This window comes from Delphinus delphis, chromosome 2 (assembly GCF_949987515.2).
Source record: "Delphinus delphis chromosome 2, mDelDel1.2, whole genome shotgun sequence".
Taxonomy (NCBI): Eukaryota; Metazoa; Chordata; class Mammalia; order Artiodactyla; family Delphinidae; genus Delphinus; species Delphinus delphis.
In genome coordinates, this window is record NC_082684.1 from 3,759,486 (window position 1) to 4,047,843 (window position 288,358).

The window sequence follows — 288,358 nt, forward strand, 5'->3', positions numbered from 1 at the left end:
AGTTCAAGTGAAAAGAACAGATTTCTTTAAGATCATATGATTTTTCTCTGAGTACAACACTTGTACTAACAGGGCTTGTTAGCTTCCTGTGGCTGCCGTAACAAATTACCACCAACCAGGTAGCTTGACGAAACAAGAGATTTATTCTCTCGCAGGCCTGGAGGCCAGAAATCTGAGATCCAGGTGATGGTTGGTTCCCCTGGAGACTGAGGGATACCCTGTCCTAGGCCTCTCTCCAGCTTCTGGTGGCTGCCAGAAACCCTGGGTTTGTGGTCACATCACTCCAATCTCTGCATCACTCCAATCTCACATCATTCCAATCTCTACATCGCCTTCTGCTCTGTGTGTGTGTGCATGTGTGTGTGTGTGAAATCTCTCTCTTAGAAGGACACCTGTCACTGGATTTAGGGCCCACCCTAAATTTAGGATGATCTCATCTTGAGATTCTTAATTATGTCTCAAAGACCCTTTTTCCAAATAAGGTCACAAGTTCTGGGGTTTAGGGTGTGGACATATATTTGAGGGAGGGGGTACCATTCATTCCACTCATTTTACGGGGCCTCCTGAGAGAATTTTGGACAGCACCCTCCCATCAAAGAAGAAACACCATATGGCATGCAGACTTCCACCACCCGGTGGATGGGTGACGCTGATTTAAAATGTACTTTGGGACTTCCTTGGTGGTCCAGCGGTTAAGGTGCGACTAGGGTTCAATCCCTAGTCGGGGAGCTAAGATCCCACGTCTTGTGGCCAAAAAACCAAAACATAATACAGAAGCAGTGTTGTAACAAATTCAAGGAAGACTTTAAAAAATAAATAAATAAAATAAAATGTACTTTTCCAGCGGCTGGGTGCCCTTTGAGCCTGATTCCCTTGGGTGGTGATTTGCATGGAGTTGGACGTTTCAGTGACATGTTCATCTCGGAGCAGCCAGTGAAATAATAAACCAGCACAGAGAGCAGCGTGCTAATCCCTCTCACATCCATGATGGGCTCCTCAGTGGCTCACCCATTTTACTGATGGGGAGACTGAGGCTGGAGAAGCGACTTTATCTTTTCAATTATTTATTTATTTATTTATATTGAAGTATAGTTGATTTTGAAGTATAGTTGATTTACAATGTTCTGTTAGGTTCAGGTGTACAGCCAAGTGATTCAGTTATACATACATATATATCAGATTCTTTTCCCTTGTAGGTTATTACAAAATATTGAGTCTAGTTCCCTGTGTTATACAGTAGGTCCTTGTTTTATCTATTTTATATATAGTAGTGTGCATCTGTTATATTCTAAACTCCTGATTTATCCCTCCCTGCTTTCCCTTTGGTAACCATAAGTTCGTTTTCTGTGTCTGTGCGTCTGTTTCTGTTTTGTATGTAAGTCAGGAGAAGCTACTTTATTTATTTATTGGCCTCGCTGTGCGGCTGGTGAGATCTTAGTTCCCAGACCAGGGATTGAACCCGGGCCCCGGCAGTGAGAGCTGAGTCCTAACCACTGGACAGCCAGGGAACTTTCTGGAAAAGCTACTTTAGACATCTGAAGTCGTGCAGCTGGGTTAGTAGCAAACATGGATTTTGGACCCGGGAAGTCTGGTCCCAGGGCCATCAGTTATTCAGCCTCCAGGAGAATCTTTGTGGTTTCTGGCTTGGAGGTCTTACAGGATGGTGGAGCCGCTCTAGCCACAGTGAAAGGAGGGGTGTGTCATGCGGGGAGAGCATTTGGTTTGGGACGTACAGAGCGAGAGGTCTCTGGAGCCCACGTGCGTGACTCATCCAGGAAAATTCACTGAGTGCCGCTGCGTGCTCCTTGCCGGGCCAGGCTTGGGGGACACAGCTGTGGACACAGCAGCAAAAAGCCCAGGTGATGGAGCGTGAGTGGGTTGAAGGGGCTGCAGATCCCGGAGACAGAGGAGGAGGATACAGAGGATGTTAGAGAGAGATGAGCGCCAGGGAGAAAAGCGCAGCCTGTGTGCGTGAGAGAGGGAGAATGGCAGCTGAGGGCGGGGAAGGTTAGCACACGGGAGACACGGGGCCTCTAGGATGGCCTCACGCACACTCTGGTGTGTGTACCGGCCAGACGCTGGGCGGGCAGGGGGCACTCAGGGGTAGAGCTTAACGGACACGACTGGCAGGTAGCAATTTGGTGGCTCTCGGGACAGAGTGGTGACTTCTAAACTCTTCCATAGGAAATGTGCAAACAATACGACTTCTAACATCTCCAGCTTCTGAGCAGAAGCCTTTGTAGTCACACGTGCGGCCCACCTGGAGTTGTCACCTGGGTTAGGCTGTGGCCTCGGCAGAGGGCCCCGAACTGCGAAGGGTGGTGGAAACTGCGGAGAGTGGTGGACGGGGAGAGAGCAGCGCAGCACCGTGGGGTAAATGAGCGGGGACGGGGCGCTGCAAAGAGCCAGAGGAGAGAAGGTACAAGGTCACCCGGCTGAGACGGGCTGGGAGATCCTGGGGCTGAGAGCCACCTTCCGGGGGTGGAGGGGAGGGCGTGGGGTAGGGTGAGGAAGGGGCTGGGGGCCTCCCAAAGGCCCACTTTGACCTTGGCTAGGAAGTGTCCAGAAGGAGAGGCCAGGAAGAATTACTGTGTTTGTGTAACCTGGTGGCTTCGAGCTTGGTTTCAGAGAATTCTCCAGTAAATCTGCATGATAAGGGATTTTTTTTTTGCCGTATGCGGGCCTCTCACCGTTGTGGCCTCTGCCGTTGCAGGCTCAGCGGCCATGGCTTATGGGCTCAGCTGCTCCGCGGCATGTGGGATCTTCTCGGACCGGGGCACGAACCCGTGTCCCCTGCATCGGCAGGCGGACTCTCAACCACTGCGCCACCAGGGAAGCCCCTTTATGTCTTTTTTTAAGATTTAAACAATAGAAATGTATTGTCACAGTTTCGGGATCTAATAGTCCGAGACGAAGGTGTTTGTTAGTAGTTTACATCCTAAATAATGTCTCTGGGCCCCACTACTTCGCCTACAACTAGGTTTCCAGTTCAGGAAAGGCCCCGCCTCCCTTGAATCCCAGAGAATTTCCTTACTTTTGCTAAACATTTATGTATTTTTTAAACCTTGACCTGGGGAGGAAGGGGCCCACTGCTCTCTGGCTGACGTGTCTCCCGTTGGGCCCTTACGCCCCCAGAGCTCTTCACACGCAGCCGCCCTCGGGGAGCTCGGGCTCTCGGGATATTGGGATTGATGACAGAGTTTCGTCAGGATAGTGAAAGCAGATGGGCCCCTGCCCCTGGCCTGAGAAGACTCCCTCTGCCCCGTCCCCTCTCCCGAGCAGGGTGTCCTGATGGGGTAACATCTGAAAGAACAGGTGGCGGAGGCTCGTTCCTTTTTCTCACTGAGCCTCTGTTTTTTTGTTTTTTTTGTTTTTATTATTTCTTTGGCTGCGTCGGGTCTTTGTTGCTGTGCGCGGGCTTTCTCTAGTTGCAGCAAGTGGGGGCTACACTTCGTTGCGGTGCGCGGCCTTCTCATTGTGGTGGCTTCTCTTGTTGCAGAGCACAGGCTCTAGGCGCACGGGCTTCAGTAGTTGTGACACGTGGGCTCAGTAGTTGTGGCTCGCAGGCTCTAGAGCGCAGGCTCAGTAGTTGTGGAACACGGGCTTAGTTGCTCCGTGGCATGTGGGATCTTCCCGGAGCAGGGAGGACTCTGTGTCCCCTGCATTGGCACGTGGATTCTTAACCAATGTGTCACCAGGGAAGCCCCTGGTCCCCCTTTCTGCCGGCTCTGCCCACGGTCTAGCCTGAACCCCTGATGGCAGGTGAGGGGTAGTCTGATGTGGGGTCCCTCCTCGGGCCCCACGGACAGAACTTCCACGGGGGTGAGGCTGGGGGGCAGGAAGTAGGGGCTCAGGGTACTCCTTGTGGGGTCCACGGGGAACCCTGACGGGGAGCCTCAGTCCTGGGCCTGCAGTGCCCTGTCCCCCAGCCCCAGGACACATGGGGACGAGGGTCTGGCAGTGGGAGTGGCTCCTGCCCTGCATTCCCCACCCCCGCCAGGCCTTCAGGGCTTCTAGGATGGCATTCCTTCCCCTGTGCCCTGGAATCCCTGCCCGGCACCACCCAGCACCTGTGCTCAAGACCCTTCCCCATAAATGGGGTGGGGGGGGGGCGAAGAAGGCTCAGGCGGGGCCAGGCACCCACGGTGGGCCTCCCGGGGCTCTCCCGGGCATTAGCAGCGCTTGGGCGAGAGCCTGCGGCACCGTTAAATACTCCCGGTGACTGAAGAAAAGCTAAAAGGCCTTATTGGTTCAGAGAAAACCATGTAAAATGGGCCCCAACCTTCAGTCCGATACCGCTCTGGACTTCCTCAGGCCCCCCAGGGACCCCAGAGGGCCCGTCTGGAGCTGGGTGGGAGGCGGCTCCGGCTATGAGGCCCCCGGCTGCTCCGCGGAGGCCGCTGGGGCTGGGAGGGTGTGGGCAGGGCCAGGGCGTCCAGTCAGGCCTCAGGCCGTCACCGCGCTGGGCCGAGCTTGGCTCACAGGCAGCCCGTGGCAGGACGGCCGGGGTCATGGCGGGGCCCGCGCTGATGCCTGGGCCGGCGCCCCGGCGCCCCAGGAGCTCTCGCGAGGCCCCGCATAGGCCAGAAACCTGCTTCGCAGGACAGCATGCCCGTCACTTCCAGCCACCACCCTAGGGTCGTGGGAACGAAGGCGCCAGAGAGGAGGCGGGACGAGGGCGTCCACCTGGGCCACGGGTTCCCGGTGATGGACACGGCGCCAGCCCCACGCCCCGGGAGCGCCAGCGCTCTCCTAGGAACGGGGCTGCCTCTGTGTTGTGAAGGGTCCAGGGTGTCCACAGGAGCCAGAGCTGAGACAAGAGGCCGGAGCCGGCTCATGCTTAGTGTTTTATTTCATAAAACAAGCCATGCTTCGGCCCTCAAAACCACGTCCCTGTATCCCTCCCGTTTCCACCTCCCAGCCGTCTGGCTTCTTTCGGCTTCTCCTAGCCTCACACCAACAACTTTCCTTTGACAAGTCCGTACCTTCCACACATCCTAATAACGAATAAACGTTAAATATTAATTTTACTGTTACAGAAAGGGGCGCTAGAAAAGGCGAGTCTCACTCGGTGCAGAGAACGGCAACGCCGCGCTCGTAGAAGCTGCGCGGGTCCTCCTTGGTCGCGATTTCAAAGTCCACGGTGAAGATGAGGTCTGCTCGGGTGAAGTTCAGGTAGACGGGAAGGGTCACCTGCGAGGAAAGGGGGCTCTGGGGCAGGGGCTTCACGCGAGAGGGAACGGACGGTTCCTCCTGTGACGCAGGGACTCGCGGCCGGGAGAGGGCGGGGACGTCGCCCTGGCGCCCGGTGGGCGTCCTCAGAGCCTCCCTGACCACAGAGGACGGGAAGGAGCCACTCACCACGTTAGCCTTTTTCTCTGCGCTTGTCTGCTTGACCCAGCGCAGCTGCGTCAGGGGGAGGACGGTGGAGATGGCGTTGGACAGCGAGAGCTTGTTGTTGCCACACGTGGCCCCCTGGAGCTTCAACCCTGTCGGGGGGGGGGCGGGCGGTCAGGACCCCCCGAGGGGAGCACGAGCTGTGCGGCCACGGGCCTGGGCTCTAACTTAACGCGTTCGCGTGGGAACCACCAGCAGGTGGCCCGCGAGGGGGCGATGGCTGAGCTGCAGGCCCGGGGACAGGGGAGGGGAACCTGAGAGAGAAGAGAAGCCCGGCCGGCCGGAGTGGCCCCCACTCACCCGTGACCCCAAAGCTGCAGGCGTCCAGCGTGGTGCTCTGCGAGGTGGTGACGTTCACCTCCAGGCAGAGCTCCTCCAGGGACCAGCTGTTGGCCTGGGCCACGTACTGCCTGGTGGCAGTGATGTACGCCTCGGGCACAAACAGGCCGCCCAGGCACACGTGGATGTTCTGTGGGAAGAAGCAGTCCCAGATGAGAGCCGGCCCCACCGGGCCCGAGAGCCAGCACCCGGGCCAGCTGCCGACCCTCCCCGGGGACCCTCCTGGGGACACTCCCCGGGGACCCTCCCCCAGCTCCTCAGGAGTGGCCACCACCTTTAGCTCCTTGGCGCCACCAGAGGCAGCCGCCAGTGAGATGTTCTGCAGCTGTTTGATCCTCTCACTGAAGTCGGAGACCCACTGGATGACAGTCATGCCGGCGGGCACCGTGTAGTGGGACCAGCTCCGGGGCAGAATTCCTGCAAGCGAGGAGCCCCGGCCTGGCATCAGTGCCGACAGTTCCCCCGGCGCAGGTGGGCGCACAGCTGAGCGCTGGCAGGTCTGCCCCCGCATGCAGGCTCTGCTGCTTCCCCTCCCTGGTGCCCCTCACGCCCTGCATGGGCCACCATCCCCACCGCACGTGCTCCACGCCCAGTCCGGGTGACCCACGGGACGCGTCTGGAGGAGCACAACCGCTCCGAGGAACCACAGCTACAAACCCCCGCCACGGGCGGCTCGGCGGTACTGCCAATGGAGGCTCTCAGAGCCGATGGAAACCCCGGGGGTCCCTGTGCCTTTGGACTCCAGCACCCTACCCTAGTCCTCCCTAAAGACTGCAGAAGTGAGTAAAGATTCTGTTCAGTGCTCAGTGAACCAGCATAAAACGGATACAAATTCTCGGGCGTTTCTAAGTCTGCTCCCAGGTGCGGGCATCGAGCTGCCCTGAGGGAAGTCTGGGCGAGGCCCGGCTGGGACCTGCCACCACTCTGAGGGGCTCCCGGGAGAACCCCTGCACCCCAGCGGCACCGCGGGCGCACCTTTCACCAGCTCGTTGATTAGTGTGCGCAGGTAGTTGGTCTGCTTCTTCTTGCCCTCGCACACCTGCACAACGTCAGCAAGATCCTGGCGGACGTCCTGGAGTAACTTGGCGCCCATCTTCACCTCTCTCTCGAAGAATCTGAACAGAGGATCCTACAGGTGTTGGGAAAGAAGGCCAGAGTGAAGGAGGGGAGGGAGTCTGGGAAGAGGTCTTTTCTCCAGCAGAAAAGACAACCAGAAGTAACTCAGCCTCAGGGAGCCCCGGTTTCATAGCCCTCCCCGTATTATTCACAGTGTCACCCCAGCTCGACCCTGCACTAGACCTCGCACGAAGCTGCGGGCCTGCCTGACCGATGGCAGCTCTGGGCAATTCTGTAGAGGAGAACGGCTGCCGCCGCTTCCTTGGGAGTCATTCACCTCCTTGTGGAAGACGCACCACCTTCATCCTAGGGACTTCCCTCCAGCCCGGCCCAGGCACGCGTGCGCTCCGAGACAACACTGAGGTCGGCTCGACCCGCCCGGTCCCACTTGCTAGGACCCCCCCAAGCCCCAGGACTCGGCGGGGGAAGGGCCAGCCACCTTGATGTTCTCCACCGTGCGTTTGAGGTGGCTCAGCGTCTGAGGAATGAGATGCAGCCAGTTGGACGCGGTGGTGTGCAGCGTCCGCATCCAGGCGGGGCGCCCGTCGGACGTGGCATCCGGCCTCGTCTTCTTCTCCGTCTCTGCGTAGGCCAGGTCGTCCTCATCCTCCAGCATCTGCATCTTCAGCATTTTACTGATCATGTCCACGCCTGGGCCGCAGGGAGAGAGTGCACAGCAGGAGAGCAGAGAGAAAGGGACTTGAAGGTAAAGGCCGCACACTGCGTTTGTTTCACAGGTGTAACTGTGTGCCCTGCAAGGTACCACGTACCGGGTACCTGTCCTAAAGCACGGAGGACGGCCTGACCAGAAAGGTAAGGCGGCAACGACAGAAGAAACAGCACCACCAGGTCAAGTCCTGACTGCTGGGCTGCTCCAGTGGCCGAGTGCAAACCCCAGAGGCCTCTGCTAGGCTCGCGCATCCACTGTCGTCAGGGGGTGGGCTCTGGGGCGCGCCAGCGCCAGGCAGGGAGGCCACCTGGGCTGCTAACGCGTGACCACTTCCGGCTAAGACTGCGCGGAGCCGTGTGGCGGCCTCCCGTGGGCTCTGGACTCTGCCTCTGCCTGCGGGTCCCTGACCCGAGTGGGGTGCTCCAAGTCCAGTTCCTGAGCGGCACTCTCACCTGGAGGCTGGGCTGGAGGACAGGGCTCAGCCTCCCCAAGCCAGGCCCCTGTGGCTCATACCTCACGGCCTCCACGTGGGCCACACCACCTGGGGCACCATCAGCTCTGGCGTGACATGGGGCTCAGATAACACTCACTACAGTGTTGAGCGGGACCCAGCGCCGGTCCCAGCAGGCAGCATGGTATTAACTCGCTAAGTGATCTCAGTACACGCTGCTGTATGAGACAAGGCCCAGCGCCCCCCCCACCCCCACCCCCGGCCGAAACCTGCCCAGCACCCAGGCCTCAAGCCTTCCTCTGCTTCCCTGCTGGCCAGCCCGGCCTCCCATTTGGTCACCTGTGGGGCCTGCCACCCCCCACCTCCCCCAGCGAGAGGCACGCGTTCAAGGTCGTCGTCAGTCAGAAAGCAGGCCCCATGGCTAGGGGTTCTTCTCATTACAGAGCTGAATCGCGGGCCTGAGGTGAACTGTTGGGGTCTGTCCTATCAACCAGGGTATGAGTTTGGGCAAATCACCCGTCTTCTGGGCCTGTTTCCCATAAAGAGAAGCCTGGCTCAGATGAGCAGTTCTCAAACCTGAGTGTCTCAGCGACCGGGGGGTTTATCAAAACAGACGCCAGGCCCCAGCAAGTCCAGTTCTGATTCCCCGGCGTGGGGCCCGAGGACCTGCCTGTCTAAATTTGCAGGGGAGGCTGAAGCTGTGGTCTGGGGACCACACTTCGAGAACCACTGGGTTAGACGATTTCTTGAATAGTCCTGAAGTTCCAAAAAAGCGTATTCCAAAAAGAGACTAAAAGATTTAAAACGTCACTTAACCCAAGAGTTTAAGAAAACTGAACAAGAGAAAAAGTGAAATTTCTTCTGAATCTAAGACAAAAAACCTAAATGCAATTTCCCGACTCCATGTAAGCAGCTATCGAGCCTTTTCCCCAGGACGGAGCCTGTACCGCAGGAAAGACACCAGCGGGAGCAGATCGTTTTCCATGCCCCCCGGAATGGAGGGAGGGAGGTGCGGTCTGGGGGAGGACAGCTGGGTACCCACCCTGCGTGGTGAGCAGGACCTTCTCAGCGTTGTTGGGCAAGCCCAGCCAGGAGGGGGTCTGCGTGTCCGGGAGCAGCTCCACCCACTGCACGAACTCCTCTCGCCTGGAAAGGCGGCACGCTGTTAGTGCCGTTACACGCGGGCCGGAAGCGCGCGGTGCCTCCCCTGTGGGTCCCGGGGGCGGACGCATACCTGATGCCGTCTGGCATTTGGATGTCTTTGTGCCCGTCGACCTTGCAGGCCAGCTTAAATTCACTGTCGAAACTCCTGGTGGTGAAGAGACGCTCCAGGAAAGTGTTGAGCAGGCGCTGGTCGAACTCATTGTCCACCCGGCCGCCGTAGATGGACTGGGCCATCAAGGTCTTGAGCGCCGCCCAGGGGATCTTGTCTGGAGAGATGTTCTGCCTTCCCTGGGGGGTGGGGGAGGCTGGTCACGCCCACGGCAGGCGGCCACCTGTACGCGAGTCCCCCCCGCCACAGGCACAGCCCACGCTTGCCTTGGCCGTGTCGTCCAGCCACGTGTCCACTGTGTCGCAGGCCGACCGCAGGTCAGACTCCCCGAATTCATACTTCTTCGACCACCCCAGGGGTGCGTATCGTAAGCGCTCTTGGATGATGGCGTGGAACCAGGCCAGCAGGAAGTACAAGCGAGCACGCTCGTTGGGAGACTAGGTGGGGAAGTTAGCAAGGAGAGAATCACCAGAACGCAGCCCCCTTTCTAGCTAAGAAAATAGTGCAGATCCTGTCGGAATCAAAGTCTTAAAAAGAGCTTTCCACGTACTAACGTTGGAACCACTGTGATCTTAGTAATTAACACGAATATTGTTGTTAGGAGAAAACTACGCCAATTTTCATATTAATAAAGGTGTACTCCCAACTACGCTGTGTAACCAGAAAGTTACATAGAAGAGAACAAGTTTCTAAAAACGGTAGAAAAGGTGGATTAAGGCACAAAAGGAAACAGCACTTAAGAAACACAGAACCGACACACCGATGCACCGCTCCTGCCACAACGCTCCCCTGCCCGCGAGCCGGGCCCCGGCCTCCTCTCGGCGCCCGGACGTCCGCGTGGCCGCCGCACCCAGCTCGACTCCGAGCCCCGTGCTCACCTTGCATATCCGAGACACGGGGATGCTGCTGAAGGTCCTCAGCATGTTGGCCTTCACGCCCGGCGGCGGCTCGAACACGAAGATGCGGCCCGCTCGGAGCAGATTCACGGGCACCTGAGCAAGACACGGCACCCGTGACCGCGGTTTCCACGTGTGTTTCAGCTCACACACACGTGCACACGGACACACAGGTGCCAAACCAGCGCCTCGCGCACCGCCTCGCGCACCGCCTCGCGCACCGCCTCGCGCCCTCCGTGCCGCCCACCTTGGGGTTGATCTCCATGGTGAGGAAGAGCCTGAAGCAGGCGTGCGGCTGCAGCGAGTGCAGCTTCTTCTCCAGCTGCATCAGCCAGCCCGGGGCCAGGTGCACGTTCTTCAGCATTACCCACCTGCAGGGCAGGGACAAGGCCGCAGCCACACCTCACTTTCCGGCCTGAGTTCTGGGGCACTCGGGCCTGGTAGAGCAAAACCCAACAAGCCTACCTGCCCGACTTCACGGCTGTATTTATTGCCTTATCTGCTTGGTTAAAGCCTTCTGCCGAGCCTGGTACCAGAAAGCTTAGTGTCAGCACATGGACTTGGCCTTCAACGCCCACCCACACTGAAGTCTGGGGTGCCCCCCGTGGAACTGACCAAGCACCCTTACCAATGGCAATGGACGTGATCTGTGTGTTCTGCTCAGCTGCGAGGTCCTCCACGTGCCCGCTGGCATCGTAACCAGGCACAGAGCACATTAGGACAGGGGTGTTTGGCTTTACCTGCAGATCAGGAAGTCGGAATTGGGTGAGAGAGCATCCCACCCGACAGCGCACCTGTCGAGGGAGGAGAGCCCTGCGGAGGGGCTCGTGAAAACGGGCTGGGTTCAGAGTCTGCGGGGCCAGAGCGTACCTCTGTGTCCACGATGTGGGTCAGGTCGAGCGGCTGCTCCATGATGGACATGAAGGAATCCCCGAGGTTTGTGGAGACAAACATGTGAGCCATGGCCAGCAGGCGGTCGGGGCGGAAGGCCTGAATCAAGAGCAGCCGGTGGATGGCTTGCCCGATGGGAGCTGAAACGAGGCCGTGAGAAGGGCTGGGGGTTGGTGACAGCACAGACTTTGAGATGTTCTCCCGCCTGGACTGCTCTTGCCACCAGCTCTCGCTCTGCAAACACTCATTGTCCGAGACTCAGCTCAAACACCCCAGACACCACGACGCCCGCTCTGTCCTCTCTGCCTGAGAACTCCACCACCTCCACGCTGTCACTGAGCCCTCTGGGAAGAGCTGTGACAAGACCTACGCCTGGGTCTGTGGGTGATGAGCGGTGACTGATTCTAAATGGCTAACTACATCGTACCCATTTGTGGAGAACGCTGAAGATTCTCAGGAACGTCTAAGATCACAGACACCCTACAGCCCACGACTGAGCTGCAGCCACGCTGGACATCACCCTTTTCTTCCTCCCCATCGTGGGGCCTGTCTGGTCCAGAGCCTCGCGTAACACGCTCGAAACCAGCCGGTTTCCCCCCGATGTCGGGCAAGGACCTTCCGATCTATTTCTCTTTTGGTCTTTAAGCATGAGTTGCAACAGGAATTGGGAGTTTTTCGCTTTCTTACGCCTAAGCTGTCTCCTAAGTTTTAACACCGAAATACTTATCTCAGGAATCAATGGCTTTTTATCTTTGGGGAGCGTCCCTGCATTCAAGCAGCAAAGCCCAACTGTACACTCTGGTCCAGAATGAAAACAACGGGGGAGGCCTCGTGGGGCTTACTTGCAGGGCTTTCCTCGCTCCAGAGGTACGGCACCGTCTGCTCTGGGGAGCTGCTGTCCAGCCAGATGCCAAATTGCTGTGGGGGCAACAGCGGAAGTGAGGTTGGGACCAACGTGTCGATGTTTGACATGAGAAAACACCGCACAATGTCCTGGGTGTTACACGACACGCGCGACTCCCTGGGAGTAAGGCCAGCTTCCCCCCGGGAGCGTTCACAAGACACTTACCTCGTCTGCTTGAACCTTCGCAATCAGATCCCTAAACGCGGGCAGGCAGCTCAGCCGCACCGCCGCCTCGGCCTGCTCCACCGTCAGACCCTGGATCTTGGGCGTCGAGCCAGCGTTCAGGACGATCTCCTTCCCCCTCAGGAAGTGCTGGAACTCGGCATCGTAGGTGGGCTCCCTGGGAAGGGGGCAACAGTCAGCTGGGGTCTCCCAGATTCACTTCTACTGTCACTAAAAGAGCAATAATGGCTTTAAGAAGAAAAAAAAGCTCATCCCATCAGAAAATGCTAGCAGGCAGGCTGCAAAATGACGATGTTCTCTGGTGGAAAGTGAGGCGGGGCAGCCGACTTACCCGATGGTGCCCTTCAGTTTGATTCTCGCCAGCAGCATGGCGAAGGTGATGTGGTCCTGGTGCAGCATGCCTCGAGCTACCCGGTTAAACGCCACCTGGAGCCAAATGCAGGAAGCACTGCCGACCCTGAAGCACTACTCCCGAGCCCCCCACTGCACACACGCGTGCACCCCGGGACAGCCGGGCGTGCGCCGTACCTGGAAGAGGTCCTTGGTGATGATGGAGAGGCGCTGCGTGTGGTCGGTGACGCCCTTCAGGTTCGGGTTCTCGTACAGGACGTTGTGGTAGATGTCCAGGAAGAACTGCAGGGAGTACTGGTACAGGAAGTGTATCTGGAAGTGGCGAAGGCGGCTGTTAGCGCCTGTGCAGGCGGGGCGGGAGCCCCCGGCTGGGCGCGGCCCCGCTCACCTGCTTCAGGGACTCCATGGTGAAGTAGATGCTGCTGCAGGCGGTGGACAGCGGCAGGTACTGCTGGGACACAGTCTCCACCTCCTGCATCACAATGTCCGTCTCCTCGACTTTCCTCGTCACCTCGGCGGCCTCTTTCTTGAGGTTCTCCAGGGTCGTTATGATTGTGTCATCATCCAAAATGCGCCCTTTCACCTCATTCAGAGCTTGTAGCAGAGACTTTTCCAGCTGACGTAAGCGCAGCTGAAATTCCCCTTAAATGATGAGAACACCCAGAGCTCGCTACAGGACTTAGTTCTTTCCACGGAGTGCTCCGTGATGCGTCCAACACAAGCCCGGCGCACCCTCGTCCTGTGAAAGTTCAGGCCCCCGACCTGCACCGAGAACTACGGATCCAGAGACATACCTTGGAGTTTAAGAAGATCGGAACGTTTTTCATCCACGTCAGGTCTTTCTGCCTTGAGAACTTCATTGAGACACTGGCTCTGCAAACTGCTACGGGTGACGGTGAAGTTGACGAAAGTAACCCGGGAACAGAGATCAGGTGGGAACTCGACCTGCCAAAAGGGGCGACAGACCAGGCAGCTTTGCTACACATCCGCGGCCTCACCTAACGCCGCCCCGTCTTCACGGAGGAGGGCCCCGTCCCTTACCGTGGGATCCCGGGTGGACAGGAAGATGACAAAGGATGGCGACAGGTCTATGTCCTGGTCACCGAGGGTGATCAGCACTCTCCCCCCTGTTCGCCGGACTTCACGGTTCAAAACTGGATTCAGAACTGGATCATAGCTCTCCACGTCCTACGTGTGTATATGTGAGGTGTCATTGACAGGGAGAGTTTTACAGTGTTTATTTTCACCCATATAACTGACTTCCTACTCCAGATAAACACATCTCCCCAGAAGCCACCCAGCTATTTAGACCTGCGCTGCCCAATACGTGGCCATTAGGCACACGTGGCTACTTAGACAAAATTGAAAGTTCAGTTCCTTGTCACGCTGGCCCGTGAAGTGCTCAACAGTGGGGCCGCCATGCAGTTCAGCACAAGCTAAAGAACGTTTCCGTCGCTGTCCCGGTGGATGGTGACGATCTAGACCAACTAGAATTTTAAGTGCAAACACTGCTTCTGTTGGATTTTTTATAGATCTCAGAGCTTTAGCTTTGCCTTTTTAAAACCTTTTTGGCCACGCCGCTCGGCTTGTGAGATCTTAGTTCCCCAACCAGATGTTGAACCCGGACCCTCAGCAGTGAAAGTGCGGAGTCCTAACCACTGGACCATCGGGTAATCCCCTAACCTTGCTTTCATATCAGATGACGTCTTGCAAAGTTCAAAAAGTAGCACGTATTATGTGATTCACATGAACTGCATTTGCAAAAACCTAAATGCAGCCCTAAAGGCCATCCCTGTGGGAAGCAGAGTCTGCAGAGCTGAGATGCACACGAACCTGGACCAGAAGGGGGTTGCCGAACCTCAGCGCACTCTCCAGGTTCTTCCTGAAGGCGTCGTCCAGGAAGCTGGTCCGTGTGATCTTGCGGTCCTTGTACTCATTCATGATGAACTCTGTGGCCTGTCCTGAGGGGTCGATGATCAGTGGATACCTGAGGACGGGCCCCAGAGAAGGAGGTTAGAGGTCCACAGGAAGCACAAGGACGTGGCAGGCAGAGCCCGACAAGATGACAGGAAGGCTGTCCCACGCTCAGCTGTGGGTTCCAGGTGTATCAGCAGAGACCAACGTGACCTAAGGCTTAATACTAAAATCATCTTTTTGAAGAACTTCTATGACGGGGAGGTAACTAAACCACAGACTCTGCTAAGAAGGGCTGTAGTCAAAGCTTTTCTTTCTGGGACACACAGTGCTTCTCTAAGAAGTCCGAGCATACTGCACTAGGATGACTGTTCTCTGTAGAATTTACTGCTGCCCCTCTCAGGGCCAACTCCTGCAGGGCAGGTATCAACACCACTGCTGCTGCAGCCCCGCGAGCTGACGGCTGGGAAGGGTTTACGCTGCCCAGGACCCTCCTTCACTCAATGCTCACGACAACCCTACAAGATAGGTGTTATCCTCACGTCCATTTCACAAAGGAGGAAAAAGGGGCACAGAAAGGCGAACATCATTTGTCCAGGGTCACACAGCTGCTTAACAAAAAAATGTTAAAAACATAGTACACACACGTGATTGTACAAAATTCAAGAGCTACGAAAGGGCAAGTGGTGAGAACCGCCCCTCCCCCTCCTCCCTGGTCACCGGTTTCTGGTCCATGTACACAAAGGAGGTTTATGTGTTCACAGACACACGTGTGTCCCCGGGGGAGCACACCACCCCACACTGTGGCCTGCCGGAAGCACCCTCACACGCAGGCTCTGGACGAAGGGCCAGGTCTGCAAGGGCCCCCGGCCTCCCACCGGGGGGACGCACGGTGACCTGTTCACTGGCCCCAACGAGGGGCGTCAGAGGCATTTCCGGGCCTCTGGTAGGACACACTCTGTCCTGTGAATGTTCTCAGGACATGATGAGATGCATCATTCTTCACGAGTGCCGGGCTTTGGGACACCCGGAAGCATGCATTTCCATGTAAGACAAATGCAGCCCCCCACACAGACCCCTCATAGACGCCACAATGGATGGACATTCCCGCCAGCGGCCCCTGGCGAGACCCCGCGCCACTTGTGAGACCTGAGGGTTGGCTCCTCTTTGTGCCCTGGGGACAGTGGCATATACAGCAAGGGCTCAAAGGTTCCAAGATGTGCAGATATGGTTAAATAGGACTCTGGGAATCAGTTTTTTGAAAGAGAAAGAAAACCCAGGGTGGCTGGGTTTGGGAGCTGCCACAGAGGAGGGGGTCAGTCCTTGAACTGCTCTGTGAGCCCCCCTCAGCTGCAGGCCCGTTCCTCCTCTTACTCTGGCCCCCTCCTTAAACCAAAATCAGGGAGCCGCTTCCCTTAACTCTCTCTCTAGCTAAACACTTCCAATTCTTGTAATATTTTAAGAGACAGTCTGTTTTTTGTTTTTGTTTTTTGGCCGCACTGCATGCCTTGGGGGATCTTAGTTCCCCAACCAGGGATCGAACCCACACCCCTGGCAGTGAAAGCACCGAGTCCCAACCACTGGACCGCCGGGGAATTCCCGAGAGGGTCTGTTTTGATTTTCGCCCAATACACAGCCATGCCCATCAATTTCAAAAGGTTACATGAGGCTTCCCTGGTGGCGCAGTGGTTAAGAATCCACCTGCCAATGCAGGGGACACAGGTTTGAGCCCTGGTCCGGGAAGATCCCACATGCCACGGAGCAACTAAGCCCGTGCGCCACAACTACTGAGCCTGCACTCTAAAGCCCGTGTGCCACAACTACTGAGCCAGCATGCCACAACTACTGAGGCCCGTGCGCCTAGAGCCTGTGCTCCGCAACAAGAGAAGCCACTGCAACGAGAAGCCCACGTGCCGCAACAAGGAGTGGCCCCCGCTCGCCGCAACTAGAGGAAGCCTGCGGGCAGCAACGCAGACCCCATGCAGCCGAAAATAAATAAATAAATAATTTTTTTTTTTTTAAAAAAAGGTTACATGAGATCCACTCATTGTAGGACAGTTTGGACAGTCACAACGAAAGAAAAAGGGAACCGTGCCCAGCCCACCATCAGAGGTGAGCACGCGGACCCTCCCAATGTCCTATTCCCCTCTTCTAAAGGTGTGTTTTGAAAAAAAATGAAAAGGGGAGCACTGCACACGAAGACTTCTAACCCGTGCCCTTGCTGCGCACAAGCACTTACCTATTGAAGCGTTTCAGCATGATGGCGTTCTCCGTGCACAGGTCGTCTGCAGGTAGGGAGCTGGCTTGCCAGCGGAGACGCTCGTCAGCGTTGGACAGATACTCCGTCCTCGCGATATCTGTGCGGAACTGAGAGGGACAGCAGTTACGGATCCTTTTCTTCAGGACGCAGACAGGCACAGCTTCCCAGTGGAGATGGTGACAGCTTACTGACCCTCATTTTGGCTCCCACCTTTTTGAAATTCCCTGCGGACGGTTACCTGGATGTTGGCTTGCTGTAAGTGATGGGACCAGGTGGTAAACAAGTTCTGGCGCATCTGCTGGTCAAAGTAACCCGCATAAGCAATAAAGGCAGCTGACAGGAGACAGTCCCCGGCGATGGTGGACATCTGGTTCTTGAAAGTTTCACTTGTTTTTTCCCATCGTTCCCGTTCAGCAGACAAGCTCTTCAGAAGAGCGGTGCTCCGGTTTACCTAAAAAGAAAACCAAACAGGCTTTATGCTGAAAAGTGCGCATCCGTTCCTGCCCACGGTGGGCAGGGTCTGGGAGGGCTGCAGAGACAAGCACACTCATGGTTCAGATCCCGAAGGAGGTTGGGACCCAGATCACCCACAACTGAGGACGACACAAGCCTCAGAATCTGAGGGCATAAGATGAGTGTAGAGAATTAAGTGTCAGCCTTGAGACTTGTGTGTGAGCAGGTATGCGGGCAGGAAGCAGGTGGAAGGAGCCTCCAGGGGAAGGTTGACCTGGAGAGAAGAGGCGCCAGAGGCGGGAGGCCAAAGCGCCCATTTTGAGGACACAGGAATGGGGGCAAGAGCGACGGGGACCACAGCAGAAGGGACAAGCAGAGGGACGGGAGAGCCTGACAAGGAGGCCCTCGGTGATGCCACTTCTGAAGCCCAAGGCGGGAGAACAAATGGGTTTGGAGCTGGCCGCGGGGGAGAGGGATTCCCCGGCTTCAGAGTGCCCGGCTGCCATCCACCTAACACCACTCAGTAAACGCACAGGAAACAGTCACCAGGACCCCCGTGGACGTGAAAGAGCTAATCCCCCGGGATGACCGCGGTCCATGCGGCCCGTGTTGTCGTCTGTTACTCTCAGCGCTTCCCCCGGCGAGGCGAGCGAGCACGGCACGGTGAAGGACACCGAAAGGCAGCGTTTCAGGGGAGCGGCAGAAAGAGTGCGCTCGTGACGACCACCTTACTTTGGCTTCGACGGCAGCCAGGTCCGCTTTGATGGCCTGGGCCTCCGAGATGAGGACCGCGTACTCCTCCTTGTAGCGGGCGATGCTGGCCTCCAGCTCGCGGATCATCCGCTCCACCTCGTTGGCTTTCTGCTGGTTGTCCTTGGCGTCGTCCTCCAGCTTCTGCAGCTCGTTGCGTAGGGGCTCCACTCGCTTTAACATGTCGGCGTAGTTAAGCTGCGGAGGGCAGATCGACTGTTTGCAAAAGGGACGGGACACTAGGCCCCCTCGCACGGGGATTCCCAGCCAGGCTGATTACCTGTGCGATGGCCCACTTAACCATAGGCCCGCAGGCCAGGGAGGCCCGATTGACGATTTCGTAATTGTAACTAGGATTGGACATGTAGTTCTTCTTCATCTTCTCCCTTATGGCATCACTGCAAAAGAGGAATTGTATTTCTAAGCATGTGCAGGGCAAAAAGTAAAGAAGAATTTTCAGGGAATCAAAATGTAAAGACTAGAGCCAGCTCCCATCTGTTGCTCCAGTGAGCACCAAGGATGAGCCAGCCCGACCCTAGTTCTCAGGTGGCGAGGCCACTGCTGCTGAGAAGGACTCTCACCTTCCCGCCCCTCCCCTGTTCCCCGACAGGAGACAAGCTCAGGGCCAGCGCTGTGCTCGTAGCCACTCGTGGGGACGGAGCAGCATGCGGCTCACAGAGGTAAAGGGGTCAGGGAACTACTGTCAGGAGTGGGGAGAGGAAATCTGACTAGTTTGCGTGGAAATGGCCTGGAAAGGTGTTTGTGCAACTGCTGAGCTGACATTACCTTCTGTGTGCGCTAAGCCAGAGACACGAGGCCACAAGCAAACACGAGAACCTCAGGCCACCAGATCAGTTTCCCCCACCGGGTGCCACCCACCTGATCTCCTCGGCAGAGAAGTTCACGATGGTGGGGATGAAGTTCTCCCTCATGATGATGGAGCGAATCTGCTTCCAGTCCGTCGTGCTCTCCCCAAGCAACAGGCAGATGGACTCGAGCGCCAGCTTCACGGCGGCAGGGGGGTTGGCCATGGACCGCACCTCCACCAGGTGCTGCTTCTTTATGGACTTCACAGCTGGGCGTGGCGGGAGCACAAGAGGGTGGGGTGGAAAGGACGTGGTGAGAAGGGGACCAGAGCACAGCCAGACGCTTTGACTCTCACCAGAAAAGGGACAAGTGCGCAGAAGATCCAAGTGAACGTGGGATGTTCTGTCTTAAAACCCTCTGGAATAGCTGAAGTGGCCAAAATAATGACAGAGATCTTGCTGTACTAAGCGTAAATCGCAACATTCTGTAAGAAGGACAGCATCTTTAAAAATGTCTCACAAATCCTCATCAATTCCTTTACCTCTGTGAAGATTTAAGTATTAAAAAAAAAAGCAAAATTGTTCATTTATTTTACACCAATTGAACAAAGACCTTTTCAGTCTGCCACAATTTAGAAGTTGTCTTTACCGGCTGGGGTGAAGATGTGGAATTAACAGTTCTAAAAAAAAATGGCCAACACTTTCCATAAACTGAAATGCACATTTTCCTAACCTGAACTTTTATTAAAGCACTTTTTTAAAGTAATTCTTTGGCAGGTGAGAGCTAAATTAAATCCTCATCAAAGCACAACTCTCAGTGAAAATCTATGGTGCATTTTAATTCCTCTTGTGGTGTAATGTGAAAACTACAAGCAATTGGGTTATTTGAAGTAAGTTAAAGGCTGATGGGCAGGAAGGGGCCCAGGGTTAAGGCCACGCCTAGGTACCGGGCAGACTGCAGACTAAGACGGGACGCCGGGTCACTGCGCTCCCTCCTGCAGCATTTCCCAGGTACATGGGGTGGAAAAGGAAGGATGGGGGACTGCTACCAATAATTAAATTAGTCATCGCTGGCCACGATCAGGACACTCTAATAATTATAAATAAGATAGCAACACTGCCTACTTTACGACATTTCTGGATGAAATTCAAGCCAGAGATTTGCAAACAGCATATTTATATCACCAGATTTTAAAAAACGTACCAACAAAAAGCTGATTTTGTCCATTTTCTCTTATGAAAAGGGCTTCACTATGGTGAAACAGACTAGCTTTACGGAAACTTTGCTTTAAGAGGTGAAGACAGTCTTTAAGTATTTAGAAAAGGCTTCAGAGACTTGAGACTTATCAATGACGCTGTGGAAACGTACATAACCGGGACCTCTGGGGGAAGGCCCCCTAATCTGTCCACCCTCCCCAGAGGGCCAGACCTCTGACAGTGTGCACACACCATTCTGGGCCTCGATGACGGCCGGCTCCACCTTGTCAAGATCTTCCTTGACGCTCATCTGTTTGTCTGCGATGACCTCCTGCTGCTTGTGCAGCTGTTCCTGAATTTCTTGGCTCATGACCTAGAAAGGAAGGACGGCTCGGCTCTGGGGTAAGCAGTGGTTAATTCGCTGAGTCCTAAAGTGGCACTCCTCATGCCGCCCGGGACAGACACACACAGACACAGACACACACACACACAGACACACACACACACCCTGCCCCCACTACAGACCCGTTCAACCCTAAAACCCATCTCGGACTAAACTCCCTACTCCCTCATGAGACACAGAGATCGCCCGGCCCACACAGGCCACGGTTCCCAAAACACAGAAGCACCTTTTTCTTCTCCGCCTCCTGCTGGTCCTTCACCATCTTCTTCAGCTTGTCGTTGGCCGCCGCGTTCTTCACCTCCAGCTCTTGGCTCTTTATCCTGAGGTCCCGACGCAGCTCTTCCACCTGAGGCACAAAACCACGTCAGGGAAATGGAAAACACGCGGCAATTACCTTCAAATTAAGAGGCCCTCCCCTAGCGCAGCGCCAGAAAACGCTGCTCAGGCCGCGACCTACCTGGTCAACCGTCTCTTTGATCTTCCTCAGCCCGACGTTCAGGTGCATCTGCTGCTCCTCCAGCTCGCTCCGCTTCTCGTGGAACAGGTCGGCGTAGTGATTGATGAAGTCGAGGTAGTGGCGGGGCGTGATGGCCATGGTTCTGCCTCCCCGCTTCGCTAGCCGAGCATTAGCCTTTTGGAAAAAAGTCAAATCTCTTCACTCTTCGGGACGGTCGTCCTCCGCGGCTTAACCTCAGAAGATAACTGTTGCGCTGGTGTGGCGCGACGGCACAGCCCCAGCCCACGGGAATTGCATCGCTCGAGACGGAGTCTAGCTCAGGCGCCCACGGGACCGCAAGGAGCCCTCACACCTCTGAGCTTCTCCTCCGACTTCTAGGGGTAGGGAAGGGCCAACAGGACACCCACAGGCTCAGAGTGGTCTTCACAGAGCCTTCCAGAGGGGAGCAGACTGGACTCTTCTAACGAAAAGAGTCTAAAGGAGGGGCAGCAAACCACAGCCAGCCCGTCAAACCCTGCAGCGCAGACTCTGCATGCGGAGTGTCAGCCCCACGGCCATGCTTGCTCATGGCAACGCTGTTCTCACGCCACAGTGGCAGAGCTGGGTAGCCGTGCAGGAGCCCAGCTGGCACCTGGCCCTTTGCAGAGAGAGTGCGTGACCCCTGCTCTGGGGGAAGAACACAGGCCTGGCCAGAGGGGCAGCGAGAGAAGCAAATGGAATCAGTGTGGGCAGGGAAGGGGCCAGACGGCTCCGGAACACACAGCCGGGCGACAGGCGGGGTGAGACGTCATTGACAGAGGTAGGAAAACAGGTGAGAAACGGGCATCTCTTTTGTGGGTGATGGTACAGCGTCAAATCCAAAGCACCTGGGGGTCTGCCTTTACATCGGTTTAGCTTTACGTTAGTACAGCAGTTAGTTTTGCTTTTGCCATGATCTCAAAACTGAACCCACACTCAGCCATAAAAAGAAACGAAATTGACTTATTTGTAGTGAGGTGGATGGACCTAGAGACTGTCATACAGAGTGAGGTTAAGTCAGAAAGAGAAAAACAAATACCATATCCTAACACATATATACAGAATCTAAAAAAATACGGTTCTGATGAACCTAGGGGCTGGACAGGAATAAAGACACAGACGTAGAGAAGGGACTTGAGGACACGGGGAGGGGGAGGGGGAAGGGTAAGCTGGGATGAAGTGAGAGAGTGGCATGGACATATATACACTACCAAATGTAAGACAGACAGCTAGTGGGAAGCAGCCGCATAGCGCAGGGAGATCAGCTCGATGCTTTGTGACCACCTAGAGGGGTGGGATAGGGAGGGTGGGAGGGAGACGCAAGAGGCAGGGGATATGGGGACATACGTATATGTATAGCTGATTCACTTTGTTGTACAGCGGAAACTAACACACCATTGTAAAGCAATTATACTCCAATCAAGATGTTAAAAAAACAAAAAACAAACTCCCCCAAAAAACTGAACCCACCTGGTGGAGAGTCTGATGAACGAACACACAGCTGTTCACGATGGCTTCCCGGTGTGACGGCGGCTGCGGCAGCTTGTCATACACGACTGGCATGTAATCAGGCACGATGTAATTCGGCTTCTCCAGGTCCATCTTACTAGTGAATTCTTTGCCGACCTGATACAGAGCTTCAGTGGACCAGTCCCCAAACCAGTTCAACACACACCTGAAAGAGATGCCCACATCTCAAAACAGCTCCCGAGAGCAGGGTCTGCCCCGCGGAAAGCAGAGCTGAGTGGGATCGGCGTACCTGTTGAACAGAGCGGGGGAGGTGGCCGCGCGGTCCTTGAGCCCCTCTGAGGATGGGTTCATGGTGAAGACGACGTGGAGGTTGCGGATGACCTGGCTGGTGAACCACTTGTACAGCTCCTCGTGCGAGTCCAGCATCAAGCCCTCCTTCTGGGCCCCCTCCTTACACTGGGTCATCAGGGTGGCATACTCATCTCCTTCGAAGAGGCCGGGAACCTAGGAAATAAAACGGCACCGTGGCTGGCCGGTCCTCGGAAGCCGGCGCCACGTAACACGATGCGGCGTGTCACTGATTACCTCTCCGTTGGCCAGAAGGGTATTCATCCGCTCCAGGAATCCAGAATCTAACACGTTGGACTCGTCCATTATAAAAGCTATCTTTTCGTTTTTACAGCCAGAACGTCTCAACACCGTGCGGAGATCCTCATCGAAGTCCTCCCCCGTGTACTTCCTGTGGACCTACAGAGGCGGGACAGGTCAGCTCCTCTCTTGCTCAAGGAGCTGCGTGCATGAATAGGGGTTGACAGGCTGTGGCCAGACCCACCTTAATCTGGTACACGCTCAAACCGTTCATCCAGGCCACGAAACGGGACAAGGTGGTTTTGCCCGCTCCACTGACCCCGATCAAAAGCAGGTGGCCTTGAGGCTGACGGAATATTCTGAAACATTATCAGAAAGAAGAAAGAGTCAGGCTTTTATGCTCCATTCCCCTTTTGACACTCAAGTCCTAAACCTTCTCAAGATTAGTCTACAACATTTGGAATGCCTTTTTTTTTTTTTTTTTGCAGTATGCGGGCCCCTCACTGTTGTGGCCTCTCCCGTTGTGGAGCACAGGCTCCGGACGCGCAGGCTCAGCGGCCATGGCTCACGGGCCCAGCCGCTCCGTGGCATGTGGGATCCTCCCGGACCGGGGCACGAACCCGCGTCCCCTGCATCGGCAGGTGGACTCTCAACCACCGTGCCACCAGGGAAGCCCTGGAACGTGTTTTAACTTGAATTTGTACACTAAACATTCGTACAGCAATTGTTATTTGCCAGGTCCGGTGAGGCGGCAAAGATCAAAAAGACATGGCGCCGCCCCCGGACACCCTGATGACTCGAGGGAGACAGGCCGATTCTAGCAGGAGGGTGAAGGGCTGTAGTCGCAGCCGGTGGTAAGCTCCGCTCAGCAGAGCTGGACTAAGAAGCGGGAGTCGCTTGGCAGACGAAGGTAGGGGCGTGGGAGGCCCGTCAAGGGGACAGCACGAGGCCTGGCCTGACCCCCGCCCCCATCAGATCGAGAGCAGCTCGGGTGAGTGGTGAGGCTGCAGCAACAAAAAGCCCACCGGTCAATCCTGAGCACGTGGTCCAACACCTCATTAAACAGGACCAGAGGAACATCGAGCTCTTCTTCATAGAAGACTTTCAGCCTGGCTTTGACATAATCTCTTAACTCTTCTTGGTCTACTGGGATGTAATCCTGTAGGAAAAAAGGTAGATCCAATCACGAAGAAGAAATCATCTTAGTTCTTATAGCAAAGTGGATAATGTTTCCATATACCAAGAAACTGTCAAAAAATGAGACGAGAGCAGGTAGTTATAACATAGGAACAAAAGTATAAGTAAACTAGGATGAGACATGGAAAGACATGGAAAATTTTTACAGAGAAAACTGAACTTCACTGAAAGGCATCACAGAACATCTAAGTAAATGAAGAGATACACCATGATCATGGAGAGAAGAACACACAACTAAAATGTCAGTTCCACCCAGCTGACACACAGATTCAATGTAATCCAGTCCGAATCTCAGTGGTGGGTGGTGCAACTTGGCAAGCCAATTCTGAATTTCGTTTGGAAGGGGAGGAGCCCAAGACTGGAAAGACGACCCACCCCTTTAAGAACCAGGTGCTCTGGACAGGGACTGTCCTATCTGGTGGACTTAGAACTGTGATCAGGACCACGTGGTTTCAGCACAGGAAGCAGCAAATGGACCAATGGACAGGACAGAGCTCTGTAGCAGACTCACGCGCACAGGGAAACCCATGTGACAGTGCGACACTGCAGAGTCCCAGTGCTGGGACCGTGGACATGCACAAAAGAAAAACTGGAAATGAACCCACAGCTCACCCCATACACTAACTCAATTCAGATGGATTAAGGGTTTAAACGATATTCCGTTACGAATGTTTGTTCTTCAAAAGACGCTATAAAGAGAGTGAAAAGACAAGCCACTGGGAGAAGATGGTGCCCATAAATGAAACAGGATTAGTATCTAGAGTCTAGAAATAAATAGGAAATTCTAGAAACACTGAGCAAATCTCTCTTGTTCGTCTTGCTTCTGTGCCTTTGCTCCTATCAGGCCCTGTGCCTGCCATGCCCTTGCCGACACTCAGATGAAGGCCTATGGACACTTGCCTAAGCCCCTATGTCAGGGTCAGCCCTCCCAAGGTGGGGCCATCCACCCTATGAGACGGAGCTCCTAAAGGAAGGCTGTCCTCATTCCTACATCAGCATCGCCTACCGAAGGACATGCACATCAAGACTGTCCTTTCCTACGATGTCGGATGTCGGCTCTCTTTTTCAGAGAAAATGGCAGCTCACAGCTATTCTGGAAATGTCACTCTGTTCAGCATCCTAGTATACGAAACATTTTCACACAAGTTATCCCTCACTGCCCTGATTTCACTGAAGTCCCGTCTCCTGCTGGTTGGATCCACAGCTCTTGGAGTGGTCCTGGGATTCTCTGCCCTGAATTATCAACGGCTGCAAATACATGGCCCATCATGCCTATAGCTGCGGCTTCCTTTATAGTGCCCTTCAAGGAAAAGACGTTTCTGACGAGAAGGGAATTCTAACTAGAAGGACAGGAGCAAAGAAAAGTATTCCTAACGTGATGTAGACGCGTTACCTTTGACAACCAGTTGCTGTACAGGATGGGCCGGCTCATCGCCTTCTCCTTGTCTATGTTGGGGAAGTGCTTCAGAGCAACCATGTCAATATTTTCGTCGGTCCAACGCCTCTCCTCATCTTCTACAAGTCTGTCGGAAGAGAAGACAGAGGCCGTGATGAGAAAACACCTGGTTTTGTGGGTGCTGTGGGCTACTCCAAGGGCTGGCATTAGCCTTCTACCAGAAATTTTCATTTTCTACAAATGGAAGAACCTAAGACTCTGAACTCGAGACGACTTAAGTAGTCCGAAACATAGATATTAAACACGAAAATCTTAAAAAAAAAACTCCTCTAAAAATGTTTAATTACATTGATTTACAAAATGAAAACTTCATTTTAGTTTCTAAGCTTGCTTAATATAAATGTTTCAAGTATCAAGGAGCATTATGGGAACAGAAATAGAGAACTACAAGGTGTACAGTTTTGGAAACACAAGGTTTACAGAGGAAACCACAGAGCAAGCAGGTGAGACTCTAACTGTCCCTATAGGTGTGGGAGGTCCTTCTGAGCAGCTGAATACATGATAACTTAGGCTAGGAGGTGAAGGTCCAATGAGCATGTCACGTACTTACCGTAGCCAACCAGAATTTAGAAGCACAACTGCTATTGCGATATTTCAATCTAAACAAAATTATATCTCTGGTATGTTAAGAAATATAAAAATGATACTGTAGCCCAATTATTTTTTTTAATTAAAGAAGGGAGAATGAAGGTAGCGCACGTAACATAAAAAGGACCGCCTTTTAAAGTGGCAGAGCCGCAATACGAGCGCTCAAAGCTGGGCTGCCAGGGCTCGTGTGCCCCCGCTCTGCCTCGGTTAGCTCATCTCTCTCCCTGGCTCTCTGCAGGGCAGCTCTGTGGGAAATGAGAACTCCAAGGAGGCTGGCGTGGAGCCCAGTCATCTACAACAACGCAATATTCCAAGACTCCTCGAAAGCATGGGTGAGAAAAGCTGCCTGAAGGCAAGAATAACTGGTCCAGACGTGTGGCTGCCAAAGGCTTAAGTATTTCTTAGCCTGGAGGGAACCATCTGCCTTGCGTTCTGCCAGGGGAGTAACCACTAACCGACTCCTACGACTACCCACACCTGAGGCCATGAGTGGTCAGAGGAGCTTGTCCTGCTGGGACCGTGTCCTCTACGGGTGGGCCACCTCGGGCGACCTCACACGTAGCCCGGGCCCGAGGGGTCCTGCCCTCCTGCTCCTACTCTGCAGCCCCTCTTGCTCTGTTCCGAGTAACCTGTTCACGGGCAGAACATTTCCCCAAATAGTTTGCAACAGGAAATCGTGGTGCTGCACTAAATAGTAAATCAGTTAAGATTTGTTGTTTGTTAGAAGTTTAGAGTTAAAGCAACACAAGTCTAACTTTTTCTCACTAATCAAAAATGAGCCTAAAAGGCTATGAAGGACTGCAGTGCTGAGATACATAAAATTAACAATATAAGAAAAATCAATAAAAACGACAGAGCAGGAACTAGGAAAACTAAGAACCTACTATAAGACAAACATCGTACACAACTATAAACAAAGAATACTAGAAAAAGATTCTGATTTAAAAAGGTCAATAGGGACTTTCCTGGTGGCGCAGTGGTTAAGAATCCGCCTGCCAATGTAGGGGACGTGGGTTCAAGCCCTGGTCCAGGAAGATCCCACATGCCACGGAGCAACTAAGCCCGTGCACCACAACTACTGAGCCCTCGTGCCTAGAGTCCTTGCTCCGCAACAAGGGAAGCCACCACAGTGAGAAGCCCGCTCACCGCAACGAAGAGCAGCCCCCTGCTCGCCCAGACTAGAGAAAGCCTGTGCACAGCAACGAAGACCCAACACAGCCAAAAATAAAAAAAGGTGAATAACTTTCAAGATGCCTTAAGAGAGAAAACGACTCGACTTTTTACTGAGACTTACAATGTTCAAACCACAAAACCTTCCACAATCCAAGCTGACCACTACAGCCGCTAGCAAGTCTCTCCCTTCAGTACTGGTCACTTAACTAGAAAAAGTCAAAACTTGCAAGACTTGAAATAAGTGGCCAACAGGTAAAAAGAGAAAACTAAAGTCCCAGAGATACAGCTGCAAATCCTCTGATGAGAGCAAAGACTGAGGGTGAGGAAGGGGTGGTGGTTACGGAACTGCACCCCAGGCTGCTGTTAGAAGGCACTGAAATTCACCTGTGACCTCTGTGCCCTGACCTTGTGTGGGGCCCACCCGACAGTGAAAGAGGTGAGTTAAAGTGCCTTGCCCGAGGTTACCGGTAACCAGCAGGGCCGTCGGGGTCTCGTACATAGGGGTGGCCGTGATCAACTCCCAGATGCAAGGCTGCCCTCGCCACCTCACTCCTGTCCATCACCAGCTCAGCCTGCCTCATGCAGACCCTAACTCGGGGGGTCGGAAGGGTCAACATCCTTGGTTTTACCTGTCCTGGAAGAGACGGAGGGCTTCATGTGCCCAAATCCGAATGAGGCCTTCCACAGGCAGAGTCTCCAGGGGTCTCAGTGCCTCGAAGATACCTCGCACCCACCGGGTCATTTCACGGGGCGAGTAGATATAGTGGGGCTGTGTGTCCTGAGTGAACCTCTCCTGCAGGAATCGAAAAGATGCAAGTTACATGTAAATGTCCTAAGACACGGAAAGTAGTTAAAAAGTCAAATGCAGTATAACATTTTTATATTGAGAATAAAGACTCTAGACCCTGGAATATTTGAGAATGAATTGGTAAATAATGTTGGGACTACTGTTCAGTGGATCCAAGTTGCTCGCTTTATGTTGCAATTAATTATATTTAAAGATTTATACGTAAAAAAAAAAAATAGGGCTTCCCTGGTGGCACAGTGGTTGAGAGTCCGCCTGCTGATGCAGGGGTCGTGGGCTCGTGCCCCGGTCCGGGAGGGTCCCATGTGCCGCGGAGCGGCTGGGCCCGTGGGCCATGGCCGCTGGGGCTGCGCGTCCAGAACCGGTGCTCCACAGCGGGAGAGGTCGTGGCAGTGAGAGGCCCACGTACCGCAAAAAAAAAAAAAAGATGTCTGTCTCAGGGGAAAGTCGGCAGTTCTCTTGCAAGGGCCCTTGTCAGAGGCTGACAAAGAAACGCAAGCCAAAACCGTGAGAGCCACTTCTCATCTGGTGGGCAAAGATCTTTTTTTTTTTTTGGCAGTACCCCGCAGCACGTGGGATCTTAGCTCCCCAACCAGGGATCGAACCCGCGCCCCCTGCATTGGAGGGATGGAGTCTTAACCACCGGACTGCCTGGGAAGTCCCAGTGGGCAAAGACCTTTTCAATAAATATTTTTTCAAGGCTGAAAGAGGCATTGTGGTGGAACTGTAACCGGTCCAGCCCCGACAGGTTTGGCCACATGCAGTCACCACAAACACTGCAGAAGAACAAGTACAAACAGGCACATGTTGGTGCTGTTAAAACAGAAGTGGCCACGTCCTTTTAGAAACGGCACAGCACGGTCTCGGTTTCGTAAGGGGAATGAATACATGTACATGTGCCAGACGAGGACGGCAAGAACAAGAGGATATTCGCGGTTGCAGAACCCGCCGGAAGCATCACCTGTTGAGACCCTGGAGCAAGTCTCCCGGCTCAGCCGGAGCTCCAGGTGAAGCTCAGTCTCTCAACAGAGCCTTTCGGTCACGACGGGGCAAAGACGCCACACACCTGGGACATGGTGTAGAATTCCACCATCGCCGCGGTGAGAGGCTCTGCGTATGTGCGCAGGGACGGGATGAGGCGCAGCATGGCCCGGTTGAAGGTACCGTAGATCTGCGTCAGGGAGGCGGGTCCCGGGTAATCCACATACACCACAGGCACGTGACGCAGGAACCTACACAAAGACAGCCCGGCTCAGCCTCGTACGGGGTGAGGGGCAGCATGCCTGGGAGGGCTGCCTCCCTGTCCCAGGCCGACCCGGGGCTTCCGACCCGCCCCCACGGCTTCGCGCCACAGCTGACTGAGGTCTCACTCAAGCTACTCGGGCCTGGGTCTGACGCGTAACTGTAGATGCAAAAAACCGAAAAAGAACCGAGCAAAGGTGGGAAAACGATCCAGGCTTATTTCAGCCTCATCCTGGCCCTACAGGCAGGTCTGGGGCAGCTCACTACTGCCCAGCAAGTCGTCGCTTTCATTTTGAGTGTGTTCCCAGCACAGTGACATAACCCCAGAGGAACCCCACGACGAGCAGTATTTTGTTACCTTTTTATAATGACAACTACAGTTTCGTCATGCTACATTTAAAGCAAACCCGGAACCGGTGTGTGTGAGATCAGGGAAGTCTACGGGGCTGTGTGTTACCTGTGAGAGAGGGGCTTCCTTCCAGGATCAGTGGGCGGGTTACAAGCCCCGACAAACTGGATCCTCTCCAGCTTCACCCAAGTTTGATCTGAGGTTCGGTAAAAGCCTCCGTGCTCCACCATCTGAGGGCAAGGGGGAGTGAGACACGTTAGGGGCACATGTGAACAGGACACGTTGTGGAGGAGAGGGCACCTCGTGGACGTAAACACACCTGTCTGATGAAGGATATGACCCTCTGCGTCCCGTATTTATCCATGTCTGGCAGGTTGATTTCATCACAGAACAACACCAGCCACTTCCCAAGCTGAACAGGGGCCAGGACGACCCCGTTTGGCGTGCGTCTGTACTCGCAGTAGTGGTCAAAAGTCTTTAGCAGGAGCTCTGGAGTAGTAGCGCTGGAGAAGTTAAGACCCACGACCTGGAGAAGGGAAGAAACAAGTGAGGTGCTGGAAGGCTGACCCCGTGCTGGAGCCCCAGGCCCACTGCCCACTCCAGCCTCCTTACCTCCATGTCGGGCAGGGCCCGGAGGGCGCTGAAGAGCGTCATGGTCTTGCCAGACCCAGGAGGGCCGCACAAGACCAGCGGCTTGTGCTCGGCCAGCCAGGTGTACAAGAGGGCCTCGTGGCGGACGGTGTCCAGCGTTGGCACGACGACGTCAGGGGCGGCCACCTTGTGCGTCTCCACTTCAATCTGAGGCACCTTGGCCTGCCACGGCGACCATTCTCCGCTGATGGACACCTGCACACACGGGCGGGCGCCGGTCACCCTGGGACCCACGTACCTGCTCACCTACAAGACTTGCTCGCTTTCATGCAAGTCAGAACCTCCAAGTCAACCTGCATCCCTTGTGCCACAGAAAACTAAAAGGACAAAACCCTCCTACGAAAGAAAAGACGACATCCAGTCGAGGCGCGCACTCACTTCGTAGTCGATGATGGGGATGTTGGGAGCAGCGGGCAGTGGCACCGTCGTGATCCTTCTGATGTATTCACCCAGCTCTGCTCTCATTTTCAGCCGACTGTCTCCAGACAAGGACCAAAGGATGGCGTAAACCAGATACCGCTATTGGAATAGGAAGTGGGTCCCGTTTTGAATGGAATTTCAACAATAAAGGAAAGACATTTACAACGATGTTACCCTGAAGCAGTGGTGCCCAGAGATGCTGCCGGCACCTCCCCCAGCACCTGGCCACAGCTGGACCCCTCCTGACCTGGATATAGCGCTCCAGCTGCTCGATCTGCATGGGGAAGTCGGGGTGGTTGGCGTTGTACTGGGCCACGTTGCGGCAGGCCTGGTGCAGCATGGAGAAGAGCGAGCCCAGGCAGCGCAGGCGTGTCAGGTCCATGATGTGCTCCAGCTTGAAGGCGTGCTCCAGGGCCTTGGTGACCAGGCCGTTGGACGTGAAGTACGGCTGCATGATCGTTGCTGCGTCCCTCTGGATCTACAGGAGGGAGTGAGTGATGCTTAGCTACCATCTCAAAAAGCGGGGAGGTTTTCATCTCCTCTAACCTAGGCCCAGGAGAGGATCACGCAACTGTGAAAAGTAGTTTTATGGGTTGAAAAAATGAGGAATGAAGCTTCAACGACCAACCCTTTATTTCTTCATCTTGGTGGTTCTCAAAAAAAAAAAATCACGCTTCCTAGGAACATTGGTCTTCACCAACGAAATGCAAAAGGTCCACCTTTCATCAATTGGCAAAGAAAACTGAAAGAATTCTTTAAATTTTCCGTGCACGGCTACGCTTTTGCAGCAGCGACTGCACTGATTATGCAAACCTCCAGCGAGTGGCCGGCTTCAGCAGCGGAGCAGTGACCATCGTGAAAAGCACGCCGCCTTCCAGATGCTCAGGGTGGGACACCCGGCTCGCTCTGCGCCGCGGCCCAGCACCCTCAGGTGCCAGCTGGCTGCACTCGGCGGAGCGGCGCTGGCCTGCGTACCTGCAGCATCGGGGAGGCGGCCTCCTCGCCCTCGTCCTCCTTGCCCTTGCGCCGGCGCTGGGCCTCGTCCTCCCCCTCGTCCAGAGGGATGCTGCGCAGCCTGGCCAGGAAGTTGTTGAATATCATGTCCGTGCTGAGCACGTCCTCGCTGAACCAGACCATGCCGCAGCGAGACACCGTGGCCAGGGTGGCGTACTTCAGGTCCTGCACTTCAAACATTATGCGCACCTTGAGAGAAGAGAACACCGAGCACGGTTAATGACATGGGTTTGGTACAGACCCGGGTACTAATACTTTACCTATATGCCCACTGAAAGAGCAATTTAAATCCAATCTCACTGCACTTGGTTTAGAAGTAAAAATGTCTACGGTTTGCCTCATCACAACATCCACCAACGCTCTCTCCCTGAGAATCTGGGCGGGAAAAAACCTGTGTGTGGTGGGGAGGAGAGGAGAGGAGAGGAGCTCTGGTGGGACGGAGCCAACAGCTCCCTGGGTGGCAGGGTCAGCAGTGAGGTGCTGTGGCCAGGTTCCTGGCCTCGAACCCGCCGGCAGGCTGGCCAGCAGGGTCCCCTTCGCACGTGGGGTTGGCAGCCTCGCCGAGTCCCACTGCTAGTCGCCAGTGGGGCTGAGATTCAAACTGGACCATCTGATCCCAGAGCCTTAACATCACTGCTAACACGCCTCACAAGGAGATCAATCTTTCTGACAACAGTTAGAATCTACTGGGTAGTGAGCTGTAAGAAAAGAACCCGACAAGTCAAATCAAGACACGAGTCTGCATACGTGCATGTTCCCAGACCCGCGGCTTGGTTTCTGAAGCGGCGATAACCACCGATGCTGACCCTGCGTCGCAGGAAAGGCGCCTGCTCCCCAGCGGCTCAGGAGTGCGGCCGGACTCCTCCCTTCCCTTCCACCCACCTCCAGCCCGTCAGGCGACCCCACTGGCACAAGCTTGAACTCACACCCACAGCTCAGCTACTTCTCAGCACCTCCACGGTTGTGCCTGGGGTGCCGTGGCCTCCCAGCTCACCTAGCGCGCAAGCTCCAGTCCTCAGTGACCCCGGGCCTGACCTCATCTCGCCTGTTCCCCCTTGGGTCCCGCCCCAACTTCTCTCCACATCAGCCAACTGCCCCGCTCTCCTCGCACACGCCGGGCACAGCCAGACGCTCCTCCCCCGCCATCCGCCCCTCCACCTGGAACGCCCGGAAGCCACAGGAGCCGCCCCCTCGTGCCCTCAGCTTCCCCGGGGAGCCTCGGCGCCGCCCCTTCTGCCAGTGCAAGCTCCACCCCTGGGCACCGGCGGCTGCTCTCCTCCAGTTTACTTTCTCCGTAGCCCCATCACCCCTTATGCTGTCTGTCTCCCACCTCAGGCTGTGAGCCCTGGGAGGGCAGGGGTTTGTCTGTGTTGCTTACAGCTGCATTTTCAGCATCTAGAACAAGGCCCGGCACACGACGGAACTCCAGAAAAGTGGGGTCAAAGTATGAACGCACGCCCAGGCCAGGCCTGCCCATGTTTACCGCTGTCAGGGGGCGTGGTCAGGACCTGGATCAAGGGCTCATTTCCAAGGGACGACCCTGAAAGTGTCCATGTGTAAATCCCTTGTTCTGCCATTTCCCAGGAACCCTAACTACAGCCCCACCTCACGGGGTCGTAGGAAAGGCTACCCAGGAATTACTGAGTAGGCTTAATACTCAGCAAGTAGTGGAAAGTCATGAATGAACGCTTTGAAAACATTTCTCACCAGCCACAGGAATGGAAAGAATGTAGCACAGAGAGGCCCCGACACTGACTGCTGCCACAGAGGCTGGAGCCGCTCCCCCGGCTGCGCGCCAGGCAGTCAGGGTGGGATACTTAGCCTCGTACGTTGGGCGGAAGGCTGAGGCGCTCTCCGTTGGGCAGGGTCAGCAGCTTGTTGTCATCCAGCACCGAGTTCAAGTTCTCCACCCACTCGGGATCCACGTCGCCATCGAAGACGATCCACTGGCGCTTCTGCAGCTCGCCCCTCACGTTGTCTATGATCCTGGCGGGAGGATTTTACAGCAGCGCGTGACTGAGGCTGAAAACGCTCAGCCTGCAACGGTTTCTAAAGTGACTTTGATTTGTCCAGAGCGTGGTAAGAAGAATAACGTACGCTGTTACCACGAGGACAGAGTGCCTAGGTCCCAGTTCTCCGGAGTGCGGACACCCACCCAAGTGCACTTACTTTCTCAGAACATGTGTGAACAGCCCATCTGTCCATTCCCTGGTGTTGGGGTCCAGGGTTCCGTACAGGTGGTCTTTGCTGATGGCTTTAGGGTCGATGATATGGGCCACGCCCTCCACACCCTCGAGCCTCTCCAGAGCCTTCAGAAGAACGCGCCAGGCCATGCTCTTCCCGCTGCCCGAGGGCCCCACCATCATCAGGCCGTGGTTGATCTGGGTGATCTGATAGAGCTGGAGAACCTGAGGGCCAGACCGACCAGCACCATAAGCACTCCAGAGAAAGAAGGTGGAAGGGTCCTCACCACTTCTCCCGCCGCCAAGCAAGAGACGTGTGCTGTGACTCTTCCAAGGCAAGTACTGGGACTTTCTAACCAGAGAGACCTTCAACTGGCCACAGCACAGCAAACACAGAGGGTTTTTACTGAACTGTGGAGCTGTCTGACTGAGTCAGGAGATGCTCACCGAGCTGCCTCAGGAGAGACCCCTGAGGTGCCCTGCCGGGAGGACAGAGACCGGATGAACGAGCCGCCTTGTCTAACCCAGGACCGCAGCGGAGGGTCAGCACGCACAGCTTGTGCACGTGACACGCTTTTTCTTAAGTGAATCTCACAGAGGAGATAAAGGAAAGAAGTCGATACAGAATGTAAACCCTACTGATTACACATTTATGTTGTTAATCGTGGTACTGGGAAGTCTTGTAAGCAGATCATTTACCGCCATAGACGGTTTTCATCGTGATCCCCTTTTAGCCAGCATTTTCAGAGAACAAACTGTACCACATAATTGAAAATTTCAGGTAAGTTTCCCTATCGCTACTCTCAAGTTAAGAAAAAATCCTAACAGGACTTGGGGCAAATCTCCACAAACCAGACGACGCCCCTGGTGGACAAAGCCCGGTAAGACGCGGCTTCTCCACCAAGTCCACGGCCATCGTTACCGCTCGTGGCCACCTGCGGGGTCTGTGAGGCGCCAGCCAACACCACGATCCCAGCTACCTTTTCAACCCACATCCCGCCGACTTCTTCTCCGTCTCCGTATGTCAGGTACATCTCCTGGCACACTTTCTTGAGCTCCTCCCTCAGCGCTGTCATCTCGCCCCGGTGATACTGGACCCCAGGGAACACGTCCGACAAGAGGCTGAAAAGCAGCGGGATGTCTTCTGCCACCAGCTTTGGCACCATCGTCTCACAGACGCTCTGGATCAGGATCTGCGTGGGGTGAAGGGGATGAGCTCTGCGGGGGGGCGGCTCCACGTCTACTGCCCTGTCCCCGGAGGACCCACGGCACAGCTGTCCCGTGAGCAAGCAGTGAGGCCCAGCGCCCCGCCCCCACCCCAAGGCCTCCCGTCAAATGCGGGTCCCCTCCGTTCACCCCAGGGCACGTGAGCCACAGTGAGAGCCCTCCAGGCACGACTTCAGGGTGGCAAAGGGTAATACAAGCAGAGCCTGGGCCTGAGTGGTTAGGGGCGCCCCGCCCACCTCTTGCTCGGGAAGATTCTCCGCGATTTCTCCTTCGTCCACCGCCTCCCCGCGCTCCGCCTTCTCCCTCTTGATCTTCTGGATCCGCTCCCGCTTCACGTTTCCGGCGCTCACCAGCACGCTCTTCAAGGCTCGGAGACCAAAGTCGTAGTGGCTTTGAGAAGAGAGCTGCTCGTCGCATAGTCTAAAAGAGAAAGGGTTTTCTTAAAAAACAGTACACTTTGAGCACCAAGAGCATCGAACATCAAGAAATCAGAGACGGATACGTGGAAGGTAGTGTTGCAACTACACAGGTAAACTTTAAATGGCACACTTGACACATGCCAGAAACACGATCCGGAATAACTCAAGTGACTCACTTGAAGAACGGGACGATCTTGTTGGCAAGGACCTCGGCGGTGCGGAAGCCCTGTGAGTACAGCATGACCTGGGCGATGAGCTGCCGGTCGGGCTTGGTCATGGCCAAGCTCCGGAACAGCTTCTTCAAGTTGTCTGGAAGGTTCGACCGGCCCGCGTAGCCGGGGTTCATGGTGATGAAGATGGCCATGTCTGGGCTCACCTTGACTTGTTTGTTCAGCAGCTCACAAGTAATGGGGGCAGAGGCTGAAAATCGGAGGATGGTGTTAAGACTCGTGTTAGTCAAAACTCCACCCCAAAATCTCTCTAAAACTGCAGAGCAAGCGCCCATCCCCCTGCCGGCCCAGGACTGCAGGGGAGCTGGAGGCGCTCCCCAGACACGATGCCCACCGGCCCAGGCAGGCCCGTCTTCACCCACTTCACCCACACGAAAACCGTCCGAACGTGTAACGGATCAAGTCCCAGAGGCAGGAAGCCCACTATTTGTGCATTACTGAGCGTCACAAGGTCAATGCAAGAATAGAAACACAGCCCAACCACAGTTGCAGAAATAAAAACCAATCCATGTTGTGACAAAACTGACCGGCTGAAGTCACGAGAATGACCCTCTCGTAGGGTCATCAAAGGAAAACACAAAATAAACAGCCCCCCCGCCCCCCATCCCTGGACTACTTAGGGATCAGACTTCCTCCATAGGAGAACACGGAACATGGAGTACACAGGTACTGATTTGACACTCCTTTTGTTTTATTTAGGAGGTCTGGTAAGATGAGTTACCGTTATTATGGGAAAAAAGGGAACTTTAAAAGGTAAACTCTCCAACGTGGATGTATTTATTTACGTCCTCCAGCTCACGAGCCCAGGCTGTGTGCGCAACAAGCTCCCGGGGCCCTCCGAGCAGGCACTCCCACCGTGACGAGGGCTCGTTCCCAACACTCTGGCCAGGAGGCTTGGCTCTGTGGGATGCAGGGAGGGGGAGGGGAATGCGGGGGGCCCAGAGCGGCTCAAACCTGTGTTGTGTGCAGACGCCGGGGGAGGGAGCACAGGGACTCTGCTACAGGGGAAGGACTGATGGCTCCGCGGGGCTGCTCTGGGACGAGGGTGCAGCGTTACCCTGGGCCCTACCGCCTGTCTTCACTCAGGATGCACTGCCCCGCCTGCAGCAGCGAGTCCTGGAGCTATGTTAAAGTCTCGCTTATTTCTGATCAAAGAGGCGACCCCCTCTGCGCCCTCCAGGCAACTGTAAGGAGAAGCCGGTCTCACTCTTATCGTAGCTGGGGCTGGAGTGCTCGCGCAGCGCCTCCTGGATGCACTGCACCTGCTGGGACACGGCCGACAGCATCCGTTCCTCCAGGCGGTTGAACTCGTCAAAGCAGCCCCACGCGCCCACCTGGCAAAGCCCCACAAAGATCCGTCCCATCGCCTGAAACGAGAAGAAGGGAAGGGAGCTGAAACCACGGCCATGGTGCTGGCTGTATGGGGCTCCGATTCTGGCTTGGATGACTGGTCCCACCCTGGGCAAATCACATCTTGAAACCCTTGTCTGCTCATCTTTGAAATGGGAACAATATCGTCTTCCTCCCAGGGTGGGGGGTGGTGGGAGGGGCTGTGAAGGTGGCATCAGCTTCACACGTGAGGCAAGGAGCCCAGCCCCACAGGTCAAGTGCCTCATGAACAGTGGTACAGGTATAACGTATCATTCTCCTCCCGTGCCAATAAAGTCCCAATGACAAGGTTAACACGTTGTTTAAAAAGCCTTCCCCATAGTATTTGTTTATTCCCAGGCACAGACACCAGGAAGACATGTTGCACTGACGAGTTTGAAGAATTTGAAGACGTGAAGCTCAAGTCGGTGTCAAGCACGTGCTGGGAACCTCCAACAGCTCAAGTAACCCTGTCCCCAGAGGACCATGCTGTGCTGTAAGGCCAACACAGCTCGAAGAGGTGCCGCCTGCTACTCCCCACCCAGCCCTCTCAGGCCCTTAACTCTAGGTGGTTCCCACAGAGCTTCTCACCTGGAAGTCAAAGGTTTCATCACAGTTGAAAACTAAAACAAAGCGTCCAAGCTGATGGCCGAGAGCTTTGACAGACTCGGTCTTCCCAGTCCCAGCAGGCCCTATTGTTTGAAGAAAAGGAATTGAGAACTCAAGTGAGAACACACCTTTAGTTTTAAGAACTGTAAAAAGCAATTCATTTTAAAAAACCGAAGTACAATCATCCCTCGGTCTCCATGTGGACTGGTCCAGGACCCCTGCGTCTACCCAAATCCATGGACCCTCGGGTCCAATAGTTGGCCCTCCGTAGCCACAGGTTCTGCACCCCTGGATTCAACCAACCTCGGACGGAAACTTTAATCCACGGTTGGGTCAATCTGAGGCTGTGAAACCGGTGAGCAGGAAGGGCCGACTGCCTATCTATTAAAACAACTCTGCGTCTAAGTGGACTCACACAGTTCAAATCAGCGTCGTTCAAGGGTCAAGTATAAATGCGATAGCCGCCAACGGATTTAAAGTTTTAGAAGGTACCAGCCACGCAGTTAAGAAGTACGTTTAGATCATTTGCTTAATCTTGGAAAAGTACGTTTCCTATCTGACTCCACCTGTCCAGGTGTGGGGAGGGACTCACCGAAGGGGGACCCGCCCAACCTGGCCTCCAAGGCCTGTGTCATCGTCAGGTAGCAGCGGTCGGTGAGGGGGGTCTGGACCAGCTTGTCCTGGACACCCAGGTACTCAAAGCCATAGTTAAACTTGGCATTTGCCATTTGAATCGACAACTGCTGCAACACATCGGTTTGCTTAGGGTCAAAGTAAAACCGCATCTGGCTGAGCCACTCGAAAGACTTGGCGTTGTCAATCTTGCTCTTCATCAGGGACCTGGTGACATCTCTCTGGTGAACCAACTCTGTGATCTGAAGAAAGAGTCACTTTAAAGAGCTTATCAGAAAGTACATTTCATGAGCTGAAGCATGTAAACTAAAGTACGTAAGCGTATCCTCGGGGTGCAGGGGTTATTCAGTAGACTTTTAAATTGAGATTCTAGGTCCAGTTACAGTGTAAACATTCACTTTTAAAAACAACAGAACTGTTGTTCACTTTTAAAAACAATAAAACTGTTATTCACACAATGGAATTACACAGAATCAAGAGCTGCAGCAAAAACAAAGAAACAACAAACAAAAACTCTGCTAGTTGCAACTAGCATAAAACGTGATGGGAGAAGAGCTGTCTCTATCCTAACAGTCCATCTGCTGCACACGGCAGTGCAAAGGCCAGCAGCAAGCACTCGGGCTCAGAGACACGCTGGCTGGTCCGCCATGGGGCGTGTTCTCTGCGAAGGACAGGACGAGAGTGTGAAAGACCCAGAGGCACGAGTGTCACCCCTTTGTGTCGGGAGGTCGTGTGTGTTAACTCCTGTCCCCCAAGATTGCCTTTCAACAGTACCAGAGAGTCAAGTACACACCCCAGCATTTGTCAACAGGCCATCCACTTGTTTTTCTCCCTGACACCAATTAGGATGTTTTTCAAGCGTGAGTTCTTTCAACTGTCCGAGGCGAAGCCCCAGGAGCCTGGCTGGGAGGAATGGGACTAACCAAGTGCTCCAGCTTGCGTCTCCGGAGCGGTGGCTGCTCCATGAGGACCGAGTCGGCCAGCACGTTGAGGGTGACCTCCACGTTGCTGAGCACGGAGTGCAGGGGGGCCGTGTCGCCGCTCCCGCCGACGCTGCTCAGCGCCGTCTCCACGTTCTCAGACCAGGCAATCTGGGCTGACAGGACCACGAGCTGGGCCTGCGAGACACGGCACACAAGACCCAAAAGGATGGTTTTAAAGATCAGCCAGTGCCCTCACCTTCAGACTGTCCCCCTTCTACTGGACAGTACCTGGTATTTGTCAATCCAGGTGATGTAGGTATTTGGGTCAATTGAAGTTGCTTTACCAAAAATCTCAACTTCTGTAACAGACTCAGCAAGGAGTTTGGCCAGCGTGACTCTCATCTCCTTCTCTACTAGGGTGAGCCACTCGTTGATTTTGGGATGTTCAGTAATTGACACGGGAGTTTTAAACATAACCTGAAATAAAGAAACTCTAAGAATTAAAGTGCGCAAAGATGGGAGTGAAGTGTTCTAAGTTACAATCAATGAATGTAACTACCTCCTCTCCTTCACGGGATGAGATGCCCAGGACGACAGAGTTGTCTTCATTTAGGATGATGCTCGAAACACCAGCAAACATTTTCTTGAAATGTTTCTGTAACTTAGCTACATTCTTACTGTTTCCAATGATTTCAAGCAAATCTTCATCACCCACAAAATAAAACCTAAAATTAAAATAGCATGTAAGTTGCTAAAACGTTACATATACACAAATAAGGGGAATCAAGGCAAAACTTCAAACTGTATAGGAAAGGAAGGTGGGTATGGAATGTGACGGACCACCTCCAGCCTGAATTCAGATCACATCCAGATTTCTTCCAGCCCTCAGCAAAAGATATACACTCACCTAACAGATCCTGAAGAGAAGTTCAATGGGTTTCATGTAATTCACTGCACCTTAGGAATTTTTTAAAAACCTGCTCTATTTATATTAAGCAAACTATTCAGAAAGAAAAGAATGCCACTTAGAAAATAAAATACAACTTCCCTGGTGGTCCAGTGGTTAAGACTCCGTGCTTCCACCACAGGGGGCATGGGTTCGATCCCTGGTCAGGGAAGTTCCGCATGCCACACAGTGTGGCCAAAAAAAAAAAAGAATCACAGCTAAATTTTTAAGAGATGCTAGCTGCCTGGGAGGGTGAATAATAGTTTAAATGAAGCTTAGTAAATGAACCCACGGTAGAAAATTAAGGATTATTTGTTATAATTAGGAAGCAATGGATGAAGGAGAAACGGTATTCACTGAATCGGTTACTGGTAACAAAACCCTTGACGCCAGAGTGACCAACACACAGGCCAGGAGGGAGGGAGGGGCGGGAAGGCGGCGCCGGAGCGGACCTTCCCTTCAGTCCCCGTAAAAACCACCCTCTCACCTGGGGAAAGATGAGCGCTCTCTTTCCAGGTACTCTCCCAGGGCTTTCTGGATCTTTCCTAGCAGGTCTGCTAATCTCTCCAGCGACCTCTGTACCCCCTGGATGTTCAGAACATCCATGACCAGGGGAGACTTGGATACTTTTTTCATGAGAGCCAAGAATTCCGTGCTGATACTACAAATCAAATTAAAAGCGAGGTTAACGTCAGCCTTCGTGCAAAGGGTGGTCACCAGCCAAGCCTACCCTTCAGCCCTCCGTCCCGGCTCGAGGCTGTACCTCTGGAACCGCTGGGTTTCGACTGGCAGCAGGTGTTTGATGTCTGCGCTGCCCGTGAAGATGCCCTCCAGGTAGACCCAGCGCCTCTGCACGTCGATCCACACGTCGAAGAGAGCCATGATCCGGTTCAGTTTGTCTTCCCAGCTCAGGGCATCCTCTTCAAACACCTAGCGGGTGGATGGAAGGCAGAGCTCAACTGCTGAACTCTCCACTCTCAGATACACCAGGACTCATGCCAATATGCAGATAAAGATCCTGTCAACTTACGTGACTCACATTTTCTACCAGAGGCACCTGGGAACTGTGAGTCTGGCCATTTTTATTTTTTAATTATTTAAGAAGAATCTATTTTGGCCACACAGCATGCTGGATCTTAGTTCCCCTACAGGGATCGAACCCGTGCCCCCTGCAGTGGAAGCGCGGAGTCTTAATCGCTGGACCACCTGGGAAGGCCCTGACTGTAAGTCTGAAGGTACAACGGTGGATGTGCGGGAGGGACACCTCCCCACAGCGGTACCTTATAATACGGAGAGAGCTTCATGGCGGACACGCTGTTGATGTGCTCTTTGACCTTGTTGAAGAGGTCGTCCCAGCCTCGGATCAGGCGACACTTGTTCTGATAGTTAACCAAGTCTAACTCGTAAGTATTCCACACTTCTCTTATCTGAATGAAACCGAAAGAGGCACGTCATCAGTATGTGGGCGTTCGCCAGCCACACAAGTGACCGAGTGTAATGGAGACAAAAGGGACCACATGTGAGGCTCAGTCTACGTCAGTCTATGTCACAGCCTGAAACAAGATCTGGAATGCCCATCAGCCTATTACCTACCTGCTTCAAAAATTCCTCCAAAGCCATCTCCCCCTGCGCTACAAGCAGCACATCCTTGACAACCGCCTCGTTTTTCTGCAAGTCAACGTCCCAGATCTGGCCGAGGGTCAGCTCAGAAACAACCCAGTTTACGTGAAGCCGTTTCATCAGCTGTTTCCAGTGGCGATCTTTAAGTGCTTCAGATTTCAGTTCAATCACCAGCATGTTTATCTGTGGAGAGAGGGAGCCGTGTTACCTGTGTGGCGTGTTTCTAGCGGACATCTGTGACCGCAGCTCTGAGTCACCGACCTTGAGGTAACCTTTCAGAAGCCTCTGGACAAACTCGTAGGACGCGTACTGCCGTAATCGTGCGGGGAAGTTTTTCAGCTGGTTCAAGAGGCCATCTAAATTTTGCCGAAGCTGTCAAGAGAAACACAAGATGGTATTTAGTTTGCCAACATTCCTTTAAACGATGGAATATTTTTAAAATGGTTTCAGGAGAAATTTTACATTAATCTGGATGAGTAATGTAAACGACCATCAAGTGACGTTTTGTGAACTCTAACAGTTCCTTGCTTGCCGAGTTTCTAGGTGACGCCTACAACTTTCAGTGCGTGAAGGCGCGTACATAACAGCTACCGGTAGCTCCACGTACCTTCCGAGGCTGCACTGAAACCCACGGCTGCTCCTTCATCTGATCGATCTGCTCCCAGACCTTAGAGAGTTCTGACCAAACGCCTTTGAGGTCCTGTAGCTCCTCTAAGGCCACCTGCGATGAAGCAGAGTAAAGCAGCTGAACTTGGAAGCAGAACCACCCCACGGCTCTCGAGACACTGTGGGCCAGAAGCAGCGTGAGCACGAGGGGGCCCGGCCCCAGCTGCCCGCTGGAGCGGTTCGTACCTGGACGCGCTCTTCGCTGCCACCGAGAAGTCCCGTATCTGTCAGTTCCAGCGCCTCCTTGGCCTTCGCACACTTCTCCCTGTCGTCCTTCAGCCTGCCGAACTTTCCTTCATATATGGTGAGCGCCTGAAGCGCCTCCTCCGGGCGAAGGTTGCCCTGAAGCAGAGTCAAGGCCAGAGGATCAGAGCCGGGGCTCAGGACACACGAGCTCTGGCTCCGAAACGGTGGAGGGGGCCTGCTGGGCTTCTAGAATATGTGACTCCTTGAACACGTCTACGTGCGTAAACATCCAAAAGCTGTACACTGACGATGCACGTCCATTACTGGATGAACTTTTACCTCCAGGGTTGACACGGGGAAGGCGGAGCACCTCTCGACTCAGCCATCCCCTCACTAAGTGCCGAGGGAGACGGAAGAGAAGAGTCAGGACAGACCTGGGCCTGGAGCAGGACGCTCCTGACCGAGGGGACAGGGTGCTTGGGGCTGCCAGCCACGCCCTCCCTGAGGTGCGGAGTCGTTTATCAGTTACCGAGAGAAGAACGAAAAGGAAAGCACTGTTCTCACTGGAGGAGACTCTGCTTCAGCCTTAACACTGTTTACACACTTCCTTTCCATTCTGATAACCTTTGAGGATGACTACACAAAATATCGAAGTTTTCACTCTAACACATTACTAGCAAGGTGAGGCAACAAAAGATATTCAAATTCAGGTGATCACACTCTTTGTCTAGTGATCAGTACTCACTCCCCTGCAGAGCCTGGAAGCTCTGGCGTTAGCAAAAGCACAAGCCTGCTGAACAGCGGGGCCCCTCGGCCAAAATGAAACACAAGGCAGGACCTTGGGCCCAGCAGCACAGAGGCCAACCCAGTAGACGTGGGGCGGCCAAATCAGCCCCCAGCACTGGTGCGGAGAACCTCCATCCACACTGCAAAGCCAGACTGACGTTCAGAGCATTTCGAAACCCTTCCCCTTCTATGCGTACGTGTATGTCTAAGTTTGAATTCCACCCAGTGAGCCAGGCAGACCGTGACCTACGTGCCTGAGCCCCACACTGGCCGTCCCCCTGCCTGGACGCCCCCTTGGCCACGGCATGCTTGCCAGCCCCTCCCTCAGCCTCCACATGTCAACCCCCTGCAGAGCAGGAAAGCACCAACACCCCTTTCCCGCGGCACGTATCACCATCTGACTTAAAATACCTGTTCTTCCCGTTCACTCTTTACCCTCCGTGCCCCAGTGGAGCGTTAACTCCATGCAGGTAGGGCTCCTTTCTGGTCACCACTGTATCTCTGCTGCCCAGAATATAGTCGGTGCTCAATAAATACTTGAATGAACCCAGAGACCAGGGTGTGGCAGGTCCCGGTACAGAAAGCCTAACGACCGCGACAATGACGTCAGAGTTCAGGGCTGCCCCCCACTGCACAGACCTAGCAGTGGCGGCAGCGGGATGCTTGGCCTGTGTCCACGAGAGAGGAAATTCTAACTTCTGACTATGCCTAAGTAAGAGGATAACTTACAAACAGAAAAACGTTAGTCTTTAAAACAATTCCCTGACTTAAGTGACTGTCACGAGGAGGTCTAAGTCGGCTTTTGTGTTTCCAAATCCACTACCTGCAAGTACTGCTCCTTTTAATTACAGGGAAAAGTCTTCATTCTGGAAATCTAAGCCATGGCAGGGCCTTTTAAGTCTCCGAAAGCAGAGACGCCAGGTCACCTGCTGCAGGCTTGGGAGAAGCTGCGGCGCTGGGGGCGAGACTCACCGTGACAGGCTTGGTCTTCTCCCAGTCGGTCAGCAGGTCGGAGGTGCGGCTCTCCACAGCCCGGTCCTCCTGGACGATCTTCATCTGCAGGTTCGCCACCTGCTGCTGGATGGCAGAGTCCTTCCGCCGCATGATGTCGTTGAAGGCCCCCCACTCTCCCTCGATGTTGTCAATGTAAAGCCAGGAAGGCGGGAACTGGAACCTTTGCTTTTCCAGCAAGCGCTGGCCGTTGCGGTAGAGCTTTGAGGGTTACAGAATAAACTTAGCACTTTCCTTCACAAGGGCAGCAGAGACTGCCGTCAGATTCCCACGGACGGGAAGGCACCCCCGCGGCTACGGAGCACACGTGCTCCCCTCCCGACGGCGCCGTGGCCAGTCCCGCGACTGCTCCTGGCTGCACCGGGCGGCCCCGAGCAGGGTCTAAGCGTGCTAGAGCTGGGCGTCACACCCTCCTTCCAAACTATGAGAAGGTAATACAAGTTTGAGGACCTGAAGGTCCACAACTACAGCAAAAGATTTTAAAAGACAGGAGCCTGTGGTTCTCAAACCCTGAAGTGCCTAAGAATCACCTGCCCACCCTTACAAGCACGGCAGGGGCACGACAGAGACGCGCCGTAGACCCCACCTGAGACACAGTGAGGGACAGAGCTCACCTCCACTTGCTTTTCAAACTGCTTGATCTTCCGTTTCAGAGACTGCACGTAGGTGATGAAGGTCACAGCGTCGGAGGTGCTGGCCGTGTCCACGGAGTGCTGCTCCAGCTCCTGGCGAGACTGTCCGGAGAGAGCAGAGCGTTTAACGGAGAGCCGAGGGGCACCAGGGGGTTCATCACACCGGCAGGACCCTGCCTCCTCACCTTGGAGATCTGGGAGTGGAACTCTGTCATGTTTGAGCCAAGCATCTGCCCAAATTTGCTGAGGACCTCCTTGTGCCAAGAGTCGTACTTCAGGTTCACCTTAGACTGGACCTGCAGGTGAAGGAGCACACGACAGCGGATGAGCAAGTCTTTCGCGCTGGAGTGTTTATGCCTCAACTTCATTTTAGTCAGATGTTGCCGTCCCAGCTCCCTGGACACCTTTCAGTGAGACAGCAGAGCTCACCTTGCCATAATCTATGACTACTGGTCCGAACTCCTTCTTGGTCTCTGCATTGTCAAAGGTTCCTCGGGCCTTCCTTATCTGCACCAAGAGCGCCTGCCACTTGTTGAGATCCTCCCCGAGTCTGTTATAGATGTTCTCAGCTTGCATGTCCCACAAACACTGATACTGAAGCCAGACCTGCAAGTGAAGAAGAACAGAGTTAAACACTACAGTTTGACTTTTCATTTTGTAAAATATTAACATATATTTTCATATTCTGTTAAAAGTCTCATGTTCTTTCATCGCCGTTAGGAAAACTCTCACTTCCAATCCTCAGAATTTTCCTATCAAAAGAGAATAGTTTCCTGTTCTCCAAAATGATTAATATCCCACAAGGTTTGCCCTATTGTTCACTCCTTGTTTTAAGACAGCAAATATCACCTCATCGTTTACATTACACATAGTCAAGGCCTTTTAGCTCCATATTCATTAAATCTCATACTCCTAAGTGTGTAAGACAACATACTTGAATGTAATTAGCTTCTCACCTTGACATACTGCTCGACTTCAGTTACGATGCCCATGACTGCAGAATAGGATTCCTCCAGGGCAACGGGGCCATCTGGCATCCGTGTTAGAGCATTCCGGTAGAATTTCTCTTCTTCGGTCAGTTCATAGTGGACACCCACCTAACCAAACAAAGCCAGAAATGAACGCAGGTAGTGCGCACAAAAATGTGAATCTCAGAGTCACTTTCACTTACTTAAAATAAACCGAAAGAAACTGTATTTAAGGGATAACATTCACTTATCCCAGTCACAGGTAACCAGAAGCCTACTTATAATAGAACTCCTCAAACCAACGAAAGGAACATCAACCACAAGCCAAAAGATGTGGCGTCACTACTGGCACAAGGCAAAAACAGTTAGAGAGCAGGCGCCCCAGAGCAGGGCCCTGCAAGACCTGAGCCTCTCATCCAAGGAGGCAGGACCGAAGGTGGCGCCTACGAGAGCGTGAGGTGACCACGACCAAGTGTTAACACCAACGTGGATGCTGGAACCCGCGACATAGTCATTCCTTTGTTTCAACCACTTGTGGGCTGTCACGTGCCAGGCACTATTGTAGGTACAACAGACAAAAACCTCTGCTCACATAGATTTACATTCTGTGGGAGGAGAGAGACAACTAAGGGAAAAGCAAAATACGCAGCATGTCACAGGGTGAGCAGTGCCATGGAGGAAGGAGGGAAGAGGGGGCGAGGGGACGTGGGAGCAGGGAGGATGTATTTTGAGCAGGGGAGCCAGGGAAGGCCTCACTGAGGAGGTAACGCATGGGCAGGGACCAGGAGGTGGAGGGAGGGAGCCTGGTGAGTACTTGCTCCCAGGGCTTCCGAGCAAGTGCAAAGGCTCAGGGGCAAGAGTGCACCTGGCACGTGTGAGGATGAGCAAGAGCCCAGCGCTGGCTGCAGCAGAGCCGTGAGGGGAGGAGCAGATCAGGGAGGCGGCGTGTCACGTGGGGCCCAGCAAGGTGCCGTGGTGGGTGAGACAGGAAGCCGTTAACGGGCTCCGAAAAGAGAAACGTCAGGGCAAACACATAGTTTTAAGACGCACTCTGGCTGCTGTGTTGACGACAGATTGATTGTAGGGGGCAAAAGCAGACACAGAGAGACCAGTCAAGAGGGGGCTTAAATAATCCGACTGAGGGATTATGGTACCTTGGACGGTGGTAGCGCTGGATGTGGTAAGAAACAGATTAGGGTTATTTTTTTTTTCAATTTTTAAATTAATTAATTAACTTATTTATTTTTGGCTGCGTCAGGTCTTTGTTGCTGCCCGCGGGCTTTCTCTAGTTGCGGCAAGCAGGGGCTACTCTTTGTTGCGGTGCGCGGGCTTCTCATTGTGGTGGCTTCTCTTGCTGTGGAGCACGGGCTCTAGGCGCATGCAGGCTTCAGTAGTTGTAGTGTGTGGGCTTCAGTAGTTGTGGCATGCAGGCTCAGTAGTTGTGTGGCATGGGCTTAGTTGCTCCGTGGCATGTAGGATCTTCCCCGACCAGGGATCGAACCCGTGTCCCCTGCATTGGCAGGCAGATTCTTAACCACTGCACCACCAGGGAAGTCCCGATTAGGGTTAATTTTGAAGATAACGACAGTGGGTGTCCAGAAGCAGGTTGGAGGATGGGAAAGAAAAGACTGGGGGAGGAGCAAATCTGAGGGAGGGGTCTGAGAGACAAGTCCAGTTTGACACGTCCATCAGGTGGTCACATGGAGACGCCAAGGAGGCAAAGGGACAGGCAGTCTGGAGTTCAGGAAAAGGCCTGGCTGGAGACAGGAACACGGAGTTGTGGCACTGGTATTTAAAGCCAACCCGCTGGATGAGACGCAGAGAGAGTGGGTGGAGACGGCGCTGAACACGTAGAGCCAGTGAAGCAGACAGGCCAGCAAGGTGGAGGAAAGCCAGGAGAGCCGGCAAAAAGAGTGTGGCAAGGAGGGGGCAGGACAAAGAGAACTGAGCTTACGTTCACAGTCAAGGAAAGAGACACGCCTCCGGATAGGATCACTGTCTTCCAGAAAAGTCGGTTACAGCAGAGATCGTGGAATATGTTTATTTGAAAACCACTGGTCCTGTTTAGAAGTACTATTGCCTAGAGACCAGGGACTGAATGCAACGGTCTCTTGAGTTTTCCTTTTGCTCTAGGAGTGTCCTACTAAGAGCATACTATATCTGGGATTTGCTTTAAAATAATCTACTGCTGCGGGGTGGGGAAGGGAATATGATGAAACAAAATTGGCCACATGTTGATAAATAAAGCGGAGCTTTACTTATGAGCTCACATGATTCCCTCTGCTTTTGGGTATGTTTGCAAATTCCCATAATAAAAATGCAAGTGGGAGGGTGGGCAGGGAAAAGCAGGAATTAAAATTCCCACAAAAGTTCACGGAGGGAATTTCTAAGAGACCACTGACACCAGACCTCCAAACCCGACTGTGTGGAAAAGTAACTACTGGGAAGAACGTCAGGTCACACAAAGCTTCCTCCAGCTTTCCCTCAGAGTGCCGAGCTGAGGTCTGGAGTTTGAAAAGACGCGTCAGGAGCTCTTTAAAGAGGCGCGTGGAGGTGGAGTCCCAGAGCGAGAGGGAGACGCAGAGCTCACCTGGTACCTCTGACTCTGGATCCTGGGGAGAGACAGTACCACCATCTTCCAGGCGAACATCTCCTGGTACAGCTTGTACCTGCACTCCTCGATTGGCGGGTTCAAATAGATGACCTGGTTGGTTATTCTCAGCTCATGGACGACATTCTATGAAGCAAAGATTTCATTTTTACTCAGCAATCTATTTCAGTAAAATGGCTTTGATAAAGAACACTTTCTCTCTCTAATTATTAAACTACTTCCGTCTGAACCACAAAGTCTTACTTTATCAACAGACTCGGTCTTCCCTGACTTCATGTTTGTGGTCTGTGCCCCCGCCAAGGAAGAGGAGGTCAGAGGGCAGGCCCCGCTTGGGTCCTTCCTGGGTCCCCCAGTGCCTGGGTGTCATACACACAACAGGTGCTCCGTGAAGCACCATCGGATATGACGTGTGTGATGATATCTGGACACGAGGACCTTGCGACCTGAGAAACCAGTGACACGAGGCTGATTTTACTGATGTATGTTTACAAGTCGGGGTCAGTCTGTGCCACCTGCCAGTGCTTTAAGCTAATGGAGAATTCCAGCTCAGTCTCCACTAGATACTGTATCCACTCAGACACACTCACTGGCTTTTCTGCATCTCAGTATTTTAAAAAGTACACTCTGGGGATGAATATCTGTAATATTCCAAAGTGAAAACATTTTTCAAGCATAAAAGCGGAAAAAAAAAGAAAAGGTATAAAGTCTGCGTAGAAAAAAAACGCCAATTGTTTCTCCCAGATCAAAGTTTTTACTTGCCCAGCTCTTCTAGGCTTCTGTTTTGTGAGACCTTTTTATTGGTAAATATAACACACATACTGTAAACTACATAAAACTAACACATGGCTTAATGAATCAGTGTGAGGTGGACAGCTTTATAGCCACCACCCACGACAGGAGACAGGGACCTACTTGCAGAGTCTGAACAGAACTTTCTGGAAAGCTTGCTAGGCCCCAGTTGACCACTCCGTCACACGAATGGGCAACAGCTGGCTTGGAGACAGACTGCTGTCCTGTGCGCTACTGCATTCTCTCACAAGAATTCGACTCAGATTTTTGTGAAAACAGTGACATTTTAGGGTCATAGTCTGAACACCTGCTTGTAGCAGATTATCATGTTCAGTTCTGGAAATGATTTCTTACACATCATACATGCTTAGAAAGCAGAGATTTTTTTTCCCAGTGTAAATTTATTTCTAAGTATTATTTTCTATTAAAAAAAACTTCTATTTTTGAAACTATTTTAGACTTACAGGAGAGTTCTAAGGCAAGTATGAAGAGCTTCCATACACCCTCACCAGCTTCCTCTAACGTGGTGTAATTACCAAAACAAAGACGTCAGCACTGATATAATACTATGAACTGAAACACTGACTTCTGTCAGATTCCCAGGATCTAACAAGGACACACATCACAGTTAGTTGTCACAGCTCCTCACTCCCTTCCAGTCTGTGACATTTTCTCAGCTTTTCCTGTCTCTCTCTCATGACCGTGGCATTCTGGTGTCCTGTGAGATGGCCCTCCACCTGGGTTCGCCTGACGTTTTCCTCATAGTTACTGGGGGGAAGACCATAGGGGTGAAGAGCCCTTCTCATCTCACCACAGGTGACAGCATACATCTCCCCTGGGATGCTGACTTGGGTCAGCTGAGCGTGGTGGCACCTGTCAGGTTTCTCCACTGTAAAGTGACCTTTTCCCTGGTAGTTTTTAAGGGGAGAACCTTGTTTAATTTACTATCGAATCGGCTGCCCTGGGAAATACTGACCTTGATCTTTGGCTCTCCTCCAGGTTTGTGACTAACTTGAGGTGCGTCCGTATCCATGTCAACCTCTGCTTTATCCTCAGCTTGTCCAAGAAGCACCTGGGTCCAAGCTCTCAGGCCAGCTTGCAGGCGGACGCCCAGTATTCTTTCAATCTGCAGAGAAAACACGTCCAAGAACACTGTTTCTTCCAAACGTTAGCTCAGAGCACGTTAACGGAAAGCTGATGCTTTAGGTCCAGGATGGACTGCTTCTGACTGCAAGCCTTCGCCCCTGCTTCTCAGCCTCATTTCCTCCCCTTCCAGCCTCAGATCACCGTCTGCTAGGCTGACTGTGCTTTCCACTTGCAGGATCCCCACTTATAAGGGATAAAGATACCAACACAAACGCAGCAGATGTAGCGAAGGTCTGGATATTTGTTCGGTATGATAGACAATTTACAGAACAAAAGCATTTTCCTGGTAGCCTCAGAGATAAAACTAGAAAACTATAATTTGGAGATTAAACAATTTTCTTTTTCTTTTCAAAACGGAGGCATAAGTGACATGTAACATTATTATTAGTTCTGGACATACGACATAATGATTCAATATTGGTATATACTGCAAAAGGATCACCACAGTAAGTCTAGTTAACAGCCGCCACCAAACAGTGACCATTTTCTTTCAACAAGTAAAGAAGAAAGCCAGAATTCTCTTCTGATCTGTAACGAGACAAACAGATTGACAAATACATTTCCTATGACTAGGATGTCTGTATGTCTTGTTTAGCGTCTGGCCACACAACCATCCTGGGAATGCTGCGAGGGCGGCTTGAGATAAACTGGGACTTGCAGTCGATTCAGAAGAGGGGGGCCTGTGAACTTTCACTGTTTGGGTCCCACTGGTGGATACACTGCAACTTCTGTATCCATTTTAAAGGAGAAAACCTGTGACCCACACACAACAACTTCAGAACTGACCAACTACCATCTGTCCACTGAGTGACCTCCGCCATAAAACATCCTCCTTCTAGAGACTTCACAGCTGCACTCTGACATACACTGACAAGAAAGCAACATGGGGTGGCAAGTATGCTTCAAACACACACACACACACACACACACACACACACCCCTACACGCGTGAGCCAAGATCCTCTCCACCAGGAATAAGAGGTTCTTGGATGCTGGGTGGGATGGTGGAGGGGGACAAGGTGGTCAGAGAAGGGTGCCAGGAGAAGAGGGCCAGGAAGAACCACCTAAATTATCAGCAGAGCAGGGAAGGGCAAGTAGGAGGTTGTCAAATATCCAGAAAACAGAGAGAACTCTTTCTCCTCCCCCACAGCTCCCTGCTTCCAACTTACAAAGAAGGTTACTACGGCCAATACCACAGTTCAGCTCTATCATTAGCTACACGGGATTTCTCGAGAGAACTGGACTGTCACTGGTAACTTCTATGGAAACGTGCTTCTCAGTGACAAACTAATCAGCTATGGAACAGGGCCCACCGCTACGCAGACAGCAGACAAGTGGGCAGCACTGTGTGGAACAGGCCCCATACCCACCTCCATGTCCAGCTTGTTGACCCAGATGGGCAGGTTGGAGTAGGAGTGCAGGTTGAGGTCGTCCACAGCCTTCTGCACTCTGTTCAGGATCTCGGAGAAAGTCTTATGATCATACATGCAAGTCTCCAGGGACCGGACTTCCAGGTCTATTTTTTCCTCAATAATCAGCAGATCATCCACCTAAAGGAAGGTATACTTAGTATTTAAAACAGCCACTCACTCTATTTCTTTATCTTACGTATATTCTTCTCAATTAATAAATGTCCGAGGCAGAGAAGTTCTTCCACAAATCGCTAACCCTACGTGTTGGCGTGAGAACACACCTGTGTCTCTGTGGAGGAAGGGAAATGTATGGAAACGAGCAGCTTCCCCCCTTGCCTGCCCCTGCTCCCGGGAAGGGAGACCTCCGACTGTCAGTTTGGGAGGAGGATACCAACGCGCTCCGCTCAGCACTTTCCCTCGCTGGGAGCCGGCCGCGCACCAGACCAGTGGACTCTGTCCTGCCCGCAGTGGCAGCTGGGCAGCTGGGCGAGGGTCTGGGGTGGAAGTCCAGGTCTGGGGCAGACTGACCGCAAGCACCACGACTGCAGATCGAGAGCCCATTCTCCACGCAGCTTTACCAGTAATAAAGCTCTCGTGCCCTTCACCTCTCTACTGGTTTCCGACCTGAACTCGGGCTGTCACTTAACGGCTTCCCTAAAGCCGCAACACCATCCAGCAGCCCGGTGAGTGGAAGGCTGCTTTCTCCCTCTCAGCGGACTCGGCCCTAAGCTGTAGGGATCACGCGTGCCCTCTGCGGGGGAGCTAATGTATTAACGGATTAGCCATCGCTGGGTTTAGCTCATTCCCCGGACGTGGAGGATGAAAGCAGAACACACCTTTTCTTGGAAGTTGAAGACAGTCTCCGCTAAGCGCTGCACGTAGGGGTCGAGCTTGTAGGACTCCCACACCAAGGCGATGCCCTCCGCGATCAGAGCCTGCACCTCCTTTTTCAAGCCCGCGACCAGCAGGGAGATGGTGTTGCGCTCCTCCACCTTCTCACACGTGCGTTCGTAAGTCCGAACGCTCTCGATCAGCGAGATGGCAAATGGGTAGAGCTGGTTTGCTTGGTGAGCCTTGTTTACAATCGCCAGTGGGACTCGGAAGCCGAGCCACTTGAGGTTTCGAACTTCTTTGGAGAGCGTGATAATCTCGGGGAGAAAGTTAACCTTCAGCTTGAGGACGTTTCCGGACCGGCCCCGGACGCGCGTGCTCTCGATGGTGAAGATGCGGCCTGAGACGCCCAGGTTGCGCTGCTGCACCTTGCGGGCCCAGTCGTCAAAGATCTCCTGCGTGTTGAGCTTCATGCGGAAGCTGTCTCCGTCCTGCTTCAGCTTCTGCCCCTCCACGTGGTTCTCCCAGCCCTTGCCCAGCACGTCCTCCACACGCTTCATGTAGGCCGTCAGCTGTCGGTCGATCTGCTTCGCCCAAATGATGGACCCCGACACCGGTGGCAGGTCGCGCACGTGGCTCATCTTACACGCCTGGCTCTGCGGGTACTGGACCTTGAACTTGTCGTGCAGAGACTCGATGTCGTCCTTCACGCGCTGGATCAGCTGGGTCTGGTACTCGCGGATGGCCCCACGGATGTGAGGCCTGACAAACAGCGCGTTGAACCTGGAGAAAATCCTGAACATCTCATTGGCGTTCTTGGCCGTGCCGAGCTGATCTCGAAGGCGAGCGGTGATCCGGGTCTCCACCCTGTCGATCCTCTCGTCGTATCTCTTCATCGCAGCCTCCCAGGCCTCCGTGCCCTCTTTGGAGACGTCGAGCCCGTCCACCTCCTTGACATTCTCGTAAGCGAGGTTGACCTCCTCTATGGCGTTTGCGTCAGCAGCATCAAAGAGAACCTCGGCTACTTTCATGTCTTGGGGTTCGGGCACCTCTCCTTGGTTCTGCTGTGCCACTGCTGTGACCTGGAAGGAGAGGATTCGTAACGAAAACGTCTGCCAAATGAAGACTCATCCCGTCGCGCACAAGCAGCACACGCCACACAAGACGACCCGTCCACCACGCAGGTTCAACGTTTAGTCAAACGTTTTATAACTACAACTCAACGAGACCATGTAAGACATTATATGGTATGTTTTAACTCTGTGCTGGAGAGATCTTCTGACAATGTAGTTTTGTTGCTTAAGCTAAAAGAACATGTCTTAAAACCTGGGTTTGGGGTTCTTCCCTCTTCAGTGTTTAGACTATGATTAAAATTGCATTGGAAAGCTCAGGAATTCACAGGAGTGCTACGTACAAACTTAGTATCCAACATGCTTTTCCTTTTTCTTTTCTTTTTTTTAAACTTTAAATTATAATCCATTGGTCCATACCACAGTAGAGGGACAGATAAAGTGCTACGGTAACTGAGAAGAGTCCATTCAGTTCCCTTCATGCTACTGGAGAGACAGCAGAGTAAACACAGGATCTTTGCCTCAGGAAATGTTAAGACTTCCAGGCATATCTCAGGCCCACACTCTCACAGAATTATAACACTAGGCAGGGGTCTTGATCTGGGGTCCACAGATGCCTCGAATGAAACTCAGACAGTCTGTGAATTTGTTTGGGGAAAATCATTATTTTCACTAACTCCCTAATTAAATTTAGCATTTCCTTCAATTACGAATGTGGGCTACAGCCACCGCTGTTCACAGTTCTGACTCTGTCATCAATAACTCCTTCCTCATCACATCACAGCTGTACACATCCTACGATCATGTTTATGCTCACTACTTCAAACTTATGGTATTAGGCCTGTCACTAGGTCTTGCTCATTTACGTGTTCATGGAGAAGCACACAGATGACTAGATCACAATTTCAAAACTGCTGACAACTGTTTATTTGTAAACCTGTGCGTTTTAGTTTATGTATTTAAAAACATTCTGAGGACTCTGGGTGATGACAGTGTAGGAGCAAAAACTGGGCACGGTGATTAAGCAGCCATTTCAAGACAGCGGAAAACAAGCAATGGCGGCCAGCACCTTGAGCTGTGTTTGTATCAGGTAAGAGCAGTGAGCTGACAGCCGTCCTGCCTGGAGGGGCTCCCATCCGCCAGCTCAGGCAGGAAAACCCGCAGCTTTGCAGGTGGGAGGACAACAGCAATAAGCATAAAGGGGAGATTCTGGAAAAGACAGCCTGACGAGGGCCGAGGTACTAAATTACACGGACACACAGGAGACCCTGGGGAGTCCTGCAAGAATGAAAAGTCTGGGCAGATTTACAACTTGCTGTCAACCAAGAATTCTATAACTGGTCAAACTATCCTTCAAATATGAGAGTGAAATATTTTTCCCAATAAACGAGAAATGAGGGAAACTGTTGCCAGCAAACCTATGGAACAAGAAATACTAAAGCAAGTCCTTTAGGCTAAAGAGATAAGACAGCAGAGAGTAACTGAGGCCATAGGAAGGAATGAAGAGAACTGGAAACTATAAATCGGGGACAAACGTAAAAGACTGTATTATTATTTTTCTTTTCTTCTCCTGATTTTTCTAAGATATATATGACTGTTTAAAACAAAACTTGTAACACTGTATTGCTGGGTTTACAATACATGTAATAGGTATGTAATATACATGTATGGAAAAAACAGTGTTATTTCCACTGTTATAAGTACGACAAGCAGGAGGAGACAGGGCTACACCGGTTATGAGGTTCAGTCAGTACTGAGCACATCACGATAAATTAAAGATCTAGAGTAATCCCTAAAAAAGAAAATTCAAAGAAATACAGTACAAGTCTATAGAGGAATTAAAATGATATACTAAAAATAACACAAAAGAAGGCAGTACAGGAACAGAGAAACAACAAAAATGAGACAAATGGAAAACAAATAGCAAATGGCAGGTCTAAATCCAACCATATCAATAATTATCTTACGTGTGAACAGACTAAGTAGTCCAAAAGACCGTTCTGAGAATGTATGTCTGCACACCTGAGTTTATTATACATCTTACAAATGTAAAGGACGTACATATTCCATATGGTTTACAAACAAAAAGAAAGCAGACAATGATCTTTTGAAACAATGATATCTGGGAAGAGGGACGTGGCAAAAAAGTGTCCAGACACCCTAGGCCAGAACGCATCAGCCCCAGTCTCAAGTCTCTCATGGACACAATGAAGGGTTAACATTTAAACCAACACACGCACACGTGTACATATAAATTAGTGCCGCACTAAGTAAGAAGATGCCGAGGATGCGTTACTAACAATCTGCTCCACCCCGAATAGCAGGCACTCCCATCGGAGAATGAACCCTTCTAGATGGCATAAGTTCTAGACTGGATCCCCCCCAACCCAACTAACAGCTTATTACAAAATTTTCAAACTACAGGAGGGTAGAAAGAATTCTAGACTGAATACCCATATACCGCCACCTAGAGCCTATAATTAACATTGGCTCTGTACTGGCTTTATCCTATATCTATCCACTTACCAACGCTTCTACCTATAAGTATTTCTGGACTGGGTTTTTTAAAGGGAGAAAGGCATTGGTGAAGAAGAGTGGTGGACTGAGAAGAGATAAAAAAGCACGAACAAAGAAAAGGAGTCATTTAATTCTTTTAAAAAATCTGAGGCAAATGCAATTATTATCCACATTTTAGAGATAAGGGGTCTGGGGAAAAGGTTAAATAACATGCCCCAGGTACATGGCTAGTTCAACGGTGGGATTAGGATTTAAACCCACGAAGTCTGGCTCTGGGGTCCATGCAATTTGGAGATGGGGATGAATCGATGGAGAATGTGAAAGATTTGAACTGAAACACCAGGATTCAGAATCACTAGATCTTAAAAGATTACAGTGACGGGTAAAAACGGAGCTAAGGAAGTACTTCACAGTATAAAACAGAAACAAGTAGTTAAATCTAAACAAAAAAAGAGAGAGGGTCATTCAAACAATGCACATACGGATTTCTAGAATGTGAATCACACCTGTGGCCTCAGGACCCTGACAATGACAGCTCTCAGCTGCTCGTGCTGGCGTCTGAACTTCCTCATCTGGTCCAGGCGAGCCTGAAGCTTCCTGTGGGCAGGGTTGATGCGCCACACCATCTTCAGGTTTTCCTCCCTTTTCCTTTTGACAATGTCTCTCAACAACACCTGGAGTTTCTCATATTCATCATCCCAAGTCTGAAAGACTTCAAAGCACGCGACCATAACCTGGTATATAATTCAAGAAAGGAAGTTTATTATTAAAGCGGATTTTCATCTCAGTGCCCCCAGGTTGGTTTTCTGATATATTACAACTCACTTTTTCAAATTCTTCATAAGCAACATGCATCAGTTTTCTAGTGCCCAGCACTTTGAGTAACTGAGAACTCAAGTCTCTTGAGATCGCCTCCACCAAACGCAGTGCCCTCTGAATGGGGTATTTTGTGTTTCGGATCTTTCTCAGATGGGTGAAAATTGCAACAAGTGCCTGCCTTATCTTGTCCAGCTCAGTGGCAGACAGCAAGTCATTCAGAGGAAAATCTTTCATCAGAGGATTGTAGTCATTCACAGTTTCCAAAGCCTGTTTCAGACCTAGATTAACATAGAAACAGTTAATGGTTTTCACATGAAGTGAGACAGCTATAATGTTGTTATGTGTCAGTTATACCACAATGAAAAAAAAAAGCAAAAAGATATTTCTTTTAGGTTTAAATACTGGTTAAGTAAACGAAAGTATATCCTCACAACAGAGCATTTTGATGTTGCAAAAGATTTAGCGACACAGAAATTGTGCTATTTGAAAGAAAAGAGTGTTATTAACAAGATAATCCCAGTGTGGTCTCATTATTGCTTTTTTAAGAATATCAGTCAACTCAGACAACTCATATGCACTCCAAAGGCCATGAGTGGTAGCCCCAAAGGTTTCATCTTTTTTTTTGCTTTCTATATTATCTAAACATTCTAGTAATACCACCTTAGTATTTTTTTTAACATCCTTATTGAAGTATAATTGCTTTACAATGGTGTGTCAGTTTCTGCTTTATAACAAAGTGAATCAGCTATACATATACATATATGCTCATATCTCTTCCCTCTTGCATCTCCCACTACTTTAGTTGTTTTGTTTTGTTTTGTTTTTTTGCGGTACGTGGGCCTCTCACTGTTGTGGCCTCTCCCGTTGTGGAGCATAGGCTCCGGATGCGCAGGCCCAGCAGCCATGGCTCACGGGCCCAGCCACTCCACGGTATGTGGGAATCTTCCTGGACCGGGGCACGAACCCATGTCCCCTGCATCGGCAGGCGGACTCTCAACCACTGTGCCACCAGGGAAGCCCTACTTAATTTTAAAAAACTAGAATTTTATCATCCTTAAGAACAGTAAAATTTAAATTTTATACCCATGGCTCAAGTTAGGGGAATGTATTATGGACATGGAATCACAGAAAAGCCTGGCTCCTGGTCTGTTTTTTTTTTTTTTTTTACTTCCTCTGGCATAAGATTTACAAAAGAAATGTATTAGGAAAGAAATAAAGGTTTCAGAGGTATTAAAAAATTCAAGGTATACACTTCAGTACTAGTGAGTGCCCATATCCCAGTGCCCATATCCCAGTGAACGTATGCAGTATGACCAAAATAACTGGAAGGTTTCCACCCGGAATTCCCTCTAACATGTAACATGTGGGCACCACAACCTTTTTTGGAGGCGAAGAAAAGAACATGACAACTGCTGCAGTCCTGATGACTTGTTCTAACACGTCTCTGGTGGGCACAGAGTGGTAGAGCAATGTCCACCCATGGCCAGTCATTCCACATTTGTGTGCCTGGTACATGCTCATTCAACATCACTCCCCCTGCTGCCTGTTCAGAAAATAACTTTATCTTGACTACTTTTCAGAACAGGGAGGAGGGCAGAGAACAGAGTAAAGGGGCAGGTAAATAGCGGAAGAGAAAGTACTGACCAGCTCTCCTTCCACAGCCCTGTGGGCAAAGAACTTCTGCTTAACATAAACTGTGTTTCTGCTTGGATTGTCAAAAGCACACTTGACTTTACACTCAAAAAGTACAGCCTACTCAAGGAACCAAGTAACTGAGAAAACAGAAGGGAAGCTCCCAGCGTCCCCTGTACTCATGCCTAGAAACTGGCTTATGTTCTTAAAACCCTGGAAGGGAAAGGGAGGTATGTGAGAGAATCATTTTCATTACCTAGAGCTGGGGGAAAGATGAGATAAGTTGCCAAGTAAACAGTCAGAAAAGATGGTGCATCTATTCATTTTCATCACAAAACCCAGGTCAACAGCTTATTGATCAGACTATCAGCTCTAGTTCTTACCTGTGTCAGTGTCGAAGCTGACGGTGGCATGGAAACGCTTGCCGTGTTTCAAGATATCCAGCGTCAGGAGGACTTCTGGGCTCTCTCGTTTCTCCTGGATGCGGTATAACGCACGTTCCAAGTTGAGCCAAAAACTGATTTCCTGTAAGGCAGTTCCTGAGGCAGGATCTCGATCAAGTTTGGTCACCTTAAATATAAAATAACATTCAAGAGTATTCAGCATTTCAACAAAGGTAAAAAACGTACCGTTAACTAAGAACATGCATTATAATTTAGTTTTTACATTTCAAGCAGATTTCCTTCCTTGTATTATAAGCGGTTTAGTTTGAAATCAAAGGTCTGGACTTCCCCGGAGGTCCAGTGGTTAAGACTCCACGTTCCCACTGCAGGGGGTGCGGGTTCGATCCCTGGTTGGGGAACTAAAATGCTACATGCCACAAAGCACAAGCAAAAAAAAAAAAAAAGAAATCAAAGGTCTGAGACAGCTGAGATTAGCGCTCTCTCAGGGATGGTATTGAAGCCATGTCACATGGTACCCTTGACCACTCCACTCCACCCCTGGGCCGACATTAATCCTCCACTGAGCATTCCCAGGACCAGTGGGAGGTACTGCTAACAGTCATCACAGAATTCACCTCGTTGACAAGAACTCGGACCAGTTTTCTCACAGATATTAAAGAGTACAGCGTTTTACATGACATTTTCAATACTGTGCTCTTACTTTTTGAATTTCTCGGATCCAGCGGTTAACTCCAGATTGCAACTGATTGAGAAAAGTTGGGTCTTCAACCTTATCTCCAAAGTCTGTAACTTTCGGCTTTTCTCCACGCTCATAACACTGTTTTGCAACATTTGTAATAATTGGATGAATGGGCAGGCTGATCTCTGGAATTTCAATATTCTGCTGCAGGTGAAGGAGTCCCATTTCAAGTTCTGCAATCTTTTTTTCAACTGAAGGAGCCATTTTATCACCATCCCTAAAAAGACAGGAAATGCCTCAAACTTTAGTGCGCTATTGGTCTCCAAAGAGATTCTATTATCTCAGGTCTGTCAAATGTTAATAATACACATTTTCTTAATGCAACAGATTTACACCCTCTTGGTTTACTAGCTTTTCCCTCCCGATTTCTGAATTTTACATCATCTTCCACAGCGTGTTGTGAACGTTAAGTAAAACACGGCATTCAAACTAACAAAGGAAAAATGGTTTTTACCTGTCTGCCTTGCCAGACTCTCTGATATAGGACTTAAAAAAAGGAGCCACCGCATTGCTAATGAAAGAGTGCAAGGTTTCATACGGCGAGTCTTCACTGAGTGTGAGGACGCGGAGCTGGGACGACACTGGCTTGTCTGCATCAATCACTGGAGTCCGTTTAATGAATGCCAGGCTGAAAGAACGGAAAAGAAGAAATTAGAACAAAGAGTCTCATTCTTCATCAGTTTTAGTAACTGCAGCCTTCTTTGTGTTGCATGCAAACTAAAAATTCATTTGAATGTTTTAATTTTTAAATCATATTAGGAATAGACTAAATTGTTGCTTTTCTAATAGTGAAATACATTGCTTCTCTTTCTTTACTCACCTATGTGAGAACTAGCGAATCAAGGTTAAGGTTATAACATGTGACCATGAAAGCAGACCAAGTTAGTTTATCTCACATGGGGGTTGAGTTCATAACCTTGCCCTCAGGAAAACTAACCTCCCTAGCAATTGCAAGTTACTAAGCCCCGATTAACTTAAATCCGATCTCATAATAATTTGTCCCATTCATTTACGGCATTGAATCACATGTCAACTTGACTAAACAAAAGTCACCTGCAGGTTGAAGTGACGAGAGGACACTCCAGGCCCCTGCAGCCTGGCCTAAACCAACCCTTCCAGTTTCATCTCCTGCTACGCACCCCCTACCCCACCTGAGACACCCTTTAAACTACATGGCCCATTCTCTAAACTTCATGTGCTTTTGTGTAGTTGCTTAAGAAACCTATATTCATCTGCTGAAATTCCAAGTAACCCCCAAAACCCAACTCCAGCATCACCTCTCCCGTGGGGCCATCCCTAAGCAGGAGCAACTCCCCAGCCTTCATGTTTCATGGTACTCTACACCTCTGAGACTTGGCCCAGTATTACAGCTAGTTGTGTACCTGCCACCCTTTCTCCCAAAAGACCATAAACCTCTTGGGAAAAGGAGCTATGTTTTATTCCTTTGCACACCTACTGCTGTATCTTACACATAACAGGTGCTCAAAGGTGGTTGAATTAACAGCTTCAACAGAAGCAATATTTGAATTTTCCAGTTCTCATATTACGTATACGTACTTTATACATAATACTTCACATTATTCTAAAAAGTCAGTGAAGCTTCCTGATGTGACACGCTGAGAAGGAACACAGTCACAGTAGTATTCCTGCTGAAAATGTGCAACTTGACTGTAACCATGGAGAAACATCAGACAGATCCAACGGAGGGGCAGTCCGTCAAACTACTGGCCTGCACTTATCAACAATGGCAATGTCATCAAAGACGCAGAAAGAAAGACACAGAATTGGATTCTGGATCATGGGAGAAATACTGTAGGGGACATTATTGAGAAAATATGAATATGTACTATACCTAGAGTAATACTGTACCAAAATTTGTGGAATTTGAAAATTGTACTGAGGCTGTGAACAAGAATGTTTTTGTTCTTAGGAAATGCTGCGAAGTATTTAGGGATAAAGGGGCAGGTTGTCTATAACTCTCAAATGGTTCAGGAAAAAAAATGATGATGCAAACGTGGCAAATGTTAACTGACATCTGGGAGTTCTACATGCTACCCATGCAACACTTGTAAGCTTGAAATTATTCAAAGTAAAAAGTTTTAAAAAGCCAAGGCAAGATAAACATTTACGCGCTTGAATTTGAATATGTCTACTGGAGTATAAACTGGCACAACCTTTTTAAAAGGTGGGAGATCTGGTAACACACATTAAAGATTTCAATGATGCATCACATCTGAACCAGTAATGCTATCTTTAGGGATTTATCCTAAAAAGAATCAGACTGGTGTACCTATGAATGTTTACTACTTACTTGTAATAATGAAAACCCAGGTGTACTCTGAGAGCATTATTAGATATGCTAAGTACATTATGGCTCAAACCTAGAATGGATGATGCCATGATATGGCAATTAAAATAAAAATACTTTAGATTTTATACTGACTTGGAAATCCTCTTAATTTGAATAAATAAAATCAAAGATAAGAAACTGAATTAAAGAGCAGAAATCTTTTGAGTGTTTTCTTAGCATCTTTGTCTGAGTCGATCAGGATTTACATTTAATCCTCACAAGTTTAGAGTCCAAAATAATGGTATATTCATACTACTCACCTATTGGACTTAACTCCATAATGAATGTCTATGTTGATGTTATAGGAAATAAATTCTTTTTCTTCTTCTCCTTCATCACCAACATCCTCTACAAATCATAATAAATATTCTATCAAATTCATGTCAGTATTCCAATTTTTAATTTATCAACTGTTCAGAGCACGACTAGCCTCACCCCAACCCCAGCCTGACGTTTAAACCCCTACGTGACTCGGCTCTACCGAATTCTCCCTTCTACCCATTTTTTCTGACTGCTGACCCAGGCACTTATTTGCTGTGGGATCTTGGGCAAGGTTCTTAACTTCTTGGCATCTCCGTTTCCTTGTTTGTAAACTGGGGACGCACTGGCATGCCTGGGTCGTTGAATGACTGACTGAGCCGCTGCCTAGAGTGGGCCCCGGCCCCAGGGCGGTGCTAGGTGGTGTCCGATAAGGCCAAGTTCTCCCCACCGCATCCCAGCAGTCTCATCCCCTGTGCTCCAGTCACAGAGGTCGCTTCCCACCCCCAGCCCCAGGGTATTCTGCTCAGGTGTCTACTCAGCACTTGCTATGCGACAGGCATTACTTTAGGCGCATCGCACATCTACCCCTCAACGACACTATGGGGCTTGGCATGACTATTATTATTATTATTTTCCAAGCAAGGAATGTAAGTAAATTGCCCTCAGACATGTGACTGGAAAGGGACAGAGTGAAAATTCAGAAGTCTGATTCCAAACCCAGGCTCCTCAACAGCCTGCCCTCTTCCCTCTTTAAGGCCCCTCCAGGGAAGCCCCCAGCAAGAAGCATCCCCAGGTCACCAAGGGGGCATTCACCTGGCTGTCCCCTCTGCTCTTACGGCGCTTTCACAGCCTGCTCTGGGGTCAATTTAGGAATACAGCAGTGATTTGAAAAAGCTTACTGGAATTTAATGCTAAGATAACTCAAGACACATGCGAATAAAATTTCTAGATAAAAATGAAAATTGAAAACTTAATATAAAAATCATAAAAATGGGAAGTAATACAAACCTCTGGATCTAGTACTGATCAGCTAGATGGGCACCCTCTAGCTGAATCATCTTTGGGCCGACATACTGTATGGAATAACTGCATTAGCAAAAATTAATATCGAAGGATTAATCTAACTTGATATGTACGATTCACCTTCACTTCTACGTCATGGTGTAATAACAAAGGCAGTAGACTTAACTAAGTGATCTCGGGAAAGTCATTTTTCTTCCTGTCAGCTTCAAATTCGTAAAACGTAAAAGGGGCAACAGAGGAGGGGGTGGGATATGAAATTAGGTGGTCTAAAAGGTTTCTATAAATGCTAAAAACTACGCACAAAAGCTATTTGCTTCTTTCGTTTTAAGATGAGACAAATACAAAATTCACACTAAAAGAATATAAAGTATTAGTATATTTATTTACATATATATATATATATATATATATATATATATATATTCATCAAGACAATTACTCTTCCAAAATGTTGTTTTTAGTATAATTTTAGGAAGGAGAGGAGGAGTGAGTGGCGGAACATTTTCGTATGCCAGTGACTTCCTAGCTGTTTTTTGTTTTTTTTTTTTTGCCGTACGCGGGCCTCTCACTGTTGTGGCCTCTCCCGTTGCGGAGCACAGGCTCCAGACGCGCAGGCTCAGCGGCCATGGCTCATGGGCCCAGCCGCTCCGCGGCATGTGGGATCCCCCCGGACCGGGGCACGAACCCGTGTCCCCTGCGTCGGCAGGCGGACTCTCAACCACTGCGCCACCAGGGAAGCCCCCTAGCTGTTTTTTAAAATTACTAACTACCTGAAAAAAACCCCAAACCAACCAACTGAGTTTTTCTAACTACTGAAATGTGGACATACCACAAGATAAGATAAATCATACTGCCTGAAACCAATCAAACATATAATTGCAATCTGTAAAACACAAAGACAAAGAGTATAAGGAAATACCCCCAACCTAAAATAGTTGTCAGGGTGGTGGGATTATGAAATATTGTTTCCCTTGATTTTTGGGACTTTCAATAATGCTCTTCTATGACTTATATAAAATATGTCATTAAGATAACACCCAAACAATAAACAGACAATAAAAGTAACATTCTACAATCACCAAAGGAAATTACTAAGTAAAAAATATGCTGTAACCTTGAATCATATCTTCCCCCCGGACAGAGCGGCATCCTCTATACAAATAAAATCATACAGAAAACATGCCAACTGGACACAACATCTAACCACATCCCCAGCACATCCTAATGCGAACAGGGTTACAGGAACTGGCAGCAGGCCAAGTGATGAGTCACGGCTGTCTGGGGACCACTGTGAACGCCCAGCCCAGCCCAGCCCGCGCTAGGAATAACACTGCAATGCAGCAGGAGACGGCTGGGCTCGGGAATGCACACAGGATGACATAATCCTCAGACACGGGTATGCAAAATACGTGTCCTCTACTGCTCTGTAAAAGTCTAACTTCCTTTGATGACAGTAATTTATGCAAGTCATTATTAATATCAGCCACAAACTACATTTTGGATTAGTTATTTAATGCTCTTCCCCATAAATACGAAGATCCTATGAAGTCTGAGGATGTCTGATTCCCGTTATAAAGAACACATGACACTGTTTTATAAACTGCCGAACAATTTAAACTTTCCTGCCTCTTTATAAATTATTGTATTTTCCAAATAACAATAATTCTATTTCTGCAGAAACTTTAAAAAAAATTGTTTAAAGGAGGAGAGAAAGACACTTATTAGTTGATTCCCAACAAAGAGGGTATTAATCCTGCTATATACGAACACCATCTGCACGTTTATCAGGTAATACCACTTTCGGTAAAGTCTGAACCAGTTTCCTAATGATGCTAAAGTTACTGGTTAATACACAACAGACTGATACTGTGCTGCCTACTGACACATTCAGGGAACTAAAATACCAGCGCAGACAGGCTGCGCCCGACCCTCGAGTCCCTGTGCTGCAAGCCATACTGATACGTCTTACAGCGCCCTGTGGACATTTCTTTGGTTAACTTCTGAGAGTTTATCAAATTCCTAGAGATGTTCAAAATGTCATTTAGCACTATTCTGCATATGCTTCTACTGAAAGATGAATGTATTTCAAAGTACAAGTGATTTGTATCATTACCTTGTGAATTAGGTAAGCAATGTGCCTCATTTAACGAAATACAAACAGATGCACATTCAATTACCTTAAGACTCATACCACCTCTCCTAGGTAGATGGGTATGTGTCCGCAGACTGGTGAACAGGCAACTGGAAAGGGGTGAGGGGAGGCTGCGGGCTCCCCTGCCCTCGGTCATCCCCTCCCTCCCTCTCCCCTCCCAACGTTCTCCAGCCACAGGGCAAGCCTCCTCTCAAGCTACCAAACGAAGCCAGTCATTTTCTTTGGCCAGATGACGTGTTACGTGTTCCTGGCTCTCTTTATCTTTCCTTTTCTTTTCCCTTTAAAATCCAAACAGACTCCTAATACCACATTACTTTGGGCGATTCGCTGTCGTACACTCCCTCCTGGTACGCGCCCTCCTGGTAGCTCTCCGCTTTCCCATCCCTGGTACTTCCTCCAGCCACCTTGACGTCCACCCGCCCTTCTGTCCTCCTTCTGAGGCCGTGACTTCTTTGCATCCACTCCCTGCCCCGCACAAGGCTAAGAGTGTGGTGAGCGTCTTGAGTCTTCTCCTCCATCAAAACATTGTTGGGAATTTGAAAGGAGGGTTGAACCCCATGTAATCCTTGTACACAAGGTAAAACTGGGGCTCCTCTTGACATTTCCAGAAAAAAAGAGAAGGAAGTGAAAAAAACTAAGTCAGTGATGCCTAAAGGATTTAAGACTTCATGCTTTTTAAGGCTAACACTAATTCAAAAGAAATAATTGCTATGAAGTAAATGAAAACAAACACTCCTATTTAATGGATACCAAGGAATTCAACAGAGAAATTAGTTCTTAGGTTTCAGAATCCTTCTTAAAACATCCTTTTCCTAACTGGGTCTTAAAATCCTGCGGTTTTGGTTTCCTCACTCATGACAGAGGCGCTGGACTAAATCTCTCCCTCCGTTCCCAGCCATGATGCTGAGAGTCGAAATTTCCATCTGTCTTTACTTTTTAAAAAGAAGTAATGACTGCTTTCCCTTTCCTGTACATGAATTCCACTCACTACGAAACACCTCACTTTAAAAAGCATCTCGCTGCAGACTGCTTTGTCCTACAGAGGGTGGGGGCCCACCTACGGCGTGACAGCGCAGGACAGCAAGAACTCAGGCTGACGGACTCCTGGCCCAGCGCTCCAAGACAGTGCCATGTCACAGCAAGTGTTTCCTATTAATTTATTAATCATTTTATTAACCATTTTGGGGTCTAAGCCAGAAATGAGTACTTTTTACTCATCCATCTACTACATTTCTTCTCTTTTTAGGGAAATGAAGTCCTCAGAAAAATAATGTTTAAAACTCCACAAAAACATACCTCTCCGTACGCCACCGCGTCTCTAGGAAGCTGAGTCCTGCAAGGAGCAACGGCTTTCTTCCAGACTCCAGTCATCTCTGCACTAATGAAGAGCGTAAAACCCCCTGCCTGGTCCCAGACAAGCCCTGGAACCACCACTCCAGCAGCTGCAAACCGCAGCATCCTTACCAGTCCCTACCTTCACCACCCAACCTTTCACGGGACAGAACACACCCCAAAATGCACTTCAGGTAAAAAGCGCTACAAAAGTGTCCTTAACATCGTCATATGCCTATCACGTAGGGATCACCCACCTGGTCATACTTTTAGAAGTACGCTATGAGGAGAACAATTTTCTACAGGCCAGGAATTACAGGAAGGAGATTTCTCTTTTTAAAACGGGGAGCTACAATTTGACATTCCCTTTCACCAACTCTTCACTATCAAAATTAACTGTTAGGGGGCCTTCCCCGGTGGTTCAGTGGTTAAGACTCCGCGCTTCCCCTGCAGGGGGCACGGGTTAGATTCGATCACTGGATGGGGGACTACGAGCTCGCACGCCTCGCGGTGTGGCCAAAAAAAAAAAAAAAGATCAAGTGTTACAGTCACTACCTTTATTCTACACTTTAAAGGCGGCTTTACTTTAACAAAAAAACTTTAAAGCTAGCTGGAGTACTTAAAAAAACATATAGAGATATACCTTCATATAAAAAAAAGCTTCTATATACAATTACATGTGTTTGGAAAATTCTTTCCATAAAAAAGGGGGGAAGTGGGGGGAAGATAAAGTAAAAGTAACTTCTCCTGTTCATTAAATAAGTTATATGACTTCATTGTTGGTGGCGGTCTTTATTCAGTTCAAACCATTCAGATTTATTCTCCACATCATAATGCAAGCCTGCCTTTTCACTGTAAGTAACTACTGGATGTTCGTATTTGATTAAATGTGCAACTGGCAACGCTACCTCATAAAAACCAGCCCTCCTTCTAAGTGACCTGGGTTAACACTTATGTCTAAATTATGCTAGTGTAGCCAGGATGCTAATAAGACTGATGGGACGACATAGTTTTTCCTCAGATTTTTGCAAGCGAAAAATAAGTTAAGACAGGTTAAATTACTAGAAATACTTCCAGGACTTTTATAAATCCAGGAATGAGATAGGATTTCAACTGCAGACAGTCTCATTACCTAGTCAACATTCAAAAGTGCAAGTCATTATGGAGCCAAGATTTGGATCCCTGGATACTCGCTCTGCTGAAAGGAGAAAATGGACCCATCAAGAAAACAGAGGTGATTTGCACCAGAAAGCATTCAACAGAAATAGGGTCCCCCTCCAATAATTTTAGCAAAGTTCAATTCTAAGTTGTTTGAGAAAAGTGAATCACTGAGGAGCACTCTAGAAGCAAAGAACAAAACCTACCATTTTTTTCTGTAAAAAAGAAACGGAGACCTAAGGTAGAAATCACTGATTTCAAAACAAAAACTGTGCAATGAAAATATGATCAAGAATCAGCCAAGGTAAAGCTACTCAAAATACAATAACAATGCAGATTAAAATGTATTTTAATAAAATAATGTATATTCATTAAAAAACGACCAGAAAGACAGATATCAAAATGCTGACAGTGGTCATATCCAGGTCGAAGGATTTCAGGTGGCTTTAATTTTATCTGTATACTTTAATTTTCTATTGTGACTATATACTTTTTTTGAAAGAAAACAGATGAGTCAAAAAAAAATTTTTTTTTTAAACAGTAGCAGTTTCCATGCAGGAAAACAACCCCAAACACTCGCTGGGTCACACTCGCTGACCCTCCTGCAGAGGTCAATGCTACAATGAAGCATCTCCTGAGTAGGAAAAACCTTTGAAAGAAACAAACTATCTGCAAGGAACTAAGTGTGTGTAGGGGAGCGGTGAGGCAGAGAGTTGAGATTCTCTTACTGACAGAACCATACAGCCTTTGAGATTATAAGAAGCTTGTCTCCGAACACTTTCAGACAATGCCCAATCCTTGGTGCTAAGCTAGCATTTACCTGGACATCATCCTTGGCTTCCCGGATGGACGGTGCCACACCCAGACATGTGCTGTCAAATAAGCTCGCCATTGGCTACAAAATGGTCTGAAAGCATCAAGGGGAAACCCTCCCTGAAGGCAAGCTCCACTCTCAAGAGGAACCTAGGCTTGCTTTTGGGAGGTCACTATTTGAGGAGACTGCTGGAATATGCAAACCTTTTGTCCCGTCCCTCCACTAGGTGCCTAACCTAAGTCTCTCTCCTTTTAAGATCTGTAAAATAGATTCAAAGACCACGGGGCCATCATTAGGATCATCTAAGCATCACACAAATACAAGGCATGATGAAGGAAAACAAGCAGTGGGCTGGACACTGAGATGCTGAGTCTAGCCTAGGGAGTAGGATTAGCTGGTGTGACCTTGGGGCAGTCACTTCGACTGAGCCTCAGTTTTCTCGCGTCTGAAGTGGGCAGATGCACCCACTCAACAGGGACAGCATTAAGTCCAAGAGGGAGACCTGCGTGCGCTATCCACCTAGAACAGTGATGCCCCGCTCGCAGCCGGGGCTGTCACTGTCACTCCTCGGGCCTCGGCATCTGGGTCCGCACAAGGCAGAGGCTGGGATGCCCGCCGGTCAGGGCTCCCCCAGCTCCGGCTCGCCAGTATCTCCCCCTACACCCGGACGATCGAAGGACCACAATCCAGGCTGCCCCCGGCGCCACCCCTGACACATCCCTCCCGAGGCCGGCCTTGGCCTGGACGCAAATCGAAACCGAAAAGCCCATGTGACATTGGAGGCCGGAATGCGGCCTCCGCCCGCGCTCAGCCCGGGAGACGCTGTCTCCACCCAACTCGGCCATCTTGAGGCCGAGCTGACAAAGCGATCCCATTGTTGCGGGTGACGGCGAGGCTGGGCGACCTCCTCCGTCCTCGCGACCCGGAAGGGGGCACCCTGAGGCCCCGGCGTTAAGGGGTGTGGCGGGAGCGAGGCGGGGCGCCGGGGGACCCACCGCAGCCCCGGCCCCGCACCTTTGAGCGTGGAGCGCTCCACCAGGACCGTGTGCACCTGCGGGTCCGAGAGGAACTTGCGCATCTGCTCCAGGGCGCTTTTCTCCTCCAGCGCCGCCTCGAGCGCGGCCGGGGCCTCGCCGCCATCCTCCAGCAGCAGCGGCACCAGCTTGCGCAGGTGCTTCTGCAGCACCGACACGTCGGCCACGTTCTGCACTGCCGACACCTCCAGGCCGGCCGAGCCGTCCTCGCCACCGCCCCCGGGCTCCGACATGGCGCCGCGCTCGGGACCCGCAGGCAGCGCTGAGAAGGCGGCCGCGACTCGGCGCGAGAGCGAGCGGGCGGACGCACGAGAGAAACGAGCAGCACAAGCCGACCGCCCGCTAGCCCACTGCCGACTGAGGAGAGGGAGCGCCGGCTCCTCCCTAAAGGCCGCCGCCCGCCGGCCCCGCCCCGCCGCCGCCGCCGCCCGCCTCCCGTCGCCCGCGGCCGGCGCCCGCCGCAGCCACTGGGCCCCCTCACGGTACCGACGTCACGACGTCGCGCTCAGGCGGCCCGGGTGACTCCGCCGCGCAGCCTTCTGGGACTCGTAGTTACAGTGTTGGGCGGGGCTCCGCAGTACCGACACCTCAAGCCCTAACGGTGGGAACTTGCGGGGGGCGGTGAGAGGTGGTCAGGGACTACGTCTGTCCTGTTCACTGCTGTGGACTCAGCGAACAGCACAGAGCCTGAGACACTGCACTAATACTGAATGAATGAATGGTGTTAACGAGCTAACGTGTTTTGAGCATTTAGCCTGTGCCTGACATTGTTCTAAGCACTTAACCTGTGTAGTTTCTTTGAACGAATGAATGACTACGATGTGTTGAGCTAGAATATAGTCATCTGTGTTATTAAATATACATAGGGAGACTGAGGATCTTTTTCAGAGGGAGAGGAGATGAGGGAAGTGTCACATTGCTAGGCTGGAAAGAGGGAGGTTGGGAGGGGACGTTCCCAGAGCAGGAAGCAGCTTCTGCAAAAGCAGAGAGGCCTGACTGTAGGAGCGATGTACGGGAAAGGCAGGAGGTGACACTTGAACGGTGGGGTGAAGCCTGGCTGTTGTAGGTTCTGCTTGCTAATGGCAAAATAATTCCCCCCGGAACGCCGTGAGGACCACGGGGGAGACCTACAAGCATCCACCTAGAACAGCAGCCGGGGCTGACGCCGTCATTCCGATGGCCTCAGCATCTGGGTCCACACAAGGCAGGGACTGCCGTGCCTGCCCAATAAGTTTCCCCCCAGCTCCCATTTGCCTGGACCTCCTCCAGTACACCGAGATGACATAAGGGCCAGAATGGAGGCTGCCCACATTCTTGGTTTAGAAATGACAGTTATTATAAGGAGCAGTAATTGGCTTTTGAAAGTTCAAACTCATCACTCGCTTCTTAAGTTGGGTGGAGGAAGGGAAGCCAAAGGTGCTATTTTTATATCAAAGTGCACAGTCAGAGAGCTGAATTCTGATTGGTAGAATGATGATGGGATGATTTGATTTCCCCAAATCATCTTTGGAAAACTGCAAAACACGCAGTATGCCTATTCTTGTTCAGTTACCCAGTGCCAAGCCCCAGGAACTGCTGGAACATGAAGACTAATGAGACGATTCTTGTCTTTAAGAAGCTCATGGCAGAGGGGACAGATTAATATCCCATCCTCCTCCTGCCTTCCATCAGTCCACTCTTCTTTTTCTGTGGAATTTTTAAAATTGAAGTATAGTTAATGTACAATGTTGTGTTAGTTTCAAGTGTACAGCAAAGTGATATATATATATATATATCTGTTTCAGATTCTTTTCCGTTATAGGTTAAGATTTTTTTTAATTAATTAATTAATTTATTTTTGGTTGCGTTGGGTCTTCGTTGCGGTGTGCAGGCTTCTCATTGCAGTGGCTTCTCTTGCTGCGGAGCATGGGCTCTAGGCGCGTAGGCTCAGTAGTTGTGGCACATGGACTCAGTAGTTGTGGTTTGCAGGCTCTAGAGTGCAGGCTCAGCAGTTGTGGTGCACGGGCTTAGTTGCTCCGCGGCATGTGGGATCTTCCCCGACCAGGGCTCGAACCTGTGTCCCCTGCATTGGCAGGCGGATTCTTAACCACTGCACCACCAGGGAAATCCCTATTATAAGATATTGAGTGTAGTTCCCTGTGCTATACAATAGGTCCTTGTTGCTTACCATTAGTTTGTTTTCTGTGAGTCTATTTCTGTTTTGTAAATAAGTTCATTTGTATCATTTTTGAAGATTCCACATATAAGTGATATCATATGATATTTGTCTTTCTCTGTCTGACTTATTTCACACTAGTCCAGTCTTATATCATATGCCCGAGCAGATCTAAATAAACTTCCTGGAAAAATACAAAGCACTGCAATGAGTTTGTGCTATGACCATAATGGTAATGAATAATAGTAACTCCACCAACAACTAACACTGAGAGCTCACTCAATACCAGGCACTCTGCTAAGGGCTGCCCCCTGCCCCATGTCCTTTGGGGTAGGAACAGGGATGGAAGAAAATCTGTTAGGTGTAGGTTAGTGAACTCTGAATTGACCACACACCATTGGAGCCCCAGAAACCCAGCAGCAAACTAGCAGATGGAGAGAGGCTGCTTGCAGCCTGCACCGTGAGTCAGCACCACCCAGGAGACGCAGCCGTTTGGGCATCCAAGGGACTCAAACATCTGCAATCTGGCTCCGAGCCAGGGCAACAGGGCAGCAGGCTCCGGAGGTGCAGCCCTATATGTGAGATAGGCTCAAAATCAAAAGTGTTTGTTGTTTCTAAGAGAATGGAAATCAGAGGAACCTGAACCATCGGTCTACAAGGATCCGTACATTGATCAAATGTGCCTGCATTTCTGTTTTCTAAAGATGTTTGCTGTGTGGAATAAATACATCGTAAGAAGAATGGTCTATGTTGACTGACGGCTTACAGAGGGTGCCCAGTACTCTAAATTCCTTATCCTGGGGGCTGGCTAGACTGCCCCCAGCTGACAGGGAAGGGGATATTTTTGTGAGATGCTCCCTTGGCCTCCTGGGGCAGGACTCTGCCCCGAGCTGACTCTGTGTGTGTTGGGGGGGGGACCCTCCACCCAAACCTGGCCTCTCCCACCGCAAACTCTGTTTGGCATCTCCGCTTTCTCTTGTTCATAGTAGAGGCTGCTTTCAGTTGGCAGTAGGCAGTGAGTGCTGGCGAGAGAGAATTCTTTCTAAGTTGATGGGGGATGGTAGTGGCTGCTGGGCCACATGTATTTTATCAGAAGTTGGTGATGAACTGTCCACATGTCCATTCCCCGCCCTTCTCCTTCAAGTACTGCACTGGATGGCCCCTCAAATCCAAGCTGAGGGCTCCTTCTCATCCCCATCTTCCCTCTCCCTCTCCCTCTCCCAGCCCTGGGCCACACTGAGCCCTCAGCGGAAGTCCGGCTGGCCCAGCACGTTCAGGCTCTGCGTCTGGCATTCCCCTCTCCCCCCTCGAAATTCCACATTGGGTTCGCCCATTCACTCACTCATTCATTCATTCATTCATTCCATGGGCTCATTCCCAGCACCAGCAGGGCCTGGCGCAACGTGGGTGCTTGGTTAATGGCTGTGAAAGCAACGCCTCACGTCCCGGGAACGCGGTGCCGGGTGGCAGCGGCGGCCGGTCCACAGAGCATATTTTGGATTTTGACCTTCCCAGCTGCTCGAAACCAGGCAGCGTCATTCCGTCGCCAGCGCGGGACTCCACCCACCTATCGCTCACCGGGCTACAGGACACTTTCTGATGAAGCTCGTCCTGGCATCCCCCCCTTTTCTGTCTCGGTTCCTTGTCTGATGAGCCTCTGGGTGAGTCTGGAATCAGCCCGGGCTCCTGGCGACTTTGAGCCGGGCTGGACGCGGCTGGGGGGCGGGCGGGTGGGGGTGGGAAGCGCCGCTAAGGAACAGAGCGGTCGCTTGGCGTCCTCTAGTGGCGCCGCGGAGGACGCGCACCCCGGAATCTTTTCCTGTCGCTCCTAGGCCTCCTCCCAGCCTGCTGCCCCATCCGTCCCGGGGACGCCTCCAGGCTCACCTTCCCAAGGTCACCCGGGTGACTCGTCCAGGGTCGCAGAGCGAGCAATGGCGGTGACCAGAGGGAAATGCCAGCCCGTGGTCCAGCCTGCATCCCACCGCCCAATGATAAAGTTAGAGGAGATTGCCTCTACTGCAGACAGTTCAGTCTCTCTCCTGCGCGCAAGCCCCCCGGGACGCCTCCGCTGACCTGGCCGCTCCTCTGGAGGTACCCAGCCTCTTCTCTTACCTGAGAACTGTCTATGTCCCCAGCCACGGCCACCGCTCCCTGGGGACGCTGGGCCCCACCACCTCTCATGGACATCGTCTCTGAAATCCTGCCCTCGCCCTCAAACGTTCCCTCTCTCCCTCCTGGGTTCTTCCCGGCCACGTCCAAGCTGCTCCAATGCATCCCTTCTTTCGAGAAACCCCTGCCACACCTTCCTGCCAGCACTTCTCATGCTTTGCTGACTTCTTCAGGAAAACTCCTTGAAAATGAGCATAGGTGGGGACTGCCTCTCACCCAGCCCAACCCCCCCCCCCCCCCCGCAAGTGCTGTTGTCAAGGTCACCAATGGCCTCCACGTGGCCAAATCCAGTGACCAGTTCTGGGCCCTTCTCTTGCTTGACCCTTGGACGCCATTGACACTGCGCGGCTTGTGTGTGCTGTCAGCACTCCCTCCCAGCCCTGTGACACTCAGTACGTCTGCACACCGATGAGTCCCAACCTTAGAAGTCACATCTGCTGTTGTTGGGTGGAGTGTTCTAGAAAATGCCAATCAGGCCAACTTGGCTGAAAGTGTTAAGACCTATATCCGTGCTACTTGTTCTACCTATTGAAAGAGGCGTTGAACTTTTGGCTTATAACTGTGCAATTGTCTCTCTCCACGCAGTTCAGTCTGTTTTTGCTTCCTGTATTTTGAAGCTCTATTATTAGATACATAAAGCATTGTCGTGTCCTTTTCATGAATCGACCCCTGGATCACAGTGAAACGCCCCACTTTATTCCTGGTAGCATTATTTGCTCTGAAATTTACTTCATCTGATATGAGCACGGTCTCTCTGGCTTTCTCTGGATCAGTGTTAGTGTGATGTCTTTTCCATCCTTCGCTTTTACCCCATCTGTGCCTTTATACTGGGTTGCCCAAAATGTTCGTTCGGTTTTTTCCGTAAGCTGGCTCTAGTAGCGCTTAGTTGTCTTTAACGTCATTCGAAACAATTTTGTTAGATTGTACGTGACAGCTGTCACATCAGCGTGCATTTAAAAAAAAGTATCAAAATTGGTGAATTTCTGTGCAGCCATTTTAATATGGAAGAAAAAAAAGCAACATTTTCAGCATATTATGCTTTATTATTTCAGGAAAGGTAAAAATGCAACTGAAATGCAAAAAAAAGATTTGTGCGGTGTATGGAGAAGGTGCTGTGACTGATCCAACGTGTCAAAAGTGGTTTTCGAAGGTTTGTGCTGGAGATTTCTCGCTGGACGATGCTCCACGGTCAGGTAGACCAGTTGAAGTTGATAGTGATCAAATGAAGACATTAATTGAGAACAACCAACGTTATACATGGCTGACATACTCAAAATATCCAAGTCAAGCACTGAAAATCATTTGCACCAGCTTGGTTATGTTCATCGCTTTGACGTTTGGGTTCCACATAAGTTAAGCGAAAAAAACCTTCTTGACCATATTTCCCCATGCGATTCTCTACTGAAACGTAAGGAAAATGTTCCGTTTTTGAAACAAATTGTGACGGGTGGTGAAAAGTGGATACGGTACAATAATGTGGAACAGAAGAGATCGTGGGGCAAGCGAAATGAACCACCACCAACCACACCAAAGGCCGGTCTTCATCCAAAGAAGGTGATGTTGTGTACATGGTGGGATTGGAAGGGAGTCCTCTATTGTGAACTTCTTCCAGAAAACCAAACGATTAATTCCAACAAGCAGTGCTCCCAGTTAGACCAACTGAAAGCGGCACTTGACGAGAAACGTCCAGAATTAGTCAACAGAGAACGCATAATCTTCCATCAGGATAACACAAGACCGCATGTTTCTTTGATGACCAGGCAAAAACTGTTACAGCTTGGCTGGGAAGTTCTGATTCATCCGCCGTATTCACCAGACATTGCACCTTCAGATTTCCATTTATTTCGGTCTTTACAAAATTCTCTTAATGGAAAAAAATTTCAATTCCCTGGAAGACTGTAAAAGGTACTCGGAACAGTACCTTTTATCAAGAAGATAAAAAGTTTGGGGAAGATGGAATTATGAAGTTGCCTGAAAAATGGCAGAAGGCAGTGGAACAAAAGTGTGACTACTTTGTTCAATAAAGTTCTTGGTGAAAATGAAAGACGTGTCTTCTATTTTTACTTAAAAACCGAAGGCACTTTTTGGCCAACCCAATATTTTAAGTGGGTTTCTTATAGTTGGCTCTTGCTTTAAAAAAATCCTATCTGACAATCTCTGCCCTTTATTTGCGGGGTGGTGTGGGGTTAGAGATATGGCTGGGTGAAGTCACCATCTTGCTATTTGTTTTCTATTTGTCCCACCTGTTCTTTGCCCAGAAGTGAACCCTTGATTCCCCTCCCCGACACCCCCAGAGCTCCCCATCTCAGGAAACACTGCCTGCCTCAGCCAGGTGCTCAGGGTGTTCCTTGGTGTCTCTGAAAAAACTCCCAGCCCCTCACATCTCCGTCTGGTCCAGCAGCAAACCCTGCCACTCTCCCCGGACGCCTCCCAAATCGGGCATCTCTTCTCCACCTGCACTGCCAGTCCCAGCCTAAGGGTCTTCCCCTCTTTCTAAAATGCTCTTCCTAACAGAAAGACTCACAGACATAGAAAACAAACTTATGGTTACCAGTAGGGAAAGGGGGGCGGGGGGAGGGATAAGATAGGAGTTTGGGATTAACCGATACACGCTACTTTATATAAAATAGATAAACAACAAGGTCTTACTGTATAACACGAGAAACTATATTCAATATCTTGTAATAACCTATAATGGAAAAGAATCTGAAAAAAAAAATGAATCACTTTGCTGTACACCTGAAACTAACACAACACTGTAAATCAGCTATATTTCAATAAATTTTTTTTTTTTTTTTTTGCGGTACGCAGGCCTCTCACTGTTGTGGCCTCTCCCGTTGCGGAGCACAGGCTCCGGACGCGCAAGCTCAGCGGCCGTGGCTCACGGGCCCAGCCGCTCCGCGGCACGTGGGATCTTCCCGGACCAGGGCACGAACCCGTGTCCCCTGCGTCGGCAGGCGGACTCTCAACCAGTGCGCCACCGGGGAAGCCCAATAAAAATTTAAAAAAAATAAAAAGAATGCTCTCCCTCCAGGGTCCTAAGGAGCTTGCTCCTTCTCTGCGCCAGACCTCTGCTCAAGCGTGACCCTTCAGAGGGGCCTTCAAAATAACACCACCACTGCTTACCCCTTTGTTTATTGCTTCATTTTCCTCCAGAGCACGTTTCCCTGCATGACACATATTTGTGCTTCTTGCTTAGGGTCTGAGTCCCCACCTAGAATGTGATTCCATGAGGTCCAGGCCTTGCTCTGGTTAACACTGAACCTTAGAGTGGGCCAGTGGCTGGAACTGCGTCTTTGCTCACTGTGGGTGAGGAGGGAATCTTTGAGGCCTGAGGAAATAAACAGAGTAATTCTGTTCCCTTCAGGTGAATTACAGGCTGATTCTAAAAGAACAGAAGTTAAAAAAAAAAAAAAAAGTGGGACTTCTCTGGCAGTCCAGCGGTTAAGACTCTGCGCTTCCAATGCAGGGGGCATGGGTTTGATCCCTGGTCGGGGAACTAAGATCCTTCATGCCACACAGCACAGCCAAAAAAAAAAAAAAAAAAAAAAAAAACAACCAGTATTACTCAGCAGGTGTTAGCTACAAACACATCAAAGCCGATTTGTAAAGACACGGTCACAGCTTATTTCTATGATGTCCCTCACGTCACACGCACGTGTTGATCGCCGCTCTAAGTCATCCCAGGTGTTTGGAGCTCATCTCCTTCCAAACCCACAATGCATTCCTTCATTTCCTCAAGACTTTGGGAAGAGGCGACACAAATATAAAGTTCTCAATGCGTCTTCATGAAGAGTTACTTGATGGGATATCTGGGGATTTGAGAGGTTGGATTATGTTCCCCAGAAGACACGTTGAAGTCCTGACCCCTGGAACCTGTGAATGTGACCTTACGTGGAAATAGGGTCTTTGCAGATGCAATTAAGATGAGGTCATTTTGGATTAGCATGGGCCCTAAATCCAATGACTGGTGTCCTTATAAGAAAAAGGGAAATTTGGACCCAGACACACAGACACACACAGGACGAACAATGTGTGACAACAGAGGCAGAGATTGGAGCGATTCGTCCACAAGCCAAGGGTTGTCAGCCGCCACCAGGAGCCGGTAGAGAGGCCTGGAGCAGATCTTCCCTCAGAGTCTCCAGAAGGAGCCAGCCCTACCAACACCTGGATTGTGGATGTCCAGCCTTCAGAACTGCGTGAGAGCAAATTTCTACTGTTCTAACCACCCAGCGTGTGGTAATTTATTACAGCAGCCCTAGGGAATGAATGCACCACTGTTCCAGAGACAGCTTAATAATTTGACCGGCACACCGAATCCTGCCTCATGGAAGCTTTAAGACTATGGGACGGAAGGCAGCTAGGTCTCCTTCTGCAGAAAACGAAGTTGTCTGAGACTTCCTGTGGCTGTGGGATAGATCACCCCACCGCAAGTCTGTCACTGTGTCCTCCGCAAAATAGAATGGGCGAAAGACCTGTGTGTCTGATGGGACACAAAGATATGAGCTTTGGGCAAACCTTTTATGAGTGCCATTGCGACATGCTGCTTTCAGTGTCCTCATGCAGCATTCCAGGATTCACTCTGATATTGACATGGAATACCGTCTGGTCATTAAATGTGAGGGACCGGCAGAGCGAGCTTCATCTTCTGGGACCTCTGACACCTACAGCAGAAATTGCAGGTGCAGGTGGTAAGATTTCGCTTTCTGCCCCTCACGAAGAATCTGCTGGACCGCAAGCTGAGGGACGTCTAGCGCAAGGCTAGCTCTTTTGTTGGTTTCCTGGGACTTCCTGAATGGTGATTTGTGCTCCCTCAAACATAAGTTTCTGCTCCGTGCCCTCTCTTTCTGTTCCATCTGTTTGTATCAGCAAGAAACATTATGACCAGGTGGAGGCTTTGGGGGTTTTTTGTTTTTAAAGAATTTTATATTATATTGGCATATAGTTGATTTACAATGTTGTGTTAGTTTCAGGTGTACAGCAAAGTGATTCACTTATATATATACATATACATATATCCATTGTTTTTCAGATTCTTTTCCCATATAGGTTATTACAGAATACTGAGTAGAGTTCCCTGTGCCTTACAGTAGGTCTTTGTTGATTATCTATTTTATATATAGTAGTGTGTATGTGTTAATCCCAAACTCCTAATTTATCCCTCCCGCTACCCCCCTTTCCCTCTGGTAACCATAAGTTTGTTTTCTATGTCTGTGAGTCTGTTTCCATTTTGTAAATAAGTTCATTCGTATCAATTTTTAAGATTCCACATATAAGTGATATCATATGATATTTCCCTTTCCCTGTCTGACTTACTTCACGTAGTATGACAATCTCTAGGTCCATCCATGTTGCTGCAAATGGCATTATTTCATTCTTTTTTATGGCTGAGTAATATTCCATTGTATATATGTACCACATCTTCTTTATCCATTCACCTGTCGATGGACATTTAGGTTGCTTCCATGTTTTGGCTATTGTGAATAGTGCTGCTATGAACATAGGGGTGCATGTATCTTTTCAAAGTATGTTTTTCTCTGGATATATGCCCAGGAGTGGGATTGCTGGATCATATGGTAGCTCTATTTTTAGTTTTTTTTTAGAGAACCCGGGGGAAGGTTTTTGAAGTGATCTCTGCACTTGTAGTCACAGAACCCAGTAGAGCAAACTCCAACATACAACCTCAGGGAAAGTAAGGGTAACTGTATCAATCATGAGAGGCTGGGTTATACTGCAGGGACAAATGACAGTCAAACCTCAGTGGCTAGAACATTTCTTGCCCCAGCTCCATGTCTATCCGGGGTTGGCTGTGACTTTGCTGCATGTGCTCTTATTCTGAGACCCGGGCAGATGGGACAGCTTCTATCTGGAGCACTGTCTGTTGGGCACTCTAGAGCCCAAGAGCCACAACTACTGAGCCCACGTGCTACAACTACTGAGCCTGCGCTCTAGAGCCTGTGAGCCACAAGTACTGAAGCCCGCGTACCTAGAGCCCGTGTTCTGCAACAAGAGAAGCCACCGCAACGAGAAGCCTGCGCACAACGAAGAGTAGCCCCCACTTGGCGCAACTAGAGAAAGCCTGTGCGCAGCAACGAAGACCCAATGCAGCCAAAAATAAATTTATTTTTTAAAAATTGGAAGGATACAGAGAAGGTGAGCACGATCCTGCACAAGGGGGACACAAATTCATGAAGCGCTCTGAATTTTTACAACAGTGTGAGTGTACTCAATACCACAGAGCTGTACACTTGGAAGTGGACGGGGTGGCAGATTTTATAGTATGTGTATTTAACCACAATTTTAAGAAAAAAACTGATCAGGAGTAGTTTGGGCAGTGCTTGCCTTCTTCTCATTGTATAACTTAGGATATGGAATGAGCATCTTTTCTCTGCCATGGTGAACCGTCATCGTCTTTTCTAGGTCTGGACCAGCCTCCAACGTGACCTTTGCAGGTTGAGTGATTTGACACGTCTCTGAGTTCCTTTACCGCGAAGGTTTTTGCCAGCACCACTTCCTCGGCATCTTCCTCCTTCTTGTCCCTCCCCAGGTCCCTCAGCCACACACCTCCAGCCCTGGAGCAGCGGCAGAGCCTGCACCCCAACCCTCCCCTGTCCTCCTTTCCTTCTAGGACCGTCACCCTTCACTCCAGTTGCACTGCCAGCTTTATTAGTGTTTTTGGCACCCTTCCTGCACTTCCACCTTTTGGCCAATTCCCTGTGTCAATGATGCATTTTTGTAAGACATTAAGTGGGTTTATCACAGAAGGCAACACAACTACACACTTTGCTGGCTGTGTAGGAACTGAGTAGCAGGTGTGTGGTGACCAACAACTTTTATTTTTTAAATTTTTATTTATTTATTTTTTAATTTTTTGGCCGTGTTGGGTCTTCGTTGTTGTGTGCAGGCTTTCTGTAGTTGCGAGTAGGCAAATAGAGTAGGCAAGTGGGGGCCTACTCTTTACTGTGGTGCGTGGGCTTCTCATTGCAGTGGCTTCTCTTGTTGCAGAGCACGGGCTCTAGGCTCGTGGGCTTCAGTAGTTGTGGCTTGCCAGCTCAGTAGTTGTGGCTCACGGGCTCTAGAGCGCAGACTCAGTAGCTGTGGCGCACAGGCTTAGTTGCTCCGCGGCATGTGGGATCTTCCTGGACCAGGGCTTGAACCCATGCCCCTACATTGGCAAGTGGATTCTTAACCACTGCGCCACCAGGGAAGCCCTGACCGACTTTGAAAGTAGCGCCATGATGGGTTGTGGGTCTGAGGCGCACCTGCTGGTGATTTGCAGACTGAATAGCTTGCAGCACAGTTAGTACTTGACGCAGTTACTCACGTTAACGCATCGAGGTAACTGATATTTGACTATATTATTAACTATATTATATTAGTTTTATTATATATTATTATAATATATTATATATAATTATTATATAAATAATATATAAAATAAATAATATATTATATATTAATATTTATAATATTATATAGTTATATTATAACTATATAATATATTAGTTTTATTATATTATATTATAATTATTATATATAATTATAATATAATATAATTATACTTATATTATAATTATAATATATATATTAGTTTTATTATAATTATAATATATACTATATATATTAGTTTTATTATATATTATTATAATATATTATATATATCATTATATAATATATAATTATTATATAAATAATATATATAATAAATAATTATATATATTATTAATATTTACAATATTATATAGTTATATTATAACTATATAATATTATCTATATTAACTATAACTGATATTTGGCGTTATTTAACTAGACCACAGTAATTAAAATCTGTGCACATCGGAACTGTGCAAAGTAGGGACCACCTACACTGCCACTTTCCCTCTGTCTTCCTACGCCTTCTCCCCCTGCAAGCAGGAGCTGGCCTGGGTCCCTTGCCGTAGGATTAAAAGCAGAAGGTGTCTGTGGGTCTTTCAGACTTTGATTTTTCCCAGAAGTCCTAGCCCCTAGGAAAACAAGGATGTAAGGAAAAGGAAAGAAGAACTGGAGTCTCCCTTGTGGGCAAAGTGTCCTGGAGAAGTAGGGGGCGATGAGGTATCCTGGGCCGTGGGAAGATTCCCTGGGCTGCAGTGGGAAGGCAGGTGACAAGGTCCCAGGCCTGCTGCCCACCAGCCCCCAGAGAGCAATGCAGGCTGTGCACCCAGGTGGTAGGACCCCAGGCAGGCTGGCCAAAGTGGTCCTCGAGGCTGGGGACAGCATTGCGGCATGGGACCCGGAGCCTGCAGTACCGGTGTGGATAAATGATGAGTGGCCAACAGGTCCCCACTCTCCCCTCCCCAGGCCCTGTCCCTGTGGGAGTCCTGACTTAGGAAGGGGCAGAACTCTGGAACTGACTTCTGTGATGCGCCAGCCCGTGGAATCGTGGAATGGGAACTGGGGTCAGAAATTAGGCTGTTATAGAAAACGGAGCCAGTGGAACTTCCTGCACACACGTTTGTGGCCGGAGAGTCATGCTTGCGATAATCACGGCTGTGCTACCACCACGAGCTGGCCCGATCTAACGGCTTTATCCGACACCCACAATGTTAACAAGGTAGCTTATTATCACCGCAGTTTGAAGACGGGGTAATAGAGCCGAAGGCAGAAGTAACCTGCTTAAGGTCTCACAGGTAGCAAGAGGCAGAGGAGGAGTTCAGACTCAGAGACTGCTTGTGTCTAGAGGCTTCTAACCACCAGGAGCGCGTGGACTGTCTTTTTTCCAGTCTCCACTGTGGCACCAAGCACAGGGGGGCTGCTGATGCTCCCTCCCTCTCCCAAGTGTCCCCTGGCGCCCACCTCCACTTTCCATCTGTAAAACAGTGATCACTGGCCTAGAGCAACTGCATAGCCATCCAAAACTCTGCTCACAGGGTTAAGCATCTGAGTGTTCACTTTGAAGAAAGAATCTCCTTCTTTACTCCAAAGGATGGAAACGTTTGATGGGGTGCTCCCACATTTTCAGTGGAATTCCCTATCTGGTGAGGTGTAAAGCACAGGGCAGTGTCCTGCTAGGTTGGGACTTTGCTGAACCTCAGTGCAATGATCCCTTTTCACCATGGGGGCAGAGGGGGGACACTTCCATGATTTTATTGACAAGACAAAACCCCCATTTTGCCCTGAAAGTGGTAGGATCTAAAGGGTTTCATCAGAAAACATGTACTATTTCCCTGATCCCAGTAGATGCTGGAATCCCCCTGCACTGCCAGTCAGCCTTCTTGTGAGTTTGACAACTGCTGTTTCTGTAACCTAAACAATTTCATATTTACTTTCTAAGTTGAGCAAGGAGGGGCCGTGGTTAAGCCATTTAACCTCCTTGCACGTCTGCTCCTCTTCCACGAAGTGAAGATGTGAGACCCCTTGCTTAGAAGCAGCACGTTTCCCAGTATCGCCCGGGCAGCTGTGCACGGCAACCTGGAGGCTGGGGGCTTGTCGTGCATTGAAAATGGGCCTCTGGGGTCAAATAAGGTTGGGAATCACTACGTTAGACAAAGCTTAACGAGTTTCTTCTGGACAGGACTTTTCAGAGCCTCTAGAAGGCCTTGTGAGTCTCTGCGGGGCAGGGGAGGTGTAGTTTCTTAAATTCCTTGGCTATGGAATTCTTTTGGTGCAACGTCAAAACCCAGCCAGTGTGGGGCTGGAGATTTACAAGTGATACCTGGAGAACACTGCTGCAGAACACAGACCCATGTGTTTAATAACCAAGGGTCACCACTGCAGCTTTTTGAAAAAGCAGGCAACCAGCGCTTCCCACCAATAGTTAATTAGTCCTCACTTTGACCAGACAGAGGATTCCGCAGTCACCCACCAGCCTCACTTGGAGGCCTGTTGAGGGACACCTTTCTCCTGTTACTAAGCTGGCTTTGGAGGGGTTTGGAATGCTTGGCTGGCAAGGCAGTGGGTGGTGAGAAAGTCCTGGTTCTGGTAGGATCCTGGCGCTGCCACTACCAGCTGTGTGACCTTGGGTGAGTCTCTTAACCTCTCTGTGCCAAGTTCTCCTTATTTAAATGAGGCTAATGAGTGCAACTGCCCCTGGAGCTATGAGAGGAATACATGAGACAAAGTGGCCAGCACAGCTAGCCACTCACAGGAAGCTCTTTTTTTTTTTGCGGTACGCGGGCCTCTCACTGTTGTGGTCTCTCCCACTGCGGAGCACAGGCTTCGGACGCAAAGGCTCAGCGGATGGCTCACGGGCCCAGCCGCTCCGCGGCATGTGGGATCCTCCCGGACCGGGGCATGAGCCCGCGTCCCCCGCATCGGCAGGCGGGCTCCCAACCACTGCGCCACCAGGGAAGCCCAAAACTTAAGCATTGTAAAGTGTACAATCAGTGGTATTAAGCAAATTTGTGTAACCGTCACCACTATCCATGTCTAGAATGTTTTCATCACCCCAAACAGAAATTTTCAATCCTCTAAACATAACTTCCCATCACCCCAACCCGAGGGGCCGCTCTGAGAAGGGTCGCTCTGGAGGGAAGCCCCTCCTCAGGGCCCCGCCCTCCCCCAGGACCCAGTGCCCCACTTGGCTGGCACCCGCCAGACACAACACCAAAACGCAGCCCCCAGCAGCAGCCTCTTCCCTAGCATTTTCTCAGACTTAAAGCCAAGAACAAGTTAAGCAATTACGTGCTTTTTTAACCTCTCTCAATGCTGCACCTTCAGAATGAGAAAGTGAGGTGGACAATTACATGTGACACAGTATCCTTGATGGGATCCTGACACAGAAGAAACACACTGGGGAAAAACTAAGAAACTCTGAACAAACTATGGACTCTAGTTAATAATAATGTATCAATATCATCTCATCAATTGTAGCAAATGTACAACTAATGCAAGATGTTAACAATAAAGGAAATGGTGTGTGTGCCCGTCTATGTGTGTATGTGGGAGGCTGTAATAAGGGCACTCCCTACTCTTAACTTTTCAGTAAATCTAAAACTGATTGATTGATTGACACGTTGCGGGGCATGCGGGATCTTCGTTCCCCGACCAGGGATCGAACCTGTGCCCCTGCAGTGGAAGCTCGGAGTCTTAATCACTGGACTGTCAGGGAAGTCCCTTTTCTTTTTCTTAATATAGTCTAATAACTGAAAGTGAAGCAGGGTCCGTTGTGATGATCTCATGTGTCAGAAAGCCTCTCCTCTTGAGGGCTAGACATCCTAAAGGGCGGTGGGTGCCTTTGGTTCTGGGGAAAAGGATCCCGATGTGGCCATGCCTAGACTGCTCAGGGGCAGGCCCCATCCTGCACAGTGAAACTTGCAACTCTGGGCCGTGGCTCCAGCATCCTAATTATGCTCCCAGAACACCGCAGGCCTGTAAAGGTTTTCCAGACACTGAGGCTGATGATGGAAGCAGAGGGGACACGAGTGACAGGTGGGTCTCACGGACGAGGGCCGAGTCCCTTCTGGAGGCGCTGCACAGGCCCCCTCGGGGTGCAGGAGCCACTGCTGGAAGGCCTGCGGGTTGAGCAGGTTGATGCCTGGGTCCAACCCTGGCTCCTTCACTCCAGGCTGTGCGGCCTCGGCAAAGTCTCCCCATCTACGACACTGACCCCGCACCGCTGTTGGAAAGATCTAGTTAAGACAACAAAGTCAAGTGGTTCGCACCTAGAGGGTGCAGGCCCGCCACATACCCACTGTCTACGACTGGTCCCTGAAGCCATTCGAGGACATGGGGCGCTGCTCGGGTCAACACGTGATCCACGGCCAGCTTTCTGGGCAGATGAACAGGGTGCCCGTTTCCCCGGGCCGCTGCGTCCAGCCAGGACTTCGCCCCGCTTCTTACTTGGCAGGCATTCCACTCACCCCGCCTCACCTAGACCTGAGGCAACCCTGTTCTCCCGGCAACACTGTACCCATGTCACAGGCGAGGGAACTGAGGGCCAGATCACCTTTAAGGCGGGTTCTTTATTCAGCAAGTGTTCGAACTCGACTTGCCCACGGCCGCGTGCGGAGGCCGAGACCGGCCGGTAGCCCGCGAGCTTCTGACTCTAGGTCTCTCCGGCTCTTCACCCCTGTACAAAGACACCGTCGCCGCCTCGGTCAAGTGCCCGGGACTCGGCTCGGTCCAGCGCCCCATGGCCCACTTAACCATGTGAGCCCTCGGACCAATCCGCAGGGCCAGGAGCGGGAGGCCTTGGGATTGGCCCATCCCAGCCGGGGGGCGGGACTCTTGTTCGGAGAGTAGAAGCCTCGCCTTTCCTCCCCACCCAATCTCTGTCATCCGCGTGAATCTCGCTCGCTCGCGAGACCTGTATCCGGTTGGTGCCTTTAACCCCCCACAATGCACCGGCGTGGGCGGGGCGGTCGTATTTTGGCATGTACTCGCGCGCTGCTTGCGTCATCTTTCCGAGCCGGAGATTAGGACCCTTCTGGGCGCGGGAAGTTTGCCCGGATCCCAGTTTCTGGATAATAGGATAAGTTTCTTAAAATGGGTCCAAGGGCCTTCCATCTCTGTTCCTTCCCTGGCCCTAAGGCCTTGTCCCCGCAACCGTCTCCGAAGCGCTGGGTTCCGTCCTCACTGCTGTCTTGGCGTGGCTCGCGCTCCAAGCACTCATTTGATTTTTCTCGTTCCACCTAGAGTAGGGATACTTAAGCTGTGGTCCTTGACTGGGGTTCCGGAGGCTGTGATCCGCTTCCAGGTACATGCAGAATAGGCTGTGTAGGAGCCCCTGGGGATTGGTGGGGGCGGAGGGGCTTTCATCAGACTTAGGTGCTGAGAGCCCTCACAGGACTAACAGGGCCCCACTTAGTTCGTCTGTGGGCTCTTTGTCAGCACGGGGCCTGGCACAGATGTCCTCAGATGCTTATTAGAGGGAAGAGAATATTCTAACTTTATTTCTCCCAATTACCCTCCGCACACGCCTCAGTCTACTTCACAGGAACGCTTGGTATCACCGCGCACAGCTTTCGCTTGCACACCTCCCTGGTGGGATCAGGCTCTTCCCTCAGCCGGATCGTTCATTCATTCATCCTTCCATCAAACCATGATGGAGCCTGTGAACTAGCGAGTGGAGGGGTGGAGCACAGCGCCAGACACTGGAGACACAGTGGTGAACAAGACAGGCCCAGGCACTGTTCCCGCTGAGCTCATGGTCTCCGGGAGACACAGGGAGGTTGGGGCTGAGGGAAAAGCCGTGAGCGCCTCTGGATTGGTCACCAGGGAGAGCTGAGACTGAAGGATAAATAGCTAATAACCGAGTCAGGGTGAGGGGGGAACGGCACGGGTAAGATTCCAGCCTGTCACAGGAGAAGAGGAGAGAAGAGAAGGCGTAGGGCCAGCGTTTTGACCCTTGGAGCGTTGCTAGGAAGGTGTGGACTGATGAGATGCGTGTTTTTGGAAGATGCAAAACCAGGGGTGCTCTCACATGAAGAGCTGGCTGGCTGTTTATGTGAGGGATGCAAGAGCAGGAGGGAGTTGGGCAGATGGAGGCGGGAAAGGGAACGGCTGAGCAAGGGCTGGATGTAGAATCCGACATGTGCAGGAGCCTTCCTGGGCCTCAGTTTGCCCATCTGTAAAGTGTGAGGGCTGGACTCCACCTTTAAGGTCCTCCCACCTGTGATTCGAATTTAGCAACACTTCAGGGAGGTGAGGGTTTGTAAGTGATTACAGCAGGGAGAGAGAAGGAAGGGAGGCGGGAGAGAGTGACACAAACACAAAAGGGAAACTGGGAAGAGCAGGACCCAGGGGCCTGCCCAGGTCAGAGCCATCCTTAGATTCAGACCCTCAGTTGTCCTGCTGTGGGACCTTGGGCAGTTCACTCTAGCTCCCAAGGGCTCAGGTTTTGTCTTTGTGATATGGGGATAGTTAGTAATATAGGTGACACTGTCTCTGGGTTTTCGGGGATACCGTAGCCAGGGAACTGCAATTCAGAAAAAACCAACTACAACATTGATTTGCATACATATAAAATAATCTCTGGAAAAACAAGCAAGTTTGCCACCAGGGAGTGGAACTGGGTGAGTGGATGGTGTAGGGCAGAGAGGGCAGAGAGGAGAGGAAGGAAAGTTGTTTTTTTTTTTTTTTTTTACTGTTTTTCTTTTTGAATTTTGAACCACATGGCAAGTCAGAGAGCAATGCCAGGCCTTCGTGTTTCTGCACTGGTCACAGCCGGGCGCATACCAAACTTGAAGGCAGAGGGCACATTAGCAAGGGCACGTTCTGGGTATCTGGACACTTGAGTTCTGATTGAGGTCTCCCACCAACACACCCTGGATTTATTTTCTTCACTCATAAATTTGGAGACAAGTGGGGGCTTTATAGGGGGTAAAGCAAAATCTTAGGACCCTGCTGGCTTGCAGGGATTCAGATTCTACCAGTGACTAGCTGGTGAGCTTGGGTAAATCACTTAATCCCTCAGAATCTCAGGGTTCTCATCTGAAAAATGGGGATTAATGCCACCAACCTAATCGTTGTGAGAATTTGATAAGATGCTGTGTGCAGCAGCGGGACAGTCCAGCGTGTGGTAGGTGCTCAGCAAGAATTACTTCCGGGTGGGGGAGGGACGGACCGGGAGTTTGGGATTCGCAAATGCAAACTATTACATACAGAATGGAGAAACAACAAGGGCCTACTGTACAGCACAGGGAACTGTATTCAATATCCTGAGATAAACCATAATGGAAAAGAATATAAAAAAGAAGGTATGTATATGTATAACCGAATCACTTTGCTGTAGAGCAGAAACGAGCACAACATTGTAAATCAACTGCACTTCAATCAAAAAAAAAATTACTTTCATTCTTTCTCCTATTCTAGCTTTGAAGAACCCATGACTGTTAGGCTGGAGAAACATAACCGAGTTAATGTTTGTTTTTTCCATTTAAAGGCTTTCAGAATGTGTGATGCAGGGAGAACGCGTCAAGAAGCACAGAGTGTCCAGTTTACAGTACAATCTGACCAGCGATTATGTAAAAATACCTGAGCGTGAGGAGGCTCAAGGCAGGCCTCTCATATGCTGGGAGGCGGCGGTGCGATCCGGCGGGTGCTCCTGGCGGCCCTCTGGTGGTGAGGAGGGAGACTGCGTGTCAGTGTAACGGCCTGAGCGTCTCGCATCAGGACCTGGCTGATTCCAAGTGTTGCAACCTGGAACAGGAATGTACACTTGTAAAATGTACACTTGTAAAATTAGTGCACATATTCCAGAAATATATAAGCTCTTGAAATATTTATTTTTTGCACATACTGACATTATATATAGTATATGATATATTCAGTTTGGGGATATATATGTGTATGCATAGAATATGATTCTGTTAAGCAAACTGTTTTGGAACTTGCTTGTTTCATCTAAACATATATTTTGAATAACTTTCCATGTAAGAACATATAGTTTTAATACAGTCTCCATTTTTAAAAAAAATTTATTTATTTTATTTTATTTATTTTTGGCTGTGCTGGGTCTTCCTTGCTGTGCACAGGTTTTCTCTAGTTGTGGCAAGCGGGGGCTACTCTTCGTTGCAGTGCGCCGGCTTCTCATTGCGGTGGTTTCTCTTGTTGCGGAGCACGGGCTCTAGGCACACGGGCTTCAGTAGTTGTGGCTCACAGGCTCTAGAGCGCAGGCTCAGTAGTTGTGGCACACGGGTTTAGTTGCTCCGTGGCATGTGGGATCTTCCTGGACCAGGGCTGGAACCCGTGTCCCCTGCATTGGCAGGCAGATTCCTAACCACTGCGCCACCAGGGAAGCCCCACAGTCTCCATTTTTTAAAACTTTTATGGAACAGTTGAAAGCATAAAATATACTAATCTTAAGTCTGTGGCTCAATACATTTTTATATATGTATACACCCATAATGCATTCTTTTTCCCAACAGATAAAAAATGTTAATCTCCATAATAATAGTTAATACGTTTAATGTGTTCCAGGCACTACTCTTAAGTGCTTCTCCACATAGAACCTTCTTTTTTTTTTTTAAATATTTATTTATTTGGCTGCCCTGGGTCTTAGTTGCAGCACTTGGGATCCTCACTGATGCATGCAGGATCTTTAGTTGCGGCATGCAGGATCTAGTTCCTGGGTCCTCTGCATTGGGAGCGCAGAGTCTTAACCACTGGACCACCAGGGAAGTCCCCACGTAAAACCTTCTTTAAAGTTTATGTACTATTCCATTCTATGGATGGTCGAAGATAAATATAGACAACATTAGTTAAAGTGGTGAAAATAGATATTATTCAGTCATTACAGGCAGCAGGGGAAAGAGCTGAGTTCTGTTCTGATTTGTGCAGAGGTGACCAGTGTTTAATAGAGTATAGTTGATTTATGCCCATTTTTATTAAAAAAATTTTTTTATTGCATATATTTTTTTTGGCCATGCTGCGTGGCTTACAGGATCTTAGTTCCCCGACCATGGATCTAACCCGGGCCCCTGGCAGTGAGACCGCCGCGTCCTAACCACTGGACCGCCAGGGAAGTCCCTCAGAGGTGACTGGTGTTTTAAAGGGAGGATGAGGGAGTAGGGAGGGGTGTGGGCAGTGGCGCTCAAGTGAAAAATCACCAATGGTGGGTCAGTGTAGATGAGACTGGGCTGGCTGTGTCTGCTAGCCGATAATTACCTGTCAGAATTCTACCCTCCATAAAAGCCCTATGCTTCCTGATGAGTCCATTTCAAGGGAGTGGCTTTCAGGTCGTTGAGAAAGACACCCCTGAGCTGTGGAAGGTACACATACACCTCAAAAGGGACCGAGCAAGGTTCATAACTGTAAGCCCTTCTTCGTAAATGCTCTGAGGAAGGCAGGTCCGGGCCTGTGGTCAGGGGTTGGCTGGAACAAATGGGAAATTCTCCTGGCAGCCTTGGGCTTTCTCAGGCAGGCATTTTAATGGGGGGCTGGGGTCATCCTAGGGACACAGCCTCCTGCTGCTAGAACCAGGCTAGAGTTTGATCGTCTCAGTGCCGGGGTTTGGATGGAGCCATTATGTGCCAGGAGCTCTAAGTTCTCAGGATGCACCTGTATTTATTTAATACATTCTCTGGCTTCTACCACTTTTCACTATGGAGAATAAGGCTACCATGAACAGTCTCAGTGGCTAAATTCCTAGAAGCAGATTTGCAGTGTCAAAGGCATGACATTTAAAATAGTTTTAATATTTAATATTTTAAACATTACCCAACTGCCCTTCTAAAGAGTTGTACAAGTTTGCATAGCCATCACAATAAACATAAATGCTATTTCCTCCCAGCCTCCCCACTGCGGTGTGAATTTCCTTCTTGGTCCATGGTGACCAGCTCCTCCCACCAGGGTGGCTGACTTTTCTGTGGATGAGCACCCCCCCCCCTCCCCGTTCCCTCGGGAGCCCTTGTTTTCTCACTGTGAAACGGGGTGAGGACACATAACAATAACAATTACAGCAGGTGCCGTCTGCTGAGCTTCCTCTGCCCACTTTATTTATTTTTTGTTTATTTATTTTTTTGCGGTACGTGGGCCTCTCACTGTTGTGGCCTCTCCCGTTGCGGAGCACAGGCTCCGGATGCGCAGGCCCAGCGGCCATGGCTCACAGGCCCAGCCGCTCTGCGGCATGCGGGATCCTCCCGGACGGGGGCACGAACCTGTGTCCCCTGCATTGGCAGGCAGACTCTCAACCACTGCGCCACCAGGGAAGCCCCCTCTGCCCACTTTAAATGATCATTTCTTTAATCCTCCCAAACACCTACAAGGACTGAATCGTTATCTGCATTTCACAGATGAGAGCACAGAGGGGGATGGAGCTGGAATCGCAGCCCAGTGTGAAGGCTACAAGTCGCCTTCCTCCCTGGAGCCCAGCTTTGGAGGGTGAGCTAGAAAGCTGCCATGAGTGGATGGGGCCCTCTGGCATCTGTCCCAGCTGCCCTCGGGGGGCATTACGGGGTAATCACCTGTTTGATGTCTCTTCAAAGCTTAGGGGGATGCAACCCCAGGGAGGCACCGTCAGAGGAAACAGATTCTTTTTCCTCCTTTATAGTGAGAGAAAGGCCAGCTACCTCTTGTGAATTCTGGGTCATCACCTGTAGCGTCCTCGCAAGAGCCGGTTTCAGGGAGAATTAATGGTAAATCGCAAAACCTCATCCTGGAGGAGGGGCGAGCAGGTGGTGGGAGGTGGAACGTCTGCCGCCCTACCCCGGGCCTCCCATGTGGCCAGAGAGAATCACACCACCGGTTTCACTTTCAGTACAGCCTCATTTGGACATTCAGAATTCACTGAACATTGAGGGGATCAGAGGGCAACTCGCTCATCTACCCGCCGCAAATCTATGCATCTACATGAATTCCTCCCTCCCTGCCTTCCTTCTGTTACAATGGATAATCTGTCCTTGTTCCTGTTGAAGACCAACCCCTGCACTTGTGCTCTGGGTTCCAGGCCCCTGTCGCCTTCACAGACCCCACGATGGGCTTATTCCCTTTGATGCACAAACACACTTGAGCAGCCCCCCTGCAGCAGGTCCTGTTTTCTGGTTTCCTAAACCCCGAAGTGTCTCCACCAAGATGCTGAGACGTCCCCTGTCCACGTCCTCACCTTCCGTCCTGCTTCCCACCACGCCCAGCGGTTCTCTCTCCGAGGTCAGCAGCCTCCCCCGATGGCCAGGCCCTCCGGAGACCCTTCCCGACCCCACCTGCCTCCGCGCCCCAGGCAGCTGGGCTAGTTAGTTATGTCTTCAATTCATTCTCTTCTGCCCAAGGGGAGGTGCTCGAGGATAGCGCCATCCTGCTCAGAATACAACAAAGAACGTGTGTGGAGGGAATGGACCAAATGCGTGAGGTCGAATGGCATCACCATTCAGCTCCACCCAACTGAGCTCGGGGTCACCTTGCTGCTTCTCTTTCCTGTGTGCCTCCTGCGTCTGGTCAAGGGTGTGGGCGGGCAGGGGTGGGTGAAGGATGAGAGCAGTGTTTGGATCCCCGCCACCCGGGTGAGGCACGAGCTTTGCTCCTGCTAAGAACAGGGCAGGCCACGCATCCTCTGAGTCTCTGTCCCCGGGCTGCCCCCTAGCTTGGCGCTGGGAGAGCACGTGGACACCCCGTCCACCCTCTGTGCAGAGGGACCCTGCACAGCCTTCTCCGGCCACCAGCCTTCCTTCCCTTGCCATCGCGGCCCGACTCCTTGACACGCGGGCGTTGGGAACGCAGGGGCTTTACGCCTGGTCCCCACGGCCAGACGCCCCGAGTCCCAGCGGTAGCAGAAACTTCGCACCCTGAGGCGGCTCTGGCTCCTCCCGACCGGTCCTCGCTCTTCTGCACGGGACCCCCACTCTCCCCAGCTCATTCAATTTGAGGGGCTTACGTGCCCCCCCACCTTCCCACCCCCCACCTATCGGCTAAGGTCCACATTCCGCAGCGAGCTGGCCCTTGCCGACGTCTGCAGCCTCATTCCTCGGCCGCTTTCCCTGGTCCCTCTGGTGACGGTGTAGCGCCAGCAGCACTTCAGGCCTCCCCCATCGCTGGGTCTCTGTACACATCCCTTTGCTTGGAACATTCTCCACCCTCACTGAGCGGAGCCCAATGAGACGTCCCCTGCAGCGCCCCGCCCTCTGCCTGTCGTGATCCTGACTTGTTGGGCATCTCTCCGTAGAAGCAGGATGTCTGTGAAGCTCATCACCACCATTACTGTCCGGCACATCCCGTAAACCCCGTGACGGGATGAGCAGTGAGCGAGACTCCGCAACGGCCTGCCTCTTTCAGGGGTCCAGTCCCTCCCCGGCGGGCATCCCAGCATTTTGCACCTTCATTCGCCTGACAAAGTGAGCAAAGTCTGCACCCGGGGCAGAGCTGGGCACTGGGGACACACGATGCAAAAGCAGATGAGGTCCCTGTCTGACGGTGGAGGCACCTAAGAAACAAATAGAATTACAAATTGTATCGGGGCTCTGCAGGAGAGGGGTGGGCTGAGGGTAATGGGGGTGTCCAACTTGATAGGGTGGTCAGAGAAGGACTCTTTCAGAGAAAACATTGCCGTTTAGACTGGTGGGATAAAAAGAAGCCAGCCAGGCCACTTTGGGGGATGGGATGGGCATGACAGCCTGTGCAAAAGGCCCTGCAGTGGGAAAGAGGTCATCGGGTGAGACATGGAGGCCACTGATGGAACACATTGAACACGGGTTGCAGAGGTCAGCAGGAGTCAGATCAGAGATTCTTACCTCCATGGCGAGGAGTTCAGGCTTTATTTAGTGTCATGTGAAGGCACTCAAGTGTTTTAAGCAAGAGGGTGACATGATCACCGTTTAAGATGCTCTGGAGAGAAAGCCGTCACACTGTCTGGGGGATGCTGGAAGCCGGGGCAAGGCAGATGGACAGAGATGTACCTGGGAGGCGCGGTCTCTGGGATTTAAGAATCCCGATTTAAGAATCCCTAGTGGAGGGAGAATCCAGGCTGTGTTCCGGGTTTGACCAGCAGGGGTGACAGCACCAATCCCTGGGATGAAGAAGAGTGCAGGGTCGTGGCTGGGAGGTGGCAGGCAGGTGTGGCCCGTCCTGCCAGCACCAGCCCCTCTATGTGTGGGTGTCAAGACCGTCCCAGGCACCCTGAGGGCCCAGCGCCCACATGCGCACAGACATCTGTTGATTGGAATTCTCTCCACTATCTTCACCTGGGTCAAGTCTTCACTCTAGGGGGCCTGTGTTTGATTTTAATTTATTATACTCAAGTTTTGCAAGAGCAACAGGTGAAAAATAAAGGTACTTTTTTTTTTCAAATAGAAAATGTGTGGTTATAAATGACTGAGCATTTCTGGTACATCCTGTACAATGCACGGATGACTCCAAAAAGCTTTCCTCAAATGTTCTGAGAAACTTGGATTTTAATATGGCATTTTTTTCTATTCAGGAAATACCTAAATTTTTACTTGTTAAAGTAAAAACATTTCCATATGAAGCTTGTTGCCTATCTCAAGTAAATCTTTCATTTTCCTAGAGATATTTAAAAAATTCACAACCTAGAAAGAATGCAAGTGGCAGGCAACATAAAGGACGACCCACAAGCACCCAACTCTGAGATTCCATTAAATATGTACGATGGACCGGGTGCCAACGCCCACTAGTTCCGGGCTTTCCTGTCTCTGGGTCTATTTCATTTTCTGTAAAACAAGGGTTTTGAACTAGACCAGGGGTTCCCAGAATTCCAGATTCCACAGGTCAGGAGGCTGATATGCACTGTTGCCATATTATTTTTTCCGGGGGGTGGAGGGTGGCCCACGGTACTGCCAACTGTTTTCAAGTAGGGAATTACTAAGAAACTGCTATTTATGTTTGCCATTTAAAATTTTTTTTAATTTTAAAATTAATTAATTTTATTTAGTTTTGGCCGCGCTGGGTCTTTGTTACTGCGGCTGCGTTTTCTCTAGTTGCAGCGAGCAGGGGCTGCTCTTCGTTGTGGTGCGCAGGCTTCTCACTGCGGTGGCTTCTCTTGTTGCGGAGCACAGGCTCTAGGCGCGCGGGCTTCAGTAGTTGTGGCTCACGGGCTCTAGAGCCCAGGCTCAGTAGTCGTGGCACACGGGTTTAGTTGCTCCGTGGCATGTGGGACCTTCCCGGACCAGGGATCGAACCCGTGTCCCGTGTTGGCAGGCGGATTCTTTACCACGGCGCCAGCAGGGAAATCCTGTGTTTGCCACTTCCTGAAGGTTTAATGCCAAGAGTGGAGGAAAAGCATGTCAGTGAAAGGATAGATAGTGCTTTAATGGAAGGGAACCGGCTCGTTGCCCTTTCGTCTTGAGTACGGGGGAGCCCTTTATCATGGCCGGCACTGGTGTGTGCAGACTGGCGGCGGGAACCCGTGCACAGCCATCAGAGATCCGATACGGTCCCAGCATCACCTTAGGTGGAGAAGATCTGGGGTCTCAAATCATGTCGGCATACGCTCGCTGAGCCTCCAGGGACCTGGGTCTCATCACCCATGAAGCAACTTGCTATGGTATGAAGTCATGCCGGTCTCCAGGCTGGAGAAGAAAGCTCGTGAGGGACGTAGATTAAGTTACGGTTACTGGATTGCTTCTTGGTTTGGGCAGGGGGCCTGTTCATCGTGTTATGAACGAGTGAGTGAAGTCAGGAAGTCTCTTTTGCCAGAGAATCCCACCCTGGAGACTTTGCCTGGGCCCTTACCTTGCCAGACTGATAACTGAGACGACTGGTTACCTAGACACCTCCCCTTCCTAGACACCCCAGCTCCAAGGGCGACTTCTGCACTTCTGTCCTGGGGTGGGGGGAGTCACAGGGACCGTTTGGCAGATAAAGGAACTGAGGGGCTTGGATCACAGCCCACCTGCTGGGAGGCCGAGGTCATTGCAGTGACGGGACTGGGCCTACCCCCAGAGACCTTTCGGTAACAGCACCGGTGAGGACAGCAAGGCCCCCAGTAAGAAGCGGGTGGATCAGCTAGGATCCCAAACTCATATTCTTAGCCACACGACTCTGTTCTCCAGACTTCAGTGTCTCTTCAAGAATAATTTTAAACATCATGGTTAGGGCTCAAATAATTCCATTTCTATAAACAGCATTCTGATTCACATTTGCCTACTCACAAAACAAGAGGTGGTCGTTAAAAGGTCATCTCTACTTTTTCCCATTAGAAAAGTAGAAAAATGACCTTACAGAAGGCTCAGCAAAGACGTGGCTGTGATGGACGGCAGCGTGGGCGCCCAGCCAGTGTTGAGCGAGGGACTCCAGCTGGTATCCCTGGCGGGGCTGCCCTGCCCCTAACTGTCGCCGGACAGAGATCGGAACCGGCTTGCCCAACACCATGGCTAAATTTAGCGTCATGATGAGCAGTAAAATTCACATGTTCTTTATTTAGTCCATATAATACACCATTTGTAGAGTTTTTTTTAAAATTAGATAAAAGAGCATATTAAATGGCAAGTGTATGAAGTTTCTCTTCATAAACAATGTCAAAACAAAAAGTTTTGAATTACAAAATGTTAAAAAATATGTAGGTACTTAACATTTCACTAAAGCATAAAGTTACAGATATTTTCTAAAGAAAAATAATTGTGCCACTTACCTATTTTTGCTGTTTCTATGAACTTTTTTTATTCTGTACATAGGACATTTTGTACAAAATATGAAGTCTACATTTTTATTACTCATTACCATAAAACAAAGGTACAATGTATGTACAATATTAAAAGGAAGCCATACTAAAGCTGCACTAAAAAGACACTCGGAATAGTGACATTTCTGATGTACAGATACATTTCAGAAAGAGTGAAGATGCCAAACGCAGAACTTTATGAAGAAAAACAGTCACCAGTTTATTTTCAATGTAGTACTTCTGAAATCAGTTTGGTACAGAATAAACAGTGTATCTATGTAATAATATGTCAGTTGAACAATTAGCACAGGGAATCTGAGTACTAACTAGGAAAACTTTCATAGGCCAAAATATTAAATAATACTCTTGTCAAAGAAAATTAGTTTCTCTCAAAACTTTTTTTTTTCCTCCCTTTTTGGTGAATGTTTGTCTTCAATAAAGAGCAGAAGTAAAACCTAGACAAAAAGATGTTCTTATCCGTTGAGCTTTCCACATCACCCAAACACTGGTATTCTGCTTTTTCCCTAGGGCAAGAGGAGAGGCTTCCCAGAAACCTCTGTCACAAACATAACTGAGAACATCCAAACCAAGTATATCTGAGAATCTATCAGCTAAAGACGGAAGTTCAAACAATGGTTTATCAAAATACATAAGACGCTGCTTTATACAATAAAAAGCACCCTTTTTCCCTCAAAAGGAGAAGGCATCTAAACTTTTTTTAAAGGATAAATTTCATCATGGTGAAGTGGATGGATACTTCCTGCTCACAAAGAGGGCTTCTCCCCTTTCAGCCGGGGCAGCTTCTAATTTAGCACTTGCTTGGAACACCAGAAATCCCCTCCCTCCAAACGATTTTCCTACAGGAAACAAGGAAATAAACATCATCAAAGGGTTTAAGTGAAACCAACGGGCAGCAGGTACCACAGCTGCACAGGGAACCACGTCTGCTTCTCACAACGTCTGAGTGGATTCCCAAGACCTCAACTGAAAAACAGATCCTGAAAGAAGCCACGTTTTACCTTTGATGCATCAAGACATTTAACATCAAGTTATAGAATCTTATGCCAGAGACAGAAGAAACTAGAATCACTGGTTTAGAGCAGCAGTACGCATCTCAGATAGCTTTCAAGCAGGATAAGTAAGTCAAAATACTGGCCACCCGGAGAGAAATAAAGAACAAAGCGTTAAGTTTAAAGATTTTTCTCCTCGTGCTGTTCCATGACAAACAAAAAGCTGAATCCATGCAAGGAAGCCTGAAATATTCAGCAGCACTGAAGACCGAGGAAAACTCAAGACGCTGTATTTTCCTTATGAGGCGTCTATTACGTGCGCTCTTTTCAACAGAAAGAGACTCCTTGGAAGCCATCGCTGCTGCCGCCTCCACGAAGCCCTCAGGGCCACACTGCGGGGAGGGGGGTGCCTGCCCACGGCGCTGTTCCTGCTACTTTTGCCCAAAGGCAGCGGTGGCCTGCATCAGGCCCGAGAGCTGGCCTCACTCAAAATGATCTCGTCCTAATTTTCTACAAAATGTGGAATTCTCAGAGAATATTTATTAATTGAAGAGCCTTGTTCAAAGGCAACAACGTGTAAGCAGAGAGAAATCATTCTGCAAAGAGTAAAACACGAACACATCACTTTAAAATTCCAATTCCAGTCAAGAGAAAGCTCTTTTTAAAACAAATTTCTCCTACGTGCTCACTCCCGGATCCTGGTCCTGGACCGCAGACTTGGAAATATGGCTTTAGCGATATGCAGCAGGCGCAGGACGTGGTACGCGTGGCATTGGTCAAAGTAAAGCAGGACCTTAGGAAAAGACAGCGGCCGGGGACTGTCGTGTCACTTTCCCAGTTGAGCGGTGTTGGAACGATGACAGCAAGGAACCACTTCAATGAGATTAAAAGACAAAAACAACCCAAAAAACCCCAGAAAGAAACTGCTGGCATTAACAATCACGTGGAAACACTCTCAAGGGTTGTAAAGTCTTAAAAAGTAGGTAATACTTTTTTAAAGTGCTCCTTTGATTTGAAAAACACTGATATTATCATTGGACCACCTATCTTAAATGATCGCAAATTCCATTTGGGGAGAACGTGAAGATGATGACTAGGGTGCTTTCCTTAGCTCTGATTTTGGAAAACCGGCTTACTTGGGACCGTGCAGGGGACACCATGGGCGGCATGTGGCCCTGGGTGGTCACCATTGTTTGAACTCCTAGTCTCGAGCTGAGGCGGAAGGATGTTATTGCCTACGGAACGGGGTTGGAGAAAGCTTTGACTTGAGTGTAACTGATTTGCATGGCACACAGAGCGTGTACTTTCTACAGACCGGAGCGGGGCTGGCGCGCGCACGGCGTCGGGGCTAGCGCCCGTCCTGGGGGACCAGCTCGTCAGCACGGCCGTGGGCCTCCAGGGCGCTCTTGGTGTGCAGGTCCTGGGGCAGCTCGGACTTGCGGCGCACCAGGGGCCGGTCCTTCTTCAGGTCCTTCTGTGCCTGGAATAAAAACGCACGGCGTTGGCTACAGACCCAGCGACCCGGAAGTGTGCTCGCTCTGCACTGAGCCAGCGGTGTCCACACTCAGAGCCTCCCTGGGGATTTGGAGCACACAAAGGGCGGGATGTCTCTTATCACCCTCATTAACCAAGAACGCCTCATTTATTAAAAGTAACCCAAGGACGGCGTGCATAATATTGGCATTGTGGTCTTCTAAAATGAGTAGTTTTGTACAGAGCATCGAGTACCGCTATTTTGCAAATTCACCAGTTTTAGTAAATCCCGTAAATGGTAAAATCTTCCTATTTCACAAAATGTTACCGAAGTCAGTTTATGGCTATGTCCCTTCCAGAAGCATTTCAGGAAGTTGAAATTTCCCTTGGAGGTAAATAAAAAGAAAGAATGAATAACATACTTAAATTGGACTCGAAGCCAATAAATAACAGGTCTAAAACTTCTATCAAATTTGAAAAAAAGATACTTAAAATGAGAGGTATTAAACGGGTCATGTAGGGGGAAAAACCCTCTAGAATTCAGAAAAACTGTATTTAATGATTTGTATAAAATTTCCTAATAAGGGTAAGATATAAGACTCCCACTCCATTCCATTTTTTTCCTAAAGTTAGGACATTTTGGTTTTACTCAACAAAACAAAACAAAAACAAACACCCCAAAACAAAAAGCCCTACATGAATCCCTTTTTGCATGGGGATTTAGAGATCTGTGTCTGCAAAGAAAGGCGGGGGGGGGGCCCTGATATGGGGCGTTTATACACCGAAAGTGTCCATTTCCAGGCATAATAGTTAAACAAGTTATTCGGTTTTGGAGTAGGGCCATTGCAGCAATAGCAGTATCTTTGAAACAAAACAACGAGCCACCTATATCACCTAGACACAGCGTCCAGGAAGCTGCCAGCACATGAGGAACTTTAACCAGAACCCCGTCTTCCTTTCTGTTTAGTGTCTCCAGCAAAGGGGAGATTATATTTAATGAGAAGAAGTTACGTTTGTGGTGGTGGTCAAACTCCTACCAGAAGAAAACCTGTATTAAGTCAATCACTTGACAACAGAAAGAACGTATCCCTAACCACTCCTCACAGCACCCAGCTTGCCAACATCGGTGGTACGACATGCAGAGTGTAATTCTCTTTGCGTTAATGAAATAGCCAAGGCCTTGCAGACGCCATGTATGAAAAGTGCACACTTTTGCAGAGCTAATGTTTCTTAGGGTTCTTTGCAAACTTGTATCTGACAACCTCAATAATATCAAGGTTTGTAAGGAATTTTCCATGACATCATTTTAGGATTATTTCTAGAACTGTTATTTGAATATTAACGTTCATTTATGGCAAAGGCAGGAATTCTGGTATTTTTCTCCTGGGAACTAATGTAAGATGCCTTCAGGACAACCCCGCATGTCAGGAGACTGTGGAGGCCCCTCCGTCCCTGAGGGGCTGCCTGTCACGGTCACAGTCCTTGTAAGAGTGGTCTCATCTGTGGAGCGTGTTTGCCTTCGACCAATGCAAAACTCAGAGGGAAATTCTACCCTGAATTTTATGTCCATTCCAGGTGGAGCTGTAAAACAAAGCGAAGCGAAGCAAAACAAAATCAGGCCTTTCCCATACTTGAAATATTTAATAAATGCTGCAACAGGCATTCCAAAGAGAAGAAACATTTTGACAGAAAATGCCTGGAACCAATAAATGCAAGTTGAGAAGGCAAACATGACCCCGGAAGCTTCTGGAAGGACAGAGTGTGATGGACCCATCTGAGCCTTTCTGCATAGCCATTTAAAACCAGTGTGTAAAGCAGAGAGCAATTTCACAAGCGACAAAAAAAATCAGGAAAAAAAAAAATCAGAAAAAGGGGAGGCAGGAGAGTGGGACATCATGCAGACGGTCCCTCTAGACGAGTGACACTGGTGGAGGGATGTGTGGGCCGAGCATGCTGTTGACGGTGGGCAGACAAGACAGACGGACACGCTGCCCCAGACGCCCCTACGGAGGTGCGAGCCGGAGAGAAACGGCCTCTGTCTGCAGCAAAATGGCAACGCTGAAAGGCTAAATCTATACAGTAAATGGGAAAACGACATCGGGGTGGGTCATACAGAAGAGCGCACGTTTTACTACTGAATTTAGGACAGAACTCATCAAAAATCTCTCGAGGGACCAGATTTCTTTGTCTTCACCATCACAAGCTGGAATGACAGGGAAAAAAGGGAAAATACTTCATGTACATAACATTGTCAGTGATTTTCCTAAATATAAAAGCCTTAAATACACTTCTACGTACTGAGTAAGGAATACCTTCACTTCCCACCTTCCGTCTTTCTACACCTTCCTTAACTGCATGGTTGACACTGCTTTCCTCCCGACCGACTGTTAAAAATGAGAATTGTAAAACATTTTAAATGTCTCTAATATAAATGTCATTCACATGAACGTTACTAGTTTATTTTGGAGGTTCTATATAGGGTTACACAATCTTCTCAAAAGAAACCCAAATCATGGTTCCGACAGGTAAATAGGTAATTGAATTCCTCCACAAGATTCCAACCAAGTACATTCCATTAGCATTAGGGTCTCCTCTCCCGGTTCTCCGGCAACACTGTCGTTTCCCTCACATGCATCCCGAGCCCACATTCGAATCATTTCAAAGAAATGCGGGATTATTTTGATATTTGGGGGAAATTCAATTGACCAATAGAAATCTACAGTAAGTCTTGAAATTGGGTTGTGTTAGTCTTCCAACTTTATTATTTTTTCAGAGTTATTTCGGCTATTCTAGGTCCTTTGCATTTCCATGTGAATTTCAGAATTAACTGGTCTATGTCTTTCAAAAAAAGAAAAGTGCCTGTTGGGATTCTGACTGGATTGCGTTAATTTTGGGGGAGAACTGACGTCTTAATAGCATGGAGTCTTCCAACCCAGGAATGTGATCTGTAGAGATCTAAAGGTTATGGGTAGGGGGATGATTTTTGTAAGAATGTCAATTACACAGAAAACTCAGTCATACAGTCTAATTTCAAAAGTCATGAAAACAAACCAGCAAACTGAAAGAGCTCTCCAAGCAATGTCCTGTCTACACGTGGTGTCTCACAACTAATGAGGAGATGACTACAGAGGCTGCTTCCTTCATAACTCCTGCAGGGAAGGAGGGAGACACGCCCTCCTCCAAGGGCCGCTGGAAGATCAGCCACCACGGAGATACTAGAGCTGACTTTCAAAGGTAGTCTTACTCAAGATGAGAATGCTATTTTAATTTGCGTTCCTTCATCTCCTACAGAGTAGGCCCTAAATCAGAAACCACAGGTCCATAGATTACGTAATTATGTAATACGTTCATTACATTTTGGGCATAGTTTATTCTTTTCCTAGCTTTAATTATCAAGTCCAAGGATGTACCTACCAAAAAGAAAAATCCTCCAACCCTAAAAATATTTAATGTTTAAAGACTGGCTTGCTAGACATCAGTTTCCTTTTCTACGTTGTACGGCCCGAGTGACCTAAAGACTAGTATGTGGTCACAAACCCACGGGCAGGCTTGCTGGTAGCAGGGACCCTGATTTTGATTTCCTCTGACCGCCTTCAGTAACGAGGCCAGTGTTCAGGTCTTTTAGCCCACCTGAAGCCAAAACATCAAAATGGTAATCAAAGAGGTGGCCCCAAATTCCTTTCCAAGTTTAAAAAAAAATTAAGAAGTAGGAAAACTAACACCCCAGAGAGAGAGGGAAAGATAAGGATTTTCACGTTTTTTATTCAATCTGTTCACTGCTAAGAATATTGCGAGGAAATTATGGAATCCAACTGGATGAAGTAAAAAACGAGTTACTGCTGTTCTTGCACTGTATGTTTCGTGTTTGCGTCCACCTGCTTTTATCTTAACCTAAGGCCAAGAACTAGCCGGGCAGGAAGGGGCAAGGACGGGCCAGTGCAGGTGCTTTACTCTGGAAGCACCAAGGGAAAGGCATCTGGCCTGGCGCTGCCTGGTCGGAAGACGATGCCGGCCACATATGGAATCCCAGATTTCCTAGTAGCCACATCGAAAACGTGAAAAGCAACTGATGAAATTTATTTTAATAATATTTTAAAAATTTAACCCAGTAGATCCAAAATACTATCATTTCAACATGTTGTCAGTAACAGAAAATTATGAAGGGGATGTTTCTAGGTCCTTCCCTCACACTAAGCCTGGGAGCTCCCGGGTGTGTTTTGGGCTGCAGCACGGCTCAGTGCAGACGGCCACATGTCACGTGTGCCTCAGGGCTGCCGTGTTGGGCAGTGCAGTCTGCATGGTCTAGAGCCTGTGCTCTTGGTGATGCCTGATCCTGTCTGATCAGGTGGGGAATACAATTTACTTGAGTTAAAAACAAGTAGGTTAAAAAAAAACCCCTCTCTGTCTGAGCTCAGAATGACACTATCATCTAGAAACCATCTGCATTCAGTATGCAGTATAATTTTAGCCTAACTTGTTACTTTTCAGAATTGTAGTGCTGGATGTCTTTAGGAATTCTTAGCTCAAAGGGGATTAAAGTTTCAGAGTCAGAAAGGGCCATATCCCCATATCCCCATATCCCCAAATCCAGTTAGCACTTTATCAACTGCAAGGATTGAGAACAGGAGGTACAATCAGAGACCTACAGCAACTGCGAGGCTCCTTATACGTGGGAACTCCACCCACTACCCTCTTTAAAGCCTAAATCGCAAAGGTTCCCCATTTAGCGATAGGGGCCTTTCTTTGGATCGGTGGTGATCTAAATATGTGTCTCCACAAAGTGGAAACAAAACCACTTGAGTGTGGGTATTGCATGAGGGTCCTGACAGAGCCCTGACCCTGGCACAGGCCTGCGAGGCAGCGTGACCCTGCTGTTGAGAGGATGAGGGCTCTGCCTGATGTCCTGGGGCCCGAGGGCCGGCAGTAACTGTGGAGAAGTAAGAGGGGCGCCTCTGGGCCAGAGCAGAAGTCGCACGGGGGCAGAGGGCGCAGAGGGGGAAGACATCACCGCAAACCTTTGAGTCTTTGCTCTCGTTAACATCTGACTGCAGTGAAGAATTGGGATTATTACTGTTAAAGTAAATGAAGAAAGACATTTCAGGCACATACTTAATCCTTAAAAACTGTTTCTACTAATTTGATCTCAGATATACGGATGAAAGGTTTCCTGTAAGATTACCACCATGGCATTTTTCACTTTAGCTTATACACAGGAGGCAGTGCTGTCTATCACATCACTAAGATCACAGGCACGTCTTAAGCAAGTCTCTAAGGAGCGCACCCAGCTCAGCTCTGTGCACTTTTACCTGGCGAGCCTCTTCGTTCACTGTCTTTCTCAGCATCTGCACATCTTCAAATAAAGGCCCATCTGTCTCCACTGCCACCGGAAGGCTCATGGTGCTCGCTTGACTACACACTGCGTACTGCAATGCAAAGCGCGGAGTCACTCTCGGTCAGGTCAGCGCTCAGGGCTCGGCTCCAGGGCTCCTGGCCCAGGCCACCACCCGCGGCCCCTCCTGAAGGGAGCCCACGTGCAGGGAAGTGCTCCCTGCCCGGCCTACACCTGCAGCGCCTGGGCCCCGGGCGTCGCCTCACTCCAGACTGTCCCAGCCCCTTGCTGGGCAACGCCCCACCCTGGAGCCTCCAGCCTGCTGACTCCCCGTGAGCCTGGATCTGGTCACGGGAAGCTTCCCGTGGAAACCTCCACCTCCAGCCCCCAACCTCTGGGCACAGCCTTGCCCTCCTCTATCTGCCCATCTCGGCATTTTCCAGACTCGCCTAAACCCCATCACTGATCACACCCTTTTACTCACAGCCTCTCTGCTCTCCTCCCAAACAACACAACCCCAATCGGTCCCACAGCTTGCACCTCACTCTGCAACTCCGTGGCCGGCCCTGCGGGAGGCCTGGTACGCCCACGTGTCAGTGGGGTCCCCTTGGCTCCGCTCCTGTTCCCCACGGGGCGCCCTGGGACTCCACTCTCTTCGGGGTCTGGGCCAAGTCAGGCCCTGCTGTGAGCAGGACGGGTTTCTGACTTTGTTTCTGTGAGTGGGACGTGGGTATGAGATCACTTTGGAGGTGGCTGTGACGGCGCGGGTGAGCTAAGGCACACGGAAGGCCCTGACTGTCCTCAGCATTTGGCGGCCACTCTCTGTGCGTCTGCCGCGAGCTGGGCGCTATTCCAAGCACAGCCTGTAAAGTGTCTGCTATGATCCCACTTGGCTGACGGGAACGCTGAGGTACCTACGCTAACCGCGGGGCCCCAGGCCAGTGAAGGGGGAGCTGGGGTTCCGAGCCACAGCCTCGCACCCCTTCCCCCACGCCCTGTGCCCAGCTCGTGCCCTCCTGGCCACAGCGAGCCCCTCTGCCTGGGCTGGGGACCCGGCACCCACCCCTACGACCCGCCTGGCCCACCACCTCCCTCCTGCCAGGCGTGCGAGCGACCAAGAGGGCCGCTCATCTCTCAGCAGCCCCTCCTGCCCCCGACCCCTCGGCTCACCCCCGCGGCTCTGGGCCTCGCCTCTCCGACGGGACGCCGGGCACCAGGCTGTGGGTGACCGCTCTGCGGCCACGCGGGGGCCACAGTCATCCCTGAAGCTGCCCCTCCCTGCCTGTGGTGCCGGCCGCCCCCCGCTCCTCTGTCACTGCTGGGAAGACAGTCTGTACCCCTCCTCACGCCCCGAGGGTCTCGCTGACCCTCGCCCGCGCCCCCCCGACCCCCCCACCGGCCCCCGTGGCTGCCTGGCCCAGCCTCTCCACCACCCTGGGAAATGCGCCGCTTCCTCGCGGGAGCCACACCCTTGGCTCTGCTTCCTCCACCCGATGGGCACCCAGGCCCCCGCGGCGCTTTATGCCTGCCGCCCCCCCGTCAGCCCCGTCCAGCAGCGGCATCTCCACATGTTTCCCCAGGAGCCCCCGAGTGTCCGGAAGAGCTTCCTGAGCGCAAGCCTGCCGAGGCCACTAGCTCTGGATGACGCTGTGACACCTGCACACTGTTTTGGGCATAAAACCCACGGGTCCTGCCCCCTCTCCAGCTCTGTCCCTGACACAGATCACACCCGCCCTCCCCCATGAGTGACGCTCCGTCTATGAGCAGCTCGGTTTCCCAGTCGCCCCCTCCCCTGCCTTGAGTCCCCGGCTGGTTAAGCCCCTTAGGTGAGCCTCTAAGAGGCTGGCTCCGCCTCCAGGGCGCCCAGCACTCTTGGGGGCTAAGGTCCTGGTGCCGCGGGGACGCCTCGCCGTGGCCACCCTACCCTCCAGCCTTCCTTTACGTGTCTCTAAAGGCGCGACCAGGCCTCTCGCCAGCATTGCCGGCACAACCCCCAGCGTGTGCTATCATCCGACCGCCCGGACTGGATTCTCTTTGCTTCCATCCTGGCTCCCCTCCTTAACACCTGGGGCCGTGTCTCATTCTCAGTTTTGTTTCCTGGGAAAGCGCATTTGGGACACGCAGCTGGCACCCATCTGCCCAGAGAGGTGGTGACCTGCTGGGCGCAGGGAGCTGGGGTCTGCATGGCGCCTTGCCCCCTGGGGCTCAGCTGGGCGGGGCAGACAGAGCAGAGACACTGCAGTGCTCGGGCGGTGGTGCGGGATCTTCAGCTTCGGCCGCACCAAGAGGACACCAGCGCTCTACACGGACCCTGCCAGCGGCCGTGCCTAGAGCAGTGCGGGCTCCGAGGCCCTGCTGGGGCTCAGGGCAAGGAAGAGTACGCACAAGGATGCTACAAAATCGATGTCACTAGCAGGCTCGGGGGCAGAGGATTCTCACTAGGAATAAAAACCTTCCCGAGGCTGAAGGTCTTGACAGGTGAAATAAGGAAGGCCCGTTTCCCCAGAGAGGCTCATCTCCCAAAGGAAAGGCAGGCAGCCAGACTCTGTGCCCTGGGCCTCCTAAGGCGTCGTCTTGTCATTGCAAAGGGGCAGAAACACTGAGCCAGAGCCACACTTAAAATTCACAGAAGTGCCTTGTCTTCATTTCACATGATCCCCACAAAAGGGAGACAGGAGCGAAACTGTGACATGGCCTCTTTTGGTGGACTAGGAAAAGCATATTTATGTTAGAAATCTTCACTACGTTAGAAATCTTCACTATTAAAATCTTCACTTTAAAAACATTAAATCACATTAAACATTAAATAAAAAAATTAAATCCCATTTTTTAATCCCATGAAAAAATTAAACCGCCACAACTGCTAAAACAGACACAACTCAAATCCTGAAGGACCACAGCTTTCCAAATCCCAACCGGCCTAAACAGGGACCTGCTTTCACATCTCCAAGCAGACGAAAGACTTAGCCTGTGAAAACACAAGGGTCAGCATCAGGAAGACTTCTAGGTACACGCCAGTGAACAGAGTGAGGGATTGGGAACCCACCTAAAATAAGGAAGCTATTAAATCATTTCTCAAAACGGCAGATTTGAGATGGGGAATCGGGCTTCAAAAACCCACCTACGTGTTTTCGTTACGGAAGTGGCACGCAAGCTCTATTACCCACAACACGATTTACTTTTTGCTGCTGTTGTAAATGGCAAGCAACGACTACCATTTAGAAAGGACTCGAGAGAGGGTGAACAGCGGGTACCAAGGCCCTCGTTTCCACTTGGAGACATTAGTCCACGAAGTACTTTCCGTTTCAGACACTGCTCGGTGGACTGGAGCATGCGGACAGGACCTGCTGGGGTGTGGTCACAGACGGTTTTCACAAGCAGACGCGAGCAGGACGGCGCTCAGGTCAGAGCGCCACAGCACAATGCAGGGGTGAGCGCAGGCAAAGCCCACCGCACTCAGGCTGTGGCCCGAGACATTTTAAAACAGAGCAGCCAAAGGAATAAAAATGTGATGTAAGAACACTTAGGAAAAGTTCAGAAAAAGAGAAATGAGGACAATATATATTTTGGAAGGAACATCTGTTACAGCACAGCAGTGAAACCAGGCCACCTTTGCTAATACAACCACAGCCAGCTCTTCGCTTGTAATGCAAGGCTTTATGCGACTTTCTATGAGATTATTCCTATTTTCCAGGTAAAATAAATAACATCAGACCCTCTGATCTGTATATAGTTTACATGTTTTTCAAGGGTGTTGATTTCAAGGGTGTGTGTGACGGGGTCCTTGACGACCCTGATTGGGACCCGTCTGCCCTTGGCACGGGGCCGTCTGGACAAAGCAAGACGGCCTGGGCCCCGTCGGGCAGGGTCCATCCACCCACACTGCCCCAGACGTATGCTTTTACTGTGTCTTACAACAAACGTCAGTCAGTATTTTAACCTCACGTTCAACATAAATTCTATTCTTAAAAGTACATACCCAGGGGCTTCCCTGGTGGCGCAGTGGTTGAGAGTCCGCCTGCCGATGCAAGGGGACACGGGTTCGTGCCCCGTTCCGGGAAGATCCCACATGCCGCGGAGCGGCTGGGCCCGTGAGCCAGGGCCGCTGAGCCTGCACGTCCGGAGCCTGTGCTCCGCAACCGGAGAGGCCACAACAGTGAGAGGCCCGCGTACCGCAAAAAAAAAAAAAAAAAAAAAAGTACATACCCATAGCTATCTACCTAAATTAGCTACTACACAGTTTCACATGCTATTTTCACATAAAATAGCATTTCTGTGTAAGAGCATGGAATAAAAATGGTTAGAAAAACGCCAGTTACTTGTTTCAGGTGGCATCAAGGACATACACTTAAGGATGTCATTCAATTTTCCTGTGGTTTGTGTCTTGGTTATAGTTTTATCAGAGGGAATACAAGTCAGTATGTTGTCATATAGGTATTAACTCTGTATTCATGTATCACTTTTTATTAAACATCAGAGAGATTGAAAACCCACATAGCAACTGAGATAATAATGATTTATGCATACCTCTCACCAAATAAAATAAATAGCCTGTAATCTGGTTCACTGTATTGAACCTTTCAGGATTTTAGGGGTAGCCGAGTAGCTTTCCTCAGGAAGTAAAGTCTTTTCTGGGGAGCTAAGGACAGCCTGAGAATTCTTAGTGTGGCAAATGATTTTCAGTGATAATCGGACAGGCACATAGCATCAGAAAGAACGTCTGTCGGGACAGGGCTCCAACGCCCAGCCCCCGGGGGTCAGCCCGAGGTAATGCATCAGGGGACACTGCTTCAGTGCTGGCAGTTCCAGAAGACACGTCATTGGCGCCCACCTGCCAGGGCGTGCTGGGATGGGAGAAAGGATTAGCGGCTAAGATGACGGAAGTCGGTCACCTTTTAACAAGAAAGGCTCAGCCTGCAGAAACCTCATTTTAGGAAAGAGGACATTGACTTCATACTTAATCTATTTCAAATCTAATTTCTTTTCCTTTAGAATTAATTTGATATTAAAAAGAAAGGAAAATATTGTTTGAACTACAGCATCTATGACATTTGAGAAAGCAAATTACAATCTTGGCCCAAAACAGAGCTTGTATCCTGACTTTCTTTTTACCACAGTGTATTCATAAGGTTCATATCTTATTTTAAAAGCATAATAATAAAAAAAATGTCAATTCTGTGGTAAAAACCTTTGTGGGGCAAAATAAGTACTTGTACAAAGTTGAAAAGTATTTTTATTGCAGATATTTTCATATACAGTGTTAGTGAAATTGATTTCCCTCCCCTCTCACCATGAATCCACACTCCTATCTCATAAAAACATTCAAGTTACACCCTAGACGTTTTCAGGTTACTCTCTTTTTTAGTACCTGGGGGTTTGCTTTGGCTAGGTTTTCTATTTTAACCCACGCTTCTTCTCGTTCTTTCATTTTTAGCTTCTCTCTGAAAAATAGTAAAATGTCATTGGTGTTAGAGAAAAGAATCAAATTCAAGAGAGAAAACGTTAAGGGGGAACGTGGCCAGCAACACAACACCTATTCCCCTTTGTCACTGTCTGGCATTATTCCACGTACGTCACAGTGGTGACCACAAGGTACATAACGGGAAAAAAAAAGAAACTGGGCTTAGAGGAAAAGAGTTAAAAATATAAATACACCAAAATTTTAGCATGTCTAAGAATTTAAGCTCTTAGAAACACTTGCACAAGCACATCTATGTCTCCTTCCTTCCCCTTGTTTTGTCGCTTCATCACAGGACATGTATGATTTTGGTGAGAAGCTTACATACCCATGAAAAGTGAGACCACACCTTAGTGTGAAGGAACCAGGTGAAGACGTCCTTACAGAGGCGCAGCCTGTACATCCGTACCAACAAGGCACATGACCTTCAGCACATGACTTATCATGGGACCAACTCTTTTTTTTTTTAATCTAGTAAATGTGCTACATGATCTTTAAGGTCCCTTTCAGAAATGGGATGTTCCACGAAAGAGGATGCGCCGTTAGAAAAGCCCCGATGTTCACGTATTTCACACCTGAACACTGCGTTCAGCTGAGGCAGGAATGGGCCGGGCAGCCTGAAGGCTTAAAGAGCCCACAGCCGGTTCCCTGTGCCCCTTCCTGCTTCATTTGTCACTGTCCCTCACACACTATGTCTTACTCATTTGTATTCTGCTGTCTTTCTCTTTCCACACCACCCAGAATGTAAACTCCGTAAGGGCAGAGGTTTTTGTTTGTCTTATTCGCTGCTGTGTTGCCAGAACCCGTAACAGGGCCTTGCACACAGGTAAACGCATACTGTCTAAGGAAAGAACGTGGCACTTTGTTATATGTGTACTGTAATTTGAATTACATCCATTCAAAGTCTATCTGCCTCGGCTCCAAGTGACAAAGAATCAGATCTGCTCACAGTCCACACCTGACTCTGAAGATGTGATTTTGATAATTAATGAATCATACTGTTCCGAGCATAGCCTAGGGACAGAGTCATCTAGCACAGCGGTCCCCAACATTTTTGGCACCAGGGACCGGATTCGTGGAAGACAATTTTCCCATGGACTTGGGGGTGGGGGAGGGGATCGTTCAGCTGGGAATGTGAGCGATTGGGAGCAGTGGGGAGCGATGGGGAGCGGTGGGGAGCCGTGGGGAGAGATGGGGAGCGGCTGGGAGCGGCAGAGGAAGCTCCTCTCGCCCTCTGCTCACCTCCTGCTGTGCGGCCTGGTTCCTAACCGGGGTTGGGGACCCCTGTTCTAGCCTGTCCCCGGACAGATGTGGGTTCTGAAGTCCTCACAGCATGAGAGCAGGGCCCTGATTTTGTGAGGGACTCTGGCACTAGATTCCAGAGAACACCCGAATTTATGGAGATCAACAAATTAGAATAAAGCTATGCTGGATGAAGATTCCTGCTCTTTCATATAAACCTTACAGGATACAGTTCAAATTCCTGCCTGACAAACATGAAAAATGACTACACGTTATTGCCTTTAAGTGTCCCCTGAGAAAAGCAAAGACCCTGAAAGTTAAATTCGTGACTATACATGCACTTTCTGCAATGATTAAACTAGTAGTGTAACGGAGAGAGCCGCTAACATTTTTTTTTTTTTTTTCCTGGCTGCACTGTGTGGCTTGCAGGGTCTTAGTTCTCCGACCAGGGATTGAACCTGGGGCCACTGCAGTGAAAGTGCTGAGTCCTAACCACTGGACTGCCACGGAATTCCCAGAGAGTAGCTAACTTTAAACATGTTTTCTTTGAAAATAAGTTATCATAACAAAGTTTTAATTTGCTTTTCAAGTACAAAAGGGCTGATTTTGCTTTAAAGTGAAGAATACCTTTGTAGGACAAACTAATGGGAGAGGTTTTTTAGGATTAAGGAAAAAAAAAATCCTTGAAAGAATAACTTCTGAAAGGAGCAACTTACTTCAGTTTCTCTGCTTTAAACTGCTGGGTGCAGTCATCAAATAGTTTTTGGTTCATCTCCATGAAGAGTTTCAGCGCGTTGTATATCAAGCCATGTATCGTCCTGTAACGAAAGCTTCGTGTTGAAACTCAGAATGCTTCATCTCTTTTGATCTGTCTCCCTTCCGTCCTCCACCACAGACTATTTCCTCTCCCGACTTATCAGCCCATTTCAGTGGCCCACATTTCACAAGTACCAGTTCAGCAGAGACAATGACATGGCATCCATACTGACTGCTAAGGTCTCGGGAGATGACCACTGAGTAAATCAGTCTGTTCATCCTCAGCAAGCGAGAGAACAAAGGAGAGAAGCAGGGGCAGATGTCAAGATTCCTAGTGGTGTTTAGGTTACCTGCTCTTCTCTCTGGCTCCCCAGGGTGAGTGCCAGCAGGGCTCTGGGGCCCCCGCGTGTGGGGTGGCCACGGTGCCCCTGCAGGGACTGAGCCCTGAGGTTGTGACAATCTTTAACTGTTCCGGAGGGAACTTAAGAGGCGGCCCGGAAGATGCTGCTCCCGACCCCACCCGGGATGAGATGGGGGGTGGGGACTGAGGCAATACGCCCTACGTGGGCTCGGCACGGGGATAAGGACGTGAACGGAAGGCCAAGACACAGCCCACAAAGAAGTCAGCATCTTTGTTTTTAACTGATAGTCAGACTTGGATTCAATCACGATTGAAGTATCAGCAAAATATGCAAACTTTAAAAATGGCCCGATCTGACGGCAGCCAGCTCTCTCTTACTTGTTCCAGTGGGTCTTTGAGTTGCGGTACAAGGATGGAAACATGATGGGCAGAATCTTGGCTGCATTGTCACTGATGAGACTCATGATGTACTCGTTATTCCAGTAATACAGCGCTCGCTCTGCCACCTGAAACACGGAGGGCATGACTGCTGTTTTTGATGATCAAAGTGCTCTATTATATATGTAAATAGCAGAATGAATTATACTGGATTGGAAAATTATTATTTCTACAAATTAAAATACTCCACAGACTGTAATCCTGAAGAGCCTTCAACAGAGAGGCAGACGATTTCCTGGCTGTCAAGATCACTGTCACTCATTTTTTCATGAGTCCAATGAACATTTCTGCTAGACATGGGCTAGGTGCCGAGGAGACAAGTCAAACGAGTTCATTTTACCTATCCGTCAGCCATCCACCGCCCATCTATTACGCGTCTACACCACGGGCAGTGCCGTCTGGCACTGAGGATTCTGCAGTGAACCAGGTGAGGCAGAAATCCTTGCTTTCTTGGAGCTTACGTTCTATGGGGGTAAACAAACGATGGGCGAACTGTCTGACTTGCTAGAAGTGTTAAGTCGTGTGGTGAACAGCAGCAGGGGACGGGAGGGAGTGCTGGCGTGTGTGCGGAAACATGGCTTCCGCTTAAAATGGGTGGTGGCGGAGCCTGTCCCTGCAGAGGCACTTGAGGGAGGGGATGTGAGATGACAGCAGGGAGGGCAGCAAGGGAACACGGGAGGGGCGGAGGCCACCAAGGCGGCCAGTTCTGAAACCGCCGGCAATGCAGACATGGATGTCAGCTGTGCGGACACATCTCCCCTCTCCCGCTGGGCAGCCGACTCCCTGGTGACTGTGAGGTTTTGCTCCTTTTGCGCCTAGATTTCTACCCTGTTCACGATGAGTTCACAACAAATACCGTCTCAACGATACAAAAGGATGGGGTCCCCAATATGTTAAAAGAAGGCAGACAGGCTGGAAAAGCCACTGGGGATGATGACCTTTGAAAGGGGCTTGGAAAGTGTGAGGAGGAAATCAGGAAAAGTGGGAAGTGGCATGACCGAGGCACCTCTCACACAGGAATGTGGAAGGTACAAAAATCAGAACCATTACTGTTTTTTAAAGCGTAAAGGGACACAAACTCGTATATGTCAGAAATGAAGAGCTCATGGAGGGAGGGAACGCAAAGCATAACAGTTTTATCTTCTCCATGAGCATCGACCACTCAAGTTGTGGAGAATAATGTTGTGTGCGTTTGGGAACCCAGTGAACAGAGAGCCAGAGGTCGTTTACAGAGAAGCTGTCTTTAATTACTCTTATGGAGAAACACGTTTTCAGTGACAAGGGGGGACGAGGTGCTAGAGTGTATGTTGTAGAGCTGAAGTCTCAGGATCTTACTCTGAAATTCATTGAAGCAAAAGCTTGAATATTACCTTCAAATTACCCGAGAAGCAAAACATGACCAGCTCCACACCGCGACCTACCAGCTCCAAAGGGAAGTGACACGAGCCCACCGTCTCCGGGCCGCATACCTGAAAGTGGGGACTGGAGACACACTTGGCTAACTGCCGGAAGAGAGGCTCCATGATCTTCACAAACTCTGACGGTTCAATGACATCTAGAATCTCCTCTAGTTCATTTAGGAACATGACTTCTTTTGGGCTGTGAGTCTTTGGCCAGTACTTGAGGAGTGCCATCACCACCTAAGGAAGAGACACACACAGTGTGACGCCCTGTTTCCTCAGTAAGGCGCCCCCTCTGCAAAGCCACAAGACGAGGTGGCGCTTTTTTCCTTGTAGAAGGAACAGTGATTCAGTAAATCAGAATGTCGGTTTTTTATAATTAGAGAGGTAGGTCTAATTTTATATACTTCAGAATCACAGTTTTAATTTATGTGAACCACTCTGATTAACTACCATCTCAGTAAGACTCAGATCCTTAAAAAAAAAAAAAAAGAGGCAGGTAGGAGAGTTCAGAGAGAACAAGACCAGCGGAGAAACACAGAGCATGTGAATTCATATATATATCTTAGTGTGGAGACATATACACAGAGGCACAATCGGCTTCTCTCTCAAATTAACTGACTGTTCATATATATTTGTACACAGACATACATACACAGTGTGCGTACACAGTGTTTTCAGTCATGCTAAAACACATCGGAAAGAGAGATGTCAAGCACTGATGCTAGCAAGCCCTCTGTGTGTGGCCACGGGCGGGTGCCCACCCCTCGGTGCCCCACAGCCCTCATCGAAGTCTGGGGGCACGAGAACCCTCGCCCTGGGGCTGCTGAGAAGACTTTATTACTAGACCCACGCACGTGCCTGAGAAGTTGCTGCCGCAGCGAATGGGCGGCAGCCTGGCCTTGGCTGGGGCCCCACCCAGAGCAGGCCCGTGAAGCCGCTCCCTGCGAGGCACGTCCCGTCGGGCGGCAGCAGCCTCCCGGTTGGTGAGTGCTGGGCACTGTGTTCCGTGCCCATCAGACAGGCAGCTTCTGCCGGGCAACCTTTCTGTTATCGTGTTCCTGCAGTTCCCAAATTTCCTACCAGGAAAGGTTCTTCACCCAAAATATCAGACTTGGAATGCAGATTAACAATACCCCTGAGAGTTTCGCTACCTAAAATAGCACAGTGATCCAAGACACTTTGTTCGTATATGTAAAGCACACACACATACTTGCACACCTAACTGCACAACTGCAACCGGTTACTTCAAGCAGCCGTTTAGCCTTATCACAGCGATCTCTGGACGCGTCATCCCGGCCCCCCGGCCTCAGGACTGCTGTGAACATCACTGCAAATGCTCATGCTTCCAGATTGGTGGTGGTTTCCATGCACTAGTCATTTCTGGCTCTGCAGATCATGCCAGCTGTGCTCACAGGCCAGCCTGAGTCCTCACCGCGGTTAAAAACAAGGGGCTTTTCAACAACATTCATTTAGGACGATTCTATCTTATGCTTTTGACCTTCAGGCTCCTGGATAATCTTTTACATTTTTACACTTTATAAAACTCCAAAATTTACTCTAAAAGTGCTCCTAGTTTTGAAGTCTGACGTAAAAATTTATGACACAACTGTCTTTAAAGAGAGATTATTGGACTTCCCTGGTGGCGCAGTGGTTAAGAATCCGCCTGCCAAAGCAGGGGACACGGGTTCGAGCCCTGGTCCGGGAAGATCCCACATGCCGCGGAGCAACTAAGCCCGTGTGCCACAGCTACTGAGCCTGCGCTCTAAAGCCCGCGAGCCACAACTACTGAGCCCGCGTGCTGCAACTACTGAAGTCCACGTGCCTAGAGCCTGTGCTCCGCAACAAGAGAAGCCACCGCCATGAGAAGCCTGCGCACCGCAACGCAGAGTAGCCTCCGCTCAGCGTGACTAGAGAAAGCCCACGAGCAGCAACGAAGACCCAACACAGCCAAAAAATAAATTAATTAATTAAAAAAAAATAGAGATTATTTTTAAAAATGCATCATTTAATGATTTTCCTACTTTTTGCTCAAAACCATTTAACAGGTGTTTGGGTACCTACTAGACTCTGTGTATTGGCATCACTTTTAAGAACACAGCAGATGCAAATCACGTCACAAATCCACCATTCCTCGTCATTTGGCAAATGGAATTTTATTAGGAGAAATACATTAAGCTGTGAACTACAGGACACAATTGATTTAGCTGTTTGATGTCTCTGGAAAAGGTATTATTTCTGGAATCAGAGGTATATGCTGGGCTTACTTTTCACACTATTCGGAATGACCTATGACCAATACCCAACGTTTCAGCTGCTTCCGAGGGTGCCTGCATTTTGCAGAGCGGGAGTCCGCTCGGGGAACGCTACTCTGAGCCAACAACGGCTGCTTGGGGCTGGGCGCACTTCAGGATTGAGCTTTCCTGGGGAAACCCAATGGGCGGCCTGCTCCCGGGGCAGGGGGGAGGGGGTGGCTAGGGAAGGCAGGCGAGCCTGGCGTCCCAAGGAGCCCCTCTCCTGTCCTGCAACACCAGGGAAAAAGGCCACAGAGTAAAACTCAATCAGCCTCAAGAGACAGGTGGGTGGAAAAGTGTTCGACGTGCCCAGAAAGCTCTTGGGCACTGTACAACGTTTACAAATAAAAATAGTAGTTACAGGTTACAGACAGGAGCAACAAACGTCTTTTAAACGGATCAGACTTTAAAAATTCCTGAGCCTGGACACACACAGACTTCGGGGTGCCACAGGTGCAGGACCACGAGACGCACACGTATGCCGACTGCCCTTCCCAGCACCTTTGCGAGAGTTTACACCTTCATCTAATTACCTACATGCTTTCGATGCTGAAGTAAGACAAAACGGGCTTTGTGTTGTCATAATACATGAAGTTTCAAAGGAAGGAATTTACTGAGGCGAGGCTCTGAACATTTTTAACGTGCAGAAAATTCATCTGCCTTCTGTAATCCAGAGAGCAATTATGTTACCTCTGCTGCAGGAGATCAAGAGATGAAGTGGTTCTGGGTGGAAATATTGGGGACTGGGCGTAGGGGGCTTGAGGTGGCTTTGTGCTCGTGCCGAGTCAGGGTTTTCTATCTACCATTGAAGATGGAAGGACCCCACCGAAGCCAGCACATCGTCTCCTGCCTTGTAGCCAAGCGCAGTTAAAAGCCCTCACTCCTGCGAAGCTGTATTAGCGTTATTCGTGGGAATTTATAAACGTTATCGGCTTTCACATTACTTTCGGGTGGAAGACAGAAGAGGGTGGGATGCGCACACTGAGTCTTGCTGGAGCAGGATTAGGACCAGGCTCTGACAGACGGGGCCGGGGGACCGGGACCTGCAGGGAGTGGGCTCGGGGGGGGGGGACCCTGAGGCCGTGAGAAATGTGGGGTAACACTCGGTGAATTCTTTCGCCACTAGAGAGTATGAGAAACATGCACCAAAAGAAATCATCGCAGAAAACCGCACACTCTTTCTCTCCTTATTTTTGAAATCGGAAAAGGGCAGAGTATGTGTTAGGGTTTCTTCACATGGTACTTTAGTTTGGAGAAGACCATCGAACACAGATAGGAATAAGGATGTGTCACCACTGAAGAAAAATATTAAAGAGGGCTTTTTAAATTATCAGGGCCATCTCATTTTTCTTTCCCTATCTGCACATGTCTTCAGTTTAGTAGGAGCATAAAATAACACATCCTCACCCTAAGCTGGAGTAAATACTTTGTGTGATACTGAAGTCTGATAAGATTTGGTACATTTTCTTGGGGGCTTCCAGAATGTTGGACAGAGTTGAGGCAGAGGCGCGAGGAGACCCCAGGGATGGGGTACGGGGATGGGTCACTCTGAGAGGGGCTGCAGAGCAGGGCAGCCTCCATCACCTCCACAGGCAGCAGCTGAGGGATATGACCAGGGGCTTTTCCTGAATTTTGGGGCGCGATGGGGGAGGCTACACAGAATTTAAAAGCTTAAAAAGAGAGGAGAGATCAGAAGCAGTTTAATTCAAGAATACAGTATTAAGAATTTCTATTTTTTTTAACTATAAAAATTAAAATTTCACAAGAAACCTGTGCAAGACCACTAAAGGGACAGGAAAGACTCAGGAATTACAATATTTACCTTTTCTGGTCCAATAGTGACTTTTAAAAGAATGTTCAAATGTTTAAACTAGCATCTAATACTTCTTGCTTTGTTACTCAATAGTAAAAACAACCCAATTAAAAAATGGGCAATGAATTTAAAGATATTTCTCCAAAGAAGAAACACAAATGGCCAACACACATGTGTAAAGATGCCCAAGGTCACTAGTCATTGGGGAAATGCAAATCAAAAAACGCTCACTAGGATGGTTATAATAAAAAAGAATGGAAAATAACAAGTGTTGGCGAGGATGTGGATTAACTGGAAGCCTTGTGTACCGCGGATGGGAGTGCAAAATGGTGCAGCTGCTGTGGAAAGTGGTATGCCATTTCCTCAAAAAGCTAACCACACAGAATTACCATATGATTCAGCAATCCCACTACTGGGTATATACCCAAAGTGACTGAAAGCAGGGATTTGCACACACATGTTCATAGTAGTATTATTCACAACAGCCAAAATGTGGAAACAACTCAAATTTCCATTGACAGATAAATGAATAAACAAAATGTGGTCTAGCCATACAGTGGAATACTATTCAGCCACAACAAGGAGTGAATTTCTGGCACACGCAACAATATAGGTGAACCTTGAGCAAATTACGCTGAGTGAAATAAGCCAGTTACAGAAGGACAAATCCTGTATGACTCCACTTACGTAAGGTATCTAGAGCAGTCAAATGCACAGAAAGTAGACTCGAGGTCATCAGGGGGAGGGTGGAGGGTAAGTGGGGAGTTACTATTTAATGAAGACAGAGTTTCTGTTTGGGGCAATGATAAAGTTTTAGAGACAGTGGTGACAGGTGCACAACAGCGTGAATGTCATTAACGCCACTGAACGGCACGCTTACAACAGAAAATTTTGTTATATAGTATATTTTACCACAATTGAAAAAATTAATCACCCAGTATATCAAAAACCATTGAATCATACATTTTTTTTTTAAGTACAGCAAGTTATTAAACAAATACCTTTGATTTTTCTGATTTTTGTCCTGGAACAGGAAGAAACACCAAAAACATTTTAATGCTGAGGACTAAAACTCCAAATTGCAAGGTGCAAGATGGTTGGTGAGAAGTAAACAAAAGCAATTGTACACCATCATATGAAAAGCAGGTCACATACAGAACAAAATTTGTTCCTCTACTATATCTACTAATTTAAATCATGATACTAATAATTATCAAATTACTACTAAGTATTTTCTAAGGATATATTATGTGTATAGGACTATATTCTAGGCTATATCCTAATTCCTGATTGGGTCCACAAGAAATATAAAACGTAGGTCTACCATATGAATCATACATTTTAAGTGGGTGAGCTGTATGGCATGTGAATTACACCTCAGTAAAGCTGATAAAAAAGTGTATTCATGTGCTTCAACTGGCACCTGACACACCGGACTTTGTGCATCTTGGCTACAATAGCCTTTTTATTTTTAATAAAGATAAAATGCCAAGAAACTTAGAAATCTAAACACTGACCAGTAGCAATCTAATGTTCATTTATGATCCAATGACCATAAAATAGTGACACCATAACTTGGAAGGAATTTTCAAGACAGTAAAATCTCTTTAGTATAAATAAGCATGTTGAACCCTTGCTACAATGCCTCTGGCTGAAGTCAGTGACCTATGCTGTTCAACCAAGCGACGTGGGAGTATTAAACCGCACATGACTTAGCAGGACGCCGTTCAGAGTAAAACGCAATGAGGGAGAAGACGGCCATCTTCTTACAGGAACAATCACTTCGACAAGGGAACTTGTAATTAAAATCACTACAGTTTGAAAACTTGTAACACAGGAATGAAATCAGTTTGCGTTCACTAGTGTAATAACTTAAGATGAAGAAGCTGTCTTGGGGAAGCAGCCAGACTGCGATACTGACACTTAAGACACACACACTATATCACAAGGCCCTGACCAGAGAGGGTGTACTTACCGGTTCAGTGAGGGTGCTGTCCTTTTCTAAAAACTGCACTACACAGTATGCCAGCTACAGTAAGAGGAGAAAAAGTATTAATATTCCATTTTAACATGGAAATGCTGTACCACCGTTAGACATCTTCCTGTGGGGAGACAGGGCTGGATGTGATCAGTGCTGTCCCCTGCCCGCAATGTCCCCCACAGCCCTTCTCCTGGGTGGACACAGGCTCCGTCCAGTGGCCCTGCTGGAGGCTCTGGGAGGGGCTCTGAGGGAGGGACCCCAGGATCAGTGTGCAACACAGATCAACTGCAAAAGGAACATCAGAAAACTAAAATAAACCAGGAGACAGTCTTTTAAACCAACACCGACAAGCCAGGCCAGGTTTGGTGGGAGTTTTCTGGTGCCCTTTTTGGAGACTGTAATGGACAAGTAATCTAACTGCTGGGAAAAAGCAAATTAAAATCTGTTTCCATCTTAAATTCCTAAACTATTAATTTCTAATACAGGACAACTAACACGGTAACAAACTGGCTGGATGTAAAGATATTACCAGGCAATAGGAATCAGAGGAAAAAACTCTAAGTGAAAGATTTCCCAGGAAGCCAGTGTCATTAGAACCGTCTAAGGATACACCTTCTGATGCCATGAGGCAAACTCCCCGAGGGAGGTCCCGCAGAATGGGGGTTCTTGGTCCTTGGACCCAGACGTGGGGACCACCCACCCTGCACCCACAGTGACGGCGGGCGTCTCCCCAGAACCTTCTGCGCTGCAGTCAGTGTAGCTTACATTCTGTCTGCACGGAACTTAGAATAGGAAGAGTGAAGGAAAACATAGACTTCCTGGGGAAATGCAGCTGACCAACCAGATAGAAACCACTCATGGATCAGGTTTTCAGTTTTCAAAGTTATAAAAACCCCCCAGTTTTTTAAAAAAACCCTTTTCTTTCTTTCCTTTTAGAAATATATACTTTTTTTTGGCCACGCTGCACAGGATGCAGGATCTCAGCTCCCTGGCCAGGGATCGAACCCATGCCCCCTGCAGTGGAAGCACGGAGCCCTAACCACTGGACCGCCAGGAAGTCCCCAAACCACTTTTTCTTAAGCCATTTTACTGGCCGTGGACAGAGAGGCGTTGTCTTTGAGGTGCTAGGTTTCAATCCCACCACAGGAAGCCTTCCAGAGAGGTCTTCCTTGACCCCTTCCTCGCGTGAGCCACTCCCTTCTCAGTGCTTACAACCAATTTTGAAATTCTCCTTTCCTGAGGTTTTTCTGATTTTCTCAAAAGCAATCTCTCTTTACTCCCTTATCCTTTCGCTCATCACCAGCACCCTGACACCCAAGTCAACGCTGTGATATACGAGACAAAACACTCCCAGTTAGAGGCTGGGGCTCAGTATCCCGAGTTCACTGATGTCCAAGCAGAGACGGACGAGCTCCGGGCCCACCAACGTCACGGAGGAGCCCTTACCTGAGGATGGTAGACGCTCAGAGACTTCACTTTGTGCAAAGGTAATAACACCTTCAATAAGAAAATCTTGTGCTCTTCTTTCAGTGGTAAGGCAAATCCATTAATTATACTGTGAAAACAGAATTTATCCAAAGTTTGAATATTTACAAGTTCCAGATTGAAAAACATAATCTTTCTGTTTTTCTTTCAGTTTTTGTTTTCAGCATGAAAACCAGCAAGCCAACCATGTGTGCCGGAAAGAAGGAGGGAGGAGAGTAGCAGAAATTAAAAGATCATTAAACACCTTCAGGGAAGCACAGTCACTTTTATCTTGTAACTACAGGACAATTTAAAAATTCTGAGTGTACAGGCAGCTACCCAGAAGAGCAGGGGTCTCTGGGGGCAAAACCTCCTTCCTTAGGCAGGGCATGAAGACCGGGTAGTAGCTCGGGTGGAACACCGGCACCTTCCTCCGGCCTTCACCATCTTCAGGAATTCACACTTTCCCAGAGAGACCCTGCCTCACGCGAGTGCTGGCAGAACAGGGTCTGAGTGTGCAAACTGGCGTTGTTTCAAAATCAACGAGAAAGCTGTCCCCTTCCGCAAGGAAAGGGGGTCCCCTGCTCTCAACCTCCAAGCTGAAGCTTTTGTTTGTGACATCAAGTATTTTATCTATTTGGCATTATAACGCGGTATAAGTTCCTGCGAGCTGTCGAAGCAGTTCAAGCGATTTCTAAATTGGTCCCTCCTTCATGAGCCTGGGGCACATGGGAGCTGCAGGCAGGGTTAACCTGAAGTGGCCTCCAGGATGGTGTGTGCGTTCAAATGAGGGAACAAGAGAGGACCTCTGAGGCCCTTGCGTGCGGTGTGGCAGGCTCTCTGGACACTTTACTCAGTTCACCCCAGCCCTGCAACAACCTCAGACGTGAATATGAGTATATTGCCATTTTATACACAAGGAAACGGGAGGCGAGAGTGGTTAAGTAAGGCCGGACAGCTAGTAAGGGCACCGACTCAAGCACTCACTACACTCTGCTGGGAGAGAGAATCCCAGGAATATGTCAGTGTAGAGTTCTCCACGAGGACCGTCATTTGTTTTACATTATATCTGAAACAGCGAGGAGAGTTGTTTTCAGAAGGGCTGGACCATAGATCTACCAGATGACAACAGTGTTCCTTTGAAAAGCTTACTGTGTTCAGATAGTTCTGGGAATCGCTAGATGAAGCACGAGTACAGCTTCTCCCCTGCAGGACTCCTCAAAACCTTTAGCTGCTAACATACACTGAATCCCCAAGTAAGGTGCTGCGGAAGAAGCACTTCCGAGCTTATTCAGCCGTGGAACCCTGAGGAACTCTGTCTGGGAATCAGTGAGTTAGGAGGTCTGACAGAAAACCTATAGGTCATTGATTAAAAAAAAAGGTAGCAAGCAAGAACTCTACCTGGATTAAGACGATGAAATTTTGAAATGTTAATTATTTTATAAGTATACATATGAAAAATTTATAAAATCAAAGCGACACGTTAGCATTTACTCGATACCCCAAATGTATAATAAATGACCTATTTTTCTTCTAAGTGTCAAATATAAACCTTCTTAATGTAACTATTTTTAACACTGCTCTTGAGGAAATAATTGAAATTGTGTTCCCATAGCGATGCTCCTGAGGTACATGAAACAGAATCTACGTGTGGAACCATAGGGATGGGAGAGGTTTGTCATTTAGTGTCATTCAGTTCTGATCCAAGAGCTCACCAGCCCCGGCCATTAAGTGAGGCTTCTTTACGTCCTTTTAGAGAACGGTTTAAATTGCCTTGCCTTGGGGAGGGGGCTGTGGAATGCAATGAACTGGATCATTTCGGCATAAATCCCATCTAAGGCCTTTCGCTACCGACAACAAAGAGACAACTTACCTTCCCAGTATTTCCAGTAATTCTGCTATGCCATTGTGATGCTCTGTTTCATAAATAAATCTAGAAAAAGCAATTTGTCATTTAGAATTAGACACTGAAATAATGGCTGGAAAAGACTAAAATCCTCTGAATACGAAAACAATGCTTTTAGGAAGAAAACCACGTAGCCAGGCAACAATAAGCAAATCTATTTGTGAAAACCGTTCCGGGGGCTCTGCTAAGTGTTACCAGAGAGACTCCGCAAAGCCTGGACATGCAGACACTTGGAGGGCAGAGGGCATGGGCTTGCTCAAATGTCTCCCTAACGTTTCATTTTGAAAGTTTCAGACATAAAGTGAAAAGATGTTTACAGTGATCACCTGTATTTCAACCACCCAGATTTGACAGCGAACAACTTGCTGTTTGCTTTATCACACATACATCTCTATCCATCGCTTAATCCATTTTATTTTTTGCTGCATTTCAGCCTAAGTTGACATCTTACTCAATTTAAAGCCTCCAATATTTAGCACAGTCTCTGCAAAGGGTACAAGTTACTTCCTCACCACTGGGGTCGTCTCCCCTACTTCCTCACTGACACGTCACACTTTCCCTGTGCTGCTTCAAGTGCCGTCTTCTGAAACACCCATCTGAGTAGCCCGACTCACCTGCCCCAAGAAAGCACTCCCTGGGGCCCCCGCGCACGCTCCCTGGGGCTCCCAGCAGCTCCTGCACCCTGTGCCAGCCTGAGGATGGGGACGACGACTTATCGTTACCGTGTCGCCCCTGGTGCTATAGGGCCGAGCCTGGTATCTGACCGGTGCTTGAAACACGACTGCTGAATAAACTGGGCCCAGGGAGAGGGAACAGGGACAGGAAGCAGGAAAGCATCTTCTCTCTCCAAGGACTCCTCAGAAACAAGCTGCTCCTGCCCCACAGCCTGGCGCACCTGGAGTCAGGCTAAACCAACACACAGAGAATTCCGCCTGAAGCGAGAGGTGTCTGGGGTCTGAGAAAGGTTCCTGCCTATCAGACAAAAACTACTAGTTTAGAGCCAGCTCTAGGCCGAAAATAAGTGTTTGTGATGATTAAAATTTTTCACTGTCCCTGTTTGAAACAAACGGAAGAGTGACCTTAAGGTCCAGAACAGGTCAAACGCCCACAACGTGTGACGTACTCCTGAGGAGCGGGTCTAACGTCTCTGGTTTTTGACAGATCTTTCAAAGGGGGGGCACGGAGCGAGGAGAGAGCCCGTTTGGCTAGAACAAAGGTGGGCGACGGGCGGGCAAGGCAGGCACACGGAGGCTCAGACACCAGCTTAGACAGATTGGAGTTGAGACCACAGGGACCGGGGTCAGAACCAGTGAGCAGCAAAACACAGTGACACGGAAACAAATGCGGCCACAGCACGGAGCCGAGGCGGGAAAGTACCCGTGATGGACCCCGGCAGCCCGGCTGGTCAGATCAAGGGCAGCAGGGGACAGGCTGCGCTGCGCGTGGGGCACCCGTGTCAGCCTCAGACACGTCGGCCCCGCCACTGCCCCTGCCCTGAGGTGGGAAGCCGGCCTCATGGGAGCCCCAGCCTCCCTGGGCATCTCCACGGGGAGGTGCTTTAGTTTGTTTGTGAAACTCCACCTGAGGCTCCCTTCACTTCACCTGTTTTATTTGAAATACTTAAAACAGTTTAGATGTACAAAGTAATAGTGCAACCACCCAACTTCAGTCCCTCTTCCTCTGTTTACACCTGGAGGGCTGTGCAGGCAGCAGGTGGGCGAGGCTCCTGAAGCCTGGGTGCTCGGCATGTGGAGGTGGCCGAGCCCCTGGGCACCACTTGTGATCTGTCTCCAGCAGTACTAACATTTAAATAAGGGCAGCCTTTAGCCAAAAGCCATTTTGTTTTCCTAGATCAACATTGCTATATTCTCATCGGTAAATTCTTCATTCCCGACTATTTTGTAGATTTGGAGTAGGTACAGGAAAGAGAATGTAAGTGTAGCTCCCCTTCTTTCTTTTCCAGAGGGGAACAAGAAAGTGGGGTGCAAAACAGGAGGGAAGCCCTAAGGGCCCATGCAGAGCAGGCTACAGTATGCCTCCCTCTTTCAGCCAAAAGGAACTAGGACTCTCCCCAAACTGAGCTGGAACCTGCCTGTGAAGGACAGTCTCGCCATCTATTCCTCTCCCTCCTGGAGGATGTGTTCTGTGCCGCACACGCAGAGGTGGAAGTCACTCCCCCTTGAAGCTGGGCTGTCCTCAATTCCCTAAGTGGCTCTGACCGGTACAAAGGGACGAGGCCGGGGCGCACCAGGCCCCGGCCAAGCCCTGAGGAGCACGGGCAGCCACTGCAGAACTCGGTCCCGGGGCTGCCCGCTCACGTTCACGGAGCCCCGCCCGGGCAGGTCACAGAATGAGAGCAATGGCAAACGCTGATTTAAGCTCCCAAGCCGCGGGGGTTTGTTCGGCAGCGAGAGAACTGAAGCCCGGGCTCCACCTGCCACCCAACCTTCAGGCTCCACTGTGTGCCAAGCAGGCAGGATCCCTCACCCAGAGCTGCGCTTAACGCACCTGTGAAGATGCTGACTGGAGTGAGAACCCACAGAAGTAAGTAGGAACCTCACACTAACACTTCCAGGAAGGTCAACCAAACACGCCTGAAATACTGTCTAACCAGCCGCAGCTACACCCCGTGGGACGCAGATGAGCGGAATACAGCTCTCGAGATCATCTGCAATTTTTCTCACATGGAATGAGGAGGGGGCGGTGCTGAAGGTGGAGAGTCAGGCCGGCTGTGGGATCCACAGGACCTGCTTCCTCCTGATCGGACGCATCAGGAATGGTTTTTACAGAAAAGACTCCCGAAAACAAAACGAGGACACCACACACTCCAGCACTGAGTGCTCAGCGAGAGTCGAGCTGCACTCCGTAACTTCTGAACAACAGCCTAGTTAGGTAGTTCAGTTACTAAGTCGGGGTTCCTTAAGGTATGAATGAGGCAGGCACTGACTGGTGACTCTGCACAGAACCTATGTGAGCAGGGAAGAAACCTTCAGGCAGAGCTTCCATTTTAGCCTAAAAGACTGGAACTGAAATCCTACCTGTCTGCTGTTGATTAAATAGTGTATGCTACGTTTTGATAGATAAGTACGTCGGCCAAGGAACAGTCTTGTTAAAAAGGAAACACGACATCAAGAAATACAAAATAGGAATATAACATTTAGGAAACACGATGCCACCACCTAAGCCGGTGTGTCCAGCCTGGGCTCCATCATATAAACGGGCTGTGGGGAGCTTGGAGGGAGTCTGAAGGGAAGCCACATGCAAGCTGGAGGTTCCGACACCCAAAGGCCACATCACGTGCGAAGATAAGGAGGGCGCTGGACCTCGCGACCGCAGGCAGGCAGGGCGAGGGACAGCAGGGGCTGGCCGCCCGTCACCGCCAGGACTCCTCACTGCCTGCGGCATCCTGGAGTGCGGGGCACGTGGGGTAAGCTGTCCCCTAAAAACTCATGGAGTCAACTGCTCGTGCAGTGAGCATTCCAGGGACAGAGAAGAAACCACACTGACGGTTTCATCCATCAACGTTCACCTGGAGCCCCCAGAAGCCAGGTAGGAAGCTGGGGCTGGGGCTGTGAGATAAGCGCTGGCTCGATGCCTGCCCTCCCAGGAGGCCGGACCGTCCGCCAAGCTGCGAGCCTCCCTGGCGCAGGGATGTCTCCGGAAGCCTGGGCGGGTGAGGAGAAGGGCTGGTGGAAGGGAACGTGAGAACGTTCCAGGAGGATCAGGCGAGGCTGCGAGGCCCTGGTGTGGAAGGAGCCCGGAGCCTGAGGGGCACCCGAGGGCTCGCCCAGGACCTACACCCGCTTGTCCAAGGAGCGTGTTGGCATAGGAGCCGGCAGATGGAGGGGCGCTAAGACTCTGCGACTCAGAGGGGTGGCGACAGGGAGGCTGTGTGAGGGGTCACGGGGTCAGGCTGAACACTGAGCTGGACTGTCAGAACATTCCTCCAGGAGCCCTGGGGCAGGGTCCTCCCCACTGAAACAGAGCCAGGCCTCTGTGGTCCTGCAGGCCTGGGGAGGCTGCGACCGCTGAACACCGCGCTGCCTCAGCCACTGCTTCCAGCAGTGCACGGCAGGAGTCTCCAAAGGTTCCCCACTTCACTCCTCACTCCTTCCCTCTTTCACTGAGACTCAGCGGGGACGAACGAGCACCACACAGGTGCGAGGAAACCGCTGGCTCTGGAGGGAGCGATTCATCCACACAGAAGGAACCACGTTCAGGGTGACCGGGCCTAACGGTAAAAGCCGGAACAAACACCGGGTGTGTGTGTGGGGGGGGCGGGCGGAAGGAGGGAAGCAGGCACAGAGGGAAGGCGGCCCTGCCCAGCGCAGAGGCGGAGGTATAGATGGGGCCCACCTGCCAACGACGAGCCCGCTGCTCAGGAACGGCCGCTCCTGCTGCCCAGCCACTTTGCTACAGCCAACGACGAGGTGGGACATCGAGTGTGAACAGGAGCGTCACATGCAAAAGGGAAATGTCACCCCCACACTGACTTACCTATAAAATATATTATTTATCTGTTTTCTGATGTAAGCTCTTAAGCCTAAGAATTTTCCATAGATTCGGTGAAGGGTAGTTTTAAGAAAATCTCTCTCGCGAGGATCTTCACTGTCAAAGAGCTCTAAAAGCTTCAAGAAGAAAAAGACACTCAGTGATGCGGTATTCTCTCTAACGGTGGATTACAGCGTTTGTAGTTTCAGCTAACTTGCACCTTACCTGCAATACAAACTTCTGATCAATATATTTCTTCGCTATATTAGGTTGGAAATCTGGAGACTCTAAAAATCTTAAGAAAAATTCATAAACAAGCTAGGAGGAAAGAAAAACCACAGTGAGTCAAATAACACGGGATTTTATTAAATGGAGATTAAAAATACACCATGAGTTGAATCTTTGTCTGCAAGTATCAGCCTTAAAAAAAAGGGCACATGTCTGAAGGATTTATGTCAAATCACTTGGCTTAATTATAACGGGTGATGGTAACTGTTTCAGTTATTAGCTAAGAACCACAGACTACATCCTTAAATGGCATTTCCACAAATGATTTCCATGGCTGTTGTCACCAATGCTCAGAGACTACAGTGCACAGCAGCCATAAGCCGGGCTGTGACCAAATCCCAGGTGGGGTTTGCAGCCTGTCACCTCCAAGTGTCCCAGCAGAAAGCCAGGTGGACAGGAAGCTGGGAGTGTTAGGTGAGCAGGTCACAGACACAGTCACCCGGGGCCGGGACGTTCCTCCCCCTTCACGAATGGTTACACATGACACTGTGGGAGGGGACGTTCTGCTACCGAGATGGCCTTTCCTGTCTGTTCTCCATCGAGCTCCTTCCCAGGTTTTTCACCTCCCCATCTCCCCTCCTTCAGCTGACCCAGACCTCCCGATCTAGCTCGGGGCAGGGGAGCATGCGCCCTGCCCAATCGATCTTTCTCCTTAAAAACGTGTTAGAAAAAAGGCGTCAGCCAAGCAGATGGGCCTCGGGGCGCACAGCGGGCACACACACTGAGGAATGTTCACATAAGACCTCCGCCCTCAATCCCACGGTCACTGGCACTGAAAATACACTGGCAATTCTGTCACTTTGTAGTTTCTGCCGAGCGTCCAAACAAAGAGCCATTAAATGTTCTCTCTTTTGCTAAAATACTTCTCTCACGCGTACAGGTCTGCAGGGTCTATGACACCGAAGTGCAGAGGCCCATCTGCGACCAGCTGGAGAGGCCCAGGCCCAGGGCTCCTGCTTCGGAGAACCCCCCGACCCCACGCTGACCCCCGCCCTTCTGTGTCTGGTGCACCCCCAGAATCCAGTACCTGCAGGTGAGGCCAGGCTGCTTCTAACGTTGGCTCGTCTTCCTCTGGGTCAAATTCTGCTCCCGTAGGGTTGGAGGAAGGTGGTAATGTTCGAAACATGTTAACTGCAAACTAAAATCCACATATCCTATAATTATAACCAGGACATTAAAAATATTTACAGAGAACATTTAAAACAATCTTAAGGAATTCTAATGATAACTGCTTCCAATGGTTATCTGGCTCGTCCTTATTCTCAAAATTCGGAAGTGGTGTGGGTCCTGAGAGCCTGGGTCAAAGCCACAGCTAGACCCACGGCCGTGGACAGCCAGCCACCAAGGTTCCTGCCTGACCTTTCAGATAACCAGTGCCAACAGATGCTGATGGGCAGGGATGACACCTAAGGCCTTTGTTATATCCAGTAAGTGCAGAGCAAGGAGAAAAGTTCAAAGCGCTAGTAAGAAAAGGGTGAGATTACGAAAGAAACAGCAGAGATCAAAGAAGTGAAAACGGTGAGAAAATGGCAGAGGCCGCTTCACACCGGAGGTCATGAACAGCTTCCCTGCCAAAGTCCTCTGCAGTGACAGTGATGAGAGTGGCAAGTCAAGACAGAGTAACTCCCAGGTGGGTGGCTAGAGGATCGTTTCCAGGGAAAGGGCCGCAATGTTAGCAAGGAGAGGAGTCATCATGTCATGGGACAGCCTGGTCCGTGTGCCCAGGGACTGGACGGGACACACAAAGTCTGGACGATTCCCTTGCATGCCTCATGGCCCTCTGCTCTGCTCTCCACCCTGTACTGTCCCTCACCACTCTCCCACACCCCAGGCTCCAGTCAATCTCCATTTCATAAAAATCAGCGTGTTTTATTTACAACAGATGTTTTCTACACAAAATCCACAATTCTTTGGGGCACAGGTACATTTTACTGCCTGTATGGTTAATATGAATAAAGCACAACATATATTGACAGGTTCCTGATATCAATGTAGAAGTCTAGTTTTTCACTATCACCAACTTATAACCTATGTTTCTTTCGGAGTCAGTTTAAATATGTTACCTCACCGAATCTCTGAACACGCCATATGCCGGTTACAGAGCTCGACTCTAGTGATCAAAAAAAGCCCTCCGTCCTTCCAAGCCCAGAAGCACAGAATCAAAACACCTGACCCACAAGATAGAATCCGACTCCACTACAACAGCGAGGGTCTCTACGGAGGGTTCAGAGCAAACCTGGCTGTTCGGATAACAGTGTTGTAAAGACCAAGCTAAAACTCCACGGCACCCGTTTTGTTTTATCCTGTCTTCCTGCAACACCATTTTCCATGAAGAAAAACACACACTCCCCAAGTCCTGGGCTCTAGAAGCGCCGAGCATCAAATGTTTGCTCTCTGCGTCGTGCGAGAGGAGCAGACGCAGACAGTCCAGGAATGGGAGCAACAGAGAATGGCTGGAACGAGTAACTAAAAGCCAGAAACAAGGAATGAAAGAAATCTTTTAATAGAAATATGAGTAATGCTCCTCTGACGTAAGTAAAGAGAGGAGGAGGAGGTCTGGAACCGGTGAATGGGGTGTGTGCACACGGCCCAGCAAGAGGCCTCCCAAACCACAGTGACCGGTGAACACAGGCTGGGACAGATGTTGTCCGGTAGAAGGGGCGCGTCCTCCACCGCTGGTCCCCAGGCCCCCCGATCCCAAAGCCCACAGAACAGAAGAAGGGGACACTGGGAGCCCAGCCACCGTCTCCTCCGGGCCTGCGGCGTGGGGATGGGGGCAGCAGAACCAGCCCTGTCACCCCTGGCTGTGGAGTGCGGAGAGGACAGGGTCAGAAAGGAGCCCAAGGCCTCTGTGGGGTGTGGCACTCCTAGGGGGGCGCAGCACTCCTGGGGGGGCTACCCAATCCTCTCCCTCAAAGCCAGTGATCGGGGGCTCCAAGAGTCACCCAGAGACCAGGGTGGGGACGGTGGATCCAGGCCGCGTCCCCGGGGGCAGAGGTGTCTGTGGGCACCGCCGTGCTGCCTCTCTGGGAGACTTGCCCGAGTGCCCGTGACATCGTGGCACAGGGCACTTAGAGGGGAGCACACACACGGGCCACCTCGGAGGCTGCACGTGAGGGCCGCAGGGGTCAGGGGGGAGACAGCAGTGGTCAGCTCGCCCGGGCAGGGGCTGGAGGCTGGGGCACAAAGGGGGACGGCTGCCCCTCAGGGAGGGTCTTTCAGGAAGCCCAACGCTCTCCAGAGCACAGATGCCCCCTGGGAGGGGCCGCCGCCCGGGCAGAGGCCAGGCTGCCGCAGGACATCAGGCACAGGCGCTGTGGCCCTCGGCCCCTCCTCTGCCGCTTTAGGTCCCTCGCCGGCCAGGCTGCCCAAGGGGAAGGTGGGGACAGATGAGGTTCTGAGTTGGGGATTGAAGCGATAAACTAGGTGCGACAGCTGGAACCAGAGGGGCAGGGAAGGGAGATATAACAGATTGTGATTAAAGGCGATAGCTGAAAAAAATAAAACGTACCCGTGTGACACCTTAGAGTACCCATTATTCAACCAGACAGCAATCTGAGTGTCACTGTGTTGGCGTTTAGTAACTGTGGTCACATCTAGATCAGCTGACTTTAAGTAAAGGAGAACGTGGGTGGGCCTCAACCAATCAGTTGAAAAGTCTTCTAAGAGCAAAACTGGTTTCCCTGAGGAAGAAGTAATTCCACTGTGGATGGCCGCGTCTGAGCCTGCCTCACGGAGTTCAGATTTGCCCCGTCTGACTCCACAAGGCATAAGACAGTTCCTCAAAAATCCACCCACCCGCCCACCCATCCAGCCACCCATCCATCCCTCTTTCTGTCTCTCTCTGTCTGTCTCCATCCTGCTGGTTCTGTTTCTCTGGAAGGACTCTGACTGATCCACCCGGTCAGCTGAGATTCCTGAGTGACCTGCTGTAGTACAGCTAATGATTCCGCCTAAAGTTGAAGTCCCACTGCACAGTGTTCAGTCAGCTACAGCCCGTCCGCAACACCTACACATTCACCGAATCCCAGGTGCTGAGTCAGGGGCCTGCAAGGGGCCATAGACCAACTTGCTTTGAATGCAAAAGTCCCCTTTTCATGTCCTGGGAGGATGACCACCCTCGAACCAGGCAGTTTTATTACTGGCCAACTCTAATGGATAAAAAGTTCTATCTTTCACACAACAACAAAAACCTCACACTGTAATTTCTACCCTCTTTTCCTACCACATTAATTTAATGCTCACCTCTAGAGAAGGCTAAAGATACTAAAAGCTAATATGTAGATTAGAGAGCAGAAGGCAAAAATCAGGCCACCTTGAGCTGTCCATGGGTTTCTAACCCTCCACCTTTTCTTAGCACAGCAGCTTCAGGGGTCAAGTTAGTGGAGTGCCATGGTGTTGACATCTGCACGCTGTCTGCACGCGTGGAGCGTAGTCTGAGAGCCACAGAAGGCGATCGTTGTCAGCATCACGCCATGGAAACCAGAGGGAATCTGTTTCTACCGTAGGTCTAGAAGTCTTAGATCTGATGCAGACTGCGCAGATCCGTCACCACCTCTCGGCTGAGACACACCGATTCGGAGTGCACCGTGATCCCTGGACACAGAGCTAGAATCAGCTCTTGCACAGAGAGAGGCAGTGTGGCCTCAGGGCACAGCCTCACCAGGCCCTCTTCTCACTCAGACCAGGACCCGAGACTGAGAAGCCTGCTCAAGCTTTGGTTTCCTCACCTGTTGAAAGAGGGTAAAGCCTCTCTTTGCACTGGGCGCATGGGAAACAGACACGTCACACGCGTGCACGTATGTGGCCCGTGCAGCCCCGCGTGTGGTGTGGACTGACCGTGGTGGTAGGAAGCCCCTGCTTTTACAGCTTTCTTGACATTTTCTACTTTCAGTATTTAAATGATCCTGCAGATGTTCTTCTCCCAGTTGCTAAATTTATTGAATAAACGCAAACCAAAATTGCTCAAGAAGTGTTTATGCAAAGTTCTCACAATTCAATAACACGCAGCCTTTCTATACCTGTAATATTCATCACCAGTGGGCGAAGTAATAAAATATTCACGCTGTGACACAACTGCAGTACAGTGGAACATATGAAGGTTTAAGACAGGAAGGGATATGCTCCAAAAAGAAACACTGATAATCTAATTTCAGAGACAGCAAGGAAAGAAAGGTTGATTATTCAGTTCTCTGTTTAAATGTGTTTTTTTTGTTTTGTTTTTTTTTTGGCGGTACGTGGGCCTCTCACTGTTGTGGCCTCTCCCGTTGCGGAGCACAGGCTCCGGATATGCAGGCTCAGCGGCCATGGCTCACGGGCCCAGCCGCTCCACGGCATGTGGGATGTTCCCGGCCCGGGGCACGAACCCGTGTCCCTTGCATCGGCAGGCGGACTCTCAACCACTGTGCCACCAGGGAAGCCCCAGTTCTCTGTTTAAAACCACAAAGGTTTTCTTTTTGGGGGGTGGGTGGGGCCGTGTTGGGTCTTCGTTGCTGTGCGCGGGCTTTCTCTAGTTGCGGCGAGTGGGGTCTCCTCTTCATTGCGGTGAGCGGGCTTCTCATTGCAGTGGCTCCTCTTGTTGCAGAGCACAGGCTCTAGGCGCGCAGGCTTCAGTAGTTGCAACATGAGGGTTCAGTAGTTGCGGCTTGTGGGCTCTAGAGCGCAGGTTCAGTAATGGTGGCACACGGGCTTAGCTGCTCCGCGGCATGTGGGATCTTCCCAGACCAGGGATTGAAACTGTGCCCCCTGCACTGGCAGGCAGATTCTTAACCACTGTGCCACCAGGGACGCCCCAAGGGATTTCTACTATGCTTTTGATTTTGTTTTATTCATGTGATAGGGTTTATAAAGGTGAGTCCACCAAAGGCCAAATTACAGCTCTTCCTCCTATAACAGGAATGCCAGGTTCTGAGGGTCATATTGCTAAGAGATACATTTTGGAGGTGGGGAGGTAGGGAGTCCTTCCACATTATATTTTAAATAGAAAGCCGTCATTTGGTTGCAAATGATATAACTGGAAAAACCAGCAGAGACAACAGTCAGACCATCACAGCTGGGCCACCCATACAAAAACCCAAAACCCCAACCTAACAGCAACATCTTCTCCACCAACAACAGGCAACGAGGAAACATAACCGATAGGAGGACCCCAGGCACTAGGCCACAAAAATGACCAAGGGCCTAGGGACTCACAACCCCCTCGTAACCCAGTTACAAGGCTTCAATGAGAGCATGAAAACCCTAAGAAAGGCACTGAAGGATACCCGAACGAATGAGGACCCTTCCCTTCTCCAGTGTGAGATGACATTGCATCACAAAGATGTCACTTCTCCACAAAGCAATTTATACTTTAAAAGCAATCTTACATATAACTCTAACTCGTTTTTTACGTGGATGGTAAAAATCCTAGTAGCAATCTTAAAGGGAAGAACTGTCCCCTTCCTCACTTGTAGAATTAGTTCAATCTGGTTTCACAGCAGAATTCAGGTATCATCCTGGGGAATGTTCGCTTGACGATTCACTCACTGCTGACCCTCCATCACCTGCCGTAGCGCCCGGCAACTAGTAGATCCTCAAAGACCTGCTGAGAGCAAGCGGATCCTTGGGGAAAAGCACCTATCAGTCACCTTATTAACTGCAACACCAAGTAATTACCTAAAAACTTCCCGATTAAACCTTAGCTCTCAGCTGCAGTGTACTTTCGTCAGGGGAGCCTCCCCCGACCCAAGGCCCAGTTGGGTCCCTGATTTCAAGCTCTTCTATCATCCTGCCCCTTTCCTTTGCGATCTTTGTCTCAAATATAACCGGATGGTCGGGTAATTCTTGGCCTAATGTCTTCCCTCCTGGTACCACCTCCCAAGGTCCATGGTACCGCCTGGCACAGAGCAAGCACTCGCACGAGAGGTGAGTGAAGCTGGCTCTCCTCCTCCACGAATCCACACCGCCACTTTCTCTAAGGCAAGAGCTGCTTTCAAAGAATGCAGCTTTACCTCCAAATAGATGCCCGAAGAAAAGAACTACAAGCTAAACCCTTACTTTGAACAGCCTGCTATTTTTACAATCACTAAAATATGCTCTCAATCAAAGTTAAAGATCTAGAAATAAATACCTACAAATCTTTGTAGAATACTTAATAAAGGAAATTTACTCTCAAGTTTTCAACAGTGGACTTTTAAATTTTATGACCATTTCACAACTAAGTGTATAACAGCATCTTCTTCAAATGAAAATATGCTAGTCATTTATAATTATGCATAGGAGTTTATTTTTTACTTTTATTTGTGAGTTTAAGAATAGAAAATTTACCTGCAAAAGATAACCACTCATCTGTAATACTTATAATTCAATTGGTGCTATTTAAACACAACATTGGAACTGCAAGTTTTTCTTAAGTTGTTTACTCTGGTCCAAAGGTGAGTTTTACATAAGGCTTCTGAATGATTTATTCCCTAATATCTTGTTATGAAAAACCTCAAGGCAAAACAGTTGAATTTTATAGTGACTAACGATATAGCCACCAACTAGACTTTACCATCAACGTTCTTCCCTGGTGGTCCGGTGGTTAAGACTCTGTGCTCCCAATGCAGGGAGCCCGGGTTAGATCCCTGGTCAGGGAATTAGATCCTGCATGCCGCAACTAAAAGATACCACACGCTGCAACTAAGACCCGGCACAGCCAAATAAGTATAAAAAATAAAATAAAATTTAAAAAACAAAACAAAACAACACATTCTGCATTCTACACGATAGAAATGAACTGAAAAGGGAAGGGAAGCTTCAGAGCTAAAGTACTTATTTCCTAGTCATATATGTAGACCCAACTGTTTTCTTGCTGTGGGCCCCCCACCACTGACCAGATGCATACAGTTACAAAATTATAAATTATGCAAATAACCTTCGGTTAGTATGTTTTTTAGAATCGTTGTTGGATCACCTGTGTGGATGGAATTAAGTACTGATCGAGTATCTATTATAAACGAAGCAGAGACTTATACTTCTAGACAAGACAGAGTAACAGGAATGGGATTTGCCCTACTTCCTGAAACAACCAAAAAACCCAAGGAAAAACACATGGAATTCTGGTTTGCAAGACATGGATTTCAGATAGTGCAAGACAGAGAGAGATTTCTGAGAGATGGGGAACAAATGTCCCGCTTTCTCCTTTGATAGAATTTCCAAGTTGCAGCACAGGGAGAAAGAACCCGGGTGAAGTCCAGCAGACACAGGTGGTTAGAATCTGCAAGGCAAAGTCCCAGAGAGAAGAGAGCTGCACAGAGAGAACTCCAGAGATTGCAGAGGTCCTCCTGAACTATTCAGAAGTGGACTGAATAGCCCACTGGGGTGAGAAAACTACTGGAGGCTGCAAAAAGAACCACCTGAAAAGACCAGAGAGACCCAGTATTCACCCAGGGCCGGAGCAGTTCCTGTTCCCATCAACGAGACTGGAAAAATCCATTAATTCACAGAGGACTGGGCTCATAATCAGAAGGGTCTTGTCTCAGTCGTGGGGGATAATTAGCCATAGAGTGATCATGACTATAGTCCTTCCTAACACATCTTAAAAGCAAGAACCAAAAGGATCAAACTGTTTGCAAGTAACTGCATCCCAAACAAATCCCCAGATATTACTAGAAACATATCAGTACGCAGTACTCATCAAGGCAAAACCCACATGGTCAGACGTCCAATAAAAAAATGACCAGACACGCAAAGCAGCATGAAAAATGTCATTTATAACAAGAAGGAAAACCAATCAACTGAACTGGCCTGGAATTGACACAATTCTATCTGTAGAATTAACAGATAAGGCTAAGATAGTATTCTAGGTGTTCAAAAAGTTAGGTGGAGACATGAAGATATGGAAAAGACATAAACTACATGAGATGAAGACTACAATGTGAGAAGAAAAATTTATGGAGGGAAATTAACAAAAGCTGAGACATTGCAGAAAAGGTTACTGAACTTGAAGACAGCAAAGGGAATCACCAAACGAAATACACAAAGAAAAAAAAGACTTTAGAAAAAAAGAGCATAAGTCAGCTGTGGAACAACTCTATGAGGCCTAAGACACATTTCACTGGAACCTCTAAAGGACAAGGTGTGGGAGACAGAAAAAAATATTTGAAGAGATAAAAGGGCCAAATACTTCCCTAAATTTCATAAAAACTATCAATGAACTCCAAAGACAAGAAAAAGAAGGAAACTACACCAAGGCACATCATAATCAAGTTGCTTGCTTAAAAAGAACAACAGAAAAAATCTTAAAAAGTAGCCAGAGGAGAAAAAGATACATTATGTCCAGAGGAACAGAGATAGGAATGGCAGCAGATTGCTTACCAGAAATAATGCAAGCGAGAAGAGAGTGGAGCAAAATTTTTAAAGGATTAAACTTTGACCTGTTGTTCTATACCCACCAGAGGTATTGTGGGTTCAGCTCCAGACCACTGCCATAAAGTGAATGTCAGAAAAAAGTTAGTCACACAAAGTTTTTGATTTCCCAGTGCTTATAAAAGTTATATTTAAACTATACTGTAGTCTATTAAGTGTGCAGTAGCATTATGTCCAAAAAAAAAAGTGCATACCCTAGTTAAAAAAATACTTTATTGCTAAAAAATGCTAACCATTATCTGAGCCTTCAGAGAGTCAATCTTTTGCTGTTGGAGGGTTTGAAATATTTTGAGGATTACCAAAATGTGACACAGAGACAGGAAGTGAGCAAATGATTTTGGAAAAACAGTGCCAACAGACTGGCTTGATGCAGGGTTGCCACAAACCTTTAATTTGTGAAAAACACAAAATGTGCGAAGTGCAGTAAAGTGAAGCGTAATAAAATGAGGTATGCCTGCGTATCTGCCAAAGTCAAGGGCAATCCTTCGACAGATGAATGGATAAAGATGAACACATATAGACAATGGAATATTACTCAGCCATAAACAGAAACGAAATTGAGCTATTTGTAGTGAGGTGGATGGACCTAGAGTCTGTCACACAGAGTGAACTAAGTCATAAAGAGAAAAACAAATACCGTATGCTAACACACATATATGGAAACTAAAAAAAAAAAAAAAAAAAAAAAAAGTGGTACTGATGAACCTAGCTGCAGGGCAGGGATAAAGAGGTAGACATAGAGAATGGACTTGAGGACATGGGGTGGGAGGGGGAAGCTGGGACGAAGTAAGAGTAGCATCAGCATACATACACTACCGAATGTAAAATAGGTGGCTGGTGGGAAGCAGCCTTATAGCACAGGGAGATCGGCTCGGTGCTTTGTGATGACCTAGAGGGGTGGGATAGGGAGGGTGGAAGGGAGGCTCAAGAGGGAGGGGATATGGGGACGCGTGTATGCATATGGCTGATTCACTTTGTTGTGCAACAGAAACTAACACAGTGTTGTGCAGCAATTATACACCAATAAAAATCTGTTAAAAAAAAAATCAAAGGCAAAAGAAAGACTTTTCCAGATGAACAAATGCTAAAAGAATGAATCACCGGTAGATCTGTGCTACAAGAGAAATCAAAGAAAGTCCTTCAAGCAGAAGGAAAGTGATATCAGATGGATATCGAATGAAGAACACTGAAAATGATAACTATCTGGTTAAGTATAAAAGAGTTTAAAAAATTATTTAAATCTCTTTAAAATAGAACTGTTTTCTAAAAATAATATACGGTGGGGTTTATAACATATGAAGAAGTAAAATGACAATAGCAGGAAGACTCGTGGAGAAGAAATAGAAGTACACTGCTGTAAACTGATATTTACATGGTGTGTTGTCACTTGAAGGCTGACTGTGACAAGTTAAAGATGCATTCTAGAAAAGCTAAATAATTGAGATCAAACAATAAAGAGTGATAGTCAAAAAGCCAACAAAAGAAACTGTAATTATAAAAGTATTCAATTGATCCAAAAGAAAACAGAAAAAGAGGAAAAGGGAACAAAAAACAGATGGGATAAACAGAGAAAAAATACAGCAAGATGGTAGATTTAAACCCAACATCAGTACTTAACAATGCAAGTTAATGGTTTGAGTACCTCAACCAAAAGGCAGAGATTGTTTGATTAAGGAACAAGACTTGGGCTTCCCTGGTGGCACAGTGCTTGAGAGTCTGCCTGCCAACGCAGGGGATGCGGGTTCGTGCCCCAGTCCGGGAAGATCCCACATGCCACGGAGCGGCTCGTCTTGTGAGCCATGGCCACTGAGCCTGCGAGTCCGGAGCCTGTGCTCCGCAATGGGAGAGGCCACAACAGTGAGAGGCCCACGTACCGCAAAAAAAAAAAAAAAAAAAGGAGCAAGACTCAACTATATGCTGTCTACAATAAGCCCACTTTAAATATAAAGATACGAATTGGTCAAAAATAAAAGGAAGGAAAATTATACACATTAGCACTAGTCAAGAGAGCGCTGGAGTGGCTATATTAATAGCATACAAAGCACGTTTTGGAGAAAATAATATTACCAATGATAAAAGGATCATTTTATAGTTACAAAGGAGTCAATTCAACTAATAATACTAATATTTATGCACTGAATAATATGAAGCACCTTATACAACTGCAAGAAACAATTAGAGATAGAAAATAAAAAACCCCAATTACAGTAGCACCCAAAAATAAAAGACTTACTTATGAGTCTAAAAACATACATAGGGGATCTACATGTTGAAAACTATAAACAAAGATGATCAAAATGGGGATATATACTGTGTTCACGGATTGAAAGGTTCAATATTGTTAAGACAGCAATTCTCTCCAAATGTATATATTCAATACAATTCCAATTAAAACCCCTGAAGGCTATTTTGTAGATAACGACAAGCTGATTCTAAAATTTATTTGGAAAGATAAAATAACTAGAAAAGCCAAACAATTTGAAAAAGAATAAAAAGGTTGGAACGTTCATATTACTTGATCTCAACATTTACTATAAAGTGACAATAATGAAGACGGTATGGCATAAGCAAGAGGATCCCTAGATCAATGGAACAGAATACAGAGTCCAGAAACAGACTCACGAATATGGTGAATTAATTTTTGATTAAGGTGGAAAGGCAATTCAATGGAGTATGGTTAGTCTTTTCAACAAATGGTTTTCAACAAACACTTGGACATCCATAGGCCAAGAAACGAAACTGACAAAATGGATCATAGATTTAAATGTAAAACTAGAAAATCTTGAGGAGAAAATTTTTTTGAGTTTGGGCTAGGCAAAGACTTCTTATATATGACACCAAAAGCACTAGCCATGAAGGAAACAAATGAAAAATTAGACTTCATCGAAATGAAAAACTCTGTAAAAGACACTGTTAAAGTAAAAAGACAAGGCACACACTGAAATATTTGCAAATCACTTATCTGTCAAAGCATTTGTATCCAGAATATGTAAACAAGGCTCAAACTCAATAAGAAAACAACCCAATTAAAAAACAGGCCAATGATCTGAACAGACACTTCCCCAAGGAAGATACACAAACGAACACAGGAAGAAATGCTCGGCATCATTAATCAAGGAAATGCAAGTTAAAGTCAAAATGAGATAAAAGGACTCAAGACACCAAACGTTGACAAGGATTGGAGCAACTAGAACTATCGCACGTGGCTGGCGGGAGTGCAAAAAATGGCACATCTACTTTGGAAAACAGTCTGGCAGTTTCTTAGAAAGTTAAATGAATACTTAATCATACGACCCAGCAATCCCACGCCTATGTGCTCGCCCAAGTCAAAAAAAAAACAAACAAAAATCTATGTCCAAAACTTGTACATGAATATTTATAGCAGTGTTACTGCTAAAAACTGGAAACAATTCAAATATTCCTCAACTGGGGAGTGGACAAATCATGATACCTCTATATAATGAGATACTACTGAGAAAAAGGAACAAACCACTAATACATCAACAACATGGAGGAATATCAAACAGATTATGCTAAGTTAAAGAAGCTAGACTCAAAAGGCTACACACTCTCTGAGTCCATTTATATGACATTCTGGAAGAGGCAAAATGACAGAGCTAGAGGACGGATTAGTGGTAGCCAGAGATAATGGATAAGGGGAAGGTCTGAGTTCAAAGGAGTAGCAGGAAGAACTTTTCTGGAGGGTCATAAAACTGTTTTATATCGACTGTGGCGGCGGTGGTTACATGACTACACGTATTTATCAAATCTCAAGAGAACTCCTCACTAAAAACGTAATCTTGCCGAATGTAAATTTAAAAATAATTTAAAACGTTACAGAAAGATAGTAAATATTTTCTAGGCTCTAAGTTCTCAAACCTTCTTGATTCACAATGCCCTTAATATCTTAGTAATTTCTTCACTGTGCCCCTAGACCAACAGAAATACCTATCAATTTAGGAGCTTAAAAAACCCCAGCTTTAGTGAGGTATAACCTTACTGTATGTAAAGTGTACAGTTCGAAACATTTAACATTTACATAAATCTGTGAAACCATTACACAATCAAGACGATAAATATACCCATCATCCCCAAAAGTTTCTTAGTAACCTTTTTTTTTTTTTTTTAGGCCACACCGTGTAGCATACGGGACCTTAGTTCCCCAACCAGAGATTGAACCTGTGCCCCCTGCATTGGGAGTGTGCAGTCTTAACCACTGGACCACCGGGGAAGATCGCTTACTAGCCTTTTGGAAAAAAAAGTACATATAAATTAAGTTGGTGGCGGTTGGAGGTGGGGGTGGGTTTAGGTAGAATTGGCGAGGGGTGGAGTACGGAAAAAGATTAACTTTTTTTTCTCTATTTATTTCACTTATTTAAAATAAGCACACACTTAATAAAAACATCAAACAAAACAAAGGGTAATTCTCTCAAAATAAGAACAAATCTCCAAGAAACGGCTCACGGGGTATCTGAAGTAGAAAAATCATTCGCTGGATTTCAAAAAGCACTTTATGCCTGAATCTCCCCTTAGCTCATCGATGATGGCAGTGCTTCTTCACCCCACGTTACTGTGACTTTGGCAAAACAAAAACAACTAAGCAAAAAGAGGAACGCGTGACTTAAATCATTACCTGAAAGAACTATCAGAAGCTTCACTGGTTAATATACTTCCTTGAATTCAAAACATCCTTTCCTCTCTCATTTCCAAACTATCTTCACCCTTACAACAAGTAATACTTTCCAGTACACACTGTAAACATCAGATATAAAAACAGTAGAAGGAGACTGTCCAACTTCAATCCTTAAATGAAACACGAGACAATCATCCTGGGGATCTGGGCATGATACCTCCCACAGGACCCAAGAAAAACTCCTCTGACCTTAACAGAAAATGTTGACTTGAACCCTAAGCATGAAAGAAAACTTGTAGGGTACTATCTAGTCATTTACAAGCAGTACGGATTAAAATACCGTGATGAACTCATTTTCCCTGGAAACCCAACATGAGTCCTGATAAGGACAGTACTGCTATTACACTATACACGACAAGGTGTTTTTTTTTTTTTTAAAGAAAAACGCATTTATTGATTTTTGATAATGGCAAATGTGATACATGATCATCATGGAAATTTTTTAAAATTATAAAGATTTACTCATAAAAGGGGAAAATCCACATAATCACACTATCTAAAGGCAGCTACTATTAACAGTTTGCTTTCTATTCCTCTAGAACACAGTCTCCCGGAAAGGTAAGGGTAGACTGCGTAAGGGCACATTCTGCATCTTTTTTTTTTTAATTGATTAATTAATTAATTTTTGGCTGCATTGGGTCTTCATTGCTGCACGCGGGCTTTCTCTAGTTGTGGCGAGCAGGGGCTACTCTTTGTTGTGGTGCACGGGCTTCTCACTGCGGTGGTTTCTCTTGTTGTGGAGCACAGGCTCTAGGTGCGTGGGCTTCAGTAGTTGTGGCACGTGGGCTCCAGTAGCTGTGGCTCGCGGGCTCTAGCGCGCAGGCTCAGTAGTTGTGGCGCACGGGCTTAGTTGCTCCACGGCATGTGGGATCTTCCTGGCCCAGGGCTCGAACCCATGTCCTTGCATTGTCAGGAGGATTCTTAACCACTGCGCGACCAGGGAAGCCCCACACCCCACATCTTATTCACTGACTGCTACAGAGTAATCCAGCACCAAAGATGTGGGTAATTCTAGAGAGGTCCATCTTGACGTGAAGCACTTTTGAGCCATCCACTTCATTCAACCATTGATCTAACCGATTCCTTTTCTGACCTGCAGGTGGTTTCATCTGTGACTAAGACTAGTCTTAGTGCCCTTGTCCAGGCAGGAGACTCTAGAGTGAGCATTACTGAGCCTCTGACATCCCAAACCTTTCTCTCTGGAAACTGACAGCCCAGGGGGAGTTAAGAGTTGTCACAGGTAGTATGTGAGGGCTTAACCTCAGGGGGCAAGGCAGGGAGGCCATTCAGAATGACCTGGAGAACACATGTAAGCAAAGCGCTGCGACCCAGGAAACGCCGTTTCTGACCTGCTCCCAGGTGGCGCTGGTGCTGCGGCCTTGGGGCAGCGCTCTTTGAGAAGAGTGGTTCGCACACTTTTTGGCCTCAGGACCCCTTTAAACTCCTAAAAATGATTGAGGATCCCAAAGAACTTCTGTTTATGAAAGTTATATCTATGGATATTGACTGCAGTAGAAATTAAAGCAGAGGAATTTTAAAAATATTCATTCATTAAAAAATAGCAAACCCATATGTCAGTATAAATATAAATTTATAAAAAATAAATTTTTCATAACATTTGCTATTTCATAAAACAACTCATATTAAATAAAAGTATTTCCCAAAACAAATTCAGTGAGAAGAGTGGCACTGTTTCACATCTCTGCAAATCTCTTTACTGTCTGGTTTAATAAAAAACAGCTGGATTCTTACATCTGCTTCTATGTTCAGAATGTTAATTTGGTTGAAATATAGGAAGACTGTCTCCAGCAGATATGTAGTTGGAAAAGGGAGGGGTATTTAATAGCCCTTTTAGATATTGTGGACTTCTTTGATACTACACCAAAACTTGGTAAGTGGTAGTTTACTAAAGGTTAGCTATTCTGTGGAATCATAAATCTTATCAATGAGGGGGTCTCTAATTCACGAAAATCCACTGGTGTGTCTTGCATTCTGAACGGCTCTCTGGCCGATGAATGATTTGGGATCATCAGTTTTGGTCATTTAGAAAATACTGGCCTCACTGAATTATGTGTATTCATATATTTTAAATATATTGCCTATCGGACTGGACTGCTATGCTTTTTAAAAACAGAGTTATTGAGAGATAATTCACATATAACACAATCCGCCCTTTTAAAGTGTACAATTCAATTGTTTTTAGTATACCCACAGGACTGTGCAGGCATCACCATGCCTCACTCCTTCTGTCGTGTGTATTAAGGATCTAATTCATTCATAACGACACCAATCTCAGCAGGAGAGCTTGCAGCACCCGGAAGCTGAAGCTTGCACTGGTGGATACAAATCTTTCAAAATCCAAAATTTTGCCTGAAAGCTCAAATTTTATCTTTGGCAACAAACACTGTCAATTATTTTCCTTAAAGTGACATTCTTATTTTATTTTGTGAGAAAATGCTCCCTAAATATCCAAGTCTGAATAACCTGTTTGTCAATCTTCAAGTAAAAATGGTGTTCTGTGAAAAAAGTGGCTACACTATTAGCTTGATTTCGCTATCAGTGTTTTCACTACGAGAAAAATGCCAATGCCTGAAAAACAGATTAGCCAATTGAAAAAAAACAAAAACAGATGGCTGACTATATTTTAAAAATGAGTGAAATTAAGAGATAATGGAGTTTATGTAATTTAGGCCTGAGAATTTAGATGCCAGGAGTTTCCCTTCCTGAGTAATTCTCCTTTTCATCCTCATCTCCCTGAACCTAAGTTTTTGAAATCTGGAAAATAAAAGTCAGGCTAGAGGATCTATAAGGTTCCGTTAATTTCTAGGACCACAGTCTATGATGTATAAAAATACACAGCACACGTGAAAAGATGCTGAACATCATTAGCCAAGAGGGAAACGTAAATCAAAACCACAGTGAGGTCCTACCTCACGCCTACTAGGATGGCTACCGTCAAAAAGACAGATAGTAACAAGTATTGAAAATGCGGAGAAACTGGAACCCTCATACCCTGCTGGTGGGAATAAATGGTGCAGCCACTTTGGAAAGCAGTCTGGCAGCTCTCCAAAACGCTAAACACATAGTGTTAACACGTCACCAGCAATTCCCCTCCTAGGTGAACACTCAAGAGAAATGAAAACATATATGCACAAAAATCTTGTACATGAATGGTCACAGTAGCATTATTCATAACTGCTAAGTAGCAGAAATAACCCAAAGGTCCATCCACGGATGAATAGATAAATAAAATGTGGTATATATTCATATAATGGAACATTATTTATTTATTATTTTTAAAATTTATTTATTTATTTATGGCTGCGTTGGGTCTTCGTTGCTGCGGGCAGGCTTTCTCTAGTTGCGGCGAGCGGGGGCTACTCTTCGTTGTGGTGCGCGGGCTTCTCGTTGCGGTGGCTTCTCTTGTTGTGGAGCACGGGGTCTAGGCGCGCGGGCTGCAGTAGTTGTGGCACACGGGCTCAGTAGTTGTGGCTCATGGGCTCTAGGGTGCAGGCTCAGTAGTTGTGGCGCACGGGCTTAGTTGCTCTGTGGCATGTGGGATCTTCCTGGACCAGGGATCGAACCCATGTCCCCTGCATTGGCAGGCGGATTCTTAACCACTGTGCCACCAGGGAAGTCCCTGGAATAGTATTTATCAATAAAAAGAAGTTCTGACACACGCTACAACATGGATGAAACTTGAAAACATTATGCTAAATGAAAGAAGGCCACATAGTGTATAATGCCATTTCTAAGAAAGATCCAGGTTAGGCAAATCTATAGAGACATAAAGTAGATGAGTAGTTACCAGGGGTGGGGAGTGGGGAGTGGGGAGTGAGGGAGGAATGGCAGTAATGGTTAATGGGTACGGGATTTCTTTCAGGGGGATGAAAATGTTACAAAATTAGATGTGATGATGCCTGCACAGTCCTGTGAATACACTAAAGACAACTGACTTGTACATTTTAAAGGGGTAGATTGTATATGTGAATTACCTCTCAACAACTCTGTTAAAAAACATACAGCAGCACAGTCTAATAGGCAACATATTTAAAAGAAGTAAGCGTAAGAAGTATAACATCTGTTGAGCTTTGGATTCTTCACAGTAAGTGGGCATTAATGTCTTTAAAAATACTATGACAGGGACTTTCCTGGTGGTCGAGTGGTTAAGACTCCACATTTCCACTGCAGGGGGCATGGGTTCGATCCCTGGTTGGGGAGCTAAGATCCTGCATGCCGCATGACGCGGCTGAAAAAACCAAAACAAAACGAAACAAAAAACAACTATGGCAAAACAAAAATACACACACACACACACACACACACACACACACACACACACACACACACACACACACACACACCAGGCAATCCTTCAAGCAAGTTGGCTGAGTGCCACTTCAGTGGTACGCACACCAGGGGCGTCCAGAGGGAACTACAAAGGGGCCCCCATTTTTTCCACCTGCCCTGCTGGGTCCAGGCACTGCTTGGGGTGGAGGCCTTCCGCTGGCTGCTTGAAATCTGCACCCACTCGCTACTCCTGAGAGGGTTAGAAACCACTGCCAAGTACCATCCCCACCACACGCCTTCTTCATCATCATATCTGTCATCAATGCCTTCTGTCTTTATAGAAAACAAAACAACAGCAAACAAAACACAAATCCTCTCTGCCCCACACCACTCATTCAAGCTCGAGGTAAGGGAACGGCTGTGCTCTCTCCTGCCCTCGCTCCAGTCAGAGGACAGAATGGACGGTCTGTCCCCTGTTCTCTCAAGTGACGCGGAAAAGCGCCTCTTGTGCACATACCTTCATGGGACAGTGTAACTCATCTTGTACCAGATTTCTCTCTGCACCTTCTTCCCGCTTCATGGGCAGTCCTGTAACTCTACCTACTTCCCCCGTTTCACCTTCTTCACTGCCTTCCCTTAACCTAAAATGACACATGACTGGTCAGAGCCTTGGGAGGGCAGAAGCCTTGGTCACCACTCTACTTCCTCATCTGAAAAAGTGCTCAGTGGATGCCCGGGAAGTGTCTGCTATGTGCTTTAGGGGCAAAATAAAGTGGCCAATACTCTGAAGATGGCTTGAATTTCCGGGTGGGGAACAAAGCTAAGACGGCAGGAGGAGAACCTGGCTATTGGGACATGGTTTTAACAGGGAGACGAGGAGTAATGATTATTTAATCTAAAAAAAGTCTCAAGGGCTTCCGGTCTCCTAGGTGGTTCTGGTAATGCGCACCGCCTCTGTGAAACGCACGGGAGAGACTGATTCAAGCAGGCAGGCCTGACGTGGTGCAAGGGCAGGCCTCTGACCCCAACCCGCCAAGCCTCGCCTCACTGGGCTCCGCAGACTCCTCCCTCCTGGGTTAAGAGTGGGACTCAGGGACTGCAGGCAGCCGAGGCTCTGTCGAAACTGAAAAACCTTCCATACGTGTCATTTAATATAGAATAAATTTATGTGTTTATAAATTTAATAGATGACATATTAGTACATGTAATTCAAAAAGAGAATGAATTTAATATATAATAAAGCAGCATTTAAAATCGACGGAGAAAATGGAATGTTCAACACACAATGTAGGGACTAATGATTTTTCAATCATTTTATAAGACAAAGTTATATCCCTACCCTGAGCCATTGAAAAAAAAAGTTCCAGGAGGATTACAAAATGTACTGTGAACAACAGAATTATGAGAGTGTTAGGAGAAAGTATTAGAGATTTTTCTTTGTGATTCTGGGGTTTGGGGGGCCTTCCAGAGTAATTGAGAGTTGAAACCGAGAGGGAAAAAAAGACATTCCGCAATTTTCCTTAGTCTGAATGGGTGAGGTTTTTGAGGATTTACTGCTCAGTATATGCTTGTGACGGTTCTTCTGGTGGGAGTCTGGTGGAGGAACCCAAACGGCTCTCACAGTCCTAGGCTGACTACATGCTGGTAAATTCTGAACTGTAAGAGTTAACAGTAATAAATTAATCAGGTTGATCTCAACTTTGGATACAACAGATTGTGAATGCAAAAAGAACACGACTTTCTTTTTCCAAAGCAAACACACTAACGTAAGAAAGAAACATATTTTAGGTCAACAAGTCTAGTTAATTTTGAAATATATAGCTTTGGGGAAAAAGTCAGAAACTTAAGTTGTTCAATGGAAATCAGCATTTAAAATTTTATGTTAAGCCACGAGGATTCCCTAGTAACTGGGGAGTACTATTTCAAAAGCAGACAAAACACCAACAATTCAAAAAAACTCAAGAGAAAACTGGAGTTCAGTGTCAAACGTAAGAGTTTTAGTAATGGTATCACATGACATGTTTCCAGGCGGTAGTGACTGAGGTCACAATGGGACCTGCAAAGGACCCGGGAACAGGAGACTGAGATTTTGGGGCTGAATGAAACCAACGATGAACTAACTGCAGGATGACAAGAGCTGGGTGCATCTCAGCTCATCAGGGTGGACTGTCCTGACACCAGCTTGGTCCCACCCCTGTCTTAACTCCTCCCCATCATTAGAATTTTCCTGTACATGTATGGACAACATGCTTACTTCTAAATTATATATGAGCACTATTACATTAATGTTATATATCTTAAAAAAAATTTAAAGAGGGTAAGGCAGTAAGTACAAATGAAAGTTCTAACATTTCTACCCCACAGGGTAGTTGTGAGGATTAAACGAGTTAACACATGTAGGGCACTTTCGTCCCTAGAAGGTCCCTCGCTGTAATCCAGGACATATTACAAAGATTTTCGTTCTTCGAGGTACAAGTACAAATTTTTGAACAGCAGGATTTTTTCGTGGCAAGTGTCATGTTAGGCTCAAATGTCTTAGCACAGTCTAAGAATATCAGAGGCCTGTTTGTAACTCAGGTTTGGGACACGCTGGTTAAACCGTAATCACTTACCATATGGACTACTTCTGGGTAAATAGGCTCTGTGATCACATTCCGATTATGGGTGATATATTCTACCATTTCACTTAAAGCAGCTCGTTTTACTTCCTTCCACTTTAGGTCACTTAGTGGATCGGAAACAAAGTCAAAGAGGACACAACACTGACGTAACTTCTGGATAAAAAGCTTCTCTTGATCAGCAGGAGGAACATCTGAAAAGGAGAAAGCAAAGTATATTGACTGCAGAAATGCTTAACCCAGAATTATTGTGAAATACTTTTAAGCTTTCTACTATTTTTATTTCGAATTAATAGAGATTCAAGAAACAAGAGATGGGGCTTCCCTGGTGGCACAGTGGTTGAGAGTCCGCCTGCCGATGCAGGGGACACGGGATCATGTCCCGGTCCGGGAAGATCCCACATGCTGCGGAGTGGCTGGGCCCGTGAGCCATGGCCGCTGAGCCTGCGCGTCCGGAGCCTGTGCTCCGCAACAGGAGAGGCCACAATGGTGAGAGGCCTGCGTACCGCCAAAAAAAAAAAAAAAAAAAGGAATAAGAGATGGGGTAGGGGTGAATAGAGGTTAAACATTCCTTAAAGAAAATGAAAGGAAAAAAGAACAGCTAGTCACTGCTCAGATCATATGCTTCGTATGATAAAGTTTCTATACTTTTTAACTCTCTGAAGCCACGTCCAGAGTTACTGTTCAAAATAAATTCCTTCTAAATGCATTCATTCAACAAACATAACCTAGCACCAATGATCACATGCTGGCACTGTGCTGGGCAGTGGAACAAGAGGCAAAAACCACAGCCCCGGTGTGGGGTGAGGGGCACGGACACCCACACCGCGTGACAGCTGCAACAGGTACAGGCAAGGTAAGAAAAGGTCACAGGAAAGATGCTCCCTCAGGTCTGCTGTTGCTCTGGACTTCCAGGGGAAGGGCACGGTGGCCGTCCATTGGCCAGCTGGCAAACAACAAGTGGCATCAGTGTGGAGCTTGCCCAAACGAGCTGTCACACACACGCTGTGAGGGTCTCCACCCTGGTGCCCCACACAAAGCACATCTCCTCCTCAATGTGGGCTATGGTCAATGCACATTACACACGATGTCAACAATGTAGAAAGAGTGCAAATGATAATATTACTGAGGGAGTGCTTACCAGGGCCAGGTGCCATATTAAAAGTTTTATACATATTTACAAAATGTAATCTTTGCAATGACATAACAGAGACGAGATACAGGCATAGAGGGTCAGTGCAGGGCTGGAAAGTGATGGAGCTCTGTGTGACTTTCTAGAATTCTGGGAGGTCTGGAAAACTCCAATCTGCCAGTGTGAGTTTGACAGCTTTTTTCAGTGAAAATGAGATCAGTGGTGATATTAACGAATAGGGTTTATAGACACATTGACTGAAATGTGTCCAAGATCTGCAAAATGGCTCCAAAGATCTCCATGACTCAGTGAACCAGTATTTTCCACGTGATCAATAAATGGTGTTACAGTATCAGTCAAGGGCAAAAGAGCCATTCAAAGGGCAAGAGAGTCCACTGGTTTTTGTTTTTTAAAATTAATTAATTTATTTATGGCTGTGTTTTGGGTCTTTGTTGCTGCGCGTGGGCTTTATCTAGTTGCAGTGAGCGGGGGCTACCCTTCGTTGCAGTGCGCGGGCTTCTCACTGCGGTGGCTTCTCTTGTTGCGGAGCACCGGCTCCAAGCACGCGGGCTTCAGTAGTTATGGCACGTGGGCTCAGCAGTTGTGGCGCACGGGCTTAGTTGCTCCGTGGCATGTGGGATCTTCCTGGACCAGGGCTCGAACCCGTGTCCCCTGCATTGGCAGGCGGATTCTTAACCACTGCGCCACCAGGGAAGTCCCAGTCCACTGGGTTTTAATGTAATAAAGTGTATAGAGAGTTTATTCACATGGTTTCAGATTCCACATTACAGATTCGTTCAAGAAACTTCTCGTTTGTTAAGTTTTGGTGTAGTAAAGAAAGAAAATGTCCACAACTATCTGAAAAGCCTATTAAAATACTCCTCCTTTTCCCAATCAGTGTCTTCCTACATTGTTTCAACCAAAACATGTGGCAACAGACTGAATGCAGAGGCACACAGGAGAATCCAGCTCTCTCCTATTAAGCCAGACATTAAAAAGATATGCAAAAAGAGAAAATGATGCCACCCTCTCACTAAACTTGTCTTTGTTTTAGGAAATATGGCTATTTTCATAAGAGTGTGATATTTCTGTTAACATGTAATAAGGTTTATTATTTTTAATGAATTAATAAACACATTTTTTCTGGTTTAATTTCTAGCGTGGTCAGTATCGGTAGCCAAATCCGCATAAACAAAAGCTCTCTGGGTCCTACATAGCTTTTAGGAGCGTGAAGGGGTCCTGAGATCAAAGCTGCTGAGTGCCCTTCCCCACAACAGCCGGCACCCCAGTGGGCGCCTGGGGGCAGGGCCTGGCGCTCCTGCTTCCCCCCCCCCCCTCTGCCTCAGAGCCCGCCCCACCCACCCTGCTTTCCTTTCCTGCCCTAACCGCCCCCTCCTGTTCGGGGTTCTTGCTCAGGCCTCCCTCCCTGCCTGGTCAGAGAGGACGTACTCCTGGGCTGTCTTTAAGCTCCTACTGCCTTGAACAGGCAGCTGCCTTGCTGGGCACTTCTTCCCCATCTAGCTGCTGTCTGCAGACAGGTCCCAGGTGATTGTTTCCTGGTTCTCGGTACCCCCTAATGCCCAGTGTGGAGTCCTGCAAACAGCAGGCACTCAGCACAGACACCGGAATGGCCCATTTCCTGGGGAGCTCCCCTAGTTCCCACACTGCACGCAGAGGTCAGCAGTGCACAGCCGGTCCAAGGGGTGAGGACATGCTGCCTGAAGGGGACTCAGGGGACCATGGGAACCGAACTGTGATCCAGAAACATTCTGAGTCCAGGTGACTGGAATCACTTAAATGAGTAACAGTCACTATAATGTGTGGGTATCTGTACATGCAGATATCCAGCCCTTTTCAATGAAAAGCTCTGTGCTTGACTTCAGTCCTCACTCAACTCTACACCTCTGCTCACCCTCCACTTTGCCAGGATCATCTTAAATGAGTGCATTTTGTAGCCACAGCTTGCATACGTGGAACCTTCTGGCTTTCTCATGTCCTTGGTGCCGCAGAGAACTGAGAAGCCCACATCTACCCCTAAGAGTCACCTGATGATGACTTAGCTGTCACCAAAACACTAAAACAAACCTATTATGATAAGAAGGAAGAGCAGAGTAAAATCTTTTTCTTTTTTCATAGAATTTCTATCTAAAATTCTTCTAAAAAGCAAGGAAATCTCAACTTTCTGGAAATTGTCAATTCTCCCAGGGCTCCAGACAGCTAAGGTGTTACTGTACTTTTTTCGTTTATAGTTTATAAAAAAAAAGTTTGTGACCATAATCTCATGAACTCTTTTATTATTATTATTTTTGTTTGTTTTTTTGCGGTACGCGGGCCTCTCAGTGCTGCGGCCCCTCCCGTTGCAGAGCACAGGCTCCGGACGCGCAGGCTCAGCGGCCATGGCTCATGGGCCCAGCCGCTCCGCGTCATGCAGGATCCTCCCGGACCGGGGCACGAACCCGTGTCCCCTGCATCGGCAGGCGGACTCCCAACCGCTGCGCCACCAGGGAAGCCCTCTTTTATTTTTTAACACCTCATTTGGTTACATTTACAACTGCACTGTTTAAAAAAAAGTATATTATACCAATCAAGTTGAATATAGTTGTAAAAATATTGCATCCATAGCCCCTATCGAATATTTCCATATGGTTTTTGAATGCAAGTTAATTTAGCTTCTTATTGGTCACCATATTTTAAAAATCTTTACTTTCTGCTGCGTTAACAGGACTGTACCACTGGGAATAAAAATGAGTGGAGGTGGCAGAAGAATATGCTTTTTTACCTTTATGTATTCTGATTCTTTAACAGTGTGAGTTATTTTTGTAATAATTAAAAAATAAGCTCTTTAAAAACTATTAAGTTAGCACTGCTAATCTTGAAAGAAGAAAAAAGGTATGACAGAATACAACCTGTATCTGACTTTACTGTTCTGATTATCATGTAATGTGAACCAAATGATAAAAACTAACTGGGACTGACACTGTTGGTATATTACACTTCAGTGTTTGGTATTCAAGAGTGCCTGACTCTTAGGTAATAAACCAAGACCCTGGATTTGACCCAATTCTTACAACTACTCCTACGAAGCAGAATTTTAAAAAAAAGAATGGATTTTGAATTCTGCCCATGAGTGACACTGGCTTACTTTAATTTCAAACTGTACACGGACTAATAACACCAACATTCTTGTTTCAGGACATATTAATGAGCAGTCTTAAGCCCGGAAGAGAATACCAACTAAATAGCATAATATGAGACAAAATTCTGTAGCCTGTGGGCACTGTCAGGAACCCTGTGACAGGGCTCTGTAACTAGAAAGGGATGTGAAGAGGACAGCTGCCCAGGACAAGTCCCAGGACACCACCCAGAGGCCCAACACCATATTGAGTCCTCTGACCTAAGAGAAAGAGGAACGTGGAAGAGGCAATCACCGTTTTGGCTGGAGAACACTGTTAACGTTAATTAATATATCCTTTTATTATTATTTTTCACGTTAAGTGCTGTAACATTCTTCTACACAAATAATATCACAAGTACCTTATGTTTGTATAAATCTTTTCGCCCCCTCCCCTCTTCCCCAAACTATTTTCACTGATCTGTTAATGTGAACTTGGGATACTTCCCAATTATTTCAAGGTAAATACTTGATGATACCAGGAGCAAACCACATGGACATACTCATGCAAAACCTGCAGGGGGCGAGGAGCAGAGAAAAGACTCCAACCCATGGCACCTGAAGGTGAGAACGGATCATCCTTCTAAAAACATACTTACTAAAGGGAAGCCTGTAATTAATAAATGACGCAAAGGGATGTTTAATGAAGTTACCTAGAGTGGGGGGCAGCCATTTCTGGCTTTGTGAGTCTTCCTGCTCCCACGGTGGAGGAGGGCAGCGTTCTCACATCAGTGGCACGCCAGACCAAGCTATAAGGAGTGGACACTTCCACTGACCCCTGACCTCCAAAGTGGAGGTGAGCCCTGGGGGCTACCCAAGGTGATGACAGTAGAACTTCTACTTATATTTTCTTCTGCAAAGAATAACAAAGTAAGATGTACTGATATTTAATATAGGAATTGAGCACTGGAGGTGTGTGCTTGAGACTACTCTACTGCCAGGTAAGTCTGATCAAGGGTCTGGAGGCCACTGCTGGGCAGTGGGCAGGCCTTCCCAAGTGAATCCTAAATGACTGAGCATGTCACAGCTGACTCCACAGGTGTTTTGAGCATTTGGGCACCTCAGTTACTGAAGGGACCGATGGACGTGACAATAAATTTTAACCACCAAATTGTAGGATAGGACATGATAAGGCTGCATCACTAAACTATCACTGTATGTGAAGAGGCATCATGTGAACTCTATTTGTGAGTAGAAAAACTATGGGAAAAAAAAAAAAAGCCAAGCCCACTTCCACATGACACGTCTTGGCGGTGAGGAGAAACATTCCAAGATACAAAAAGGACCAACTTTCAGTAGGACAGTCACAGAAAGACAGGCCTTTCTAGCACGGAGATGACGGCTTTTCTCAAATAAACATAACCCCAATGAGACAAAAAGCCAGAGCTGCGCAAACCACAGGCCCAGAGAACATCACCTGGAGAGATGCCCTCAGAGGCACGCCCGTAAGGGTGGGAACCGCTTCGCGCTCACTCATGTACTCTTCTGCTAAGCAGCCAAGGCAGATTGACTTTCAGAGACCCCCGTGCGTCCACCGCTCCCCGCCCCCCGCCCTCCCAGCACTTGTGCCACCTTCCTGATAGTATGGGGCCACGAGTCTACGAACATGTGCCTGTCCTGAGCCTGCAGACAAGAGACACCACACAAAACTGAAACCAGCGTGCAAACTCTCCAAAAGGACAGAGCCAATCCTTCAGCTCTGGGGTCCTCTTGTCTTTCCAATGTATTTATTCTTAGTACAAAGTGAGCAGGAATAAAGTTGAATCCAATTACTAACAATTTGGAGTAAATTTGGGATTCGTCATTAATATGCACTAATCCACTTAGTTCTATTTCGCATACGAGAACACTTAGCAGATGGCAAGTTTCCCCCACCGAGAACAGTTCGGCGGTATTGTTTTTGAAAGTAAAATTCATGCACCATTTTTGAAATGACCATTTCCCCACGGCCTCCTGCGTCTCCTCTGTCCTGGATCAAGTGTCTGTGGACACGAGAGCCCTTCTGCTGCACCATCGCTTCTCTGGGCACCAACACCACGGACTCTCAGAGCCTTACAATGGGCCTTACTATGTGTGAGACTAAGTTCCTTCCCCTTGCTCTGCTTCATGTCTTGACTATTCACGGCTCTTCAAATTTCCCCTATCAATATGGGGAGAACAGCAGTCGCTGCAATATTGAATCTTTCAATCCATGAACATGGAATATTTCTCCAATTACTTTTTTCCTTAAGTGTCTTTCAATAAAATTTTACAATTTTCTCCTAAAAACGTAAATCTAAAAAATAAATCATTTTAAGATTTATTCTTAGGTATTTATTAAGTTCTGATGCTACTGTAAATTGTACCTTTAAAAAGACTGAAGAATTTTCTAACTGCTGCTGCGATCTAGAAAAGAACAGATTTGGGGTATTACTTTTGTATCTAGCTACCTCGACTCTTACTAATCCTACCGGCGTATCTGCAACTCCCTTCGGTTTTCTGTGTATGCCACCCTCTCACTTGGAAATGCCCACACTGTTCTCTTCCCTGCCTGAGCAACGCGCTGCAAGGAAGCGGCGAGAGCGGCTCCCTCGTCTCCGTGCCCTCTCAGAGGGAAGCTCTTGCTAGCTCCCCACCCATAGCTCCCCACCCAGTTCGATGCTTACCCCCAGACTCTCTAGATAACGCTTCCCAGATTAAGGAGCTGACCTGTAGGCTCAGTGCCACCCCAATCCACATCCAACAGAGAATTCGGTGAAGTGCTAAGTGACTTCTAAAAGGTATTACGTGGAAAAGCAAAGGGTCAACACCAACCAAGACCCTTGGAGAAGAACGGCAGGGTGGGGGGACTTGCTGTTCCAGAAATCTAGACTCACCGGGGAAGCTTCATAAATGACAATGGCCCAGCCCTGTACTGCCACAGAGAACAGAGCCCAGAACAGGCCTGTACAGACGTGGATAACTGATTTAGGACAGACTGGATTACAGAACAGTGACGAAAGATCAGTCTTTGAAAATATGGTGCTGGGACAGAAAGGAAGGAAGAAAGGAGAAAGAAAAGAAGAAGAAATCGGACCACATTATATGCAAAAATAAAAAATAAGTTCCTGGAGGGTTAGGACTTCAATCTGAAAGACAAAACTCTAATGCTTTTAGAAAATAATACAAAAGAATATCTCATAGAGAGAAAGAAGTAGAGGACTTCTTACTAAGAACTGTAATCATTACAAGACTGATATATTGAACTATACAAAATCAAACATTTTTCTTCATCGAGACACCACAAAGAATGAACAGACAAGCCACAGAGTGGGGGAACTATTTGAATACATATAGCCAATGAATTAATGTCCAGAATATGTAAGCATTTCCAATAAATCAGTAAGAAATATTCAGAGTACCAACAGAAAAGTAGGCAAACGTCTTAACCAAGCACTTCATGAATATACCCCAAAGCCTAATCACTCGTGAAAGGCTGTCACTCATTTATGGCCAGAGGAATGCAAATTAAAACCACAACGAGAGGGACTTCCCTGGTGGCGCAGTGGTTAAGAATCCGCCTGCCAATGCAGGGCACATGGTTTGATCCCTGGCCAGGAAGATCCCACGTGCCGCGGAGCAACTAAGCCCGTATGCCACAACTACTGAGCCTGCGCTCTAGAGCCCATGTGCCACAGCTACTGAAGCCCGCGTGCCTAGAGCCTGTGTTCCGCAACAAGAGATGCCACCATGGGCTTCCCTGGTGGCGCAGTGGTTGAGAATCCGCCTGCTGAAGGAGGGGACACGGGTTCGTGCCCCGGTCCGGGAGGATCCCACATGCCGCGGAGCGGCTGGGCCCGTGAGCCATGCCGCTGGGCCTGCGCGTCCGGAGCCTGTGCCCCGCAACGGGAGAGGCCACAACAGTGAGAGGCCCGTGTACCGCAAAAAAAAAAAAAAAAAAAAAGAGAAGCCACCGCAATGAGAAGCCCACGCACCTCAACGAAGAGTAGCCCCCACTCGCTGCAACTAGAGAAAGCCTGCGTGCAGCAACTCAGACCCAACACAGCCAAAAATAAAAATATAAAATAAATTAAAAAAAAACCCACAATGAGATATCACAAGACACCCAAAAGAATGGCAAAAAGTCTGAGGAAAACAAGTGTTGGGAGGAGCTGTGCTCGGCTGGAGTTCTCACACGGCTGGGCAGGGCTGTGGGGTCTGGCGTCACCAAGGACAGAGGCAGACAAATGTGCCTGTGAGCTGGGAATACAGGACCTTCCGGGAGCTGCAGGGGTGCCTGGTAGGGGTGCTGGTTACAGAAATATTCGCTTTGTAATTATTCATGACACTCTTTAGTTGTTCTATACGTGCTGTGAGTCACATTACAAATTAAAAAGGCCCAGGATCCGTGTCTAAGGCAAAAGGTCCTCAAGAACACACAGTGAGACACGAGCCTCCTTCCTCCACAGCCACCCTCTGCCTCCGACTCTCCTCCCAAGAGGCAAGCGCGGCAGCCGGCGCCTGGGTCTCCCAGAGCCGCCCAGCACGCACACTCCAGGCACAGGTATATGTGGCGTGTCCTCCATGACAGCTTTAGGGGAACAGACACCGACAATCTCCAAACTAACCTCCATCTACTTGGGACACGGACACACACGATCCCAGCACATTTCCTAACGTCCCTATGCGGTATTTGTGTGGAAGAATTTCAGCTCTGGATATCTTTTTTTTTAGTTGAAAAATTTCCCAGTCCAGATGAAATCTAAGTGATCTCTAACTTTTCTAATTATATAAAGTTTCTCCCTCTTCCTCTGAGAGAAAAGATCAGCAATTATGACTCCAGATGTATAATATAAAAATTGTGGTATGACTTATCAGATCTAAAGCATCTGGTATGAAGCAGAGCAGAGCAGGCACCAGCCTTGAACACGTGGAGCCTGTATCGTAAGGAATTAATTAAAAAATTTATCCGACATACACATGCCAGGCACTGTACCAGGCATGACAACACAGAGATAAATTTAAACATGATACTTGATCTAAAAGAAAATAACAACTAAAACATATGAGAAGTGTACTGATGTGTGAGGTGTGATGGGGCCTGGGGGGGCAGGGTGCAGGTGCAGGAAAGGGTTTCCTGGGGTGCACTTGAGCTTGGCCTTGGAGGGAGGGCAGGAGCCACATCAGTTCAGGGAGGCTGAGGCTCACTGTGGAGGGACCGGGGCCACGCTCAGCTGCAAAGACTTTATCTACAGGTGCCCACTTCTCAAATCGGAGGGCCTTGAAGTTACAGGGCAAATTCTCCTGGAAAACCAATTTTCCTCAAAAAGACAGAGGCTTAAATGAGAATAACAGATTACATTTTACAAACCCTAAATTAATCACACTGGATCTTTAGTCAAACATTTTTCATAGAGGAGGAACTCTGTCTTGTTCATTACTTTGTCCTCAGTATCTAGAACTGGTCAAGCACATACTGGGACCTCAAATATGTGCTCAAAATAAAAAAGGCGATCTGAAAGAAGGAAATTCAGGTAATTTAACTGAGCGGTGCCACAACTTAAACCATATTTATATTAAAATAATGACACATGTGTCAGAGTAGAATGCAAAGTCCATATAAACTTAGGACAAAATCAAGTTCTTCCAAGAAACTTGGATGCTTGTGACAGGCATTTCAGCACTCTGGACTCTCAGAGGTTTGCATTTTGATAGAATAATCTGAGAAGTACTGCGAGTAGATAGCGTTGATCACAGAGGGTTTTTAAGCAGATGAGTGAGTGACACAACGTGACCTGGGAAAAAGATCTCTTCAGAAGTGACACGGGGGACTGAAATGAGGATGACAGAAGTAGGAAGATCTACTTCAAAGGAGAAGGCAACAGTCTGGGAACCAATTTCTCAGCCTTCTCGCGAGGCAGTCATGACACCAAGCACGGTTCCTCAGGGTGCTGGCCTAGCAGGGATCACTTTTGGTAACAATTATCTCTTACTCCATAAATCCAAACTTCTACAACTTGAAAGCATGATAAACATACTGAATGAAACACTCACTTCATGTAGATGATGTGATGAAACGAATTCTACCCTGATCCTTGGCACCTACATAATTCCAAAATTGAGTTAATCTCCTCAAACAGTTCCTAACTTGGTTGATGATGTTCAAAATTACAATAAATCTTTCTCAATGTCACAACGCCAAGTTGTCACAGTTCAACCATTCTAATGTTTACACTTTCTACGTTAACCTCCCACAGATCAAGTTCCTCTTTCCCTTGCTGTTTTCTCTTTCTTTCTTGGTGGTTCTTAAAACTAGGTCTGACCTACAATCCAGTGTCTTAGATCTGATGGGACTTCACCACACATACTGAGCCTCTGGTCAGGTTTCTCGATGGATGTTATTCCATTCAAATACAGCCCACGTGCTCCCCACGTCACGCTCTGTACTACCTAACGCAAGGAGCTAGTAACCAGCTGGTACCGCAAAGGGGCCAGAGCGCTCGTCTGGCTAAGCGTGTCGAGCACTGTCTACCTGCTGTTCGGAGAGAAACAACCAAGAGCACCAAGCCCTCCCTCCCTCCTGCCCTCGCTTGCGCTGGAGTCGCCCTTCTCTAGTCCTCACGGGTGGCATCCCAGTGCGCGGGCGAAGCGGAAGCACTGCCTGCTCTATTCATCTGGACGTAAATCTGGCGACGCAAGACTGCCCAGCAGCTTCTACATCGCCACTTTCACTTTAAACAAGTTTTGCTGGTGAAAACCATAGCTTGAAATCCACTGTGAACGTTCCCTCTGCAAATCCCAATTCTGTAGGTTACCAGCTTTGTTGCACTCGTTCACGAAGCTTACATCCTCCCTCTCACGGGAAAAGACCTACGACCCCCGGGCCGAGTCTGCGGTGGAAGTCTACCCAGGACAAGCCGATCTCGTGTAAATCCCACAGCCGACTGGCTTCCCCACAAACCTGGGCACTCCTCCCTCCAGCCTTTGAGACCTTCCCTCCCTTCTGGTTTTCCTGCCATTCTTCAGCCTGCCTTTATCTGCAGAGAAAGCGGTAATATTCACTTTGCTCGCGACTTTCCACCACTGACCCCCAGCCCAACATCCCTTTTTACACTGTGAAACTACAGCGTAAATCTATAAGGCAGATAGTTTCATTTCAGAAAGCGGTGTCTGAAGCCAAGGTCTAGTTCGCTCCTGTTCTCTGCACCTGAGAACCGGCAGTTTCACCGGGGACGGCGTGGGGGAGGCATGTGGGGCGAGGAGAGTCGGAAGCAGCGGGTCAGACTGAGGCGAGATAAAGGCCAGGAGAGACTGGTTTCCTCAGAGAAGCTCTTAATTACGGCAAGTGAACTTCTCAGTGAGGGCAGTCACATGGAAGAAACATACTGATTTCTAGCCTAGACCCCACCATAAAGAACATGGTGAAGTCGGGACAGGACTCTCAGCCTCAGGTTCCTTAAGCTGTAAGACAGCGGACACACATGGACATTCAGGACTGTGTCCCCACCTCCTGGCACAGGCGACGCACAGGAGGAACTCCACAGATGTCTGCTGAATTAAAGCCTTGGCTCTCTGACAGTTAAAGATTAAGACAGCTCGAATTCCTAGGAGCACAGAGATACAGCGCCAGCAGCGTTGACAAAGGCCCTATTTCCTGCTTAAGAACCTAGTTCTAGAATGCCTGTTGGGAACAAATTAGACAGACCCTCACCACTAGTACAAATCAGTAAACGTCCAGCACCTCTGGTTGTATCGCCTCATCCTTCACTTAGGCTGGCATTCCTGCTGAAGCATCACACCCCACCACTGCGCCTGCCGACCGACAGCTCTGGCAATGGAGAAGCTCTTGCCTAAAGTGCAAGGGCGGGCGTCATTCCAGGAAAACTGCTTTCACTACATTTCGCAAATAAGAGATGGCCAAAGGCAGGCTGCAGAACGTTTAATATGCTTACCAGCAGATAGAAGAGTGTGGAGTTGTGAGAAGGATATCCTGAAAAAATACATAGAGTCTTTTCAGTTTTTATTTGTGTTCTCTACTTCCTTTCTCTGTGTCTCAAATAGATATGAGCGGTTCTTTCTGGAAACAAGTTCTCTTAGGATGGATTCTGGGCTCTTCACGTATGTCTGGCTCAGGGCTGCAGCAAGCAATAAGCCTTGAAGGCCCGTGTGCCAGGTCCTGTGGAGAACGAGCCCGGATATCAGGGCTCTAAAGTGATACAGGCACCAGGACGCTGGGAACCACGAAATCAGGGGCCGTGTGCGCGTGTGTTGTGTGCCCACCCTCTGGGGAGGTGAAGCAGATAAAGAGCGGTGCTGGACGCCTCCCTCCCCCTCGCAGGAGCCGCCAGCCTCCTCACCTCCTCACATGCCCACCACCCCATCCCTCCAGGTCTAGTGTTAATTAATTAGTGCTGATGTTTACCTGTGCTGGGTTCCAGTCTTCAGCTCACCCGCCCATCAACTAAGCCCTGCTCAGAGGCCAGTCATGGTAAGGTTACCGGCCAGTGACGAAGAACGATACCCCCTGCCCCCGCCCCGTCTCCAAGGCTCAGCGCACTCTGAAGGCGGGGGTGGCCCACGCCCCTCCAGGGACATGGAGCGGAAGCCCTCCCCAGGGGCTTTCTGATGTCTGGCACTGAACTTGGCCTCATCTGGGGAGGACCATGTTGATAAAGACGGGCACAGCATCCTCCACCTCCGCGGTACGCTCAGCACACAGCAGGCGCTCGATGAATGTGCCACGAAAACTAACGACGGGACAAAGACACAACCGCAGGTGCTCCTGAGCAGTGATTCGACACCCCTGCGCAGGGCGTTCTTCTCAGATTAAAGCCTAATACGTTTAGTGCGTCATCCGAGGCGTTGACCGAAAGGTTCACTTGCCCTTGGAGAAAAACATGCCACCTAAGTATGTGACTTTTTTATTATTAGTTAAAACAAGAAACACTCTTGTGTTCTGTGTTGAAAGACATTTAGCTGATCCTTTTCTGCATAGCTGATCCCAGCTTCCATGGCAAATCGAGATGCTGCTGCTACTTGGCTCCTATCTTCTTGACATGCAGGGTTTGGCGAGGGGGAGAACCTGCTGGCCTAAGGAGGGCTCCGCTTGGCCACCGCGTGAGATGCTCCTGAACCTGGGAAGAGCAGCCCGACCCGCCTGTGGGGACGGCGAGGGGCAGAGCTGCAGGCGGTGGCAGGGGCCACACGGGGAGCTCAAACAGGCAGCTGCAGCCTCCGTGTCTCAGGGCAGGACAGGCATGGCCGGGTGGGGAGGATGAGGTGCCCCTCCTTTCAGACAGGACGCCAGCTCTCGGTCCTTTGCCCGCCTGGGCATCTGCTCCCTGTCTGCCTGTCGGCCTTGCCTGGTCCCCCCTGGCAGGCCCTTCCCTCTCTCGACCCTGAGAAACCTCTGTTCTTGACTGCTTTCTATATTTTAAACCAGAAGGACTTTATTAGAAAGGAGCACACCATAACGTACCCCCGGGGAAGCGCCTGTCTGGACACCGAGGGCACTCGTCCGACCTGGGGCAGGACGTGGCCTTTGGACAAGCCGTCCCTGTCCTCCAATGTTGGAGCCACAGTTGAATTTGGTGATCTGAGCTGGTGCCATTTGGGAAAACAAGGTACTTCCAAAGACTAGTTCTTTATGGTCCAAGTTTTATAGTTAAATCAAGACAACGGCTGCTCGGGGTACCTTGAGGTCATCACTAGGCACAGCTGCCCCCTTAGTTTCTAACTTTGAATCCTCCACTTAGCAGATATTTATTAAGCCCCCGAGACACCGGGCAGCAGTAGAACAAAGGCATTAAGAACTGGGGTGGAAAGTGAGAATACGTGGGCTGGAATTCCAGCTCCACCTGTAACTGCCTTAGTGACCTTGGGCAGAATACTTGATCCCTCTGGGCCTTGGTTTCCTCAACTGGGAAATGGGGTAACTACCCAGTGGGGTGGCTGTGAATTAGCAGACGTGGCGTGCTAGAGCGACACCTGAGATGGAGTGCGTCCTCAGTAAACGGTGCTGGTTTCTGGTTTCTGTTCATCAGATGCACTGACTTGTTAGCTTCTATCATTCAATCTTGTTTATGCTCCTACCCTTAAAAAATGTCTGTTACGGAAGCAACGTTTTTCATCCTCTCCAGGCATCTCCAAGCAGGCCACTAATGCACTGCACTCAGCAACTAGATCTGCACCTAACAAAGGACGACTCTCAGGCTGACGGTGTCTGGTTGTGCGTAACGCGATTACACGGATGTTCTGGCGAACAGGGCACCGCGGCCGTGCCCTGCTGCTCTGGTTCTCAGAACAGTGTTGGCGCAAGGGCAGCTACTTAACTGTTGGCCGAGAGGGGCTGAATGGACCCCAAATCCAATTATGACCCATGTGCCTGCTGGGTCATGGAGGAGCCAATCTCCCTGATGAGTTCATGGACGTTTTAGACTATCAATTCGTGGCGTAACGGAGTTTGAGTGGAAAAATATCCTTAAAATTTGGAAGGTTTATAAAGGATTACGGTGGAGCTGGGGTTTTCTGAGGGGCAGGGGTGCTACTTGAAGCTTACACGCGTAAGGAGGCAAGTTAAACTGGAAAGCGGCAAGCAGACCGGGGCAGCAGGAGACACTGCTGTGCCCCGTTTGGGACCAGCTGCTTGGCATTTCTGGGCCACAGTTTCTGCCTCTGAAAAATAAGGTTCTTTCTGGCTCTGTAAGACTATGGGAGAGTGCTTCTCTCAAAGACCAGGGTGCTGGCAGCAGTTCCCAGAGGGCGGAAAGATGAAAATACAACAGGTCTCTAGAATGGGTCACGTATAAGCGGGCACCATAGGGAGGAACATATAAGAAACCAAGGGCCTGAACTTACACGTGAAACCTTTCTGCATACAGCCGACCACTGGTCAACATGTATTACACATTTCGGAAGAATTCTGGTTTCAGAAAAATAACACACGTTCACCGTAGGATAAATAAAATCCAAACAACACAAGGAAGGCAAGCTCAGCGAGCAGCACTGTGGGCATTCTGGCGCACACCTGCCGGGGCGGGGGGTGCTCTCCACGCACACAGATGTGCTGACATGAATGACTGAGCTACTGAAGACCATGCTTCATTCGCTCCTGTTTTTACCTTACTCAACCCTCTGTCAAGAACGTCCTGTAGATCAATAAATAGACCAACATATCTTTAATTGTTTGGAATTTCACTGTCCACGTGTACTACAATTTAACAAATCGAACCTTCTAATAAGAATAAATCTTCTCATGGTGTTTTTTTTTTTTTTTAAATAACGTGACCAAAAATGCTTTATGATTAATGATGGAACACATTTACCTAGTTCTACTTCCTTCTAAAACCTCACTAAAAGTTCAGTAAAGGGCTTCCCTGGTGGCACAGTGGTTGAGAGTCCGCCCGCCGATGCAGGGGACGCGGGTTCGTGCCCCGGTCCGGAAAGATCCCACATGCTGCGGAGCGGCTGGGCCTGTGAGCCGTGGCCGCTGAGCCTGCGCGTCCGGAGCCTGTGCTCCGCAACGGGAGAGGCCGCAACAGTGAGAGGCCCGCGTAAAGCCAAAAAAAAAAAAAAAAAAAAAAAGCCGTTTAAAAGCAACAATGGGGGCCCGGTGGTTAAGAATCCGCCTGCCAATGCAGGGGACACGGGTTCAAGCCCTGGTCCGGGAAGATCCCACATGCTGCGGAGCAACTAAGCCCGTGCGCCACAACTACTGAGCCTGCGCTCTAGGGCCCGCGAGCCACAACTACTGAGCCCGTGTGTCACAACTACTGAAGCCCGTGCGCCTAGAGCCCGCGCTCCACAACAAGAGAAGCCACCACAGTGAGAAGCCCGCGCACCACAAGGAATAGTAGCCCCTACTAGCCGCAACTAGAGAAAGCCCGCGCACAGCAACGAAGACCCAACGCAGCCAAAAATAAATGAAAATTTAAAAATATGTATATATATACATATATATAAAAGGCATCAACAAGCTCACAAAATAGTGAGGATTTATAGGAGCAACAAGAAAAGATAACAGAAACCAAAGAGATGAGCCCTGCACCAGAGGTCGCCTCCTGGGGGAGCAAGGCAAAACCGGACCCAGGGCCCAGAAGGAGGGGAGGGGCTGGTGAGACTCCCCCACCCCAGGTCACTGAATATAAATATATACACGTGAGAGAAACGGCAGAGCAAATGTGGCAAAATGTTGACAAATGAGTGAAACTTGATAAAGAAAATTCTTTGTGCCATTCTTCAACTTGTAAATTTGAAATTATTTCAAAAAGTTAAAATAAGAGCAAACAAAACGACAAATCGGGAACGAAAGTTGAATTTTACAGAATGCCGTCTTCACGTTTATTGAGATGTTCCCATTTGTTTTCCTTGGCCTGTTAACATCACGATTCTCTCCTTCCCACCAGGCTGGCTAGAAGCATCTCTCCGCTCTCCTTTCTCCTTTCGTTGCTGTGGCCCTCCTTCCAAAACCAGCTCTTGGGTTTCATTCCTTTTCCCCCAGTTTCCTGATTCATTTGTTTCTGCTTCTGTCTTTAGAGAAGACAGTAATTCTTTAATTTATCTTGGTCCTTTTCTTTCTAAGCGTTTAAGTGATTTCCTCTCATCCTTACTTAATAATCGTGTCACACATCAATTCCGTAAGCCATCACCTTGTTTCATTCAGTCACTCACTGGAGGCACCGTGGCTCTGGTGGGAGAGCCCAGGCCCGAGACAGCTGGCCTGGCCAACCCTGTCCTTCATTCCTGGGCAGTGTGTCGAGCCTGTGCTTCGCCCTCCCAAGAGTACAGCGAGGATGATGACAGTGCCGATGACAGACAATAGACGGGATGCGCTTATGAACAGTCCTTGTAGCGCGGCTGTTGCCTTTACCGACTTGTTCATTTGAGGATGAAGCTTTCAAAAGGCAGGGAAGGGCCTGCTTTGACGGGTTTCACTCAAGTGAGGGAGACGAGCAAGTAAAACCAAGATCTCAACACCTCATAAACAAAATGAGTTTAGGAAAGAAGAAGCCCTAGTGATGGGTTAGATGAGGCGGGGGAGGCCTGTCCATGGAGACAACTCGGGGCTTAAATGCGGACGCTGAGGAGCAGCCAGTGGTGCTGAGATCCAGACAGGGCCACGCCAGCAGCAACAAACGACCTCTCTGCCCTGAGGCCTGGTTTCTACCTTTGCATTTATCCCCATTTTTATTGCATTGTGATGAGAGAATATGGTTTCTACTTATTTCAACTTGTTGAAAATTGCAGAGGTGTTTTTTTGTTGTTTTGTTTTAAATATTTATATATTTATTTACTTAGGCTGCGCCGGGTCTTAGGTTAGGTTGCGGCATGCAGGATCTAGTTCCCTGACCAGGGACTGAACCCAGGCCCCTTGCATTGGGAGCACGGAGTCTTACCCACTGGACGACCAGGAAAGTCCCTGCAGAGGTTTTCTCTGCGAACTATTACTTGTTAAATGTATAAACCTTGCGAGCACTTGTTTTCTGAAGTCTCCCTGGTTCACCATGATAATCTGTAGTCACCACCTGATCTGGGACAGGTAGGGCCATCCAGGCACATCCCACCCCCGCTGCCCCAACCCCGGCCTTATCAGTTTTTGTTTGTTTTTTTGGGGGTACGCGGGCCTCTCACTGTTGTGGCCTCTCCCATTGCGGAGCACAGGCTCAGCGGCCATGGCTCACGGGCCCAGCCGCTCCGCGGCATGTGGGATCCCCCCGGACCGGGGCACGAACCCGCGTCCCCTGCATCGGCAGGCGGACTCTCAACCACTGCGCCACCAGGGAAGACTCTCAACCACTGCGCCACCAGGGAAGCCCCTTATCAGTTTTGTCTTGCAGTCCTTCTAGCTCTGGACACAGAACCACCTGGGTAAATCGCGTATGTTCACGGTCGCTCTGCCATCCTGCGCACTGTGCACTTTGGGGTGGTGAAGTAATCCTGTCTCACTGAACCTTATTTTGCCTTGATTTCAACTTTGCCCACTATTAATGTTATGACTTGGGTTTTTTTGCATCTGCCTAACATATCTTTACATCCTATTTCTTTTTAATACCCTTTTATGTATGACCCATCTCACTGTAGGATTTAAAGAAGTTAGAAGAACCATGTTTGTTCAATTTGTTATATACAGTAGTATACATATAAGGGTAAATGTAACTTTAAAAATTATGGAAATAATCCTTAAATTTTGCTAGTCTAGAAAAATGTATGCAATAACCTAGCCAGACATTTAACATTGGATTATATTTAAATAAATTTATTCAGTTTAAATAGTATTTTGGAAAAGAACTACCTTCAGACCCTTGACATATAATCCTTGAAGTATAACTTTCCCAAAGAACAGAATGACATGTTCACAGTAATGATAAAACCAGCTGTAAGCGTGTGCATGATCCTAGAAGCTGCGATTCTGGTCTCAAGCTGGCAGGTCGGCAGCCCAGAAGGGAAGGCTTTGCCTGTGGCCGCAGTCAGGCCTGGCTGCCACTCTCTCCACGGGCAGGTCAGGGGACTTCCATCCCCAGCTCTCCGCCCACAGTTCAGCTGAAATCCTGTCCAGCTTCCTGGCCTCAACTGCGTGGAGCATTCTAGATGCTTTTTTGCTGGGAGTCTAATCCTATTTATTTTTGCTTGGGGACTGAAAAATGTCCTTAAACACTTTTGAAAATCTAATTTCCTACTGTATTTTATCTTGCTAATTTTCCATACTATCTTCACTTTTAACTCTTTTAAGGAATACCAATAGCTTACCATTACTGAGTACTTACTATGTGCCAGGTATTATTATAACTCCTCTAAGCCCACGAATCCTGTTACACAAATGAGGAAACAGATCCGCACAGAGGTTAAGGGTGACAAGGCTCAGAAGCGACAGGGCTGGTGTCGGAGCCCAGGCAGTGTGGCTTCAGAGCCTCTCAGAGGCCTGTGGGAACAAGGAGCATGCCTGTGAGGGGACACTTCTGTCCATACTGGCACCATGCAGTTGGCCAGGAGCCCTTTCAAATATCCCAGGCTGGTCCCTACATGCTGCCTGCTCCTTACAGGAAGAATCAAGGCCTTGATGTTCCTGGTCAAGATAAAGACTGTGTCTGTCACCCAGTCTCTGCAAACCTTAACAAAATATTATTTCTAAGACCTTAAAAACTCCTCAAAAAAAAAAACCTGTGAATTAAAATCAGTGGTGCCTAATATAAATAACTTTGACATAGGCCAAGTTCCCCATTAGCCCATATCCTAGACGAGAGGGTGGGATGTACAAAGGAACCCTTTAAACAAGTCGTCGGATGTCTGGGATTCTGCCTTAACTCCAAGTCTGACCTAATAACATTACCACCAACTAAACATCCAGAGCATCCACTCCTCCTCCTACCGCATTCTCCTGAATACTCAGCCACCTGCAAAATGTGCCCCAAGCTGCAAGTCACTCCCTCAAGGGTTCCCTGGTGTAATTAGCCCACCAGCTCTCAGCCAGTGCCCGCCCCTGAGGCCCCCCACCCCACCCCCTTCTTCCCACTCGCGGCCACAGAACACCGCTGTCACAGCACCTGCCAGTCTTCCTCAGATGGCCCCGGCCAAGGAGCTGTGCTCGCCGCATCAAAAGCAACAGCGCTGGGGCCATCAATCCGGCTGCAATCACAGACCCCAAACCCTGAAGACAGAGGCTGCATTTTCCGCTTACTGTGAATGTGCTTTGAACACACTCCTAAAAGTAAAATCCTTCTCCAGGACTCTGGCAAGAAAGGCAAGCAAAATAGAAAACCCTGCCAGACTTTCTAATCTTCCTCTGAGGCTTTTTTATCATGTGCTCACAAGTGAGCTGTATTTAAGAAAGTGAATTTCCAAAATTTGAGGACTTTTTCTCATGGCTTTTTGGGAGAGGAGAGGGTATTAGAGGGTTAATTTCTGATTTTTCCCAGCATATAATAGAGAGTCACTGCTCTAATCTCCAACCAGATTCCCGATAAGACCAAATTGGTATCTTAATGCATAAATCCTTTGTATAAATGCCCCTAAGCAACTTGACAGCAGCTTGGGCATTAAGCATGCATTATATGACCTCACAGTTTTAAGAGACCTGGATGCCAGGACGGGCAATGGGGCTCTGAAGTTTCACCTACGAGACAGTGAGTCTGGGAAAAGAATTTCTACTAGAACCACCACCTCAACTTGAGAGGGAAATACTTTCTCAGATTAATTACTGGTGGCCTGTGGGACGTCAACAGCCGCACTTAGATGCCTAATCAAGTGACATTTAACTTAATGTCATGATCTTTCTTCTTCTCCTTTTTTGAGAAGACTATTTTGGGCCCAGATTGGAAAGACCACTTCCTCCTGAAACTGGCCTCAGTACCTCTGTCACCGTTTCTAACCTCACACACAACCTCCACGGCCTGAGCACAGAGATGAGGAAGGCTGGACGGAGACAAGGGCTTTCCCGTCCCACAGACAGGCTTCTGGGGGCTATGTCAGTCGCTGCACTCTGGCCAGGCGGACAAGGTGACCCTTTGCATGTGACACAACCGTCCTGACTGGACCATATTTGGTCAATCAGAGGAACAGACCATTTTAAACTTTGGATTCGATGCAGATGAGAAGTCAAAACCAAAGCACTCTGAGCCACATTAGAGAGAAAATTCAAAACAAAAACGTATTTATAGTACTTTGATGTTTCCAACAGTGTATTTACAAACATCTTGCTGCGTGACCCCTATGGCAATTTGGTGAGAAATCCGTTTTGGAAGAGTCAGTCGCCCTGATGGTTAGCTAGGAGAGATGGAACTCAAACTCAGGTCCTCTCACTCCATCACACTGTGTCCTCTCAAAATAAACCAAATGAACATAAGGGAGGGGTCCCTTGGGCTAGATGATCAGAGCCAGGAATGAACACAAAATTTAAGATTAGTTACCCACGGTGGTAGTTTCTGAAGGATTATCACGCCACATAATTAAATTAGTCTTTTTAGGCAGCTTTCTGATCCTGTAACAACTTGTGCCAAACTTCGAGAGTCCAGGAATCTCCTCGCTGACCTGCAGTAACCCCATCTTCTTAAAACATCTGCTCCAGTCAGACCAAGCTGGCCAAGACTCCTCGGCGCCAGCAGGGCTGAGTGCCTCTCCGGCTAATGAAGACCCCAGCGCAGGCCCACTGTCGGCCACAGGGGCAGACCCAGGCTGCAGGTTTCTCTAACACCCAGACCCCACTCCCAGGCAGCCTGGGCCAAGAGTAAACAACTTGATCCCAGGGAAACGTTTTGGCCAAGTCAAAGCTCTTCCCCTGAAAAGTGAAGTACCAATAATCAGCTTTCAGTAGTTGGGATATGAATTTGGAAACAAGGGAAGAACCGGGCAGAACTACTCACCGTGGCTGCTAACACGACGGGTTTTAGTACGTTCCAGACTCTGTGCCAGGCGCTCACACCCTCTTCTCATTGAGTACCCACAACTATCCCACCACTGAGAAATGTCACTAGTCCCAATTTTCAAATGAGGAAAGTTACTCAGGAGGTTAAGTAACTCACTTGAGCTATACCACTGAGCAAAGGCTTAGAGAGATGCAGAGAAATTACCCGGTGAATGAGGGCACAAAGAGGCAGTGACAGTGAGGCTAGGAGGTGGAGGAAGAGGGCAGGGAAGGCCAGAGTGCGGCCGGAAGTGGACAGACAGCTGTGAGCTGTGCCGCTGTGCCCTTCCCCGAGGGCTGCCGGAACCCAGACCTTTCAGGCTCCAAGTCCAGCTCCACTGGGGCTGCTGTGTTTGGAACCAAACGGGAGACTGGGGGGCTCTTTGGAACAGTCTTCTTGGAATGAACTCGGTGGGCCCATCCCAGGGTTTCTGTGCTTCAGGCGTTCACAAACACCTCCTCAATACCTGCCACATGCGTGCACAGTCGTGCTACCGTTTACTTGGTGTTTTTATTTAAATGGACACACCCTTTTTTCTAAGCCCTGTCCTAAGCAACAATAATCCAAGAAATTGTGGCTCTGACATGCTAATTACATATTTTTATATTCATCAATGTATTAACTTTTAAAATAATGTTCACTCAAAATCGTCTCTTGTGCCACCAGCAGTGCATACCGACCATACTTGGAGGCATCCTGGGCTACCCACCGCATGAAGAACAACACAGAAACCCTCTCTCGGCTGGCTCACAGTCTTCTATGCTGACTCTTAGCACCCAGCAAGATGCATGCTTTGGAGTCACCCTCTACGGTCCTGAATGAGAAGCAAGATCATTCAAGCCCTATCATACATTCTTACCGAGGGATCAGTTCCTCTCAGCCTCTGCTGACCCCCTTCCAGTCTTTGGTTCTATAAATAAAAGACTTATTTAGGAACCCGGTGTTAGAATCTCTCCATCTATCCCAGGCAATCAATGAGTTCTTTTAGGTTTTGCCTTCAAATCTACATCATAATATTGCTGCTAAAATAAGAATGTCTTCAGACAAATTAAACCCAACTTTAACCAGGGTAAGTAACAGACGAATTCTTCTATTTATTTAAGGAAATGACTACAATAAGGTGGGCATGTCCCACCTCACAAATCAAACAGGAAGGTAAGCACCTTCCTTTGTGCATTTTGCATTGGTTTTAGCAACACAAACTAGAAGGAAGCTTAAAAAGATGCTATCGGGGCTTCCCTGGTGGCGCAGTGGTTGAGAGTCTGCCTACCGATGCAGGGGACACTGGTTTGTGCCCCGGTCCAGGAGGATCCCGCATGCCGCGGAGCGGCTGGGCCCGTGAGCCATGGCCGCTGAGCCTGCGTGTCCGGAGCCTGTGCTCCGCAACGGGAGAGGCCGCAACAGTGAGAGGCCCGCGTGCCACAAAAAAAAAAAAAAAAAAAGAAAAAAAAGATGCTATGCCCATTGGGCCATCAGTAGCATAAATTTTTTTCTGAAACTGTTACATAGCTCCATTCAAAGGTTGAACTGGCCCTCCAAACTGTCTTTTAATAACTTTTTTTCTTTAATATACTGTTGCACATGTTCTAATGTTTTAGGCCTTATCAAATTCTTCTTTGGAAGTAGCCAAAATTTAAACAATAAAATGTCTTATATAAACATGCAAGCACGTCTTATACATTAACCTATCATAGACACCAACAAGAAGGCTCCTATTTCATTTGTGGTAAAACAAACAAGACAAACACCACCAAAGCTGAGCAAGGTGCCCTTCCTGCGGGCTGCTCACACCCTGGAGAGCTGCCACTACCGCCCTACCACAGGGCTTTGCAGTTGTATGCACCTGGATCGTTTACCTTTGTATTCCTCACCTGGTATGACAGGTATGACACAAAAGTGCTCAGAAACGTGTGCTGGGCGAACACATTTACAAGAAGGCCCCAGTACAGCTACGTGTCCAACCCTGACCCCTGCACCTGCACCCCTGCATTTCTTCACCTTCCCGCGCTTTGCTCTGCCAGGTCGCCCTCACACTCCCAGCCCATCCCGGCTGCGGAAAGCCCAGCCGGCTGGCAGATGCACCCTTGGCACCTCATCATCCTCTCTTCCTGCAGCCCCATGCAGCTCTAGGGCTGCTTTCATTTGCGCTTCCCCAGCAGATGTTTACTTCTAATTATGCTCAGACCACAAACTCCCTGAGGGCAGAGCCTCTTGCTTATCTTTGTGTTCCTTGCTTTATGGACTTGAATTACCCATTTATACCTTTAAACTCAAGTATCTGATAGAAGAGCTATAATTTGACCTAACTCGACAGAAAACGTGTGTCTCTTTTAATAGAATAATAGAGTTATGTTAAACTTCAACTAAGTACCTTTTGCTAGAAGTGATCCATTTCATCGGACATAGGCTTCGCACACACAGAGCCTGCACAGCATTCCCTTCAGGGGCGTCCCATCAGAAGCCCGAGCTCCGGTGACTTTTTGGCTGCTCTGATTTACGCTGATCTGGGCTAACCCTCAGCTGTCGTCAGCCTCAAAGCAGGACCAAATCAGGTCAGAACCTTCAAAGTCACAACTGAGAATTTGTTTACAGTTCTGAGGTAGATCGCCCTTCCTTAGTTTCAGTGAAACCCTGCTCTCATTTTGAGGAAGCAATGTACAGTTCATAAATCCTATGCAGCTCCACTTGTGACAACTGAAGATTTCACTGGTGTAAAATGTTACAGGGGTGGTAGAATATGAGTTGGTAACACAAACCTGAATTAATGGATTTAGACATTTTCTCTCTCCTATGGACAACACCCTTCGGAGCCTTGGAGAATGAGTGGAAGAGCAGCTGGCATTTTTAGGGGTCACACTTCAGGTTTCCATTGAGTCAGGACGCTATCTAATTAAGATCTTCTGCCTTGCCGATAGGCCTGCACAAAGCAGATGTTTTCATTACAAAAATGCTACTCTTTTTACAAAATGATACTCACAGAATCTGAGGTTTAGATAACACCATGCATGCCCTAATTTCAGTTCTAGTTCTTACGAGGCCAGAACGCTGAGCGATCAGCTGTGGCAGCAGAGGACAAAACAGCAACGGCTTCCGAAACTTCTCTTTTTCGTCACCATGGACGCTACATCAGTGTTCAGTTTCAATTACAATTTCAATGCCGCAAAGCAAAAAACAACACCGACGACAACCGCCAAGCAACAAAGTGGGACTGAGCGGCTAGCAGCTCGTGGGGAAACACAACTGGAAGGCAACATGAAAGGGTGACAGGGTGGGGGGCTGGCGGTGACGGTGGTGGAGCCATGTGTGAATTCCTCCTCCATGTGACCAGCGTGCTTGGGACTGTCCCTCTGCGGTCAGGGTTGACGCACGGAAAACCATTTAAACACCGACAAAACTCAAAACATTTACAAACATAAAGTCAAAGTTAGGTGGAAAATCGCCTTCCTTAAAACAAATCCACCTTCGTGGACTATTTATTATGAGATCTTGAAACTGTTAAAAGTAAAGCACAATCAGTATTTTAAATGAAGGCAAGGTGACAAGCTCAATTACTTCAGGAAACTAAGGAACCTGAACAGTGGTGAGCGTTCAGATTGCCCCAGAACCCCTAGTCCAGGCGGGGCCCTAACCCAGAGTTTCCCTCCTGTGCGTTTCCTTCTGGAACGATCAAGGAGAGAAAGTCTAAAAAACAACAACAACTACTACGCTGTACTCAGAATTTATAATAAGGGTTCTTCTCACTTAAAAATAATGTAGGGTCTTTCCCTTCCCTCCATTCTCTTTTGGGGGCAGGGGAGGACAAATCACGGTCCCCTTTCAAGGGTTACAGGACAGAACACTGCCAACTGCCTCCAGCCTGGTGGCTGGCGTCCCAGTAAACACTAAGACAGAGCCACCAGACAGAGCATCAAGAGGAACTTTATTCCAATTTCTCCTGAAGGTGATTTCAAAACTTCAACTTTCCAGGGTGAAAGGTTGCAAAAAGCTGGAGAATGTGGATCGTTTGTGAGGTGAGAATAAAGAACACCTTCGCGTTTCAGTGGAGTATCAACACGAACCTTTCTGCTGTTCCAAAGCAGAAAGTCTGTCTACCTAGTGAGCTTCTAAGGATTATGCTTAGAGATACAAATTAATAATATATACCTGTGTGTGTAAGCATATATCCTGTGCTCACCCGGATTCATATAACCTGATACACCCCCCTCCCACCTTCCGGCTCATATATAATTACAACATTGAATAAAATGGCTTTAAAAAAGTTGAGGAGAAATTCACACAAAACCTACAATTAACAATGTTAAAGTGCATAGTTCAGTAGCATTTAGTGCGTTCACAATGTTGTGCAATTAACCCCTTTCTCTAGTTTCAAGACTTTTTCATCACCCTAGAAGAACACACGCGCCCTTTAAATAGTCCCCCCCCAGTCTCTCTTCCCCCGGCCCCTGGCAACCACCAATCTGCTTTCCGTCTCTACGGATCTGCCTGTTCTGGACATTTCATATAAGGGAAATAGAAAATGGACTTTTAAGTTACATAAATTGTCTGAATTATTATGTGGTAATTCCAAATGTAAACAAGGTACAAATCTGGGATTTGTGGCTTAAAATGATGTTCTGGGGTTCAGATTTCACAGACCAGTAAAATTTCACAAGGAATCTTAAAAGACTGACATTGGCTTACCACCCTAACTGACAAATAGGAACATTTAAACAAATCATAAAAGATATTTTAATACCAAAAAAGACAATCCTAGAATAGATAGACCTGTAAGTTGAATAAACTTAGCTTTATGAGAGACACACACTATATCATCTTTATTTCTGCCTGGACAGGTAAAAGCCTTGCCCCAGAGCAGCGCAGGCATTTGGAAATGACTGATCCTGGGCTGTCACCTTCGGCACATCTGAACCTAGATAAACTACGTAGTGCACTCCTGGCCAAGAACTTGATCTTCCAAAAAATGATAACTTAGGGAATGAAACGGGTTTCATCCTGTAGGAATCTTTTTGATGGCCAAGACTGACCAGGTCTAAATCCACCTCAAGAATCAACAGAAAAGGATGGCAGCTTTGCAAGAGACACCGACACACTGACAATCAGGTAATTCCACTTCACCCAGGTGGACGGATGCCAGCCTGGGGTCTGGGTCTGGCGAGGTTAGACAGCAGACGGTCAAAGAAACAACCTTTACAAACACAAAAGCTCTAATGGGCGGGTTTCCCCCAACTCGGCCTTTTAAACTGGGGCATGCGGTCTGGGCATGTGCGAGGGGGGCGGTGCATGTTTATTACGGGGTAGACACGATACCCTTCCTGGAATATCAGTTTTACAAAGCAATTAAATCATGTTAAACATCTTTAAATTAAACAGTATTAATTATGAAACAGAATACAAAATTCAAATAGCTTTCTGTGACAAAACCCAAGACTTCAGAAACTTAAACATTTTGGGGGTTCTTACTAGACCATATCAGGCCCATGGCCCCAGACTTCCAACAACAGCCGGTTCTCCCTCAGTCAGAGGAACTGCCAGGCAGAGTGTGAACTGCACTGTCCTGATCTAACCGATTCTAGCCCAGACAAGGCTACTGAGAGAGGCCAGGAGCGCTGACAAACTGTCCTAAAATTTACATGGAAATGCAAGGAATCCTGAACACAAAACAATTTTGAAAAAGAAGAACAAAGCTGGAGGACTCCCACTTCCTGATTTTAAAACTTCCAATGAAGCTACAGTAATCAAGACTGTGGTACAGACATACAGACCAATGGAACAGAATAGAGCCCAGAAATAAACCCTCACATTTACGGTCCATTGATTTTCAACAAGCACGCCAAGTCCATTCAATGGGGAAAGAACAGTCTTTTCAACAAATGGTGCTGGGAAAACTGAATAGCCACATTCAAAAGAATAAAGGTGGACCCTTACCTAACAGCATATACAAAAACTAACTCAAAATAGATCAGAGACCAAATGTAAGAGCTAAGATAAGATGATAAAACCCTTAGAAGAAAACATAGCAAATCTTTGGATTAGGCAATGATTTCTTAAATAAGAGACCAAAAAACACAAGCAACAAAAGACAAATTAGATAAACTGGACTTCATCCAAGTTAAAAACTCTTTGCTGCAAACAGTACCATCAAGAAAGTGAAAAGACAACCCACAGACTTGGAAAAAGTGTTTGCAAAGCATCTCTCTACTAAGGGATCATGATCACGATTGCCACCTTTGACTGCGCCCTGCAGGCCGCAGCACACTTCACCAGTCCGGTCAGCTCCCTCTCACCCTTCACACGTCCCAGGTCACCGCTGCCCCTCAACCTTCTGCAGAGGCCTCCACTTGTGCCACCAGGAAACCCAAAGCCATTCGGCCTCACCTTCCCCAACTTCCTTCTTAAATTCCCCCTCCTGCCCTGGAAATTTCTGAAAACACACCCTGCTGAAGACGACGCTGAAATTCGGGTCTGCAGCAGATCTGGCTTTGGCAGCCTTACCATTCACACACAAGAAAGAAAGAGGGCTGACCGCAGAGTGACAATACCTGAAGCACAGCAAAACTGGTTCATTCAACAAAATGAAACACAACAATGAAAGGTCAGTTCAATCAGAACCAGATGATCTGAGTGAGGCCCTGGTTGGGGTGTGGAGGGTGACTGAGTTGCGTGATCCTCCTGCATTCCATGCTCTGCTGCCCTCACGAGTGAGGGTGTGCACGTAAACAGGCTGGGCAAGGACCGGCAAAGGTAACCTCTGGTCACGTCTCAAATCCAAATCCATGATCGTGGCCTTTCCATACTGTGTTCTAGCCAGTTAACTAAGAGCACAGCACAGAAACATAGAAAGACAGCACCCTCTGATTCTGACCGTGAAGGTCAATAATCACATATGCTCTCTACTCTTAATGCTCTGCCTCTCTTTTACGTTTTTGAATAGGTATTATGTTTATGGGGTTCAAATACACACGCGCGCACGCACACACACACACGCACGGTGAAAACCCTGGCGTCCCCCCAACAAAGGTATCACTTTTAGTTTCCCGCCTGTCTTTGAGGTTCACCGTGGAGCCGTAACAGAAGTAGCCTGGCCCTCCCTCCCTGCGCGAGGACCAGCGGGGGCGGCACACTCTGCAGTGGCCTCCTCATCCACTGCTCGCTGACGCGTACTCCACTCATCAGTCCACAAAGAGACGCTACTTACTTGACATAAACCCTTTCCCAGCATTTCTCTCACCACATTGCCACACTCCATTCACAACACACTCCCCAGTGCGCTGAACCGGGGACCACCAGTGAGCTTATCAAGTATTGCTTCTCTTGGGAGGCCTGCCCCCGCCCCCAGGCCCGCTCCCTCCTCCTTGGTGCCAGTCTGAAGGTGCACAGACATCACCTTCAGCGCCCAGCACAGTGCCAACCACCAAGGTGGTGATTTACAAATATTTGTCAAGGGAATGAGACAAAGCTTTAGGTGGCCGTAAGGCAAAAGGTCAAAGCTAAATTTTGTTCTCCTTTCTGTTAGGTATATTCCATAAAGTTTTCCTTCCCTTTGAAGCAAACTCAGTTAACTAAAAATTTTGGTCTTACTTTTAACCTTATGTGGCACAACGAAGGATGCAGCGCGGCTATGCTACCAACACTGAAGTCAACAAGAGCACACACACGGAGTATCGTAGGGCTTTATGAAAATCAGGAACATGAGTTCACAGGCTTTTTATAAACTACAATGTAAACATCCCCTCAGTTGTATACATCATCAAGAAGTAGTTGTCTTTACTACTGTCTCCCCTCGGACAAATGCCTAAACTAAAACAGCCAGTTTTCAGATAAAGAATGTCTCTCCTCCTTACAGCCCAAAAGCTCCAAATTCTATTACTACCAATAGAACAATATATCTCACTTTGTTCTAAATTCAAAGAATTACTCATGAGGAATCTTTACCAGTACTAAGTTTATGTTCAGCACTGAAATACTCATTAGCTATGCTGAAAATGCAGCTTCAATGTAAATCTTTCAGGATGTACAAGTTCCTTAAACGAAGTGGAAAGCAGTCCCCGAGTCCATGTTTCTTCAACGGGAGTTTCCAGGCTACGCTAAGGGGCAAGTGGGTGCACTTTTAGGCCCCACTGACTTAATTTCATCCGTACCCACAAACCCCCAAGGTACAGCCTTACCTTCATGACCCAGAATCTGCATCTCCTGTTTTTCTAGATGACACCATAAGATCAACTAACCTGGTTTCAGCTGCACTGCACTCTACACCGCTGTGAAAAACTGAGAGCAGAAAGTACTGCGTGGCTAGATCTCTGTGATAAAGGAGCCTGTGAGAGCAGCCCTGTGCACATCCAGAGAGGTGTGAGCCCGGAGTTGTGAGTCAGAAAACCCAAGAGCTCTTCCTTCTGACCTTAGGCAAGTCCGGGAACCTCTCTGCCTTGGCTTCCACAGCCGTAAAAATAGGACTAATAATACCTGTTTGCTGTCTCATAGGAAATAGGATGGTTAATGAACACCTGCAAGGAGGTCTGAAGATGAAAAAGGTTCCTGGGCGCTAATGACAGACAAGCGTCTCCACCCTCCTTTGGCTATTCGGCCATGCTGCAGACGGGGAGGACCAAACTGCTCCGAGGAAACCGGTCTTCCTAAACAATCTCTCTTAAGGCCACACAATTTTGAAAAACTCTGGAAGAAATGCATTACGGTAATGCTTGGTGTACCAGACAGTATGCAAGGAAGCACACAGGGATGGCAGGCGCCTGAGCTGCATTGGCTCTTGGGCTGCTGTGCCTCATTTCTGCACACTCCTAACTGGTATAAATATTTACCTGGGCAGCGTGTTTTCAGTTACTTTGGATGTCACAGTCAAGGCTATTAACTGGCTGATAAGTCCCTGTTTCCTGACGAAGAACACTTCACCAAATATGCTTCTTAAACTCCCCTTTATATTTTTAACATGATGTACAGTTTTAAAAATTATTTTAGGGGCTCCAAGTTTAGCTTACATTTCACTTAAAGGCTCTCCTCCTTTTTTAAAATAGAGGAAAGGCTCAAATAAGCAAAGGATTAAGCCTATATACTAAACAACAAGACTGGAGATTGAACTGTTTTTTATAAGTTGGTATTTGGCTTTACAGAAACACATGTGCGTGCACATGCACACGCATACCCCCCAAAAGACATTTTCCTAATCTACGTAGGCAGGGCGGTCTACGTTTATTTAATTGGATACTGATAATTGCAACGCATACCAAATTAAACACAAAAATTCAAGGTTAAAATTTTGAAAGTTTACATTGAACTGATGCACAACACTTAGAAGTGAAAAATCCAGAATTCATATGCACTGATACTGTACTATTTGAATAAGAAAAGTCAACCCAAGAAAGTTTACATGCCTTAGAAAAGGTCAGTTTAAATATCTGATGGCCTCCTCTGGAGAATAAATGAGACAAAATAAGAAAGGAGTGCTTAAGAGGAAGAAGTAGGCAGAGAGGAAGAAGACAAGCAAAACATTTCAGGACATCACAAGTTTAACTTTGGCTTAAAGTGTAAACTTAAGTTAACCTTTGTTTAAGATTAATAACACCTCTTCAATATAATGTCATTTGTGACTTTATTGCAAAGAAAAAAAGTATCTGAATTTATTAAAGTCTTAAAAAAAACCCTCACTCATTGGACAGTCACTCAAGTTTTCTACCAGCATAGCATTTCTCTTAACTAAGGATAAGAGAAAAGGAGGAATCTGCTCATTCTTATCCTGTACTTTTGTCCTCAGGGACAGCAGGCTGGAATTTGAATCTAAGCTCCTTTCTTTCAATTCCCTTGAAAATAAGTAATTTAATCAAACGCATTTTAAAATATAATGCATTCGCAGACTCAGGAAGGTATGGAGACAGTCAAGGACACCAGTGACCCGGTAAGCGACACTGTTAGGCCTTCGCCTTGAGTCCGCTAGCTCGATTCTGGTACGATTAGATCTAATTTGGGAAGGGGAGGGGGGGGGGTCGCTAAATTGACAAAATCCCAATGTTTTCAAAGTCTAGTAAAATATTCTAAACAGCAGGGAAGAAGGGTCATCCATGTTCTCTCAAGTGAGATGTCTCCCCGGGACCAGGCCTCAAGCACACAGAACTGTCCACATGTCCTGCAGCTTGGTGTGGCAGAAGTGGTCCAAGTTCTAGTCAAACAGTGCATGGTTTCTTCAGGCCTTGTCGCTCACTATCTGGTCAGGTCTGCTCGTGGACATTCGTTTTTGATGTCTGTAGAACGAGCACAGAGCTTCTTTCCCATCCAGCTGTGGGCATTAAGTGTCTGCGATGGTCCCTGGGATGGTCCAGGCACGGGGCAGGTGCTCCTCTAGCTCCTGCCTCCTCCCAGATGTCCACCAAGAGAGTTTAAAGCAAATTAGCAGGAAGACGCGGAAGACCACACTTAAGAGTTTATGTAATGTATGTATACATAGTACCAATTCAGGATAATACAACGTAACACTAGCTCTGAACATCATCAATTATTTTAGAAAACTATCAAGATGCTAAGACCTTGTAAGAAGTTTAGTTTTCTAAAACTGCTATCATGTCAACTTTTTTTCTTAAGAAATAAAAAACCAGGGAATTCCCTGGCGGTCCAGTGGTTAGGACTCTGTGCTTTCACTGCCGAGGGCCTGGATTCAATCCCTGGTCCGGGAACACTGCGTGTCAAAAAAAAAAAAAAAGGAAAAAAAAAATACTGTATACTTTCAGTGAATAAATAAATCCATATTTACATTATTTAATGTGAAAATACGCACACACAGACAGAGATGTGGAATGATATACAGCAAACTCCAAACAATTTGCTCTGAGATGCCAGGAAAGGTAGGAGGCTGATTCTGGGGATAAAGCTAGGGAGAATTTTAGTTTTATTCGTAATTAAAAAAAATTTTCAAAGTGGCTATATTCACATATGGATTTTTTTAAAAGATTAAAAAGATAAATGGAAGCTGACTAAGGCCAAAAGAGAGGCCCCGGGTCCTGGGGTGACTCCACTGCCCACACGCTGGGTGGAGTTATCACCTCCCACTGTGGCCTGAGAGACCTGTTTACATTACTAGCTGACTAGTTAATCTGGGAAGTTTTTTTTTGAGGTAGGAAGAGAAAAAATACAGAGGCTTGGTAAAAAACAGGGTCAGGGTCACATCCCGCTCATGCTAGAGAGCTCTCCTAGGCCAAGGGTCTTCAGTTTTTTTGGTGTCAGGATCATGTCCTCTAAAAAAGTCTGGAGGACCCTGAAGAGCTTAGGTCACGTGGGTTCTACCTACTGATAATGACCAGATTAGAGAATGTTTAAAACATTTACTTATTAATTCATTTAAGATGAGAGGAATGGACTCATTTCGTGCTAACATAAATATCATTTTGAGGATAACTTCATTAAAAAAACAGCAGGAAGAATGACACTGTTTTACATTTCTGCCTATTTCTTTAAAGCCTTGCTTAAAAGACAGGTAGACCTGCATTTCTGCTTCTGTATTCAATCTGTTTGATATGGTATTTTGCTTGAAGTATATGAAAAGAAGCCCAGCCTTCACAGACATGTTTAGTTGAAAACGGGAGGTATTTCAATGGCTTTTAAAAAAAATTGTCGATATTCTTCTTTGATTCTATGCTAACATTCAATAAGTGGTAGTTTCTTAAAGATTAGTTGCACCATGGAATCTGGAACCATATTGATGGATGTTTCAGTGGCCTCAAACCCTGAGATGTGTCCTGCAATTTCAATGTGTCTCCTGCCCATGCATGTTTGCAGCATTACTGAATGTGATGGCATGCAGTCATGCAGATCTTCCACCGTTCACATCAAGAAGCCCTGTTTGTTACTATCACCAGGAGCCGTCAGCACCAGGAGCTGTCAGGTTCATGCTGGCGGATACACGTTTTCCAAAATTCAAATTTTTGCTTGCAAGTCTGAATTTTATCATGGGCAACAAATAGTGTCACTGCTGTTTCCCTTGAATTGACAGGCTTCCTTCATTCCTTTTCGAGAAAGCAAACGTCAAATATTCAGGTCTTACTAACCCAATCTGTCTGTCGTTTGTTCTTTCAAGTATTGAATAAAAATGATGTTCCTGAAGAAAGTGGCTAGCTCAGTCTGCAACTCACACGACCGTGCAGTGCTCCTAGAGACTGCCACCGTACTGCAGTGTGCCCGAGGGCTCTGTGTGAACTCTGCACATCATCCACAAAATGTTATTAAAAGGTGTGTTTGCAAGGGCTGAGATTTACCAACCCTAACGTTTCATGCTTCATCAAGGATAGTCTTAGGTCCGACTGGTGTGGCGTGGTGGAGCACACGCTGGTTTCTAGCTGGACACCACTGCGTACTCCAAGCAAGGAGCTCTTCTACCCACCACTGGCTTTGCACCATCAGGGCGAACGGCCACACGGTGAAAGAGGCAAAAAAGGCCTTCGCAGTCTTGGAAAGACAGTTTTGACCTTGCAGATCCCTTGGAAGTATCTCAGGGACTCCAGGGGCCCAATGACCACACCTACAAACACTGCCCTATGGAAATGCTGAGGATATCGTCACAGCTTCAGAGTTGTGAAAACAAGGTTACCATATACCACCCCTAGAGAAGCCCGGCCTACTACCTGAAGGTGAAAAAAACAACTTCTAGTTGTGTATGTATCAAAATGATCTACAAATGCAAACATACACAGACCACCCCCGCCCCATTTCTTCCTCCTTGAAGTCTACCAAGAATAAAGGACCAGCAATTTAGGAAAACTAGGCTTGCTCCCTAGAGTGAAACATTACTATTTTCATAACTTTATAAGTCAAAATACCATAATTAGAACACATTGCTGGTGAATAACACAACCAGCAGATAAAAATCCAAATGTAATACACGAAGTTCACACACATCAACGACAAAGCAGAGACTGGAAAACCTAATCAAACAGGTGAAACAGCTCAAGCTCTATTAAAAATACCACAATATTAAAACTTGAAGCAATAAGGTATAAGGTTATAGTCTGGATCCCACTTAGTTCAAATACTATCTTTTTTTTTTTTTTTTTTTTTTTTTGGCCACACCGTGCAGCATGTGGGAGCTTAGTTCCCTGACCAGGGATCAAACCCGTGCCCCCTGCATTGGAAGCGCAGAGCCTTAACCACTGGACCGCCGGGGAAGTCCCACCAAATAATATCTTCATTTAAAAATCCCAACACAAAAAAGGAATTCAGGAGTTTAATGTAGTGGGATTTGACAATTTGACAGTAAACTTTTGGAAGTCCAGTTGCTAAAGCATCAGAAAGCAACATCTGCATTTAAATACAACTAAGGGGAAATGACAAGTGAAGTCACCCGATGTGGGACTAATCACAGATAAAATCTCTAACTTCTAAAAGCAGAATTCCTTATGAATCTTATGCTAAAACACTTTTCTTCAAAAGAGTTAAAAATGGGGTGAGGAGAGGAATGTATTAAATGCTGATTTCTTATTAACAGACTAGATCCCTGAGAGTGAAAAGTCTGAAAGGGGGTCAGTAAGTACACTCTGACTAGAGAGACTTTGGATCACCTTACTAGGTAATTTTACACACAGTCTACAAGCAGAACACAGTGCACACTCCAGGATCATCAATGATACTGATTTCTTCCAGGTGGTGAAATGACAAGCAAATTGCAAGAAGAGAGGCTTGGTAAATGGGAGAGGGAGAGAACAGACAGAGACAGAGACAGATAAGCTTCAAGATGAACAAATACAGGTAATACAGCAGCGGAAAAATAAAATAAGTTGTGGTTAAGATGCTGGGCTCTGAATTACCACAGTGACCTAGAAAAGAGACGATAACCACAGCAACCACTAACACTTCCCATAGTCTTACAACACTCCGGCACCATTTTAAGCGTTTTATGTGTATGCACTCATTTAACTAACCCTCATAAAAATACAGAGAGGTAGGTCCTTTTATCCCCATTTCATTCCCATTTCCAAGCAGAGAAGTGAGTTAGCCTGCCCAAGACAGCTCAGCTAACCAGTGGTGGGGTGGGAGCAGGGATCCGACCCCAGCCTTGTGGCTTCAGACCCCCTGCCCTTAACCACTAAGCACCCTGCCTCTCAAGTTCAGAGGGAACCTTGCTTTTACCTAAGAGCGTGCCGTTAAACTGTTATGCTTTAAAAGTCCAATAAAAATGCCAATAAACATCAAAAAAAGGTGTATGTCCCCAAAACACCGTTCGGTAAGATGGTGCAGCTGTCTGTGCAGCCACTACAAGTTAGCAACAAGGGGACCGTGCTGGCTGCAGGAGGCCACCAATAAGGCACTGGGCTACAGGGTCTCAACCTCACCCCACCTGGGATGACCAAGCCCCCGCCTGATTATTTCACCGCCTGATTATTTCACTGGCCACTAATTTGTCAGCAATGGAGTAAAAGGAAAAACACAGGAAAAGCCAAAACTTGAATATAAAAGACCACTGCTCACTATTTAGGAAACAATTTCTAAGTAATTACATGTCCTTTGCACATTTTTTCTAAAGCAGAACATTTTAAAGACATTTCTCCCAAACATTATGGAAAAGTTTAAACCTACACAGAAGCTGAATACTTGTATTCAACGTGTACACCTGTATAACCACTTCCCCAGATTCACCAATTGTTCACATATTAGCATATTTGCTTTACATTTATTTTTCTCCTTGTTATTTGAAATAAGTTACAGAGATCATGATACTTCACCCCTAAATACCTCCGTCTGCAATTCCTAAGAATGAGGACAGTGCCTACAGATCACAATCCCTTTAAAACTAACAGTAATTCCATAGCGTCCCACATCGCTCTGCACTCGGCCAATGTCTTCTGCAGGCTTGATTTTACTTTGTTTTGTTTTTAGAACAAAGATCTGATACAGATTCACTCACTATATTTGACTGTTACATCTCTTTAGCTTTTCTTTTTAACTAGAGGGGTTTTTGATTTATGAATAATTCAAGGGCCTGAAACAAAACCAGACTTTTCTTGCTGTAGTAGTTTGTCCTTGTGCACTTTAGCCACGTCTTTCCAAGATTAATAAGAAAGATTTTTCCTTGAGTACATTAGTGAGAGAAACTACCCCAGTTTTGGAGTTCTCCGCATCCTTGGTGGTACTTTTCCCATCTGACAGGGAAGAGGAGGTGAGGTGGGCCTTGTCTGGAAGCAGATGTGGGTGACAGAGGTCTTGCCTGCACCGGCCCCTTGCTCCGGCCTCTGGTCTGGGATGCTCTGCATGGCCAGGAGCTGGGCTGACAGAAGGGTGCTTTGTCTCATCTTATCACCTGGAAATCCAGAGCCTCCCCAAAGACTGCAGGCCAGCTTTAGCTGGGTCTCCAAAAAAGGTCAAAAAGATAATACCAGAAGATGACATATGTGGCTGCCTTTCCTTCTGGGACGGCCACCAGCAGCGGCTTGGGGACATGTAGCTGACACAGGGGCAGGGGCCCTGGACTTGGCCTTACAGCCTGGTAACCTTGGGGAGGAGTGACTAGGATGCGTCCGGCCGACCTCCCGGGCAAGAATGCTGGGAGGAACAAGTCGGGCAGTGTTCACAAAAGCGCATCACATCTGGCAGGCCGCCGTCGGATAGGAGGAGAACCACCTTGCAGTGCTACCTGATGTGTGGAAATGGAGCAGGGTGTACCCCAAACCTCTGTGCCTTCGAAGACACGGTCCTTCCCTAGATTCAAAAACACACACCCTTTTCTTGACTACTAACCTTGCTTCTTTACTTTTGTCTCATTCTTCCACACAATTAACATCTTTTAATGAAAAAATTCTAGGAGTTTAGCTTTTGCTGCAAGGCAGGAGTCATGATCAGTTCCGGGAAGACTAATTAACAAAAGTTGTGCAGGCTTTAACACAGACATGCACCCCCCAGAGAGTTATTTGTTACTCTGGTTTCCTTCCTCACTGGCAGGAATGACAAGAGAAAACAACTTCACACAGGCTCATTCCAGGGAGCTTTAAAGGTGTACTTCTAAAAAGCTGCCTCATAGACAGTGACAGCTACACACCACACAGATGTTAGTGCAGCAAACACCTGGAGTTGGACTGATACACTATTCGGAGAGAAAGCATCACTGGTTTGAGCTCTTGAGGGGTCTTTGTTTTTGGTCGTCAATGACATTTTTCCTTCCTAGTTCTGGGAACGAGGACAGTGCTAGGCATCCATCCTCACAACATTCACTGACTTTAATCACGCAGGAGTGTCCCACACCTGGGAACCCGCGTGCAAGTGCACGTGCATGTGCACAGGTGTGCTTAGCAGCGCTGGCTAAGTCATCAGATGGGCTGCAGCGGGAAAGGAAGCCTTCGGGTTTGACACCCTACACTGCCCCCTGCTCGTTCTTTTCTAAATTTTTTTGGAAAGGTAAAGACTTTCATTGAATTGGTGACTCAGGAATACTTGTGAGAAAACAAACTCTTCTATAATCAGACTTCCATTCCCCAGGAAAAATGGGTTTACACAGAGAATAGTTTGCTCTCCAGCTCCCCACCAGGCCGAGGTTACTCCTCAGTCTTTCAGAGACAGGACTCACCAACCGACTACAAGATCGGAGCAGTTAACAACTTGCTTGAGGCCAGAGTAAAAGCCAGCTGGCACAGGATGGAGGTCGCTCTCTTCCTCTCTGGCCATTAACATCTTTTTTGGCTTGGCTATTCTTGCCTTAAACCTGGCTCTGGAAGTGAAATATATTTTACTATACTTAACAGGCAATTACAATTCAAGGAATAGTCTAGAACAGGGGTGGGCAAACTATGTCCCACGGGCCAAATCTGGCCAGCCACCTGCTTTTGTAAATAAAGCTCTACTGGAACACAGTCATGCCTATCTATGGCTGCTTTCTCAGCCAAAAATATTTACTTTCCAGCCTTTTCTGAAAAAGTCTCTCGATCCCAGTCTAGAACTGTGCTGTCCAATACAGCAGCCACTAGACACATGTCTATTTAAATTTAAAATAACTAAAATGAAGTAAAATTAAAAATTCAGTTTCTCAGTTGCAGTAGCCACGTTTTAAGGGCTCAACAGTCACATGTGACCAGGGGCCACTGTAGTGGACAGCACAGAGGACATTCCCACCATCGCAGGCAGTTCTCTCGGACAGCCCTGGAAGTACAGGATTTAAGTCATCAAGCTAAATTTACAGCCATCAAGTTCCTCCAGGTGACGCCTTCTCCTTCTACAGACAGAAAAGTTTAGACTTTTCAGCAACATGTTCCTGTCACACTTGGACTTTTTAGGATATGCTAATTCACTATATTAACTGCAAACTTTAGACTATGTAATAGGAGACAAATATCAAACCGACTGGGACTACTCATCAGTTTAGTGATCGTATTGATTGATTTGTTCACTTGACTGCCCCACCACCCAGGGGACTGTAAACTCTGAAAGCTGGGCCACAGGGCTTGCTTCATATTCCGAATTAGGTTCCTGCTTGGCACGTGGTGGTAGCGACTTGACAAATATTTGTAAAATGAATGAAGAAATGGACCCTAGGCACAAAAACTGTCATATACCAGAGGCCACTGAAACGCACGGATGTTGATAAGACACTGGGGAAAAACCCGCTATTGTAATCCTGTGGCAAAAGGTTCTACAAACAGCCAAAATTTCTATTTTTAAAATAAAACAAAAAAAATTTTTTTTTAAAAGAGTCTAAACAAAACAAAACAACTGCCTTGGTTTGTGTAACTGCCTTGGTTTGGACTCTGGCCCTACCACTTACAGGCTGAGTGACCTTGGGCTGGTGACTTTACCTCTGTGCGGAAGACCCTTCTTCTCTAAATGCACCCTGAGTTGGTGGTAAGCCTCAGTGTTGCCCCCTCCCCTTCCCAGCATCACGATTACATCAGCCCCTGCTCTCTGTCCTAGCACCTGCCCAGAGTCAGCTCTTCCTGTGCCCCTCCTGCACCAGGGCCCCTGTGTGGGTCTCCCACTAAACCATCCATTCCTCTGGGGTGGGGACTCTCAGCACTGGACATACAGAGGAGATGCATAGTGGATATTAAATTGATCAAGACTCTAAAAGCCAATACAAACAAAATAAATTTTGCTAAACCACACATTAACATGCTTGCTCTAAAAAGTCCTGATGAGTAAATCAAGCGTTCAAGTTTTAGCTAGTTCACTGTTTGACCCAGAAGTTAGTTTTAGGCCCTAAAGGTTACCCCTTCTTAAAATCTCAAGTCTCTTTTAGGTTAATACGCTTCACTACTTTTTCCCTTCACAATTAGACAGCAACCAACCACTCAACCAACAGCAAAAAAATTCAAATTGGTCACAGTAAAGTCTTGGAATTAAAAACAACAACAACAATGTGGTATAAGATATAAAATCAAACAATTCCATTTCAGAATAAAGTTCAAAAAATGACTAGTACATTAAATGTTTAATGAAATCAGAAAACTCAAACTAAAACAATCTGTTATTTATAAGAAGATACCTTAAAAGTATCAAAATACACATTTTATATGCTATAAAATTTTCTTTTTGCTAGTCAGTCACCATTTAAGAACTTATATCGAAACACAATTACATTTTGTTTTTGCCCATTTGGCTCCTGCAACTAAAATACCTGAGTGCCATCTGTGGTCAACATTTGCTCTTTCCTGGGTGCACTACAAAACAATGTGACCTACAGGTTGGTCATCGTGGACATTAATTTCCACCAGCTTCTTTCAAGAGGGTTTGGAGAGAAAAGCAACACCCATTTTATTCCAACAGACTGGGTATTCATGTGGTTTTATTTCCTTTATCTGCAAACACCCCAGGATCTGAAAAATCTTGTCTGGTATTTTAGTCATACAGACTATTAGTCACCTAGAGATCCTGCCCCCACCCTTCCTTGACATGGGTCCTTAAAGGAGATTCTGACAGAACTGTTCTGTTAGGGACAGAGCTGTGATACTGTATAAATTTTAAAGTGGTATGATGAAGCTTAACATCCATTTTCTACTTCACCCAATTATGAACAAAAAATTTGTATAACAAATACTTTTAAATGCTAAGAAAAAGTATATGATTATCCTGATACCTATATTTTAATATAATTATTAATTACTATGCTAATTGTGTTTTAAGCTAAATTCTGAACTCCAATTCCGTATAAACTACAAGCGGCAAACTGTAATTACTAAAAGTGATCTATACACTCATCGAAAACTTGTTGCCATTTAAAATTTTAAAGGCAAATGTCAATACAAAGCCTATTTAAGTGCAAAGTATCTCCTACTATTCAATAAAAACGCTAACAGCTCAGAAATTATGACCCACGACGGATTCCAATATTTCAAAGCACGAGTCTATTTCTCTTTTAGGCTCCAGGGCAAGAACGAAAACAATCCTTTTAAAGAAGTTCTTTTCTAATCATTTCTGCATATTTTCTGACTGCAATTCATCGTTAATTCAGACGTGTGTCCCGGTGAAACCTTCAGGGTGTTAAGCAACACAGATGTAACAGAAACTCTGCGCACGGACAACTTGGCCAGGCGTGCCGCCCGCCTCTCCTTCCTACCCCCCGCCCAATGCCTTCCCCGGGCAGTGACTTCACATCCTTTGACATCAGCACGGCTCTGAAAGGGGGATGGGAGAGCGAGCAGAAAGCAGAAAAACCAGCTTTGAACTATGCATGCAAGGCCTCTCTCAAGACTCAAATTCTGTAAGTAGTTCGTAAAATGCCAAATTGCAGTGACACACCCAGCCTCCTCTGGTTAGGTCTGCCGCAAAACGGGGTGAATTCTACTAGAAAGGACTTCCTGCTTTTCTTATCTGAAGCACAATAGCCATTTATTAACTAACCACAGAAGGTTCCGTTTCAGTGAAACACACAATAACTTACCTCGAATATGGAGAAGGGCCACGGGCTGGAAAGGCCCATTGGAGTTGGCCGCATCCACCACCATCCTGCTGCCCGCTTTATTACATGTCAACATCTAGACTTCAGCGGGAAAGGCAATGTACTCCTTAAGGCAAGAAACCAGCCTCCATTTTAGTTTAAAAAAAAAAGACAAACTGAAGCTCTCTGCAGCTGGAGGGAACTGGCTGGTTCGTGATGTCAGCAGGCACGGGGCTCGCTGATTGGCCGGAAGCTGCAACTTAAAATGACACTAAAAAAACTGCAAATGGAAAGAGCATTCTGTTTGGCTGTCAGTGTGCATGGAAAGCCTGGACATTTTTTGGCTTTCTGCAGTCTTCATTTCTCAATAACTTTTAGGCAAAGATCCCATTTCTTAAGGGGCAGGACTGAGGCCACAACCCTGGCCAGACTATAAACACATGATTCTGAGAGAGCTACCACAAAAAAAAAAAAAAAAGTGTGCATGTGTGTCTACATGAACTTTAAATTTTAGCATTTCTCTAACTGGTACCCCAAATTCACTGGTACCTTATACCCACCTGGCCACCTCCTATTTTCTATTCTAATTACTTTAAATATCTGTATCATATTTAGTATTTTGGCAACCTAGTTTTGTTTTTTTTTAAAGCAAATTGGCTATCCAAATATTACACAATCCCAATTCATCAGTTTGGACTCTTGTTCAACCTTTCCTACTACCAAGTTACGAATTAATAATCTTCAAACACCTTTTTCGGGATCTAATTTTTTTATTGGAAAAATTCAGTTAAAAAATTATATGAAAAATGAAAGCTTCTTTAAATTTAATAGGTAGAAAGTGCTGTAAGTTAAAGTTATTTATACCACCTGGCTGTGAAAGTTAAAGTCATAAAATAGAATGCAAGTGTTTATTTTTGTACCTTAAAGATGTCAACATACCACTTTTATTTAATTTTTTACGTTTTGTTTAAATTAAATTTTTTAATTAAAAAAAGATATTTCACTTTTTTTAAAAATGGGTCTAGTATTAAAAGCTATTATTCAGATCTTAATTTCCTATCTTCAAAAAAGGTTAATGTGAAAAGCTGAAGAAGAAGGACATCATTTCTGAATTGGAGTATCCTGGCCTGGGGAGGGGGTATACGTGTGTGCTGGAGAGATGATTCCCTACAAAAAGAAGTGCTATTACTAGCTCCAAATGAAAATGAATAAGCTATGAGAAAAACCTCTTTGCCAGGCAGAACTGAAAAAAATTACTCACTCCTTCACACACACACACACACACACACACACACAACTAAGTTTGTCCAAACCATGTCTTCTCTTTCTATAAATTCTCACACAACGCCCCTCGCACCCCCCCCCCACCCCTTTCCCAGCTTGTGAACACGAACCAAAAAGCCCTTTGGTTTCTAAACATAATACACAACAGTAAGAAACACCTGAAATGGACCGGGGTTAGCAGTACATCTGTGGGCTGGCACTCCACACATTTCAATGAGCAAATGAAGTGCTACAATTGTTTGGGAGTGCTTATTAAGTTCCCCTACGTTAGTAAGAAGGTAGGTTTTACTATGTGTATCAATAGCCATTAAGAAAATAAATGAAAGCAAACCAAATCCTACCCCTGCCCCCGTCCGCAGAGCTGAAGGAAGCTGCTGGATTCCAAAGCTGGCCATGAATTAAATGATAACAAGCAATGGGGAGTGGGTGTCATGTGATGGGCCTCCCACCTGCCTGGCTCCTCTGCTGTCTGCACAGCCTGTGCTCCCAGTCAGGTATTGTGAATTGAGATTCTGGCTGCTGACCCTCTGGGTGCATCAGATGCGCAAGGATGGCTCTCCCAGAACTATCACCTCCTCACGCAGGAAATGGTGCCAGATGAACTCAGCATTAAGGATCGAGGCTTGAAGGGGGCTCTGTGCGGGGTCAGGAAGCAGATGCTTACTGTAGATCTTACTTTAAAAACAGAGGGACCTGTTCTCAAACAGTTTAATACTTCATATGAGATGAGATGGGGAAATGTGCCTGTCCTAAGATTGTGCTGTTGAGTGGAATGCAGAAATAACATGGAAAGACTCCTAGACTCTTTGTATAAAATATACAGGTTAAAGTCAAAGAAAAAGTGAAGACACTTGTTGATGTATTTTCCCTAATGATCTCAGATCAAAGGATCTCAACTTTATTAGTGATTTTCCCCCATGCTGTTTTGCAGCCTTATGCATATAAAGTAGTTCTTTAAAGGACTCAAAGTCTGTGATCTGGAAATCACTGATGAAACATACTCTAAAATATAAATAAGCAAACAAGCAGATAAATAATATGGAGGAAAAAAAAAAAGACTTGCACAAATAAAGATAAGGTGTGTTTCGGGACTGGAAGCATACATACTATAAATAAGCTGATGTTAACACTTCCCCAAATTGATTTATAGTTTTAAAGCAATTCCATTCAAAATTCAGAGGAGTCTCCTTATTTTTCTGGGTATCTGACAAAATAATTCTCAAGTTCACTTGGAAAAATTAAAAGCATGAAGAATGAGAACACTTCTCATGAGAAAGGCTGGTCCTACCAACTATAAAGCTTATGAACGAAGGACAGTGTGATGTGGGCTTAAGAGACAGGGCTTGGAACAGACAGCAACAGCTCCCAAAACAGTGAGTGTAGTTGTACAAATGTAATATTCGGATAAGGAAGGAAGCTCAAATCCACGGAAAGGGGAAGATTATTCAGACAACTGGTTGGCTATATGTGGGCAGAAGTCAATTTAAGTCTTACCAAAATAAAATCTGAGACGGGTTAAATAAAAAAACAAACACAGTTAAATTTTTAAAAAGTCAAATCATACCCCCCACAAATCCCCACAGCTTTGAGAAGAAAAGGGAAGTGAGTATATCAATTCTCAAGCCAGAAAAGGATGATTAAAAAACACCGGACAAACCTTGAGGGGATATTCCTCACATTAAAAAATTTACAAATTTCTGTATGTTCCCTCCAAAAATCAAAAGGAAGTATAAATGCTATAACTACAAGAGGTTAATAATATACTGCGATTAATTAGAAAAACACTGAGACCTCAGTGTTCAAATGATTCAGTTTACAAAAGAACTATAACCGCTCAATAATTATATGAAAAAAGTATTTCTTCACCTATCAAATCAGCAATAATTTTAAAAATTATAATTAATACTGGTAAAGGCATGTTGTAACCTTGCCAACAAATCTATAAATTATTCTGATCCTTTTGGAAAATAATTTGGCAATATGTAAAGATCCTTTGTTTATGTAATTTAACTTTTGGGAGTCCATTCCAAAAATGCAGTAGCCATGAGTGAGCATCACATTTTAAAAGATATTTATTTAAAAAACTGTGCTGAGGGCTTCCCTGGTGGCGCAGTGGTTGGGAATCTGCCTGCCAGTGCAGGGGACACGGGTTCGAGCCCTGGTCTGGGAAGATCCCACATGCCGTGGAGCGGCTGAGCCCGTGTGCCACAACTACTGAGCTTGTGCTCTAGAGCCCGCGAGCCACAACCGCTGAAGCCTGCGTGCTTAGAGCCCGTGCTCTGCAACAAGAGAAGCCACCGCAATGAAGAGTAGCCCCCGCTCGCCACAACCAGAGAAAGCCCGCGCGCGGCAACGAAGACCCAACACCGCCAAAAATAAATAAATAAAAAAAAAATTTAAAAAAAAAAAAAAAAAAAAAAAAAAAAAAAAACTGTGCTGAGACTTCCCTGGTGGCGCAGTGGTTAAGAATCCACCCGCCAATGCAGGGGACACGGGTTCGAGCCCTTGTCTGGGAAGATCCCACATGCCGCAGAGCAACTAAGCCTGTGTGCCACAACTACTGAGCCTGTGCTCTAGAGCCCGCGAGCCACAACTACTGAGCCCGCGTGCCACAACTACTGAGCCCGTGCGCCTAGAGCCCCTGCTCCACAACAAGAGAAGCCACCGCAATGAGAAGCCTGCACACCGCAACGAAGAGTAGCCCCCGCTCGCTGCAAGTAGAGAAAGCCCACGCGCAGCAATGAAGACCCAAACGCAGCCAAAAATAAATAAATAAATTTAAAAAAAAACCAAAAAAAACTGTGCTAAAGTATACATAATATAAAATTTACCATCTTAATCATTTTTAAGTGTACAGCTCTAAGTGGCATAAGTACATTCACATTGTTGTGCTACCATGACCACCATCCCTCCTCAGAACTCGTTTCATCTTGCCAAGCAGGCAATCTGTCCCCATTAAACACTTCCTCCCCATCCTCTTCCTCTCAGCCCCTGGCCACCATCGTTCTACTTTCTGTCTCTATGAATGTGACTACTCTGGGTACCTGATATAAATGGCATCATGCAGTTTTTGTCCTTCCGTGACTGAATTACTTCACTCAGCGTAAGTGTCCTTAAGGTTCGGCCATGTAGTAGCATGTGTCAGAACTTCTTCCCTTTTCAAGACTGGATAATATTCTATTATAGGGGTATGCCACATTTTGTTCTATCCATGCCTTGATAGACACTTGGGCTATTTCTGCCTTCTGGCTATTGTGAATAATGCTGCTGTAATATGAATATATAAATACCTATTTAAGTCTCTGCTTCCAGTTCTTTTGGGTATATTCCCAAAAGTGCAAAGTATGGTAATTCTATTTTTAGTTTTTTGAGGAACTGCCATGCTGTTTTCCATAGTGGCAGCATCATTTTACATTCCCACCAGCAGTGCACAAGGGTTCCAATTTCTCCATATCCTCACCAACACTTGCTATTTTCTGTTTTTTGATAGTAGCCATCCTAGTGGGTGTTAAGTGGTATCTCACTGCGGTTTTGATTTGCATTTTCCTAATGATTAGTGATGTTAATCATGTTTTCATGTGCTTACTGTCCATTTGTATATCTTCTTTGGAGAAATGTCTATTCAAGTCCTTGCACTTTTTTTTTTTTTTTTTGGCTGCGTTGGGTCTTTGTTGCTATACGCGGGCTTTCTCTAGTTGCGGCGAGCAGGGGCTACTCTTCGTTGCGGTGCACGGGCTTCTCATTGCGGTGGCTTCTCTTGTTGTGGAGCACGGGCTCTACGCGCGTGGGCTTCAGCAGTTGCAGCACGCGGGCTCAGGAGTTGTGGCTCATGGGCTTAGTTGCTCTGTGGCATGTGGGATCTTCCCAGACCAGGGATCAAATCCGTGTCCCCTGCACTGGCAGGCGGATTATTATTATTTTTAATTAATTATTTTTTGGCTGCGTTGGGTCTTCATTGCTGCCTGCGGGCTTTCTCTAGTTGCGGCGAGCAGGGGCTACTCTTCATTGAGGTGCGCCGGCTTCTCACTGTGGTGGCTTCTCTTGCTGCGGAGCACAGGCTCTAGGCACGCGGGCTCGGTAGTTGCGGCTTGCGGGCTCTAGAGCGCAGGCTCAGTAGTTGTGGCGCACAGGCTTAGTTGCTCCGTGGCATGTGGGATCTTCCCGGACCAGGGCTCAAACCCGTGTCCCCTGCATTGGCAGGTGGATTTGGCAGGCGGATTCTTAAACACTGTGCCACCAGGGAAGTTACCCTTTGCACATTTTTTTAAACGGCTTGTTTTCTTGTTGAGCTGTAGGAGTCCTTTATAAATTCTGGACGTTAATCCCTTATCAGATAGATGATCTCCGAATAGTTCTTCCCATTTTGTGGGTTGCCTTTTCACTTTGTTGATTGTGTCCCTTGCTGCACAGAAGTTTTAAATTTTGATGTGGTCGAATTTATCTACTTTTGCTTTTTGTGCCTGGGCTTTGGTGTCATAGCTAAAAAATCATTGATAAATCTAACATCATGAAGCTTTTCCTCTATGTTTTCCTATAAGGTCTTTGATCCACTTTGAGTTAATTTTTGTGTTTGGTGTAAAATAAGGGTCCAAGTTCATTCTTTTGCATGTGGATATCCACTTTTTCCAGCGCCACTTGTTGAACAGACTGTCCTTTTCCCAGAGTGGGTGGCACCCTTGTTGAAAACCCTTTGACCATACCTGTGACGGTTTATTTCTTGGCTCTCTTCTACTCTATTGGTGTATGTGTTTGTCTTTATGCCAGTACCACACTGATTCGATTACTGCAGCTTTGCAGTAAGTTTTGAAATCAGGAAATGTAAGAATTTTGTTCTTCATTTCCAAGATTGCTTTGGTTATCCAGGGTCCCTGGAGATTCCATGTGAATTTTAGGATGAATTTTTCTATCTCTGTAAAAAAACACTGTTAGGATTTTGACAGAGATTGTATTGAATCTGAAGATCTCTTTGGGCAGTACTGATGTTTTAACGATATTAAGTCTTCCAATCCATGAACACACATTGGCTTTCCATTTACTGGTGTCTTCTTTAATGTCTTTCAGCAATGTTTTGTAGTTTTCAGCATACAAGTCTTTCACCTCCTATGTTAATTCTAAGTATTTTATTCTTTTTGACAGCATCACATTTTTATTTAGGATTCTAAAATACCAGAAACAACCTTAATGTCAAAGGGATTATCCCACACAGTGAAATATTACACACCCATCAAAAATATTTATGAATGTGTAAAGTAAAAATATACGTGAGAAGGGCAGTGTATAATTTTTCAGAAATAGTATGATCATAAAAAGGAACACTCTCAAAATATCAACAGTAGTCACCGTGGAGTGTTATGGTTATGGGCAGTTCTTCTTTCTGAAACTTCTCTATATTGTTCAGTATTGCTAAAATAAGCACACAATACTTTGATGAAAATTAAAAGTAACAATTTTAAAAAGACATGTAGATTAAGTTACAGCAGAGAGAATCCCTTAGTGAATGCTGCCTCTCAGGCACAGGCTAAGAACAGAGAAAGGGCTGTGATGGGAACCCAGGAAATATGATGCAAAAATTTATGGTGATGCATAAATGAGATCAAGTATGTAAAAACACACAAACCAAAATTAGCCTCAACTAGGCATGACAAACTGAACCAACAAATTACAGGATGTTGACTCCCCGTCTTGAAGAATCCATTACGGACTCCTTAAATTTTTACTGCAAGTTTGCACTGAATCAATAGGCTCATCTAAGCTCTCGAGGTTCAATTAGCCGCCAGAGTACTTTCCTCACGGATGAAACAAGGACTCAGCAAACACACTGGAGGAGGCTCACGTGCAGCCCCATCACTGGCTTGGGCATAAGTCTTCACTGCCTACTCAGGGAGAGGCCCCCCGCCCTCAATAACTCCAGGCTGGTTCTTCTTTCCTCGCCAGTAAAGGGGCTGTCTGTGATCACCCCACCGCCAGGGCTTTTAGAAGGCACAAACTTCACCGATGGAGCGGGGAGCTCAGGAGGGGGCAGCTGCCACTGAAGGAGGATCCCACCGCACGTTGCTCCAGCTATTATAGGGCAGGTGCTGGAAGCAGTGGACACTGTAGCACTTGAAGAGCAGGGTCTCGACCCTGGGGCTGCAGTGTGAGGGTGCCGCAGAGCCACTGACGGGGTCTCTGCTTGGACTAACCCCTCTGGGAAGTCTTCCTCTCCCCTCTCTGGGCCACAGGTCTCTTCCCCGTCAGCCTCAGGACAGTGCCTGGCACACAGCAGGCGTTCCATCAAACTGACTGAATGAAGGGCCGAATCAAGCAGTAACACCCAGTTCTGATCCTGCAAAACTCCCTCACCACTCTTTATGCCTCGTCCCCGTGGCGCGTAACCAAGAGGGGTACGCCATCTAACCACCTGGAGAACGACACGTCCCACCCCCTGCATGCAGAGCCCCCATCCAGGCTCCCACCACACCCTCCACTGCTGTCTGTGCCCAGCCCTCGTGCCCCCCATGGCACCCTCCAGCCACGCTTCTGGACTCTCCCATGACAACCTTCCTGCCGCTCTGAAGGGCTTGAGCTGACTCGGAGGAAAGGCACCCTTCTGGGCTCAGTGCAGAGCTCCTTCCAGAACCGAAAGTGGGCAGACAGACCACAGCTCTCAGTGCGTCCACCCGTCAAGGACGCAAACACAAGCATCTCTGTACTGCACAAAGATGAAGGTTGAAAAGGAGTTATTCTTTATTCTCTGCTTCCTCTGTCACTTTATTTGGGCTTTTATTTTAAAACAAACTGCCATTTGTAGGTAGCATTTCTGAATAAAACTTTCACATTTTCATTTCTAAATTCGGCTGAAGGTTTTAATTTTCATCTCCCCGGGCAATTTTACGGGCAAATTAAGTACGCTCATATTTTAGTGAAGAAGGTTTACAGTTTCTTTCATTAAAAGAAGGTTGTGTCTTGGGGGCTTCCCTGGTGGCGCAGTGGTTGAGGGTCCGCCTGCCGATGCGGGGGACACGGGTTCGTGCCCCGGTCCGGGAAGATCCCACATGCCGCGGAGCGGCTGGGCCCGTGAGCCATGGCCGCTGAGCCTGCGCGTCCGGAGCCTGTGCTCTGCGGGCGGGAGAGGCCACAGCAGTGGGAGGCCCGCGTACCGCAAACAAACAAACAAACAAAAAAAAGAAGGTTGTGTCTTGAGCCCAGAGAGTTGTGGTGTCATAACTGCAAGGCACTGACACTGCTGGCAGAGCAGACACTTAACCGGAAACTGCACGGGCATGGGTGATGTACATTTTGTTGGGTAGGATATCTAACCTAAAAAATTTGGCTTCGCTTACAGTTTAAAATAGACTTCTTCCTTAGGCAGATCAAAGATACCTAGCATTCAGCTGTGTTCAAAGGTTGCCAGGGCACTTCTGCTTGCCAACAGCAAGGTCAAAGGGACAGGCGCCTGCTGCCCTGTTGATCTGAAGTGAGTCCTGCGAGTGGTTTAAAAGGGTGGACAAGCTTATCCCAGGAAAGGCCAGCGGAGGCGAGCGGAGTAGACGGTGTAAAATCTGCCCCGAACGCGCTGTTGGGAGACCTTTGCTTATTTTTGTTCTTGCCACAGTTAGGCTGGAAAACCTTTAAAGCCAAAGCAAGTCCTCACCCCCTTCCTTGTTCTGAGAAGGTAGGAAACCCACACAAAGTACACAGAGCACACGTGACATGCCAAAGTGCTTTCGTGTTGACTATTAGCAACAAACCTCACTTCACAAAGAAGAACCTAAGGCGCAGGGAGCCGTAAGCCTGGGAGGGGTTCCAGCCCCATAACAGTTCTGAGAAAATGGAAGGATGTGGGAAGGACAGGCAGACGGGCCCAGAGGGCTTTTCATTCCTTCAGCAAACCTGTGTCTCGGGGATCCGTGGCAGATGCTAGACTGGGCACCAAAACAGCCTCTGCCCTCAGTGACACTTTAGACAGAGCAGCGTGTGGTGTGTTCTGCAACCCCAGTGTCCACCATGATGAACAGATAAAAGGTGCTCCACCCACACGATGGAATGTTATGCAGCCTTAAAAATGAGGAAGAAAGTTCTGTATGATTCCACTCGTAGGAGGTCCCTAGAGGAGTCAAAGTCACAGAGACAGGAAGTAGAATGGTAGGTGCCAGGGCTGGGGGAGGGGAAGAGGGAGGTATTAACAGGCACAGAGCTTTTGTTGGGGACGATGAATAGACAGTGGTGATGGGCACACGGAATGTGAATCTATTTAATGCCACTGAATGGTACACTTGCGAATGGTTGAAGTGATAAATGCCATGCTATGTACATTTTACCACCATTTAGGAAAAAAGATAAGGCAGGCTTGAGCCAGGGTGGCTCAGGAAACACTGGAGGAGGCAGAGCCAGCAGGGCGTGGGCAAGGGCACGCAAGCAAAGTGTGTGCGTCTGTGTGTGATGTAAGGTGCCGGGAGAAATCCAGGTGAGGTCTGGGGAAGGCCTGAGCTAGACATGAAACGTAAGATTACAGCTGCCAGTTGAAACCAACTCCCTGGGTTCTTCCCAGAAGGGGCTTGCAGGGTACGACAGGCAGAGGCTTGAGACCAGCCCTGGAGTAAAAGCCACGTCTGTGGCCTGACGAGAGCGGACAGGAGGCCGCCCTAGGGCCAGGCTGTGGCTCAAGGTTGGGCTCAGGCTGACATGAGACCAGCTCTCAGTTGTTCACAAGAGCAGCATCCGTGGCACCTCTGCTCCCCAGCTACCGCCAGAACAAGGGTCTGCGTCTGGGTCTGGGTCTGCAGCCTCCCTCAGAGCAAGGGCCACCTCTGGTCACTGTCACTGTCCTGACTACCTCCCCACGCTCCAGACAGCCCAGGTGGTCAGTAAATATCTGCTGTGAACTGGCACGTGCCTCACCACGATGAAAGTTTCCTGCCATTATTGTGGGCAGTCAAGAGAAGACACAGAATCAAACGTGGCACAAACAAGACTGATGAAAGCTGAGTTTCTGAAGCCATGAGAATTAGAACAGGCACTATGGTAACTTCTCACATTCCATTTTTATTCTTCAATTAATGGGCAAGAGGTAAAGTTCCTCTAAACAGATGCTAATTCATTTTTAAGCAGTAAAAAATGATCCCTTGTATGGCGAGACTTTCAATTGTATCAGAAAATAAACTGCTTTGAATGAGGTTGAAGTATTGTATTTGCACAAAAGGAGGGCAAGACATATAAATTTTTAACTGCCACTCAAAAGCCAATTTTTAAAAATTCAGTTAAGTTCTCCGAACAATAATGTAACAACTTCTTTCCCAAATGGCCTAACACTTAGCATTTCTAAATTTCTGCCCCAGGGCAGAAATTAACGTTAGCGTTAGGCCCTAGTTGTTTCATTATAACTTTGACTTCTCCCTAGGCCTTCTCTTTCCTAAAACAAGGAGAACGGCCTCAAGAAACAAAGTTCATGATTCATTAGTCGCCTAAAAAAACGGGTCTCTTCATTTAACACTTCTTCCTTCCAGACCGAAAATATTAAAAGAAAGGACTAACTCAGAGAAATCTTTGAACGAACAGGGCCTGAAGACTACGTTCAGCCTCAACGTTAAAAAAATAAAAACAGGAAATACTATTTTCCACTTAAGGAATGACTTAAGCATTTAAATGGCCTCAGTACTAGAAAGGGGCAATGGGACAGACAGGCACCTCCTGCGCCCTGGGCAGAAGTGTTCATGGTGCAACCTCTCTGGACAGCACATCTAAAGGGTTCTTGAAAACGCGTGGCCTTTGATCAGTACTTCCCTTCCTTGATTCCAGCTTAAGGAAAGGTTCAAAAGTGTGAACAACAAAAGATTTACATTAAAGTACGGTTTACAGCAGCTGAAAACCATGGGAATAATAAACGGTGTTTATATCATGCTCCTATTTCCATTAAAGCATTAGACACCACTTGATAATCCTTGCCTGAGTCAATAGTTTCTCTAGAGATTTCAACGTTTAATCTGGCATTCTTCTAAAAGCAGAGCTATTTCTTGCCAAATAGAACTATTTGGTTATCTTGACATACAGCTCCTACTGGAAAGTGAGGGTAAGCTTAATTCTTTGCCTTCCAGTTACAAGTTTCCCTCAAATGGTGAAAACTAAATGTTTTTTGACTTTCTCTTTTTTGAATATCATTATGTGTTTCATTGATGTCAGTGTGTTTTAATCTACTAAAATCATACTTTCTTCTCTTTTTTTTAAGATTTTATTCATTTATTTATTTATTTATGGCTGTGCTGGGCCTTCATTGCTGCACGTGGGCTTTCCCTAGTTGTGGCGAGCGGGGGCTGCTCTTCGTTGTGGTGCGCGGGCTTCTCATTGCGGTGGCTTCTCTTGTTGCGGAGCACGGGCTCTAGGTGCACGGGCTTCAGTAGTTGTGGCACGCAGGCTCAGTAGTTGTGGGTCACGGGCTCTAGAGTGCAGGCTCAGTAGTTGTGGTCCATGGGCTTAGTTGCTCTGCAGCACGCGGGATCTTCCTGGACCAGGGCTTGAACCCATGTCCCCTGCATCGGCAGGCGGGTTCTTAACCACTGCGCCACCATGGAAGCCCCCATACTCTTTTTTATGTTCAGGTGCATAATTTTAACCATTGTGTGATACTTGGACTAGCTGCTGTGTATTTTTTGGCATGGCCTCATTTATTTTTGTTTCCTTGATTTGTGACACAGTCAGATGTCCCCCCAGGCTTGTTTGTACCTTCCCTGCCCCAGACTTGGAATCAGCCATTTTTCAACGAACCCTGATTCCTTTCAGTGGGGAATGATATTAGAGACCAAAATCAGGGTACTAGTGGGTGGTCATTGCTACTGGACTGCTGTTGCTTTTAGGTACTTTCAGTGGAGGGAGCTAGAACATAAACATATATTCTAGAATATATATATATATATAATTTTAGTTGTGCATTCATACCATTGTAGTGTTTTCACTTGTTTCTTGAATTTTCATAGTTTTATCTTTATCTTACACTGAAAATCTTTATTTCTAATTTCATTGACGTAATTATTGCTATATCATATTAAAATGATTGACAACAATAATGATATTATTACAAACAGTAGGAACTTTGAGTTGGCTCATTTCATTGCAAAAAAAAAGCTGTTGGGATATATTTGTTGTGATTCCATTAAATTTTTAAAATGTCCAGAGAGGACTGGCATCTTTAGGATGTTCAAGTCCCCTTTCTAAGAGTGTAGTGTGTAGTTGTTCAAGGCCACTTTCATTTCCTTTAGGGGTGTTTTTAAGTTTCCCTCATGTGGGTTTTGCACATTTCTTAGCAAGTGTGTGCCCAGATATTTCATTATTGGTGCTATTATTGTAAATGGGATCTCCTCTTCCATTATGTCTTCTAAATAATTGTTAATTGTTTATTTGGAGGTTGTTGATTTCTGCATCTTGCTTTCACCTCCTGCTTCCTTCCTGAATTATCTTATAGTTTGCACTAGTTTTTCAGCTGATTTTTTTGGATGTTTTCAGGTATCTAATGAGCTCTGCATGTAAAAGCAATCTCACCTCTTTGTTTCTAAATCTTATACCTTTAGTGTCTTTCTCCTGAGTTGACTGAAAGCATTAATGGAAATAGGATTTCCATTGGTTGATGGGGAACAGACACTGGCAGGGTGCCACAATATACCTTGTAGATTATCACTGGTACTTCTGAATTGCAAAGGGAAATACTGTACAATGGAGAGATCAATCGGTCACCACCTTACTGTAATACAGCGGTAAAATCTAGCATCACTTTTGCTAGTCATCAGACAGTATGCATCTCTCACAATAAAGAAACTGTCTCCTGAGTTACACAGCGCCACCCCTGGTATATTCTATCCACAGAAGGTTTCCATTTTCAGGAACTACAGGGAATAAGGGGGACACTTTACAGGACAATCATCTTGGCTAATTTAACAAGTCACACACTAGTGCTGCGGGTGATGGCACTCTCAGGCTGGTAGTGACCCCAGCTGTCTGGCAGAAGCAAAAACAAATCCCTGCTGAAGAAGACACTTTTATCCTAGGTTTCAATTTATTTCAGACATTTGAGTACAGTGACCAGCATACACTAAAAAGGAGTCAGGTACACAGGAAATAAGACGTCATGAGCAAAATGTGACAAGGACTTCAGATGTTGGTAATATCTCACACAGACTATAAAGCAGCTGTGCTGACTAAAAGAAATGACAAATTTGATGGTTTCTGCAAGGCAATAGGAAAATACTTTTAAAAAGTCACACAGCAGATTAAAAATAGAACTTCCATAAATGAAAAAAGAATATCTGAAATTTAAAACTTTGTGGCTGTATTTTATATTCCATTTTTCTAGTAACTTATTTTTACTCTATTTTATGAAAGTACTAGTCCATGGTGGGTTGAAAATTAAAAAGAAAACTGGTCCTTCACCATGGATAACGTGAAACTCTGATCAAGAATACAGCACGTGTAGTGAGGTGGATGGACCTAGAGTCTGTCATACAGAGTGAAGTAAGTCAGAAAGAGAAAAACAAATACTGTATGCTAACGCATATATATGGAATCTAAAACAACGGCACTGCTAAACCTAGTGGCAGGGCAGGAATAAAGACACAGATGTAGAGAACGGACTTGAGGACATGAGGTGGGGGGAAGGGGAAGCTGGGAAGAAGTGAGAGTAGCACTGATGTATACACACTACCAAATGTAAAATGGATGGCTAGTGGGAAGCTGCTGCATAGCACAGGGAGATCAGCTCAATGCTTTGTGACCACCTAGAGGGATGGGATAGGAAGGGTAGGAGGGAGGTTCAAGAGGGAGGAGGTATAGGGATATATGTATACATATAGCTGAGTCACTTTGTTGTACAGCAGAAACTAACACAACATTGTAAAGAGATTATACTCCAATAAAGATGTAAAAAAAAAAGAGGGGACTTCCCTGGTGGCACAGTGGTTAAGAATCCGCCTGCCAATGCAGGGGACACGAGTTCAAGCCCTGCTCCAGGAAGATCCCACATGTCACAGAGCAACTAAGCCTGTGTGCCACGACTACTGAGCCTGTGCTCTAGAGGCCACAAGCCATAACTACTGAGCCCACGTGACACAACTACTGAAGCCTGTGCACCTAGAGCCCATGCTCCGCAATGAGAAGCCACCGCAATGAGAAACCCGTGCACTGCAACGAAGAGTAGCCTCTGCTCGCCGCAACTAGAGAAAGCCCACCTGCAGCAATGAAGACCCAATGCAACCAAGAAAAAAAAAAAGATGTTAAAAAATAAAAAAAGAATATAGCACGGTAAGTCACAAAAAGGTTGAAAAATACAATCTTAAAGACAGATAGTAAACGAAAGATTCCAATACACATCTGATTAGAGCCAAAGGGGGAAAATAAAGGAAACTAATACAGAGATAACAACTGAAGAAATAATGGCTGAGAACTTTCTACAACTGAGGAAATATAACAATCCACAGACTCAAAGTGAATGGCAAAGAAGACTGATAAAAAAGAGATCTATACTTGGACCCCTGGCAATGGAATCACTGGAAAAAAATCAATGTCATAGTCAAAATCAGAAAAGTGGCCAGAAATTACAAACAATACTTTCAAAAAGAATGAATTTGGGGACTTCCCTGGTGGCACAGTGGTTAAGAATCCACCTGCCAGTGCAAGGGACACGGGTTCAAGCCCTGGTCCGGGAAGATCCCACATGCTGCGGAGCAACTAAGCCCGTGCGCCACAACTACTGAGCCTGCGCTCTAGAGCCCGCGAGCCACAACTACTGAGCCCGCGCGCCACAACTATTGCAGCCCACGTGCCTGGAGCCCGTGCTCTGCAACAAGAGAAGCCACTGCAATGAGAAGCCCGCGCACCCAACTAAGTGTAGCCCCAGCTCGCCACAACTAGAGGAAAGCCCGTGCGCAGCAATGAAGACCCAACACAACCAAAAATAAATAACTAAAATAAATTTTTAAAAAAAGAATAAGAATGAATTTGGCTTCTCAATACTAATGCAAGTCAAAAGGCAATGAAATACTTATCTTCAATGTACTGAAGGAACACAAAAATCTACGATTAGATATTCAGTGATTATCTTTCAAGAATGAGGGCAGATGAAGACATTTTCCAGATAAACAGTTTGCCACCAGCAGACTCTTATTAAAGAAAATTCTAAATGATGTATTCAAACAAGGTTTTGACCTCCGATGGAAAGTCTGAGATGCAAAAAGGAATGAAGAATAAAATGATAAATACGTAGATAAATCTAAATGGTCATCAACAGAATAAAACAGTAATACTGTATGGAGGGCTTAAAAAGATTGGGATTCAGACACTCAACGATGGGGGAGCCTGAAGAGATGGCAGTGGCAGCCTTCCTTTTCTGAGGTATGATTGACATAAAACATTATATAAGTTTCAGGTGTACAACATAATGATTTGATATTTGTATATACTGCAAAATGATCACCACAATAAGTCTAGTTAACAGTTAATATCCATCACCATACACAGTTACAACATTTTTTTTTCTTGTGATGGGAACTTTGAATATCTACTCTCTTAGCGGCTTTCAAATATTCAATACATTATTATTAACCATAGTCACCATGCTGTGCATTACGTCCCCATGACTTACTTATTTTAACTGCAAGTTTGTGCCATTTGACTTCCTTCAGCCATTTCGCCTACCTCCCCACCCCCTGCCTCTGGCAGCCATTTTTAAAATTAATAGACTTTAATTATTGGGTTTACAGAAAAGCTGAATGTAAAGTACAGAGTTCCCATACCCCTCTCCACCCTCCCCTAGTTCCTCCTATTATTAACATCTTGCAATAATGTGGCACATTTCTTACAACTGGTGAGCCAATATTGATACGTTACTATTAACTAAAGACCACAGTTTACGTTACGGTTCGCTTTGTGCATTCTGTGGGTTTTGACAAATGTAAAATGCCGTGCATTCACCATTACGGTAACATATGGCGAGTTCCACTGTCCTAAAAATCTCCTGTGCTCTGTCTATTCATCCCCCCATTCTCCCAACCACTGGCAACCACTGATCTTTTTATTGTCTCCACTGCCTTTTCCAGAATGTCATGTAGTTAGAATCATACAGGATGCAGCCTTTTCAGATTGGCTTTTTTCATTTAGTAATGTGCATTTAAGGTCTTTTCATGGCCCGGTAGCTCATTTCTTTTTATTGCTGAATAATATGCCATATTTTGGATGTATCATGGTTTGTTTATCCATTCACCTACTGAAGGACATCCTGGTTGCTTCCAAGTTTTAGATATTTTGAAAAAATTGTGGCAGAGTTTTTTTAACCACTCCAAATTCTTGCATAAAATCATACAGTGCAACCAAGCAGGCAAAATCAAATACTCAGAGCCAACATCTACAACAAAATTAGGTGAAAATGTGTCCCCACAGACACGTGAGCATATAGGAGAGCCCACCAGCAGCCACAGGCTCGTATGCTATCAGTGTCTGGGGGAAGACGGCAGAGAGGAACGACGGGCGTCCTCTGGAGCTGAGAACTCTGAGATAACCAGAGAGCCCGGTGAACCCACCTGAGAACAGCGGCTGAAAGCAGAAGGGGTCTGTACCCCACAATGGATGAGGGCAAGGAGCCCGCAGCCAAGACTGAAGGGGCCCTTGGAACCCTCAACATTCAGCAGCCGTAGCTTTCTTCCAGAACTAGGTCACACTGGTGAGAAACTGCTGGGAAGAGAATCCAGACTGAACAGCAGAGGGGCAGGAGAGGAAATGGAAAAAGAAGGTCCAAACGTTAGCAGGGGAAGAGAACCAAATCAGGGCACTCAGGAGGTAAGCCACCACAATTTAGAAAGTTTCACAAAAATAACCGAAGCTAGAGCTCTAGAGCCCAAGCTCCTCTTCTCTAATTTCACACACACGCGAGCATCAGGAGGGATCAAAGTCAAGTCCTACACGGAGTTCTCATAAGGAGAAAGCGAAAAGGAACTAAACGACACCTATGCAGCAGTAAAAGGATGACAGGGAGGCGTCCCACAACGACATTAAAAACTACAGCCTAACAGTTCAGGATGAGACAAAAGACATTAAAGGAATAGCGTAATGTCAAAGGACTACATGAATATTAACAGAAAAACTCAGAAATAGGTAATAACTCTGTAAAGAATTAAAAAACGGAAAAAATAATTTCGGAAATGAAGATTAACTGAAAAGAATACAAGAGCAAATAAGCACAACATAAAATGCCCTACAGGGAATAGTACATGAAAAAGAGAAAAAAATTAAATCAAAAAGGAATGATAAAATCCCAGAGGGAGACAACAAACATAAAAACAGGCAAAGAAGATTCAATATTTATACAATAGGAGTCTCCACAGGAGTAAACGAAAGCAAGGGAACAGAACAAATCCTCAAAATAATAATCCAAGAAAAAGAGATTTGGTAGTACACATTTAAAGAACATAGCACGTATGCGGGAAAGTCGACCCAGAATGATATATTCCGAAATTACTGGACTTTAAAGAAGAGAAGAACCTGTTTAGGCATCAAAGCAAACAGACCAAGTAACTTGTAAGATAAGGAAAATTAAACTGACATCAGAGTCTGACAGCAATGCTTTATTACAGACGGAAGTGGAGGAACATCCTTAAGATACTCATGAAAAGAAAACATGAACCGAGGACTTTCTATCCAGACATTCTTTGAAGTCTGAAATAAAAGTGTCCTAGAGAGGACGCTTCACACCAAAATAATGAGGGGTATCAGCACAGAGACTGGAGGTGAGCGCCGGCTGTATATTCCCGTGGAGAACAAGTGTAAACAGGGACGGGAGGGAGAGAATACAGTTTGTCACGACTGTGTGCTCTGAGAATGAAGGCAGTTAAACTATATAAAAGGCGGAGGGGGAAGGAAATGAAAAGATGCAAAAATTTTAACCTTTCAGTCGTCACACTGGTCACAATGTTGGTATCATTTTTCTGAAAATACACTGTGTATAATGTGGGACAAAGTAAATGAATAATTATCTGGTACTTAAGACAGAAGTTAAATAAATGCCTGCAAACCTGCATTTGAGCGGAAAGTATCAGTATGAACTCCTGATGTGCTATATCCTGAAGAAACCCTATTTTCTAATTTGGTCTACTACAAAGTCCTGTGAACAGTGACCATTCCAATAGCAACGAGAATCCTAGCACCCAGACTGTGGTCTTAAAATACCATTCCCCACTAAAAGGCAGGACTTCTTGGACAAATGACTGATTCTAAAACCTATACAGAAATGAAAAGAGCCAAGGCAATTCTGAAGAAAAAGCTGAAGGACTTACACTGCCAGATACCAAGACCTCCTAGGGTGTGTCAGTGGTTCTCCCGACATGGCTCAGGCAGCCAGGGGAACAAAACAGAGCCCAGAAACGGGTCCGCACAGTGATGGTACTTTATTTACAACAAAGATAACACCACAGTGAGTGAAGGGTGACCTTTTCGACAAGGGTGCTGTGCCAGACGGAGAGCCACACGGGAAAGGAATTGTGACCTCTAGCATCACAGCAGAAACAAAACTTAACTCTACATAGACTGTACAGTCCAGTGCGAAAGGTCAAAGAAAGTTTTAGGAAAACAGACATAAGATAACATCTTCACTACTCTGTGGAAAGCAAAGATATATTAAACAGATCAAAGTACTCTCAAAGTGCTAACACCTTTGAGAGTGAAAATTCAAGACACAAGAGTAGAAGAAAATGTGCAATTCCCGTATCTACAAAGGACCTACATCTGAACTCCTACAAATCTATTTTTTATAAAATCTTACAACCTAGCAGAAAGAAGGGCCCAAAGACTTAAACCAGAACTTCACAAAATAATATATCTGAGCAGACGATAAACCTACGAAGAGATGCTTAACTTCACTCATCATCAGTTAACTTTGAAACCAGCTCACCAGAATGGCTAAAATGAAAGCCAAACTATAGTGGAACAAAGTATTTGCAACACATATATAACCAACAGAGAGTTCATATCCAGAATAAAAACTCTTTAAAAAAAATTAAGAAAATGGCAGTCCAATGCAAAAGGGCCGATAAACATTTGTAAAAGCCCCCGACCTCATAACAGAAGCGCAAATTGAAACAACAGTGCGATACCACAATGAGATAGCGTGGTACTGGCATAAAACAGGCACATAGATTGATGTGATAACACTGAGAGTCCAGAAATTAAACTTTGCATTTGTGGTCAATTGTTTTTTGATAAGGATACCAAGGCAACTCCATGAAAAAACAGCTTCTGCAACAAATGGTGCTGGGACAACTGGATATTCATGTGCAAAAAGATGAATTTAGACTTCTACCTCACATTACACAAAAAATTAACTTGAAATGGATCGCAGACCTAAATATAAGAACTAAAACTAGAAAACTTCTAGAAGAAAACACAGGAAAAAAAACTTTGTGACCTTCAGTTAGGCAAAGAGTTCTTGGATACAACATCAAAAGCAAGATCTATAAAAGAAAAATGGAATAAATTGGACCTCATCAAAATTAAAAATTTGGGGGCTTCAAAGACGCTATTAAAGAGTGTAAAAATTCGAGACACAAACTGGGAGAAAATATTTGTAAATAATATACCTGATAAAGGACTCATATCCAGATTACATAAAGAATTGGCATAATTCAGCAATAAGAAGATAGGCAATTTAAAAACAGGCAAAAGATCTGATAGACATTGCATCAAAAAAGATATACAGGGACTTCCCTGGTGGTCCAGTGGTTAAGACTCCACGCTTCCACCGCAGGGAGCACGGGTTCGATCTCTGGCTGGGGAACTTGGATCCCACACGCCACGCAGCACAGCCAAAAAAACCCCCACAACGTATACAAATGGCTAACAGGTACATGAAAAGATGCTTAATATCTGTAGCCAGTAGGGAAATGCAAATTAAAACCATAAGGAGATAGATACCAGTACACACCCATAAGAAAGACTATAATCAAAAAGACAGACGATGACAAGTGTTAGCAAGAATGTGGGTATATCGGAACCCCATACATTGCTGGCGGGAACTTACAATGGTCTGGAAGACAGTTCAGCAGTTTTTTTAAAAAGCTAAACATAAACTTACCACACAAGCCAGCAGTTCCCCTCCTGGGTATCTACCCAAGAAAGATGAAAATATATGTTCAAACAAAGACTTGTATTCAAATGTTCAGAGCAGCGTTATACGTAATAGCTAAAAAAACAACTCAAATATCCATCAATTGTTGAATGGATAAATAAAATGTAGGATATTCATATAATAGAGAATATTATTCAGCATTAGAAAGAAACCACTCAAAGTAGAGGAACCTCAAACACATTATATTAAGAGTCAAATGTAAAAGAGTACATATTGCCGACTTCATTTATGTGCAATGTCCAGAAAAGGCAAATTTAGAGGCAGAAAACAGATGAGTGGTTGCCTGGAGCTGGGGATAGGAGTGGGGATTGATGGCAAATGGGCATAAGGTGATTTTTTTGATGGGTGATGGAAATATTCTAAAACTGTATTGTGGTAATGGTTGCACAACTCTACATGTTTACTGAAATAATCAAAATTTCCAATTACAGTTAGTGAATTTTTCAGTATGTAAATTATGCCTCAATAAAACTCTTAAAAAAAGGCTATGATTTGAAAAAAAAAAAAGAAAAGAAAATCTGTGGATAGAGCTGAAGTTATACTCAGAGGAATACATGGCTTTAAGAGAACTCTGTATTTAACTTAATAAATGAGGAAAACAATAAAATAAAACAAAACAGGGTAAGTAATTAAGATAAAAGTGGAAGTGAAATATATTGAAAACAAAATAATCAAAAGAATAAATGAACTCATAAGGAGACATCACCACCACAGAGGTAAAAGAAATTAAAAGATTCATTAAAGAACACAATGTACCACTCAATACGTGACCTACTCTAAACTGACCTAACGTGGAAGGAATCTGCAGATTTATCACTGAGCAAAGCACTAGGCCCAGCTGAGTTCTAAAGCAACCTTTTCACCCTATGTCATGTACTGTAAGATGCATCTGTTATTCCACATTTGGTTTTTGCTAAAATCGGGTGCATTTTACAATCCCTGTCATCGGATGGCAGCATGAGAGAGTGGCATAAAAACGGACAGACCATCCTCAGGAAAGATCACGAAGTGCCAGGATCAACACATTTTAGATCTGACAAAATACAGTAGTACAAAAAAGGAAGAAAACTCTGGCCCAGCTTCACACAGTAGATATGAAAGCAGATTAACGAAAATTAATAAACTGAACCCAGCACGTAGAAAAGTTATAACATACTGCGACAACATTGAGGTTTATCTCAGTAATGCAAGAATAGCTCAAAACCAGAAAATCTATCAACATGGCAATTATTAAATTAACATCTTAAGGAGAAAAACCATACGGCACCTGATAAAATTCAGCAGCAGTGCTAGCTGAAGACCAACCAGCCAGGGTGGTGCTGGTAAGAGCCATGCAAATGTGAACCATGGAGCAGGAGCAGCCTGGGTGAAGGCGACTCACCAGAAACCAAGGGCCATTTTCACATGAAACGAGGAAATGCTGAAGCCTTTCACCAAAATGGGAGGTAACAGGGAGGCCTGCTCTCACCTCTGTTATCTCTGTGTTACTGGTCCTAGCTAACGGCATAATAAAATTAAAACCACCAGTATGTGTTGGTATAAATATTGGAAGAGAGAGAAAAGTATCTAGTTACAAATGACAAGACTATATGTGCAGATGCTAGTAAAAAATTACTAAGATCAATAAGAAAATTTGATAAGGTGACAGAATAAGAAAATATTTTAAAAACCAACAGCATTTCATTAGATTGGTAAGAACTAACTAGAAGTAGAAATGAAAAAAATATAACCCCATCACAAGAGTGACAAAAACTATAAAGCACTTAGGAATAAATTTAATGCAAAGGTAAAGAATCCCAAGAAGATCATAAAACCTTCTAAAAAGTCAGAAAACAAGACCCGAAAAATGGAGGTGATGCACCAGGTTCCTAGATGGAAAAAGAGTATCATAAAACATGAATCTTCCCCCAGTTAATATACCTTTAATGTAATTCCAATCAGTTCCTTTCTTGTCTGAGCCAGACAAAATCACGTTAACATGCATAGAGATGCACCAGACAAGGCCAGTGAGGGGCATGCCTTGACCAGTGGGAAATTCTGGATATGTGGGTGTGCTCCTTCCGGGCACAGTGTAAGTACAGGCTCTGCCTGGCAGAGCACATCCCTGATGGGCACTAGGGACAGGGCCTGGACCCTGGAGGCTCAGCAATAGCTATGGGAAGCCTTTTCCACCGCAGACATTTGAGTGCTGCGGCTGGGCCTCCTCAGGGCACTGGGGAGGGGTGACAGCAGGCCAGTGGGCGAGGGTGCTGGCCCCAGCAGAGCAGGCTCTTGGTCCCCCCGAACCGAGAGCAGGGCCGGTTTCCAGGTGTTCCACACAGTATCTGATGAATGAATGAACAGCATCAGAAAGGTATGGACTATCTGGGAGGGGAGACTCCTCAAAAATGACCTATATGCATGTCATCTACTACAAAGCTAAACCAAATATAAGCCAGATACAAGCTCTGTAAAATGCAGCGAGAGGAGAGCCTGGATTCCTAGCAAGTGAGGGGCCAGAAATGCATCCGTGAATCCATAAATCCCTCCCTCTATCCACTACTCCATCCCTCCACCTCTTCCTCTCTCCATCTACCCCTCCCCCTGTCCAGCAATCCCAGACACCTGCACTGAGCTCTGGCTCTCTGCCCTGCAGTGCGGAAGGCGCTGGAATACACCTGTAGAGATGACAAGCTTCCTGCTCCAATTTCATACGTGATGAAAATTGACTGCAGAAGACCCACTGCTATGAATGTAAGGTATGAAAATTGTCTGATGTTTCATTACACTAGGCTTATATTTTAGTAAACGTAGAAGTGTTCAGAGGTTCACATTTGACTTTGGGGCCCTTACCCTATTTCCGCAATAAGGTTTTATGTACTTCAAGATCTCCTAGAGGAGCACTTTTAGGGGTTGAACACCCTCAGACGGAAAGGGGTGGCTGTGCTGTTTGGGGGGACGTTTGAAGCAAAGAGCACTGTTCCCTGACTAGTCTCAAGTAGGAAACCCTGGGTAGAGGTACTCCCCAAATGACTCACAAGGAGCAAGTCCATAGGGGACTATCGTTACAGCCCTCACTTCCCCAACACCAGAATAATGAAGAGCTTCTACCACAGTTTTTACAATTACTCTACTTGTAGTTACTCCTTTCTGAATTTCTGGAGCTCTAAGACAAATGAAAGAGGAGAATTACTTAAAAGAAAATTGGCTAGCTTAATTACAATTAACAGGAAAAGATTTAAAGTCTTTCCACTGCGTGTGTGTGTTTTTTTTAAGTGTTTTGTACCTGTAATGTACTCATGATTACATTTTTATCTTAAATGGCTCTGGAATTTGAAATATTAGTTGGTTAAGTTAGTGACATTCAATCTAAAAAAACTGAATAAAGAAAAAATAACCCTACAGAATTTAAACACAGCAAAGGTACAAGAAACTAGCAAACTATCAAAAGGTTACTCTTTCCCCCTAAATGGGGAAACTTTTAACTTTTGAAAGACGAATAATAAAAATTACCTTTTAAAGATGGTAGTTTTTGAAGTTCTCTATTATTGCTGGCGCTAAACCTGGAAGAATTTTGCCGTTTGTCTTTCGTCACTACGGGCTGAGGGGCTGGCACTTTTACTTTACTAGATACTGCAGACGGGGCAGCAACAAGGCTGTTTTTCCTGCTGGGAATCTGTTTCCAAAATGAAAACAAAAACAAATGAGTACGTCAAATGGTTGTATTTTATAGCACAATTAGCACAGGCAAAAAATACACATAAAAATGCAAGTTTTGGACTTCCCTGGTGGCACTGTGGTTAAGAGTCCGCCTGCCAACGCAGGGTACACGGATTCCAGCCCTGGTCCAGGAAGATCCCACATGCCGCAGAGCAACTAAGCCCACGAGCCACGACTACGGAGCCCATGTGCCACAACCACTGAAAGCCCGCGCGCCTAGAGCCCATGCTCCGCAACAAGAGAAGCCACCGCAATGAGAAGCCCGAGTACCGCAACGAAGAGCAGCCCCCGCTCACCGTAACTAAAGAAAGCTCGCACGCAGCAACGAAGACCCAACGCAGCCATAAATAAATAAATAAAATAAATAAAAATTTTTAAAAATGCAAGTTTTGCTCTGGGATAGTCTCCTTCACGCTACTGTAAACTCAAGCCCTTATAGTTGCTGGAGTTTGAGGCTACATCCCACCCCTACCAATGCTACATTTCAAGAGACTTCACAGATATACCTAATTTCCCATATCTTCTTTCAAACTTCTTCCTTATAGGTTGATGATAGTGACCCTCCAAAGATGTTCACATCCTAATTCCTGGGTCCTATGAATATGTTTCCTTACTTGGCAAAAGGGACTTGGCAGGTGTGATGATGTTAAGGATCCTGGGATGGCAGATGATCCTGGGTCATCAGGAAGGGCCCCACGTAATCACACAGGTCTTTGCGAGACAAGAGAAGGCAAGGAGGCCACGAAGCAGAGGTCAGAGGATGGAAGATGCTACGCTGCTGGCTTTGATGACAGAGGAAGGGGCCCAGAGCCAAGGAGTGCAGGTGGCCTCTAGAAGCTGGAAAAGCCCAGGAAACGATTCTCCTCTAGAGCCTCCAGAAAGGACTGGCCAGGCTGACACCTTAATTTCAGCCCATTTCAGACTTCTGACCTCCAGAACTCTAAGATAATGAGCTTGTGTTCTTTTAAGCCATTAAGCTTGTGGTCATTTGTACAGCACCGACAAGAAACTAGTATAGTTGAATACCTTATAAATGACAGCTTTCCCTGTTTGCTCACATTCAGCCCTCAAAAACCAGTAAAGGCTACCGAAAGGCGCTTTCCTCTTGAGCAACAGGAAATGCCCTTGTTTCTAGCCTTTCCTTGCATTCGTCTCCAGGCTCCAGATTCTGTGTGCTCATCTCCAGCCTGCTCCGTGACAACTAGGCTGTCCCACGACGTGCAGTTGACATGCAAGGTGAGGAGCATTGCCAGCACTCAAGCAGAGGCGGTGGATGAGTGTGAGGGCACACGCAGCAGAGCCAGGGGTCCCCTGTCATCCGTGCAGGCTAACGGGTCGAGCTTGCCCAGGAGCCCTGTGGAGCTTGGCTGTGCTCGGCCCCAGCAGTGACGGCTGACAGCCACAGAGGTGAGTGTCCGCTGTCAAGATTCTTTGTGCAACACACTCCCTCCTCCCACACCCTCCTGTCTGCTCAAGGATGGACTCTGTATGTGCACACAGGCTCTTTTAAAAAGCCCATCAAACTCGTCCTAGAAACACGACCCTGCCAATCCCCTTCCGATTACAGAGCGCCAAAGAGACACACTGACTTGAGCCCCCAACTATATGCTCTCATCCTTGAATGGGATTTTTACTAAGAAGTGAGAGCTGCTTTATTTTTTAATAAGGTGCTCAAGGATATTTGGAAAGACTTTTCCAAGAAGCCATACTGCCACGCCAAACAGAACTCTGAACCGTGAGCCAGGGCCTGGGTTCCCTTTTCTCCTACAGCCAACAGTTCCTTCCTCGAAATGTGCTTCCTTGGGCTCTGACCACGATGTCTGTCGTTCTTCCCACCTAATCATGAAAGCGTGGGTCTTTCTTCCTTACAAACACCGTCCATAACTCTCCTGCTCCACGGAATTCCCCAAGTTAAAACCATCCTGCACAGCTTTCTCTAGATGCCCCCAGAAAGCCCTAGCGGTTACTCCACAGTCTCAAACAGCCCCTCCTAGGAGACGTACTCGTTTCCAATGTTGTTACAGACACACACGTCCTGCACACTAAAGTCCGTTTCCTTTTTATTCTCCTGTAATGCCGAACCCAGTGCCATGCACATAATGACCGTGACAAACAGCTGGGTACAGACATGAGCAAAAACAACACCGCTGCTCCTACCCAGACAGGAGAGTGGACTGTGCGTCTTACCGAACGGAGCTTTTTGCACTAGGACTGGGTGATCCGGCCAATACACGGAGCAGACCGAGGCCAGGGGTATCGACAGCCACCACAGGGCGCACGCTGAGGTAAGGCTTCCAACGTCCGGGACAACACAGTTACCCGAACACCTGCCGCCTCTCCCTCTGGCCTCCCTCCAGAGCGCTCTCCTCGGGACGGGACGGGCAGAGTGAGTGTCTAGCAAAGAAAACCTGGCTCCATCACCCCCTCCAGCTTAAGGGCTGTCTCCAAACTCCCGCAACCGCGGTCACCACCTCCCTGCTCGGGCTGGGCCTGGCGGCCCGCTCTCCACGCTCAGGTCCTGGCGAGGCCCTCCCCGCTGCCCAGGCGTCGCTCCTGGCCCCCTCGGCTGTAACTCCGTCCCTCTGCCAACCCCGAGGGGACGCCCCCGCACAGGGACCCGTAGCTGAGGCGCCTGCGAGGTCTGAGGGTTGCTCTGAGGACGTGCGAAGACCCGAAGGGGAGGAGCTCTACGTGTGGGTGTGCGCGCGCGCGCACGTGTGTATGTGCGTGTGCGTGCGTGCGCGCGCGCGGCACTGAGAGCCCGCGTGCAGCCGGCGCGAGGCCGAGGCCGACGCGGCCCCAGGCGCCCAGTCTAAGGAGCCCCCCCCCCCTTTATCTGAAGGAGCTGGAAGCCATGGAGAGCGTTCGGGCTGGGCGATGACACAAAAAGCTTTCCCTTTTTAAAAGGCCCTCAGGCTCAGGTGTGGAAGCCGAAGGGCCCACAAGAAGGCTTTTCTGGTTGTCTAGACAGGAAGTCAAGACCCGGAAGCAGAGGCGCGTGGGCGGGGGTTGTCTCTGGGAACCCGGGCTCCCGCAGATGGCGGATGGTGGGACGAGTCACCGATGTGGCAGGGAAAACAACTAGAAATAAGCCCAACTGTGAAGGGGCTGCGGCACCCGGGTGGCGATTCCACACGAACGAGGCGAGGAGTCGGAACTCAACGCATCTCCCGCTCCCTCCACGGCTGCTTTATCTGTATCACACTAACCAGTAGCTGAAACCCCATAGCGGCACGCCTTTCTATCAAAGCAGTGTGGTACTGGCGTAAGGACAGACATGCAGATAGATGGATGGAACAGAATTAAGAGCCAAGACCACTCAGTGGGAAAAGAACAGTCTCTTCAACCAATGACGCTGGGACAGCTGGGTAACCACGTGCAAAAGAATGAAATGGGGGGGGGAATCCCTACCTCACACATAAACAAAAATTATAAACAAAAATTAACTCAAAACAGATCAATGACCAGTCATATTCACGACCTAAATTTAAGAGCTAAAACCATAAAACTCTTAAGAGAATACAGAGGTAAATCTTCATGACCTTGGATTTGACAGTCGGTTCTTAGATATAACGCCAGAACCACAAGCAACAAAAGAAAAAACATAAATTGGACTTAATACAAATTTAAAACTTTTGTGCATCAAAGACACACACACACACACACACACACACACACACACACAAAGACACTTTTTATTAAGAAAGTGAAAAGACAATCCATGGAATGGGAGAAAATATCTGTGACTTTTGTAATAAGGGTCTAGTACCCAGAATGTACAGGCAATATCAGAGATACTGGAGGAATTCCAGGTCCTGCTCCAGACCACGGCAATAAAGCAAACATCACAATGAAGCAGTCACGTGAAGCATTTGGTTTCCTAGGGCATATAAAAGTCATGTTTACACTATACTGTAGTCTATTAAGTGTGCAATAGCATTACGTCTAAAACAATGTACACACCTTAATTAAAAATACTTTATTGCTAAAAAATGCCAACCATCATCTGACAGCACAGGGTTGTCACAAACCTTCAATTTATAAAAACAACAGTATCTGCAAAGTACAACAAAGTGAAGTGCAATAAAACAAGGTATGCCTGCGTTAAGAACTCCAACAACAGAAAGACAAACACCCATTTAAAAAACTGGCAAAGGGGGCTTTCCTGGTGGCGCAGTGGTTAAGAATCCGCCTGCCAATGCAGGGTACACAGGTTTGAGCCCTGGTGCGGGAAGATCCCACATGCCATGGAGCAACTAAGCCTGTGTGCCACAACTACTGAGCCTGCGCTCTAGAGCCGGCGGGCCACAACTACTGAAGCCCGCGCGCCTAGAGCCCATGCTCCGCAACAAGAGAAGCCACTGCAATGAGAAGCCCATGCACTGCAACGAAGTGTAGCCCCCACTTGCCACAACTAGAGAAAGCCCGTGCGCAGCACCAAAGACCCAGTGCATCCGGGGAAAAAAAAACCTGGCAAAGAACTTGAACAGACGTTTCTCTGAAGATATACAAATGGCCAATAAGCACATGAAAAGATGCTCAAGATCTTTAGCCATTAGGCAAAATGCAAATGAAAACCACGATGGCATAACACTTCACACCCACTAGGGTGGCTATAATTTTAAAAAAAAGAGAAAAAGGAAAACAAGTGTTAGGGAGGATGTGGAGAAGTTGGAAACACGAGTGCACACAGCACTCACCGAAAGCAAACTGCTTGAGGGCAGGGGCCCTGCTGTGTCCCGTGCTGAATCCCCAGCACCTGCGATGGCGCTCAGCACATAGTAGGACCTCAGAACGTACCTGCTGGATGACTATGAGTGAGTGAATCTACTGAAGGGAAGCCTGCAATGTGAAAGAGAATGACCATTCAACCGGCCAGTCGGGGCGACGGACTTTCTGTCCTAGAACCACAGCCCAGTTTGTCCATAACCTCGCGGAGAAGGCCCCAGCGCAGATTGACACTGCTGTGACTTACTTGAAGCCTCAATTGGCCATACTTTGGCACTATGCCAAGGTTGAGCTGGTCCCTCCAACCCCTGCTGAGATCCCTACAGCTATTCAGAGCTTGAAAAAAATTGTCAGTGGTGCTCAAACCGGTAGCTTCAAACAGCTCACAGTTAAGGAAGCTCTGCTGAATGGTTTGGTGGCCACTGAGGTGTGGACGTGGTTTCATGCCGGAGAGATCACAGGCATGTGTGGCATCATTGGCTATGATGTTTGAAGACCAATCTTTCACATGTGATTATATTTGCTTTATTATTTCGGTGTTCTTGGACCATGTATGAGCAGACTGTTTTTTGAATAAAATAAGGCAATGTGTCAAAAAAAAAAGAAGGAAGGAAGGAGGGAGGGAATGAAGTCAGGGAGGGAGGGAGGAAAGAAAGAAAGGAAGGAAGGAAGGAAGGGAGGGAGGGAGGGAGGGAGGGAGGGAGAAGGAGAAAGGCCAGATGAAGGGAGGAAGATGACTCTGGGAGAGAGAATGTTCCCTCCCACTACAGAGCCCATCCTCTCCCTCTGACCACACCGTACTGCTTCCGGTGCGATCCGGAGCAAACCAGAACAGTCCAGAGAGGTTTGCTCTGTGATGCAGGGCTCAGAGTGGATCAAGTGAAATGGGAAAGTACAGACTTCGCACTACTGTCTTTTTTAAACCATGTGTGTTCTGACCCCCGCACCCCGCCGCCGCCGTAAAGATAGATGTCTAAAAAGAAAGACGAAGACGAGAAGCAGACAAGGTGGCTGTCTCCCTGGGGCCTCTCTGGGTCCACTCCTGTGGGGACTGGCGTGGCCTCCTCTGTGTTTCCGGTGGGGTCTTTAGAACGTAGGCGGGTCCTGGACCAAGTGGTAAGCAGGGCCTCCTTCCCACCTCACCACCAAAGCCCCTTCTCACCTGTTTCTTTCCCCTATTTTACCCATTTCCTTCTCTTTTGCCAATTTATGTCTTTTCTCTTAAATTAAATCTTAAATTTGACATTTCATATTAAGAAGAGCGATAGTTAACAAAGTTAAGTTCAGTGCGCTCACATTAGAGTTATTTTGGAAGCTACTGCTAGGGTCTAAGGCAGCTGTGTCCAGTAGAACTTTCTGTGAAGTGGGAAATGCTCCCTATCTACTGTCCAGCAGGGAAGCCATTGGCCACGTGTGGCCACTGGGCACTTGAAATGTGGCTAGTGTGACCAAGGAACTGAATTTCTCAATCTAATGTATTTTTCATTAACTTAGACAGCCACGTGTGGCTAAAGGCTAACTAACCTCTTGGATAGCACAGGTCCAGCACTTCAGAGCCACCAGGTACCCACTGCGCAAAACCAGCTTTAGGTTGGAGCTAACGCCCCTTTAGAGCCATGCTCAAGTTCATGTTTAAAAAACACTTATGATAAAGGAAAACGCACAGTCTTCCAACTAACAAAGATTTTCTTCCTCCCACCCTTGGAGAGTTAAATTTCTAGGCCGGTTCTCTCACTCCCCCAGGTGGAGAAGACGAAGATGACACTGTTGCCGGCGTCTGGGAAGCAGCCCTTCCCAGCATCAGCTGTTCTCAAACCTGAGGGAGAAGCACGGCCCGGGGAGTCTCCGCTCCACATGACAGACTGACAGCAAGACGCAAGGCTGTTACCAAAATGCTGGGCCAAACCAGATGGCATCACTCCCTGACCTGGGCAGGTGCCCAACATTCAAGGAAACACTGAAGACTTTCTCGAGTTGCGATCTGTCAGAGGAATTTTCCCTGTGACTTAGGAAAATGTCCCCATGACATGCTGGTGCAGACTGACTCTCCCAGCTCCCCACACGCAGGTGGAAACCTCGCCACCACTGTGGGGCAGGGCTCAAGGCTTGCATTCGCTCGGAGCTGCTTCCACGAACTGGAACAGTTTACATGATTTCACGTAAGTCGCTTGAAGGACTCTTTCTAGAATTACACATCATGTAACGGAGCTTTTATTTAAGAGGGACAGGGATGCTGACTGATCTTATCTGCCAGCTTACCTGCTACACACACGCCACATCCAACACGCACTCAGGAACTCCACAATTTAATGGCGATCCTGTGTTTGCTTAGATGCTTTCAGACATCTGAGTTCCACACTCAAAGCTCCAGGTGCCTCTTTACAAGAATGTGCTCCATCTTGTCCCATCTATTCAGCGGCTGCACGTGTGACTGACTGCGGGGGCGGGCAAGTTACTCCCAAGTCTCCTGAATGTCCAAGCTCAACAGATGTGACACTTCACAAGTAACAGAAAACAGTGCTTCACGAGTAAGGACAATAGCATACTCTTTATCTTACCAGTGCTTGCACAGGACGAGAGACGCTCAAAACAAACCTTTCTCTCTCTCTCACAGGGAAATAAAAGTTGTCCAAGGCACTATACATAATAAATAGTTGGTGCAGCAAATGACTGCTATTCAAACTGAAAATATGGAAAAAATACGCTCCAAGATGGTGAGAAAAACCTGCCTTTAAATTTTAGAAAAAATGAACTTGAGTTGGAGCTAAAAAGATGAAAGATTCAGATAAGCAAGAAAGAGGATGGGAAAAAGTATTCTACAACAGTTCTCAAAGTGGGGTCCCTTAGGCCCCTTCTGGGATCTACTATTTTTATGATAACACCAAGACACGCTTTGCCTTTATAACCTTTGTTATGTTGATTTTTCACAGGCTACCAGAGATGTGGTATCAGAACAGACTGAATGCAGGCGCAGACTTGAGAGGCCAGCTGTCTTTTATTAAGCCAGACATTAAAGAGATTTGCAAAAATATAGAGCAATGCCATTTTTTCCGTGAACTTTTGTGAATAGTTTTCTCATAAAAAGACTCTAGGGCTTCCCTGGTGGCGCAGTGGTTGAGAGTCCGCCTGCCAATGCAGGGGACGCGGGTTCTTGCCCCGGTCCGGGAGGATCCCACATGCCGCGGAGCGGCTGGGCCCGTGAGCCATGGCCGCTGGGCCTGTGCGTCCGGAGCCTGTGCTCCGCGACGGGAGAGGCCGCAGCAGTGAGCGCGTACCGAAAAAATAAAAAAAGACTCTATTTATGTTAACATGTAATGGGTGTGTTATTAGATGAATTAATGCATATTTAAAATTTTTCAATTTTAGTTTCTAATATGAAAAACACCTGAAAGCTACAGCCCACCTAGATCAGAGCTCTTTGGGACCCTCATGAATTTTGATGTCCCTTTTGTTTCAGCAGCACTGCTCTTCTCACGAACACGTGCCAGGCATGATTTGCAAGCAAATGCACATGCTCTGTGGAGGGATCTTTCTAGAGCAGTGGTTGCAACACGGGGCCATTTTGCCCTTCAGGAGACACTGGGCAACGTCGAGAGGCACTTTTGGTTGTCACCACTGGAGGGGATGGGGAGCTACTGGCATCCAGTGGGGCTGACCAAGGATGCTGGGGAACATGCACAGGACCACAGGGCGGCCCCACAGGGAACACCTGGCCATGGTGCTGAGGGTGGGCTGCCGCTCAAGGGCAGCGGTGTCACCCGTGGGAGACACTGAGGGCCTACCAAGCGTCCAGCTTGTAGCGCAGGGCAGGAGTGGGCGCCAAAGAGGAGGCGGCTCAGGGAAGCCTCACTCCCCCGAGGACAGTGAGCTCACGGCACCTCCGGACCCCAAGTCCTTCCAGTCAGCAGCGGACTGTCCTCTCTGCAGAGCCATCCTTCCTGAACACCGTGGCTCTAAGCAAATATGATGCGGACTGATTGGAAGAATGGCAATTAAAAGCAGGGAACTCCCATTTCCTATAAAATAATTACATAAGAATTTCAAAAAAGTTTTTTTTTTTTTTGGCTGCGTGGCATGTGGGATTAGTTCCCCGACCAAGGATCGAACCTGTACCCCCCACAGTGGAAGTGCAGAGTGAACCACTGGACCGCCAGGGAAGTCCCACCACAAAAGTTCTTAAAGTACTATTCCTTTGAGTCCTCTCTGTGTTTCACTGGAGTCCAGTTCAGGGTTGTACTGGAAAAAGTCGGGAAGAGAACGATGGAAAAAGCGGCATGGGAGGCCCCCAGTGAGAGCCTGAGCTCAGAATTCAGCCTCCAGACAGAGGCTCTTGGTGTTTGGGGACAGGAGTCGGGGACTCTCTTCTCGGGAGGGGACAGTCACGGCCGCCTCCCCAGAAAACCCACACAGCAACACAACCACTTCCTCGTCCTCCTCCAACTCACTCAGCTTAAAACGCCTGCTACAGAGTCACATGACTGGAGAGTCAAAAAATGTTTCATGGAAAGGTGTCTTTCATAAAAACGTTATTCCCATTAACATGTAACGGGTGTTACTGTTATTACTAGATGAATTAGTAAATATTTCTAAAATTTCAGTTTAAATTTCTAAGATACAACTCCACCACCAACACCGATGAGACCCCAGCAAGACTTGGCTCCCTGTCTCCGGAACCCTGGGGGCAAGGGGCCAAGGGAATGTAAACAGATAGGTCATAAAGAGAAAGCAAAGTTATCACTAAAGGTGGAAGGGGTCAAAATAAGCTAACAAGTTGGAGAGAGGATTGTTCAGCTTTCCTTTCAGCAACAGATATTACATAAGAGTTGCTGTAGAGACTTTCAAACAAAACTGAGCTGAAGCAGGATAAGTAAGATACACAACTGGAGAACAACACACAACGACCTTTAATGTGCTTACAACGAATCACTTTACAAAAAGCGCGAACACTTTTTAAAACGTAACTTTGGACACAGTACACAAATTAAAATAACGGTATCAAAACCCACGGCTGCATGGTCTGATCCCCTAAAATGGACTTTAGGACTCTCTGAGCAATTTACTAGGATTCTAAGTGTGCATCCAACGAGCCTAGCTATGTTTCTACAGACTTGAGTGTTGTACCGAGAACAGCTGCTCAAAGATGAGTTCCCTCTGCCCATCTCCACAGTTTTCCAAGGTCAAGTTACCTGTGAGCCCATTTGCATCCTCACTCCTTAAAAGTGTCTTATGAAATAAACCAGCAGGATGTACTGGGCGGAAACAGATTCCCAGGACACGTATGGATAAGCAAGTCAAACATTAGACATTCTATTGGAAAGAGAAAAAAAGCAAAGAAAGATGTTCCAATACACATCGTTCAAGGAATAGGAGTTTCTACCAAAAGACAAAAGTTGCGCAGCAGCAGTTACGACTCTTAATGGTATTCTGTTACATGGGAAGACATATCCTGCCAGATATCTTGCAGGGAAAACTTTCAAGAGAGGTCACGCCTAATCTATCCCATAAACTTAAAAATGGCCAAACCTGAAACTCACCAAGTCGTTTTAGGGAAGAGGAAACAGGGCCACAGAAGTTAGGTGCCATCGTTTATGGCCATCAGGAGTCAGCATTTTATTCACTAAGCCCCTGGCTGAAGCACTCTATCCTTTACTGCAGGACTTCTTGCTAAAAACCCATGCCATCAAATGTCCCCCTGTTCTAACCACAAAGTGGTCTGCAATGTTAGCCACCTGCTCCTTTGTTTTCCTTGAGGCCAGATTACCACCGGCCAGGACTTCTGTGTAAGGACCTTCCCCACATTTGAAGGGGTGTATTATTTAAGTCAACCGCAGGCCAAGTTCTTTAACGTTTTCTCTGTTGGGATTACTTCTCTGCCCCAGATGAGCACCTACTCTGCACCTTTCGGGCTGGGCAGCCCTGGATGTGCTAACTGTCCTAACAGAGGGGTGTCCACAGGGTAACCTGAACCAACGCTGACTGTGAAGGTGACGTGACATCAGAAAGGTTTGAAAAGCAGCGTGGGAACTGCAGACCTATGTGAACGGTTCAGGTTAAAATATTCGAGTTCAGAGTAGTATCAGCAGACAGGAGAGGAAGCGAGTGTGTGTAATGGTCTAATTCACCTGCATGAGTCCATCACACTTGGTAAGGGGGTGGGACTAGAAATGAAGAACAGAGAGGAACACTGAAGTGAGAGAGACAATGGAAAAGCAATGGTCAACTCCAAGTTCAAAGGAACGGAAGTGCCTCAATTTGTGCGCCTGCGAAATATACTCAGTGGTCTGCCAACTGTCATGTTAATATGTTGCCTCTGGGATCCTGAGGAGGAAGTAGTGAAGGGCCCAACATTTCAGTATTTTTCAGTGGTAATTTCAAGCTCTGTAGCTCCAGCTCTTAGACAGTAGCGCTAGAAAAGATACAAAAAGACAAGTGGGGCATCACACTCAAGACACTGCAGGCCACACCTCAAGAATCTTAAGCAACTGACCATCTAAGAACCCAATCCACCTTAAACACACATTTTACTTATCATTGGCTTTGGTATCTTTGAGTTACTGAGAGGTTTTCTTCAGATTCAAACTTAACATTTTCCCATCCTTACAGCCAGGTTCTTTCCACTAAAACAGGAATAAATGAAACATACACGCTGATTTTTGTGTGTGTGACACGAACAGTGAGAGACAGGTATGTGAGCAAGAAAGGTTCGGGGGAGCACTAGGAAGTCTAAGCAGTTTTAATGCAAGATCAATAAACCAAAAAAGGGAAAAGGAAAGGCATACACCCTTGCGCAGCAACTAAATTTCATTTAAATCAATTTAGTCAAAAGAGTGACAGGGAAGTAATCAAGTCAAATGCAAGAATGCCACAGTAAAGCTTGACTGCCTGCTATAAAGAAAGGGCAGGGAAAGACTGGCACAAAAATATTGATAATTAAGTAACTTTTCGGATTTCTGTTTTTTGCTTTGGGGAGGGCAACAGATTTGCTGGAATAAACCACCTCCTGAAGAGGAGGGAGGCTTAGAATGTACCAAATGATAAGGAAAAGATAACCTGGGGCTTAAAAAAAAAAAAAGAAAAAAAGGCTACTGCAGATAATGGTCTTATCTGCCAGACAGAACTGAACTCTACTCTAATTTGGCTTATAGGAAAGGGTCTGACACTTGTAAATTACCGTCATCTGTGATAAGAGGAAGGACTTCAACAATCCAGCTCTGGAGAACTATGACACCAAATTAAGCAGCTTCTCTGCTACCAGTGATTCAAAAGGGCCTATTAGCTCTGCCTGGGTCCATGCAGCTCCTAGACCCGTAGCCCAAGGTCCTCCAGTTCAACAACTAGTCACAAGGAAGAAAAGGCAAAGCCAAGTGCTGGCTCTGCAAATGCTATCAAAGCCCAATCCCACCAGGTAGACACAATCCTCATGGAGCATCCCAGCTGTTTCCTCAATGAGCCCAAAGGCAAGAAGCAAAAGTGGTCAGAATTGGCCACTACAAAGAAAAAAATGTGGAAGATGATAGAAGATTGCACAAAAATAGCAAAACTAGATAAGCCAAAATATACCAACATTGTTGGGGAAAGAGGCTAAGGGGAACAGACATCAACAGAGAAAAGCACAGGGCACGAGCAGCAGAGACTGCATCCAGGAAAGCAAGGGTGACAGGAGAAAGAGGCTGAGCTGCTGAGAGACAGATCCGGCCCCTTGTAAAGGAAGAGGGAGGATGGGAAAACTAATAGGAACTTGAACAACTCCAGTATGAGAGAGCCCCTGAAACCAGTCTCCACAGGAGGGCTGCTAGATTTGAGATTTGGGGGGTGGGGGATGAACTTAAAAATACTAGCAGCACAGATACGCACAACTTTCATTAAAACATTTATATTTCCCCAAAGGCGAACAATACAAACCCAAATAACTAAAATGGAGGATTATGAAAGACACTAGAAAAAAATCTCATACAGGGAAACATTTTAGAAGACCCTAGGTTTTCTCACCCTCATTTTTTCTACCCTAAGTTAAAAGGTGTTCATGAAAAAATGTAAAGTGAATATTTAAGAATAGTTACCTCTGATTCTATTATGTCTTGTCCTTCTTTTGAACTTTTTCCACTTTTCCCTGCTTTTGGCGATTCCTGGGAAACATAAAGCAGAATCAATTAAGCTTCTCAATTTTTAGACTGCTAAACATCAGATAAACCAAAATGCAGTTTTACAAATAGTTATACAATTTAACAATGACCTTTGATAGTTTTAATCAATACCATCAAGAAATTCTACATCGTATGGTTTAGAGATACAATATTGTGATGCGACACCCACCCACCCAAATTCAGATTCTCCTTGTTTTCTTCGTCTGCATTATGTGGCACTGACAACTTTAAGCAGAAACAGGTAAACCCACATTTATACAGCGCTCTCAGCATCTTGAAAGATCCACACCACATCCCTTTTTTTCCTTCCCACCCTAAACCCTGCGAGCGAGGATTTCTGGGGTGATTCTGAAACGCTACAGAGCTCCACCTGAAGCAAAAACATACCCCCCCCCCAAATGCAAACGCAGCACACTCACATGCATCGCCGCCGCCGCCACCCAGGATAATAATAGTATTTCAGAGCCCCAGAGCGTCCCTCCGGAAGGCAGACGATTCTTCCTAAGCCTTAAGCGGAGTCCGTTCGCTGCCCATCTCCCCGGCCGGGGGTCCCTGATAGGCGCCTGCACCCTCACCCCTGGAGCCCCTGCCCAGGCGTCTGCGAGGCTGGGTCAACCACCTGCGCGGCCCCACCTGCCCCCTCACGCCCACCGCGCGCGCTGCCCCGAGGCGGGCACCCACGCCGCCCCCCACCTTGGCCGCCACCAGGGCCATCAGGACCCCCGTCCCGGCCTGGGCTCCGCGGCCCCGGCGCGACCCGCCGCCCCCGGCCCCCACCCCGGGAGGGGGCAGAGAGCGCCCCCGCTCTCGCAGCACCCCTGAGCCCCGCCGGGCCCCGCTCCCGGGCAGTTCCCCGCCGCCCTCCGCGCGGTTCCTTGCCCTCCCCGCCCGGCCAGTCCAGCGGCGCGGTACCTGACTCACTTTCTCCTTCTTGTTTTTATTCGGCATGGCTGGTGCGGACCACCGCCGCCGCTCCCGCCACCTGCCCCCCGCAGCAGCAGCTCCCCCGCCCCGGCCGTCGCGCCTCCCCGGCCGCCGCCGCCGCCGCCGCCCGGGGACTGAATCGTTCGCTCGCTCACGGTTCTCCTTTCCCAGGCTCGCGGCGGCGGCGGCGGCGGCGGCGGCGGCGGCGGCGGCGGCGGCGGCGGCGGCGGCGGCGGCGGCGGCGGCGGCGGCGGCGGCGGCGTCTCTCCGCCCCTCCCCCGGCCCAGCCCGGCCCGGCCCGGCCCTCCTCTCCCCCTCCCCCTTCGCTCCCCAGCCCTCTGCCGCGCCCCGCCCCTAGTCCGCGGTCCCGCCCCTGCACCTCCTGCACCGCCCGCACCGCCCCCGCGCCGGCCCCGCCCCACCGCCCTCCAGACACCCCGCCATTGGCCGAGGCACCCTCACGTGCCCTAACGCTCTCCTGTATCCCCGCCCCTGCGCGGCCTCGATGTCCCCCGCCGCGCTCCGGCTGGAGTCGGTCTCAGGTGGAGCGGCGGGGGCGGTGGCGGCTGGGTGAGCCGAGCCGAGTTGGGGGAGGGAACCTGGAGCTGCAAACTGAGGCGACAGACCGGGGACCGCTGTGGAGGTTCGGGACGGAGAGAGCAGGGGGCAAGTGAGGCGTGGAACAGGCACGTTTGAAACGGATGGCTACAACTTCTGCAGCCGGCGGGGTGCGAACGCCGACCTCTGGCCTCGTACCCTCGCCGCCGCGGCGCTTGCCGAGCTCGAAAGTGCCCGGTAGCGGCTGAAGAGGCCAGTCAGCCACGCGAGCGGCGATTTCACGGGCTCCCGCTAAGCCCTACCTACTGAGGCTGCCCCGCCTACTCCTCCGTCGGCCCCGCCCCCGATGTCCAGCCCGCCCTCCGAGGCCCGCCTCCTCCTTGTTGGCCCCGCCCCGCAGATCAGGCTCCAGCTTCGCCAATGGGATTTTATTTTCTTCTTTATTTTGGTTTGATCATAAACCATGTGAGGAAACCTCTGCATCATGACCAGGAGTCACGTGATTTCCTTCGCCTCGCTCATAGCTCTGGGGAGATGAGTTTTCCAAGGAAAGAAGGCTAACTGTTGGATACACTACTTCCACAGTCTGTCTAGTGCAGAAATACATTAGGTGTTAAGGCTCCCAACAGTGAGCGGATTTCACATGCGGGAAGCATTGGTGTCTCACCTGTGATGATTAGGTGCTGAGTCTTACTGGGCACTTAGAAACCACTGTGTTCTCTTAGGCCCCAGTTTTCACTCCTAAAAGGCGCCAGGCAAAGCAGTTTGATTATTCTGTGTGGCTCTGCCATGGGAAAGCTAAAAGAAGAAAAAAAAGATCTAAAGTGAGTAGTGTCGTGTGAGGTCCTGAAAGTGAGTTGTGCCTGCAGGTGTCTGAATGTGTGCTTTTAGAAGAATATCCTCAGGTAAACTGCACAGGCTCAAACAGCTGTTTGTGCAGAAGAAACGGTTTTTGATTAGTCTTTTAAGTGGGTTAATAGTTTCTCCAAAACAAATAGTGAAAAATAGTGGGGGGCGGGGGGGTAGAGCAATGCCTCTAGTTAATAACATTTCTTTTTTTTTTTTTTTGCGGTACGCGGGCCCCTCACTGCTGTGGCCTCTCCCGTTGCGGAGCACAGGCTCCGGACGCGCAGGCCCAGCGGCCATGGCTCACGGGCCCAGCCGCTCCGCGGCATGTGGGATCTTCCCGGACCGGGGCACCAACCCGCGTCCCCTGCATCGGCAGGCGGACTCTCAACCACTGCGCCACCAGGGAAGCCAAACATCTCATTTTTAAAATAAAATATATGCTGACAATTTAATAAACCCAGTATAAGTCTGTATCAAAAAGGATAATTCTGAAACTATTAGTTTATGACCATGGAGCTCTAAGGGGGCTCAGGGGCTTCCCTGAGACAAGTTTATGCCACCAGTATCCATTCATTCAACAAACATTTGTTGGATGCCCACTGTGTGCAAAGCCCAGTGCAAGGGATTCTGTGGGGAGACAAGGCACGACCCTTGTCCTCAAGCACTCCACGTCCTTGGGGTGGAAACAAGAAAGTCAGCAATCGCGAGGCGTGACGTGCGACATGACAAGTCTACAAGGTCTGGAGTGAGAGTGGTCTGGCTCATAAGCGTGAAAGAACACAGGAGTATTCTGTTATGGCCGGAGTTGAGAGTGAAGGAGCGAAGACTTCCGATTAAGACTCGTACTCCTTGGCGAGAAATTGGACTTTGTTTTCGCCTCTGGTTCGGGGTCACTGGAGGCAACTAAGCTGGGGAGTGACTTGCGCATTGTGCTTTAGAAGACACTGTGGCAGGAATGTTGGGGGAGGGGAACAACCAGGATCTAATTATGGTCCAGATGCCTGCCAGCGAGGCATCTCTGTGGCAATAACAGGAGGAAGGATCAGAAATACACTGGAGGCCGACTTGCTCAGGTGGGAGAGCCAGAATCAAGGATAAAAGGCTGATGCTCGAGTTTGTAGTTTGGGCAACATCGCGACGAGGAGGGGCCACGAGTGGAAAGCAGGCTTTTGAGGGAATGTGATTTCAGTTTGGGGACATGTTGAGTTTGAGTTGCATCTGCAACATGCCAGCAGGGGTGTCTTAGTTGGCAAATGGAGATGCAGATCTGACACTCAGAGTGTCCGTGCATGTCAGGGTACGTATTTATCAGGTCGGTTTGAGTTTGAGGGAAAGTATAGGACAAGATACCAGAAAAGCTGCCTAGTTACCACCCGATGACCTTGACGCCGTAGCTACCAGAGAAATTGGAATCAACACCATCACCTGGCACATGTGTTCCTTAATGGCCACTGAACTGGTTTTCGTTTGTCCACATTACAGAGGGCCATCCCATAGCCAGTGTTAGCCAACAGTTAGTTATAGCATGTTCACGGGGGCCCCTGGGTACCGTGCAGTGTCCTGGCTGCTGTGGCGTTTACAGGAACGCTAAAGGCAGATGCAGCTCCTGCTCTCAAAAGAAGGGGTTCGAAGTAGGCCGTCAAAGGGCCGTAGAGATGCTGCGCACACGTTCCTACTCAGCATTTGTGCATGTGTGTCGTGAGTGTGTGCACGTGTGCCTGAAGGTTACCTCTCCTGAGATGCCCCACCTGCCGCGTTCATAAAGACACTGCCCATACTCCACAGAACCCCTTTTCTTCAGACACCCCCGGCCCTTCTGGAACACTTCTCTGAGATGGCCCCTGGTAACCTAGAGATGCTTTTCCCACATCCGGCTTCTCTGTACAGTGGATGGCTTCATTTGTGCCCCTGAGGTCTCTCTCAGGCTCAGAGAGGTCCCAGAGGACTTAGGTGTTTGGCTGCACTGCAGTCGTCAGCCATAGGACCGCAGAGTCCTGCTGCCTCACTCGGGGGGGCAGGGGGCGGGTAGGCTGGTTCAGAAAAGCAGGGCAGAGAGAAGATGGCTCCGACCTGGAATCGGCCGTGGTGCCCCTTTGTGCGTTCACCCTCAGGAGTGCTTCCCACTCTCTCACCTTCAGAGTCGTCTGTGACGCAGGGGCCTCACCCTCACCATCTCCTCTGAGGCTGGCCCTGCCTTGGTCCTGCCTGCCATGCTGCTGCTTTGGCCTCCCTGACCCAGAGCTCCCTCTGTCGGCTCTCTGGACATCAGCCCGAGTTTCTCATGTCCTTGCCCCTCTGGGCTCTCTGGGCCTTGAGGTGGTCTCGCATACTTGGGCTTTCAGCTGAGCTTCCTGGGGGAGTGATCACGTCACAGGCATTCTGTGTTTCCCAGGGTCTAGTGTTTGTTGAAGAGACTGATTCCCCTGCTTCTGTGGTTCGGCTCATGGTCTCAGACTGTTGTACAACCTCCCACTGCCTCTCTTTGCGTGTTGTCTCCCCCTCAGCCTGGGGTGTGCTTACAGGCCCTCTACTCTGCCCACTAGGCTCCCAGCCTGTGCTCCTCCCCTCTCCTGGCAAGGGCTGCCCATGGCCTGGACTGGACAGTAACTTCAAGGCTACCCCTCAGGCCTTCCCCACCCTAGGAGTTCAACTCATTTACTCCCTTACCGTTTCCTCCCTTCATTTCCAGAGAACTGTCATTAAACACTCATTTCTTGTTGAATTTGGATCTATTTATTCACGCACTACAAGTTTGCCTGCAGATTTGGGGTTGAGGGGCGGGGAATCAATTTCAGTCAGATTACAATAAAATGAAGTATCTGTGTGGAGTGCTGACCACGGAGCCTGGCACATAACGAGCACTCCGTTTGGTTGCCACCAAGGGGACCATGATTTGATACGAGGTGCTATTCAGTTCTGAGGATCCAAGGAAGCCCCCCAAAGTCACCAACTTAAGACCCAAGGGCACCCAGAGTATTCCGTTAGACTAAGAAAAGCCTCTTACTTAGCCCCTGAAGAGCTTTGATAAGTGCCATGGGCCAGTTGGTCCCACCAGCTGGGAATAAATACCACCCAATTCTGCAGGGCATGCCTGGAGTACTTTCCCCATGGAAGCCAAAAGGTGAGATATTTATGAAGATTTTAAAAACTTAAAGTTTTGTAGATTGCTCTAAAACAATCTATGAAAGTCATAAAAAGTTCTAAAAATATTTTAATAAATTTCATAACTGGTATCGAAGAAAAATGGGCAAACAACACAAAATATTTCATTTTCATGTAAATACAATCCCTTTCTTTTTTCCTCCTAAGTCCCTAAGTCCAGTGGAGGAGATAAGACAGGACAGAAATAACCAGAGGTGGAGAGAGGAGAACACGGTAAGAGCATTAGAGACCCAGGATTAGGAGGTTTCAGAGAGAGGAGGGGTGACGGGCACAGAACGCTTGCAGGAAGGCAAGGCGTTGGTGAGTAGCTGCAGCGTGCTCAGTGCTGAATTTGAGCTCTTGTCCTAAGTTTGGGGTTACTGGCTTTAACAGGGAGGAAAGAGATGGCCCTGTCAAGAAGGTCTAACTAGAAGTAAATGAATGAAGGATCTGTGTATTGAGGCAGGCAGGGGCCAAGCAAAGGACTGAGAGAGAGCAAAGCACGGCTGGGGTGATGGCTTGGGAGCCGCCCCCATTCCTATGCCTGCCTGGGCAGAGGGAGGCCGTGGTGCTCCCAGAGCCTGCCAGAGTCACTGTCAGAGCCCTGTGTGCAGGGAGGGAGGCCGGGAGAGGGCCAGGGAACCAGTGATGTGTTCCTTGGATGTCCCGTTCCAGGGCATGGAGCAGGGCAAAGAAGGGTGTGTGTGTGTGCTTGGGGGGCTGGTGCTCTGGAGGGGCCTTAAGTGGACAAACCTTGCATTGCAGAGGAATGGGAGACTTGGAATCACAAGACTCCGGTTTACGTGTAGACTCCATGTGATCTTAGCTCAGACCCTCTAAACCAATGGTTCTCAAAAGGGGGTGATTCTGCCCCCCAGGGGACATCTGGCAATGTCTGTAGACAGTTCTGGTTGTCACACTGGGTGGGGGGTGGGTGCTACTGGCATCTAGTGGTTAGAAGTCAGGGATGCTGCTAAACATCCCACAGTGAGCAGGGCAGCCCCACAAAAAAGAATCCTCCTGCCCCAAACGTCAACACTGCCAAGATGGAGAACCCACGGTCTACACCCACGTAGGATGGATATGATGCAACCTGCCCTGCTCCCTCCATGGTTACTGTGAGCACCATAGGAGATAATGGGCCGAAACTGTGTCTACAGACTTCGTTTAAGAAGAAATTCTCCATCTGAACAGAACTCTACAGTTTGCTGAATGTACTTACACACACACACACGCACACGCACACGCACACACACACACGTTGTTGCCATCTTTCTGCCCTTTACACAGAGAAAGAGAAAACCTCAACTGTGCCTTAGAGAGATGAGAGCAACACCTTGTCTAGTGAGCAAAATTCCCTTCTAGGTAATGACTCTGTCCCGGGAGACCTGAAAAGACTGCTTTTCTGCACAAACCGTGGTAATTCCCTCACAGGCAATGACTCCGTCTTGGGAGACCTGAAAAGACTGCCTTTCTGAACGAACCATGATCCAAGTTTTAACTGAGAGGTAATGAGACTGACTTTCAAAACAATTTTTTTAATTGTAAAATACACATAACATAAAATTTACTGTGTTAACCGTTTTAAAATTACCGTTCAGTACTCTTAAGTATACTGACATGCAGAGTTTTTTCACCTTGCAAAACTGAAACAACTTCCCATTTTTCCCTCCCCCCGGTCCCTGGCAAGCACCGTTCTACTTTCTGTTTCTATGAATTTGGCTACTGTGGTTACCTCATATAAGTGTAATCACACAGTAGTTGTCCTTTCGTGACTGGCTCATTTTATGCATAACATCCTCAAGGTTCATCCATGTTGTAGTATGTGCCGGAACTTCCTTCCTTTTTAAAGCTGAATAATAGTTCACTGTGTGGATATACCACGTTTTGTTTATTCATTTATCCCTTGATGGGCACTTGGATTGCTTCCACCTCTTGGCTATTGTGAATAAGGCTCTTATGAACATGGGTGTGTAAATATTTCTTTGAGACCCTGCTTTCAATTCTTTTGGGTATATACCCAGATGTGGACTTTCTGGATTATATGGTAATTCTACTTTTAATGTTTTGAGGAACTGCCATACTTTTACCATAGAGGCTGCACCATCTTATATTCCCACCAACGGTGCACAAGGGCTCCAATTCTTCCACATCTTCACCAGCACTTGTTTTTTTCCTTTTTGATAGTAGGCAACCTAACTGGTGTGAGGTGATATCTCACTGTGGTTTTGATTTGAATTTCCCTAATTATTAGTGATGCTCAGCATCTTTTCATATGCTTATTGGCTATTTGTGTATCCACTTTGGAAAAATATCTAGTCAAGGGCATTTTTCAATCGGATTGTTTGTTTTCTTGTTGTTGAGTTGTAGAAGTTCCTTATATATTCTGGATATGAACCCCTTATGGATATGATTTGAAAATATTTTCTCCCATTCTATAGGTTGCCTTTTCACTCTGTTGTGTCATTTGATGCACAGAAATTTTAAATTTTGATGTAATCCAATTTATCCATTTTTTGTTGTTGTTATTGCCTTGCTTTTGGTGTCATGTTCAAGGGATTATTGACAAATCCAGTGTCATGAAGCTTTTCTCGTATGTTTCATTCTGAGAGCTTTATAGTTTTAGCTCTCTTATGTTTAGATCTTTGATCCGTTTTGAGTTAATTTTTGTATATGGTGTAAGGTAAGTGTCCAACTGCATTCTTTTGCATGTGGATATCCAGTTTTCCCACAACCATTTCTTGAAGAGATTGTCCTTCCCCCATGAATGGTCTTGGCACTCTTGTTGAAAATCATTTGACCATATATGTGAGGGGTTATTTCTGGGTTTTCTATTCTATCCCGTTGTTCAATATGTCTGTCTTTATGCCAGTACCATAATGTTTTGATTACTGTAGCTTTGTACTATGTTTTGAAATTAGGACATGTGAGACCTCCAACTTTGTTCTCCTTTTTCAAGATTGCTTTGGATTGCTCAGGATTTCTTAAGATTCCATATGTATTTTAAGGTGGATTTTTGTATTTCTTCAAAATATGCCATTGGGATTTTGATAGGGATTGCATTAAGTCTGCAGATTGCTTTGGGTAGTTTTGATGTCTTCACACTATTATGCATTCCAATTCATGAACACAGGATGTCTTTCAATATATTTGTGTCTTATTTCTTTCAACAATGTTTTGTAGTTTCTACTGTATAAGTCTTTTACCTCCTTGATTAAGTTTATTCTAAAGTATTTTATTCTTTTTGATGCTATTGTAAATGGAATAGTTTTCATAATTTCCTTTTTGGATTGTTCATTGTTAGTCTATAGAAATGCAACTGATTTTTGTGTGTTGATTTTTGTATCCTGCAACTGCTGAATTCAGTGATTAGTTCTAACAGTTTTTTTTTAAAAGGGAATTGTTAGGGTTTTCTACATATAAGATCATGTTATCTACAAACAAAGGTAATTTTACTTCGTCCTTTCCAATTTTGATGCCTTTTTTTCTTACTTACTTGCTCTGGCTAGGACTTCAAGTACTATGTTGAATAGAAGTGGTGAAAGTAGACATTCTTGTCTTGTTCCTGATCTTAGAGGAAAACCTTTCAGTTTTTCACCATTGAGTATAATGTCAGCTGTTGGCTTTTTATACATAGCCATTATTATTGTGAGGTAGTTTCCTTCTATTCTTAGCTTGTTGAGTATTTTTATCATGATGGGGTGTTAAATTTTGTCAAATGATTTTTCTTTGTCAGTTGAGATCATCAAGTGTTTTTTCCCCAATATTCTGTTAAGTGGTGTATTACGTCAATTGATTTTCACATGTTGAGCCATCTTTGTAATCCAGGAATAAATCCCAGTTGGTTGTGGTGTATATAGTCTTTTAATGTACTATTGAATTCCTTTTGCTGGTAGTTGGTTGAGGATTGTTGCATCGATATTCATCAGAGATAATGGTCTATTGCTTTCTTTCATTATAATGTATTTGTCTAGTTTGGTATCATGCTGATTTCATACAATGAGTTTGGAAGTGTTCTGTTCTCTTCAATTTTTTGGAAGAGTTTGAGGAGAACTGGTGTTAATTCTTCTTTAAGTGTTTGGTGGAATTCACCAGTGAAGCCATCTGGCCCTAGGCTTTTCTTTGTTGAGAGGTTTTGGTTACCGATTCAGTGAGACTGCCTTTTAGAATGAATGCTATAATTTTTACATCCCCCAAATTTCCCCTTCAGAAGAATAGTCCTTCACTTTGGAGGAGTATGTACCTTTTATAGCTATGTACTTTTCTCAGAAGATTTTTAAAACATCTTTTTTGGAATAATGAACTCTACAGACTTTAATTTTTTTTTTTTTTTTTTTTGCCATAGTTTGTTTTCTTCTTAAAGAGGGGAAAAAAAAAAAAAAAAAGAAGCAAACCCAGACATTACTCTCAACTTCACCACATTTGACATAAAATGACTTTTGGCGTTTCCAGATACCAAATCCACACTCAGAAGGTAGAGGATTTGCCACCCTTTCAGGTATTTAATAGAAGGTGCTGCAGGCTTATAACAGTATGAGTTCTGACTCACAGTAAATTAAATTTAGGACTCATGACAGATGGGTCCCTCACATGGTTAGCTCCCAGGTTGAGGTGTCTACAGCTGTGAATTCCTGGGCAGGACGGAGAATCCATGCAGAGGGTCCTGCATGAATCCCAGTTCTGCCACTTGCTGTCTGTGTACCTTGAGCAAGTTCACTCATTTTCCATTCACTCCTTACTGAGCCGCACCAGCTATGTCTTGTTCGCTTAATCACCCCGGGGCTCAGCTTCCTCATCAACTGAGTGGAGATAAAGATGCCCCACCCCCCAAAGGGCTTTGTAAAATAAAGTTCCAAGACAGAGTCTGGTCAGGGCTTCACAGGCCTGCGACCTGTGCGGTTGGGCTGGGCCCAAATGCAGAAGGCCGCAGGCTTTGTTTGATGCTCAGACATTATCTTCTTGAAATTATTAATATTTTTGAACAAGGGGCCCCGCGTGTTCATTTTGCACCGGGCTTCACGAATCATGCTGCGGTCCTGTGTCTGCTGCATGGTGGGGGCTGCTGTGGTGGTGGAGGAGGTGGTCGTCCTGCCCTCTCTGTACCACCCGGTACCCGCCGGTCCTCTCCCACCCCTCCCCTTGGAGCCCTCTGAGTCCTGAGAGGCTTCCTGGGAGGCACCTGCACTCCGAGCCACGGCATATACACACCAGGTGTCAGATGCCCGTGGGGTCCCGGAGCCCTCGTCCTGCCTGGGGTGGGGAGGACTCAGACCCTCTCTTTTCATTGCTCTGCTTCCCAGTTTCAGAGCGGGGCTGCCTCTCTGCCTGGGGCTCTTGGGGTCTCACAAAGGTTTTAGGGAAGAAGAGTTTCTGACTGTTACTTTCCTCAGGCCACGGGCATGAGTCCGTGGGAGCACATCTGGACCGTGGCATGACAGTGGCTTATACTGAAGTTGGGCCTCCTATGTACATGCAAAATGGAAACGATCATAGCCATTCCTCTAGACTGTTGTGGAGCTTAAATGATATATGAACATGCCTGGCATGGGGTTAGGAGGTGCTTAAAGAACTCCGCAACAATGCCAATACGATCAGCTGCCGTTTAACCAATTGTGTGTGTGTGTGTGTGTGTGTGTGTGTGTGTGTGTGTGTGTGTGTGAATCAGTGACTTCCATTGGAAGCAAGATACAAATATTAAAAGCAAGCTATATTTTAATCCATCAAAGCCATTCTATAACCATTTCAACAGCTTTTTCCTTTAAATATGTATTTGTAAATATTTTCTAAATTATAAAATGTTGAAAAAATAAAAATGGTATAAAGAACATCCATATGCCCTATACTCAGATTTACTTATTGTTAGTATTCCACCCCATTTGTTCTATCTATCTATCTATCTATCTATCATCTATCTACCTATCTACAGACATAATTTTTGTCTGAGCCATTTGAGAGTAAGTTGCCAAGATTATGGTCTTTCTCCCTAATACTAGAGTTTATATTTCCTAAAAACAAGGGTATTCTCTTACATAAGCACAATGCATAAATTTACATTGATACAGTATTGTAATCTACTTCCCTTATTCCAGTTTCATTGGTTGACCTAATTATACCTTCTAGAGCATTTTTTCCCCCTCCACTATAGGATCCAACCCAAGGTCAGGTATTGCATTAAATTGTCATGTCTTGGGGCTTCCCTGGTGGCACAGTGGTTAAGAATCCACCTGCCAATGCAGGGGACATGGGTTCGAGCCCTGGTCTGGGAAGATCCCACATGCCACGGAGCAACTAAGCCCGCGAGCCACAACTACTGAGCCTGTGAGCCACAACTACTGAAGCCCATGTGCCTAGAGCCCATGCTCCACAACAAGAGAAGCCACCGCAATAAGAAGCCTGCACACCGCAACGAAGAGTAGCCCTGCTCGCCACAACTAGAGAAAGCCCACGTGCAGCAACGAAGACCCAATGCAGCCAAGAGTAAATAAATAAATAAATAAATAAATAAATAAATAAATTGAAACAAAACAAACAAACAACAAAAAAATCGTCATGTCTCTTTAGCCTTCTTCAATCTGGAATATTCAATCTAGAATATTTCTACAGCCCTTTCTTTCTTTTTTTCTTTTTTTTTTTTTCTGTATGTGGGTCTCTCACTGTTGTGGCCTCTCCCGCTGCAGAACATAGGCTCCAGACGCGCAGGCCCAGCGGCCATGGCTCACGGGCCCAGCCGCTCTGCGGCGTGTGGGATCCTCCCGGACCGGGGCACGAACCCGTGTCCCCTGAATCGGCAGGTGGACTCTCAACAACTGTGCCACCAGGGAAGCCCATCTGTTTTTTTTTTTTTTGATATTCACATTTTTAAAGAGTACAACTCCCCCTTCCCTTTTTAAAAGTGGTACATTCCTCATTTTTGTTGTTTGATTTGCTTGAGGATTGTGCATTCTCGTGTCTTTCTTGGAGTAACACACTGGAAGACAGCAGTACCATCAGATTTTTTTTTTTTAATAGGATACTACTTTATTTATTTTATTTTTGGCCACGCTGTGCGACATCTTAGTTCCCCGACCAGGGATCGAACCCCTGCCCCCTGCATTGGGAGTGCAGAGTCTTAACTACTGGACCACTAGGGAAGTCCCAGTACCCTCAGCTTTTAAGTGATGACTCCAGATGCTGGTCTGAGTCAAACTGAGGAAGCAAGAGGAAGTTTTCTCTGGGTGAACCTAATCTCCCTCTGTGCCTTTCTTTCCTACTTAAATAACCCTAACGCAAACCTGATCTATGAGAAGACTTTCTAACCATTCACACCAAGATAGAAATAAGACCATTTAAAACCCTCTGTGTGCTTTGCCTCTTTCATCCCTGATGAGCTCTGTCCCAAGCACGCTCACAATATTGATTCCTTGGTTCCAACCAACAGGAGGCACTCCACGCTAACTTGAGCGACATACGCAGGTTTATTGGCAGGGTCCTGGGGGACACAAACACGAAACGAGGGTGGCCTGGGTCCCCACAGCAGGAGCCCTGGGCAGTCTCTTGGGTGCCGGATGCAGCACCCAGAGCGTCAGTCTCTGCGGGACGCAGCTCTGGCTCCTCCACCGGGGTGCTCCTTTTTGGGGTGCAGACTCTCTAGAGAGCTGCGGGAGAAGGGAATGGGAACTGTGTTCGACAGGCAGCCCGTAGTCCCCTGAGTTACATGGAACTAGGGAAGGAGGGTTCCGCAAAGGAGAAGATTCAGGACAAATGGAAGAACGGCAGATAGCCAGTGGCCAGCACTCCACCGTTTTCTTGGCCTTTTGAACCCCCGTTGCTTCTCTCCTCGTGAAGGCGCCAGCAAAGCCTCTGCGCTGCGACCCGTGAGTGCTGGGCCCTTCGTGGGCCTGCCTTGCTCTCAGGCACGTTTGCTGCCACATCATCCCGTAGCCACAGCGAATCGGCCCAGATGTAGGGGACTCAGATGAGGGGGGCCAATCTGTGGTCTGGGCGACAATTTGGGGTGTGTTTTGATGTGAGAAGGTTTGCTGGGCCATCTGATCTAAGAAATTCAGAGAGAATGCAGCAAAAAGTCAAAGGGGCTGAGGCTGGAACATCAGGAAGGACGGGGAGCTGGGGAGGCTGTTTTGGCCACATTTAAGCCAAACTTACCAGGGACAGAAGGAAGAGGAAAGATACAGAGATTAGAGGCCAAGGAGGCCAGCTGCTAAAGGGAATGGAAAACCCTAGGCATGCTGGAAGCAGTCAGGACTGCAGAGGTCAGAGCCACCCTGGAGCTACACCTGTCCTCTAGCCCCGGTTCTCGGAGGCCAGGCCCCGTCAGAGCCTCTGTCCTTGGCTTTCCATGTGAGTCTGTCCTCTGTGTAGCTTGCCGTGGACTATTCTTCAGGCTAGTCTGACTGAGTTTCTGTCCTGGCAGCCAAAAGCCCTAATGGTAGTGCTATGACTGAATATTTGTATCCCCCTCAAATTCATATGCGGAGGCTCTAATTCCCAGCATAACGGTGCCTGGAAATGGGGTCGTTGAGAGGTAACTAGGTGCTGAGAGTGGAGCCCCCATGATGGTCTTGGTGCCCTTATAAGAGATGCAAGAAAGCTTGTTTCCCCTCTCTCTGTCTCTTCCTGTCTCTGAGGACTCGATGAACCAGGAAGCAGGCTCTCACCAGACACCAGATCTCCTGGGCCTTGATCTTGCACTTACTTCCCAGCTTCCAAACCGTGAGAAATAAGCATTTGTTGCTTAAGCCACCCAATCTATGGGATTCTATTACAGCAGCCCAAACTGCTACAAAAATAATACAGGTAGATTGCATTACTGGTCCTAATTCTTCACTCCTCCCTGTACCCAAACCCTCTACCATGTGACTGTTGCAGGGCCCTCCCATTGTGGGTGGGGCGTGCTTCCCTGCCTTGTGACTTTGGGTTCGACCATGGATTTGCATCGGCCCGTAGGATGAGGCAGAAGTGAAGGTGTTTCAGTTCCAAGCCTAATCTTCAGCAAGCCTGAGTGCTCCCCTTAGCCTCTGTGCTTCTGCCATTGCCATGGGGAGAAGGTGCCCGGGCCAGCTTCCGGTTCTTGGAGGTGCATGGTCCTTGCAAACTCCACCTGCATTATCCACCCCAAGCAGCCACAGATGTGGGAGTGATCTCCACCAAGCCCATCATGGATCAGCTCACCGTCCTGTAACCCTCAGGTAACCCATAGATCTATGAGATGAAATGATGTCTGTTTAAGTCACTAGGTTTTGGGGTGTTTTTGTTATGCAGCATATGGGTCAATAGCTGTACAATACAAGATCTAACCGAACTATCAAAGTAAAGATAATAAACTTCAAAGTCCACCTTTTCTCCTATTATAGTGCATCATTTATGGCACTCCTACTCTGTGTATCTGGAGTTGGGATTATAACAGTGAAGAGGATAAACAAGCCCCTTCCCTTATAGAACCTACATCCTAATGGGGGAAGACATACAATGAATATGTAGACAAACAGGTGAGTGAGGTCATTTCGGTTACTGATAGGGTATGAAGAAAACCAAAACCAAAACAAAGTGAGTAATGCTTTAGCCTATGTGGTCCAATACAGTAGCCACTAGCCACATGGACATTTATATTTAAATTAAAATGAAATAAAATTTAAAATTCAACTATTTAGCCACACTAGGCATATTTCAAGTGTGCAGTAGCCACATATCTCTAGTGACTACCACGTTGGACAGCATAGATACAGAACGTTCCCATCATCCCAGAAAGTTCTATGGACAGTGCTAGCTAGGTTAGACTCCATCAAGCGCCCGGTTAGGGGTGGGTGGTGGCTACTTTCGCTGCAATGATCACGGAAGGCTTCTCTGAGAAGGTAGAATTTGAACTTAGACCCGATGAGGGAGTCAGCCATGTAAGACACTGGGAAAGAGCTTTGCAGCCTAAGGACCACCTGGTGCAAAGGCCCTAAGGCATGAGTAGACATTGGCAATGCAATCTGACTTAGACCCTGGAAGGATTGCTCCAGCCGATGGATGAGGGTGGATAGAGGCATGGGTTGGGGTGGGCAAAGGAAGCCAGAATGCTCGTTGGCCGCTTTCACAGTGGTCCTGGCTAGATGTACATTTGACTTGGGCTGTTTTCTCCATCATTAATTACAGCTTGTACTGATCTGGATAATCTCATGTTCTCATTATCTTTGGGCCATTCTGCTACTGACATGACACCGACCAGCAAGATAACACTGCGTTTCACAGAGTGCTGTTGACTCAGCTTTGACAAGGTGGGGTAGGCCTGGTTACAGGGGTCTGCATGGTGGGGTAGGCCTGGTTACAGGGGTCTGCCTTTTCTCCATGTTTTGAAAATCGAACTCACTCCAAAAGTAAAACATTTGTTGCACAGATTTTAGCAGATACTGATAAATAAGAGAAAGAAGAGTTAAAACAAATTATAATCCCATCTTCTAAAGGCAGTCGTTGTTCATGCTTTGTGTATATGTTTCCATTTTTTCTGTGCATATGCATATATTTTATATATATATATATATGTATTTTTTTTCATTGACACAAATGGGAACAATGAAACCTGCAGCTTTATAACTGAATTTCTTGGTACCTTACCTTGCTCCTATGCATAGCTCTGTGGGTGGTCCTACCCAGGAAATTGGTCCTTCTGTTTAATCTCCCTTCCTGGTGTCAGCGTCACTGCCACCCTCTTCACACCCCTCTCTCCTTTGAGTCCCTATTCTCTCTCTCTCCTGGACTCCTGGTTGCACCACTGTTGCCAAGGACAAGTAAACACAAGGCAGAGACCTTCCACCCTCATGTGGGGTTCTTGTCCAGGGTGGTCTCCCAGCTCTGCCTGTCTTCTGGCTCTGCCCAGGGTCTCCTCCTTTTGTCTTTGGACGGTTAGATGTGGATTCCTTGACTCACTCTTGATCCCTGTTAGCCTTGCCTTGGACCCTTCCTCTGGATCTTACCACCACTGGCTGCCTTGGGTGGACATCTGCCATCTTTCTGGCCCCGGGGGCCTAGCCCCAGCCTCCCTGGGTCAGTGTCCTGGTTTGGTCATCTACTCCCCATAAGAAGGTGTTGGAGCAACAGTAGCCTTTTAAATGGCTCCCAGATGTCCAACTATTTCTGACTTGATCAATTCTGCTCACCGTTGGTGACCTTCCTCAAATACGGGCTGGATCAGGTCACGTTCCTCCTTACAGACTTTCCACGGCACCAGCAAGACAGATCTGACTCCTCAGCATGCCAGCAGGGCCCTCTGAGCTCTGCCCCTGCCTCTGCTTCCTCTGCCTCCCTCGTGTCTTCCCGGCGCCCCCTCTCCATACAGTCCTGCCTCTGCTCTAGCCCGCGCCTGCTCTGCGCTTCCCCGACCTCCTTGCCTAGTAAAGTCCTCCTCGATTTGCAAACTCAGCTCAAAGTCCACCCCAGCCCTGGTGCCTCTCCCAGTCTCCCTGCTGGAGTCACTCCCTCCTCTGGGTTCCAAGGACGCCGTCTCAGCACCCCTAGAGAAACATTTTCTTTGTCCTCTTCTTTTTTAAAGATTTTTTGATGTGGACCATTTTTAAAGTCCTTATTGAATTTGTTACAATATTGCTTCTGTTTTATGCTTTGGTTTTTTGGCCCCCAGGCATGTGGGATCTTAGCTCCCCGACCAGGGATTGAACCCGCACCCCCTGCATTAGAAGGCGAAGTCTTAACCCCTGGACCGCCAGGGAAGTCCCCTCTTGTGCATTTTTGGTGGCTGCTCACCTGTGTATCCCGCTCATCTCTCACCTGGGATCTCTCGTGTCTCTTCTGCTGGGATTACCATTTAGCCTGGTGCAGAGAGCAAGGCTAGGTCCACACTCCTTCTCCACTTCCAACCCCCGTTGCAGGGAAGCCACTGAACTCTATGCCACAGTTGCCCCATCTGTAAAATGGGCGTAGTAATTGTGCCTCCTTTATCGATTGCTATGAGACTGAAAGAGAAAATAGTGACTCTTTATGAGTTGCTCTCCCCCATAAATCTATAGTCTCCTTAGGGGCAGGAATCATGGCACATCTATCTTGATGTCTCCACCCCTCCCCCCCCAGCCCCAGCTGAGCACAGTGCCTGGTATACAGTAATCACTCAATAAACGATCATGGAACTGGACTGTCAGGCAAGATTGTACACCCCTTTTGTGAAGGACCCTTCCTGTATTCCCACGGGACCTGGCACATTTTAGGCAATCAGTAAATGCGTTTTAGATTGAACTTGAAAACATGTCCTCATTTATTTCTCATGGGTCAGGATGCTGTGGCCAGCTGCTAATTCATGCTGGTTTCTTTGGACCCTGGAGGAGCAAAGAAAAGTGGCACGAAGGAAAAAGGGGCCATATGCCCAGCAGATTTTCCCTGAGACACTTGGCATCTATAATTATTCACTCTTTGAAGGGAAAAGGTGGCATTCTAATTTATGCGCTTGGCATTCTCCTAGTCGTGCGGAAAACCCTTCTGCCCAGCATCACTCGATGTCCACATGCTGCAGAGGCTGCTTTCACCCCAGATGTGTTGCTCGCCTTTCCCGTTCCCTTCCTTCCTTCCTTCGGCCAGTTTTAAATGACCTACAGGGTTATTAGAATTAAAATTCTGTGCGATGCGTCGCATGAAATGCCTTTTGCCTATAGTCGGCTATACCCAGAAAAGGTAACCTCGTTTCAAAACACCCTCCAAAGCCATGATCTGTACCCATGCAAGGTGAGATGAGGCCATGAAAGCAAAGGAGATGCTGCCCCTTCGGGCTCAGATGCCACGCCCCACAGAACAAGGCAGGCCTGTCGTGGTGAGAAATCAATGAGGCTATTTTGGACCTAAACTATGATTAGTTGTTCTGGATGTCGCTGAAGGCCATGAACTATTCAGCATGCCCACACACAGACTTGTACATTAAATAATTTGCAGGGCTTCCCTGGTGGCGCAGTGGTTGGGAGTCTGCCTACTAATGCAGGGTACACAGGTTCGTGCCCTGGTCCGGGAAGATCCCACATGCCGCGAGCAACTAGGCCCGTGGGCCACAACTACTGAGCCTGCGCGTCTGGAGCCTGTGCTCCGCAAGAGAGGCCGCAATAGTGAGAGGCCCGCGCACAGCGATGAAGAGCGGCCCCTGCTTGCCACAACTAGAGAAAGCCCTCACACAGAAACGGAGACCTAACACAGCAAAAATAAATAAATTAATTAATAAACTCCTACCCCCAACATCTTCCTTAAAAAAAAAAAAATAATAATTTGCAGCTATTACACATCCATAGCTGAATCAATTCGATAGGCATTTATGAGGTGCCTACTCTGTGCTTAATGGTTAACTAGGAGCTGTGAGGACTGTAAGAGTCTGAGACTGATTCCACTTAAAAGGGGGCTGCTCATGTAAAGAAGCAAACGAAGACCTGAGAAGAGTTGGTCACGCAGACCCCTGGCACTCAGGCGTGGCTCCCGGCACACCATAGGCGCTCAATGATTGCTCATGGTTTCAATGAGTCAGCGACACTTCACGCAGGACCTCCGTGTGTTACCTCGCTTTGGGAAGTCAACCGGGCAGGTGTGTTAGTGTCCGTCCTAGGACCACACACCAGGAGGCTGAAGCAACAGAGTTATTGCCTCACAGGTCTGGAGGCTACAAGTCTGAAAGATGTCTTAAGACGTCAGCAGCAGGAATTTCCCTGGTGGTCCAGTGGTTAAGACTTCGCCTTCCAATGCAGGGTGTGCGGGTTCGATTGCCTGGCGGGGGAGCTAAGATCCCATGCCTCGCGGCCCAAAAACCGAAACGTAAGACAGAAGCAATATTGTAACAAATTCAGTAAAGACTTTAAAAATGGTCCACATCAAAAAGATCTTTAAAAAAACAACAACAACAAAGATGTCAGCAGGGTTGCTTCCTCTGAGGGCCACGAGGGAAGGAAGCCAGGCCTCCCTCCTTGGCCCGTAGACGGTTATCCTCTCCCTGTGTCTTCATGTTGTGTTCCCTGTGTGTGTGTGCGTGTGTGTATGTGTCCCATACATGGGACACATGTGGAATTAGGGGCCACCCTGACCACCTCACTTTAACTTGAGGACCTCGGCAAAGGCCTGATCTCCAAATAGGTCACGCTCTCAGGCTGGGGCTTAGGACTCCAACATGGCTTTCTTGGGGGGGAAACAGTTCAACCTCTAACAAACAGGAGCGGCTACCCTGTGAGCAGGGGTGGGGTCGGGGGGTGCAAAGAGAGTGAAGAGCTTGCCCAGGTCACATGACAAGGATGAGCCCACATCAGAGCCTTTCGCTTCAGGACCCCATGCTTTCCCCACTGTCCCCCAAATCCCCCTCCACGCAGACTAGGTAGAGGGACAGTCAGGGCTGTGGAAATGCAGAGCAGAGAGAAGGGTGGGCCTGGAGGGAACATGAGCTCACGGAGAGGAGGCCCAGCCGTGGGGTCCACATGGAATTCCCTGCCTTGCTTTGGGACAAGCTCACGCTGAAATCGAGATTGTTGGGGTGACCTGGCTCGGGTTCTAAAATGTGTGACCATGGGGGGTTGGGCGGGAGGAACGGGGCTGTTACAATAAAAGGGGAGAGAAGGTGGGGAGGGATTGACTAGGAGGCCACAGGTGGAGGTGGTGTGGCTTATGAGAGAAAGGGTCACTCCCTGAATCCCATGTGCTGCAGGGCTCAAGGAGTTCAAAGTCGCAGACCCGGATTGTGGAGAGAGGTTTTCTGGAGGTGACAAGTGGGGTGCAGAAAGGACTTTTCCTGTGTGATGAGAGTGCTGGGAGGCCTGAACTGTGAGTCATCCCTCCAGGAAGGGCAGCCTCAGCTCAGCAAGCCGGGGGTGCCCAGCGTGCAGAGGAGCATCCAGGCCTCTTGGGAGAGGCCTCCTGCCCGCTGCTGCCCAGACAGCCTTCCTTGTCCACGTCTGCTGCAGCCCAAGCAGAATGGCCTTGGGGTCACAGAGCACCTGTAGGCCCTCCTACTTTTTTTCTTTTTCTTTTGGCCTCACCACATGGCTTGCGGGATCTTAGTTCCCCAACCAGGGATCAAACCCGGGCCCACGGCAGTGAAAGCACTGAGTCCTAACAACTGGGCCACCAGGGAATTCCCCACACCTCTGCTGATTTGACTGTCAAATAGGCGAAGGCCCAAGGCTGCTGTAGCTGAATCCCAGTTGTGTACTGTTTCCCATGCTTCCACAGAGACGTGCCCCAGCTAGCAGTAACCTGTATGATTGGAGAAAGGCCTTATGTGGAGCAAATCTACCAGCCTCAGGAGCAGCAACAGCTACCCAGGGCTGGGGGGTGGGGATGGTGGTAAACATGCCCTGCTCTCCCTGGGAAACGTGGGAAGAAGATAAATTTGAACAGTGCAGAGTCAGAATTATAGATTATTATCATTCAAAGAAATGCATGCTCATTAGCTGTGGTTGTAAGTTCCTTATATAGATAGCGATGACAACCAGATTCACAAAGAATCATGTAGCAGGCCTCCCTAGAGTCTAAATTGAAGGAAAATGTAATGATTTACTGTTTGTACTCGGAAGGCTTGTGTGGCAGATTACACATTCCAGCGTGGTCCCAACAAGGTTTCCCTTTTTCACAATGTGACGGTGACATTCCTCCCATCCAGACGTGGGACTTATGTTCCATCCCCTTGAAACTGGGTGGGTCTGTGACTATGGTGGGGGTAATGCTGGGTGACCACCGAGGCTAGGTCATAAAAGACTTTCTCTCAGACTTCCCTGGTGGTGCAGTGGTTAAGAATCCACCTGCCGATGCAGGGGACACGGGTTCGATCCCTTGTCCGGGAAGATCCTACATGCAGCGGAGAAACTAAGCCCATGCGCCACAACTACTGAGCCTGCGCTCTAGAGCCCGCAAGCCCAACTACTGAAGCCCGTGTGCCTAGAGCCCGTGCTCCGCAACAAGAGAAGCCACCACAATGAGAAGCCCGCGCACCGCAACGAAGAGTAGCCCCCGCTCACTGCAACTAGAGAAAGCCCACACACAGCAACGAAGACCCAACGCAGCCAAAAATAAATAAATAAATATTAAAAAAAAAAAAAAAAGACTTTCTCTCAGGACATTGCATTATACTTAGCACCCAGCTGCCATGCTAGAAGGAAGCCCAGTGCACATGTGGAGGCTGTGTGTGGGTGTCCTGGCAGCACCCTCAGCTGAGATCCCAGCTGACAGGCAGCACCAAGCCCAACTGTGTCCGTGAGGAAGCCGTCAGATGGCTCTACCCCAAGATGCCAACTGCAACTCACCAGCAAGAACACTAGCTGAGCCCAGTCAGCCACCAGAACCGGGGGAGATGATGATACAATACTCATTGAAAATGCTTATTGTTGTCTTAAGCCACTAAGTTCTGGGGGTGATTCATTTCACGGCAATAAGTAACTGGAAGAGATATGAACGATGCTTACGGGAGGCAACTGACCGAATGAACACAGTTGATTTCACCCTGTGGTTTGCCCATAACGTGCTTGAATATGCACACGTACTACTGCCTATTAGAGGCATAAGTACATCCGCCCACTTAATTATCAACGAAGCGCTCTGAGATGGGTCGGGGTGGGGTGCTGTAGACATGCAGAGCATCGGCGGAGCCCGAGGCCCCAAAGACAATGCAGTGTTCATTAATTAGTTAAGCAGATATTATTAGTTGTGTTTACCTGAGAGGAACAACTGTGAAATAATAAATCTGCTGATTTCTATCCTCCTCCTTTTGCAGACTGAGTTTTTATTACTTTAATCCCAACACGATTCAGAGAACTGCAGTGTCTAAATATTGAAATTCTGTGCTTCCAAAAGCTGCTAAGATGTACTGGCAACATGATTTTCTCTCCAGAGCCCTAAGTTTTAGAGAGAAATCCAAATGACTCAGGTCCTTGTGGTCAGGGGTGATGCAATGTGCTCTGTAATGACACCAGGCACCAGCGCTCCAGTGCCTTCTGGGTGCACAGCCGTTGCTCACAACCTCATTAAATCCCTAGGACAACCCTGCAAGATGGTAATGATTATCCCCATGCCCTAGACCTGGGCACCTCTCAGGGGTGGGTCCAGTTTTATGAGTCCTAAAACTTTTATATTAGGGTGGTTCCTTGAAGGGAAAGAATACATTTTAGAATACAAAGTGAGGTCCAGGGCCTTGGGAGCCAGGGACCCCAAAGGTAAACTGTTTAGCTTCCCCTTAAATGGACCTTTGAGCCTGTAAATGATAACACTGGAATTTGAACTCCTGTCCAATGCAAAGTCCAAGGTATTCCTGTGACACGCCAGTCTTCCTGTCTGATGGGGAACAGCAGGCCAAGTCTAAACTAGGGATGCGGCACTTTCCAAGGAGTTGCGTCTGCAGGACGGGCAGAGCGAGCTGGCCTCTGCTCTCAGCGTGCCTGCTGCAGGGTGGCCGGCTGCTGACAGCATCGCAGTATCTCCAGGGCACCTGCCCCATCATGGGGATCCTCTGGCAGGTCGCTGCCTCTTGGGGACGGCTCCATCCTACTCCCCTGATATCCCTCCCAGGCTGCTGTCTTTTGCTTTCGCAGGCGGGCAAAGGGTATTCCTTCCTGCCTCTAGTTCCCTCCTCCTACCTCTTGAAAGCATTTAAGTGAGAAAGGCAGGGAAAACGTTATTGGCAGGTTCTGCTATTGACAGGGGGCCTTCTCTTCCTTCTGAAAGTAGAAACAGGATCCATCTGGTCTGGCCGTGGCTGTCTGGTCCCCGCTGGGCACCACTGGCGCCGGGAAGCCTATCTCCCTCCCACGCTTCCCCTGGCCGCACCCCTGGTCCGTGATTCCTGCCTCCATGAAAAGCAATTCTTTCTTTTCTTGCTGGACATTTGCCCTCCTCTGGCTCCTCCACTGAGCCACCTCCGCGGGAGAATTCGGGGAAGTGGAGCGTATTTCCACACTGCGCGCAGGGAGAATACTGTGATCACTATTTGTCACCCAGGCCCTATGCAAGGGGTTGGCAAACAGTTGTGGGTGTTAGAATCTTTCGGGGGGGTCTTGTTAAAACAGAAATTCCTGAGTCTGCTCTGGAGCTTTTTATTCAACAGCTGCCCCCGCCACTCCACCTTCAAGGCAGACGTGCACCAAAGTCTGAGAACCCCTGACCTGAACCATTGCTCAGAGCATCGAGGACTAGGCTTGGGCTCTTTTGCACGGACACCAAAAGCACTGTCTGGGAGGAAGTGCAAAGCCATCAGGAGTTCCAGAATGAAAAGGCACAGGGAGTGAGGAGAAAAGGGCGCGTCTCCAAGCACGGCAGCTTCCCACTTGGGGCCTCTTAGAAATAAGTAACTCTGGCTTTTTTTTTTTTTTTTTTTTTTTGCGGTACACAGGCCTCTCACTGTTGTGGCCTCTTCCGTTGCAGAGCACAGGCTCCGGACGTGCAGGCTCAGCGGCCATGGCTCACGGGCCCAGCCGCTCCGCGGCATGTGGGATCCTCCCGGACCGGAGCACGAACCCGTGTCCCCTGCATCGGCAGGTGGACTCCCAACCACTGCGCCACCAGGGAAGCCCAACTCTGGCTTATTAAACCAAATTGCAGCTGGGCCCCGTGTGCTCCCCAGCTCCAACCCCCATCTTTCTGGAAACTCTGAACTTCTCAGAAGGCAGGCATCCCGGGGGTGGGAGGGAGCCGTGGGGCATGGTGCAGGTGTCTCAGTATCCGCCTGTCCAGTGCTTCATCGTTCAAGAGCAGATAGTCAGGAAGCAGGTTTTGGACAAGAGAAGAGCAGCTTCTCATGTGTGGGATTCTTCATCTTATTTTTACAACAGCTTTACTGAGGTTTAATCGACTACGTTAACTGCACATAATTGAAGTGTACAATAAGTTTTGACATAGACACTCACCTGTGAAATCTTCACCACAATCCAGATAAGACAGACCCGGCACCCTCAGAGTTTTCTGTGTCTGTTCGGAGCCCTCCCTCCCGCTTCCCTGGTGCCCACACCCCCAGGCAACCACTGATCTTTTTTCTGTTACTATGCATTACATAGCATGTCCTAGAATTGCATACAAATGGAATCATGCAGTGTGTATGTATTTGACGTCTGCTTTCTTTCACTCAGCATCATGATTTTGAGATTCATCCAACTTTCAGCATCCTGTTTGTACGTCGTTGGTTCCATTTGCTACAATTTTGTTTGAATTTTTGTGTTCATATGCCTGAGAAGTAATGGTCTGTCCTTTTCTTCCTTCTTCCCTCCTTTCTTTCTTCTTTTCTTCCTTTTTTTTTTTTTAAAATATCTTAATCTTAGTATCAAGGTAATACTTGTCTCATATAAGTTGGGAAATATTCTTTTTCAATTTTCTGGAAGAGTTGGTAGAATGAATATTGTTCCTTTCTTAAATGTTTGGTAGAATTCACCAGTGAAGACATCTGGGCCTGGAGTTTCCCCTGAGGGAAGGTTTGCCACTATAAATGTATTTCTTCAATAGATGAAGGTAATGAAGAGATAATAGATAGATAATAGACAAATCTATTCAGGTTATCTATTTCTTTTTGAGACTTTTTTTTTAGGATGTTTAATCTTTTATTTCTTGGAACCATCCGGTGTCTAAGTAGACGGTATTAAATAAATATTGAGGGACTGATCCAAGTCATCCAACAACAAAAAATATTCCTTTATGGGACAGAAATATTTGCATTTATATTATCGAAGTTTTTCAATAGACAGCATTCAAATAAAGGGATTTCTAGTTAATTCTAAATTAAATGAATCCTATCCTAAACAACTTTGATAGTTTGTGTCAATCAAGAAATTTGTGCATTTAATCTCAATTGTCTAATTTATGGGTATAAGTTGTTCATAACGTTCCCTTTTTATCCTTTTAATATTTGTGGAGTCTTTGGTGATATCGCCTCTCTCATTCCTGATTTTGGTAATTTGTGTCTTCTTTCTTTTTTTTTCCTGATCAGTCTGGTGAGAGGTTTATTCATTTTATTGATCTTCCCAAAGAACAGCTTTTGGTGTCATTGACTTTTTTTTTTTTTTTTTTTTTTCTGTACGCGGGCCTCTCACTGTTGTGGCCTCTCCCATTGCGGACGGAGCACAGGCTCCGAATGCGCAGGCTCAGCGGCCATGGCTCACGGGCCCAGCCGCTCCGCGGCATGTGGGATCTTCCCGGACCGGGGCACGAACCCATGTCCCCTGCATCGGCAGGCGGACTCCCAACCACTGCGCCACCAGGGAAGCCCTGTCATCGATTTTATCTATGGTTTTTTTCTGTTTTCTATTTCAATGATTTCCATTTTAACCATATGGTTTCCTTTCTTTCAAGTTAAATTTGCTCTTCTTTCTTTGGTTATTAAAGTGGATGCTGAAGTCATCAATTTAAAATTGTTCTTCTTTTCCAGTCTAGGCATTGAATGTTATACATTTCCCTCGAAGTACTGTTTTAAGGGTATATTAATCTGCTCAGGCTGCCATAACAAGATACCACAGATTGGGTGGCTTAAAAACAGAAATTTATTTTCTCACAGTTCTGGAAGCTGGATACTCAAGATCAAGGTGCCATTAGGGTTGGTTTCTGCTTTTATAATTCCATTTTAATTCCTCAGTTGATTTTTTGGCTACAAGCCTTTGTTTTGTTATTTTAGTGGCTGTTTTTGGCTTACAGTGTACATATTTAACTTATCACCATTTACCTTCATGTGGTGTTATATCATGTATATTATAAGAAACATAATAATATATCCCTATATCTCCCCTCATGGCCTTTACGTTGTCATACATTTTATTTGTACATATGTTATAAAATCCTACAACACATCATTTTGATTTTGTTTAGATAATAAATTATATTTTTTAAAAATTTAAATAATACAAAAAAACTTAATTATGAACCCATGTAGTTAACATTTGTGCTCTTCCTTCCTTTCCGTAGATCCATATTTTTACCTGATATCATTTTCCTTCTGCATAAATGACATCCTTTTACATGTCCTATAGTGCACATCTGCTAGTAAATTCTTTAATCTTGTGTGTATGTCTGAAATTATCTTTATTTTTCTTTCATTAAAAATCTAATTTTTCTGGGTGTAGACTTCTAGATTGGCAGTTCTTTCTTTCAGTTCTTTAAAGATGTTGCTCTACTGTCTTCTTGCCTGAATTATCTCTGGCAAGAAGTCTGCTGCCATTCTTACTTTTGTTCCTCTGTACATGATGTATTTGTTTTCCTCTGGTTGCTTTTAAGATTTTCTCCTTATTACTGGTCTTGACCAGTAATTTGATTATGATGTGTCTTGATAGAGTTTTCATCATGTTCTTTGAACTTCAGATTTGTTGAGATTTCTGGATTTCTGGGTTATAGTTACCATGAAATTTGGAAGATTTGGGGCCATTTAAATATTTTTCTGAACTCGTCTTTTGGGGACTTTAATTATATGTATGTTAGGTCACTAGAAGTTGTCCCATAGGTCACTGATGCTCTTTTCATTAAAATTTTTTTTTTCTCTGTGTTTTATTTTGGATAGTTTCTATTGTTATGTCTTTGAATGAACTAATCTTTCTTTTTTAAGGTCGATCTGCTGTTAATTTCACCCAATGTTCTTTTCATTTCATGCATTATAGTTTTCATCTCTAAAAAGTTGATTGAGTCTTTTTTATGTCTTTCATGCCTCTGTATAACATATGGAATACAGTTTTAATAACTGTTTTAATTGTCTGCTAATTCTAACATCTTTCTCAGTTCTAAGTTGATTTTGATTAATTGAGTATTCTCCTCTTTATGGTTTCTGGCTTTTTTGCATGTCTGGAAATTTTTGATTGCATGCCAGATGTTGTCCATTTTATCTTGTTGGGTGCTAGATATCGTGTATTGCTACAAATATTGTTGAACTTTCTTTTGGAATACAGTTAAGTTGCTTAGACACAGTTTGATCCTTTCTGAGCTTGCTTTTATGATATGTTAAGGGGTTCCATGGTAGCTTTTATTTTAGGACTAATTATTTCCCAAGGAGGGAAAGTCCTTCCTGAGTACTTTACCCAATGTCCCATGAATTGCAAGTTTCCAGTCTGGCTGGTTGGAACAGACACTATTCCTAGCCCTATGTGAGTGCCAGGCACTGTCACCACTAATCTTCTCAGATGGCTTTTCCCCCAGCCTTGGGTTGTTTTCTCAGAGGCAAGTCCTGATAAAATTCCCTGCGGAATGCTTGAGGGGGACTCTCTGCAGATCTCTGGCTTCTGTCTCTATGCAGCTCTCTGTTCTCTCAAACTCTGTCCTGAGAATTCTAGCCGTCTTAGTCTCCCTGGACTCTCAACTCTGTTTTCTCAACTCAACAAGAATGCCAAGTTCCACCTGGGTACCCCTTTCTGTGCCATGGCCTGGGAACCCTCTAGAGGAAATAAGCTAGGGTAATTGTGGGGTTCACTTCATTTGTTTTCACATTCTCAAGGATTATTGTGTTTTATTGCCTGAAATCCAGTGAGTTTAGAACTCTTATTTCTTATATTTGGTCCAGTTTATTTTGGTTGTTTCAAGCAGGAGGGTAAATCCAGTTTCTAGTTCTCAATCTCGTTTGGGAGTGAAAGTTTCCACCTTCTTTTAAAGTTGAAAATACTCTTCCAGTTATAAAATGAGTTCACACTCATTGAAAAATAAATCAGAAAATAAGAAAAATGTAAAGAAGAAAATAAAAATCACTCCTCATGTCATCATTCATCTGTAACCCCTGTTAATGTTTTGGTCTGTATTCTGTCATCTTTTTTCTGTGCATATGTGTGCGTGTAGCAGGGTCACAAGACCACTCACAATACATCAGATGTGCAAAGAAAACAGAGCTTCTTTATTTTCCCACTGAATTGATCTGAGCTTTCCTCAGAGGTACCATCTGCTGGGTAATAAGAGGCGGGGAAAACAGGAGTCCATTCTAATAACATTAGTCTCACAATAATTTAAACAATTCTTTGAGAAATTCATCATTCTTAGGCTGAAGTGCTTGACCACTCAGATCTCTTACTGCTCCCATCCTTGACTCCTCTATTCGGGATTGTAGCTGGTGTTTGAGGGGAGGGCTGTAGGATGTCTGGGTCCTCTTGGTAGCCAGGAAAAGGGGTCCTCTGGTCTACACCTATTCTCCAGGTTCTCCCTGGTTTGGACTGCAGAATAGTTGCCCTGCCGGCTCCGTGGAATGGTGGCTGCTGAGGGGCCACGATAATAGGAGACCAGCTCACGTAGGGATCATGAAGGGTCTTGTGGGCCATTGTAGGGACCTTAGCTTTTATCCCAGGTGAAATAGAGGCGCCACTGGAGCGTTTCTCTGCGGTGGTAAGAGAGAAAATCCTGATTGAAATGGATTCAAGAGAAAATGGGAGAAAAGGAATTGGAAACAGTAAAAATGGATACTTTCAAAGAGTCTTACTGAAAAGAGGAGGGAAGTGGAATGAGGAATCAAGAGTTTTTTTGTTTTGTTTTAATGGGAAATAATGGGAGTTATCCAATAGAGAGGGGAATGAGGGCTGGTGGAAAGTTGCTGAAGTGCGGGTAGCTGGTACGTAAGTGGGGGGTTGGGCTTAGGGCACAGCCAGGGTATGGTAGGACAGGCAGCTGGCTAGATGTTCTCCTTGGATGGCTTCCCTTTCTCACTGAAATAGGAAATAAGTTCATCAGGTGAGTGCAAAGTCTTGAAAGGGGGAAGGAGGTGTTGGGGTTTTGGGGGGAACAGAGTGGACATGTAGTGGGATTGCCAGTCTGCACTGAGGGCATACTTGAGTGAGACCAGCCGCAATGTTTGCAAGTTTTCCTTCATCCTCATTCAACTTAACAGGTGCTGCCATGATGTTATACTTAACCAAGTTCAAGGTTTTCCCAGGCAAATACAGTAAAGTGAGAGGGAGGAGAGGGATCTGAAGATCTGCATGAGACAGGAGCTGCAATGGTGGCCCATTGAGCGCCAGCTGGGGAGGAAGGGGAGTGAGGGTATGAGGGGAAGGGAGGAGGGGAAGTTAAAAAGTGGGGAGAACAACTAATGACTTGTAGAGCTCAGTGGATATGAAAGTTGTTGGCATGCGTTGTTGGTGGGAACATAAATTGGTATGGCCACTGTAGAAAATGGTATGAAGGTTCCTCAAAAAATTAAGAATAGGGCTTCCCTGGTGGCGCAGTGGTTGAGAATCCGCCTGCCGATGCAGGGGACACGGGTTCGTGCCGCGGTCCGGGAAGATCCCACATGCCGCAGAGCAGCTGGGCCCGTGAGCCACGGCCGCTGAGCTTGCGCGTCCGGAGCCTGTGCTCCGCAACAGGAGAGGCCACAACAGTGAGAGGCCCGTGTACCGCAAAAAAAAAAAAAAAAAAAAAAAAAAAAAAATTAAGAATAGAGCTATCATGTGATCCAGCAATCTCACTTCTGGGTATATATTTAAATGTAATGAAATCAGTATCTCAAAGAGATATCTGTATTTCCATGTTCATTGCAGCATTATTCACAATAGCCAAGATGTGGAATCAATGTAAGTGTCCATCAAAGGACAAATGGATAGAGAAAATGTGACATACATATATATATACATATGTTTATGTATATATATATGTATGTATATAAAATTCAACCATATAAAGAAGGAAATCCTGTCATTTGTGATAACATGGATGTACCTGGAATACATTATGCTAAGTGAAATAAGCCAGACACAGAAAGATAAATGCTGCATGATCTCACTTATATGTGGAATCTAAGAAAGTCAACTCATAGAAGCAGAGAGCAAAGGGTGGTTATCAGGGGCTGTGGAATGGGGCAAATGGGGAGATGTTGGTTGAAGGGTACAAAGTTTTGGTTATGCATGATGAATAAGTCTGATTTAGTTAATAATACTATATTGTGTACCTGAAATTTGCCAAGAGAGTAGATTTTAAATGTTCTCATCACACACACACACACACACACCCCCAAACCCCCGAAATTTATGTGGAGTGGTGGATGTGTTAATTAGTTTGATTTTAGTAACAATTTCACAATGTGTACATATATCAAAACATCCCCTTGTACACTGTATGTATATATATATGTAATTCTTATTTGTCAGTTATACTTCAATAAAGGTGGAAAAAATTTTTAAAATCTGAGACTAATTGAGCCTTCAAAAAATTACTAGTGAGAAAATAAAAACAAAAATAAACAAATGGGGGACTCCCCTGCTGGTGCAGTGGTTGAGAGTCCGCCTGCTGATGCAGGGGACACGGGTTCGTGCCCCGGTCTGGGAAGATCCCACATGCCGCGGAGCGGCTGGGTCCGTGAGTCATGGCCACTGGGCCTGCGCATCCGGAGCCAACGGGAGAGGCCACAACAGTGAGAGGCCCGCGTACCGCCAAAAAAAAAAAAAAAAAATAAACAAATGGGACCTAATGAAACTTAAAAGCTTTTGCACAGCAAAGGAAAACATAAACAAGACAAAAAGACAACCCTCAGAATAGGAGAAAATATTTGCAAATGAAGCAACTGACAAAGGATTAATCTCCAAAATATACAAGCAGCTCATGCAGCTCAATGTCAAAAAAAACAAACAACCCAATCCAAAAATGGGCAGAAGACCTAAGTAGATGGCCCACAAACATATGAAAGGATGCTCAACGTCACTAATCATCAGAGAAGTGAAAATCAAAGCTACAATGAGGTATCACCTCACAACAGTCAGAATGGCCATCATCAAAAAATCTACAAACAATATGTGCTGGAGAGGGTGTGGAGAAAAGGGAGCCCTCTTGCACTGTTGGTGGGAATGTAAATTGATACAGCCACTATGGAGAACAGTATGGAGGTTCCTTAAGAAACTAAAAATAGAACTACCATATGACCCAGCAGTCCCACTACTGGGCATATACCCTGAGGAAACCATAATTCAAAAAGAGTCATGTGCCACAATGCTCATTGCAGCTCTATTTACAATAGCCAGGACATGGAAGCAACCTAAGTGTCCATCGACAGATGAACGGACAAAGAAGATGTGGCACATATATACAATGGAATATTACTCAGCCATAAAAAGAAACAAAATTGAGTTATTTGTAGTGAGGTGGATGGACCTAGAGTCTGTCATACAGAGTGAAGTAAGTCAGAAGGAGAAAAGCAAATACCGTATGCTAACACATATGTATGGAATCTAAAAACAAAAATAGGTTCTGAAAATCCTAGGGGCAGGACAGGAATAAAGACGCAGACGTAGAGAATGGACTTGAGGACACGGGGAGGGGGAAGGGTAAGCTGGGACCAAGTGAGAGAGTGGCACGGACATATATACACTACCAAATGTAAAACAGCTAGCTAGTGGGAAGCAGCCGCTTAGCACAGGGAGATCAGCTCAGTGCTTTGTGACCACCTAGAGGGGTGGGATAGGGAAGGTGGGAGGGAGATGCAAGAGGGAGGAGATATGGGGATATATGTATATGTATAGCTGATTCACTTTGTTATACAGCAGAAACTAACACACCATTGTAAAGCAATTGTACTCCAATAAAGATGTTAAAAAAATTATTAGTGAGATATTTTACATTTTTTTCTGTACTAAGTCTTTGAAATCTTTGTATCTGGATGTGTATCTGGTGTGTATGTCACACTGACAGCACATCTCATTTTGGACCAGCAGTGTTTCAGGTGGTTGCGGCCACTGCCTTGGACAGAGAGAATGACCATGGGTGGGAGAGGTCAAGGAAGAGTGGGAGATGAGATCGTCGGAGGAGCGGAGGCCAAGCAAGGGAGACACCATCTCTGTGGATTTCAGATCACCAAGAATTAGGACAGGAGAGGCTTAGAGCGGCTGAAAATGAACCATGAGTGAAAATCTCTCAGACAAGTAAGAGGGACCAGGGATTTGCAGATAAGCACAGGCAGGACCTGGAGTGTTTGGGGAAGGTGGGAGGGATAATCTGAAAGTAAACATGAGGAACGAGGAGGACACTACCGAGAGCTGGTCTGTCTGGACACAGACCACGAAGATGGGGAGAACTTGCACAGGAGAGATGCTCCCATAAGGCTGTGCTCATCTCCTAATCCAGCCCCATCTCCCCAAGAGATGACCCAGGAGTCCTGGGCTTCTTTGGTGGATGAGGAGAACAGGGATGAAAACACTGTCTTTTGGCTTGATTTGTAGCATTTGCCCGTTTCTGTGGTGTAAATACTCTCACCATGGCTTGTTTCAAATTACCAATGGTTTAACAACCGGCTTGCAGAATGCCTGCCCCAAAACTGAACAATCGGCTCTTGTAAGCTGGTACGAACCGGTTCTGGCAGCAGATCACTGGATACAGGGTCTGGTGGTCTCCAAAGCACACAGGATAGATCCTGGTGGTCTCCAAAGCAGAAGGCATGGAAGGATGTGACAGCAGAGGCTGGAGGTGGGGGGTGGGAGGCATGGAGGTCTTACAAGAATGATGGAGAACTCGAGCTGCCTTTGAAACTCTCTCATGGAGTTTGGAGAAGCGGGTTGCATCTTTCACTGATTTTTAATACACATTTTACTGTATCTTTGGGATGAGTCACCCAGATCCCTCTTCCTGGAAGGACCTTCACCCCAGCTGCTGGGAATGCCTTCAGCTCAGTCCTGCAGGGATTGCTCAGCTGTAGAGCCACCTTGCCCAAAGTCCCGACCCTTCTCGGGGCAGCCTTATGCAATGACACATCAGCATGGGATTATAACGTCAGCCAACTCCACTCACCTCAGGACGACTCTCCAGGGACCATTCCAGCTCGCGCATACCCTGTGGGAGCCGCCACTGGGTCTGCTTTGCCATTTCCCTCTCCCCGAGCCCTGAGCTTCCCTCCCCTCCCATCCACAGGTATCTATCCCAAGCCCAGTCCCTAATAAGCATCCCATCTCAGACTCTGCTTTCCAAAGAACCCTCCTGGCCATGCTCACCCCATAGAGACGAGTTCAAAAGAGCCAGTTTGGGCTTTCCTGGTGGCGCAGTGGTTGAGAGTCCGCCTGCCGATGCAGGGGACACGGGTGCGTGCTCCGGTCCGGGCGGATCCCACATGCCGCGAAGCGGCTGGGCTCGTGAGCCATGGCCGCTGAACCTGCGCGTCTGGAGCCTGTGCTCCGCAACGGGAGAGGCCACAACAGGGAGAGGCCCGCGTACCGCAAAAAAAAATAAAAAGAGCCCGTTTGATAGGGTGGAGAGGTGCCTCGTATGAATTTGCCACTTTGATCACTGGGGGGTTGAGTCTTTTTAAAAAGGCATTGGCTGAATTACTTCTTTTGCGGATTGCCTTTTTGAATTATTACTTCATTTGCCTGTTTTTCTATTAAGGTGTTTGTCTCTTTTTTAGGGGTGAGAGTGCCTACGTGTGTTACTGCCATAAAGATACGCATCTTTGCTTTCTGTATGTGCTTCCCGTAATGTTCTCAGCCTTCCCAGTCTGCGGTGTGTGCTTCTTCTGCGGTTAAGAGCACAGACTTGGTCACCGTGACCTACCACTTCCTAACTGTGTAACTTCGGGTGCATTCCTTTACATACCAGAGCCTTTGTTTTTACATCTATAATTGGAGATGATATTAATACTCCTTAGGTTTGTTTTAGGGATTGAATGAGTTAATAACGTCCTTATAACAGTGCCTGGAATACAATGTATATAATTATTTGCTTTTTTATTAGTATCTATATTATTTTTTTCTTATTGGCCATACAGAGATCACATTTTATGGAGTAAAAGCTATCGTTTATGGGTTTTGCCTTTGAAGTGATATTCAGGAAAAGCTTCTTTATTTTAAGATTATATAAATATTTACCACCACTTTCTATTAGCTGCACTTTATGGTTTCATTTAAAATCTTATGCCCATCCAGAATCCAGAGTGTATTCTGATGTGAGGTTTAAGATTCTGTGTAGGTACATAGCTCCTGGGCGCCCAGCGTTTCTTTAAGGAACTGGATTAGCATCCTCCAGAGAATTGGCCCCAATAGGATATTTATGTACATGAAAGGGGATTTACTATGAGGACTTGGCTCACCCAGTTTTGGAGGCTGAGGAGTCCCACAGTCTGCTGGAGAGCTGGTGGTGCAATTCAGTCCGAGTCTAAACACCTGAGAACCAGGGAGCTGACAGTGTAAATCCCAGTCTGAGGGCAGGAGGAGATGGCAAGGGATGTCCCAGCTCAACAGTGAGCCAGGCAAAGAAAAGGGAGAAATACCTCCCTCACCCACCTTTTGTTCTATTCAGGCCCTCAATGGGCTGGATGATGACCCTCCACATTATAGAGGGCAAATTTCTTTACCGAGTCCACTGATTCAAATACTAATTTCTTCCAGAAACACCCTCACAGACACCATTGGAAATAATGTTTAATCCGGGCCAGTCAAGTTGACACAGAATTAGCCATCACAAGTTCATTCTTTGTCAACCAGGCACCACACAGACCTCCTAAAACCATACTTTATCTCCAAATAAATAATAACAAGGTCATAATTCTGCCTAACACAATATAACTATCCTGTATACAACAGAAAAACCAACTCCTTCCCCAGAAGAGGAGGTAAAGTCCTTGAGTGATGTTTACTCTTCTCCTTGATATCCTGTAACTTACATACTACGATGTAAAATGAACAATCCTTCACTACTATGATGTAAAATGAACAATACTTCACTACTTCCTTCACTAGTGAAGGAGGAGTATTATCATATTCCTCCCAAGTCTCTGACCATCAGCCAAGCCACTGGCCACAGCCCGTGAACTGGCGTATAATCACACACCCGGACATCTCTCCTTCCAAACCAAGTGCACGGCCATGTGCGCTGCCAGAAGTTCTGCCCACTGAAAGGATTTCCCTTTGCCCGGTCCTGCAGGGGCGTCCCAGGGAGGGGCTGCAGGGCTGCAGCCGCCCACTTTCTGATGGCGTCTGCATCTCGTGCAGGCCCATCTGTAAACCAGGCTGGATTCTCCTCTCCTGTCAACTGGTGGTAGGGAACTCCCCGTGGGGCCACAGGGGCGGGCTGGGAAGAGAAGGCAGTGTAGCAGGAGTGGGGGCTGTGGGTATTCGGGCCACTTCTTCACGTCACTTTCTTGTGTCTTGGGGGCCTGCTCAGACCCGATCACCTATACAACCTTTCCATTTGGTGATGGCGTGTTGCTACGCAGGCCCAGTTTTATGGCTTGGTGGGTCACCCAGTTCATGATGGGCTGCTCGAAAGACACGGTAACTTGGTGACCCGTGGTCAAGCATTCAGTATCCACTAGGACCCAGCAGGCCAAGAGCTGTCTCTCAAAAGGAGAGTAGTTATCTGCGGAGGATAGCAGGACCTTGCTCCAAAGTCCTAAAGGCCTGCGCAGCAATTCACCTACAGGGCCTGCTAAAGGCACCGAACAGCATCACCTTTTGGCACTTGCGGTGCACCTGGGTCTGCTGGATCATGTGGCCCAGGGGCAGAGCAACCCGGATGGCAGCCTGGACCCGCTGCAGAGCCTTCTTTTGTCCTGGGTCCCACTCAGAACTGGAGTCCGGGTCACTAGGTGAATCAGCCAGAGCAGTACCTCCAGATGAGGACCACGTGGCCTTCAAAATCCCAAGAGGCCCATAGGCATTGCGCCTCTTTCTTGCTTGCAGGAGGGGTTGGATGCAGCCATTGGTCCTTCACCTTAGAAGGGATATCTCAGCATGTCCCATCGCACTGGACTCCTAGAGATTTCACTGAGGTAGAAGGCCCCGAGTTTTATTTGGAATGACTTCCCACCCTCTGACATGCACATGTCTTACCAATAAGTCTAGAGAAGTTGCTATTTCTTGCTCACCAGGTCCAATCAGCATAATGTCAGCAATATAATGGACCAGTGTGATGTCCTGTGGAAGGAAAAGCAGGCAATGTCCCTGTGAACTAAATTATGACCCAGGTGGGAGATCTGATCCACCCCTGAGGTCGGGCAGTGCAGGTGTGTGCATGCCCTCACCGGCTGAGAGCATCTGGCTTCTGCTAGACCTCAGGGACAGGAATGGAGGAAAAGGCATTTGCCAGGTCCACAGCTGCACACCAGGTGCCCGGGGAGGTGTTAATTTGCTCAAGCAATGAAACCACATCTGGTGCAGCAGCTGCGGCTGAGTCACTACCCGGCTAAGCCAACGACAATCCACTGTTGTTCTCAAGATCCATCTGTCCTGGGACTTCCCTGGTGGCGCAGTGGTTAAGAATCCGCCTGCCAATGCAGGGAACACGGGTTTGAGCCCTGGTCCGGGAAGATCCCACATGCCGCGCAGCAACTAAGCCCGTGCGCCACAACTACTGAGCCCATGTGCCACAACTACTGAAGTCTGCGCCTAGGGCCCGTGCTCTACAACAAGAGAATCCACTTTAATGAGAAGCCTGTGCACTGCAACAAAGAGGAGCCCATGTTCGCTGCAACTAGAGAAAGGCTGTGTGCAGCAACGAAGATCCAATGCAGCCAAGAGAAATAAATTTATATCTATATAAAAAGATCCCTCTGTCTTCGCACAGGCCAAATAGGTGAGCTGGATGGGATGTGGTGGGAATCACCACCCAGCATGTTTCAAATCTTTGATGATGGCATCAATCTCCCCATCCCTCCAGGGATGTGTGGTGGTTTGGGTTCACTGTTTTCCTGGGTAGAGGGGGTTCTGGTGTCTTCCGCTTGGCCTTTCCCACCCTCATAGCCCACACTCCACAGGCCAGGGAACCTACATGGGGTTTCTGCCTGCTGCTCAGTGTGTCTTTTCCAATTACGCATGGACTTGGAAGTTAACCACAGGATGGGCTTGGAGACCCGCTGTGAGACAGACTTGAGCTAAAGGTCCATTGACCACCAGATCTCTGCAAGCCCCTACTCTGATGGGAGGGTGACATTTGGGGTCTCCTGGAATCAGTCCAGAACCAGTGTCCAGTAGTACTCAAAAGGTCTGATTATTCCCTTCTCCCAGTGTGTATTTACTTGGGGGAAGGCTGGGAGAAAGCCTAACGTGCTACATTTCAGTAGTGCACAGCGTCCTTCCTCACGGGGATATGGCCTCCCCTTCATTCAGGGGGTCCTGGGTCTGTAAACTGCCTCAAGTCTGGGAATCCATTTAGGGGCCATAATTCTGCTTTTATGATTGTGGTCAGACGTGTATTCACTTGACCTGGAAATGTTTTATTTATTCATTCATTCATTCATTCATTCGTTTATTGGTTGCCCAAGGTCTTAGTTGCAGCACACAGGGTCTTCGTTGTGGCACATGGGATCTTTAGTTGTAGCATGCCTGTGCGATCTATTTCCCTGACCAGGGATCGAACCCGTGCCCCCTGTATTGGGACCGCTGAGTCTTAACCACCGGACCATCAGGGAAGTACTGACCCAGAAATGTTCTGCTGATAGAGACCAAGTAAGAACCGAGGGCTTCCTGACTGTTTCCCTTCTAGGAACATCATGATCTCTGTGCCAGCCTATAGGTCTTGCGAGTCAGACCATTCTCACCGTGGCTTTGACTCTGCGTCCACTGTGGTCCCCATGCCCCCCTTGCCAGTGGCTGGTGAGTGCCACCATTGGCCCCTGGCAACCCTGGGTCCAACACTTCCCATTGCATTTAGATTTCCCAACTTAGTGACCCCAGTTCCCAGGGAGGTCTGGTCTACAGAGAAGGACAATCACAGAGCCCTGCAAGGATGGTGGGGCTCCTGTCACCCATTGATTCTTCACAGTCTCGGTGAAAGCTGTCTTCTGACCCTCCCACTGTGGGTGAGTATATCTTAAATGATAAAGCCACTCTAACCTCCCAGTCTGCCTAGGCCTTTGAGTCCCTTTCTGTACATTCAAGCAAAGAATAGTTTAACTCCCTCAGGTTTGGGCTACCTTTTGGTCCGTGTTGGAGCCATTAGAGCCCTTTCTAACATTCTAAGCTGCTACATAAATGCGGAATGTCTGCGTAGTGAGTCCACGTCAAAAAATTCAGCCTGAACAACCTTATATTCCTTCCCCCATACCCCACACCCTTAGTATCGATTCCCACACGTGCTCCTGGTTTCTGTCTATAAATTAGGAAACTCACGTAGTTCTCTTGGAACGCAGCTCACCCCCTCATGAGTCACGCTTTGTACCCCATCTTTAGGGTCCCATTGGGACTAGAGTCTAGTTACAGGTCTAGAAGCAAAGAGGGGTGATGGGGTGGGTCCTGAGGGGAATCAGGCAGCTGGTAGTTTCCTAGGCATGTAGGCTTCATCCCCTCAGATGGAGGTGGAAAGTCCGCTACCTCTAGCCTGGAGAGTCCAATACCCCTACAAGGTGGGCAGACCCTGCCACTGGTAGAGAAGACTCAAAAGAATTTGGGGGTTCAGTTTTCCTCGTTCATCAGGGTCTCTCCACACGTCCTCATGCTCCCCCAGTCAACGCCCTCACTTTATTTTTTTTCGAAAGCATTTAAGAATGTATCTTTATTTAAATAAAGACTGCACAATATCCAAATATATTAACATTGTTATAGAACGATTTTCAATTGTTGTCTAAGACAATTATGTAAATCAAACTCTACATTCAATATTAACAAGCCTTCGCGGTTTTTCTGTTTCTTTTTTTTTAACTTTTTAATTTTATATTGGAGTATAGTTGATTAACAATGTTGTGTCAGTTTCAAGTGTACAGCAAAGTGATAACACCCTCGCTTTAACAGAAAGGAGACGCCCTGTGAGGCTGGGAGTTCAATTTGCTTTGTAATTCCACCAACCACAGGATGAACTGCTGTTTGAGTTTCAGCAGTTCCAGCCCTGCAGCTCCGGAACATGACCATCTCCTTCAGGGCACACGTGGAGACTCTTAGGTCATTTTTGCGGATTGGGTGATGCCCAACCCTCATCAGGGAGGGAACTCTGCTTGACCGAGTCCACTGATTCAAGTGGTAATCTCATCCAGAAACACCCTCCCAGACACACCGGAAAGAACGTTTAATCAGGACACCTCCTGGCCAGTCAGGGTGACACAGAAAATTAACCATCACAGAACCCGACTGGTCCCCATTTTATTGAAACTTTTAAATAAACCTTTTATTTGAGGATAGTTCTACAGTTACAGGATTATTAAAAAGATCGTCCAGAGAGTTCTTGTAAACTCCACATGGTGTCTCTTATTCTTGACATCTTATATCAGCATGGTACATTTGTCACAATTATTGAGCTTATATTGACATATTGTTATTAACCAAATTCCATACTTTATTCACATTCCCTTAGTTTTCCCCTAATGTCCTTTTCCCATTCCAAGATCCCTCCCAGGACATTACATTACATTCGGTTGTCATGGCTACCTAGGTTCCTCTTGGCTGTGACAGTTTCTTAGACTTTCCTTGTTTTTATGATCTTGACATTTGAGGATGGCTGGCTATTTTGTAAGATATCTGTCAACTGTTAGATGTTTTTCTCATGATGACACAAGGGTTATGGGACTGGGGAAGGGTGACCACGGGGTAAAGTTTCACTTCCATCACGTCGTATCCAGGGTACATGATATCAACATCCTGGTTGACGTGGACCTTGATAAACCGCCTGAGAAAATGTTTGTCAGGTTTCTCCTGCCAAAAAAATAAAAAAATAAATGACCTCCCCCTTTCCCACACCGTGGTCTTTGGCAGGAAGTCACTGTGAAGCTGACACTTGAGGAGTGGGGAGCTGTGCCCCGCCTCCTTGAGGGTGGAGCAGCTATGTAAATTATTTGGAATTCTTCTGCATGGGAGATTTGTCTCTTTCCCCACATTTATTTATTCAGTCATTTATTTGTATCCATATGGACTCATGGATCTTTATGTTCTACTTTGGGTTATAATCCAACGCTAGGTTATTTATTTTCTTGCCCAATTTGTTCCAACTTTGGCCATTGGGAGCTCTTTCAGTTGGCTCCTGGGCGCCTTTGTGTTCATTTGGGGTTCTTTTTTTTGAGCTGCCCACTCCCCACGCCAAGTGTGGCCTTGGCATCTGAGCCCCTCTGCACCTTGACCTCCTGCAGGAGGTGCTCGCCTTCCACAGAAGTTGCTGAAGGGGACGTCGAGCTCACCTGGCGTGGCCGCAGCCCCCATGCTGGTGAGAAGTTACCCCAGGACAGAGCCACTTCGAGGAGACAGGAGCCAGGAGAGGCAGATGCAGAAAGAAGGACAGAAAGAAAGAACCGGACAACTCCTGGGTCCTGTGGTACTCGGGTCTTGGTCTGTTCAGTTATCGACCTAAGACATTTTCTTTTTGCTTAAAATGGTTTAAAGTGGTTTCCTTCTGACCGGTGGTCCGGTGGTAAAGAATCCACCTTCCAATGCAGTGGATGCAGGTTCGATCCCTGGTCGGGGAACTAAGATCCCACATGCTGCGGGGCAACTAAGCCCGTGTGCCACAACTACTGAGCCCGTGCGCCTCAACGAGAGAGCCCGCGTGCCGCAACTACAGAGCCCACACACTCTGGAGCCCTCGCCACAACTAGAGAGAGAAAACCCATATGCCACAACTAGAGAGAGAAAACCCATACGCCACAACTAGAAAACCCATACGCCACGTGCCACAACAACAGATCTCGCATGCCTCAATGAAGATCCCGCATGCTGCAGCTAAGACCTGATGCAGCCAAAAAAAAAAAAAAAAAGTAATTATAAATAAACAAAATAAATAAATAAAAAATAAATATTAAAAAAATAAAGTGGTTTAGTTTGAGTTCCTGTCACTTGTAACAAAATGATTTAATTGATAAGGCTTTGTTATGGGCTGTGTTTTAGTCTGCTCGGTCTGCCATAAAACAAAACATAACAAAACCCCACAGGCTGCGCGGCTTAAACAACAACATTTTATTTTCTCACAGTTCTGGAGGCTGGAAGTCCAAAGTCAATGTGCCTCCAGGGCTGGTTTCTGGTGAGACTTCTCCTCCGAGCTTGCAGACATTGCCTTCTTGCTGTGTCCTCACGTAAACTTTTTCAGTGTGTGCGTGGAGAGAGAGAGGATATCTCTGGTGTCTCTTCCTTTTTTTTTTTTTTTCTTTGCGTACGCAGGCCTCTCACTGTTGTGGCCTATCCCGTTGCGGAGCACAGGCTCCGGATGCGCAGGCTCAGCGGCCATGGTTCACGGGCCCAGCTGCTCCGCGGCATGTGGGATCTTCCCGGACCGGGGCACGAACCCACGTCCCCTGCATCGGCTGGTGGACTCCCAACCACTGCGCCACCAGGGAAGCCCTCTCTTCCTTTTCTTATAAGGACACCAGCCCTACAGGATTAGGGCCCCACCCTTTGGCTTCATTTATCCTTAATTACTTCCCTAAAGGCCTAACTCCAAATATAGTCATATTGGGGGTTAGGGATTCAACATATGAATTTGGGGGGGACACAGTTCAGTCCACAATAGGTTGAATTGTGTCTCCCCACAAATTCATGTGCTGAAGTCTTAACCTCTGGGACCTCAGAATGTGAGCTTATTTGGAAATAGGGTCTTTGCAGATGTAACTAAGTTGAGGAGATTAGGGTGGGCCCTAATCCAATATGACTGAGGTCTTTATAAGAAGAGGAGATCTGAACACAGACACACCATGGGAAGATGGGAGTCTGGCTGCCCGAAGCCAAGGAACCACCAGAAGCTGGGAGAGAGGCCTGGCCCACGGCCATGCTGACACCTTGATTTCCGAGTTCCAAACTCCGGAACTGTGGGACAGCACATAACTATTCTAAGCCCCTGTGTTAGTTTGCTCAGGCTCCCATAACAAAATGCCATCGCCTGGGGGGCTTAAAACAACTCGTGTTTATTTCTCACAGTTCTGGAGGCTAGAAGTCCCAGATCACCGTGTTGGCAGGGTTGGGTTCCCCCGAGGGCTCTCCCCTTGGCTTGTGGACGGCCGTCTTCTCCTCTCCCTGTCTTTACATCATCTCCACTCCGTGCTCAAGCATCCCCGGTGTCTCTTTGACCCATTTTACCTTTGTGGGTCAAATCTCCTCGTTTTATAAGGACACCAGGCACAGGGATGAGGGCCCACCCATGTGGCCTCATTTTACCTTAATCACCTCTTTAGTTTTTATTATTTTAAAAATTTTTTTGCGGTACGCGGGCCTCTCACTGTTGTGGCCTCTCCCGTTGAGGAGCACAGGCTCCGGACGCACAGGCTCAGCGGCCATGGCTCACGGGCCCAGCCGCTCCGTGGCATGTGGGATCTTCCCGGACCAGGGCACGAACCCGTGTCCCCTGCATCGGCAGGCGGACTCTCAACCACTGCGCCACCAGGGAAGCCCCTTAATCACCTCTTTAAAGGCCCTGTCTCCAAATACAGTCGCCTTCTGAGCTCCTGGGATAAGGGCTTCACCACGTGAATTTCAGGGGACACAGTTCAGTCCATAATAGCCCTCAGTTTCTGGTACTTGTCATGGCAGCCCTAGGAAACTAACACGGTCTTTAACTTATCTGTATCTAAATGTCTGGTCACTGGTCCCAGCTCTGCGCAGTCCAAACAGTGCTCTCTGGACCTCATCTCAGGACCTCAAGGTGGCTGTCCACCTATCCCCCCATTGCCAAGGGCCCCCTTCTTTCCCTGCTTCTCTCCTCACCCCGGCCACACACCAGCCCCTCCCAGGCTGGTCCACACACAGGCGCCTGCACATCCCCTCTTCTGCGGCATCACTCCCGGGCGCTTCCATCACAGAAGCAGCACTGATTGATCACCTGAGGACCCAGTGGTGAGCACAGCAGACCCGTCACTGTCCTGGCAGAGCTCACGGTCGGAAAGGGAAGAAGGGCCAGTGAAGACCAGATTGCAGATGGTGTGGGAACTGCTGCTGGAGGCCACACTCCCTCCCCTGCAACCATCCAGGGGCGCCTTTTCCTAATTGGCACAGAGACTCCCTGTAGGCCAGCCAAGGCGTTGGTGGGGGGAGGCGGGCATTCTGGAAGCTGAGGGAGGCTCCCCAGGGCTGGGTCTTGAGTAGCTTCTCATTTGGGGGAGCCTGCCTGGTGGTGGTGGGCAGCTGGAGCGCTCACAGGGGATTTGGGAAGGAGGGATGGTGGGACAGCTGGGAGGCATGGGGCAGATGGGGGCTCTGGAAGGTGGAGGGACAAACAGGACAGTCGTGAGCTGAGCTGAAACAGCATCTTGGGAACAAGAGGACGGCTCGGGTGTGGGAGGAATGGGGGGACGGGTCCAGCAGGGGGGACCTGCGGGGGAGGGAATGCAGAGGGTGGCAAGGGGGTTACCACGCTGTCCCACCCAGCCTGTTGTAAATTCAGTATTCCAGAGCTCAAAAGGTGGAGAGGACCACAGCCTTGAAGTAAATTTGCGTGGGAACGCACGCTGTCGCCAGCACCTGTGCGGAGGCATGGAGCCCCGGTGACCTGGTTAGAGGGGACTGTGCTGACCCGAGGGAGGAAGAGCCTGGGTCCTCTGCCTAGCCAGTCCTCCACAAGCCCAGATCCCCTGACCCCCGCACTGGGCTTTTTCCCAGGGGGAGCTCCACTTCCTGCCACCACCCTTGGGTCACTGTGACCTGGGTACGTGCATCCGTCAAGCTGAGCCACCAGCCTCCTTTGGGATGAATCCAGGGTTGACAGGAGGTGACCTCTGGCCCCTGTAAGGCTGGCACCGGCCAGGCCGTGGGTCAGACAGGGTGCAAGTCCTGGAGTGGCTGGCAGCGTCCCAGCTCTAGAACTTGAGGAAGGAAGTGACCCTCTTGGGAACCTCCTCCGGAAGGTTAAATCGTTTGACCCCCTGGAAGAAGAGTGGGCGCTATTGGGGGTGGCAAGCTCTCCAGAACAGAAGGCTTCTCTCTGCTCCAGCCCTCACTGGAGCTCCCAGGGAAACTGGAAGATCCGGAAGAAAGGCAAGTAGCCCCTCCCCATCCTGTCTAAGCAACATCCTCCCGAAGCCCCTGCTTCCCCGGGCTGCCTGGACCTCCCCACCTTAATATCACACTTACTCAACTCATCAATCGACCAGCAAACAAGGTCAAAATCCTCCTTGCTGTGTGGGGGGTTATCATAGCACTCACACCAAGAGGGCTTAGAACTCTCTAGAGCAGCACCTTCAGTAGAAACAGAACGAGAGCCACATATGTAATTTAAAATGTTCTAGTAGCCACATTGAAAATGTAAAAAGAAACAGGTAACCCTAATTTTAATATATATTTGATTTAACTAACACATCCGAAGCATCATTTCAACATGCGATCAGTATAAAACTTACTAACGAGATACTCTGCATTCTATTTTTCCCGCTGTCTTTACTTTCCAGGGTGTGTGTTGCACTTACAGCTCAGCTCAGCTCAGAGCCACACGAGGACAGTGCAGTTCCGGACCATCAGGGAGAGGAAGGGGCTTACTAAGATTACCCAGGAGGCGGTAGGCAGCCAACCCGAAACCAGAACCTTCTCATCCCCACAAGTGGCCCCTGGGGATCCCCAGCATCTTCTCAGGGACTTGTTCAAAGAAGCCTGAAGGAAATGGGGCGCGAGACTACGGTGAGGCTGTGCTGAGGACAGCTGTTCCCTCTCCCCAGCCCTGCACCTCTCCCCGCTCATTTGACGCTCTAGGTGGCAGGAAGGACCACCCCACACGTGATGGAAGCTTCTGGCAAACACTTGCTGAGCCTCTTCTAAGCCCCAGCTTCTGCTCCCCTGTGCAACCCCCCAGCTGTCACCCCTCACCAGATAGAGAAGTGTCTCCCATCTGACCCTGGACACCACGCTCAGAGTGGCTTTCATTCTACTTGGTTCCTTCATCCATTCATCCCTCCCCCTCTTCTTCTCTTCCTTTCTTCCTTCTGGAAATGTCAAGTGAGCTCCCAAAGGCAGGGGGATGCAGCAGTGCAGGAAATGCTCAAAAGGGCATGGAGGGGGATGGCGGCAACAAGAGAAACGAGGGATGTCATTTCACGAAGGGGAGGGGGGCGTGAAACCTGGGATCGAGGAGGGGTGTTAAAATTCTCCATGGCCTGGCCAGGTCAGCCTCACGGGGAGGAGAATTTCAATCAAAGACCTTTCCCTTTCCCCCTGCATCACAGACAGACCAGTGTGGGTGGCTGCCTGCCCACCAGATGATCAGCCTGGGCTCCCAGGGCAGGCAGGGGCCAGGCCACTACGTCTTCCCAGTGGAGCCAGAGGATGGACGGGCAGCCCTGGGGAACATGGGATTCCAGGCCTATCAGTCCGGAAGAGGGAGGCTGGGGAGGTCAGGGCCCCTGGGCATCCCTCTGAGGCAGGTCATGGAGACGCCAGCAAGAGCCAGCGGGGCATCTCCTGGGTGCTGGGAGCCTGCTTTTCCTCCTTTGCCAGTGGACATCCGGAGCACCGGGCCGACTGGCCTCCAACGCAGCTTCCTGGGGGATGTGAGAGTCCGGCTTCCTTTGAGTCACTGGCATCTTTTTGGTTGGCTGCACACACATTTTAAAAATTTGTTTTCTTTTACACCCATCCTGGGGGCCCAGGGGCGGGTTCTGATGATATTTCCATCCAGTGACTGGATGACCCATTATGAGGCAGCAGCAGCTGACCTGCGGGGGCGGGGAGGTCCTATCCCAGCCCCACTCCTGGTGTCTCAACCTGGGCAGTGACCGCAGGTAGGCCCAGGATGTGACTCCAGGTTCTTGGTGCTCAAAATAATATAATGCAATACAATAAGACATAACATGAAATAAAATAGAATGTAAAATTAAACAAAATAGGACTTAAAATGACAAATAATTAGAGGAAACCAGGCCTCCCAGACAGACAGCCTGTGCCTGGGGAGGAACGCGCAGGAAAACCACATGAAGAACCGGCCCCACGTGGGAGACTGACAAGGGTGCTACTCCAGAGCCCTGTGTCCTCTCTGAACCTCGGTCTCCTCTTCTGCACAGTGATGACACTGGCCTCTCAGCGCGTTTGAAGGATTGAGTGGGCTCCCGGTGTTCTCGCGGGCGTGCCCCCCTACTGGTCCCAGTGAGGTAAAGGTTAAGCAGGTGGGCTCTGAGCCCCCGACCCTTTCAGCCAGAGCAGCTCTGCTTCTGTCTCTTGTGTGTGGGTCCCGCCTGAGGTGTTTGGGTTGGGGTTGGAGCGGGGGGTGAGGGAGCTCTGAGCCTACCGCCTACCCAGTGCGTCCCATGGGGGCACGAATTCGGATTGCACGGGCGGAGGTGGGCGGCTGGTGGCGCCGCAGTTCGCGGTGGGCGTGGTCGGTGGGCGTGGTCAGCAGTCCAGTCATTGCATAAAAGGCCCCAAGTCTTCTCCACCCGCTTGATCCTGTGCTGACAGGTGGAAGAGACGCAGGTCCCCGAGAGCTGGCCTGGCCTTTCCCACGTGTCAGCTCCGTCTGGGTTGCTGTCCCTCCCAAGGGCTATCGGCAGGCCCTAGGTGGCCGGGCCACTTCACCTGTGGGAACTGGGGCAGATCTTCGTTTCCCTCCCACTCAGCCCTCTGCTGCAGCCTCAGGTGGTCGAGCAAAGACTGTCAGCGGGGGCCCACGTCACATCATGGGGTCAGGGAGACCCCATTCGAATACACGCAGAACTCAGGTGCGGGCTGTTTGGTGAGTGGGAACGCTTGTATTTGTATTCCCACACCCCTTTCTCCGCCAGGACTGTGGTCTGTGGCACCCAAGATTTGGGGCTTTTGGAATCCAAGTGCAGATGGCACAAGATTGGCCCCCCCCAGTTAAGTCCTCCCTTCTGTTTGGTGCACATCTCCAGCCAGGGATCGAGCTGTGTCCCCAGCACGCACTTTCAGCTTCTTCTCCCCATCCTCACTCCCTGTCTTTATCTACACTCACCCCTTGGAGGTCTCATCCACATGCCGACACCTCCCGGATTTGCACCTCCCGCCCACCCCCAGCTGTTGCTCAGGGTAGCTGATGAGGCGGCAAACATCTCAGCCCCAGACTCAGCTCTGTCTTCTGCCCCCACCTCTGTGACAGTGAAGGGCAATGGATGGCAGCCCCACCCTTCCACGTGCTCAGGCCCAAACCCCGAGTCACCCCTCTCTATTTACACATCGTTTGTGGAAGCCACCAGGAAGCCCACTGGACTCACCTTCAAAATAGATCCAGAATCTGACCACGACTCGCCGCCCCTGCAGCAACATCTCTGGGGTCCTGGCCTCTGCCTTTGCCCCTCTACACTCACTCTCAACAGTGGTGGTGTGTGTTTAATGACCAGGTAAAGGGAAAGGACAGCTTTGACCCTTCATCTTCGTGTTCAGCTGAGCCTGAGGACCATCTCAGGAGATAAGAAGGGAGTTCAAAAGGCCTAGAGCTGGAACCCGTGGGCTCTGGATCAGGTGCACCAAGAGGTGGGGGGTGGGGGGTGGGTAGAATGGCGGGTGGAGAAGCTAAGTAAGAGGGGGAGAGGCCTCAGAAGGTGCTTGTCCCTGGGAGTAGGACATCAACCTTGGGGGACCTGGTCTAAGTTTAAAAACAGGAGTTGGTCCTGCAGGCAAAGCAGGGATGGGGAACAGAGGGATGAGACCTCATCTGTCCACCCTGCAAGCACAGGGGCAGAAGGAGACCTGGTGAGCAGTGAACCCCAGGGGCCTGGGGACAGAGGGTGAGGAACACCAGGGAAGCCCAGGTTTGCTGGGCTTTGCAGGAAGAAGAGGGGGCTGGAGGGAGGAGGCTTCAGCTGCCCTTGGGAGATTCAAGGGAAGTTCAGGAGCAGAGGACCCACCAGGCTGTGGGGCCTGGCCAGTACACAGAGGGTCCCTTCCCAACTGGGATGAGCTTGGGGAGCTGGGAGATCCCTGCCTGGGAGCAGCCTCATCCACTAAGGAATATTCTAGAAGAGGAGATGGCAACAAATAGCTCCAGGCCCAGGGCAGAGCGGGGTCAGAGCAGGGACCGTGAGGTCTAGAACTTTCCTTGGAGACTTTCCCACTGTGGGCATATACGTATGTGACACACTGTGTGTGGGGCAGGGGGTGTCAAAGGGGAAATAAAAGCAAAGAATTCTTAAACGCCCAGGACTCTAAGCGGAAGAAGGCTTCATTAGTTGTAGGATGTGCAGAAAATCTGACTCAGCCTTGCTTAAGTGAAAAGGGAATCAATCTATCAGTTCACAAAAGCAGGAAAAGTCTAGATCCGGCTTCAGGTGCAACATGACTGGAGCTCCAGGAGGTCAGTGGGATTCTCAGGCTCTTACAAACTGAAGCCCAGGGTCCTGTGCCCCTTCTCCTCCCGAGCCAACAGAGTGTTCTGGGTTGTCATCCCTGCATCATCACCGCCTTGTACTCTGGGGGTGGCCTCACAGCTGACATGGCTGAGAGGGGCGTTCCTCCAGGGAAAGTGGGGTCCACGTGCTGGGAGGATGGACCCTGGGGCACGAAAGCAGCAGACACCCCCAGCCAGAGGACTTGAGGTAAACCTGGGCGTGAGGTACCACTCCATCGTGGTGAGGAATGTATCGAATTCTGCTTTCCGGGACGAACAGCCGTAGGAAGGAGGCTCCTCTGACAATCTGTGCAGCAGAGAGAGGCCCACAGTTTGCATCCTGGTGGGGGATTTTTTCTGAGTTTCAGCTTAAGCTGTAAACTAAGAACAACCAGCATCTTGGTGCTGAGGAGCCCAGGAATTCCCTCCTCCTGGCTCCCTGCTTCCGCCCAAGGGTGCCCAGTCCCTCCCCTGCTCTGGGCGTGGGGGGAGGTGGGCAGAGGGGAGACTCAGTCTTTGTGGGGGCTGATCTGGGGTCTGGGGGCCTGTCCTTATCATCCTGGCCACTTTGGGGACCTGTGGGGAGTGTGTGACTCTCGAGGCTGGATTAATTCCTCCTGTGGAAGTGATGCTGGGGACCCACCTGATGAGTGAAGGATAACCCCCCCCCAGCCCCCCACTGGCCTCACCACACTTGGAGCCTGACCGTTGAGTCTGCCGGCTTGCGGGGCGGGAGATGGGGTGCTTTCATTCCATTGGAACTTTACTTTCTGTGGGAGATTTTTGTTTTTCAGCTTCTTTATGGTAACTGACTAATGGGAGGGGCTTCGCAGGGGTTCATCTTGCATAATGTTGGCACTGGAACCCTATGGGTTGGGCTGTCCCTTGACTCTCCCAGCAGCTTGCCTGGCCCCAGGGCTAAGCATCATTCAAATGGGAAATAGAATGGGGGCGTTAAGCCTGGGTACAGCCACTGGTGTGGCTTAGAGGTAAGATAAGGGTTCCCTTATTTTGATCCATTTCAGAGGCTTTGGAGTGGGCTCATCTCATTGGTTCCAGAAGTATACCAAGGAATTTGGGTAAATATGGGAGGCGGTATGGATAGGAAGGTGGAGTCCTTTTCCTTTTTTTTTTGGCCACATGGGGCAGCATGCGGGACCTTAGTTCCTCAAGCAGGGATTGAACCCCAGCCATGGCAGGGAAAACCTGGAATCCTAACCACTAGGCTACCAGGGGCTCCCCAAAATTATCCTTCTAAAGTGAAGGAGAAGGAAAGGCTTTCTCAGACAAGCAAAACTGAGGGAATTTGTTGCTGTAGGCCTGCCTTGCAAGAAATGTAAAAAGAAGCTCTTTAGAGAGAAGGACAATAATATAGGTCAGAAACTGGATCTACATAAAGAAAGGAAGAGCATAGGAGAAGGAAAAGTGAAGGTAAAATAAAAACCTTTTATTTTTCTTAATCAACTTAATTCTTAATTCATCTTACTTGATACATAATGTGTACTTATGTATAAACAAAATAAATGACAGTAATGGTACATGGGATGGGAAAGAGGAATTATGATTATTTTGTTATTATAGGTACTTGCACTACCTGTGAAATGGTACAGTGTTATCTGAAAGTGGACTTGGATTAGTTGTAAACATATATTGCATATGTTAGGACAACCACAAAAAATAGTTTTAAAAGAGTACAACTGATACACTAAGTGAGGAGAGAAAATAGAATCATATAAAATGCTCAAATAAACAACAACAAAAAGACAGAAACGAGTAGAGAGACAAAAATAGGAACAAAGAATAAGGGCACAAATGGAAAATAGTAACAAACATAGTAGATATCAGTCCAACCACATCTGTAATCACTTTGAATGTCAATGGTCTAAATGAACCAATTAAAAGACAGAGATTGTCAGAGTGGCTTCAAAAACAAAACCCAACCATGTGTTGTCTACAAGAAATCCACTTTAAATATAAAGACACATTAAAAGTAGATGGATGGGGGCTTCCCTGGTGGCTCAGTGGTTGAGAGTCCGCCTGCTGGTGCAGGGGACACGGGTTCGTGCCCTGGTCCGGGAAGATCCTACATGCTGCGGAGCGGCTGGGCCCGTGAGCCATGGCCACTGAGCCTGCGCGTCCGGAGCCTGTGCTCCCCAACGGGAGAGGCCACAAAAGCGAGAGACCCGTGTACCGCAAAAAAAAAAAAAAAAAAGTAAATGGATGGAGAAAGATATCCCATGGTGAAAATAATCAAAAGAAAGCAGGAGTAGTTATATTAATATCAGATAGAGTAAACTTCAGAGCAAGGGAACTTATCAGGGATAAAGAGGGGCATTATATAACAATAAAGGAATCAATTCTCCAAGAAGACATAACAATCCTTAATGTGTATGTGCCTAACGATAGAGTGTCAAAATATGTGAGGCAAAACTGATAGGATTACAAGGAGAAATAGATGAATACACTATTATAGTTGGAGACTTCGACACCCTTCCATCAGAAATGGACAGATTCAGCAGGCAAAAAATCAATAAGGACGTAGTTGAATTCAACCACAATCAATTGCCTGGATATAATGAACACCTATAGACTGCTTCATCCAACAACAGAAAAATACACATCCTTCTCAAGCTCACATGGAATATTCACCAAGAAAGACCACATTCTGGGCCATAAAATGCATCTTAACAAATGTATAATAATAGAAATCATACAAGGTCCGATCTTGGACCACAGTGGAATTGAATTAGAAATAAATAACAGAAAGAGAGCTGTAACATCCCCAAATACTTGGAGATTAAACAACACAATTCTAAATAACACATGGGTCAAAGAAAGAATCTCAAGGTAAGTTAAAAATATTTTGAACTAAATGAAAATGAAAGCACAACTTATCAAAATGTGTAGGATGCAGTGAAAGCAGCGCTTGGAGGGAAATAGACAGCACTGGATGCATATATTAGAAAGTAAGAAAGCGCTAAAGTCAGTCATCTAAACTTCCACCTTAGTAAACTAGAAAAGGCGAAGCAAATTAAATCCAAAGTAAGCAGAAGAAAACAAATAATAAACATTAGGGCAGAAATCAATGAAATTGAAAACAGGAAATCAATAGAGAAAATCAATGAAATCAAAAGCTGGTTCATTGAAAAGATCAATGCAATTGCTCAGCCTCTACTCAGGCTAACTAAGAAAAAAAGAGAGGGGATACAAGTTACTAATATCAGAAAGGAAGGAGGAGACATCACTACAGATCCCATGGACATTAAGAAGATAACAAAGGAATACTATGAACCATGAATTTGATAACCTAGATGAAATAGATACATTTCTTGAAAGACACAGTCTGCCAAAACTCACACAAGAAAAATAGACATTCTGAATAAGACTATACCTATTAAAGTAATTGAATCAATAATTAATAACCTTCCAAAACAGAAAACACCAAACTCAGATGGGTTCACTGGTGACTCCTACCAAATATTAAGGAAAAAATTACACCAATTCTCTACAACTCTTTCAGAAGATAGACGCAGAGGGAATACTTCCTGTCCCATTCCATGAGGACAGCATTACCCCAATACCCAAACCAGACAAAGGCATTACAAGAAAAGAAAACTACAGACCAATATTTCTCGTAAACATAGATGCAAAAATTCTTAACCAAATATTAGCAAATTGAATCCAACAATGTACAAAAAGAATTATAGACCACAACCAAGTGGGATTCATCACAGATATGGAAGCCTGGTTCAACATTTGAAAATCAATTAAAATAACCCATCACATCAACAGGTTAAAGAAGAAAAATCACATGACCATTTCAGTGTTTGCAGAAAAATCATTGGACAAAATCTAACACACATTCATGATAAAAACTCTTAGTAGTAACTAGGAACAGAGGGATAACTTCCTCCACTTGATAGAGAATACCTACAAAAACCTAGAGCCAATATAATACTTCATAGTGAGAAACTTGAAGCTCTCGCACTAACATAAGGAACAAGTAAGAATGTCTCTTCTTACCACTCCTTTTCAATTTGTACTGGAAGTCCTAGCTAATGCTGCAATAAGACAAGAAGAGGAAGTGAAGGGTATATAGATTGGGACGAAAGAAATAAAAATGTCTTTGCAGATGACATGACTATCTATGTAGAATATATGAAAGAATTGACCAAAAATGGAATAAATGGTTATAACAAGGTTGTAGGATACAAGGTTAATATACAAAAGTCACTCACTTTCCTATACACCAGCAATGAACAAGTTTGAAATTAAAAACACAATACTGTTTACATTAGCACCTTACCAAAATGAAATACTTAGGTTTATAATTAACAAAATATGTACAAGACCTATATGAGGAAAACTACAAAACTCTGATAAAAGAAATCAAAGAAGTAAATAAATGGGGAGATATTCCATGTTCATGGATAGGAAGACTCGATATTGCAAGACGTCAATTCTTCCCAACTTGATTTATGAAAATCAAGGATTTAAAGATTCAATGAAAGCCCAATCAAAATCCCAGCAGACTATCTTGTGGATATTAAAAAACAAATTTTAAAGTTTATATGGAGAGGCAAAAAACAAAAAACCCCAGAATACTCAACATAATATTGAAAAAGAAGAATAAGTTAGAGGACTGACACTACCCAACTTCGAGACTTTCTATAAAGTTACAGTAATCAAGACAGTGTGGTATTAATTAAAGAATAGATAAATAGATCAAAGAACAGAATACAGAGCCCAGAAGTAGACCCATATAAATACAGTCAGCTGATCTTTGACAGAGGAGCAAAGGCAATACAATGGGTCAAAGATAGTCTTTTTGACAAATGGTGCTGGAACTACTGGACATTCACATGCAAAAAAATGAATCTAGATACAGACCTTACGTTCCTCACAAAAATTAACTCAAAATGGATCATGAACCTAAATGTAGAATGCAAAACTATAAAAATCCTAGACGATAACACATGAGAAAATCTAGATGAACTTGAGTTTGGTGATGACTTTTTAGATAAAACACCAAGGGTTGATCCATAAAAGAAATAATTGATAAGTTGGACTTCATTAAAATTAAAAAATACAGCATCAAGAAATATACATGCACCCAAATGTTCAAAGCAGCATTATTTACAATAGCTAGATTTGGAAGTTACCCAAGTGCCTGTCAACAGACGAATAGACAAAGATGTCATATGTATATGTGTACACACACACACACACACACACACACACACACACACACAGGAATATTACTCATCCATAAAAAAGAATGAAATTCTGCCATTTGCAGCAACGTGGATGGACCTAGAAAGTATTACGCTTAGTAAAATAAGTCAGAGAGGCAAATACTGTATGGTATCGCTTATATGTGGAATCAAAAAAATAATACAAATGAAGTATATGCAAAACAGAAACCTACCCACAGATACAGAAAATAACTAGTGGTTACCAGTGGGTAGAGGAAAGGCAGAAAGGGCAAATTAAGGGTATGGGATTAAGAGATACAAACTACTATGTATAAAATAGATAAGCAACAAGGACATATTGTATAGTACAGGGAATTATAGTCATTGTTCTGTAATAACTTTTAATGGAATATAATCTGTAAAAATACTGAATCACAATTCTATACACCTGAAACTAGTACAAAATTGCAAAGCAAATATACTTCACACACACAAATGGACATTTTCAAGAGAATGAAAATACAAGTCACAGACCTGGTAGAAAGATTTACAAAAGATATACATGGTAAAGGACTATTATCCAAAATATACAAAGAACTCTTAAAACTCAAAATAAGAAAACAAACAACCCAATTAAAAATGGGCCAGGAACTTCCCTGGTGGCGCAGTGGTTAGGACCCCACGGTCCCAATGCAGGGGGCCCAGGTTCAATCCCTGGTCAGGGAACTAGATCCCACACGCATGCCGCAGCTAAGAGTTTGCATGCCACAACTAAGGAGCCTGCCGGCCGCAGCTAAGATCCAGTGCAACTAACTAACTAAAATAAATATTAAAAATAAATAAAAATGGGCCAAAGATCTTAACAGACACCTTGTCAAAGAAGATATACAGATGGCAAATAAGCTTATGAAAAGTTGCTTTATATCATATGTTATCAGGGAAATACAAATTTAAATAATAAGATACCACCGCACACCTCGTAGAACGGCCAAAATCCAGAACACTGACCACACCCAGCGCCGGTGCGGGTTCGGGGCGACAGGAACTCTCGCTCGCTGCTGGAGGGACTGCAAAACAGTGCCGCCGCTTTGGAAGAGTTTGGTGGTTTCTCACAAAATGAAACATACTCTCATCATATGATGCAGCAATTGCGCTCCTTGGTTTTTACCCAAAGGAGTTGAAAACTCACGTCCACACAAAAACCTGCACACGGATATTTACAATAGCTTTATTCATAATTGCCAAAACTCGGAAGCAGCCAAGTCTGTCCGTTCACTTTCAGGAGGTGAATGGACGAATAAACTGTGGTCCATCCAGACAATGGAATATTATTCAGCGCTAAAAAGAAATGATCTATGAAGCCACGAAAACACACGGAGGAACTTGATTTTATCTTATTAAGTGAAAGAAGCCAGCCGGAAAAGGCTGCATCCTGTATGATTCTAACTATAGGACATTCTGGAAAAGAAAAAAACTATAGAGGAAGTAAAAATATCTGTGGTTGCCATGGGTTGGGGTGGGGAGAAAGGGGTGCACAGGCGAGCACAGAGGATCTTCAGGGCAGTGAAAATTCTCTGGATGATATTATAATGGTGGGTACATATCATTATAAACTTTCCAAACCAATAGAATGTACACCACCAAGAGTGAGCCCTGATGTAAACAACAGATTTGGGGTGATTATGAGGTATGGGTGTAGGTTCGTTAACTGTAACAAACATGCCACTCTGGGGGGGGATGTTGATAATGGGGGAAGCCGTGTGGGGAGGGGGTGGGGGGCGTATGGGAAATCTCTGTACCTTCTGCTCAATTTTGCTGTGAACCTAAAACTGCTGTAGAAAATAAAGTCTATTTTTAAAAAAGGGGCAAATGTTGGGGCGTTGCTGCCCTGTCCACATCTCTGCTCTTCCCTTAAGAGGGTCATGTCCAGCCCTGGTGACGGCCCTCTCTGGCTGCTGCCAGTCTCCACGGGGCAGTGGACAAGGGGACTCTGACTGCCCCCTACTGCCTGCCTGCACCCCAGAAATACCCCAGAGTGTCCCAGTCATTCCCTCAGCTCCACACAACGGCCATCTGCAGATTTCAGGCCAGTGGTGTTCCCCAGCTCAGCTGTCCCAGAGGCCCTGCTGGACACCGACCAAGGGCTCTCTGTGTCCTGTTTGTCCACTGTTCCCAAGGGTGTCTTCCCAGAAAGGCCAAAGGTGATTGAGGGAGCAGGACCAAAGCATAACGGGGTCCCCCAGGCAGACACCACCAAATGCCACCCGACGCATCTCAGATACCCTGGTAACGTCTTCTGGCAAGAAAAATAACCCTTAAAAACGACACTCTTCCCATTTTACAGAGTAGGAAACTGAAGCTGAGAGAGGAGTCACACCACAGCCAAGAGGCAGAAGTGGAGCTAGAGGTCCAGCGCCCAGCCTCCCCACGGGATGCGGGACGGGGGTGGGGGTGGGGAGGGGGTGGAGGAGGGGTGGAGTGACCCCACCCTTGCTCCAGCTCCCCTCTGGGCTGTCCTGGCCCAGGGGGGTGGGGACTCCGTCCAGGTCTCACCCAGTCCGAGTGTGGGCACCTGGCAGGTGTCCTTGCGCAACGGAGACCTTGGCTTCTGTCTGTAACTGCTGACCAGCACAGCTGCCCACATCTGGGCAGGGGAAGGAAGCGGTCACGGCCCTCAGTGCTCTCTCCCCAGACGAACGCGCTGCTGCCTGCACCGCCTAGAGCGCCCTCCCCAGGCCGCATTTGAAGCAGCAGATGGACCACGGAGCAGGTGGGGCGGTAACTTCCCCTTGCCGCTGGGGGGTTTAAAGCTCCAACCAGGGGCTTCCCTGGTAGCACAGTAGTTAAGAATCCGCCTGCCAATGCAGGGGACACGGGTTCGACCCCTGGTCTGGGAAGATCCCACATGCCGTGGAGCGCCTAAGCCCGTGCGCCACAACTACCGAGCCCGCGAGCCACAACTACTGAAGCCGGCGTGCCTAGAGCCCGTGATCTGCAACAAGAGAAGCCCCCGCTTGTCACAACTAGAGAAAAGCCCACGCGCAGCTACGAAGACCTAATGCAGCCAAAAATAAATACATAAATAAAATTTAAAACAGCAACAAAACTCCAACCAGTTGTCTGAACTATCTCCTTGGAGCCCAGCCAGAGGACCCGATTTGGGGTGGCTTAATCTCCCGTGTCTGGACGTCAGCCAGTGGCTCTCAGAAAGTACTTGGGACTTCAAATGTGTCCGGGTCCCACTTGCTGAGCTGCGCATCCTTTTGTTGCTGCGCTCGCTGTTTGCACGTTGTCTCTTGTTCTCCTGACCTCAAGATCTCTGCAAAGTGCAGCTCTTACCACGCTGTGCCCTTCGCTACAGGCAGGGGTTCACTGTGTGTAAATGTGTAACAACTGACTCTCTGGGTAAAAAGCCCTGATTTGTAACGCTGGCCAATTTCACTGGCGTAAATACACTCACCGTGGCCAATTTCAAACCACCGGCCTGAAGTTATTCAACTGGGTTGGGGAAGAGACTCACAGTAGTAAATTGTTGTACGCTGTCTCCACTCTACCGATAAACAGAAGTGACCTCGAGAGCAGAGACCAGAGCGAAGTTTAGTAAAATAACAAGGTGACGTTTTGAATATTTGTCTTTAATATAATTTAGTTGTAAGTTATATAACTTACTTTTTAACAATGTGTGTGTAACAATCGGTCTTAGAAATTCCTGAAAATGCAATAGTCAGCTCTTGTCAAGAGCCAGGATAACCACTCCGCGGCTGCAGGGAAAACCTCAAACTCCCATAGCTTCCCCCTGCGGCCCCTTGCCGGCCACAGATCGACCTTCTTCAGCTCTTGCCATGCCCCAGGCCAGCTCCTTGGAACCACATGTCGGTCCCCAAATGGACCTTGCTGTGTTTGTTCCTGCTGCCCTCTGTCTGACTCACACCGCCTCTGTTCCTCAATCTCCACAGCTCTCCTTCCTGCAATCAGGAACCTGCAAGACTGCTGGGGAAGAGGGAGCCTGGAGGGTTCTGTGTGCCCTGTGGCACAATGGACCTTCCTTTGTGTTGCCCCTAACATTTCAAGTTAAAATTTGACATCTCAGGGAGAGAATTTCCTAGACCGTGAACTTGAATGCATGAAAAATCATACAGGGCAAATGGGAAACAGTATAGTGGGTGCAGAGTGCAGACGCTGGAAACAAGGCCTGGGTTTATCCCACATCTGTGAGTCACTGCTGTGTGACCTCTGGCAGGTTACTCAATCTCTCTGAGTCTTGGATGCGTCATCTGTAAAATGGCTACAGTACTTCATAGGGTGGTTGTGAAGACTGAGTTAATAAAGAAACGCACTTGCATAGTGCCTTGCACGTGCTGAATGATCAGTAAGTGTAAACCTTTCTTTTCTGCTGCTGTATAAGTGGTAATTTTTGCGATACTAAAAGCAAAGATGATCATTGCCCGCCCTCTGGTGGTCAAAGTCTATCATTACACCCTATATTATGCACAGGTGGGTAATTTTTCACTTGCGGCCTGTGGACCCACCAGCAGCTGCTGGTCATTGGCCTTCCTTCATCCATTTCGACCCCTTGGACCCTGCAAGAGGCAGCCTCCTCAGGGATTTGACTGGACAGACCTCTTCTCTCCCACCCTGTCCTGGACTCTGGAGAACTAACTCCTGTCCCTGATGCCTTGGTGAGGTCCTCACAGGGCTGATTAACAAAGCAGGTCCCTATAGCAGCTGGGCTGGGACTGCAGGTGGTTAAGGAGCCTTAGAGACGGTTCCACCCCCCCCCCGTGTGTGTGTGTGTGTGTGTGTGTGCGCGCGTGTGTGCGTGTGTGTGCGTGTGCGTGTGTATGTGTGTGTGTGTGTGTGTGTGTGTGAGAGAGAGAGATCCAGCCTCAGGTCTCCGGGATGGCCCTCGTTCCAGATCTTTCTAAACCCAGCTGTTGCTACCCCTGTGGGTTCCCGACCCCCCGTCCCTGTCCTGGGCAACAGTCCTACTGTGTGCCAGGCCCTGCGCTGGGTGCTGGGGGGAGAGCGGGGGGCGTGGGGCTTAGTTTCTGGAGGGAAGATGGATGGCGCTTGGGGGGCCTGGGGCTGCCAGAGCCCTGATGCATGTGTCTCTCTGGACGGTGATGGCCTGGGTCTCTGCCCTGCACCGGGCCTTCCATGGGGGTTGGAGCGCTGGGCACAGGCGCGGGAGCCCTCGGTTGGGGTCCCAGAGGGTGGGTGCCAGGGTCCCACTCCCTTCCACCATCCTGTCCGTGTCCACCGGACTGACGATGAGGCCTGAACCCTTGAGCCACGTTCCCTGTGGCTGTCATATGGTAACAGCCAACATTTCCCTGCTCTTGTCCGCGTGCCTTCCGTCACAGGTGCTTCCTCGTGTCTCACGAGGACCCTGGGGCCTCAGGACCTACAGACGGCACCGTCCCTCGATTCTGTGCTGAGGCTATTGGACCAGAGAGGTCAGGTTCACCCGGGTGTGCGCCTCCACTGGGCTCCGGCTCCTGTGCTGTGACCCCCCCCCCCCCCCCACCGCCCACCGCCGAGGGCTGCACTTAAGCTGATTCGTGATCTTGGAAGACTCGGCACCTGTGTTTTGCAAGGGACGTTTGTGAGGAGGTGGGATGGAGACTATATGCCGTCACCGCCAGGAAGGTCACTGAGGGTGGAGACAGTGTCTTTGCTCTGACCTTTGTATCCAGCGTGGCCTGGGGGCTGCGGTGGGGCTAGATGGGTATTTATGTCGAGGTTCAGACTCTGGAAAGACTTTTAGTTGGTTTGGTTACTGTTTTTAAACTCTACAGACCACATACCCTCTTCCTGCTCCCAGGGGGGCCAGGTGGGCAGATCATTCTTGAAGCCCCACCCACGTTGGGCCCTGGAGCGGTGGGCGACCTGGTCCATCACCCACCTCCATGCTCTGTGGTCCTGCACAGGCCAAACTGTCCTCCTTGGCAAAACGGGGCAGTGACCCACTAAGTG

General features: G+C 47.8%; 2 protein-coding genes, 1 long non-coding RNA gene and 1 pseudogene across 10 annotated transcripts; 2 read left to right on the plus strand and 2 right to left on the minus strand.

The window, feature by feature from the left end:
- Positions 1 to 4,834: 4,834 nt before the first annotated feature.
- DYNC1H1 (dynein cytoplasmic 1 heavy chain 1) lies at positions 4,835 to 70,608 on the minus strand. The gene is made up of 78 exons (XM_060003907.1): positions 70,164 to 70,608; positions 62,670 to 62,757; positions 60,514 to 60,687; positions 60,021 to 60,276; positions 59,300 to 59,486; positions 57,291 to 57,562; positions 56,972 to 57,199; positions 52,884 to 53,960; positions 52,006 to 52,185; positions 50,466 to 50,615; positions 48,680 to 48,826; positions 46,078 to 46,218; positions 45,551 to 45,727; positions 45,307 to 45,417; positions 45,104 to 45,223; positions 44,451 to 44,690; positions 42,693 to 42,848; positions 42,448 to 42,561; positions 42,102 to 42,212; positions 41,814 to 42,023; positions 41,501 to 41,647; positions 40,984 to 41,150; positions 40,708 to 40,881; positions 39,834 to 39,999; positions 39,563 to 39,751; positions 39,275 to 39,469; positions 38,311 to 38,593; positions 37,701 to 37,801; positions 36,949 to 37,108; positions 35,688 to 35,931; positions 35,329 to 35,512; positions 34,846 to 35,058; positions 33,852 to 34,090; positions 33,512 to 33,668; positions 31,644 to 31,871; positions 30,916 to 31,146; positions 30,627 to 30,767; positions 30,210 to 30,443; positions 29,917 to 30,123; positions 29,706 to 29,827; positions 29,073 to 29,238; positions 27,831 to 27,994; positions 25,378 to 25,507; positions 23,813 to 23,946; positions 23,032 to 23,146; positions 22,785 to 22,946; positions 22,489 to 22,703; positions 22,200 to 22,404; positions 20,712 to 20,885; positions 20,481 to 20,600; positions 20,104 to 20,224; positions 18,728 to 18,923; positions 18,129 to 18,246; positions 17,831 to 18,046; positions 16,884 to 17,096; positions 16,625 to 16,752; positions 14,305 to 14,458; positions 13,513 to 13,659; positions 13,266 to 13,416; positions 12,860 to 13,113; positions 12,649 to 12,783; positions 12,452 to 12,546; positions 12,103 to 12,277; positions 11,876 to 11,951; positions 11,013 to 11,173; positions 10,771 to 10,882; positions 10,608 to 10,668; positions 10,390 to 10,513; positions 10,125 to 10,238; positions 9,513 to 9,683; positions 9,208 to 9,425; positions 9,016 to 9,119; positions 7,292 to 7,503; positions 6,712 to 6,865; positions 6,011 to 6,153; positions 5,698 to 5,866; positions 5,362 to 5,489; positions 4,835 to 5,193 (listed from the first exon to the last, which is right to left on the minus strand). The coding sequence occupies exons 1-78, from the start codon at positions 70,414 to 70,416 to the stop codon at positions 5,065 to 5,067; spliced, it is 13,938 nt and encodes a 4,645-aa protein (XP_059859890.1). The 5' UTR covers positions 70,417 to 70,608; the 3' UTR covers positions 4,835 to 5,064.
- A 10,010-nt stretch (positions 70,609 to 80,618) lies between these two features.
- On the plus strand, positions 80,619 to 80,715 carry LOC132421276 (U6 spliceosomal RNA; annotated as a pseudogene).
- A 16,553-nt stretch (positions 80,716 to 97,268) lies between these two features.
- Positions 97,269 to 229,872, minus strand: PPP2R5C (protein phosphatase 2 regulatory subunit B'gamma). 7 transcript variants are annotated; one of them, XM_060003908.1, is made up of 16 exons: positions 229,635 to 229,838; positions 228,630 to 228,695; positions 215,635 to 215,797; positions 150,217 to 150,416; positions 130,262 to 130,372; positions 129,172 to 129,264; positions 128,953 to 129,083; positions 124,423 to 124,482; positions 122,532 to 122,640; positions 121,080 to 121,133; positions 115,067 to 115,237; positions 113,538 to 113,665; positions 112,759 to 112,860; positions 110,711 to 110,783; positions 105,320 to 105,436; positions 97,269 to 100,020 (listed from the first exon to the last, which is right to left on the minus strand). In XM_060003908.1, the coding sequence occupies exons 1-16, from the start codon at positions 229,659 to 229,661 to the stop codon at positions 99,889 to 99,891; spliced, it is 1,737 nt and encodes a 578-aa protein (XP_059859891.1). In that variant the 5' UTR covers positions 229,662 to 229,838; the 3' UTR covers positions 97,269 to 99,888. The 7 variants fall into 7 exon arrangements, with proteins under 7 accessions (XP_059859891.1, XP_059859892.1, XP_059859895.2 ...); XM_060003909.1 differs by lacking the exon at positions 229,635 to 229,838 and adding an exon at positions 229,133 to 229,151; XM_060003912.2 differs by lacking the exon at positions 105,320 to 105,436 and having other exon boundaries at positions 229,626 to 229,872.
- On the plus strand, positions 190,425 to 216,120 carry LOC132419985 (uncharacterized). Of its 2 annotated transcripts, none has more exons than XR_009518287.1 (3): positions 190,425 to 191,549; positions 214,734 to 214,880; positions 215,946 to 216,120. It is a non-coding gene; the product is annotated as an uncharacterized lncRNA (long non-coding RNA). The 2 variants fall into 2 exon arrangements; XR_009518286.1 differs by having other exon boundaries at positions 214,778 to 214,880.
- Positions 229,873 to 288,358: the final 58,486 nt, after the last annotated feature.

Coding starts and splice junctions, on each gene's coding strand:
- DYNC1H1 (XM_060003907.1), bottom strand. CDS start 70,416: ATGTCGGAGCCCGGGGGCGGTGGCGAGGACGGCTCGGCCGGCCTGGAG. Junction 40,882..40,983: donor GAAACCCAGCGGTTCCAGAG/GTACAGCCTCGA, acceptor TTTGATTTGTAG/TATCAGCACGGAATTCTTGG. Junction 6,866..7,291: donor GCACGGTGGAGAACATCAAG/GTGGCTGGCCCT, acceptor CAACACCTGTAG/GATCCTCTGTTCAGATTCTT.
- PPP2R5C (XM_060003908.1), bottom strand. CDS start 229,661: ATGCCGAATAAAAACAAGAAGGAGAAA. Junction 129,084..129,171: donor ATCAGAAGTTTGTATTGCAG/GTAAGGTGCAAG, acceptor TTCTTCTTGAAG/CTTTTAGAGCTCTTTGACAG. Junction 110,784..112,758: donor TTTAAAGCAGAGAAACTGAA/GTAAGTTGCTCC, acceptor ACTATTTTTCAG/AGAGAAGCTAAAAATGAAAG.